Genomic DNA, 261662 nt, shown 5'->3' with positions numbered 1-261662 from the left:
TATTAATTATTTGTATTCGCTGTTTCCAAGGAAGAAGGAATAAAATGTGGGACGATGCTCTCGGAATTTTTAGGAAATTAATTCTTCGCACCTGAGTGACGCTTCTCGCCAGAGTGTGTTACAATTAAACTAAGAATTATTTTCAGAAAATTAAAATAAATACGGTAAGAACCATTTGTAATCGTTTGTTATTAAGAACTGTACTGGAAAAGCAGACTGAATTTGTGCGTACCGAAACATTCTTCGCATGCAAGCGGTTAATAAAAAATTAATTGAAATTCGCCTTACCCATTTACTAGCAAGTTGCAATAGGGCCGGTAAGTGCACCCCTGTCGATCATGGAAAGGTCGAAGACCCCAATAAAAATCAGCTTATGGGACGGCCCGGTCACTGCACCCGCTTCTTACCCCGAGAACACTTCACAGCACGGTCACTAGCACTTTTCACTTTTACATTTTCGGGGTAAAAAGCGGGTGCAGTGACCGCGCCGTCCCATCAGCTGATTTTTATTGGGGTCTTCGACCTTTCCGTGATCGACAGGAGTGCACTAACCGGGATTTATTGTCAGCGCAGCAGAGCAACTTGCTAGTAAATGGGTAAGTCGAATTTCAATTATTTCTCTATTAAAGCCTTTGCATTCGAGGAATGTTTCGGTACGCACAAATCCAGTCTGCTTTTCCAGTACAGTTTTTAATAACAAACGATTACAAATGGTTCTTACCATATTTATTTTAATTTTCTGAAAATAATTCTTATTTTAATTGTAACACACTCTGGCGAGAAGCGTCACTCAGGTGCGAAGAATTAATTTCCTAAAAATTCCGAGAGCATCGTCCCACATTTTATTCCTTCTTCCTTGGAAACAGCGAATACAAATAATTAATAAATTCGATTTAGCTGGCTGATTTATCCAATCCGCAGAGGTAACAGTTGCGGTGGTAGTATTTTTAATTATTTGTATTCGTTCCTCGACGTATCTCCGATGCACATCTTGCTACCTACCCGACACGGTGGCTCTCTTAGTTCGGACGGCCCTGAGCGCGCGGCAGGCGCGCGCCGTGATTCGTCAGTGTTTTTCGTTAATAATTCAAAAACGAAGCTCCATCCGACATTTTTGCAAAGGAAATTGTTGTTCAGAATCATCTCAGCTACCCCACATTTCCGGTTCTTACACTATTTACGGGACATCCGTCTATCTTGATATTATCTCACTTACAGTTGGTATCAACAGGCTTACGAGACTGGTTAAAATCATGACGAATAGAGTATTGCGACTATAATTCGTTTGTTGTGGATACTGTCCTATTAATATCAAAAATTTCTTGAGTTCTCTGTAATATGGAATATCACCTAAAGTGACATAACAGTTCTTGTTCTTCTGAAATACTAACGGAACGTTACAAATTGACATATGTATAGTTGATGTAGGCATATCGATAACTTAATTATTTTTCAATATTGCAAAAAATACATTTGTAGCTCAACACAAAAAGAGAGCGTTGTACATATTCAGGTCATTGACACATTATTTTCTAACTATAGTAAGTTAAACAAATTTATAATTATGTTGGGCGTTTACTATAAAATTGCCTGTTATCTAGACGTTAGATCCAGTGTTTCATGGTACAGTAAAACTCCGTATCCGCAGCTTCACATAATCAAATATGATCAAAGTAAAAAAAAACAATGTGGAGATGATTTTAATATTTCCAATCTATTTTCTCCGAATGTATACACTGTTAGATTGACGTTGAAAGATTAATTTGTTTATGACCAGAATATGATTTGATGAAATTTATTAAAACAAAGTAAGTCTCACCGACGATAGACATTCTTCTGTTAATTCTTTCACCAGTTTTATTCACATTGATACAAACGAATTATTTGATTCTACAAGTTACGAAACGTGTAAATGAAACGTTGGTAGATGTACTTTGTTCCAAAGTTACGACTGAATTACTTTCAGTACGGATACACATTTCCTCTGTAAGAAAAGTTGTCCCTCTGAATATGAAAATCTTACGGTAGCAAAGTATAGGGAACATTCAGCATAAAATATTAAGAGTAGTTCATTTTCGTTGATTAATACATAAGACTAGCATTTAGGAGACCTGTCATTTTCTTATAGACAGGATATTCTTGGTAATACGCAAGTAAAACCGTAATACTCGCCTGTCAATTGCCTCGTAGATTCACGTTCCTAATTATCGCTACGAAGGGAAAGAAACGAATAAGAAATTACTCTGTCAGCCAGAAGATAAGTGTAACCAGTATAATTTTTAAGTGATTGACATTACAATAGGTTGAGAAGTATTTCAGTGAAATCTTAACGACTGGCCAGAGCTATGGTGCGGTAAATACCGTTTAAATATTTAATGTGGCTTTATTTTCGTCGCTTCATTCTATGATTTATTCACGTAAATCGTCTAAAACGTAGAAGTTGCAAAGCTATAGGCCTTCCATTTATGTGAAATGAATGTACAGAATATACTATAACAGTGACTTTCGACATGTGTAAGATGAAATTTTAAGTCCATTGCTACGAATTATAAATACTTTATAATAATTTTCTGACTAATCGTTTAGAAAACCAGTAGATTCGGTAGATTTGTATCGAACATATTCGAAAAGTGAGAAAATTGATGTTGCATTATTATCATCCGAAGAAGTCAACGATGGTTAATCAGGCAAGTTTTACTGATGGTGACATTTCGAATATTTTACTCATTGTTTTTATAATTTTCCCATCGCGTACGCATACGCATTTCAAATTTCTTAAGACTTGCAAAGGTCTTTCGCTGCCAGCTAGGTAAAGATTGGTCAATTTCTACCATTAACCTTCATGTATTGATTTCGTAATGTAAAATATTAATAAATTGTCAAAAACAATTAACGCATTTAGGAATAAAAAATTAATGCTTTATCTTGAAGTTAACGTCATTTTTGTCTGGCTTGCGTAAATCTATTAATATTTAGAAATTATTAATTAATACTCCGAAACTCTTGAGAATTGTAATAGTGGTATAGGTACGCTTCTTTTGTGGCTTTCCCTAAAATCTGTCTATTTTTTTATGGTTTTGGTAATTATTGTACACTTCATGTACACACATTCCTACGTTGATCGGTCAAACGACCAGTCTTTCTTTTTCTCTTTTACGAGGCAACGTACTTCCAATTTTTGCATTATATGTATAGAAAGTTGTGTTTTGATGTTTATTCGTAAGATATCCTTCTCCTTTATGTTAAAAAATTTTTTAATTTTCATTGGATAGAAGATAAAACGCCCTTGAAAACGAATTTTGTTCCAAGTTGATACCATAATTAGTTCCAGAGAAAACAATTATTTAAGAAAAAGTTGCTAGCTAATAATTACGCAAACATCTTGTATTTAAATTTAAATTCATTTTCAATTGAATAAACATTTTATGATCCAGTTTTATCGAACACTAGTCGTACGATCAGTAGGAATTGCTGAAACTTCCTTAGGTATGCAGCCTCAAAGAAAATTTCAAAATAAACATAGAAGACAGCAAAAAGTATAGTAGCTGGTATAGTCATTGGATAGAGGATGAAATGCCCTTTAAAATGAGCGTTCGAACAAGTCGATAGCTTTATTAGTTCCGGAGATATAGCGATTTCAATTTCAAGTCGATGCGGTGACTAGTTCCGGAGATATAAGGGTCCGAAGCGTTTGTTTACTTTCTTACTACGGCCTTGTCAAAGTCGTTGACCGCACGTGCTCGTAGTAAATAGTAAACACTACGTTACTCGGTCACTCGGTCAACGTGCGAGAAGGAGGTCCGACGCGTTAGACGAAGACAGAGATAGTCGAATTCAAAAAACAACCTTTTACATAAATTACAATATTTCGAAAACGGAAAATCGGAGCGACAAAAACCAAAAACCATTTTAAAGGGGAGGCTTTGTCGCTTCTAATAATGCCTCAATAATTAATAAAGTACTAATAGTTTCGGAACTGCACGCTTCTAAAGTTTAACTATTTTAATACACGTTGTAAGATTGTTCTAAGCCATTGGAAACTGAAGATTCTCTCCTTTCGTCTTTGCTATACATATAGCAACCGGTCGTGGTATGCAGAACAGACTACATATTTTTCTCAGGAAACAAACAATAAGAATAGAAGTGAATATTGTAAAATTCATTGCACGTATACTGTAAGAAAAGTCATGAAGTTAAATGGCGCTAAATTAATATTGTGTGTTAGAAATTCTAAACGAAATTTTAGAAACAGTCCAGAATTGGACATTAATCGATTAATTTCATTGGAAATATAAAATCGATAAATATGGCCTTTGCACTTCATTGCAGTTTCTGTCAACTATCATTCTTGGAGTAGTACTGCTTTGATGAATTTCTTAGTGCTCTTTACGATTATAAAATTATGCTTCATAGTATTAGAATAAGCATAGAATAAGAATAGAATATTAAGAATTGTTACAATTTTGTTTCATATTGTTTTGTTTGTATTTCAGGAAATCATCGTAGGATAAACAGAAGATAGAAGATAGAAAAAAGAAGAATATATATATAAATATTTTCATATTGTTTAGTTTATGTTTCAGAAAATCATCATGAAACAAATGACAGAAACATCAAAGAAGTACATATTTTAATGTATTTTGTTAAATTATTAGATAGGTAGGATGTAAATGAAATATAATAGTATGTTTCAGAAAATCTTCGTCGAAGGATCAACAAAGAGGAACACATTTTCTATGCATTTTGTTAGATAATTAGATAGGTAGGAAATTAGATTTATAGATAGGTAGGACATAAACGAATTTAAATTTATAGTTAGACAGGTGTTTTGTGGTTTACATTAACTATTATGTTAAGCAGGCAAATTGTTTCGAAAACTTTTTCGTTGGTTGTACATCTTCTATTGGTTGCAACCTCCATGTGGTGGGACCTGGATAATATTACTTAGCGTTTAATTAATAATCATATCATTCTTAGCTGGGTAATGCAATTATTAATTAAAAACTAAATAATATTAGCAAATTGGCTGCGATCCGTCTTGCATAGGTCATTATAAATATAGAGTTTCTTTACTAGGTTAGTTCTGATTCTCATTGATTCCTCAAAGATTGTACAGGATTGTCACAGATGAGGTATACGAGTAGGTCTTTCACCCAATGTATTTTTTCGATCCATTTTTACGGGGTCCCGAAACCCCATTACCATTTTCGTGTCACGCGCAGCATTACCAACAGATTTAGAAATGAATTTTAATCCCTTCCATAGTCAGCTCACATGTATTTATACACACACACAGCTGCTGCCCATCAATACTAATTTAGTGAATAGTTTGTCAACTGACCACCATCCGTGAGAAGAGGACGCTAAAATCATCTCCAAATTTTCAGGTCGGTATGGCAGTCAGATTGGGCCACGAAAGTCCATAAGGTGTAAGCACCGACGAGATCCCGAAATCAATGTTATTAGACCGTGCATCGGGGGCCCCAGGAACTCCTCATTCCACTTTCGCACACTATGCCCAATTGCGTATAAGTGAGCTCGTAGAGTTTCGGAAGAGCCGAAAAGAACAGGCTGATACTCGCTTTCCTTCTCGCTCTTGCATCGCTGACGTCGCTTACATTTCTCGAAAGCAGGCCTGGCATCGCCAATCGCCACACGTTCGAATTGTCAGTAAACGTCAAAAGCCATCGTGACTGACAGACCTTACTTTTCTCGAAATCAGACCTGGACGCTTTTTGAACATTTATTGACTTTCCATACGAAGCGACCATGCGTTATATACATATACATGTTATACGTACTAGGAACTATAAAGTTGTATAGCTTTCGTCGTATACCTACTTTCTAATAACATAGGAAAATTGTTAAATATAAAAAAATGTAAGAACACTGTAGAATTTTTGCAATGGAGAATTATTGAAGGAAAATGAATTGATTATATGCATATGTATATATCGGACACATCCCTCGCAAACACGCCACAAACATTAATGAGAACAAAAATTGTCAATCTGTCCTTTTTAAGGACTCCGTAATTGATCTTTGGCTCGCAACTGTCCTCTTTATTTAGCAATTATAATAAACGCAGACCCATTAAAATTCGTAAAAATAGCAAAGTTATAGCCTGTTAGAAATTCCGACACCCTCCCCCTAAACATAGGGCACGACGAGAGGCAAAGCGTCGCGTAGGCGAGCGGGCCCCAGCAACGAGTGCCAAGCCCGGTCATAAACCACCCCCGAAGGCCCTTCAAAAGGCCTTCGTCAAGAGAACTGCATGGGGACTTTTCCCAGACCGGGAAAGACACTTCGTTCGGAGCTATTAACGGTGTTACATCGTGCGCAGCGCAGCAGCATAGCATTATTATTGTATTTTTAGTCCTTTTTCTTACATTTCAATGTAATTTGAAATTTTTAAATCTGAACAAATTTGGGAATACTGTTCTATTTGTCCTCTTTGTTTAGCAATTTAAAAAAACACTGACTCGTTAAAATCAATCATATTAAAATAAAAGACTGGAAAATTTTTCTTCTTTCAATGAAGGAAACTCTTTTACTTAATCTTTTTCGAAGGCGAAGGCGAAAAAGTCGATTTCGCCACGGCAACAAAGTTATCGCCGCAGGATAAACGAAAAATTATACGGTTTGTTACATCTAGTGAAACTTCAAGTGCCACCATGGCTGCACAATTATTAAAAGAAGATACGAATATACAAATAAGTAAGTGGACAGCACGAAGGACCCTCAAACAAGTTGACTTTAGAAGCATTAAGAAGAAAAAGAAGCCAATGTTATCAAAGAAAAATATTAAACTTCGTTTGGAATTTGCCAAAAAGTATCAAAACTGGACAACTACTGAATGGGAACGGGTTATTTGGTCAGACGAGACCAAAATTAATAGAATTTGTTCAGATGGCATGTCTTGGTGCTGGATTCGTAAAAATGAAGGGCTTAAACCACGACATGTAAAGCAAACGGTAAAGCATGGCGGCGGATCCCTAATGTTTTGGGGGTGCCTAACAGCATTTGGAGTTGGATCACTGCACCAAATTAATGGCATCATGAATCAGTATATGTACAAAGATATTTTATATGATCATTTCACAGATGCTGTTGAAAATATGCCATTCGAAGAAGAAAATGTAATTTTCATGCATGATCGAGACCCTAAGCACACTGCTAAAAGTGTGAAAAATTGGCTCAACACTAAAAAATTTTCTGTTTTGGATTAGCCTGCACAGAGCCCCGATCTCAACCCCATAGAGAATCTATGGGAATTACTGAAAATACGACTTCGGGATTCATATGACTCCCAACCAACTTCAATCACAAATTTGCATAGCAGAATTCAAGAACAGTGGGAACAAATATCTCCCGATTATTGTAAAAAGTTAATAGAAAATATGCCAAAGAGAATCAGTGCAGTTTTGCAAGCAAAAGGGTTATGGACGAAATATTAAAAATAAATAATATACTAAATATTGTCAAATATTGGACGTGCTGCAAAACTGAGTCAATCTATTGTTCATATTATTCATAAACAACAAGATGTTAATTACTGAAAGACTTTCTTATATTACTTCTAACTGTGATAAAAATAATTATAATGTTTATTTTTTGTTATTCTTTTATATTCCTAGTAATAAATAATGATTTATGCAAAACTTGTGGTCACTTATGCTCCTTACTATATGTCTTATTGTACCGATTATCCGCGATGTCCGATTAACATTTATTTTTTTATTTCCTAGTCTTGAGGTACACTCCTTCAAAATGGAACAAAATGTTAAAAAGGACGTGCATTAAATTTTAAGAGGATCCTTGTAAGAAGGCTTTAATCTTCGACTTGGTCGTGGTTTTAATGGGTCGTTGGTTATTCGCTGGTCAACAACGATTAGGTAATAGGCATCGATGGTCAACAGTGAGTCTGAAATCAAGATCAAAGGTCCAGGAATCCAAAAGGTAGGGCCAACCGAAATAGTTGTTCGGTAGACCAAGTCTTTAACTGTCAACTTGGTCTCCGCCTCCCCACTTTTCCACCTTACAAAGAGGTATATGAAGGGTTACTGCTAGCGTACTCACTCAGTACCCCTGGGTCTCCCAGGGGGATCGAGTCTCGCGAATTCGGGGGCCTACCTCTGGCCATTAGTGAACTGAGCTGACCAGGACTAACCAATGCTGACTAATGCTGACCAATGCTGACCAATGCTGACCAATGCTGACCAATGCTGACCAATGCTGACCAATGCTGACCAATGCTGACCAATGCTGACCAATACTGACCAATGTCGACCAATGCCGGACCGTGGTGAGTAACAGTCAGAATCGGTAAGTTGAATATGATTTTTATTTCTCCGGCCCCCATGTCGTAGGACGAAACGTCCTAACCGACATGGGTGACTGGTTGTATACGTGTTCTCTTTGGCAAGTGTAATGACCGCGTGAGTAGTAACACATGTATATTGTTTTATCTTCGGATCTTTTGCTTAAAATTCGAATCTTCTTGCATACCGCGATTTTTGAGATGACAAATGTCATAGTAGATTCAATTATTTGAAATTTGACACTCATTTTAAAATGAATATATAACGAGTGTACATACATCAGTTTCTCTCGTTCGCTCGTTCTCTGGTTCTCGCTTTCCGAGATTATGTCTCGACTGAAAGGACCAGAGAGTTTTGCTCGATCACCTCTGTTTAATGGAATGAAACACGTGATAACCTGTGTAGTAGGTCTGATAACTCTAACCGCTTCAACTCCGGTGCAGCTTGGTTCAGCTTAAGTGGGGCCTTGGCGGAGGGATTATTCTCCTCTTTATCCGGAAAAGAGCATAACCGACGTCGAGAGGTCTTGATTCAGGTCCTTTCTCAGTACTAAGTTGGGTCCCTTTGTAATCGTGTGTTCTCTGGGACCCGGCGCTGTACGTAGAGAAGTAGAGTGACCAGTTTCAACCGTGACTTGCTTTTCTGATAATCAAGGCCGGGGGGGATCAATTTGATACCCACACTCACTGCACGCTATGAGCACGCGTCGCGTCGCGTCGCGTTTTATTTAAGCGTGCGATATTTTTGCACGCAGCGATCTTTAGTATGACAAATATCGTACCGTCGACCGAAAGTAGAGTCATAATTCTAATATCTTTTACTTGTAATTATATTCATCTTGAAATTAGTGTCAAATTTGTAGTTTCCGATTGTTCTTTATATTTTTCAGTAATTAAATTCACTTTCATGATTAATTTTACGACTTTGGGTATCTTCGATATCGAAGATAACCAAAGTCTTTCTTTACTTATTAAAATATATCATTAGATTTACGTGCAAGAAGATATTTCGCGACGAATACATTGTAGAATCAAAGTAACATATATTATGTACTATTTTCACTTTGTCACTGCACTTGCCCGTAGTTGTAGTATCTGTAGTTTTACGAATGTCAAATTTTTGTTTGTTCTATTTCTAATCTATTAAATAAATTTCTGTTACAGGGCATAATCCTATGGAAGTTGTAGGTTTACAGAAGTAAGAATTAAGAATTGTTACAATTTTGTTTTATATTGTTTTGTTTGTGTTTCAGGAAATCATCGTGGGATAAACACAAGATACAACAGAAATATCAAAGAGGTACATATTTTAATGTATTTTGTTAAGTAATCAGATAGGTAGGATGTATATTAATTTAGATTTATAGTTAGGCAGGAGTTTAGTTGTCTGTATTAACTATTCCATCAGGCAGGCTATATTTTGTCGTTTTGTTGATGGGCATTTACAGGCAAATTCTTTCTCAGAGAACTCTTTTGTTGGTTGTTTCTTTCGTTGGTTGCATTTCCGTTTATTGCTTCTTCGATCAACGTTATCTGTATTAACTATTCTGTCAGGCAGGGTTCTATTTGAATACAAACTCTCATTTTGTTTCAAATACTCTCTTCGTTGGCTGTGCACCTTTCACTGGTTGCACTTTCGTTTGTTGCTTCCTCGACCAACGATCGTTGGTCACAGAAGCTCTTTATTAATGGAGGGTGGATGGGATTCGGTTAGGGTGGATCTTCATTCGCAGCAACCTCCACGTGGTGAGATCTGGGTAATATTATTTAGCGTTTAATCAATGATCGTATTATTCTTAGCTGGGTAATGCAATTATTAATTAAAAACTAAATAATATTAGCAAATTGGCTGCGATCCGCCTTGCATAGGTCATCATAAATATAGAGTTTCTTCGCTAGATCAGTTTGGATTCTCATTGACTATACGGTCGAATTTCAAGAAAACGTCCTTACATTTCTAAAGTCAACGCATTGAAGCGGTTAAAATTTGCACAAGAGTATTATAAAAAACCGATTTCATTCTGGAAATCGATCATTTGGAGTGACGTGTCCAAGTTTGAATTAACATCGAACAGTAGTAGTTGTAGTGATTTTCCTGATTCTCCGAAAGCCTATTACTACGTCTGTATTGCTAACAATGGAAGTCACGTACATACTTATATTATTTTAATACGTTCTATAATCGTTTAATCTCGTGAATATTTCAATTCCTGCGTAAATATTGAACTCAATACATTAAAATTGTTCGAATTTTTCATTGTAAGAGTCGCTAACATAAAGGGTGTACCGGAAGTGTGGTGAAATCGAATAGATTTCACGTGGTTTTACGTGGAAAACTAAGTAGAAAAGAAAGAATAACATTTTTTGAAAAAAAAGGAAAGAATAACATTTTTTTGAAAGAAAACCTTCAACGAAGAAATGTTATTCTAAGTTCGTCGTCACTACTGTCGATTTCGATGCATTCAATTATGCCCGATCTGGCCACACTGGCCTGTTCTTTTCGGTTCTTCCGAAACTCTACGAGCTCACGTACACGCAATTGGGCATAATGTGCGAAAGTGGAATGAGGAGTTCTTGGGGCCCCCGAGGCATGGTCTAATAACATTGATTTCGGGTCGCAAATACGTTTTTACTGCGTTATTTTTTAAATAAATGATGTATTACAATTTAAAATAAAAAATAGAGAATTTTCAGTGTAGTTGTCAATGAGGTACATCCTTACGTATTTTAATAACCTTGAAATCCTTAAATAATCTTAATCGATTGGTTACTCCAATGAAATCATTCGATTGATGCTCAATTCTGAACCGCACAGCTTTCATTCCGTTAAAAAATACTAAAACTTATGTAATTTCATATTCTGTCTCACTTCCTCTTGTGTTTATTCCTAAATCTGTTGGTAACGTTGCAAGTGACACGGAAATGGTAATGGGGCTCTAGAACTCCAGAGAAACGGACCGAAAAAATACATTAGGTGAAAGGTCTATTCGTATACCTCGTCTGTAGTAAAATGTCTACTTGTATACCTCGAATGTGGCTCTAGAGCCCCATTATCATTTCGACGTCGCTCGTAACATTACCAACACGCCATAGAAAACGACCATGGCGCTTCTTATAGTAAGAAATTAAATTACAAGAATTCTTTTGCTTCCCCATGGAGTAAAAGAAGACAGGCTGCGGAAAATCACAGCTGATTTCTGGATCCTACCCAAAAAATCAAACGCGAAATAATAATCGCAACATTAAGGACAATCGCGAACAAATTTATATTATTTACAACTTGCAACGCGATTAATATTCGTATTTCGCAACGCTACTGCAAACTGAGATTGATGTTTACACGCAAATCTACCCTGGAAAAACAAACGCGAAAATTGTCATTATTCGCAACTCTAAATGGAACTATACAATTGACAAAAATTATTTTCAATTTCAACTCGACAAAGGGACGCGAATAATTTATACTTCGCGACGCTAATAACAAACAGCTATCTGTTCTTAATTGCAACATTACTTTGAAAAAAAACACGAAAAATATTAATTGTTCGCAACTCTAACAGTAATTACGATATATTGAACACAAAAACGAAAATTGAACACAAACACAATTAATATTGATATTTCGTGACACTAATAAAATCGCGTATTAAATAATGCGCAACGCTAATTTTATTAACAAGGACAGCCGTTCCAGGCTTGATGAATTGATGCTGAAGCAGGTAGGGCACCAGTGTTATATTTGAAGCATTCTCTATATCGCAACTCTACATTAAAACAAACGCGATCAGTGATTATTCGCAACGCTACACCAAAAGCAATCGCGAGAAATATAACCGATCGCAACTCTAAAAGTAATCAAAATCGGGATATTTGCAACACGATAAAACCTACATTTCGCAGCACTAATGCAATCCGAGATCAGTTTTCATACGCCACACTACTCTGAACGAAAACTAAAATAAAACTAATTATTTGCAAAAATAACTAGACAAGCAACGCGAATAACATTCATGTTTCGCAACTCTAATGCAAACCACGATCAGTGCTTACTCGCGACACTACTCTGAAAGCAAACGCGAAAATATTCAGTTCGCAACGCTAAATGGAATCGCGATATTCGCAACGCTATCTTGAAGGCAAACGCGATCATTTGTATTTCGTAACACTAATGCAAACCACGATTTGCCCCAAAATATTGGACGTTGTGGTACAAGTATCATCTGAAAAACTACAAGTAACTACAACAACTACAGACAAATACAGTGACAAAGTAGTAACAGAGAATGACTTTCCATCCTCATCCGAAGATGAAGATGAATTGCCATTTGTTGTAGCCCACTCTTGAGACAATTTGTCAGGGCCTCTTCGACTCCGCTGAGCCTTTTCTCTCTTCGGCGGTCCTGCCGAAGCCTGAAACTTAATACTAGGCTCGAGATTCCGTGCAACATACAGTCCTTCAACGATTCTAGGAATCGTTATCAGAACAGATGTGACCACGACCGTGAAGTGCGACTGTAAAGTCACGCGATTCCAAGAATCGAAACTAAAACCAAAACAAACGGAACAATTCGTTTGGATCGGCGAACGTTTCGACTCTCCAAATCGAACTACAGGAATAGGTCTGCCACAGAAATAAAATCTGTAACAGTTCTATCCTGACCCTACCTACTTACAACTAACACACATACCAGAAAGTTGAGTTACCTACCTACCTAACGCTATATTTAAAAAATTCCAAAACTCATTCTCGCAAGCAAACACTCCACGGTTCTCAAACATAATGTCCGGGCGCAAGAGCCTACACTAGAGAGGATTCCCCGGGGTTCCTCCGACACCCAAACATTGTAACAACATTCATACTCTAAGGTACGTACCATATACTGAAATCGGCTGACAAAAACTAACGACCATTGCGTGTTTTTATTATATGTATGCATAAGCATTTAAATAGGACATTTTAATATTGTCTCTAATAAAATATAATATGTGTAAAATTGAGAAGTTAATCTATGAAGCATTTTATAATATTATAGTTGTGTATGCAATATCAACTATTGGCAAATAAATGGTAAATAGAAATTTTATATTATTATTATAATTGATGAGAATCTAGTGTTAGAAAATTCTAAACTACAAAATAATGAACTTCTGAAACGACGCACTTCCACAGCCTAACCACACACACACATGTGAAAAGTACGTCGTGCACGATACACTAGCATTGTCAGCCGCCCATATACATATAAATTATTGTTATAAATCCAAGTCATCGTGCCCCTTGCCTTTACTCACCCAAGTAGCACCTGGGCACTTGAGTGAGATTAGGCAATGAACACGGAAAAATGATCTGAAAATCCTGAACTAGAAAAATGATTACTGTGAATATTAACGAATAACGAAATAGTAAATATTATTAATAATGAAAATTATTCTAATTCAAATTGAATTATTTGGGAGAAAATACTTTAGTCAAGACTTTACGATAGAATAATTTATTTTGGAAATTGAAGATAAATTATAAAAGCAAACTAATTAAAATATTCAACCCTCGGGCAATTCTGTCATCAAAGCATATTTTTTAAAGATGAGTATAGTATATGTATAATGCATGATTCAAGAATTTATCCGTCGCGAAATATTTTCTTGTGCATAAATTGAAACATATTTTTCAATATGTAAGGAAAGGCTTTGGTATCTTTGACACAAAGTTATTAAATTATATTTACATGCGAGGCATGAACAATATAAAAAAACAATCAATATTCAAAATTATATATTCAATAATCATTGGTATAGTAAATGTAATTAATATATAATTAATAATTTAATTAAGAAAAATAATTTATCATACTATAGAGCATTCATTTGTCTAATTAGAAATCGCGGAGCACAAGAAAACCCTAGCCTACGCTAAAAAAAATATAACAGTACATATTACTACTCACGGGTATGATTCATACCCGTGGTCACTGTATTCGTCAAAAATTGCACGTATACAACTGGTCACCCGCGTCGCTTCGGACCTTTTTGCCCTACGACGTGATTAGGGACCAGAGGAATAAAAATTGGCATGCAACTCACCAATTGTAGAGTACAAGCACCCGCTCGACGATGTTGGCTAGTGGGAGTCATCAGCGAAGTCATTCAAGAGGTTCCTGGATCCGTAAGTAGGTACATTGATGAGATGTTAGGATCCTGTAAAAAGAAACAGCAATTATAACACCCTATTTCTTTAATTGTAGAGATTTTAGTTTTAATAAAAAAATGTCTGCTAATATGGGAAATTTGATGTAGCAACATTTCAAAGAAACAATTTTTTTCTAAACGTACTCGGAATAAAGTACGAAGATACTTACATTTTTTGCTCGTGGGCATCGCCAAGTACATACTCCTGTCCAGTGACGCACTGACTCTACTATCGCGATTCATGAAGCAAAGAGAGCCCCGGTGCTCTGACTAAAATTTACGAGATTTCAATACATATACACTGACTCGAACTTCGCGTGTCTCTAAAATCGAAACGATAATTTACTAGAAGCCACTGTGCTTCGAAAAACAAGAAACTTTAAACGACGCAAGCACTGAATTTACTGACCGCATTCCGCGCAGTCATCACAATTTCTAAAAGAAAAAATAAAAATTTGGGATTAGAAATAAAGAATAATTTAATAAACAAACAGATCTGTCTGTCTATCGATTCAGTATTAAATTTCATTGATAAAAACACAAAAATTGGTAAACATATATAGGTACATACTTACTTGTTATAATGAAGTTGAGTTTACCAATATTGAATTTCCTATTTCCTTGATTTGCGATTTTCAAGCATCAATGGCGTCCATCCATTGCATGCCGGTAGCGTCCCTTCCAGCCGAATTATAGGAAAGTCTGTAACAGAAATAAAACAAAAATTACGATCCAATGCGTTAAAATAAATGCATCCATACCTTAATTAAAGGTCGGCTGTAATCGAAATGTGGTCTATGAATTTATAATTTAGTTTACAGATATCATAATTGATGTCGATTAGACATGTAAGAAAATGTACGAAACTGATTCGACTTTTTTCGCGATTCCGGCCGAATTTCTAATAGATATGTGTTAATATTACATGAGAGCACCAACAAAGATTACCGGAGAGTACTACGAACGATTCGGGACATTCAGATGACAATAATTAAAAATTACGTACCTAATTAGTCGCGGAACTGTCAATGCACTTATCATCTCACTTTCCAGACGAAGAATGACGAACAGGATCGGACGCGTCTACCGCGCAAGGAGTGGGGAGTGGGATGAGGGAGTCACGTACCCCATCTCGATTCTCACTGGATACTTCGAAGGAAAGATTAAACCTTATATTTCGAATTACTGAAAATAAATGAAGTAGATACGAAAAATAAATAAAATAAGTACAAAAAGGTACCAAACAAACAATTAATTACTTAATTGATGTTATATTCTTGTGACGTCAAAATGCAAGCTTCTCATTGGCTCTGCTTGAACATTGAATATCGACCTGTTATTGGATGCATAAGTTACTAGATCGATTCAAATATATTAATTCTAATCATAGAAACATATAATGTGTTAATATTAGATTTCAACCTAAATTTCAATCAGTTTCTTATATGAATGTTCCTTTTGTGTATAGTATATTTTCTAAAGTTATTTGTCTCAATTTTCACTAGATTTACATAAGAGCCTATCGTGATTCTGTGACGACACCATTGAGTAATCTGTCGTGCAGGCAGATGTCAGCAGCAATAATTTTTTCGTGACACACGGATTAACGACACAGACAATGCATCGTGCAGCCGTGTAAAAAACACAGTTTCCCGTGCCACGCGACCAAGGAATCGAGCTCAGTTTCAAGGTGAAGTCGAGAGGCCGGCGACCAACGATATAAACACGGACCGATCGAGTTTCCTGGCTTACGAATGCTAGCAATGGTAGGAAAAAATTACTTTTAAGAAATATTTTAGAATACACAAGAAATAGGTACGGACGTGTAATAGATTAGAACAGTCATTTAGTCAAACATTGTGAATATTAATGTTTTTGTGTATTCCATACATAAATTACAAAATTTACATGAAAAGTATTGATTAATTTTTCGATCAAACATTAATATATTTACATGTTATTAAGTAGATATTGCGATCGACTTAATTACCCATGAATAGTATAATAAATCGATATGTCATTTTTAAGAGACACTATCGAATTTATCGAATGTATCGATGTTCAAGCAGAGCCAATGAGAAGCTTGCATTTTGACGTCACAAGAATATAACATCAATTAAGTAATTAATTGTTTGTTTGGTACCTTTTTGTACTTATTTTATTTATTTTTCGTATCTACTTCATTTATTTTCAGTAATTCGAAATATAAGGTTTAATCTTTCCTTCGAAGTATCCAGTGAGAATCGAGATGGGGTACGTGACTCCCTCATCCCACTCCCCACTCCTCGCGCGGGAGACGCCACCGATCCTGTTCGTCATTCTTCGTCTGGAAAGTGAGATGATAAGTGCGTTGACAGTTTCGCGACTAATTAGGTACGTAATTTTTAATTATTCTCATCTGAATGTCCCGAATCGTTCGTAGTACTCTCCGTTAATCTTTGTCGGTGCTCTCATGTAATATTAACACGTATTTACTAAAAATTCTGCCGGAATCGCAAAAAAAGTCGAGTCAGTTTCGTGCATTTCCTTACTTGTCAATCGACACCAATTATGATATCTGCAAACGTTATTATGAATTCATAGATCATATTTCGGGTTCAGTCGATCTTTAATTAAGATGTGGATGCATTTATTTTAACACATTGGATCGTAATTTTTGTTTTATTTCTGTTACAGACTTTCCTATAATTCGGCTGGAAGGGACGCTACCGGCATGCAATGGATGGACGCCATTGATGCTTGAAAATCGCAAATCGAGGGAATAGGAAATTCAATATTGGTACAGTCAACTTCATTATAACAAGTAAGTATGTATCTATACATATATGTTTACCAATTTTTGTGTTTTTATCGATGAAATTTAATACTAAATCGATAGATAGACGGATTTAAGTGTTTACTAAAATATTTTTCATTTCTAATCCCAAATTTTCATTTTATCTTTCAGAAATTTTAATGACCGCGCGCAATGCGGTCAGTAAATTCAGTGCTTAGTTCGCGAAGTTCGAGTCAGTGTATATGTATTGAAATCTCGTAAATTTTAGTCAGAGCACCGGGGCTCTCTTTGCTTCATGAATCGCGATAGTAGAGTCAGTGCGTCACTGGACAGGAGTATGTACTTGGCGATGCCCACGAGCAAAAAATGTAAGTATCTTCGTACTTTATTCCGAGTACGTTTAGAAAAAAATTGTTTCTTTGAAATGTTGCTACATCAAATTTCCCATATTAGCAGACATTTTTTTATTAAAACTAAAATCTCTACAATTAAAGAAATAGGGTGTTATAATTGCTGTTTCTTTTTACAGGATCCTAACATCTCATCAATGTACCTACTTACGGATCCAGGAACCTCTTGAATGACTTCGCTGATGACTCCCACTAGCCAACATCGTCGAGCGGGTGCTTGTACTCTACAATTGGTGAGTTGCATGCCAATTTTTATTCCTCTGGTCCCTAATCACGTCGTAGGGCAAAAAGGTCCGAAGCGACGCGGGTGACCAGTTGTATACGTGCAATTTTTGACGAATACAGTGACCACGGGTATGAATCATACCCGTGAGTAGTAATATGTACTGTTATATTTTTTTTAGCGTAGGCTAGGGTTTTCTTGTGCTCCGCGATTTCTAATTAGACAAATGAATGCTCTATAGTATGATAAATTATTTTTCTTAATTAAATTATTAATTATATATTAATTACATTTACTATACCAATGATTATTGAATATATAATTTTGAATATTGATTGTTTTTTTATATTGTTCATGCCTCGCATGTAAATATAATTTAATAACTTTGTGTCAAAGATACCAAAGCCTTTCCTTACATATTGAAAAATATGTTTCAATTTATGCACAAGAAAATATTTCGCGACGGATAAATTCTTGAATCATGCATTATACATATACTATACTCATCTTTAAAAAATATGCTTTGATGACAGAATTGCCCGAGGGTTGAATATTTTAATTAGTTTGCTTTTATAATTTATCTTCAATTTCCAAAATAAATTATTCTATCGTAAAGTCTTGACTAAAGTATTTTCTCCCAAATAATTCAATTTGAATTAGAATAATTTTCATTATTAATAATATTTACTATTTCGTTATTCGTTAATATTCACAGTAATCATTTTTCTAGTTCAGGATTTTCAGATCATTTTTCCGTGTTCATTGCCTAATCTCACTCAAGTGCCCAGGTGCTACTTGGGTGAGTAAAGGCAAGGGGCACGATGACTTGGATTTATAACAATAATTTATATGTATATGGGCGGCTGACAATGCTAGTGTATCGTGCACGACGTACTTTTCACATGTGTGTGTGTGGTTAGGCTGTGGAAGTGCGTCGTTTCAGAAGTTCATTATTTTGTAGTTTAGAATTTTCTAACACTAGATTCTCATCAATTATAATAATAATATAAAATTTCTATTTACCATTTATTTGCCAATAGTTGATATTGCATACACAACTATAATATTATAAAATGCTTCATAGATTAACTTCTCAATTTTACACATATTATATTTTATTAGAGACAATATTAAAATGTCCTATTTAAATGCTTATGCATACATATAATAAAAACACGCAATGGTCGTTAGTTTTTGTCAGCCGATTTCAGTAAATGGTACGTACCTTAGAGTATGAATGTTGTTACAATGTTTGGGTGTCGGAGGAACCCCGGGGAATCCTCTCTAGTGTAGGCTCTTGCGCCCGGACATTATGTTTGAGAACCGTGGAGTGTTTGCTTGCGAGAATGAGTTTTGGAATTTTTTAAATATAGCGTTAGGTAGGTAGGTAACTCAACTTTCTGGTATGTGTGTTAGTTGTAAGTAGGTAGGGTCAGGATAGAACTGTTACAGATTTTATTTCTGTGGCAGACCTATTCCTGTAGTTCGATTTGGAGAGTCGAAACGTTCGCCGATCCAAACGGATTGTTCCGTTTGTTTTGGTTTTAGTTTCGATTCTTGGAATCGCGTGACTTTACAGTCGCACTTCACGGTCGTGGTCACATCTGTTCTGATAACGATTCCTAGAATCGTTGAAGGACTGTATGTTGCACGGAATCTCGAGCCTAGTATTAAGTTTCAGGCTTCGGCAGGACCGCCGAAGAGAGAAAAGGCTCAGCGGAGTCGAAGAGGCCCTGACAAATTGTCTCAAGAGTGGGCTACAACAAATGGCAATTCATCTTCATCTTCGGATGAGGATGGAAAGTCATTCTCTGTTACTACTTTGTCACTGTATTTGTCTGTAGTTGTAGTAGTTAGTTGTAGTTTTTCAAATGGTTCTTATATTACAATCAATATTGTGTAGTAAATCGCGGTTTGTATTAGTGTTATAATCAATTTTATAGTTAACTTAAGAGTTACGAATAATGAAAATTTTCGCGTTTGCTTTTCCAGTATAGAGTTACGTATAAACATTAATCTCGAATTGCAGTAGCGTTACGAAATACGAATATTAATCGCGTTGCAAGTTGCAAGGAATATGAATTTGATCGCCATTGTCTTTAGTGTTGTGATTATTTTTTCACGTTTGATATTCTAGGTAGGGTCCAGGAATCAGCTGTGAGTCTTCGAAGCCTGCCTTCTTTCACTCCATTGGGAAACAAAAAAATTCTTGTGATTTCATTTCCTACCATAAGAAGCGCTATGATCGCTTTCTTTAGCCTGTTGGTAATGTTGTGAACGACACCGAAACGATAATGGGGCTCTAGAACCCCATAAAAATGGGCCGAAAAAATACATTGGGTGAAAGGTCTACTCATATACCTCGTCTGTGGTGAAAGGTTTACTCGCATACCTCGTCTGTGATAGAGCTTCTTCACTAGATTACTTGATTCTCATAGTTGGTAGTGCTGCAGTCTTATTCCATTTTGAATCGATAACGCTGAACTCGACACCGAAATGATAACAAATTTCTATACTCTGGTCACAGACGAGGTATACGAGTAGACCAATCACCTTATGGACTTTCGCGGGCGAATCTGACTGCCATACCGACCTGAAAATTCGGAGGTGATTTTAGCGGCCTCTTCTCATGGATGGCGATCAGTTGAGAAACTATTCACTGAATTAGTATTGATGGGCAGAAAGCTGTAGTGTGTGCGTAAATACATGTGAGTTGGCAGTGCAGTATTATCAGACGGCAAGCCTGTGGCCAAAGGAAACTGCCCCTCCACTTACACACACAATGCACAACCACCTTGCATATGAGTTCTGGCGTTTCGTATAGCTTCGGAGATTCGAGAAAGGCGGCGAATGTGAGTCTACCCTTCTTGCTCTCAACACAACTGAAATTCGACCTAGCATCACTGGCATGCGATATCGAATCTCGACTGCCCAGGCATTTTTTACTTTCCGACCTATGTATGCGCATATAAGCAAAGTTTCAAAAATTTTTTTACGGAAATACACGTTTCAAGACTCCCTAAACATATTTTAACTATTAAAAAAAAGACATTTTTTTACTATGCTTATGGACGTGCGTTCATATATTTATACTATTTATGCGATTGAGTCTAAACAACCGAATGAATTTCAATGTAATTTTAAATTTTTAAATCTGAAAAAATTTGGAAATACTGTCCTATTTGTCCTCTTTGTTTAGCAATTTAAAAAAACGCTGATTCGTTGAAATCAATCATATTAAAATAAAAGACTGGAAAATTTTTCTTCTTTCAATGAAGGAAACTATTTTACTTAATCTTTTTCGAAGGCGAAGGTGAAAAAGTCGATTTCGCCACGGCAACAATGGTTGGACGCGACGCATGGACGTTCCCCCGAAATAAGGGATCGGTTTTTGTTTTCTAGAAACGCGAGCGAGGCGATCGAAAACGCGAAACGCATTAGTTGGATAACTGAGAGAGTCGCGAGGTTCCGTATGAAATAAAAAGACACGACCCCTAGCAACAGCATGCGTGTTTTGTTTGCCCCACATAGTCATCCAAAGGCTAAAACTTGAAATTAAAATCAAAATAAAAATTAAATATACAATATAAAATTTTTCTATATTGCAGAAGATAGGGATAAATTATAGTTAATTGTATTATGTAAAATTTATTTCAAACACTTGAAAAATCACCTTCAGTCTTCTCCATTGATCATCAAGCCTTTCTTTTTTTAATGTAGATTAACTTGTTTTATTTCCAATTAATTTATATTTGCAGGCATGTTTCTATAAATTTCAAATCCATTAATCAATTTGAATTTGTGATATTATGTCAGCCAGTTTCGAAAAAATGGTTTCAAGAAAAACGCATTTAAAATTTCTGATATAATTATTAACCGCTGGGTACTCTTCCCTTTAAATGACTATAATTTTGTTACTTCTACGAATTTTAATGAGTCTACGTTTATAATAATTGCTAAATAAGGAGGACGAGTTGCAAGCCAAAAATCAGTTGCAGGGTTTTTAAAAAAGTCAGATTGGCATTTTTCTTCTCATTGTTTGCGGCGTGTTTGCAAGGGATGTGTCCGATATATACATATGGATATAATCAATTCATTTTCCTTCAATAATTCTCCATTGCAAAAATTCTACAGTATTCTTACATTTTTTTATATTTTAAAATTTTCCCATATGATTAGAAAGTAGGTATACGGCGAAAGCTATACAACTTTATATGTATACAGGGTGTTCGGCCACCCCTGCAAAAAATTTTAATGGTGGATTCTAGAGGCCAAAATAAGACGAAAATCAAGAATATCAATTTATTGGTGAAGGCTTCGTTAAACGGTTATTAACGTTTAAAGTTCCGACAGTACTGAATTTTTTTCTCAAAAATGCGCAAGATTTCGGGGGTATGTGTATTCACCAAAAATGATTGCAATTGACCCCCGGAACCGACAATAATTTTTTCAGAACGATTTGAAATTTTTTTTTTTCGTCGAAAAATTTAGGCACCTACCCCCTGTCGATTTTTGTTAAAAATTCCTTTTTCATTTTTAGTAATTTTGTTTGATGTTCTACAGAAAAGTTGTCTAATACTTTCTTGTAGGTACCCATGAGCTCTACTTCAGAAAAAAGTTTCATTGAAATATATTCACAATTGTAGGAGTTATGGCTGTTTGAAAATTGGACCATTTTTATGGGGTTTTTCTCATTTTGCGGGGTCAAGGACCAACCTTTCGAATATTTTTGCGATTTGTACATTTGTCTCCACCAAAATACGCGTAGTTTGCTTTTTTAAACATTAAAATCGTCCAATTCGTTGAGGAGTTATGACGTTTTAAAGATTCGCATAAAAATTCGGGCAGACATTTCTGGCCAGAAATTAGATTTTCGTTAAGGAATTTTTTTCTCGAAACTGAGTAGGATTTCGGGGGTATGTCTGTTGACCAAAAATGCTTGCAATTGACCCCTGCAATTAAAAATAATTTTTCCAAGACGATTCAAAAGTCTTTCTTTCGCCGAAAAATTTCAGCACCTATCCGATTTTTTTTCTCGAAAGTGGATAGGATATCGAAGACATGTGTATTCACCAAAAATGATTGTAATTGACCCCCGCAGCCGAAAATAATTTTTCCAGAACGATTTGAAATTTTTGAATTTAATTGTTAATAACTTTTTAACGAAGCCTCCATTAACAAATTGGTATTCTTGATTTTCGTCTTATTTTGGCCTCTAGAATCCTCTATTAAAATTTTTCCCAGGAGTGGCCAAACACCCTGTGTATAGTGCATGATCGCTTCGCATGAAAAGTCAATAAATGTTCAAAAAGCGTCCAGGTCCGATTTCGAGAAATGTAAGGTCTGTCAGTCACGATGGCTTTTGCCGTTTACTGACGATTCGAACGTGTGGCGATTGGCGATGCTAGGCCTGCTTTCGAGAAATGTAAGCGACGTCAACGATGCAAGAGCGAGAAGGAAAGCGAGTATCAGCCTGTTCTTCTCACCTCTTCCGAAACTTTACGAGCTCACGTATACGCAATTGGGCATAGTGTGCGAAAGTGGAATGAGGAGTTTCTGGGGCCCCCGATACGCGGTTTGATAATACTGATTTCGAGTCGCAAATACGTTTTTGCCGAGTTATTTTTTAAATAAATGATGTATTACAATTTAAAATAAAAAATAGAGGATTTGCGGTGTACGTATCAATGAGATAAATTCTTAGGTATTTTAATAATCTTGAAATTTTTAAATATCCTTAATCGATTGATTATTCCAATGAAATTAATCAATTAATGTCCAATTATGGACCGTACAGCTTTCATTTCGTTAAAAAATAATACAATTTCTGAAATTTCATTTTCTGTCTCACTTCCTCTTTTGTTCATTTCGAAATCTGTTGGTAACGTTGCGAGTGACACGGAAATGGTAATGGGGCTCTAGAGCCCCAGAGAATCGGGCCGAAAAAATACATTAGGTGATAGGTCTACTCGTATACCTCGTCGGTGCTCTGGTCAACTAGACGAGTCAGTGAAGAAAGACAAAGTACTCGATGTGGTCGATGCTGCGGCTGCAGTCATTGGCTACCAAAGACATACTTACGAATCACATTCAGGGATGTTTGTTTTTATTTGTTAACTCGTCTCGTTGGCCCGAGTATAGAGTATTGTTACAAACCAGATATAGGATAAACTATGTCTTAATTATAGTCATAATTCCAAAGAATGCTAAATTCGTATTTCAGTGTGTACCTGTTAGAATTTCAATCGCGATTTCCAGCTGTTGGATCGGGCACGCGTTATCCACTGCATACTCAGGAGATGGCGCTGAGCATGCCCCAAGAAGAATAGAGTTTTTTTATGCTATGTAGTACGTATCGTTTATTGTACAATCACATGTTTCGTTATGCCTTTTTTCAAGTATAATAAATAAATTTAGTTTGTGTGTTTAAATCATTCAGTTTCATTACCTTAACCCAACAGAACCTGATGGTAACGTAGCGAGTTACACAAAAATGGTAATGGGGCTCTAGAGACCGAGAAAGATGAGCCACAAGAATAAATTGGATGTAAGGTCTACTCGTATACCTGATTTGTGACTCAACCACCAAATTTTAGAAATTTGAATTAACGAAACTTTAAATTTTAGATTAAGAGTTAGTTACACACTATACTATCGTATGGTTCTAAAATAAAGTTACTCAAATTACTTAAATAACTTATGAATCGTATGATATATCGAAATCTAATCTCCAAAAAACAGAACGGTGTACGTATAGAATATTACACGTTGGATATTGAAATTAACAGAAACGAATACATTACAATACTTTCCAACAAATCACTGTAATACTATTTAAATTGATGATAATATTTATATAAACAAAATAGTATTATATATTTCAAAATGTTTCATTATTTTGATATGACTTTAATATTATATGTAAAGAATATGTTACTGTATTAAAAATGACTAGTGACGCGATTGGTTTCCTGTTCGTTGGATTTCCTCTTCGAGAGAAATAGAATTTAGAAGACGTGTTTCATTCAGTTCGTCAGAGAAATGTCATCGATATCGTTCTCGCGAGCAGTCACTGTAAAATAGTCACAACAAAAAGTAAGAGAGCTAGACGTTTGCAAGTTATAATATCGGAGACGAAGTATTTTTCCTTCTCGAACTGTCGATGGAACTTTCACGTCGCGCTACATTCCTCGGAACATTATCCTGTTTCGATCAATTTAACCAGCAATTGGTTAATTTAATACGGTGAAACTACTCGGTCTATCGGCGATATCGCAGTCACTGGATTAACGTTTGTAGCTCCATGATCATGGACAGCCTAATAACGTGGCACGAACGTCGTTAGCAATTATGTCCACCATTTTTGATAGTTATTCATTCGGGCGCTTATCCATTGTAAATTAGTATTTTCTAAAGTAGGGGATGCGACCTCCAAGGATAGAGCAGGGGGACTTATACTCCAAGGGGTTGCAATGAAAATGTTTAACCTAGACGAATAAAAAAACTGTTAAAATTAAGAAAATAGATCAACTGAACAAGAATTAAACATATATTAATTCCAATAAAGTTTATCTCAATGCACGACCAACGTCAACTGAAGAAAATCTTGCTATGTATTTGCATTTATGAAGAAGACTAGTTTTGCTTGCTCTGCTATTAAGTAAAAATAGAAAACATAGTGCAATGCATAAAATGTAGAATATGGGTCTATGAAAGTTGTGAAAGTGTATTGAAAAATGTATTGTTATACAAATTAATCTATATTACTAGTTTTGAAGATGATAAAATATGGTTGGTCAAAACGTTGAACACGAATAATAAATAATTAATTGCGACTACGTCCAACGTCATTGTGTCCAATACAATACAATATAGTGCTTTGACGTCGTTCGTACCAACGATTTTTGTTTTACTTTTATTCTTTTTTAGTTGTCTCTGTATTACAGCAACAAAAATGTTTTTAAATTTAGTTTTTCAACAAATTATACCATACATGCTTTTGCTGTCAAACGATTTTTGTTTTAGTTTTATTTTTTTTAGTTGTCTCTTTATAAAAAATTTATATGCAACAAAAATGTTTTTAAATTTAGTTTCCAACAAATTATATCATACATGCTTTTCTACGAATGAGGAATCGTTTAATTAATATAAAGGTAGGAAGAAATCATACAAGAGGATGGTCTCTATGCACGTGACTCAATAATCGAATGCTTTTCGTCAATGCATACGTGTTTTTCTCGAAGAAAACTTGTTCGAACAAAAATGTAGACTCGTGAAATTATTTGCAACCAATGCTGTGACCTTTTTGTAGTTAACGAAGCTGTATTTGTATTTAAAAAGTGAAACACCGAGGAAGGTGACAAAACAATTTTTTTGATTGTTCCGCGCCGGATGTAGCGGTGACATAGTATTAAGTATTTTGCATGAACGATTTCACGTGAGTCACACGCTGAGTAAATTTGCGTAGCTTTCTCTTGCAAACAAGCGAGATAAGTAGTAGCGAGACCTTCGTCGTTGATCTAGTTCGACCTCATTTTCTCAAATTTATCACGCCTATAGACAAGATACAATTTTCACGCTCCGATAGAAATACCGTGTGTCCGATTTATATCACTTAATGAGAGCGAAAACTATGCATGAGAAAATTGGCAGCTCAAAATTCTTTCTTGTCTGATACCGCATAGAAAAATAGATTTGTTCATTTTGCGAATACGTATTCCGTTGATAAGTTCGTACGTTACTGTAAACGAGCAGGAAAAGGAAGCGAGTTGAATGTCACGTGAACGGAGTATTGAGAAAACTAATAGACAGAAAAAACGGGATATCAATAAGGAAAATTGAAGGTAATAATAGGTAAGAGTAGACGGGCATGAACGGTACTTTAAAGTCACTGCTATTCACTGAGGAATACGAGGAAAGTTACAGAACAACTGAAACTATATAGCAGTACTTGCACTTGTACGTGGAACTTGCATTACATAATTAAAAAAGAAAAGTCACGTTGCATATTAAAATTATAAGGAGCATGTAGGAAAAAGCAAGCCTAATGTCAGGGAAATTCTTATAATAAGAATTATTATAAGGTATAACGGAGAACATGAGAAGTAATTCGAAGAAATGATAAACACATGAAATTATAACGAAAAGAGTATTACATTGTTAGTATGTTGTAGCATCGTAAAATGTATTGATCGGAATTTTAAGATACTGCTTCTAGTAAAAAGTATAGAAAATGATAGAAAGACAGAACGATTCATCGTAGAAAGAAATTTAAACGTTGGCGTATGAAAATTATATAATTAATCTAAGAACGTATTAAAGTTACGTTACGAGCATGTGTTTGTAAGTTATAAACCGTATTTATAAGTTAAGTCTCGGTCTATAGTAATAGACCTTAATCGAATACTAATATATACAGGGTGTTCGGTCACCCCTCGGAAAAATTTGAATGGGAGATTCTAGAGGGCAAAATAAGACAAAAATCAAGAATATCAATTTCTTGACTGAGGCTTCGTTAAAAAGTTATTAAAAAAATTAAATTACAAAATTTCAAATAATTCTGAAAAAATTTTGTTTGGTTGCAAGGGTCGATTACAATCATTTTTGGTCATTACACATAACCCCGAAATCTTATGCATTTTCGAGAAAAAAATTCCTTACCGAAAATCTGATGTGGGGCCCAGAAATGCTTCCCAGAAATTTCATGCGAATCTTTAAAATGTCATAACTCCGGAACGGATTGGACGATTTTAATGTTTAAAAAAGCAAACGACGCGTATTGTAGTGTAGAATATGTAGAAATTGCAAAAATATTCGAAAAGTTGATCCTTGACCCCGCAAAATGAGAAAAACCCCATAAAAATGGTCCAATTTTCAAACGACCATAACTTCTACAATAATGAATATATTTCAATGGAATTTTTTTCTGAAGTAGTGCTCATGGATACCTACAAAAAAGTATTAGGCAACTTTTCTGCAGGGCGTCAAACAAATTTATTAAAAATAAAAAACGAATTTTTAAGAAAAATCGACCAGGGGGTAGGGTGCCTAAATTTTTCGGCGAAGAAAAAAAATGTTGAATTGTTCGAAAAAAATTATATCTAGTTTCTGGGGTCAAATACAATCATTTTTGGTGAATACACATACCCTCGAAATCCTAACCATTTTTTAGAAAAAGCGTGATCTAGACGAAAAAACAAGTCGAAAGTAAAGAATACAATTTTTTCATTTAAGGTTCCGTTATCGCGAAAATCAATTGTAAAGTAATCTCGATACAAATAGCACCAATATCATTTGTATCGACATGATGTACTGTGTTACCGCTGTTTATAAATTTAAAGTAGATTTAAATGAAAATGAGGCATGTAATTTATTTATTAAACTAACTTACTTCATACAAAAATTGTTAAAAACTGTCCATCGTGCTACATATACGACTCTCAAAATTAAATTTGTAGGAATTAATGGATTCTAATGTATTCTGTATCTTTAATTCTTCAAATGCCAAATGATTCTCGCTTTTATTCTTTTTATACTCGTTTGTTTTAAGATGACCCCATAGATACAGATCAAGGAGTGTTAAATATGAGGACCATGGTTAATCAAAATCGAAGATAATAACATACCAAGGCAACAAATAAAATTATGATACGTGCTCAGGAAATCATGTCAACATGAGGGTACAGAAATACAAAAAACATAATAAAAGCCTGTATCGAAGTCTATTTATCTAAGCCATAGTAAAATGCTCGATGAATATTCACAGTTGATTTTCTGGACAACGGAACCTCGAATGAAATAATTTTATTCTTTACTTTCAATTTGTTTTTTCATGTAGAATCACCTCTTCTCCGGTTGTACCACCGGTGCTGAGACACCCTGTATAAATATCAAATGGTTCTCAATTCTGTTCGATACTGTACAATTAAACCAGTTTGATATGAAATTCATACTTTCAACTATTATCCATACTATTAATTCGTTATTGCGACTAATATTAATTACATTAAATACATCGTATGAAAATTTTACACTTGGAAACTCGATTCACTAATTATTTCGAATAGTGTAATTACGATCACGTATTATGATAAGCCCCGAGTACTAGAAAAACGAGGCTTTTTGTCCTTTCACGCGTGGCGAAAGCGAAATAAAAATTTTAATTAGATGAAAAAGAAAAGGTTAAAGCAATACGGACATCTGCAATAGTCCGTTCGTTCGTGTGCATTTCCATGACGATTAAGAGACTACAAGGAGAAAAATATTTCGAAAGGCTCACGATTACAGAAATGAATTTGTCGTGATATTACGCAGGAGAAGGACGATCGTTAAAGTTGTGGAAATGAACGAAGGCGGAAATAATGGTATCTCTACTGGACATAAAGGGGACAACTTGTTCTCCCGTGACAAGTCGAAAGCGAGAATGTGGACGTTGCTAAGAAATTATTAACGACAATGTACGTTAAGACGTTAATTGCAATGCTACTTTCAAAATAGTTGAATTTAATCCAACACTGTACACATCCGTCACATTGACAAATTAGTTAGAAATTCGAGAAAGTAAGTGATGTGTTGTTAACACAGAAACTGCTTGCCAAAACGTGAGAAAATCGCGTAAAATGCGTAATATCGTTATAAAAGCTCGAAATTATTACCTTGAGATTTATTAAATCATGTTTTAACAACTGATTCTCGATTACTTTAGGATTTAATGATAATGTCTTACCTAAAAAAAGGAATGTAAATACTGTTAGAAATTAAAAGACCATTGAAAATAGGACGTATCAATAACAGAAAATATCTGTTGTAAGAGATTGATAGTTTACTTATGCGGCACGTGTGCGCCACGAGTGCAGTAAGTTTCGTGTTTCGTAAGCGTGGCTACTTGCGAAATTTGGTCGGTTGAAATAATTGAATGCTAATTAATTAGATTAGTAATTAATTAGAATTACACAAGAAAGACAGATAATAGGGTAGGAGAACTTAGAAATTGTGAGAAGATAATACTTACACACGTTGCGCATGTGAACGGGAAACAATATGTATAACTATACCCGTATCTACGATCTTCTTACTGTTTTGACTTTCCATGAACATCGAATGCCGTGAGGAATCTCCGCAGGTGTTTAAATCGGGGTCATGACAGTGCTGCAAGTAACACAACTGTGCAACTATTCTATGGGAATGCGTTGCACATACGCGAACAATATGTACATATTTCACTGTACACTGTAAAGAAGAAAATAGGAAAATATTGGACGTTAAATATATTTTATATCTCTCAAATGCAAGTATACGATCTATCGTTACTCTGTTTGAACTAATCGATATTAATTTGAAACTTTAAACGCATATATTTTTTGAACGAATTATAATGTTTATAATTGTGTACTAGTATTTCGAAAACATGTTTTTTTATTATATCATGTTATATTATGATAAATTTGTGTAGTGTAAGATACTTTCTAAGTTTGCTAATAGATTTTAATACTGTTTTTGATATATTATGTTACCGTAGTCATTGTAGATATAGTGAGTCACAAAATTATTGGCACATGTTACAAAAATTAATAATTTTAGCAATGTTAATATATTGTAAGATGTTCTTTTTACTTTATCGCTTCGGAAAGTCGCTTTGGCATTAATTTTACAATTTTTAAAAAATAATTTTCTATATTACGCCATTCACCGCAAATAAAGTGACAGGAATACGAAGGATAAAAGAAGTAATAAAAAATTTATTTATGTTTTCTGTTTGAAGAATATAATGTTCAGACCAGAAACTCACAATAGTATGAGAAAAACAATAATATCATTACTTGTAGTTATAAAAGAATGAGACGAAACGATTCCGTGCATCAATTGACATCACGAAATTATTGGCACACGTTACAAAAATGAATAATTTTAACAATGTTAGTATTTTGTAGGATATCCTTCTTGATTTATCACTTCAGAAAGTCACTTTGGCATTGATCCCACAATTTCTTGAAAATAATCATCTACTTGTATAGATTTAGTACATTAAAATTTGTAAAGGAAGCTTTCTAATTTTTTCCACTTGTGCTTAATTCTTACAGGTTGGATTATATATTATGAAAATACAATTTATCGTATGTGTATATGTATGCATTTTTCTTCTTTCTTAAGTATTTTCTTTTATTGCAAACAGCGAGGATTAAGCAGTGGAGCGATAACAGAATGGACAAACGTCCAACCACTCAAAAATTCGAGGACGTGGTCGATCATCCATTGATTCATATGCACGAAAGAAAAAACCAATGTCATTAATAACATAGTCATGGCCGAAGACGACGACTAACGGAGAAACTTGATTCGGTCAGATTAGACACCTATTCGGTCGGTGACCCTACATTTGCATGGACGAGGAACGTCTTCCTGATTATTCATTGATCTTTGCAAGACATGAATGATGACGCACTAACTAGCGAAACGTCCACAAAGTGTCCGGTGCTAATCCCAAAGTAATTTGTATATCCTCAGAGTAGGTAAGATTTACACACGAAATATTTTTCTATCATAAAGAACTTGAGCTTTTTACTCTTAATTGGTATCGTGTATTCGCAAGATGTAACTAGTATTGTGAGGCATTTCGACTTCCTAAAACATATAGATACTATTGAAAAATGGACGCAGTGCCTTCCTCGTATGATCGTCTTTATTTTATACAATCAGTTACACAAAAGAGAATAATGTTAATTATAAATAAAAAGCAAATGTTGTCGCTGGGGGTGTCCAAATACTCCATGATATCAGTAGACGATATTGACAGATCTCAGATTAGAGTAACCAATATAATGATTTTGCATCGAGAGAATTTTTCAATGAACAAAATAAATAAAAATCAGATGAAGCAAGTTGCAGTAATTGTTGCCCTGTTATTAAACATATATAGGGTCGTACAGTATTGTAGTAGGACTCTATTGTGGTACTCGTTTTTTAAATATGAGCGTAGGTCGTTTCTTTTATATGGTTACTTTTAATTTATCCAGTCGTAAGCCGTATCTTTCGCTATTAATCGTCTGGTTATGCAGTAAAAGTTTATAAAAAAGCAGACTTATTACACAACTCAGAAGATATATCGAGATTATAAAAGTACCGACAAATAGGTATTTATTATTCAATCCTTCCGAGAACAAGTTTATCGTTGCTTTATCCAAGCGAACATTTCCTCAGTGTAGAAAAAAAGTCTGTCGTAATTCAGAATTATAAATATTCATTGTAAAAATGTAAAAAAGTATCAGAAATAAAAATTGGACAGATCATTTGGATGATGAAGGCTTGACAACGCGTCGGTGTGCCTAAAAATCACTAATCTAAACAAACTGAAATCTTTAGCACCAAGATTCCAAAGGTAAGAATAACTTGTGGTTACATCGTTCTGTACGTGATGGAAGATGCCGATACTGAGATTCGCAATGGACGAGCGAATGATCTCCATGCGTCTTGAAGGCTCGTAAAATATTGTCCATTTAATTGCAAAATAGTGTCAGTGGTAGGTAGGACGTCAATAGCCGTGTCTTCCATGTCAGAATAATCAGGTACGCGAACGGAGGCCTCATCCTCAACGATGATGATGCGTTCCTCATACGTCGACTTGCAGATGCACTTGTGTTCCCTCGTGAATTCACACCTACGTAAGGAACGTTGCATTTGTATAGCGGTCGTGGTATGTGGGTCAGGAAGCCGATGTTACAAACAAGTGACTCGACACCGCTAGCTTTCGTCGCACCAAATTTCCGCCTCTACCAAATCTGGCCCTACGCAATTCGTCGGTTACCGTGATGCTGAAAGTGCCCTAAAAAAGCGTTGGCTAACAGTTAGTCACCTAGTTCCGCGATTGGAATTCCAGTCACGTGCTCGAAATAAAAATTATATCGCAAACTTAAGTGTGTCATCGTTCTAACGCAAAAACAAGGCGAAAATATTTTATCGAGATTCAAAAACAATCAAGAACTCTTTGAAAAGAAATTGCATTGAACAGTTAATTATGTGTAATATTCGATTCTACTGAAATTTTTTGTTTACGTTATAAGATAAAAAAGTTTCAATAAATCTTAAGGTAATAATTTCGAGCTTCGAAATTATATTAGCATGCCATTTTTACTAAAAACAATGAATACGGTATTTTTTATCGTTTTTAAATGTCGAGTTAAGCGTTAACTTTTTGATATGACGATGAATAATTGCATCTCTCGAAATTGTCGTAATTTTTATAAGTTCTAATACAAAAATAAGACGAAAATATTTTATCGAGATTCAGGAACAATCAAAGACTCTTTGAAAAGAAATTTCGTTGAACAGCTAATTATCCTAACGATCAAAGTGTAATATTCGATTCTACTGAATTCTTTTTTACATTATAAGATAAAAAAGTTTCAATAAATCTTAAGTCAATAATTTCGAGCTTCGAAACGATATTATCGTGTAATTTTTACTAAAGAGAATGAATATGGTATTTTTCATCATTTTTAAATATGGAGTTAAACGTTAACTTTTTATCCTACAACAAATAATTGTATCTCTCGAAATTGTTTATAAAGAGTATATGCAAGTATTGATATATGTTTACCGACGTCTGGTCGGAATTATACTTTTATAACACTAATTTTACCTTGGTAGGACGCTAGCGCATCGCGTAACTACTTAAATTGCCCGTTGCATAAAATAGTTATTTAAATTCTATCGGTTTTGTCTGAATTTGGAATGATACGAGCATCAAATTGCAATCGCACGCGACGATCTCGCATAGAAGATGCAACTCGCATACTTGTGCATTACGTTTCTAATTGAATATCCAATCGTGACCTCTTCTCGAATGACCGACACGGAATGCACTAGGAAAACGAGACGTCGATGTGACGAAGAACACGGTTAGGCGCTGCTTTTTTGACTATACATACCTATATGAAATAGGTCATAGTTTGCTTTTGTATAACTTTATATTTTACAACGCTGTTAATAATCTTTCAGGCATATATTTAGCAATTCTTCTGAACATGTTTGGCCTTGTCACAGTTTGTCTTTATTCCCTAACAGTATACTCACTATATTTTATACAGATTATACTAAAAATAAGACTAAAGTGTTATATAACAAAAAATTCATAAGTCCTTTGTTGAGAAGTTGTGACAAAAATATGAAACATGATGTTTTTTATTTTTTAAAAAAACAAATTTACTGCTAGTTGAAACACGAAAAAATATTTTTAACGTAGAATTATGTGAATAACTTGCACATTTCTTTATCAGAGGTTTTTATTACAACTTTATGTTGTAATAAAATTTCGAACTATTGTTCAAGTTTATGTTCAGTAAATTGCAAAGAAACTTACGATATCGAATGCTTACAAAAGATTGATTTTATTTTATTATAAATTTCTTTTCTTATTTTAATGACCTGAATCTCAACCAAGTTTCACATTTCATATTTTTGTTATAACTTCTTAACAAAGCATTTATGGATTTTTTGTTATACAGGGTGTTCGGCCACCCCTGGGAAAAATTTTAATAGAAGATTCTAGAGGCCAAAATAAGACGAAAATTAAGAATACCAATTTGTTGATGGAGGCTTCGTTAAAAAGTTATAAACAATTAAATTCAAAAATTTCAAATCGTTCTGGAAAAATTATTTTCGGTTGCGGGGGTCAATTACAATCATTTTTGGTGAATACACATACTTCCGAAATCCTACCCACTTTCGAGACAAAAATTCGAATATGTGCTGAAAGTTTTGGGTGAAAAAAAAGACTTTCGAATCGTCTTGGAAAAATTATTTTTAGTTCCAGAGGTCAATTGCAAGCATTTTTGTTCAATAGACATAACCCCGAAATCCTACTCAGTTTCGAGAAAAAAATTCCTTACCGAAAATATAATTTCTGGCCAGAAATGTCTGCCCGAATTTTCATGCGAATCTTTAAGACGTCATAACTTCTGAACGGATTGGGCGATTTTAATGTTTAAAAAAGCAAACTACGCGTATTTTGGTGGAGAATATGTACAAATAGCAAAAATATTGTAAAAGTTGGTCCTTAACCCCGCAAAATGAGAAAAACCCCATAAAAATGGTCCAATATTCAAACAACCCTAACTCCTACAATTGTGAATATATTTCAATGAAACTTTTTTCTAAAGTAGAGCGCGTAGGTACCTACAAAAAAGTATTAGACAACTTTTCTGTAGGGTGTCAAACAAAATTGCTAAAAATGGAGAAGGAATTTTTAAGAAAAATCCACAGGGGCTAGGTGCCTAAATTTTTCGACGAAAAAAAAAATTTCAAATCGTTTTGGAAAAATTATTTTCGGTTGTGGGGGTCAATTACAATCATTTTTGGTGAATAGACATACCCCTGAAATCTTGCGCATTTTCGAGAAAAAAATTCGGTACGGTCGAAACTTTAAACGTTAATAACTGTTTACAAAGCTTTCATTAACAAATTGGTATTTTTGATTTTCGTCTTATTTTGTCCTCTAGAATCCCCCATTAAAATTTTTTCCAGGGCTGGCCGAACACCCTGTATAACATTTTAGTCCTATTTTTACTTGTAGAACACACTCCTGAAGTGTTTATAGCAACATGCGGAAAACGCTGTGTAACTACTGCAACAAAAAAATGTTGCTTTTAATTTTTAATTTTCAGAAGAATTGTTTTTTGGTTTTATATGGGATTGTTGGGACAACACGGAAGTATAGATGAGCCAAGTGACACCTTATATATTTATGTATTTCTAATTATTAATCTACTAAAAGTGGTTAATTAATATTAAATTAATTATGCTTGTTCAAATAATATTTATTATAATATATTGAATTTAATGTTCGTCCTTGAATAAAAATACATTATTTGAGCGTGATCATTTAAGTTAATGTTACGATTTTGAGTAAAAATTAAAAGAACCTCGCGTCATCGTATTATATTATCGTACATAATAAATCCTACCATCGCTTATTAAAAATATTTTAAACCAAACAGGAAGAACTAGTACGTTGACCAGCGAACCGCAACATCCTAAACCGGATCGTCTAACCCTCGATGGGCATGCTTCCTTCTTCGAGTAATTGTTGCTTTTGCTTTGCACCGACAATGAAATGCGTTCGTACCTTCACCTCGAACATGTTGATTAATGTAACCGTAAAATTTAATTGTTTGCGAGAAAGTGTTTCGTCTACTCGAACCACGTCATTTTAACTGATATTGTTACATCTAAGAAACACTGTAATAAATTTGATATTTACAAAGTAATATACGATGAGTTAGATTCTTTCATTTTGAGAAATTCGCTCGATACTATAACCTACTTTTCTTGAAGGTAGTGTTACAGACATCTCTTTAATTAGTATCGTAAAAGTAAAAATATTAGTAGAGCTTGATTTATTCGTAACTATCAGTGATTATTTTAACCAACGTTCCTCTAATTATTATTATATATAACGGTACTATAATTACAAAGTTTCATTAAAATGCATACGACAAAAAAAAAATGAATAAATTCACGAACTGAATTGCATGCAACATCCCATTACTATGACGCGCTAGAAAGTTCCAGTATCTTCTGATGCGAGTTGATATGCTTTAAAGTAAAACTGGTAGCACGTGAATTCTACATAAAGTGAACAGTTCTAATTCGTGTCTTTTGCTTTGTGAAATATTATATAAAGTTTAATTATTATAATTATAATTGAGATTATCGCGAAATCATTAGTTGACTGAATCGTAAAATAAATTCGAGATGATCTAAAGAGAATAGCAGCTTTTATTTAAAAACACAGTTATCTTTTAATGCACTTCACTTATGTTGAATATATATGTCGGTTAATAAATCGTAATAACGACGAACGCATTTTATTAATAGTGCTTTGTATGGAATTGATATAACCCTTTCGCAAAGAAAGAAACCGATTATGAAATGTTTTTGTATATTTATTATTGCGTAGTGTGATTAGTGGAGGAACGAATTCAGACATAAACATTTGGCGACCTGCAGATTTTCGTCAAAAAAAGTAACCGTTAGGTCCTTTCGCGCGGTTGGACAAAGCGTTAGGAAAACCAGAACAGCGAATCTTCGCACCAAAAGGATTCGTTTAACCAAGGCAGTTCCTGACGAAGGTGCAAAAAGTCCCTTTTATTATGAATGGGTAAAAAAATGTATTGGTACGCTCATTTTTTTTATATCTTTATGTATTGGAGTAATATATCTTCTGATATTCTGTGACATACAGACGTAATGTATTATTGTCGAACTCGAAATCATGTCGGCGAAAGAAGCATAAAAAAAAACGGAAACTTCTTACTGAAAAACGTATTGGCACATTATTCAAAGGTATTAGCCCATTTATGATTCTAATATATGTAGAGTTCATAGTTACACGTTTTAATAAATACAGGGTATTCGGCTACCCCTGGGAAAAATTTTAAAAACCAAAATAAGACGAAAATCAAGACTGTAAATTTCTTGATTGTGGTTCCGTTACAAAGTTATCAAAAATTAAATTTAAAAATTTCGAATTATAGTGGAAAATTATTTTCGGTTGAGGGGGTCAATTACAATGATTTTTTGTGAATAAACATGCTACCAAAATCCTACGCATTTTAGAGAAAAAAATTCGAGTAGGTGCTGAAATTTTTTGGCAAAATTAAAAAATTTTAAATCGTTCTAAAAAAATTATTTTTTGCTGCAGGGGTCAATTACAATCATTTTTGGTCAATACACATACTCTCGAAATCCTATGCACTTTCGAGAAAAAAAATTCCTTACCGAAGATGTAATTCCTGGCCAGAAATGTTGCCCTGAAATTTCATGCAAATGTTTAAAATATCATAACTTCTGAACGGATTGGAGGATTTTAATATTTTAAAAGGCAAACAACGCGTATTTTAGTGAAGAATATGTAGAAATTCAAACAATATTTAAAAAGTTGTTCCTTGACCCTGTAAAAAGAGAAAAGCCACATAAAAATGGTCCAATTTTCAAACAGCCATAACTCCTACAATAGTGAATATATTTCAATGAAATTTTTTTCTGAAGTAGTGCTCGTAGGTATCTACAAAAAAGTACTAAATAACATTTCCATATGACGTCAAAGGAATTTATTAAAAATGAAAAACGAATTTTTAAGAAAAATCGACATTGGGTGGGTGCCTTTTTTTGGCGAAGAAAAAAATTTCAAATCGTTCTGAAAAAATCATTTTTGATTAGAAGGATCAATTACAAACATTTTTGGTAAATACACATACTTCCGAAATCCTTCTTACTTTCAAGAAAAAAATTCCGGAAGGTGGACAAATTTTTCGACGAAATTAAAAAATTTCAAATCGTTCTGGAAAATTATTTTTGGTTATGGGAGTCAATTACAATCATTTTTAGTTAATACGCATACCCCCGAAATCCTACGTACTTTCGAGAAAAAAATTATTTACCGAAAATATACTGTATGGCCGGAAATGTTTCTATAACTTTTTAACGAAGCCTCAATCAACAAATTTGTATCCTTGATTTTCGTCTTATTTTAGCTTCTAGAATCTCTCATTAAAATTTTTTCCAGAGGTGGCCGAACACCCTGTATATAGCTATCAGCGACAACTTTCAGGATGCCAATAACGAACTCCAAAATACTAAAACAAGCAACTAGACAAAGAAATGAAGAATGCAATTAAATGAATCGAAATCGATACATGTAATCTTTATACTATGAAAAGAAGAATATTTTATTCCCATCACACAAAATCGAGAAATAATCCCGCACAGCGACCACAAAATATTTAAACATAAATCTGGACTCCAAACACAAATGGAGTAATACACGTAAAGAAAAAGAGACGAGAATTGGTTATTTTTAAAAAGACGTATATATTGGCTCCTAAATAGCAAACCGCATTTGTCACTTAACAAAAAGTTCCTATTATATAAAATGGTCATAAAATCAATATAGAGGAAATGAAATATAAAAATACTGCAAAGATTCCAAAATAGAGAGATAAAAGAACGAGTACATTCATAAGAATCGAAAAATGAAAGAAGTCAAAGATGAAATACTCGAGTTCGCCAAAAACCACAACAGCTGATTGAAACAACATAAACACATCTCAATTTTCACAAAACATGGATCAACGCGGAAGATTGAAAAGAAGAAAACCACAAGATCTCGTAGTCCAATGAGGAACTTTCGCAGAAAGGCACCCTCATTCACGCCAACCAAACACGGAATAACCAGAATAATCAAAACAAAGAATAACCAAACATCAGAATAACTGATGATTAATCACACACGAAGATTAGATTGTAATTTGATTATTTAGAGAAAAAAGAGGAGATGGGTGTAAACAGAGTTTTTCTATGATTCAGTTCTCCCGATTTCCACAGTTAGACTGCATTTGCACTCAATAGAGAAAGTATGGCTGCTAAGAAAAGTGAATTGTTCGCAATCGCATGAAATATAATCCTGCGTAAGAGTAGTGAGAATTTTCAAAAAATCGATAAAACGTTACATTTAAGTCCCTCGACGGTGAGAAGAATCGTAATAAAGGATGAAGAACTGGGACTACAGAAAATAAATTGCGATCAGAGCGATGAAAGGCATTAACGATAAGAAACAATACAAAATTCGTTTGTGAGTGGTTAAAGTTCGCCAATATCGCAACATCTTTGCAAACTGTACGAAATATTACTCATTCTGCTAATATTTATGGTAAAACAGCAAGAAAGAAATCGTTTGTAAACAATAGAAATAGAGGAAAACACCTCGACTTCGCTAAAGCATATGCAGATAAGTCAATTAGTTTTGGAAGGCTGTTATTTTTTTTGAGGAGAACAAATATTAGGTCATCCTCATGAGTAATGTCATTTTCTGACGTTAATTTTTAGGTATTGATTAAAGAGTATTCCCTTATCTCTCTATCTACTTATTTTGGCGATTCTATGATCGCATGTTTTGTTTATGACAATAAATTGAAGAATGAGATATTTAAAAAAATGGTCACGGATCACCACTAGGATCTTAGAGTGTTCGGTTTTCCTGATAAAAGTCAGGTAATATTGATAATCTCTCACACCGCTTTCATATATTTTTTCTACCTTTGACTCTCTCAGTATTAATATTTTACCTTCATTGTTAATAGCATTTTTTGGCACCCTCTTTTTGGGGGCTATATTCTATCTTTTCATTTTTCTCCTCTCTATTCTTTTTATTCTCATATGCGGAGTTATGAGTGACCAAAGAAAAGGGTTAACTGGTTCTTCCTTTAAATTTAAGATGCCTGGAGCTCGTACAAGCCCAATTCAGCCATCCCCAGACTTGCCTTCTCTGCCTTCTAGACGATTCCCAGCATCATTTCGTTCCATCCCGGTCCCTGCTTAAGATGATTCCAGGAGACTAGAACCAGATTAAGACTTACTATGAGGTGTTGTGAAAGAAATTATAACGATCAAGAGCATCGTGAGTGGATCTGCCCTCAATATGCTTACAGTTGTAGACAGGGGCAAAGACGTGGAAAAGACTGGTTTGAATTTTTTGAAATAAAGTCTCAACATATCGAAATCCCTGATACTTGAAATACTTGAATGTACTTGATTACCTAAGATAAACTCAAAAGTCTGTTACTGTATAATCTGTCTGTTGTATAATTCCTTGTTGTTTTATCTTAAAATTTAGAAAAAAAAGTAACAATGATTAGGCTCGTGATGGGCTGGAGATCTTCAGGGTTTGTAACGTTTGCACGTGTTGTGTCGATTATCTCGAAGGATCAAAAACACTTTCTTGCGAGGGTACAGCGAAATTATATTGCACGTAAAAACAAAGAGTTCCCACTAGAGCTTATGAACAACGAAAACTGAATTTTTTTTCGAAGGTTCCGATTACTAGTACAGTTACCTTATTTCAGTACTGTAGGATTTAACGAAGAGAATTGCATTTGGAACAAATGTACAAATGATATAATTATATAAACGAATTTGAAACACACGAAGCATACACAACCTTTTTACACAAATTAGTATCGTATAAGAATCACATCTGTCTTTCACAACCACTCGTTTCGTTCTTTCCACATTTTTCGTTTAACTAACATTTCGTGTAATTCGACAACACCTTCGCTCTGAATTTTGCTATACCTGTCAAAGACTTCTTTGCAAAAATTACTTTCGCTAACTCAGACCATTGAAACAATATTGCAACATCTCAAAAATCAGAAATCCATTTTTTACAGAACATACACCAGTACCGTCAAACTGGCGAACACAATCTTCTACAGCGCGATAGTTCATAGCAAATTTTAAGTGATTTCGTTTATTTAATAAAGAGAAATGTGTAATATTGTTATCATTTATATCTTCAAATATAACAGATGTTTCAACATTCTGACCCTGATCATCTTCAATGACTTCATCAATTTCATCGTCTTCAGTATCCTCTTCTGTAGTGAACACAGAGAACGTAAATTCATTAAACCAGAGCAAATTTTCCGAATCAAATCTTTTCGGCTTCCTCCATAATCCAGGTCTAAGATGTTACAACAAGATACCAAATCGCCATAACTTAAACCATTAGCATATGTTAATTTAGCTTTACGTTCTACTGAATCTGTCTGAAATTGAAAGCCTTTAAAATCACGTATGCGTTTCGATTCCCTCGGTCACCATCGGTTTCAAAAATAAATTTGTGCAAAGCTATTATACTCGTTACAGATGCGGTATTAATTTTGTACTGAATTTCCCCGATTTTAGCCAAAGTTTCCATACTAACAGTACTCAACTTTTCTAACTAACACAAATTTTTCTTCGCGATCGATCCCGGTCGAGCCCCCGAAATTTGTACATTCGTTCCAAATACAATTCTCTTTGTTAAATCCTACAGTACTCTTTCACTTCCTCGGGTTAGAATGTTTCGGTGCTTCTATCGTTCCATTAAGGTACCATGTTCGAGTCGAATTTTTTGGTAAAATTGATTCTACCTTGGCATAGGGAAATTCTGTCATCTTGTGGCTCGGCGATATCGCATCAAAAGTTGGCCTGAATACCGCAGGAGCACGTAAGCACAGGGGACGAACAGTCAGTCAGTCGCACAAGTCAGCCTCGTTCTCGATGGCAACCAGCACATCGGTCGTTACCTGAACGGAGAGGTGGTAGAGAAGAGAAATAAGTGGGGGAGCAGAACACCTGGACGACTTCCTGCCAAGGAGTAAGCACCTCAGTCTTTAGAAAAGATCGTTTCACATCGGTCGTTCGAGTCTACGTACTCCCGAAAGTCACCTGCGGCCAAGAGACCTTTACCTTGGGAAACATAGTCGCGCGTCACCCGGAACGATCGTCCTCCTGGAGGAGTTCCGGTTCCTATTTCGCGTTCAGACGATCTTCACGGGAACAGTACCGAAATGACGTTAGCCGCGTGGCACATTCAGTGAACTCGAAATTCGGAGAAGTGCCCTTTTATTGGATTAATAACATTCGCGAGTCTGAGTGCTACCAGAAGAGATTGTTCCTCCGACACACCGGCTGATCAGGGTTAAAGTTTACAAAAAATATTGGGTTGCGAAAAAATGGAGAGAACAACTCTGCTTCTTCTGATTGTCGTCGGTTTGGCTACACAAGGTTTGTCTTTTGCACTTTGATTTTAATTACTCCTTATTATCGTAGTAGAAAATCGATACGTGATCGTAAACAGTATTTCTACGTTTTACGAGTGTGGACTTGTATCATTTCATTCGACACGGAAGTTTGATAAATCTACGATCGTGTAACAGTATAATTTTGTTGTATATTTTACAGTTACTACCAGTATGTTCGGTGAATTTTTTGCACAGAATGTCGGAAAAATTCATTTTTCGTGGAATATTAAAGTATCAGGTTGTAACTTACACTAATAATTTCGTATTAATTGTGTATGAGAGGTACTATTTGTAAGTTTTATTCCTATATTAAATAAAATGTCAACTTGAATTCCGGTTCTAATAGTGCTACAACACACAATTTTGAGAATGAAAAAACGATTTATAAAAGCAACATTGTATTTTCTATCGTTTTCTTCTTTTTCAACGAGCAATGTATTTACTTATTCTTTATTGAAAATTAGACAGAAACAGGTCTTCAAGAATTTATAATTCTATTTTTGAGTAACTTAATTAAAATTTACAAAGTGTTTGAAAAAAATACACAATATAAGTAAAACGAAAATTCAAAGTAACGGTGTCATCAGCCTTTACATACAATGAGTTTAAATTTTTCACAATATAGAGATAGAAAGATAAGTTTGTTTCGCGTTTAAATTCATTGCAAAATAAAATTTATGAAGCTTGCCGTTTACCTATCTTAAAGACACCATCCGCTTACTCTTCGAAGTAAATGTGAAGCAAACTAATTAGGGATGTAAGAAATTCACGAGAGTTTTAGAAACAAAGCGTATGCCTCGGATCTCTAGAAGATAAATATCTGCGGTGAACGCAATATAATTTTTATCGCGATGAAATACACTATAATAGACTATAATAAACTCTTGTAAAGTTAACAAACAAACGAGGATTTCAGTATACAGGGTGTTCGGCCACCTCTGGGAAAAATTTTAATGGGGGATTCTAGAGGCCAAAATAAGACGAAAATCAAGAATACCAATTTGTTGATGGAAGTTCCGTTAAAAAGTTATTAACAATTAAATTCAAAAATTTCAAATCGTTTTAAAAAAATTATTTTCGGTTGCAAGAGTCGATCGCAATCATTTTTGGTCATTACCCGTACCCCGAAATCCTACGCATTTTCGAGAAAAAAATTCCTTACCGAAAAGTTAATTTCTGGCCAGAAATGTCTGCCCGAAATTTCATGCGAATCTTTAAGACATCATAACTCCTAAACGGATTGGACGATTTTAATTTTCAAAAACGCAAACAACGCGTATTTAGATGAAGAATATGTAGAAATTGCAAAAATATGCGAAAAGTTGATCCTTGACCCCGTAAACTGAGAAAAACTCAATAAAAATGGTCCAATTTTCAAACAGCCATAACTCTTACAATAGTGAATATATTTCAATGAAACTTTTTTCTGCAGTAGAGCTCATGAGTACCTACAAAAAAGTATTACACAACTTTTCTGTGGAGCGTCAAATAAAATTACTAAAAATCAAAAACGAATTTTTAAGAAAAATCGACCAGAGTGCCTTTTTTCGGCGAAAAAAGAAAATTTTTAAATCATTCTAAAAAAATTATTTTCAGTTGCAGGGGTCAATTACAAGCATTTTTTGTCAAAAGACAAATCCCCGAAATCCTACGCAGTTTCAAAAAAAAAATTCGAGAATGTGTGACATTTTTCGACAAAATTAAAAAATTTCAAATTGTTCTGGAAAATTATTTTCGGTTGCGGGGGTCAATTACAACAATTTTTTATGAATAGACCTACCCCCGAAATCCTACCCTCTTTCTAGAAAAAAATTCAGTACGGGCGGAACTTTAAACGTTAATAACTTTTTAACGAAATCTCTATCAACAAATTAGTATTTTTGATTTTCATCTTATTTTGACCTCTAGAATCTTTCATTAAAATTTTTCCCAGGGGTGGCCGAACACCCTGTATTTGATTCTAAGTATTAAAATAACAAACCTTTATAAAAGTAACATTGTATTTCCTTTCATTTTCTTATTTTTTTATCGAACAATTTATTTCCTATTTTTTGAATCTAATTAATTTAATATAAAGTAATTAAAGAATAAATGAAACAATTATATTCTTATTTCTCACTTATTAGTCGAACCATCTTCAGTATATAAGATCGAAATGAAAGTGCACCAATGTTGTTATTTTTCTCGAATTTATTTACAATCTTGAAAAGTACATACTCGTTAACACAGGGCAATAAGGAACGTGCGTGTTATGTTGTCATCTACGGTTTTATTTGTCGTGTTTGGTGGATGAATAATTCTTTTCGCCGGTGAAACTTGACATAAGTCTGTTAATCTGTCTTTCTCTCTGTCTTAGAAGGGCAACTAATTCTTCAACGTCGATTTCACCTGCACTAGGCTAACAAACTCGTTTTCTCGGTTGTATGTATGTCGACCCCAAGTATAAATCTATTTTCGAGATGTAACTCTACAAATGTATTCATCTCCTTTGCATACGTATAAAATTGGCTCTCTACCAATCCTCTCTGTATTTGGTAAAAACATCTAACACAGACTATTACGCAGGATAGAATCGGTCGAAACACCTCGAATGCAGTCATTGCATTTTGCTGGATTGTCGCATCGGGATGGTAAAATGTCCGTTTCTTACGTTGAAATAAAAACGTTTCGAACGGTATAGTCGATACCGTCGTCTCTTCTGGTTTTCTCGTTCAATTTCTGAGGAATCTACCTTTCAAATTTTTTATTCCTAACACCGTAATACTTATTCTAAATCGTCTTGCTATTCACCCGATATGCAGAGCTAAATAAAATAATACTTTAATTAGTAAATCGTAAATAAATATTTTATTTCAGATCATATATGTATTCTTAAAAATAAAATATTTTATTTGTTAGAAAAATTCTTTAAAATAGAAACTATCTGTGTCACAGTTATATATATTTTATTTATCCAATGTATTAAAATAAAAATACTACTTTAATTAGTAAATCGTAAATAAATATTTTATTCCAGATCATATATGTATTCTTGAAAATGAAATAATTTATTTGTTAGAAAAATTCTTTAAAATAGAAACTATCTGTGTCACAGTTATATATATTTTATTTATCCAATGTATTAAAATAAAAATACTACTTTAATTAGTACATCGTAAATAAATATTTTATTCTAGATCATACATGTATTCTTGAAAATAAAATATTTTATTTGTTAGAAAAATTCTTTAAAATAGAAACTATCCCTGTCACAGTATAATATATTTTATTTATCTAATTTATTAAAATAAAAATATTTCTTTCTCTGATAATAAATTAGATAAAGATAAAATTAGAAAAGAATAAAGATATTTTGCTTTTTAATTTATTAAAATAAAAATATTTCATTTCCTGATAATAAATTAAAGAGCAGAATATCTTTATTCTTTTTACTTGAAGCATAAAATCAAGTACTTTCCCCTGAGAGAGCAGGTACTTGTTACATACTAATAGCTGTAGAAGGAAGTTAATAGACTTAGTTTGCAAATATTATTTCTTGCGTTATCTCTTTTTGAATTTAGTTTCGAATTAAAAATTCTTTTAAACGCGTATTTATAAAACGAGGGAAATGTTATTTTCGACTTAATACGTATTCTAATTAAACTGACGATAGAGTTCGTTGCATCTTAAAGTTCTAAGTGAGGCCGTAAAATCGTAATGTTCAAAAATATATCGAGTATATCGTTCAATCTTCATTTACGTTGTATGTGTACTACTCAAGTTTAATATCTCAATATTTTAAGAAAACGATCTTCTCCAAATTAAGTAATCTTCTGATAGGCTAGACGGTGAAATTAATCGAACAATTTAACGAGCAGGATACTGTACATCCAGGAAACTGATTCTCAAATACTGTATCCCGAAGAATAATTTCTTACCAGCGAAGATAGAATTTCTAATGGTTCCATCAGATGGCAAAACTCGCATTATTTTGTGGAGATTTGCGTTACATGAGCGAATTGTTCTGCAACGTGTTTATTACGTCCCATTAGAAACGCTGTCGTAGACGTTGAGATTAATCCACCTACATTGTCTGTGAAAAGCGATTCATAAAATACCTTTTCTACGTTTAACGATCGCGATCGTTTCTCATAGTAAAACGACGGTTGCCCGTATTTCCCACGTTTCATCGAGAGCCACACACTTTTCTGTTACGCAGTTTTCAAGTACTTCCTGAACACGGTGTTCCCAACTAATTACATTCTTCCGTTTGGATCGTTACTCAGTCATATCAATCTATCTGTCTTTCATTTCATTATCTACTATCTTTCATTCATAGTTTTTTTTCGAGCCCGTCGATACAATCGTTATCGCCAGCAAACTGATTCTCACAGCTATTACTTTACTACAATGGATAATTTCCTTTGCTTTTTCTTATAATGTTACAGCAGCCGATTGGTCAAGTTGTTTCTGATTTTGACAAACGAGAAACGAATTTCTCTCCACTCGATGATGTCGTTCGGAAAATTATCTTGATGTGTACTGTTAGACATTTACTGGAAGTCGACTGTTGAATATAATAAACGCCATTGATCGATAGACGCGCTGTCATTTTCTTTCGGAACAGGTGAATTGGATTTATTAAGATTTTAAGTGACAGTTGCTGTATTTATTCATTCAACTACGCACTTGTCAGGATCTTCGCGTAGTACAAACTTCGAAAATTTGGTGCATAAGTCGAATGTCTCTACAAGACGAAACTTTATCGAGTTGTGTAAATTCTCAATAACAGAAAAAATAATGAGAAATTAGTTTGTAGCTGCGCGGTACAGTTACTTGACCTGTACAACTCGAATTTATATAAATTAATCTCTACAACTTGAGTAACAGTTTGTCGATTTCTAACGCATACCTTGACGGTTCCCAGGATAGTAACGGTCCAGAATCCAAACATCGATCGACTATAATTTGATTCTGTTCCCTCATTTTGTTTCATTAATGGTAAGAATTAAGACCTTAACCGTGCCGCCTTCAATTTTGTGTTTCAGTAAAAACTGATAATATCGTCGATTAAATATAGTACATTAAAACGCAGTAAACCTACAGACTTTTATAAATAATAATATCAATACTGATTTCGATTGAAAACCACTCGAAAATTTTATAAATCTTATTCCTTTTCTCCATAGAATTACAACTATTCAGCAATAAAATATTCGTTCTTAGTATTGGTCTTTTACTTTTGATTATTCATTTAACTACTTGCCAAGTTTCACAATCATGAGACTACTCACTTGTCATCAAGTCTTATACAGGGTGTTTGGCTACAAAACTTATTAAAAAATTACAATCAAAAATTTCAAATCGTTCTGGAACAATTATTTCCGGTTGCGGAGGTCTATTACAATAATTTTTGGTGAATACACATACCCCCGAAATCCTACGTACTTTCGAGAAAAAAATTCTTCACCGAAAATACAATGTCTGACCAGGAACATTCTACTGACACTTTTCATCGAAAAAAAATTTTTTAAATTGTTCTAAAAAAATTATTTTTGGTTGCGGGGGTCAATTAAAATCATTTTTGACCAATAGACATACCCCTGAAATCCTACCCACTTCAAAGAAAAAAATTTATGAAGGTATGAAATTTTTCGACAAAATTAAAAAATCTCAAATCGTTCTGGAAAAATTATTTTCGGTTGTGGGGGTCTATTACAACCATTTTTGGCGAATAGACATACTCCCGAAAACCTATTCACTTCAAAGAAAAAAATTCGTGAAGGTGTTTTCGACAAAATTAAAAAATCTCAAATCGTTCTGGAAAAATTATTTTCAATTGCGGGGGTAAATTACAATCATTTTTGGTGAATAGACATACCCTTGAAATCCTGCGCATTTTCGAGAAAAAAATTCAGTACGGACGGAATTTTAAATGTTAATAACTTTTTAACGAAGCCTCCATCAACAAATTGGTATTCTTGATTTTCGTCTTATTTTGGCCTCTAGAATCTCCCATTAAAATTCTTCCCTGGGGTGGTCGAACACCCTGTATACTTTCATTATTATCCAAACTTTTTTTTTTGTTAAACAAATCATTTTAACGTTATTAGTAAAATTAAGAATGAAAATCGTCGAAGTTCTCATGTTCAGAAGTATTCGTTTTAATCCCTTACCGTACAATGGCAAGTCTGACTCGTTAGCAGTTCTATATATTAAAATTAACACATTTTTCATTCAAGAGGTATTCATAAAAATAATTCACTCTTTTGCGTGGCCATTCCTTGTACGAGCAAACAAAACTAAATAATATACGTTCGAAAAATTGTTTGGAATTAAATCGTACGTGAAGGGGTTAATTATGTTACCAAAATAGTCGACATCTTTTATTTAGTGGAATAGTGAGCTTATAGAAATTTCGTCCGGCGTATGTTTATGCGCCGAAATTTCGCGAAGCAAGCACGTTCGCATTTTGGTCCGACCTACTGACCACTGCCGTAGAAATCAGGAAGAGATCGGAAAACTGGTAGAACCTCTGAAATTATCGAAAGCGATTAACACGTGTGTGTTACGCATACGGTGGAACGGCGGAGCCCACATCAGTTTCTACCTTGAAAACAAAAGGTCGACGCGTTTAATTAGCTTGGCTCAGTTCCTAATTTCCCACGATTCCGTGAAGTAACGGGAGGTCCTTGCAAACGTGGAAGAAGAGGAAGAAGAAGGCGGTGTCCGACCTTCCTCTTCTCACCTACTTTTGCCCCGATTATCCACTTTTCTTCGGACGTGGGCGAATCATCGAAATCACGTGTCGCGTTACAGATACTACATACTCGGTTAGAATGTCTGCGATGAGTAAGTGCTGGTCTGCGCGTTCTCTTTCTGTGAAACCAGAAAGACTTCTACGTTTCAACATAAAGAAATTGTATAAAGGCATCAGAAATATCCATATTGCATACAGTGAGTCACAAAATTATTGACATACACAGAAAGTGGTAGGAATATGAAGAATAAAAGAATTTTTTACGCTTTTTATTTCAGAAACAATATTTAGACTGTGTACTCACAATAATATGAAAATGACAATAATAATTTCATTTGTAATTTCACAAGAATGAAACGAAACGATTCCATGCATGAATTGCCTTCATAAAATTATAGCACACACAAAATGTGATAGGAATACGAAGAATAAAAGAAATAATAAAATACTTTTTTACGTTTTTTGTATCAGAAACAATATTTAGACTGTGTACTCACAATACTATGAAACAAATAATAATATCAGTTTATAGTTATAAAAAAATGAAACGAAACGATTCCATGCATGAATTGCCTTCACAAAATTATAGCACACACAAAATGTGATAGGAATACGAAGAATAAAAGAAATAATAAAATACTTTTTTACGTTTTTTGTATCAGAAACAATATTTAGACTACGTACTCACAATACTATGAAAAAAATAATAATATCAGTTTATAGTTATAAAAAAATGAAACGAAACGATTCCATGCATGAATTGCCTTCACAAAATTATTGCACACCTAACATATTCTACGAAAAACAATTTAATCAGCTTATTCCGATATTCTTTTCTTTTCCTTGCTGCTGTTCAGGCTCAGTATAAGACGATATAGTCAGTTAACACCTAAGCGAGGAATTGGAATCTAATAAAAGCAATATTTGTTTATACGTGCTACTATGATGAGAAAAGGAAAAAAAACTGACTGAGGCATAAGAAATTTTGTAACTCATCACTGGAGAAGTGAAAAATGATGTAGAGAAATTTTCTCGTTTCTACTTAGGGAATATTTTTATATAATTTGATCGTTCAATTTTGAAATACTTGCTATATCGTTGTAATTTATCTCTCTGGTTTTCATTTTTAAATGAAGATTTTGCTTTCTCATACCCTACTTTGCATGGTAAAAACTAAATAAGGTTTATAGATCGTTTACTCTTCGATTTGTGATGCTGCAAAAAGTGCTTCCGCGGAATGTGTTGATAGCAAGGCACGTTGCTTGATCAAATCGCTATGATAATCATCGCTGAAGGATAACGGTTGAAATAGCGGTGACCTGATATTTGTACCGGAATAACTTTTACCCTTTCTATGCAATTGTAACTCGTTTTGTCCATGCTTCTGACCTACATCCATTGTACGTATTATCTAAGCAAATTTTGTGCGACAAAGATTTTTAAACAATAAATAAATGACAATACTTGGAAAACGAAAAGTAATGAAGGTACAACTGATAACGTAGATACATTTTTAGGTAGAAGATGAATTGAAAATTGTACAACCGTTGGGTCCCAATACCTTAGTTTAATTTAATTCTGATTGAATTCAAAATTATATTATAAATGATATATTGAATACCTTCATAAAAATATCTTAATAGGAAAAGTCAGTGAAAAGCTAGAAATACTGCCATATTTTTGAGTAACAATGACATATTATTAAGACTATAATAACCTGAACACATTCAAAAATGATCTATTTTTTACATTAATAATATATAAATTTGAGATTGAAGAATCATATTTGCGGAAAAATCCATATATGCCACATCTTATAAGTTTTTAGTTGGAAGAACTAGAGATATCGTTTATTTAAATCTACAACCACTGTGAGCACTAAACCTGTTTGTTCCCAAACTACTTAAGAATATCAAACTACAAAAAATATAAACAACCAAAAGTATATTTCTTTAATATGATCTTTTCATTTTCTATTAAGAGGTATTGCAAGAATTAATTTTATTATGTCTAGAATATTAACACTTATATTGTTTTTTACAAAAACATCGCTTGACATATTGATGATATCATCTATTAATATTATTTATAACTATTAACAAAAAGATATAGTACTTAAATGATATACTATCGTATTAATATTACCATATACAATATTTTAAAAGGAGAAACAAACATTTTCTTCTTTTTACAAGCACTTTTCAATTCCATCAAATGATATATGTATAATAAAGGTTCGAAAGGCTAATGTTGTGAGTCACGTATAGTATGAAATGAAAACTGCACGAACTTATAAATCAAAGTAATACAATCGAACCACATATTGCGTTCCGCAATAAAGGGGTTAAGTTCATCAACTCTAAGCTTACGAACGAAGTCTCGTTAGTACCGGTTAACGCTCTGTAACACTTCTCTTATCATTTCTAGGAGCCACTTTTCATTCGTTTTTCTAAGTCATCTTCTATAGTAACTGCGCACGTGCCACTTCCTATTGTTTCCCAAATGAATTCTACGGAGTTGACACCTGGCCTTTTCAGGCTCTCTGGAACCCGTTATCCATAAATCTTAAACTTTATCGTTTTTTACTTTTTTCCCCCATACCTTCGATAATCGGCATCCTGCTATAAACCCAAATACCATCAATACCTATCGTCGCGCAAAACCACTTTCAAATGTTAGAATAATTGATTCTTCGTAACACATTTTATACGGATCACGTAAAATAACGTTTCTTTGCATGTTGACGTTTTTTTTGTATATTTTGAACTTACGTTTATGTCCAACCACAGTCAATGAATAAGGATAGATTCCGTCAATTTTTGTTGAACGAAGTTATAGACTAATTTAGAACCACAATGCTGCTATTATGTTTACGTTTAGTGCAGATTAGGACATTCGAATTACATAACAATTTATTATGTTTTTGTTGTCTGTAATAAATAAGTTAATGTAGTAGAAAGCAAATGACTGAATGTTTTAATATTTCAGGAAGATATGAAATATTGAACAAATAGACAATAAAATCCGAATATTAAAATGAGTAATTGTGTCTCCATTATATCTTTAAAGATCGACTAAAAATACATAGTGTACTAGCAAATAGAGCGATTCTTTGACATTTACTTCCTTTATCAACGCAGAAAAATTACCCGAATCACATACAGTGACTGTCACTTAAAATTGTAGTTCAAGCAATTCAGCCGATTTTCATTTATAAATCGTAGAATTTGCAGTAAATGATTAAAATACAGGTATAAGCATATAGTTTAATGCTTCTTTATTTAAAATATTACAAAAGTAAAACAAAACTTTTAGTAATTGTCAGTATAACAAATGAAATTGTCGCTAAGTATGGAATTTAGCCTATCAGTAAAAATCGAACAGTAGTTGTTTTCGTTTATACTTAATATACAGGGTGTTCGACCACCCTTGGGAAAAATTTTAATGGGGGATTCTAGAGGCTAAAATAGGACGAAAATCAAGAATACCAATTTGTTGATGAAGGCTTCGTTAAAAAGTTATTAACAATTAAGTTCAAAAATTTCAAATCGTTCTGGAAAAATTATTTTCGGTTGTGGGCGTCAATTACAATCATTTTTGGTCATTAGACATACCCTCGAAATCCTACCCACTTTCGAGAAAAAAATTCAAGGAGGTGTGGACATTTTTCGACAAAATTAAAAAGTTTCAAAACATTCTAAAAAAATTATTTTCAGCTACGGGGGTTAATTACAATAATTTTTGGTCATTAGACATAACCTCGAAATCCTATGCACTTTTGAGAAAAAAATTCCTTACCGAAAATCTAATTTCTGGCCAGAAATGTCTGCCCGAAATTTCATGCGAATCTTTAAGACATCATAACTCCTGAACGAATTGGACGATTTTAATTTTCAAAAATGCAAACTACGCGTATTGTGGTGGAGAATATGTAGAAATTGCAAAAATATTCGAAAAGTTGATCCTTGACCCCGTAAACTGAGAAACCCCCAATAAAAATGGTCCAATTTTGAAACAGCCATAACTCCTACAATAGTGAATATATTTCAATGAAACTTTTTTCAGAAGTAGAGCTCATGAGTACCTACAAAAAAGTATTAGCCAACTTTTTTGCAGGGCGTCAAACAAAATTACTAAAAATGAAAAACGAATTTTTAAGAAAAATCGACAGGGGGTGCCTAAATTTTTCGACGAAAAAAAAAAGTTTCAAATCGTTCTGGAAAAATTATTTTCGGTTACGGGGGTCAATAACAATCATTTTTGGTCATTAGACAATACCCGTGAATTCCTACCCACTTTCGAGAAAAAAATTCGAGAAGGTGTGAAATTATTTGATGGGAAAAGAAAGTTTCAAATCGTTTTGGAAAAATTATTTTCGGTTGCGGGGGTCAATTACAATCATTTTTGGTAAATAGATATACCCCCCGAAATCCTGCGCATTTTGGAGAAAAAAATTCAGTACGGATGAAACTTTTAATGTTAATAACTTTTTAACGAAGCCTCAATCAACAAATTAGTATTCTTGATTTTCGTCTTATTTTGACCTCTAGAATCCCGCATTAAAATTTTTCCCAGGGGTGGCCGAACACCCTGTATGTAACCATAATTTTCATTTGTTATACTAAGTTACTGAATGTTTCGTTCTACTTTTGTAATATTTTAAATAAAGAAGCATTGAACTATAATACCTATGCCTGTATTTCAATTATTTATTGCCAATTTTATTAAGTAACAATCACTGTAGTTGAAACAGGAAGGGCATCCCGTATACAACATAGTGTAATGAATTACACACACCCGTATACAATGTGTTAGGACGTAACTAAAACCCGTTTTCACGTTTATCAGCTTGAATAGTTTCTTCCCACTTCGACAAAGATAAAATTCTACGTGTATGTATGTGTTTCCAAATGGAGTTTTGCGCTTTCGCGACGACGAAAGTCCAACTATACACGTTTATACCTAAATCACGAAAGCGTTGAAATTCTTTCTCTGCTCTCTTATTTCAGTCGTTACTAGTATCGCTCGCACTTTGTTATCCCGTATACCGCGTGAATGAAATTTCAACGTTTCTTGCCGGAAACGAGCAATCATGCCGAATCCTCGATGCATCCGATAATAAATCGTTACTCTCGCCCGTCGAGTCGAAGTTTACACAGAAACGCAATACGACGTAACGACCGGAACACTTTGAAAGAAAGAAGTCGTAGAAATTGTTCGGTTCGCGTTCGGAATGCAAATGGCGCTGGAAAGCCAACGAATCATCCTTTCGATTGTCAGAAACTCTGAACGACAAGTGATAGAAAAGACTCGACGGGAACTGTTTGGACTTCCAAACAGTGTTATAATCGAACAGCTTAGGACATTCTTTATTCTTTATTCCTTTCAAATATTAATAGCACAGAATTTACCAAACTCATTTAAATTTAAGGAAGTGTAACTTTACCACCTTATTGTCTTGCTCGACAATAGGAAATTGACATACACTAAAACCATTTACGCGACGCACATAATAATTAGTTTTCAAGGGGTATTTTGGGCCAGATACGTTTTTCTCGATGTTTTTCTCGAAAATGCCTCCATTGGATGGAAAATAAATTCCAATGTACGAATTCACATTTTTCAAATTAAGGATGTAACTTTTAATAATGAATTTGCACACGTTACAGGACAAATAGTAAAGGACAATATCTTCTCTTAACTAAATTAATAAAGAACTTAATAGAAATAAACTATGGAAATAAACAAAAGAGTAACAAGATTAATTTTGAAAATAAATAGGAAATAATTAGGTATCTAATATTGGTTCACGTAACTTGAAAAAAACGAGTGTAAAACAGGATAAGCCTCTGTATTACACAGAATGGTGGCTCATTTGAACACCAAGGTTAAACACTTTTCCATTTAGACTCGTAAAAATAGCAGGTCCCATTAAAAAAAACGATCTTAGTACCGCAAATTGCAACTATCACCATTCGATAGAGCGTACTCGAATTAGTTGCTAAAATTTTTTTAGTTTTCAATAAAAATCACTCATCGCCATTTTAATAGGGGTGGACGGGTGGTTCAGGACACCCTGTATATCTGCACTGAACATTTTCCATTAACACGTTTTATCTTTATATATTCAAATTGTTAATAAATTATTGTGTTGGCAAATATGTGTTCTTATATTTTCTATTTGCTAAATAATCAGTTTCACGAACATTGTGGGAGCCAACAGGAACGAAGAAAAAAAAATATGGTCGCGTTACGTAAAACGAACGGGTGAAATTTCGCGATGTCGGTTGGTTTTTACTTCCCTCGGACACATCATTCGGATTGGCACACACGGACGAATAATATTTACGTATGCCGGCGTAGCCGATGACTTCCTAGGTGATTGCGCGATAGCCGCAGGATGTGAGTTGCTTGCATTATCGTTTCCGTTACGGGCTCGTGGCGTTTTCTTCTGCTTATCTGGTTCTATGGGCACCTGGTAGTTACCAAAGATTATTGATTTAACGGCTCGTGACGCTCGGGATGAAATGTGTTCCTCAATTTGTAATCAAATCGTGCAGGGCTTTAGTAGGTCGTCATCAACCCTTTCTGTTCTAACAATTACAGTGAGTCATAAAATTATTGGCACACTCGCAAACTGGTAGGAATATGAAGGGTAATAGAAGTAATAAAAGATTTGTTTATGTTTGAAAAATATAATGTTTAGACCATAAACTTAAAATGATATGAAAAAAACAATAATATCTTTACTTGTGGTTATGAAAGAATGAAACGAAACGATTTCGTGCAATAATTGACATCACAAAATTATTAAAACACTCTCAAAGTGTGAATATGAGGGATAAAAAAAGTAATAAAGATTTATGTTTTTGTTTGAAAAATATAATGTTTAGACTAGAAACTCACAATAGTATGAAAAAAACAATAATATCATCATTTATAGTTATAAAAGAATGAAACGAAACGATTCCGTGCATCAATTGGCATCACAAAATTATTGGCACACGTTACAAAAATGAATAATTTTAACAATGTTAGTATTTTGTAGGATATCCTTCTTGATTTATCACTTCAGAAAGTTGCTTTGGCATTGATCCCACAATTTCTTATTGCGCCATTCCTTTTCTAATCTACTTCGCAACTTTGCTCTATTAATTATTGAACTTTTTCGTATTTTTTTTATTTAGTCTGTCCCTTACCATTTCAATAAAATTTAGATCCGGTGACTAAGATGGTGTATTTATAACCTTTGGAGAATTGTATAGCAGCCACTCTTTGGCATTGATTTTACAATTTTTAAAAAATAATTTTTTATATTACGCCATTCCCCTTTTAATCTACCTTGCAATTCCGTTCTATTTATAACCTTCGATGAGTTGTATAACAGCTACTATTGAATAATCTTCGATTTGTGTTTTGCATCATTATCTTGGAATACTTAAAATCTTTCAAGAATACTCCTTTCCTGGGCACTTTGCTTTACATTTTTCTTTAGTATATTTAAGCATCTCATTTTATCCATTGTTTTTTTTTATAAATTCTATATTTCCTACCCCATAATAACTGATACAACCCCACACCATAACACAATCATTGTCGTATTTCACTGATGAACGAAGATTTTTAGGATCCATTTCTTCGTTCGGTTTTCGCCACTCTTTCATATGGCCATCAGACCCACAAACATTGAATTTACTCTCGTCCCAAAATATAACGTCTCTCAAAAATTCTACAAATTCTGAACTAATTTTTTTTGCGAAATCTAAACATGTTTTCCGATTTATTGCATTAACGTATGGTTTCCTTCCGGGTAGGCGGCCATTGTACAAATTCTGCAATATTCTACAGACTGTTTCATTAGAAGCAGTTTTATTACAAAATTGTTGGAATTCGATATTAATTTGTGGGATACTTATTCTTGGATTTTATTTCACATTTCGAATAATGAAACAGTTCTTTTGATGAATTTAACACTTTTTTCCTCCCACGTCCATTTGCGTTTTCAACCCTGCCTCCATGTTCGAACCTTTTAATAATATTTTGGACGGCTGAAGGACTATTTTTTAAGATATTTTCAATTTCTCAATATGATTTTCCACTTTTCCAGTGATGAATTGCTAAATTTCTTATGTCCAAATTAGTTTATTTTCCTTCTATCACCACAGTAGAATGTATAGACAAATATTGTTTTTATTAGATTTTAATTCCTCACGTAGGTGTTAACTGACTGTTATTACGTCCTATACTATTCCTATATCGGACTAAGCTGATTTAATTGTTTTTCGTAGAATATGTTAGGTGTGTCAATAATTTTCTAACATTTTGTTTCACTATAACTATAATTGATGATATTATTGTTTTTCATAGTATCGTGAGTTTATAGTCTAAATATTGTTTCTGAAACAAAAAACGTAAAAAATTCTTCTATTATTTTTTTTATCCTTCATATTCCTATCATTTCCTGCGTATGTCAATAATTTTGTGACTCACTGTACATAGGTACACTACCACTTATAAATGCGAAGACGCTTGGCCAAAATGTTGTTAACATTGTATAGTCCTTAAACTTTGGTCTAGCGACTGTCAACCGTACAAAACTCAAAACTGATACATCGTAATTTTAGTTTTATATGTACATATCACATAAATACCATTTTTCTGTTCAATCTGTTGTTTTGGGATAATATATGTATGCAGATGTACCTGATTGGTCATAAAATTTCGATTACGAAATATTAAACAGTATAGAACTTTCAATCGTTTATAGATTCTATTAGATTCTAAGAAAACAGCTTTTAAAACTTTATTTGGTGCACCTAGTATATCTACGAAAAGAGCTGGAGCATATAGTGAGAGAATACTGTAAATGTCAAAGTTTAAAAGAAGAAAAATGATTACCAAAAAATAGAAACGTATATAGATTTTGTACATTAAAATTTATAAAGAAAGCTTTCTAATTTTTTCTACTTGTGCTTAATTCTTACAGGTTCGATTATATGTTATGAAAATATAATGTATCGTTTATGCTTTTTAAGTATCACTACGAGTGCTCCACGCTACGTCAACGCTGCGATGACTTCATTGACAGCATCGTTATTTCATAACGACTAATGCGACCTGTCACGTCTAAGTTGCATGTATCGTAACTGAACATAGGTCTGTCAATTAATATTTTGATACGTTCTAAGTTTGCTCCTATCAGAAGTTTCTTCTGAGCGTGACTGAATAGATTTCTGACTGAACATAGGCTGTCAATTAAAATTTTGATATGTTTCAGCGTATATACACATAAAGTATTCTTTTTGTCATTCTTATGTATAAGAAACAAAGGACGTCGGAGGAGAAACACATTTATATATATATATATAGAAAAATTAACAATTTCATGTTCAACAAACTAGTTAAGTAATTAAATGTATTATATAACACATGTTTTAAAACAGTAATTCGTGTGTCATATAGAAATAAATAAAAATAAATTAGTAATATTTTCTCCAATGAACGTCGCTTATCTTGAAATATCTAAAAATAATCTAATAAGAAAGTAACCGGTAAAAGGTGCTACTGGTTCAATAATTCGTCTAATAGTATAGTATGCATATCATTTACTTGTTGAAGTTTTACAATATTTTACGAAAATTAATATCCTATAATTACTGCTGATGAATGAATATTATACAGAAATGGCTAAATATACTCCCACGAGCGTAACAAAAAGGAATTGCAATGAAAGAGCGACGATTGTCGTTCAATTGTCGATTCTAATTGCGTAAGCGAAACGGTGAAACAAAGAAAAGAAAAAGAACGGGAAATGTTTAGTCGGCGAGTTGAATTCGTGTTCACATTCACGGTGACGAGACTTACCGGTCATTGAAATCATCGACTTGAAAACTTCAACGCTCGATGAGGCAACGTCCCGCTTTGCAACGACTTTAATGCATTTCGTGCGTGATGACGTGAGTTGCATGTCTTTCAAACACCGCAACACCTAGAGCTACGCTTGCGGTACCCGCCACGTACGGTGATCACCAAGCGAACAATAAAACGTTGCATTATTCGTGTAATTAGTCACGAAGGATTGAAGCACGATCGCAATCTGCATTAATACGTGCTCTTCGCAAGACGTGGAGATGGAGAAGATAATGGTTCATGCATTGAATCGCGAACGAAATTGAATCGGATAATGTTACGCTTCCTTGACTTAGAACTTCTCCCTTATGATTCTAGTCTCGATCGAAATTATCACGGCTCTCGTACATGTTAGGTCAGAGGTTCCCAAACGTGGTTTATATTCCTCTGATTGACCACAGGTGAACCACATAAACTACAGTGGCGGGCATAAAAGAGCTCAAAAAGAAGGAGGGTACTAAAACCTGTGTAAAAAAGACTAATGACACAAACTTATGGGATTACCTAATATTTAAAGACAATCCTTTCACTTTTACAACTTATCTAATCTCGTTACTTCTCACTTTTCTTATCGAGAAGACTACCAACTGTTCCCCAGTCGCGGACTTGTGACATGTTACGTCGAATCCAGTTAGACTACGCAGCGAAAATAGTTAGGAAACACTGATTCCGGTGAATTGATGTTGAGAAATACGTGAGGTTTTCCGCTGGAGCGTATTTGTTTTATTTAATTATCGTTATTATGGTAATAGTTAACACATTAAGACCTGATAAAAGTTGGTAGTTACTTGATAATAACGACGTCTATATCGGATTGCAGGCTGCAATGGCGCCGGATGCGGTTACCCTGGAGCACCTGCGCACAGTAGTGTTCGCTTCACGGGAACCGACACCCAGGATGTCATAGACGAAGAAGATGCTCTTCTTAAAGACACGATACTACCCGAGGGTACTGTAGCCACCTACTCTTGCGAACGAGGCTTTGAACTCCTCGGACCGGCACGAAGACAGTGTCAGACCGATGGTTCTTGGACACCGGAAGGAGTACCATTTTGTGGTGAGTGTGCACTTCTTTTTAAATGCACGTCGATTACCGTCGCGGAAAAAGGAAATTGTTTACGTTGTAGAAATTTACATTTCTACGATTTGTCTGTCTCTTATCGATAAGTAGATAAATAACATTGGAATTATTAAAATTTATTGTCTTACAACTGTGACCTCGCGCTTTGTATTGTTATCTTCACAGTATTGTAATGTATTCAAAATGCACAGTTGTTCAGGATTTACTTAGATACTGTCACTCTAAACTGTTTTACTTAAAATACCAAATAAACCATACAAAGTTATACACAAAAAATTGTAACATACAAGTAGAAGCGCGACTAATATGATGAAAAAGACAGTAGGCAGTACTTAATTTTGTACAAAAAAATGTTTCTTTTTAATCAGAAATTATTTTCTTAACTAGTAAATGGCATTTTATGTTTCCGTGGGTTGTGTAATGTGCGTAAACGTTTAATTTAGTATTACCATTGACGAAATAGAAAACATAGGACAAAAATGTCGTTTCAAAAATATAAATTTAAAGGAAAAAGTATTCAAATGTAAGACTATCTTTTATACAGGATGTTTCGCATTTTTCAACAAGTAAAAATAAGACTGAAGTGTTATATAACAAAAAATTTATAAATGCTTTGTTAAGAAGTTATGACAAAAATATGAAATATGATGTTTAGTTATTTATTAAAGGAACAAATTTACTAAAATCTTGTTTAAAGAGATCAACTGCTAGTTGAGGCACAAGAAAATATTTTGAACGTAGATTTATGTGGATAACTTAAACATTTCTTTATCAGAGTTTGGTTTCTACCATTTATCTTGGGTGCTGATGTATTCTTTGTGATAATTTTCTGTTGTCATAAAATTTTGAACTATTGTTCAAGTTTATGTTCAGTAAATTGGAAAAAATACTTACGACATCGAATGCTTGCAAAAGATTGATTTTATTTTATTGTACATTTTTTTTCTTATTTTAATGCCCTGAATCTCAACCGACTTTCACAGTTCATATTTTTATTATAACTCCTTAACAAAGCATTTATGGATTTTTTTGTTATATAACATTTTAGTCTTATTTTTACTTGTAGAACATACTGCTGAAGTGTATACGGAGAAGTGGTGGATGGAACACCCTGTATATTATTATTATATTATTAGTATATTATAATTTTGTATGTTTCACAAGAGTGTTGGCTCGATATCTAAGAAAGTAATAAGTATTTTTGAAAAATTCAAAAATAAATTTAAAGTACACATACAAGGTGTTCGGCCACTCCTGGGAAAAATTGTAATGGGGGATTCTAGAGACCAAAATAAAACGAAAATCAAAAATACCAATTTGTTGATTGAGACTTCGTTAAAAAGTTATTAACAAATTAAATTAAAACATTTCAAATAGTTCTGGAAAAATTATTTTTGGTTGCAGGAGTCAATTATAAGCATTTTTGGTGAATAAACATATCCCTGAAATCCTATCCACTTTCGAGAAAAAAATTCGAATAGGTGTTGAAATTTTTTGGCAAAAAAAAAATTTTTTAAATCGTTCAAAAAAAATTATTTTTGGTTGCAAGAGTCGATTGCAATCATTTTTGGTCATTACACATACCCTCGAAATCCTACGCATTTTCGAGAAAAAAATTCCTTACCGAAATCTAACTTCAGGCCAGAAATCGTTCCCCGAAATTACATGCGTATCTTTAAAACACCATAACTCCTGAACGGATTGGACGATTTTAATGTTTAAAAAAGCAAACGACGCATATTTTAGTGTAGAATATGTAGAAATTTTAAAAATATTCGAAAAGTTGTTCCTTGACCCCCTAAAATAAGAAAAACCCCATTAAAATGGTCCAATTTTCAAACAGCCAATACTCCTACAATAGTGAATATATTTCAATGAAACTTTTTTCTGAAGTTGAGCTCATGGGTACCTACAAAAAAGTATTACACAACTTTTCTGTAGGGCGTCAAATAAAATTACTAAAAATCAAAAACGAAGTTTTAAAAAAAATCGACAGGGGGTAGCTGCCTAAATTTTTCGGCGAAATTGAAAAGTTTCAAATCATTCTGGAAAAATTATTTTCGATTGTGGGGGTCAATTAAAATCACTTTTAGTGAATAGACGTACCCCTAAAATCCTACGCACTTTCGAGAAAAAAATTCGTGTATGTGAACAAATTTTATTAATAATTTTGTTAATATAAAATTTCAAATCGTTCTAAAAAAAATATTTTTGGCTGTAGGCGTCAATTACAATCATTTTTGGAGAAGAGTCATATCCCCGAAATCCTACTCATATCCTAGAAAAAAATTCGAGAAGGTGTGAAATTTTTCGACAAAATTAAAAAATTTCAAATTGTTCTGGAAAAATTATTTTCAGTTGCGGGACTCCATTACAATCATTTTTGGTGAATAGACACACCCCCGAATTCCTACGTTCTTTTGAGAAAAACATTCTTTACCGAAAATATACTGTGTGACCGAAAATGTTTCTATAACTTTTTAACGAAATCTCAATCAACAAATTGATATTCTTGATTTCTGTCTTATTTTAGCCTCTAGAATCCCCCATTAAAATTTTTTCCAGGGGTGACCGAACACCCTGTATATGTAACTCCGGTGTTTTGGATCGTTATTTTCTTGCAGTACCCAAGGCATGTTGTCTTCGCCGAATTACACTCTCGCAGACTTTATTAAACAGCTTTCATATATTTTTAACGTCCTTTCTAAGTTCTGAGTTTTGGTGAATTTTCAAAACCAAGGAAACAGAAGCCCCAAACATCAATGTCTCAGATTGGTCTTGACAATCGCCTAATGCAAACCCTATAAAAAATGTGTGGGCTGTTATAAAGTTAAAACTACGTGAAAAACATGTAAGCAATTAAACCGACGAATAAAAAAAGAAAAGCTTATTAAAACATGCCAACTCGTTGTGAGCCTATACTCCATAATAAAGGAGACTTCACACAATATTAAGTAATTGCCTTGTACTATTATATTATATGTGTACTTTAAACCTATTTGTGAATTTTTCGAAAATACTTATCACTCTCTTAGATATCAAGTGCTCTTGTTAAACACACTGTACTTCGTATAATTTATCGAACCAACAATCGTTCAAGACACGCGGAGAATATTCATTTTACCAAACGAAAAAAGTTTAAGGCCTAGACGATTAAACGGTACATAATTCATCAGGTATTCAAGAATTCAAATAGAAAAAAAAAACGGAAGAGCGTTGTAAGGCACTGACTAGTTTACGTTCGCGGTTCGACAAAAAATAATTCGTGGAGAAGTTATTATACACGTATGTAACAAGAAGGTAAATACGTTTGCGGATGTGGGCTTAAGAGAAAGTTCGACCGTTCCGGGGAAACTTATGCACGCTTCCGGTCACGCCTTTATGAAGTGTTTTAAAAACTTGCGAAACATTATTTTTAGAAATAGGATATAGTTGTTTACTTAAAAAACAGTGGAACCTTCAATATATCCAACGTCCAAGTATTCTACCATCCAAACGTTGTCTATTATGCAAAAATAAAATGCACTTATTGAAATATGTTTAAACTTTTCTTGAAAATGAATTCTGATCGCAAAAACTTGGTACAAATAATACTGAAAACAATGATATTATGACAATTGATACGTCGAAGAATAAAAGTTGCATGCTATCGAGAATGCTACAATTACTGAAGAATGTATATATTAGAAATCTTAAGTGCTCTTTATAAAAAGAACTTAAATGCTTGTTTACATTATATTTTCATGTCTGTTAATATTATTTTTAGTATTTTATAAGTACTAATCTAAAAACGTTAAAGAAATAAATATTCTATTGTTCGAAAATTTCCTTAATCGAATACTCTTGTCTTCCTATTAGGTACAATAATAGCAGTTCTACTAAAGTAATTTCAATATTATATATTCATTTATACATATATTGAGAGTATTCTAATGTGAACTTTAAAAAAAATTCTTTTCTTTTTTTATGCATTTTTTTAAAGAATATAATTTGACAAATATCTGAAAAAGCCTATGCCTCAACTCATAAAATTAACGAAGTTATGGCTGTTTAACGAACGTGATGATTAACGCGATAACATTGTTATAGAGACGGAATACTCTAAAACGTTGTTTTCGAAACTATGTTTAGAAAAGTGTTCATATCTCAAAATCTACTTGACTAATTGACTTAAAATTTTATATGTATGGCTATAGCTCGTACTAGAATCAACTTAAAATTTGTATTTCTTATCTTTCTTTAGGCCCCCGAAATTAAAAAAAAATATGGAAAATAGATAATCAAATTATCGACTTTTTTCTTTTCTTCTAGTACCTATTATAGTAAAACTCATACTAATTAAGAATCTTTCACATTTTTTCCTTTCAAACAAACAAAATAGCTAAAATCATGGACACCGTGAGGCGACCTTTTTTAAAAGCGACTACGTTTGAGTGTATACAATGGCACCAATTTTTAACTTTTTTTCGTCCAAAAAATTAAAAAATGTCACCGATACATGTATAAATAAACCTTGTAAATTTAACTGTAAAAGATATTACAGTTTACTTGCAAAAAATTCCCCAGGAAAATCTAAAACAAAAAGGCACTTCACAGTAGAATAACCCCTTAATTGGTAAGCAAATTAAAGAATAAGTAGCTGAACCCGCAATGGAGACTGTATAATTAAGAAATGTCTTATGATATGTGATCTATGAATAGTTAATAGTCTTTCAGGTTCAACTACTTATCTAGATTGCACTAATTAATAAATGAACGTACGAAAAAGAAAGATATTACGTAATGTTTCAATCGACAAGTAGTGCATAACGAATCATTGAATGAGAACAAATTAGTTTTCGTGATCGAATAATGAAAATAAACGTTGAAAAAGTTTTTAAAATGGAGAAAGGAGTAAGAAGGTTTCTTTTGAAATGCTGAATTTTTATAAGTAGAGCGTTACGATGACTTTATTCTTGGGATCTGTTATCTTCGATGAGTGCTATAAAATTTTGGGAGGTAAGTGACCTGATTCTGAGTGTCCTTGACCGAGGAGACCGAAGACAGTAGAAGAAATACCGAAGATAGTGGGGGCATAACACCGTTAACTCTGAACCTGTTACCTCCTATGAACGCCCGCGGCCTTCCCAACGTCACGCGCATTCCTGACATTGGTTGACCACATTGCCCTACCGGTCCAGGTCAGATTTATTTCCTCTCCCAAAGTCCCAACATTCCGAGAAAAAATATTATAATGCAAGAAACACGTTATCATAGCAATGTACAACATATCTATAAGTTCTCAACATCGACAACCACCATTGTGGTCTCGTAATAATTAGTAATTAGAATGTAATCGGTGACAATAAAATGAAGAAAACGTTTCTGTATTAAAGTTTTTTTTCTGAGTTTAATGTCGCATCGACTAAATGAAACTTTGTAGGCTTGTAAAACAGTTTTTTTTTTTTTTTAGCGTTTTAGATCACATGCACCTTGTAGGTTATTAGTGACCACAGTTGGGTTACCTAGTGGAACTGCTCATATTTAGAGTAGTTGGTATACTTTGATATCTTTTAAGAAGTTTAAAACTTTTTTGCAGGAGTCTATTTCTCGTAAGATCGTTAGTGAATTTTGTAGCTTATTTTGAATCCTCTTCATATTGTATTTAGGGTAAATTGTCAAGATGTGTTCAATAGTATTTTGTACGTTACAGGTGTCGCAGGAATTTGGTTCAGTTTTTGTGATAAAGTATGAGTGTGTCCAGCTTGAGTGTCCTATTTTTAATCGGGTTGTTTTCACTTGATCTTTTCTATTTAGTAGTAGCGCTGGATTGAAGTCATACATATTGTTCCGAACTTTGTGTAGCTTAGTTGGTCTGCTATTTCTCCATTCTTCATTCTACACTTCCGTTAGTGCCTTGGTGCAATGCTTTTGGAGGTCTTGATGAGTTGCCTGCTCATATTTCATTATAGTTGTACTGGAGCTAGCCAGTTTTGCTGCTGTATCGACCTTCTCATTACCTTCAATACCAATATGGGCGGGAATCCAGGAATATAATACTTTTCTTTTGTCTCGCTTAAGGGTTTCATTCAATTCAATAATGTATTAGATTATTGTGTTATTTGTTTTCAAATTTTGTAGAGCGAGTAGGGTGCTTTTTGAATCAGCTAGAATGATGGATTTGTTTTTGTCCTACAACTTGAAGCAGTATTTCAAACGTGTGAAATTTTATGAAAAACAGCAAATCCCTTCTCGTTTCAGAGTTCCTTCCCCCTCCTTTGGTAAAGCCATTACATCGTCGATACAAAACGTCTTTGATTTTTTATTAAAATGTAGTTAAATGCTGTTCTTTAAAATGTTGACATTTCCAAATTGTTTACCCACTAATTAACATAGAAATTGTTGTATACGCTTCATTTATTATCTCTAGTTATTAAGTGGTTTAGGAGAGGTTTGGTTTTATTATATGTTCAATGCAATGTGGATCTCATACTTCGAACTTTGACACAATAATTGTTTCAAGTTTCCATGAATTGTTGATGTTGATATATGTAAATTCCAAAAATCCTCCGAACTCATTTTCTTCTCATGTGTCAAAAACCATTCAATTTTTGTTAAAACATTTTTTTCTGAATTGTTGATGTTGATATACTTAAAATTTCAAAAATCCTCCGAACTCATTTTCTTCTCATGTGTCAAAAACCATTCAATTTTCTATTAAAACATTTTTTCCTGTCCCTAACTGTTTCCGAGTTAGCACTTTCGAGATCAAACTTCAGAGAGTGGTTTCATCCCTTAAACTTGAGTTACCGCAACTGAAAAAAATTCGTATGCATTATTTTCAGTTGTTTGACAAGTCTACAAAGTTTCATCTAAATCGAAACCGTTCACGGCTCTACCTTGTTAGTAACCAGAGGTGTCGTTTTATGTTCATGGAAATTATTAAATGACTTTTTACGTAGCTCGTAAACATGGCTAGTACCATTTTTACGATCTGCCCGAGGAAAAGAATTAGAAAAAATATAACTGGAGTACGCGAGCATTTAAATTTGATTGCGTGGAACGCAAGGGTTTAAAGGCGATAATTAGAACTTTTATGGATGGTACCATTTCAAGGAAAATAAGTGAAAGTTAGTGTAAAAGTTATAGAGTGTAACCAGAGTCTTAACACGGAGAATCCGATTTTATTTCTTATCTACCAATGAAAAATACGTATATAATTGGAGAAATAAACTAATAATATATTTTCACGATAGGTGAAAATAAATAATTTTTAAAACAATTCTTTCTACATTCGAACATTAAACCATTTTGTTAAAATCTACAAATAATGATTATAAAAAAATTTTACAAAACATTTAGGCTCGTTTATTTTTCCATATTTTATTTCCTCTTTCCTGCGTAAGAATAACGATAAATTGAAATTATTTCGTTAAGTGGGACGAAACACATGAATTTAAAACAAAAGTTTCATATAAAGATTGTAGTACCTATAGAGGAAAATTTGACTATATTTCAGTCTTTATACAATTAAAAAAAAAAAACTACTTGGGAATGAAATTTAATTCAAAATGAGAACGTTTCAAACCTTATTCCAGTCATCTGCAGCCTGACAAAATAAATATAAAAAATACATTGAAAACAAAAATAGGCGATAATCTAAAAATTATATTCAACATTTTTACAGACTAAAATTTACGTACAACAGTTATAAGGCGTCGACCTCTATAGAGAGGATGATGATTCTGATACAAAACGTTTGAAACTATTAGTAGAACTCTGATTTTAATTGTAAAAATAATTCTATCATATAGTTAACTTCTTAAGACTATAAACGTATTAATGATTTTAATCAAAGGAAGCATCAGGCCAAATTGAAATTTAAAAAAAGAATTGCGTTCCGACAGAATGACTCGAGCTAACTCAAAGCAGTTTCGACGAAACGCATAGTTTAGTCAGAGACAGTTGAAATTACGGTATAGTTGCGATTACGTATCCACTTGCTCGCGAGCGGCAAAAGAGTTTACCTTCGAAAAGTCAAGTTCACGCATAAGTGCGTAAGTGGCAATCTGTTCTTGTGGTTGGCAGAAAATTGCGAGAAACTGCAACTCGAAGGCTAAGAGAGCAATTTCGCGCGATGATTGTGATTTCGTTCGCTTGTTTATCTACGAAGACAAAACGGGGACGCGACAAACTAATCGTAACCATTTTTCTAAAAGAATGTCGATTTTAAAAATTACGTGCGTTTCGTTCATTGCATAAACGGTGATCGTTATTATTTCGATCAACCAACATTCATTCTGGTAAACACTATAATTATTATTTTGTTATATGATTCCTTTCTTATTTCCTATTTCCTATGTTTTTATTTGAGTGCGATACCAGCTCTATCGGCTCTGTAATAACACCATTTTTCTATTTCCACCTATTTCATGTTCCTTACTCCAATTATTCCCCTCCTTTCTACTCATTTACTTCTTCTTCCTCCCCCTCATCTTCTCCTTTTCCCTTCTTCCCTCTACCACAACCCCAACCTCGCTTCACGATTCCTTTCATTTACATCTGTGCAAAGTATATATCGAATAAATTTTGAGTTTTATATTTTGTATTCATTGAATGTTGCTAAGTATAATTTCTTTATTAAATATATTAAAAAAATATTGGACATTTGTGTTTTTCTATTGTCTTAAAAACATAGACTGACAAGACTCTTCTAGATTTCAATGCTTTCTGTTCTTAAAGGTCACGTTAGGCCTTGGTTATTCCAGTAAACACTCGTTATAATTACTATTTTGCTACGATTCCTTTCATTTACATCTGTACAAAGTATATATCGCATAAATTTTGAGTTGTATATTTTGTATTCATTGAACGTTGCTAAGTATAATTTCTTTATTAAATATATTAAAAAAATATTGGACATTTGTGTTTTTCAATTGTCTCAAAAACATAGACTGACAAGACTCTTCTAGATTTCAATACTTTCTGTTCTTAAAGGTCGCGTTAGGTCTGGATTATTCCAGTAAACACTCGTTATAATTACTATTTTGCTACGATTCCTTTCATTTACATCTGTGCAAAGTATATATCGAATAAATTTTGAGTTTTATATTTTGTATTCATTGAATGTTGCTAAGTATAATTTCTTTATTAAATATATTAAAAAAATATTGGACATTTGTGTTTTTCTATTGTCTTAAAAACATAGACTGACAAGACTCTTCTAGATTTCAATACTTTCTGTTCTTAAAGGTCGCGTTAGGTCTGGATTATTCCAGTAAACACTCGTTATAATTACTATTTTGTTATATGATTCTTTTCATTTACATCTGTGCCAAGTGTATATCGAATAAATTTTGAGTTTTATATTTTGTATTCATTGAATGTTGCTAAGTACAATTTCTTTATTAAATATATTAAAAAGATATTGGACATTTGTATTTTCCAATTGTCTTAACACTAGGTTTACGGACACTCGTTGCGCACATTATTATTGTAATTCGCTCTGTTAACAGTTACATTAAAATGCAATTTTTCTTTTAATTAGAGTGTATATTCATATCATTACATCAATTAAATCCAACGTAAATTGTTAACTAATATTATTTATGAGTTCTGTAACGTTAGGTTTAGAATCTGAATGCGTAAAATTGATGTATTCCGTAAACCTAGTGTTAAAAACATGGACTGACAAAAGTTTTCTGGGTTTCAATGCTTTCTGTTCTTAAGGGTCGGGTTAGGTCTGGATTATTCCAGTAAACACTCGTTATAATTACTATTTTGCTACGATTCCTTTCATTTACATCTGTGCAAAGTATATATCGAATAAATTTTGAGTTTTATATTTTGTATTCATTAAATGTTGCTAAGTATAATTTCTTTATTAAATATATTAAAAAAATATTGGACATTTCTGTTTTTCAATTGTCTTAAAAACATAGACTGACAAGATTCTTCTAGATTTCAATGCTTTCTGTTCTTAAAGGTCACGTTAGGCCTTGGTTATTCCAGTAAACACTCGTTATAATTACTATTTTGCTACGATTCTTTCATTTACATCTGTACAAAGTATATATCGAATAAATTTTGAGTTTTATATTTTGTATTCATTAAATGTTGCTAAGTATAATTTCTTTATTAAATATATTAAAAAAATATTGGACATTTGTGTTTTTCAATTGTCTTAAAAACATAGACTGACAAGACTCTTCTAGATTTCAATACTTTCTGTTCTTAAAGGTCGCGTTAGGTCTGGATTATTCCAGTAAACACTCGTTATAATTACTATTTTGTTATATGATTCTTTTCATTTACATCTGTGCCAAGTGTATATCGAATAAATTTTGAGTTTTATATTTTGTATTCATTGAATGTTGCTAAGTACAATTTCTTTATTAAATATATTAAAAAGATATTGGACATTTGTATTTTCCAATTGTCTTAACACTAGGTTTACGGACACTCGTTGCGCACATTATTATTGTAATTCGCTCTGTTAACAGTTACATTAAAATGCAATTTTTCTTGTAATTAGAGTGCATATTTATATCATTACATCAATTAAATCCAACGTAAATTGTTAACTAATATTATTTATGAGTTCTGTAACGTTAGGTTTAGAATCTGAATGCGTAAAATTGATGTATTCCGTAAACCTAGTGTTAAAAACATGGACTGACAAAAGTTTTCTGGGTTTCAATGCTTTCTGTTCTTAAGGGTCGGGTTAGGTCTGGATTATTCCAGTAAACACTCGTTATAATTACTATTTTGCTACGATTCCTTTCATTTACATCTGTGCAAAGTATATATCGAATAAATTTTGAGTTTTATATTTTGTATTCATTGAACCTTGCTAAGTACAATTTCTTTATTAAATATATTAAAAAAATATTGGACATTTGTGTTTTCCAAATGTCTTAAAAACATGGACTGACAAAAGTTTTCTGAGTTTCAATGCTTTCTGTCCTTAAAGGTCGTGAAAAAGTCTCTACCATAATTTTGTCACTTTTAATTTTCGTCTCATTTTGATAATACTCTCTATACGAGCGATTGAAATATTCAATTTCAGTTCGAGAAATATTTCGATGAACGTGGAGACAGTTCTTGTGGTCGTCGAAGCGTATCGACATCATGCTTCTAATTCGTGTTATAGCGACCTACTTCCAAACATTTCGAAGCGCCACTTCGGCCTCTCCTTAGACCAGTTTTATTGTAGCGTGGCAGTTTGAACAAGACTCCTTTGAATAAATAGTAAGTCGCAGTACACTGCCCGACACAATTAGGCCATCATGGTTTTGGACAATTTTTTGTAAACTGAATCAAATGTCAAGAATGAAAGGTGTTTAAAATTGATTCAACGTCTGGGATCGATGAGGATGTCTCCGCTATTTTTGAGATTAAGAATTTTCTACGCATTTACACCAAGCAGTTTATGGTTATCATTAGTAATTACTAGACTGCGGATGTTTATACAAATGCATATGTTTCTAGGAAATAGATAAATGAGTGAAACTTAAATAGAAATTTGTTTCATTACTAATGGACCTTAAAAATATATTTTTTATTTTGCATATTTTGCATATGGCATATGTTTTGCATATTTTTGTAAAAACATATTGCATATGTCATGCATGTTTATTGCATTTCTTTTCATAAAATTAACGCTTATATGTGCTTCCAAATATCTATTTCAGTCTACTAATTTATACATCTCGCGTTTACCTACAGTTAATCATTAATGGTAACAATTCATAGATGCTACGAATAGTATTAATCAGTAATTCTGAACTATTCTTGATAGATAGATTCTACGGAAACGAATTATATGAAGTCAGATTGTTAAAGTACCTAAAACAATTAAAGCATGTTACTTCAGCAAATTCAAATATGCCCCAATCATATCTTGTAATGGTGAACGTTCGTTCTCAGCTTATAAATTGACTTTAAGGGATAAATGTCATCAACTAACTCTTGATAATACTGAAAAGATACTCGAAACATATTGTAATTTAAATTACAATTGATTATTATTATGTTGTAAGTAGTAAAATTACTTGAACATATTTTAAACATATTTTGCACATTCCTGTATATTTTGGCATATTATTGATACATATTTAACCTATGTCACTTACATATTTTGACATATTTAATCTCCACTCGGAACTTGGAATTCTTAGAGCTTTTCTTGGAACTCAATAGCAATAGACATTCAAATGTCCAGTTTCTTGGAATCATTTTTTATTACCAACTCAATTTTAAAGACCATACTGAATTTATTCGTGATAAATGCCTTCAAAGACTTAATATATTCAAATTTGTGTCTGGTATCAGATGGAGAGATGACTCGATCGTTCTGATTACCTTATATGTACATATAAAAGTCTTATTCGCCCCATTGTTGAATACAACTGTTTTATTTACTTTCCCAGATCAGAATCTCGTCTTCTCAGAATAGAAAAAATTCAATTTGCTACCTTGCACATTGCCCTAGGCTATGGAATCAATACTTCTACTAATATCCAATTGAAAGAATACAAAATATGGCTTCTTCGCAACAGAACTGAATTCTTTTGCAAAAAATATCTAATCAAGAAGCTATTTGTTTTTAGAATAGATCTACAGGGTGTTCGGTCACCCCTGGGAAAAATTTTAATGGAAGATTCTAGAGGCCAAAATAAGACGAAAATCAAGGATACTAATTTGTTGATTGAGGTCTCGATAAAAAGTTATAGAAACATTTCCAGTCACACAGTATATTTTCGGTAAAGAATTTTTTTCCCAAAAGTGCGTAGAATTTCAAGGGTATATGTATTGACCAAAAATGATTGTAATTGACCCTTGCAACCAAAAATAATTTTTTCAGAACGAGTTGAAATTTTTTAATTTCGCCGAAAAATTTCAACACCTACTCGAATTTTTTTCTCGAAAGTGAGTAGAATTTCAGGGGTATGTGTATTCACCAAAAATGATTATAATTTAACCCCGCAACCGAAAATAATTTTTCAGTGAATGATTTGAAATTTTTTAATTTAATTTTTTAATAAATTTTAGTAACACCCTGTATATGTATAACTGTATGTCTCAACCTTTATTAAAACGAGAACAATTATTTTTTTAAATTCTTAATATCATAGAAACTTTTGTGCTCTTTTTTCCTGTTTTGATGTCTCTTTAAAGTTTGAGAACCACTTAAAAGAAATGCAGAACGTTTGCGTTCTTTTTACGACAATGTACCGTTCTACAATTTAGATTTTTTACAGATTCACTGAACCCTCAAAACGGTTGACTGATCTGTTCTCCACTGATTGGAAAAAAGTACCACGACTTCTAACTGTTTTGGTCGAATAGTTCAAGAATCAAACGAGTTATTTTTACCAACGCAATTGGAGTGTCTTAACTATTATTTATTTTATAATTTATCTGTCACTTCGGGTACCTTGCTTTACTTTTTGTTCTTATAAAAAATGGTTAGCGACATATATCCTTTACTCGACTCTACCCTAGTTACAACGTTAATTTGTCTTAGCCACGAATAACATTAATGCCAAAAATAAACATAAAATTGTACAAAAAATCCAGAAAATCGACATAAAATTCACAAACTCTAATAGGCATATTAATCCTAACACGGATTCCTTCACATTATACTTCGAAATAAGTAGTAAACTCTCCGTTTATTGAATCAAATTATCCAATTCCCTTCCAAGATCTCCTGAAGTCAATTCACAATACAGAAAAAAAAGAATGGAATACAAATAACCATAAAAAGAAACCATTTCCATAAGAAATGAAATTTTTGTGTTAACTGTTAAGGATACTGTATGTACATGTATATGGCTTAGTTTAAAATAAAACATGATATTTTCTTTGTTCTATAAACAATTGCTATAACTTCTCAAATAAACATGACGGATCCATTGTTTTTATGCATTTTTTGACAATTCAAACATTTTCTTCTCGTATGTAAACAACCATTCAATTTTTGTCAAAACATTTAGAAGTGGTTATTAAACTTGAGTTATCGTAGCTAAAAAAACATACGTATGTATTAGATCGCTCCATAAATACGTGTCGTTTAATATTCTTAAATTGATGAGGATAAAATTTGTAATTCATTAAAAAACAAACAAAATTAGTCAGTTTAGGGATTTTCGAAATTTTAAATATATCAACATCAATAATTCATAGAAATAAATAGATATTGTGTGAAAGTTCGAAGTATGAGATCCACGCTGCACTTAGCATATAATAAAACCAAACCTTCCCTAAACCACTTGATAACTGGAAATAATAAATGGAGCGTATATAACAATTTCTAGGCTAATTAGTGGATAAACAATTTGAAAATATCAACATTTTAAGGAACAAAGTTTAACTACATTTTAATAAAGATCAAAGAAGTTTTGTAGCGACTACTTAATATTTTTATCAAAGGAAGAGGAAGGAGTTGTCAAACGAGAAGAGGTTTACTGTGTTTCATAAAATTTCACATGTTCGAAATATTGCTTCAAATTGTAGTACAAAACTTAGCACGAACACATGAGACGAACTAATATTATTTTCGACTGTTTCACAAGCCTACAAAGTTCCATCAGAATCCAGATCGTTCGCGATCCTTCCTTGTAAGCAATGGATGTCGTTCACCAAATGCGTAACGCTATAGACATTATTAGAGTGCGATTCTTTATGCAAATTCATAGTTTCATTAATAAAACTAGTGATATGGAAGCTTTGTAGAATAATTTGCTATGTAGAAAAAAAAGTTTTATCATTAAATATAATAATTCTTATCTTACTTTAAGTATTTCTTATATTTTTGCATATCAATTGCATTCTATAGTTCTTTTTTAATTTAAATTTGTTATAAATGCATAAATATTCGCAGTCTACTTATTATTATACAATCGTTTTATTTTAGTATCAATTATGTTCAACTCGAACGATCGTGTTATGTGAAATTTCTTGAATCACCGAATATTATAAATATTATATAGCATGTATTGCACGTTATACGGTAAATAAATTTTTAAGACATTTACATACATTCTTACAGAAGGCGTGGCATCATAGCGAAGGAATTATCTTCGTTTTAATAACACTTTCATGCTGTGAGCAAATTCATGATTAATATGCTCCACCTTCAGCCTCGCTACGGGCATAGAAATAGAAAATATATTAGTATCGTGCATATGCGTGACCACTAACTCATTATACGACTCGCTTAAGAAAAATTGAACTGTTACAATCAACTTATTATGGCTTAAGCGCTCGAGTGCCTTTTTGCATGAAGATTTGTATACAGTTGTAGTCTAATTAGTAAATACAACTATGTATGAATATTCGAATAACGTGCATACCAATACATCGCATATAAATATCTGTACAGTAGAACGTCGATTAACCGAAATATCTATTTTTATTTATACAAGGTGAGTGTCATAACATGACTTCAAATAATTCATAAATTACTTACTATATGAAAAAATATTTCACACAAAAGTTCCATGGTTTAAAGGAGGAAATACAGGGTGTTCAGCCACCCCTGGGAAAAATTTTAATGGGGGATTCTAGAGGCCAAAATAAGACGAAAATCAAGAATACCAATTTCTTGATTGAGGCTTCGTTAAAAAGTTATTAACAATTAAATTCAAAAATTTCAAATCGTTCTGAAAAAATTATTTTCGGTTACGGGGGTCAATTATAATCTTTTTTTGTGAATATACATACCTCCGAAATCCTATCCATTTTCGAGAAAAAAAATCGGATAGGTGATGAAATTTTTCGGCGAAAAAAAAATTTTGCAAATCATTCTAAAAAAATTAGTTTCGGTTGCAAGAGTCGATTACAATCATTTTTGGTCATTACACATACCCCCGAAATCCTACGCATTTTCGAGAAAAAAATTCCTTACTGAAAATATAATTTCTGGCCAGAAATGTCTGCCCGAATTTTCATGCGAATCTTTAAAACATCATAACTTCTGAACGGATTGGACGATTTTAATATTTGAAAAAGCAAACGGCGCGTATTTTAGTGTAGAATATGTAGAAATTCTAAAAATATTAGAAAAATTGTTCCTTGACCCCCTAAAATGAAAAAAACCCCATAAAAATGGTCCAATTTTTAAACAGCCATAACTCCCACGATAGTGAATATATTTCGATGAAACTTTTTTCTGAAGTAGAGCTTATAGGTACTTACAGAAAAGTATTAGACAACTTTTCTGTAGGGCGTCAAATAAAATTACTAAAAATGAAAAACGAATTTTTAAGAAAAATCGACAGGGGGTAGCTGCTGAAATTTTACAGCGAAAAAAAAATATTTAAAATCGTTCTGAAAAAATTATTTTCGGTTGCGAGGGTCAATTACAATAATTTTTGGTGACTAGACCTATCCCCGAAATCCTACTCATTTCCTAGAAAAAAATTCGAGAAGGTGTGAAATTTTTCGAGAAAATTAAAAAATTTCAAATCGTTCTGAAAAAATTATTTTCGATTGCGGGGGTCAATTACAATAATTTTTGGTGAATAGACCTACCCCCGAAATCCTACCCACTTTCTAGAAAAAAATTCAGTACGAGCGAAATTTTAAACGTTAATAACTTTTTAATGAAATCTCCATCAACAAATTAGTATTCTTGATTTTCGTCTTATTTTGGCCTCTAGAATTTCCCATTAAAATTTTTCCCAGGGGTGGCCGAACACCCTGTATAGTACTGTAATCGGTTTTATGTTATTTTGCTTCTTTATCAAAGTATGGAAGTCACGTTTAGTTTTTTAAATGAAATGGTTAATATTTCTTATAATTTTATTTACCTTCTTATTAAATTCTACATAGAAAAAAGTATTATACCAAATAGAGTCTAAAATAAATAGTTACTGAAATGCTAGTGTAAATAAATACTGTTAGCACAACGTAGTAAGACAACTTTGTTTATGATGGCCTGTCATATTGGTAAACACAGTCTTCATTAAATGCTAGGTATCATTAACCAATTAACAATAAAAGTAAGTGTAAAGCCTTCCATAAGAAAGGTTTTATTTCTGTGATGTTCAGTAATAGGGAAAAATATGATATGATAATCATTTATGGCGTGTGCGATGAAACTGTACCTTTAATGTTTCAGTAACTATTTATTTTAGATCCTATTTGGTATACTCTTTTATGCAGAATTTAATACTTTATCCGAATTCTGGAAGAAAGATGAATCATTCCATTTAAAAAACTAAAAGTGACTTTCATATCTTGATAAAAAAGCAAAATAAAATAAAACCGATTACAGCATCATATGTCCACGTATAAACCATGCAACTTTTATCTGAAACACTTTTTCGTGCAAGAAATAATTTATGAGTTGTTTGATGTCGTCATGTTACGAGATTCACCCTGTATATTTCTTTTATTTAACGACTTCATTCATCAAATAAAACAAAGTAATGTACATACAAGAAGTGTACCAAGCACGATGAAAGGACGAAGTTTAGCAAATAAGTCTGTTCTACGACTTAACTCAAACGTTGATCTGAGGAAATCTTACATAGTTCATTGCAAAAGATTTCGAATATTTTTCTGTACAAACAATAACATTCATTAATTCTAAGACGTCCCGAGTTTGGCAAATACTGAAGTCGTGTTTAGAAAGAATGTACCAGGAAGGAAGCACTTAATGGACTTTAAAGACCTATTGTCGTAACAAACTACGAACAATTTCTAATCATCCTTTCAAAAATCGTACAGCAAGGACACCGTTTTCCTTTGTTCCGGATTCAATCGCAGAGTGCCGACACGTACTAAAAGGCTTCGCCGTTTTGTTCGATCTAGCATCGTCGAATAGTATATTCGAGACGAAACCTTTCGTAATGGCCCGTATATGAAATAACTGTAAATTATGACGTCGTCGCGTATGTAGTGCTTGTGGGAACGCGCGCGGCATACGCTAACTCACAAGAGTCGGTATGTAGGTTTAGGTCGAGAACGCATCAATTACGCGTTCTGTGTGGATCGTGTGTACTTATGCACGAATAGAACGTCGATTGGTTCTTTAATCGGATTCCTTCGTAGAATGCGCGTGAACGCTTCGAAAGTTCGAATTCTTTGACTTTTCGATCGACTTTCGACACTGAATATTCACGATCCACCACTGGCTGGAATAGTCTCACGAAAATCGAACGCCTATCGCCAGAATTCTGGATTTACAACGGAAATATTCAAAAACATATAAAAGATAGTCCTACATTTTAATACTTTTTCCTTTAAATTTATATTTTTGAAACGACATTTTTGTCCTGTTTTCTATTTCGTCAGTGGTAATACTAAATTAAATGTTTGCGCACATTACACAACCCACAGAAACATAAAATGCTATTTACTAGTTAGGAAAATAATTTCTGATTAAAAAGGAATATCTTTTTGTAAAAAATTAAGTACTGCCGTTTTCATCATATTAGTTGCACTTATACTTCTATGTTAGAATTTTTTGTCTGTAACTTTGTATGGTTTATTTGGTATTTTAAGTAAAACAGTTTACAGTAATAGTATCTAAGTAGGTGGCAGTAAATAAACCCTTTACATTACATGGACATTTTAAAAAGAAATTTGAGAGAAAATTCTAAACAATTGAGCACATTGAATACATTATAATATTATGAAGATAACAATACAAAGCACGAGGCCACAATTGTAAGACAATTATTACTGTATAATTGTTTTAAAATCATCGAGATTTTACCTCAGTCTTCGGGCTTAAATACAGGGTGTCCTGCCACCCCTGGGAACAATTTTAATGGGGGATTCTAGAGGCCAAAATAAGACGAAAATCAAGAATACCAATTTGTTGATAGAGGCTTCGTTAAAAAGTTATTAACGTTTAAAGATCCGTCCGTACTGAATATTTTTCTCAAAAATGCGCAGGATTTCGGGGGTATGTCTATTCACCAAAAATGATTGTAACTGACTTCAAATTTTTTTTTCCGTCGAAAAATTTCACACATTCTTGAATTTTTTTCTAGAAAGTGGATAGGATTTCGGGGGTATGTCTATTCACCAAAAATGATTGCAATTGACCCTCACAGCTAATAATATTTTTTTCAAAACGATTTGAAATTTTTTTATTTAATTATTAATAACTTTTTAACGAAGCCTTCATCAGCAAATTGGTATTCTTGATTTTCGTCTTATTTTTGCCTCTAGAATCCCCTATTAAAATTTTTCCCCGGAGTGGGCGAACACCCTGTATAATAGAAAATGTATTATACGAATTAAAAACTGGAATTTGGAATTACGCATTAAAAAATGCAAAAAAATGCATTGTTTAAAAGATTGCAGGGAATAAACATGCAACAAAATATTAAATTTATATATTTGTTACTCTAACGCGTATGTTTTATGAATGAAAACGACGACTTCTATTATTTCATAGATCTTTTCATTTCCCAGTCATATTTGATAGTACAGAATATTTTTAAATCGATTATAAATGCCTTTTATTTTTGTTCAATGGATTTTCCAAAGGCGAATTAACGAGAGTGAGTAGTAGACGATCTTCAGTGTGCATTGATTAAAGGATTGCAGAATGTAAACATGCAACAAAATATTAAATTTATATATTTGTTAGGTTAACGTTTATGCTTTATGAACGAAAACGACGATTTTTATTATTTCATACATCTTTTCATTTCCCAGTCATATTTCCCAAAATATTTTTAGATTGATTAAAAATGCCTTTTATTTTTCTTCAATGGATTTTCTAAAGACTAATTATCGAGAGTGAGTAGTAGACGATCTTCAATCTGCGTTGATTAAAGGATTGCAGAGAATAAACATGCAACAAAATATTAAATTTATATATTTGTTACTCTGACGTTTATGTTTTATGAATGAAAACGACGACTTCTATTATTTCATAGATCTTTTCATTTCTCAATCATATTTGATAGTACAAAATATTTTTAGATTAATTATAAATGCCTTTTACTTTGTTCAATGGATTTTCCAAAAGCGAATTAACGAAAGTGAGTAGTTGATGATCTTCAGTGTGCATTGATTAAAGGATTTCAGAATGTAAACATGCAACAACATATTAAATTTATATATTTGTTACTCTTACGTTTATGTTTTATGAATGAAAACGACGACTTCTATTATTTCATAGATCTTTTCATTTCCCAGTCATATTTGATAGTACAGAATATTTTTAGATCGATTATAAATGCCTTTTATTTTTGTTCAATGGATTTTCCAAAGGCGAATTAACGAAAGTGAGTAGTAGATGATCTTCAGTGTGCATTGATTAAAGGATTTCAGAATGTAAACAGGCAACAACATATTAAATTTATATATTTGTTACTCTAACGTTTATGCTTTATGAACGAAAACGACGACTTCTATTATTTCATACATTTTGTCATTTCCCAGTCATATTTGATAGTACAGAATATTTTTAGATCGATTATAAATGCCTTTTATTTTTGTTCAATGGATTTTCCAAAGGCGAATTAACGAGAGTGAGTAGTAGACGATCTTGAGTGTGTGAGCTATTGTGTAGCCGTGTTGGAATAAATTAGTGACACCGATTTAAGGGGCGATCTCGTTCGCGGTGTGTCGTGGACTACCGACATTGAGGCAATGCCAGTTAGCGCCGATAAAATTCTCACGTTACGGTACAGTAAAACTACCGCAAGACCGGCAATTTCTTCGCGAATGTGCAGCACTTGCCGTATACGAAAGTTTGCGACCGAAGAGCACATCTGCGTGCCAAACGGCTATTCACCCGTGTAACGTAATTCATGCCCGACCTTCTTTTTATTTAATGGGAATGGCAATGAGCTACTAAGATTTTCTCAGAGTCTCGTGGCACCGTCCTTCGACAATATGTTCGATTATAAACCAAGCCGTGCCGAATGATTGGAAAGTGTCTTATTGCATTCCTCGATGTTATCGCGAACGGTGAATCATCGTCTTGATTAGGCTCATCGAAGTAATTTTGTCGCGGAAAGCGATATTAAGGAACAATGAGTACTCTTAATTAGACGTTTGGAGCATTCGTTAATATTTGAATCATCGTAATTAAGACTGTCAAGTAAACTAGAGCATCAGATAGCGACATTATTAACTAATGCCTCTTTATAGTCAATCAGGCTCTTTCTATTTATTTTTATACCTTCAATTTTTTACTTTGCAATCGACTTTCCAGTTTGTTTACAAACAAGTTACAGGTATTGCAACAATAAAAATTGTAAACGAAACTGACTCAAAATAGATTCAATTTTACTCGAAACTCATCGCTTCCTATTTAATTATACGATTTGCGTAATAGATTAATAGAGTGTAATCACGAGATAATAATGAACGAATTAAGATCTAACGTAACCTGTTTTCGTGCGAGTATAGCAGTGCTTTACAGAAACCATACGTGTGTTAATATAACGACGTTTTGCACATCGCGAGCACGTGTTGCGAGTTTACGAGTACCGCAATTCGGGCGGGGCACTTTGCGATGCATAGCAATAAGTGCAGCAGATAACTAGGAATGCAACAAACCGCACAAGGGATGGATAAAAAGAAACTAATCTCTGTTTCCTGTCACGTGCCTTGTGGTTTATTTCTTAAACGTGTAAACGAGAAGGTCGAGACGAATGTTTGGTATTTGTTACGTTTTATTAGAAATTTTTCACCTCAAATAATTTCATATTTATTACATTTTATTAGGAATTTTGGATTACAAAATATCTGTCCTGACTGCTTAAAAGGGGAGTTTCGCGTAATAACATTGTAATTAAATACTTAAACAAATTGTTTTTAATTTAGACCTAAAAATTGTACTATAATGGCATTTTAAGAACATAAAACAAAATCTTCAAACCGCTGAAAAATATTTATTTTAGACCAATTTCTGTTGCTTGTACTAAAATAATAATTCACTTCGATGTGGATTGAGTGTGAAATCGTAAAACAACGATTCAAAAATTTGTTTAAAATGGAAATTCGAAAAACTAAAACAGTTCTAGTGTTTACAAGAAAATTTTGCTTTCTTTGTATAGAATTTCAGCGTGGCTTAAAGATAGATTTCTAGAGAATTTTAGATTGAATGTTACAAATAAAAAATAAAATTAATCGATTAATTTTTAAAATTTTGAGAAAATACGTTTGAAATTTTTAATAGGGTTTTAACACGTTTGTGGACAGTACAAATTTTAATGAGGTGCAAAAATGGACAGGTGATTTATGTCAAGTGTTGCAATTCTACTTAATTTACGCAATGTACTAGCTAAAAGAAATTTTAAATACACAAAGACAAAATAAAATGAAAATACTCAATGAACCAGTACAATCTATAAGTACAACCAGTACCAGTAGAACCAATGAGCCATTACATTAAAGTGCATAATAATTTCAAGAAATAAAAACTCTATAGAATTAACTGCATGATAATGTGACTTATAAATTTGAATATTATAACACTTATGTCATTTTGCATCACAATGAAAATGAATTAAACATTTAAACGTTTTTCATATCCGCGAACGTATCAAGATACTTACAGGTTAAAGTTCGTCTTTGTAAAAAATGTTTAAAACACACTTATGTTTAACCATGTCCTTTACGCATTTACCTAGAAAAAAACTATTTACGTTAAATTACTTCCACCAGAAAACAGAATAAGTCACATTTGAAACATTTTTGAGTAATGAACAGTTCCGAAAATAATTACATTTAGAGATTAAAATAAGTCATCCTTAGCTGTCTAAACGTCTTTAAGAGATTTGAGTAAGATCTAATAAAAAAAAAAAAGAAAACAGGAACTTGGATATTTTAAGAAAGTAATTTGTATCGTAATTTTCTGTTGTTTTTTTTTGTTATAGTTCTGAATGTTGCTGGAGGTAAAGCACCAATGCAATCGAGCAGTTCGGAGGGTGGAATTCCGCAGCGAGCTGTTGATGGTAGCAGCGGTCAGATTTACACCCCACAGACTTGCACTCTCACCAGACCAGAACACAGACCATGGTGGTACGTGAACTTACTGGAGCCGTACATGGTGCAACTAGTGCGCTTAGATTTTGGAAAACCATGCTGTGGTAAGTGAAATTAAAATCATTTCTTTTCTAGTATTAGTATCCTCATTTTTAATTGTACTAAAGCAATCTCTAGATAAATAAATGAATCAGTAACTATACCAAATTTTAAAAACCAGTGAAAAGAATATTTCAATCGTTAAAACAAATTTACAATTTTTATATGAACAAGATTAAAATTTTCTTTTACTGCTGATTCAACGAAAGTTTATTTTGCAAATTATCATTTTATCATCTCTTGTGCATGTTTTTCTTCGTCTCTCACGTTTGAAAAAATTGTTGACTGTTTCGTATTTTTTTTTAAATATTAACCTATCGAATGTTTTACCAAATTCTATCACAGCTAGTGCTTTAATTTTTAAAGATATAATTCATATACAGATGACTCAAAAAACCATATGTAAATTGACAATTTGTATCCCTTAAATTTTTGAGTAAACTCAATCGTAGATCAGTTTACGTAAACCACTATGTATACTTAAACTGGGCATACTATATGTACTTACATACATCAGACTAATAATGATCAGCTTGCATTGTTTTGTTAACGGTGAAAGTCAACGCACAATTTCCCATTTTAATTTGTGGAAATATTCACAATGGTCAGATACACATCTCATATTTAACATAACAAAACTGAATGATTACAAACAAGAAATTCACATTTATGTACCACGTACCTAACTTTCCAAAAATGATTTCCTTTCTTGATCGAGAAACTATAAAAAAATGTTCAATATCTATAGCATCTAGAGTTTAGAAATTTCACATAAGTGGAATTTAAACTTTCTTACGAAGCATCTACTAGGTCTAAACGCAAAACGATTTTACTAAAAACTATTGCTTTACCAGAGATTAAAAATTTCTAATAATAAATACGAAATAATATTCCATTATTCGTTAACGCGTTGACTGCTAAACCAGTTTTCTTTGTCTAAGGATATTCTGGATATTTTTTCAAATTATACCTCAACAAATAGAAGCATTCAATAGTTCAATGGGGTACTTGTAACTTTGTAGTATTCCTAATGGCATTATTACAAAATATATAGGTATTAAACTTCTTTTAGGAAATATTGTTAAATATAAGAGAGTTAACGTACTGGTTCTGGGTTAAGTGGAATTTAAACTTTCTTACGAAGCATCTACTAGGTCTAAACGCAAAACGATTTTACTAAAAACTATTGCTTTACCAGAGATTACAAATTTCTAATAACAAATACAAAATAATATTCCATTATTCGTTAACGAGTTATCTGCTATGACAGTTTTCTTTGTCTAGGGATATTCTGGATATTTTTTCAAGTTACGCCATAACAAATAGAAGCATTCAATAGTTCAATGGGGTACTTGTAATTTTGTAACATTCCTAATGGTATTATTATAAAATATATAGGTATTAAAGTTCATTTAGGAAATATTGTTAAATATAAGAGAGTTAACTTAAGAGATTTACTGGTTCTGCTTAACGAAGCAAGTTTTTAAATTTATTCTCACGATGGACAGAATTATTCGTACATAAATAAACGCTTATTAATGAGCACAGGTGAGAAGCTGTTTATGGATAAAATGTGTTGAATCGTGGGTGAAACTGGGCATAAGCCGTAAAGAGTTGTACGCGATTCGCTGTTTAGAATTCAATTCTTATAATGCAATGGACGTTCGACCGCCACTTTCATTTCAATGGCTCGGTCGCCTGGCTTTCTATCGATAAACTGGTATTGCCGTCAATTACGAGTAGCAGTGGTGCACTGTGAGCGAACAATTTCACGATTCGATATTGAGAGGCAAGCATAACGTCGAACAAGGTGAGCATGAAATGCTCCGTTAGCGTAAACAACGGATCGACACTCTCCTTCCTATTGAAAAGAGTAATGGATTGTACCTTCGTTACAATTCCCAGACCATTATCAAAAGTTAGAAAATGGATTCCAGCATGACTTACACAGGAAGAATTGAATTACAAAAAATTGAAAGCTACAATTGGAAACTTGTAACTCGCCTATTCTACTCTCTGAATCCTACAACAAATGATTCCCACTGGTTTTGTTTCTATTCTTAACATAATGAATAAAGTTTTAAATAAATAAATTATTAGTTTGAAATAATGGAAAAAATATGCAATTTTAAATAATTTAAAGTAACGCTTATTAAAGAATTAAAGATTCTATAAACGTATACAAAATAGAGTTTAACACTCTCTGCATCAAAATAAATCCACTTTTTTATTTCGTAAAATTCATTTTAGTTTGATAAAAAGATAGATTTAAAAAAGCAAAAGAAATGTTATAGACAAAAAATAATATTATTATTTATGAAGTTATGAATGTGCAAAGTACCAAAGCAGGTGTAGTTACATTATACAATCGCGGTACAGTTCTTAATTACAGACAAATAAATTGCGTCTAATATTGAGCCTATTGTTTTAAAATGATAGACAAATAAATTGTGTTTAATATTTTACTATTATCAATATTATTATCAAACTATACTAATTAATAATTAACACGGTATTAATTACTCTTCTCGGTAATAATTCTTATAATTAATGTTTGTTTTAACAATTTCACTTTGATATTTTTCTAACTTCCTAAAATTTGTGCAATTACATTCGTGAAGCCTGCTCGTTATAAAGACGAACAATTGTATGAGAATACACGTAAATTAACATCATTATGACTTTTTGCTCGTTAGAATCGTGATTTCGCTGTATTCGAGCTCGTTATAATGAAGTACAACTGTTTATCATTCACCGTGAAAATGATAAACATTGTAAGAATGGTAACTGTAATTGACTTCAGTAGTAATGGAAACAGCAATTCATGAAAGTATAATAAGCAGAAATAAAAACTAAACAAAAAGTGGATAAACAGAAAAAGTTCATAACTTCTAACTACTTTGTATCACAATTAAATACCTTTAGAGTATTTATAAAGCTGTGAAATCGACTAATTCTGCCTAAATAAAATAGCATACACAGAATTCAAATAAATCTCTTTTAACATATATAGTATTATTAAATTAATTTTTATTTTAATTACAAATTTTCATAAAATATTTTTACACATATATGATTTTGTAACAATTATTATCGTATTGTTTTGTATTATTATTGCAATTATAATTAGTAATATTATAATTAGTAAAGAGTACAATATGTAAAACATTATTTGCGATTAGTCAGGTCCTGTATTGTAAGTACTATAGCATGAATAGAATAGAATGTTATCTTTTTTTATTTATTTGTATGATTGCATTACTTTCATCATACCACATATGTTACTAAATAGTGCACATGCATGTATTATTGATAATTTGTATGATAATTTAATTCGCGATTATAAATGCCACGAATCGTGTAAAAGATCCTTTTTTCTCTTCAGAATATTTTCGGCCTTGTTATTTAGAAACCTAGTAGACATTTGAATCGTCGATCATTGCTTCTAACGTTTGCTATGTAGGATAATTTGCATGAACTATTAATTAGAAAGTTTATATATCTCTGGAACTGTCAGTTCGCGATCAAATGATGTTGGTTATGACTTTTTATATTTCTCTCAGTGAGTCTTATCTAGATCTGAAACGTATACAGTAGCATCTCGTTTACCCAGATAGCAATTAATCGTGATTTGCCTACTAATCACATATTAAGTAAAAAATATGCGAAGAAATAAACAAAACAGTCTAATATAATTTATAATATAGGACCAATGCCAAATATTATTCATTAATGTTAAAATTCAATTTTTGGTCACTGGACAGTAATTGAGTTGCCCCAGCGATTGAATTTGGGGTAACAGAAGGGTGATATAGCACCTACATTGTTTTTTTCTTAATTATTAAATTAGTAAACAAAAATTGAGATTTTAAAAGTAGTATCATTTTTTTCCTGCACTAAAGACGCATGTTTTTAATAAATAAATAATAAAAAAAATGCAATGAAATCATAGTTCATCATCTTTTACCATACATCTTCTAAAAGTGATGAGCTTATTTCTTATATGAAATACGTTTTTAATTACTTTCCCTCGATCGTCCGATTTAAACCGGTTAATCGAGATCTCACCGTGCTTACTGTTTATTTACACCCTTTGTGACAGAAAATAGGTACTTTCTACCTCAAAAGTGTGTCGATGCGATTAATGGTCGCGATCGGAACGTAAAATAAGATCGTGTCTTTTAAATTAGCCATAAAATACGGTCGTAAATTTGCGCATCTATCTGTTTCGCCCTATCGGAGACCGTAAATATTAGTCGCACGCGAAAAGTTTTAGAAACTTTCCAGAATGAAAGTAAGAGTCTTTTCACTTCTCACTGTCGGACAACGATGCAATTCTTATACTCGTGCTCTAACGTGAATTTACATTGTAGCCTTAAACAGATGTAATAAATGTATGATTAATTCTATAAAGACCAGAAGGCTTGTTGAGTCCACCACTCAAAACTTCTTAAAAATACACTATTTATTCCGTGTAAAATATTTTCGAACAATTATTTATTGTCATTCATGTATTTAGGATTTGTTGTTTAAGAATCGAAAAATAAAAAACATAAAAAATTTATCTTCAACTCTGGAAACAAAACAAGGATACAGAAACAATATAACGATCAAAATTGATACATTTTTAAGTTAGAAATCCATACTGAAAAGTACACTGTAGAGATGACTATAAACATGCTTACTCTTATACCTAATCCATCCAATTCTTTTTTGAGGTTTTTATTAAAAGACAAAATTGTTTTAAAATTGCACGAATATAATAACTAGTACACAATTTAAAACTATAGCAACGCTGAAACATTTGAACACCTGCTAGAACAAAATAATTTTCTAACATAAAATATAAAATATCTCGCAAGGTATATCGTTTTTCAAGGTGCAAAATGACAAAAATTAAAATTTTTGTATGTAAAAAAGACTACACGATTCCATTTACAAGGTAAGTGCAAGTGCGTGCACGTCATCGAAAGATTGTCCCCATTGCAGGATTCAACTTTCTCCTATGCCTTTTTTTTTTATCTTCGTTTAGAAAAGAGTTTGTCCCAGTTCTTAGAATCACCCTAGATACCAAAAGAATGAACGATTCGATCGCGGTGAAATAATCAATGAATAACGATTAGCGTTTACACAACGAACAATAACTATAAAAAGGATTGATTCTATAATGCTACTCGAGATTTCTTTTACAATAACTCGTTCAGGCGTTCGTAATACCGTTTATTTTATTCCTCTCCTGTTACAAGTTTCGTCATTCAGTCGTGCTTGAGAGTAGATTTATTTATTGAAATTTAACAACGGTCTAAATGACTGATCAAACACGAGAGAACTTTCACCGTTAAACGAAATGCCAGATAATAGTGCCGACCGCGCAGTTTACGTGGAAATAAAGAGTGAGAGTACTCTGTTATTCATGGAAAGAATTTTGCTAGCTTCTTCCTGGAAAAACATTTTCATCCTTTCACGTTGCGTTTCGTGCTACCTTATCCGATCAACTCTTCTACGTTTCTACATAACCATCAGTTATCTTTTTCTGAAATAATTGTTACCTTTTATAAATATATGTATGTACACTCGAGGAAAAAGTCTGACTGCACTACATATGATTATAAACGTACAAATCTACAATTTCAAGATTCCTCGGATAAGTTCGTAAACGATAAAGAATCTTTTATTTATGTATACATATACTTTAAAAAATACTCGATATGTTTTATTCTTGAAAATCTCGATATTATCTAGAAAATAACCTTCCCTCTGCTCAGTCTTCCTATTTTGTCCAAGATTATTTCGACGAATAACACAGAATTTATATCTACAATTAATACAGTCATCATAAATTCATACCATAATTCAAAATTAGTTTCTGTTTTTTTTTTTGTATATCGTATCGATACACTTAAGAAACAATAAATTTCAAATTTTCAATTTTATAGAAAATATAATTTGTATTCAAATTGAAACATACTTAAGCTTTTTAATTTTATTTTCGATTCATCCATATTTTTTAATGTATCAATTGAATTTAAAACATTTCGTAAATTATGTAAATTCGTTCGAGTATACAGGGTGTGCGGCTACCCCTGGGAAAAATTTTAATGAGAATTTCTAGAGACCAAAATAAGACGAAAATCAAGAATACCAATTTGTTGATCGAGGCTTCGTTAAAAAGTTATTAACGTTTAAAGTTCCCCCCGTTCTGAATTTTTCTCTCGAAAATGCGTAGGATTTCGGGGGTATGTCTATTCGCCAAAAATGATTGTAATTGATCCCTGCAACTAAAAATAATTTTTCTAAAAGAATTTGAAAGTTTTTAATTTCATTGAAAAATTTGTCCACCAACTGAATTTTTTTCTCGAAAGTGAATAGAATTTCGGGGGTATGTCTATTCACCAAAAATGATTGTAATTGACCCCCCCCCCCCAATTGAAAATAATTTTTCAGAACGATTCGAAATTTTTTTTTTTGTCTAATTTCAGCACCTACCCCCCGTCGATTTTTCTTAAAAATTCGTTTTTCATTTTTAATAAATTTCTTTGACACTCTACAGAAAAATTGTCTAATACTGTTTTGTAGGTATCCATGAGTTCTACTTCAGAAAAAAGTTTCATTTAAATATATTCACTATTGTAGGAGTTATGGCTGTTTGAAAATTGGACCATATTTTGGGGGTTTTTCTCATTTTGCGGAGTCAAAGAACAACTTTTCGAATATTTTTGTAATTTCTACATATTTGCCATCAAAATACGCGTAGTTTGCTTTTTTAAACATTAAAATCGTCCAATCTGTTCAAAAGTTATGACGTTTTAAAGATTCGATCGAAATCGAAGACGAAATTATATTTTCGGTAAGGAATTTTTTTCTCGAAACTGAGTAGGATTTCGGGGTTATGTTTGTTGACCAAAAATGCTTGCAATTGACCCCTGCAACTAAAAATAATTTTTCCAAGACGATTCGAAAGTCTTTTTTTCACCCAAAACTTTCAGCACTTACTCGAATTTTTTTCTCGAAAGCGCGTAGGATTTCGAGGATATGTCTATTCACCAAAAATGATTGTAATCGACCTCTACAACTAAAAATAATTTTTTCAGATTGATTTGAAATTTTTAAATTTAATTTTTTAATAACTTTTTAACGAAGCGTCAATCAAGAAATTTATATTCTTAATTGTCGCTTTATTTTGGCCTCTAGAATCTCCCATTAAAATTGTTCCCAGAAATGGCCGAACACCATGTATACACTTTCGTTACGTTTTGGTTCTATGTTTAGATATTGCATGTTAAGCTAAAAGAAAAGTGATTCTACATCGAACAATACAACTTTCTTTCGGTTACTGCTCAGACGCGACTAGACTAATATTCATAAAAACGGTCGTCACGATCACCTTTGCGTTTAGCCAACGGATTTACGTGCACAATAACCATAATTAAATTGGCTGATCGTTTACAACCACCTTGATCGCGTTGGTAGGAGAAGTAACTTTCACATTGCGCCTCGCCGATAAGAAACCATCAGCAAAGTGTTTTAATTGCACGCGAGATCGGTTATCGTTTACTACCGCTCGCATTTCCGGCAAAACGGAAAGAAACTCGATGGTATCGTACTATCACGACTCGTAGATCATCGTGTGTTTTTTCACACAAAAAATTTTCGATTGAGATGATTATGTTTACCGTTAAATGAGATGGCGTTACTTAAACGCGTTTCACCAAAATCGTTCAAGCACAAATTCATTCATACGTTATTTAACGAAATAAGATTCTTCTATCAAATAAAACCGTGTACTCGTATGATTAGAAACGCTAATCTCATAGTCGTGATATAACTAGAGAAATTTCTTTGCGCGGACAGGGTCGTAGTACCTTCTTTATGTAAATAAGAAATTGTCGCAATTCCAAAGACGATTACAAGGAACGAAACGTGGAAAGCATGTAATTGGAGTTCATGGCTGTGGACGGCTGTCTATCTGGTTACACCTGAAATACTTTCCAGGTCAGAAGATGTAGTCTTCGCCGAGCTGCGGATTAACTCAGACGATATTATCAGCTCAAATGCTACGTTTACAGTTGCCCACTATATGAACACAATAGTCCAAGTAGTAAGCGAAAGTGTGTTCTATTTAAAATTCAGTTGCCAGTAAAGTGTCTCCTTAAAAATGCATAAACATGCAGAGTGAACCGCGAAAACTGTTATAAGCTGTTTTCTCGAGACAGAGATGCAATTCTTTATCTTTCTCCCGTTCTTTTATTACAGGCGATGGCATACCCGGAACAATTGTTGTCCGTGTCGGCAATAATCGTCCAGACTTGGGAACGAATCCAATTTGTAACCGCTTTACTGGGCCCCTTGAGGAAGGGCAACCTCTCTTTCTTCCCTGCAATCCACCAATGCCTGGAGCTTTCGTTTCTGTGCACCTGGAAGCAAATACACCAGCGTCGATACCGGTGCAGCTTTCACTGTGCGAAGCTTTCGTCTACACTGATCAGGTATGATATTTATGACCACGCAACTAATGCATTTACAATTGCGTTTTTCTGTAGATTGTACGATCATTTTTAGAAACATAAAACTTTAAAAATTCGTTCGCCATTTAAATGCAATTAGAAAGAAGACGACAAAAATGAGTATTTCAATCAATGTTATTTTTAAGTTATTGCAATTTTTTGTTTGCTTATTATATGTTTAAATGAATTATTTTGAAATTATTTTTTGTAATCCGTGTTATTGATATAACGATATCCTCTAGACATTATAATTTTGGCACAGAGGTATACGAGTAGACCTTTTACACCTTATGAACTTTGGTGGCCCAATCTGACTGCCATACCAACCTGGAAATTCGAAGGTAATTTTAGTTTTAATTCAGTGAAACTATTCACTGAATTAGTATTGATAGATAGACAGCTGTGGTGTGTACGTCAATACATGTGAGTTGACTATGGGAGGGATTGAAAAAGGCGTAAAACAAATTTACTAAAAATAAAAAACGAATTTTTAAGAAAAATTGACAGGGGATAGGTGAGCATATGTTTAAAAAATCATAACTCCTGAATGGATTGGACTATTTTAATGTTTCAAAATGCAAATAACGCGTATTTTGGTGAAGAATATGCAGAAATTCTAAAAATATTCGAAAAGTTGTTCCTTCACCTCGTAAAGTGAGAAAACCCTCATAGAAGTGGCCCAATTTTCAAATCAGAACTCCTGCAATAGTGCATGTATTTCATTGAACCTACCTCTTGGCGTTTCCTTGGTCTTCACTGACTATCTATGACTATAATTCAACCATTGTTGACCATCGAATAATGAATAACTTATTAAAACCATCGCGAAGTCGAAGATTAAAGCCTTCTTACAAGAATAAAAATTTGATGCACGATCTTCTTAACATTTTGTTCCACTTTGAAGGAGTGTATCTCAAGACTAGGAGATAAAAGAATAAATGTTAATCGGACATCCCCAGATACTTGGCACAATAAGACATACATACACATAATTTAGGATTATACTTACCACTGGATACTGAATACTTACCACTGAATACTCCATGCTTATTCTAATACTATTAAGCATCTTTTTATAATCGTAAAGAGCACCAAGAAATTCATCAAAATAATACTACTCCAAGAATAATAGTCGACAGAAACTGTGATGAAGTCTGAAGGCCATATTTAATGATTTTATATTTCCAATGAAATTAATCGATTGATGTCCAATTCTGGAAAAACAATAAAATTTCTGTAATTTAATTTTTTGTCTCACTTCCTGTTGTGTTCATTTCTGTAATCTATTAGTAATATTGCGAATGACACCAAAATAGTAAAGGGCTCCAGAACCCCAGTAAAATGGACCAAAAAAATACATTGGATGTAAGGTTTACTCGTATACTTCGTCTGTGGTTGTGATTTCATTCTCCCCGTCAGGGTAAACTTGCCTAAATCGTATCTTCTAAGGGATTTTCGCTTTTATGGATTAAGGATTTGTTAAATGAAATTTTACAAAAGTATTAATCAAAATTTTATTTATTACTCTAGCATGTTCTTAGAAGAGAACAAATAAAAACACTAAACTTCTGATAACTTTCTCGTGTCTTTCCAAATGATCGTTGTAAAGTGTAGATCTGTAAATTCGTAGTAGTTTCAGCAAGGTACAACATTTTTCAAACTTTTAGGGACTGTTTGAATTTGAAACATATTTTAGAATATTATCATCTTCGCTTTTTCACTTGCATTATCGCGTAGAAGAATCTCCAAGGAAATTAAACTTAGGAATACGAAAATAGAAGGTTCAATCTTTAAAATAAAACTAGAAAGATTATTAGATGATTTCTATTCTTCCAATAGAATTCAAAATAATTAGAATAAAAAATGGAAATAGTTATTCAAAAATTAACAACGATCGAGTGTTTTAATATTTATGATCAGCCACTGTACTACTAAAAAGTAATATGAAAATGAACTTCCTGAATAAGTTCTCACGTATTAAACGGGAATTGTACAGAGATGTGGCCAATTAATAGTTACACTTTTCCTCGTCAAAGGTACTGCAGATTTTATTGACTTCGAAATATTATAGAACTGGAATACGATTTAGGCAAGTTAACTCTACTGTGAGTCTATAATATATTGGTGACTAATTGTGACATATTCTCTATTTTGTCATTTAAGTTACCAAAATTTTTGTCATGCTTAGGCTCTCCCAATCGAGAGGTGTCCACAGTTTAGGGATCAACCACCAGGGTCAACCGCAACTTATAATGGAAAATGTTACATATTTTATAATCGGCAACCACTGATATTCAGAGATGCTCTGGCCTTCTGTCGTGCACGAGGCGGGACTCTAGTAGACGAAAGTAATCCTGCGTTACAAGGATTTATTTCGTGGGAGTTATGGAGACGGCATAGGTAAGCATTATGTTAGCTCTCGTTTCATAAATTTTATTTCGAATCGTGCTTTGTACGCTGCTGGCCAATTATCACTTCATTTGGCCCGTTTATTATTACATGATTAGAGCTACTGTTTATTTCTTTGGCAGAATTACGTGAAAATATGCGAAAGATAAAGTAATGGGACAAAATTTGGCAATATTTAAGTAAATAATGAATTGTTACCCTTTTCAAGAAATATGCTACTTGCAGGATGGATAAAAGTATAAGTTCAGTTATAAATAACCATTTATTTACAAACTAATTACAATGAAAATTGTTCTTAATAATCAGTAGCTGGTCCATGACTGTGAATTAGTTGGAAAATTCTCGATTTCATACTGTTTGTAAGATTTTCTATCAACCCTTGATCAATTTCTTGCCACGCGATAACAATTGCTGCTTTTAATTCCTGGACTGTAAAATATTTTTATTCGTCTAACGAGTTTTCCCGTACATTTTCCATAGAAAAAGTTTCAGTTGCGTTTAAGAGGAAATTTCATAGAATTCGATGGGAAATAAGTAGCATAAAAACGAGAATTTTTCAACTAATTAATCATAATGGAGCAATAATTGGGTAATCTGCTTATAAATATACGTTTTCTATAATTAAACTTATACATTTTCCCAACAGCATTTTTTTTAAAAAGGTTAACAAGTCATTCTTTATGTAACTATTGCAAAATTTTTGTTCATAGGTTTATGTTTCGTGTATTTGTACATAATACTGTAGAAGGAAAAAAACAATAATTCTAATAATCACAATAAACGAGACTAAAATGTAGTGAACTTATAATATTAGCCAGCAGTGTATAAACGTCCATAGTTCATTTAAACGATATGTTTATAAAAACTTCTCTCTTTATTTTTTAAGAAGTGTCATATAAAAATTTTATTGTACATACGATGAAGTGTAAAAAGTGCAATTTACTTTGAATTTTTGAATAAAAATCAAACAGTAACAATAAATATAGAGGGTATTCCACGCAACTGGGAAAGGCTATATCCCTACAACGGTTGAAGATACAAAAAAATTTTATAAGACAAATTAAACGACATCGAATGATGCATAAACTGAATATGATTCTATTCAGTTTTATGCATTGATGTATCTAAAACTCTATAATTTTGATTATACTATTCGATGCAGAAAAGTATTAAGGTACTTATGGCCTAAATTTAACAGTTTGAAGGAAATCATATTTACTAACAACCTATCGTAAAAGGCACTAGAATGAAAACATCTTCGGAGTTTTCTTTAACAAATTAACTACCACATATGAGTGACATGACTTTTCACCGAGGAACTAGAAAAAATGAATTTTCAAGATTAGATATTAAAGAAAATAAATCTAGATAGGATTCTTGAATATTAACGAGGCTGAAAAAATGAGTTCTGTAACAAATTGTGGATATTCTAGTTTCCAATTGTCTAAAAACAAAGTATCGTTTTCGTGGGCAGTTTGAAAGATTTGGTCCGGCAGTTAACGTGTTAAATGTCGTTATAGTTGCAACATGTGCTTTCTTTATAAAGGAGCGACACTTCGAGTCAATACTGGATGGGTGCAGTGAGAGATCAAAAAGATCGCTCGGTTTGGAGATGGACAGGAAGTGGCGAAGAGGTTTCCGTTTCTTTCTGGAGTCTACCTCAAGGCATCGAAGAGGATTGTGCACGATACGACGGTAGTAGAGGTTGGCTCTGGTCCGATACCCCTTGCACGGCTCGATTAAATTTCATCTGCCAGCATCGTAAGTATCGACTTTCGTATCTTACATCCATATTTCTTTTTCCCATTACTATCAAATGGTCGCAATACGGGCACTACTATTTTTTGAAGCTCCATTGATTGCAGAATTGTATATTATGGTTCTAAAGTTTGTATTTTTTAGCTATTTTATGACACCAACACGACAGAGAAAGAGTTCAATTTGAATAAATGTTATAGATGATTTGATACAAGGATCGAAAATTACTTTGTAGAGCTAATATATATATATATACAGGGTGGGGCAGTAACTATTAGCACCTCAGATATCTTCGAAACTATAAATTTCACAGAAATATTTGCTAAAGTAAATTGCACAGTACGAAGGGCGCTATTGGGTGGCGATAATAGTTTTTTTTGCAGGTGGAGGTACTTCGGACATTTGAAGGTCACATCCATTTTTTTAAATGGATCGGTATGTTTTTGCTTCCGTATCACGATAGAGGATCTTAAAACGAGTTCAACGACCTATTACACAAGGTCATTGAAGGTCATAGAAAGTAGAGAAAGGCGATAATACTTACGGTTTTAGTAGTAAATGAAACATACGTATTGTCAACAGTAGAGGAATGCGTAATGCTTACCGTTTACTTCACTAAGAATAAACACTGCTTGAAGGACACTTTAATAGTTTGCAGAGTAAGATAAACATCATAAGATTAGTATCGATAAATCGGTCAATCCGGCACGATGTATCCGTTTGAAGAGCAGGTTGATATGCTTCTTATTTATGGCGAATGCCAACAAAATTCTGTAGGGGCGAAAAACTTGTATGCTGAACGATATCCACATCGGTCTCAGCCTTCGCGTCAAACATTTAAAAATGTGTATGATAAACTTAGACAAACCGATAGTTTAAGTGTTCGTAAAAGTGAACGCCAGAAACGAGTAATTAACGAAGAAATGGAAATCGGTGTGCTCACTAGTGTGTCTAGAAATTCTCATATGAGTTCGCGACAAATTGAACGCGAATCTGGCATTAGTAGGAGGAGCGTACTTCGCATTTTGCACCGTCACAAATTTCATCCGTATCACGTTAGTCTTCACCAAGAATTGCATGGGAACGACTTCATGAATCGCGTTGAGTTTTGTCGATGGGCTATACGTCAATATTCAAAACAATGAGCTTTTTTTTAATACCGTCTTATTTACTGATGAAGCAACATTCACAAATCACGGAAATGTTAATTTGCATAACATGCATTTATGGGCAGCGGAAAATCCACATTGGCTACGACAGGTTGAACATCAAAAACAATGGTCTGTGAATGTATGGTGCGGTATCATAGGTGATCAAATTATTGGACCTTATTTTAGCAATGGAAATTTGAATGGCAACGTCTATGCTAATTTTATTAAGGATACATTTGGTCTTTTGCTAGAAGAGTTACCTTTATTTACACGACAAACCATGTGGTATCAACATGATGGATGCCCGGCACATTATTCATCGATTGCGCGAAGGGAACGCGATGAAAAATTTCGAAATCGTTGGATTAGACGCGGCGGTCCAATATCGTGGCCAGCTCGTTCACCAGACATAACACCTTTAGATTTCTTTCTGTGGGGAACACTGAAAGAGAAAGTGTACAAAGAAGTACCAACTACATCTCACGATATGCAACAACGAATTATTGCAGCCTGTGCATCAATAAGTTCTGACGCTGTAAGACTTGCAAGTCAATCAATCGTAAAAAGAATCCAACGGTGCATTGACAGTGATGGTCATCATTTCGAACACCTACTATAAACATGTTTCATTTACTACCAAAACCGTAAGTATTATCGCCTTTCTCTACTTTCTATAACCTTCAATGACCTTGTGTAATAGATCGTTGAACTCGTTTTAAGATCCTCTATCGTGATACGGAAGCAAAAACATATCGATCCATTTAAAAAAATGGATGTGACCTTCAAATGTCCGAAGTACCTCCACCTGCAAAAAAACTATTATCGCCACCCAATAGCGCCCTTCGTACTGTGCAATTTACTTTAGCAAATATTTCTGTGAAACTTATAGTTTCGAAGATATCTGAGGTGCTAATAGTTACTGCTCCACCCTGTATATTGGTTTGACAATTAACTAATTGCGGATTTTTGTAACAAAATAAAAAACAATTTTTTCATGGAACGAAATAACTTTACTTAGTCATTACTAATGTATTGTCCATTTTTAATAATGATCTTTTGCCATCTTTCAGGCAACATCATAATTCCACGTTCACAAAAGTTCTGGTTTTTATCGGCAAAAAACTGAACCAAGTGTGACTTTATATCATTATCACTATTGAAATTTTTACCATTCAAGAAGTTTTGCAAAGAATGAAACAAATGATAATTTGACGGTGCAAGGTCAGGACTATATTGTGAATGTGGCAACACACCACCATATATGGTGGATGTGGCAAAACACTAAAGTGCATTAGTACTTTAATAGTATTAGTAAATTAGTAATTTTTATCGAATAGAAGATAAAACGCCCTTGAAAACAAATTTTCTTTCGAGTCGATACCGTAGTTAATTCCGGAGAAAACAATTGTTTACGAAAAGATTACATAGTAATTGTGCAAATTTCCTGTATACAAATTTAAATTCATTTTCAATTGAATAAACAATTTATGATCCAGTTTTATCGCATACCAGTGGTATGATCAATAGGAAGTGCTGAAACTACTTTGGGTATGTAGCGTCAAAGTAAATGTGAAAATAAACATAGAACACAGCAAAAATGATAGTAGCTGGTATAGTCATTGTATAAAGGATAAAATGCCCTTTAAAACGAGCGTTCAAACAAGTCGATAGCTTTATTAGTTCCGGAGATATAGCGATTTTAGTTTCAAGTCGATGCGGTGGCTAGTTCCGAAGATAGAAGGGTCCGAAGCGTTTGTTTACGTTTCATTGTTTACGTCGCGAGTTCATTGATCCCGCGCGCGTGTAAAGAGAGAGAGGCCCGACGCGACGCGTCAGACGGAGACAGAGATAATCCAAATTAAAAAAATTTGGACTACCTTTTACATAAATTACGATATCTCGAAAACGGAAAGTCCGATTGACATAATTCAAAAGTCATTTTAAAGAGAAAGCTTTGCCACTTCTAACGATGATTCATTTATGCAAAAAATGTGAGTAATTTCGGAACTGTACGCGTGTAAAGTTTAACTATTGTTAATACGCGTTGTTAGACTATTTTAAGACACTGGAAACTGAACATTCTCTCCTTTCGTCTTTGCTACACATATATTTTCTATTTACATCGGAAGCTAACAAGAATTTGATACCAAAGTCCAGTTTTTTACAAAAAAATATAAATCATTCAACCGGTCGGATGATCGATCGTGGTAGACAAGATAGACTACATATTTTTCTCAAAAAATAAACAAAAAGAATAAAAGTGAATATTGTAAAATTCATTGCACGTATACTATAAGAAAGAGAAAACCATAATATTTTGTTGTTTCTGTTGAATATTTATTTGCTAAATAAATACGACAAAGTTTCGACTTAAGTATGTATTTAATTAATGTAGTTTTACAAAACGAAAATACTGCTCTTAGCTTGACGGTTTTCTGCTAACTGAGCTTGAGGCTCTGAAAAAAAGAACGAGACACTCAGAGGGTGCAATAAACGAGTATCCTCCTCAGGTAGTACTGACCTTTGTAAGGGAGGGGACTGCACCAATGGATACAAATGCTTATTCTCAGTAGTTATATTTTGTAGTAGATGTTGGTTTCTTTTAGATATTTTAGGGTATTTTCTGTGTGTTTCTTTGTCGTCAGAACTTCTGTCGATGTTATTTTATATTTTTGTCTTTGGGTGTTGTATCTTCTGCATTCGAAAAGTAGGTGGTTGGTTGTAATGATTTTCATGCACACAGTGCACATTGGTGGTTCAGTTTTTTTCATTAGGTACTGGTGTGTGAGTTTATAGTGCCCTATTCGTATACGAAATATTGTGCAATAAACGGGTGTCCTCAGGTAGTACTGACCTATGCAAGGGAGGGGATTGCACCAATGAATACAAATGTTCATTAAAAATACATGCATGCGATGCTTATTCTCAACAGTTTCCAAAACAAAGGACTTGTCCGCGTTAACGATAAATTAGAAAGTTATGTAGCTGAAAGTAAAACAAAGGATTCTCGCTTATAGAACCACGGGCCTGTGGTCGACCGGAGCAGCCACCAAATTCCACGATGATGGTGACCACAACGGCAGATCGGAATTCTGGTAGCGCGTATGAAGTTGGAGTAACGGTAGAGTATACCTGTACCGCGGGTAGTCTTCTTATAGGACCATCGACTCGTACTTGTCTCGATACCGGCTTTTACAACGAGTTTCCACCAGTGTGCAAAAGTAAGATCCCGCGATCGTGAAGTAGACCTCTGGCTCTTGAACCATATATGTCTGCTAGATCTTAAATTCAACCTCCTGATCGTTTCAGGCATCGAATGCGGTTATCCCGCGAGCATAAAACACGGAGGTTACACACTTATCAACAATACCGTTAGTTATCTGAGTCAGGTGCTTTACTCCTGCGAGGAAGGATACGAAATGACTGGTAAGAATTAATCGTGATGTTAATTAATTCATCCTTCATTTCTGAATTACATGGTCTAGATAATACATAAAGCATACTATAGGATACTACTCAGTGATTGCATATTTTTATTAGCTTTCTATTTCGTCTATTCTCCACAGTCTAGAGGAACGTTATATTAAATACTAAACTAAATTTATTTTTATACCAGGACACACTTTAAAGCCTCAGTCGTACTCAACCTGCGATCCTCCAAGCTTTTATTATCAGTATACGTATAGATATATTTACAAGTAAAAAATTATGTATAAATATAGGATGAGGTAGATGATTATTTATCTGTCTTGTCTAAGGGATTTTAGAACTTTCAGGAATTACGAAGTACTAAAAATTGTCTATGACTTAAAGAAATTCCTTATCACTCAGAAATAGTATATTTTTTTTTTATGATTATATGAAGCTATTTGACGAATTTATCGAGTTCAGAAACAATACAAATCTAAAAGTCATTTTTTAATAAACGAAAAAAGCAAAGAGTATACTGAATTTTGTAAAATGTGCCCACCTACTCACTGTATTCGCTTCAATTTATCTTCGTGAATCATCCTATTCAAAAATGAAATACGCGAAGAACGTATATAAATTAAAGAAATTAAAGAATCTCGCGTGAGTAATGTTTTGTTTCCTTCGAAGGCCGTGCAAGATTAACTTGCGACATCGACGAACGCTGGAACGGGCCACCGCCACGTTGCGAACCGATTCTCTGCGATCCTCCAACCCCTGTTCCGCATAGTTACATTCAGATAGATGAAATCGACGAAACAGAGACGATATCAGGAAAAATGAGCTTCAATCGAAGCCTTCTCGTAGGCAGTATTGTCACTTATACTTGCGAGAAAGGTTACAGGCTTACTGGATTCCGACAAATACTGTGTTTACCCACCGGATTGTACGATCACATCGCACCCACATGTTCAGGTATATAATTCAACTATTTTGTTATTATCGAAAAGAATATACTTTTTCGGACAAACCAAACAATAATAATAAGTAGATCAAAAATACCAAACGGACTTAAAAGGAAAGGACACCAATTGTTCGACTTCGATTTTAACGAGTCTTTGCGAAGATAGTATACAGGGTGTTCGACCACCTCTGGGAAAAATTTTAATGGGAGATTCTAAAAATCAAAATAAAACGAAAATTAAGAATAACACGAATAAGACTGGTTATTACACTAAGTTTCATGAAACATTATAATCAGGAATTGAAAACAGTTATAATATCGATTTTAGTCCTGAAACATTTATAAAGGGAAGAAATACTCATATAATTGTCTTTCCTATATTTCTTTTAAATGTACAATATTTCCTAGCTATATCTATCGTATATCTCTCATATATCGGTTATACAGGGTGTTTGGCCGCCTCTGGGAAAAATTTTAATGGGAGATTCTAGAAATCAAAATAAGACGAAAATCAAGAATACCAATTTGTCGATTGAGGCTTCATTAAAAAGTTATTGACGTTTGAAGTTCCGCCTGTAGAACGGTAATCTGCGAACAGCTGCGTGCGCGCGTTAGACCTTACATCCAATGTATTTTTTCATTGTTCGAATTTTGAATCATTAAAATCCTTCAATTCGTCCAGAAGTTATGATTTTTTAAACATATGCAAGCGGGGGAACATTTTTGGCCACACAGTATATTTTCAGTAAAAAAGTTTTTTCTCGAAAGTATGTAGAATTTCAGGAGTATGTCTACTCATCAAAAATGATTGTAATTGACCCTCACAACCGAAAATAATTTTTTCAGAATTAATTAAAAATTTTTTTTTCGCCGAAAAATTAAGGCACCTACCTTTTGTCGATTTTTCTTAAACATTCGTTTTTCATTTTTAATAAATTTGTTTGACGCCCTACAGAAAAGTTGTCTAATAATTTTTTGTAGACACCCATGGGCTCTGCTTCAGAAAAAAGTTTCATTGAAATATATTCACTATTGTAGGAGTTATGGCTGTTTGAAAGTTGGACCATTTTTATGGGGTTTTTTTCACTTTACGGAGTTAATGAACAACTTTTTCAATATTGTTAAAATTCCTACATATTCTTCACTAAAATACGCGTTATTTGCATTTTAAAACTTTAAAATCCTTCAATCTGCTCAGAAATGATGACGTTTTAAAAATACGCGTGAAATTTTAGAATGACATTTTTGACCTGATATAATATTTTCGGTAAGGAATTTTTTTCTCAATAATGGTTAGGATTTCAAGGGTATGTCTATTGACCAAAAATTATTGTAATGGACCCCTACAACCAAAAATAATTTTTCCAAAACGATTTGAAACTTTTTAATTTAATTTTTTAATAACTTCTTAACGAAGCCTCAATCAACAAATTGATATTCTTGATTTTAGCCCTATTTTGGTCTCTAGAATCTCCCATTAAAATTTTTCCCAGTGGTGGCCGTATACCCTGTGTACTATCACCTTCAAAGACCCGTTAAAATCGATGTCGGACAATTGGAATCCTTCCCTCGTTAGTATCAAATAACTGTTTTACTTTCTTCTCAGCTATAGATTATAACAAAGAAGTTGCTGTTATTAATATGCCATATTATATAGAAGATGTTACCATTTTGTTCTTAAACAATTTTTAAGCCAGAGCGATTCGATCCCTGTGTTACAGAAGAACCTCGTACAACCGTAACTGTTTCACCTAAAATAACATTGCGACCAACGACCTCCAGGACACGGCACACGTTATTGCCGCCAAAAGTTAGATCGACTACCGCATTGCCAACTACCACGACCACAACCACCGTCGTTCCACCTCGAAAAGTGTCGAATACCGCCGAATTACCGGCTATGGTCAGAGAAACAATCCCGAGAAAACCGAGCATCGGTCTGCAGAGACCAGCCTCGACTCCGGCGACCATTTTGCACGAAGACAGCAACGACCATCCTCAGGACAACGAGATCTCTGGCAGCGGGGTCGACAACGCGCAGGCTGGCGTCGGTGCTGGTATCCCGGAACCTTCTGGACCATACAGAGTAGACAACGCCGACCAACCGAGTAACACCCACCAAGCAAAATTAAATCTAGGTGCGGTCATCGCCTTGGGCGTCTTCGGTGGTTTCGTATTCCTTGCCGCTGTAATTACGACGGTCGTAATACTCATACGCAGGTAAATCTGCAAATCATTAAAATAACTCGAGTCACGATCAAACGACAGCCCCGATGCTGCCCTTTTTCAGTTTCTGTGATTACGTTGCAAAGGTCGCTCCAAAAGTAACGCCTGTCGTAACACCGTCGTGTAACGTGTTTTTCATGATCTTCTCAGTCAGTATTTTTGTGGCGTTTATCAAAGAATCGTAATGCCACGAATTTTTCTAACAGGCATTATTTATTGGGCGGGCTACACATAACTAGCTTTAACATACATACAATACGTTCGCCCTTCGACCCTACGTGTGAATACTGTATCGCTTACTCTATATTTGTTTAAACTGTTCTCTATACTTTCGTCTATCTTCTTACTTTTTTCCTCTGACTAATCGCGCGAAGCATCCCTTTTTTTTAAATATTGTAATCCATATATAGTTCGAGCGTCGTGAGTCACGTAACGAAGTTCGTGTGAATAGTGTTTGCAAGAAATAACGTGTCGAAAATATTGATAATCTCCAACCGTTGATCGTAAAATTGTATCTTTTGGTGATCATCTGATAGATAACGTTGAAAATGTAGTTTCGTATCGTGCTGTAAAACTTTGTTCTACTTTGAAAGAAAATATTCAAATAACAGATAGAGTTTTTAATCTGTCGTGTTGTACCCTATTTGTTATCGTTGATTACAGCTAGTAAAGAAAGATATGTTGAAAGATTTTTTTATTCGAATAATAGATAGCTAATAAAAACAGCATATGGTGATTTATGGATTCCACAGACCGACATGGTATATTTACGGTGATAATTTCGCAAATGAAGTAAATATAGGACATCTTATGCGTTTGTTCACTGTGAAGTGTTTTTTCCACAGTGAATTTTATTCAAATCAAAATTTTAAACACTGGTTAGAAGACATTGATTTAACTAATACTTAAAAACGTTATTCTGAGGAACACGGCATAGAAAAGGTTCATGAGCTCCATTAAACTACCAAAAGGAGTCCGTGGGCAAACAAAAATAATTAGGAACCACTGGTCTAACAAATTGATAGGTCACCTATTTCCTGGTCTGCTCGTTCCACATGTCTAAATCCGTTAGATTTTTATTTTTGTGATCGCTTAGAAATATTTCTTTACTCAACACTTGTTTCCGTTAAATTTACAGAACTATTTGAAAGACCGAAAAATTCTATGACGCGTCTGCAAGCTTACAATCGTGCCAAAGGTGGCCATTTTCAGAACTTCATGCAAAAGTAAACAACTATATGTATATTACCGGAGTACAAAAACGACTATAACTCTGGAACAAAGTTAAACAGGGCATATATGTATGTTTACATGAACTTTTTTCGTTGTTTTTGTTTTTCCAAATTCATCACTGAAATGGGTTCCACGTGTTGAGATACGTCTTGCACACGTTTGTTCAGATATCAATAATAATTTATAGGGTTATAGAGTATTAAGGAAGCGTATGTCGAAGTCTTGGTCGTCGATGACTGACACTGCCTGAACGGAAAGACAAATAACGAACACCGGTGTCCGTTATGGCACTTAAGGTCCATTTATACTATCAACGAGCCGTGCACGAACCAGAGAAAAACGTCTATACCCTTAGTTCTTCTCCAATTTTGTTCCATGTCTTTATTTTGTATTTAGGATTCACATATTGTATGTTAAATCAAAAAGAACATTGCTTTGTCTTACTAATTCAATCAATTTTTTATCTTCCATTGCACTTTGTTTAACGTTCACTCTTCAATAATAGTATGAATACCAAACGAGGAGTGGACGAGCTCCTTGAAAATTCATTGACAACAAATCAAACAAGAGGCACGTATCAACCTCGTTGGCATAACTGTGAAATTCAAACGATTATGCATTCGAACGGAATACATTCTGTCATTGTATTTTGTATATGTATATTAATGAATAATTAGAAACAATGATAAAACGATGTCATTCTACTCAGCTCACGTACGGTCTGTCGATAGTATAAATCAAGGATGGGGAATTTCTTTTCGCAGTTAATAAAAAAATAATCCATTTCTCAACTTTCTTGATACGTTCGTTGAATACAAATAAATAAAGTAAAGCAAAAGGTTCGAAAGAAACCTAATAAGCGACAGTGGCCCGCGACGATTCCCCATCCCTGGTACAAATGGATCTTCGAGGGTGAGAAGAGATAAAGTAAACCGGGAAAGTAAAGAGTGAAAAGAGAAAAAAAAGATGTTAATCGAAGGAAACTAGATCGATGAAGGATAACAATTAACACTGAGCCCGTTTGCGTTGCGGTGGTTAGCGGCAATGGCAGCGTCAGAGGAAGGCGCCGCAGGGGGCTTGGCGGGGTTGGTGCGTTGAGGGGTGGCGGTAGTGGTGGCCTTGGAAGGGGTGAAATCGGAATGCCATCGCGTTGGTATACGCTACTGGCGCTGCCCTTCCCCGACCAGCACCTGGGGCGCCGCGACTTGACGGTCCGCCGCGGTACCGATCATCCTTACTCCTTCGGTCTCTCGGCGGCTCACCGCGCTGGATACTTCTCCAATCCCTCCCTCTAGTTACCAACAGACATTAGACCTCCTATGTACAGCCCACCACCATCGCCCTCACCCTCCACGCAACCACCGCCCACCACTACATCAACCATCACCACGTACCACTACAACCGCCATGCGCCACCCTCGCGAGTGACTAGTCAAGGTAAACGAGCAAGGTTTATAATGAGCACCCATAGCGATAGCTCGTTCACCAGCTCACGGATGAAAGCTTCTTAAACGCACGTGGATCATGCACTCCTCTTCGAGGTCCCTGTAGCTTCTCTGACAAGAGAGTCCGTGATCAGGATAAGCACTTCTTGAATAGGATCGAGCACGAATTGCAGCTAACAGTGAGAATAAACGGATCCTGGAATATTAACTGCTCGTTAATAACTATTTTCGAGAAAAGAAATAAAATGTCTTCTGATTTATGTAATAATAAATCGCCTCAATTACCACGGTGATAGGGTTCCGGGTATAAGAAGAGTACTTTTTCCAGGAAAAATGATTGGCTACTAGCAAATAATATTGTAGGATTTGTTTATGTACCGTCACCTATGTTTAGATCTTGATTTCACCCAAAACGCGCTAGTCTCGATTGTAGGTATCACCTCGCGTATATTTCTACTACACATTCGCACACTGTAGACGAACTGCTTGAGACTAAGTAATTGGTAATCGTAATCTGTAATCAAAACATTAATAAGTAGTAGCGGTGAGTATATTCCTCCGCAATACGAATAAACATATTTACCCTCCATGCTTAAGGGATATGTAAAGATTGTTTAATAGTTGAACATTTAATTTTCCTAAGTAATTCGATTACTGCTCGTCTTTGTAGTACAGTCTAGAAGTATTCTTTGATGATTAACTTTGCTTAATCTTATTATCGGATTTGTTCCAAAAAAGCTAAAAAATTAATAAATACCTAACTTCAACTGATCGAAGTTGTCACAACTAAACAGTAACATACACCTTTAACTTTCTTTCGGTTCAGTACGATATATTACGAATTAATTAAAAATTGTTAATGTTAATTGAATTTATTTGTACAGCTTCGATAAATTCAAATTTAGCATTTGCACAGAGACCCACACCTTTATTCTTAGAATCTTCTTCATTAATTTTGTATTGTAAGTTCCGTTATTAAATTTCTTTTAATAGATAAACATTTGTCTAATTATCATTTAGGAACATTAACCCCTTGCGAAACATTCAATTTTAAATTACGAAAATGTATAGTGAAATAACAATGTTTACAGTTTATTGAATTTTCAAAAAATACTGTCTTATAATAGTTAATGTTTATTAACACTTGACTAAATGTTGACCACATCCAGTATATGCATAATAAAAATACAAAAGATCGTATTGTAAAAATCGCAAGGGATTAAGCACATTATCCCTTATTATGCATAATGTTCTAATGGACCTGTTTCCTTATTTATAATTTTTCTACTCCTCTAATCTTCAGCTTGGTGATGGATTACAACTTACATTACAAGTTGCTTTATTTCCATTTCACTAAGCATTGCCCTAGTACAAATGTATACACTTGAAAAATTAATAATCAATTTGGCTGGTAATCAATGAAGCTATACACTTTTCCTCGCTTTAAAGGACATTATTCACTTTTGCTAAAGTCTTACCCAAACACCAATTTTTTTCTATTTTATCAACTTTATATATAGATTCTAATGTTAAGTTTTCACTTGAACATTAGAAAAAAAGTATAAGACTAGTTATTATATTAAGTTTCGTGAGACATTATAAATCAGGAATTGAAAACAGTTACAATATCAATTTTAGTTCTGAAACATTTATGAAGAGAAGAAATACTCATATAATTGTCGATCCTATACAGGGTGTTCGGCCACCCTTGGGAAAAATTTTAATAGAGGATTCTAGAGGCCAAAATAAGACGAAAATCAAGAATACCAATTTGTTGGTGGAGGCTTTGTTGAGAAGTTATTAAAAAATTAAATTAAAAAATTTCAAATCGTTCTGGAAAAATTATTTTCGGTTGCGGAGGTCAATTACAATCATTTTTGGTGAATAGACATACCCCCAAAATCCTACTCACTTTCGAGAAAAAAATTCCTGACCAAAAATGTAATGTGTGGACAGAAATGCACCCCCGAAATTTCGTGCAAATCTTTAAAACGTTATAACTTCTGAACGGATTGGACGATTTTAATGTTTAAAAAAGCAAACTATGCGTATTTTGACGGAGAATATGTACAAATCGCAAAAATATTCGAAAAGTTGGTCCTTGACCCTGCAAAATGAGAAAAACCCCATAAAAATGGTCCAATTTTCAAACAGCCATAACTCCTACGATAGTGAATATATTTCAATGAAACTTTTTTCTGAAGCAGAGCTCATGGGTACCTACAAAAAAGTATTAGAGAACTTTTCTGTAGGGCGTCAAACAAAATTACTAAAAATGAAAAAGGAATTTTTAAGAAAAATCGACAGGGTGCCTAAATTTTTCGACGAAACAAAAAATTCTTAATTAATTCTGAAAAAATTATTTTCGGTTGCAGGGGTCAATTACAATCATTTTTGATGAGTAGACATACCCCCGAAATCTTGCGCATTTTCGAGAAAAAAATTCAGTACGGTCGGAACTTTAAACGTTAATAACTGTTTAACGAAGCCTTCATCAACAAATTGGTATTCTTGATTTTCGTCTTATTTTGGCCTCTAGAATCCCTCATTAAAATTTTTCCCAGGTGTGGCCGAACACTCTGTATAGTCTTGCATAAAATTCAAGTTTTTAATTATCACCTTATTACAACAATTTTTAAAACATTTACTAGTACATAACAAAGTGAATAAAGTCATTTACAAGTGCTTGGAGATATTTTGATGTGATATTATTTTTTATAATCAACGACAAAGTAACACTACATGATAAAAGAACCAAATTGATCGTGCAATAAAATGCATATAGGTATTATATGTATAATGCTTAGTACATCTCCTATCTGGAAAAAAGATGAGGTATTAACGGTAAATGCAACTTAGAAGTAGTAGTGGCACTTCGTTTATTCCAAAATCATCTTTCAACCAGTTTCTTCTGTTTACACAGAAATCGCGGTAGGAGCAGTAAACATTATCGACATCGTGCATCCCCAGACTGCAATACCGTGGCTAGTTTCGGAAGCAGTTCTTCGGAAAGTCGAGGCGGTCTGAATCGATACTACCGTCAAGCTTGGGAAAATCTGCACGAGACGGCTGGCCATAAAGCAGCTCATCCCCCACTTCGTCGCAAGGAAACTCTGGATGAACCAGGATACCGAGAGAACTACCGTGGTAACAACACTGAAAGGGATGGTTCAGAATTAGTTGTAAGCGACGTTGCCACTTACCCATCTAGCAAACATGCCAGTATATCTGACAAAAAGCGCCATCATCACCATCACCATCATCACCACGGTAACTCTACACCCGAATGGAGGCAGTCCCAAACTCATCACAGATACTGAATACAGAATATGATGGATAGAATCTTTCATATCCGAAATTCGGTGAAACAATACTGTGACAAGTCACGATTGGCTTGCGAGTAGGCTTTTATGATATTGTACATCAGTGAATTCCGAATAGAATTCAAAGAAACGTGGTGAATGATTAGGTACTGTGCAGGAGAGATCTTAAACGTAATCAACGAACAAGAATTATTTAGTACACGATCATCCTACATTTATTGTTCTGTTATACAGTAAATTATTTACAACTACTTGTTACGTAATGTAAATATCATATATGACGTAGTATTAGCGAGAAGAGTAAGTTGTTTGTGAATGTAGGAGGATCACAAGTTGATCGGAGAACATGCCAAAAACAAAAGAGTAATATATATGTAATTACAGATTACACAATTTCTAACTATGTTTCGTAAGTTGTTATAGGAATTTTCGAGTATAACAATCTTTTTAATGGTACAATATTCATGAAAATCACCTACTTGGCAAAAATGAAATCTGATATGGGCACCTTGGCCTTGCCTTAAAGGAATTAAGAAACATTCTTGCAGTAACGCGATATTCGAAGGAAATATCGTTTAGGAAAGGTCGATGTTATCCATTTCAGAAACAAAATCTAGTTATGGTACTTATTTAAGACGATAAGACAATTACTTATATTAAAATTTACGTCGAATCTGCGTTTACAGAATTTACATTACTGGATTATTTATATATAGTATGGTATGTACTATTTTACCCCAGATAAATGTTTTTTTTAAAATTCGTTGAAAGTAAAATTTAATTAAAAACTGATATGTATGTATTCATTGACTGAAAGTAAGATATTCATAATAAGTTTGTACATGTATTTATTTATATCTTGGTAATTCACAGAAAATTGTAATAGTGCCATTATGGGCAAATTTTTTTAATATATTTACACTTACATTATTGTCATTTAACATAATGCATAATGACAAATGTTAGCATATATTTAATGACATGTTACGGAAACATGTTGTTAGTCTTCATAATGCACAAAATACTTGAATTAAATATATTTACATAACCTAATTGTTCGCGATGATATTTGATTGATAAAAAAAAGAAACTATAAATTCTTCTTAAAATTACTGAAATAAATTTAATTCTTTTAATATATTGTTTCGTTAAAAAAACAAAACACACTTTATTTATTTATTAACAGTCTTATACAATATCACACGAAAAATTAAAAATATCGCATTTAATCTTGCAACCATTGATCGATTAAATGTCCAATTTGAATTCTAGCACTCTTCAATTCAGGTGAGTCATCCTTGGATGGAGGATACATATTTGCGCAATGAGCAGTACCTGTAAGTCATAATATTGAATTAACAATTTATAAAATTTAATATTAGCGAGAACATACGTAAAATTTCAATGAATTGATATTTATGTACCATCAATATAAATGGCAGGTGCTTGTGGATTGAATGATTTTGTAATTCCCAGAATATGCCAAGGATCAACCGATCCATGTACAAATACTACATTTGTAACTGTTAAATTTAATGCGCCGTATAAAATATTTGTTCGCGCGACTCCAGAATTTAACAAATGAATATTATACCTATTGAAATATAAAAATATAATAATTTTATATAGCTGGAATAATGAAAAAGTGTTTATTAGTGTATTAGCAGACCTGGGCCCAAACACATCAGTACATTGTTGCACAAAGAAATCCACTGGAAAAGTTTCACTAAATAAATTCGGTCGCGCAGTGGAACTTTGGAAGAATCCAAATTCTGTGCACGTTTGATACATCCATTGACGGCCTTTGAAAAAAAATGTTATTAAAATGCAATAATTTTGTAACTGTCACGTAATACTGCTAATATCAAGAGGAGTTACCTCCTTCTTGTATCTCTTTGCTTGTCCATACAACAGATCGAAGTTTGTGTACCATTTTACTGTACAGATAGTCCAAGCACTTATCTTCCGATGCGTTCAGTATTTTATTACTTATAAATGCAAGTCTATCAATCTCAATACCTAATTTTTCATTCGTTAAAATATCACATGTACTTTCAATAGTCAAGTTAGCCATTGCAGAATTGTTACGATTGTCCTTATTGTATTGTACAATACCAGCAAAATTACTTGCTAGAGTTTCATATAAATTTGAGATATCATTACGCTTAGTGTGTCCAGAATCAATAGGATCGCACAAGCTAGAAATAAGGGAGACTTCAATAACAATACATAATTATTTAATGAGAAAACTAGATTTTCGCTTACTGAAATTTTTTAACTATCCCAGATTGACCAACTGGATGACGCAACATTATATGAAACTGCCTATTTCCTTCTATTATTGCATTCACACATGCTAGAGAATGATTTTTCAGTGCATTCTCAACTACCATGTAATATTCTGCAAGCAGTAATTATTAATATTCAAGTGACAAGTGCTTATGGAATAAAAAATTAAACACTTCTAACATCGAACACTCCTCGTTCGCTCTTCGTTCGATCACCAAAGCAATCGTGCTCAACTCGTCCTTCAATCGTGAAGTAAAACGTATCAACTTATTTGTTTAATCGTTCTATCGAATTACTCGTTCAATCGTGAAGTCAACGTTTCGTAAAAGACTTCATAAAATCGTTAACCACAGCTTCCGAAAATAGACAAAACGCGACATCGCTTCAATCGCGACTTAATTGAACCAGTCGTTTAAGATTAGTTTGGCGAGCGACGGCCAAGAGACACGCACACCGGGACGATTATTGGGCCTTACAACCCCATAGAATTTAAAAGATAATTCGCGCGGCTGACTTGGCCAGTACCCGACGCGACGGTACATTTCAAGCGCGATGTTTATTCTTAATTTTCGATAAAAAAAATTCAATACTTTTCTGACTAAGTAATACTGTTTTATATTTACCTTGAAAATCAATTTTAGCTAATAAAGGACCACTTGCAGAAACAGCTCCATGTATTAAATGGGGATATTTAGTACGTAACCATGCAGCCAATGATCCAGCATACGATCCTCCAAATGCAATCCATTTAGTATTATTTGGTAACTTATAAACATTATTCATTGATTTCGTAAAATAGGCTAAGTCAGCAAGTGCTTGTTCCGATGTGAGATACACTAAATTCTTCACACTCAGATCTCTGTAAATATTAAATACACCATATTGGTAACTTACGCATTAAAGTGTAGTCAAAATGTTAAGTCTCCAAATATTATTACGCACGAAGTAGGATGACTATCCCCATAAAAACGATGTTCAACTTGAAAGCAAAGCGCTCCAAATTCTTTGGCATATTCAATCCATTGACCTTCTACCATCCATTTAGCAGTTGCAGTACCCTCACCTCCTATCATTAAAAATGCAGGACCTCCTTTTTTATAGTAATTTCCATTTACAAAATATCTCTATGAGAGTAAATTAGAAATAAATTAAAATTTTTTTGAACTTTACATTATTAAAACTAATTTTAGTCTTTGGATAAGCTTCATATATTAATATACAATATTTTTAACTCTAATATTAATCCTCTTTAATAAAACAATTTTTACAGTAGCAGTATGAAACATTCATAAGGAAATTGAAAAACCATACAATTTTAAATAATACATACAAAAATTCTATTAAAACACTCACATGTTAAACATGTATATAATATATATTAGTAAAATAAAAACTGTTTTATATATGTATCGTGTATATGAATTTTTCAATTCTATTTTTATATGTTCCATTACTCCTTTTATTAAAATTTCATAATTTTATTATTTATACATATATAAAGCTTATTCTAAGACTAAAAAATGTTTTAATACTTTCATATAAGTAAGCTATTATTCCAGTTACTATTTTATATTACCTGTTGCCACTCACGTGCATCAGTTGGATTAAAATGATCTAGAAACTGTGTAAACCACTGCTCTTTTGGAAGTTCAATATTTTCTGACAAAATTGGAGCACCTAAATTGCCATCTTTGCTCCTACCTCTCATGAAAGTTTTCCATGCTATACTAATGTCTATGAGATTAATAAAAAGCAATAACAACAAATATCTCCACATTTTTGTATGCATCTTAAATTTATTGGCAGTTACCTGAAAGAAATAATACAAAGCAAATTAATCACTAATGTTGTATGCATGAATTCGCTATTAAAATGATCAATAATATTGTGCCATTATATTTATTTCTTAATAAATCTAAAAAGAAAATATTCAATCCTTTAATTTAAAAGTTTACCAAAGAAATGTAAGAACTATACTTAATCATAATTATTCTCACTAAAGTATAAATTAAGATTCATTTTTTTTCTTTGAACAAACTTATCTGTTCGAAGCCGATAAGGTTAAAAATAGAAAATTGCATATGCTCTAGAAAAGTAAAATAATGACAGTATGTTTAACAATGAAATTAACATACTAACTGGATCAAAATAAAAAAGAATATATGGAAATACTGGAGAATTAAAAGTATTTAGTATTGTCATCCTCTATTCTACTGATAAATATTCATATAAATTAAACAGAGATCAAACTGTACAGTAATAGCTCTTTGTATAATTTCTTTACTGGTTATCACTACTATTAAAAAATTCTTACAAAATATAGAAAACCTATTACATTTTTGTACAAGACAAAGGATACAATTAAAAAAAAGTGATAACTTTAAATCATATTGAAAATTGAAATTAATATACGACTCTAATAAGTAAATATGTTAGTACAGTACATTTATTTCAATATTCGCACTGGTTCATATACGTCTTAAACACTTTCTCGGTAATCAAATTGTTTCGATTAAAAATGTATATTAACTAAGGAAAATATCAAAACGTTTTAAATTACTTTGATGAATTCTAATTTAGAAGCTAATATTTACGTAATAATTTAGTAGTTATGCATTTCATTTTATAAAAAACTTACGTTCAACACAACATGTAGCATTTATTTGTAACGACAACTTTTCGAAAGATAGATGTAGCGACATCTGCGAAGCAAAAGATGTGAATAACCTGCTATTATTATTATTATTTATGAACAAAAATAAATTGATAAAGAAGGTCAACGATTTTCAGTGTGATCGACTGTAGCTTGTGAATTCGTTATAAATTTTTTCATCTAGATGCACAACATTTTAACATTTTTTATAGATAACTATTTAGTAACTGTATAGATACAAATAGAAAATTATGAGAATATTAATATACATCAATCGTTTGATATTAATGATGAAGACATTCTCAAAAAGTCATCTCTAATGGTTCCTAAGCAATCAAATCACAAATTATACATAGGTAGAGATAGAGTTGTCAGTAGATGTGAGGTAGACGACATTAGCGCCATTTATAATAAGCCATGTAAACTGGCAATGAGAAAACTTCTCAGAAAAGTATGGCCAGATTTAACATAGTTGAGTGTATCGACGGCGATACTAGTAACAACGAACTTACTTAGCGTCTAACGAAATGGTGAAGAAAGCCAACATCATTACGCAAGAACCATATTACGTGGTTTCCTTGATCTTGAACAGCTGAAGTCCGCCCTCGCGTCAATGGTATACAATTTCAAATCTTGATTGCCCAGGTATTTTTACATTCCGACCTATACAGGGTGTTCGGCCAACCCTGGGAAAAATTTTAATGGGAGATTCTTGAGGCCAAAATAAGACGAAAATCAAAAATATCAATATGTTGATGGAGGTTTTGTTAAGAAGTTATTAACGTTTAAAGTTCCGGAAGTATTGAATTTTTTTCTTGAAAATGTACAGGATTTCGGGGGTATGTATATTCACCACAAATGATTGTAATTGACCCCTGCAACCGAAAATAATTTTTTCAGAATTAATTAAGAATTTTTTGTTTCGTCGAAAAATTTAGGCACCTACCCCCTGTCGATTTTTCTTAAAAATTCCTTTTTCATTTTTAGTAATTTTGTTTGACGCCCTACAGAAAAGTTCTCTAATACTTTTTTGTAGGTACCCATGAGCTCTGCTTCAGAAAAAAGTTTCATTGAAATATATTCACTATCGTAGGAGTTATGGCTGTTTGAAAATTGGACCATTTTTATGGGGTTTTTCTCATTTTGCAGGGTCAAGGACCAACTTTTCGAATATTTTTGCGATTTGTACATATTCTCCGTCAAAATACGCATAGTTTGCTTTTTTAAACATTAAAATCGTCCAATCCGTTCAGAAGTTATAACGTTTTAAAGATTTGCACGAAATTTCGGGAGTGCATTTCTGTCCTCACATTAGATTTTTGGTCAGGAATTTTTTTCTCGAAAATGCGTAGAATTTCGGGGGTATATGTAATGACCAAAAATGATTGTAATCGACCTTTGCAACCGAAAATAATTTTTTCAGAATGATTTGAAATTTTTAAATTTAATTTTTTAATAACTTCTTAACAAAGCCTCAATCAACAAATTGATATTCTTGATTTTAGTCTTATTTTGGTCTCTAGAATCTCTCATTAAAATTTTTTCCAGGGGTGGCCAAACACTCTATATAAGAAAATTTTGAGAAATTTTTTTTACAGAAATACACGTTTTAAGATTTCCTGATCATGTTTGAACTATTGAAAAAAAAGAAATTATTTGTATTATTCCTATGAATGGCATATGTATATATGTATACATATGTATATTATTAATTCAACTAAGTATAAATAGCTGATTGATTTTATACCCAATACGTGAGAAATAGATTTTGCTCATGTTTATGTTCAAAGGAACCAAAATTGTTCGTTCTGGTCGCTGTCAGCGAAAGATCTTTGCACACTAGAATTCTCGATCCTGAATGGAGCGAATAATTATTTTTGTTGTTCAGTAATAGAGATGTTCAGCCTCAAAGTTGTTACGTACAACTTTGATACGAAACAACTCTGAGGTTGGAACGTAAAAATGCCTGAGCAATCAAGATTCGAAATTGTATGCTATTATCGCGAGGACGAACGTCAGCTGTTGAAGATCAAGAAGGAAACCACATAATATGGCTCGAACGGTAGTATATGTCGGCTGTCCCCCACCACTTCGTGAGACATTAAGTAAGTTCGTCGTTACTAGTGTCGTCGTTGATGCACTCGATTATGCCATATCTGGCCACACATTAATGTGTATCTCAACTTTTTAGTGGGAGTATCGAGTTTCTATTTTATTATATGCTTTACCACGCTAAGTTTTCATGTATTTAATTAAATATAACATATTATTATAATTATTAAATAAAATTTAACTTAAATTAAATTAATAATAATTATTCGTAAATTTAATATACATTGAAGGAAAGTTCATTGTTTTGTATGTATGTATTGTTGCAAACCACGTGGTCGGTGGGTTAGGGAAATAAGGTCGTGGGACGGTGCCCGTGGAGCGCTGAACCGTTCTGCTCGGCGAGACGCGCGGAAATCAAACAACTCGATACGTTAAAAATACTTCAACAACTTTATTCAGTACTGTTCTTTAGATATTTCTAAATAGCGATTGAAAACGTTCTCTAGCGCAGGACGATAGCTCGTATAGACTGAGAGAGAGACCCCGGCCAAGCGGGGCTCGGTCTTATATATCCAGCGTCCCGATCGGCGTTTGTTTCCTTCTTTTCCCCGGTTGCCAAGTTCTCGGCGCGTGCCATGGAATATTCCCGATCCCTCGAGCGAGAACCGGCGACATGGCCAACCGATCGATTCTTACACACACACATATGCGCGCCACTAGCATACAGCCTACCTCTAACGGTCTAAACTACATTGTATACACAAAGTATCGGTAACGGTCTACAAATGCTCGGTTTTCGCCTAGATTTCCTCGTGTTGAATTTCCTACAATAATAATACGCATTACAATACGCGAGTTCGTTTGAATCTCCCTCGCTCAAATCGCAGCCTCGATGGTGATAAAACCAGTTCCAGCAATTTCCCGCCGCGCCGCTGTATGTACATAGACCCTACATCATGCAAATGCATAACAGTATAAATAACAACGCTTTAAACTGAATATACATGCACGCATGTTCTGCCAAGTTCCAGATACTTGAAAGAACACGCCCCTTTCTCGATAAGATTTGATAAAATTAAGTGATGAATTGCATTTAGAAACGAAAGTTAATAATTCTTCTGATAATTGCATTTAGAAAGGAAATTTAACAGTTCTTCATAAAAGAGTAATCACGTAATAAGGAAAAGAATGGCATCCGAAATTCCAACATCTTTAAAAAGCTTGTTTAGGTATTGTAATAATATTTTATTACTTTAAATATGCAGAAATTGACTCCAATTTAAAGCATTCATAGTAAAATAATAATGTAACTTTCATATTAATTGTATTCAATTTTTAGCTACATCGACAAGCATAAGGCAGAGTATATCAATAATTTAAAAGAGGCAGTGGCTATAAAATCTGTCTCAGCATGGCCTGATCACAGAAATGAAATAATTAAAATGATGAAATGGGCGGAAGTTAAGCTAAAGGATCTTGGTGCTACTACAGAATTAGTGGATATAGGGAAACAAACACTTCCAGATAAAAGTGAAATTCCTTTACCTCCTGTTTTATTAGGAACTCTTGGGTGTGACCCACAGAAAAAGACTGTTCTTTTATATGGACACTTAGATGTTCAACCTGCGTTAAAAGAAGATGGTTGGGATACAGAACCATTTACTCTTGTCGAGAAAGATGAAAAATTATTTGGACGGGGAAGTACAGATGACAAAGGCCCTGTACTTTGTTGGATACATGCATTACAAGCTTACAAAGCTATTGAAGTTGATATTCCAGTCAATCTTAAGGTATCTATGATTGATTGTAAAAATTTGTATGATTTTCCATTTTTACTTCTTCTTACTAATTATTTTTCCATTATAGTTTGTTTTTGAAGGTATGGAAGAAGCTGGTAGCGAAGGTTTGGATGATCTTCTTTGGGCACGTAAAGATACATTTTTGCAAGGTGTTGATTATGTGTGTATATCTGATAACTATTGGTTGGGTACTAAAAAGCCCTGTATTACATATGGTTTGAGAGGTATATGTTACTTCCAATTGGAAATATCTTGTGCTGCAATGGATTTACACAGTGGTGTATTTGGTGGAACTGTGCACGAAGGAATGTCAGACTTGATTTATTTATTGGATACATTGGTTGATGTTAATGGAAAAATTTTAGTAGATGGTATTTATAACAATGTTGCTGAAATTACAAAAGAAGAACTGGAATCCTATAAAACAATAGAATTTGATGTAACTGAGTTTAAGAAGTCTGTTGGAATCAATAGACTGGCTCACAATGATGATAAAGTATGTATTTATAATTCGATAAATCAATACTAAATACAGTGATGTCTTGGAAATTGACCGGTTGCTATGCCCACTAATTCTTGTAACTAGCTTTCCGCTTGTCCTGGTGGTCAAGTATGTTTGTTTTTAAATCTGTGTCACTCATATTTTCTGAAAAAAAAAGACACGCAGGATTTCCTGGAAGATTTACCTCCCTTCATCTTTGACCAATTTCGGTTCTAAATGTCGGCCAGTATCCAAAACATTACTGTATTTGCTGTGTTATATATTAATGGTCTTTATTATTTTGTCAGATTCAACTGTTAATGCATCGATGGAGACAACCCAGTTTGTCGCTTCATGGTATACAAGGCGCATTTAGTGAACCAGGGTCAAAGACTGTTATTCCAAGAAAAGTTATTGGCAAGTTTTCAATTAGAATAGTACCGAATATGACTCCTGAAGAAACTACTGAGAAAGTAATAACACATTTAAAAAAGAAATGGGCTACCAGAGGTAGCCCAAACAAAATGGATGTTAGTATGAATCATGGAGGAAAACCCTGGTCTGAAAATCCTGATCATCCACATTACGTAGCTGCTCGAAAAGCGACCAAACATGTTTATAAAGTAGAGCCTGACTTATCACGTGAAGGTGGTTCGATTCCAGTTACTTTGACATTCCAAGACGTAACAGGCAAAAATGTATTACTTTTACCAGTTGGTGCTGGTGATGATGGAGCACATTCTCAGAATGAAAAATTAAACATCCGAAACTATATTGAGGGTGTAAGTATTTTTGTATTAAAAATATAGTTCGTTAAAATTGTTTTACTAAAATTCAATAATTATTCATAACTTTTATTTTAGACTAAATTACTTGGAGCTTATTTATACGAAGTAGGTCAACTTTAATACAAATATATGTTGAGAATACACCTGAGATAAAAAAGTAAAATGATGCGATGAATGCTAAAGAGTAACTTTTTTCTGTTCATATATAATATGAGATTATATTTTATTGCTGTTATTATTACTACTACTATCACAATTAGAAAGTTAAAAGGAACAAATAATAAATATACCATTTTATAGTTTGCACAAGTTTTGTTTGTAATATAAACAAAATATTTTTATTAAAACACAGGCACTTAAAAAATCATTCTTAAACATTATATTTTATTTTTGTTTTATTTTTAACACCCAAGCTGGTTGTCCTTTGTGAAGTTCTGTTTGTAAGAATATAGTCAATTTTTTGCTATCTTGTTTCCACTAAAATTTAACATTTCATATTAATTATAAACAATGTTATTTGCAGTCATTATTCGTTCATATTATTATTAATAGTTTATTATGTAACATACTTCAATTGGTTGTGGATATCCAAGCATGAAAATCGATGCGTCAGTAGACACTTTAAGAGATTTTAAGTACAATATGTTATTTTGTGGCCAACTAAGAACAAACACAAAAATTTGATTCTCGTTTTTGTCTTGTGTGTACCAAACATCTTTTGCCAAAGTATCATTTTGTACAACCCAAGGTTTAGTGTTGTAAATAGCTTCTCCATTTACCAATAACCAATCACCTATTATTATTAGACAATTATTTTTTTATTATAGTATACTGAATTATTTTTGAATAATTTAAAAAATTTTTATATAACGTCTTGTTTCATAAATAGAATATGAATATTAATTGTTATTTTTTAAATATAAAAATGTTATAACTATAAACATACCCATGCCACGTAATCTCTCTTCAAATATAGGAGATATAATACCATCCTTTGTTGGCCCGACATTCATTAATAAATTTCCTCCACAACTTACTGTAATTACTAACTCTTTTACCAACTCTGGTAATGTAAAATATTCTGACAGAACAGCATTTCTACGAAATCCCCAAGATTTTCTATCAATAGTCATACAATTTTCCCATTTATGTGATTGAAGTACTCCTAATGGTTTTACATAAAAAGTAGAAGAATTAAAAATAAAGTTTATTAAAGTAAGTTGTAAAAAAATTAAAAATCTTGATAATTATATTAACATGGAATTATAATACTTACCAGGATTATAACGATCGGTACATGTATAAAAATCACCATGATGGCATGGTATGTTTTGACCCCATCTGTCATTAACAACAACTGTATCCTTTACAGGACTTTCATTATACAACCAAGATAAAAATTCTTTTGATTTCCAATAAACATCCGATGCTTCCCAATCACCATCGGACCATACAATTTCTGGTTTATATTTGTTTATTAACTCATGTAATTCAGGGATTATCTTTTGTTTAACAAAAATCTCTGTTGTAAAATTATTGTTTTTATCAAATAAATAAAGAGGATTATACCATTCATACATAGAATGATAGAGACCAAATTTCAAATCAGTTGAACTTCTTATTGCAATTGCCAATTCACCTAATTTAAAAAATTATTAATGGGTAACGTAAACCTAATTGTCATACACCTAAAATAGTATAAATAAAACTTAAATATGATCGACACCTATAAGATCTCTTCTTGGTCCTATATCCATAGAATTCCAGCTGAAGGAATATTTTGAAGGCCACATCGTGTATCCTTCATGATGTTTACTTGTCAATACAATGTATTTTGCACCTGAAGCTTGAAATAATTCACTCCATTGGGTAGCATTGAAAAATTCAGCAGTGAACTCATGAGCGAAATCCTGATATGTAAACTGTGGTGGATATCTTTGCTTCATAAAATCATGATACTTGGTACTACCTTTTTCCTCTAGAAGCAACAAATCAAAATTACTTTTTCCAAGTTATGTGTCCATTAGTATGTAAAATTATACTAACTTATAGAAAATGAAAAAGACTTATAATAAATAAATACAAAAAAAGAAATTATTAATTAATTATACAAAATAATAAATTAAATTACCTTGCCAATTACTCCAAAACCATTCTGAGCCAAAACTAGGAACACTGAAAACACCCCAATGAACAAAAATGCCAAACTTTGCATTATCATACCAATTTGGAAGCGGTCGACTATCTAAACTGTCCCATGATGGCAAATATTTAAGTTCCTTCGCTTCTTGAGTCCAAAATATTTTATGATCTTCACTATCTGATTTTATTAAGATATATTGATTTTTCTCTGATGCACACAGTATGCAAAGAATAAGTAGAATATAAATGTGTAGAATCATTATATACTGAAAATAATTTACACAAATAATTGATAACAATATTTATACTTTTATTACATAAAGTATAAAAATATTAAAAAATGAATTGATTGCAGTATTTAATGTGTAGTATTTAAACACAGAATCTAAGTATATTTGAATAGTTCACATTGGTTTAGATATTTTTAAAACTTTGCCCTCGCATGAATCTACTGTCGCGCATACTACAGTGTGTTTCAGTTAAATAGGAACAATTTGTATCTGCCTTATCTTTTGTATGATAAAACTTTTCAAAATAAAGTTATGCGTTACATTGTTTGAAAAGAACATGCAAGCACGGAATTAATATTTTCTCAAGATCATCAGTACTTTTAAAGTAAAACCTCGTTTTTTTTTTTTCGATAACCTTATACAGCATAAAAAACAAATTCAACGACCTCAATAACTACATATGTATATCATTTCAATTATTTAACCCTTTGCACTTCAAGAATTTTGGAAGTATTTATGGTTTACACAACAAATTTATAAATGTTTGTAACTCTAATTTCATTTATTTATTTATTTCGTTAATTCAGTTTGTTACCATAAATGAAGCTTAAACCGAATTGTAGAGCATATTATGTATTATAAAGGGTGTTACGTTTAAGTCAGAACGATGGAATATTTCACAAAGTATTGGAGTTATCAAAAAAAGGTTTTTACAAAAATTATTTAATTTAAAAGGTTACATTATGTAGTATCAGTTTTTCTTGTGTAGGTCTATTGGTGGGGGGAATTTTAAGGTCAAGTTAATTTTTTTAAATGGGACTACATATTTTTTTGTTGATAACATTATAGACAGCGTTTGCCGAAACAAATTCAACGGCATTCTATGTCGTCGATAACGAACTTCCTTAGCGCCTAACGGAGTAGTGGGGTAAGCCGACATATCCTACCGCATGAGTGTGAACTCGGGACTTCGCGCAAGCGTGCAACTTTGGGAAATCGAGAAAAAGGCGAATTGAGCCTTTCCTTTTTGATCTTGAACAGCTGAAGTCTGTCCTCACGGCAATATTATACATATGTATAGTAACTTCAAAATCCTTAACTACGATCTGTTAGGCTACTATGTATCTGTTCTGAACAAAGGATCAAGTACTGAATGTTGGGGGGGGGGGGGGGGGACAAGGCTAGTATTTGAATTTGTTGAGGCTAAATCAATTTGCCTCTTAGATTCGCGCTAAAGAGAAGTTTATGGTGACGAAAAGCGACTAAACTGCGTGCAAGGCTAAGATTGTCACATCTGCAGGCTAGCCCATAACTCTAGCATAAAACCGAGGAAAAATTAAATCATTGTAGTAAGCTGTAGCGGCCGGCCGCCGAAATTCACGGCTAGGCGAGGTTTATGGCAGGGTAAAACTCGTCGACAGCGTGAACGGTCAAAACTCCAACATCTGGAGGCTGTTAGATGGAATGATGAAAATCCCCATTAATTATTCGACACCTCTAGAAGTGATAATTACCTTTTTTTTTGTATGTGGGGAAATCCTCATGGACACCCGCCGGGAGGCCCGGCGGGTAGTACCGAACTCCTACCAGCTAAAACCCCACGGTTATCATCCTCAGACGCTTGTCGGGGTATATACCGGGAACTCTAGTGATCCATCACAAAGTCCTCCGCCGTGCCGTGCCTTTTCAAGCCCCTCCCGGTGAGAGGCACTCTTCCCACCGCATTCCCACTTAATCGCAGGAATCTGGTCACCAGCGCCCGCGGTCCCGTAACATGGGACTAAGCGGCTGGCCGCGGGGCCACATTGGCTGCAGGATTCACCCGCGGCCAACTTGCCAACCTGCGGCAAATATCTCATGTCCCAGCCCACTCACACACACATTCATACCAGTATTTGATCCACGGGAGCTTTCGCTCCGACCTACGGGATCCCATGAGAGTGCATCCCATCCCAGCGGATACTCCTATCCGCCACCTGGGGACGCACCACGTAGGGGTTCACCTCCCCTGCCGCCTGGACAACCAAATGAGTGCGTGGAGGGATTCACCTCCCCTGCTGCTTGGACAACCAATGACAATCATACCGGCTTTCTCACAACTCCGTTAGATGCTAAGGAAGTTCGTCGTTACTAGTGTCACGGCCGATACACTCAATTATGCTTAATCATAATATATAATCGTAATATAAATATTGAATGTTTCTAATATTGGCATAATAATTTGAAATTTCATTTTGTTTTTTTAAAAAAATTGATAGCGGGTTTTGAATTTCAATTAGATCTTAATAGCTTTACTTGCACTTGGTAGCACAGTGCTACTAGCACTTTCGATAGTAATGCTCCGGTACAAGACATAATAGGAACTTCAAGACATTATCATCATTTAAAACACTGAAAGGGTTACATTACTATTTTTAAATGTAACGTTTATAATAAAAATAAATATTTAATAATCTCCTATATAAATTTGCAAACCTCTAGAAGTGCGCTCAATTGTCTGAACAGTTGTTAATTACGAATAACATAAAATCGTACACATACGCCACATACAAATACATATTCTCATACATACAGTCATCCTCACATTTCCATGTTTAGATGAAAATCGGAAAAATGTTGGTATTAATTTCCATTTTGGTATTTTATTGGTTAGATCATACCAAAATCTGTAAAACCTTTGAAAATAATTTCGGTTTTAAGATCCTGATTTAAAGTACGGTAACATAAAGCATATTTTTCTTCTTTTTAAATGATTCCATAGTATATATATACTATGTATAAAAATATTATAAAATTAACCACAACTCTAAAAGTAACAAAATATATCACTAACAATCATTTTATATTACGCAATTATTTTTCTACTTCACTTCAAATTTTAATACAGAACATAAGAATAACAAGATTAAGAATAATTTAATTTAGATTATAATCATTTTTATCTACTATCTGTGATAAATGTTATCATGTTTTTTTTGCTGTTAACAGTAAATAATTGTGAGGTAAAAGCTTGAACATTATATTAAATATATATTTTTTATTTACTTTAAATTATTTCATTTTAATTGATATCATAATGTTATTAGAAATTGTTACATAGGTTTGAAGAACATTTAATGAAAGAGCGCTTTCTGGAATGGAAATTCATTTACCGTTGACATACCATCGAAAGTCTTTAAAACTTAAGAATTTCGACAAATTTAAAATTCACTCAAAAAATTTTGAGAACCAGTATTGTAATATATACATAGCAAGATTAAGAGCATTAAAGAAGTATCTCCAGGAGAAAGTAAAGATCAAATGGGGTAAAGTCTTATTCAGGTTACGCCGGTTATTGTTTTAGGTTATAATTTTAAAACGTATTTTTTATTCTAGCACAATATGAAATAATTACATTGTCAGAACTTTCTGAAAGGAATCAAAATAATGAATGTATCATAATAGGAATATTATATAAACATCAAGAATTAAAGCCATCAGTATTGCGCGAGCTTAGCGACGAACTTCAAGTGACGCCTCAACCACCTAGAACGAATTATGCATCATTTAAAGACTTGTTATTTTTGGAAGATGAAATGTTGCGTGTTAAATTGGTCGGTAGTCACATGAATATTCAAGATGTAGTTACTGGTATTGTTTGTGCTGTACTTGGACATAAATTAGAAAATGGTGAATTCACAGTAAATATCAACACCATTTTATAACAAACGGTTTAACAAAATAATCGTATAGCCAAAAATTAAATTACAATGTAATTGAAGCAGATATTAAAATTGTAATTTAGAAATTTTCTAGTTTTGTAGTATCAAATATATTGATTGATTGTAGGTGATAGATTGGTGTTTTCCAGGATGTTGTCCAAAATTAACAACAGTTGATAAACCATTAAAACCATGGGGACAGATTTTAATAATTTCAGGCTTAGATTTAGCAAACAATACACAACCACTAAGTTTAAGTCTATTATCTGAATGGATAATTGGAATGATTGGATGTACAGAAATTCAGAAAGAAGTGGCATCTATTGTGTGTATAATTATAGCAGGTATATAACTTATACTAATTTGTAGAACAATATTCTAAAATAAGTAATTCAATAATGATATTAATGTAGGAAATAGTATAAAAGGATCTACAGAGACTCACAATCATGCAGGATACTTTGAAACTAAAGCATACGAAGAAACTCTATTAAAAAATACTACAATGGTAACATATAAACTTGATAATTTTCTTCATTCTATAGTGCAATGTTGCCCCATAATATTAATGCCTGGTGAATTTGATCCAACTTGTCATACAATACCTCAACAACCACTTCATCCCTGTATTTTACCTCAATGTTTCAGGTAATGTAATGTAATGTGTTGATATTATACATAGTAGGAAAATATTGCTTACACATATGTAATATAGATTTAAGAGTTTCTATGGAGTCACTAATCCATGGATTGGTAGTATCAACTCTCGAATTATAGCTGGATCTAGTGGCCAACCCATTATGAATATTATGAAAGTTGCTGGGCTTGCAGATATTTCACCATTAATGTGGTTAGAACGTACATTAGAGTGGCAACATTATGCACCGACTCTACCAGATACTATACCAGGCTATCCATACTCCAAGGTTGATCCATTAATTATGACAGATTGTCCCGATATATACTTTACTGGTAATATGGACAAATATGACACCAAATTAGTAACAGGTAAGAATATTCTTAATTCATTTTTATTTCTACATTATGAAAAAGAAAATAATTTTGATAAAATAGAATATATATTCGCAGCAAATGAAGGACAGGTAGTAAGATTGATTTGCATTCCAAAATTTTCTCAGACACAAACAGGCGTGTTGGTCGATTTACAGGATTTAAAAACTAGGCCTATTTCTTTTACTGTTACTTAACTTATTGATATATTTAAGTAGTTATATTTTAAAATTGCCACGCGAGGCATTAACAAAAGTATCCAATAATAAATTTGCAAAAGAAAGTAATAATCAACAATTTATGTTATATGATTTTAACATAATTTGTACATAGTAAATACATTATTTATTCTACTGGACATTGTATTTAATTGTTCGTACCTTTTTCATATTTACGCATTGTCTTTCTTCGATAATTGAATGTCATAATAAAATTGTAATTTTGTTAATGATATTTGTTTGTGTTAAAAATGAAAAGTAGGAAAAGATTATGTCCATATATTCTGTTTTACTTTTCATTTATATATGTATACATATATAGAAAAAACAAACATCATTTAACAAATTATGATATTATGTTTTATAAATTTTCCATGTTTCCTTACATCAATAAAATTATAATTTAGATTATAAGTACTACATTAATCCTCGCACGGCGATCATAGATCATTTTTAACTTATACTAAAGTCTCAGATTTCGGAGCACGTTCTGAATTAAATGTTAAATTTAATTATGTTTTAAGTTTTGAGTCAAAAATGATTCATGTTCGACATACGAGAGTAGGTAGTATTTACTTCGATATTTGGAACAATATACCATGCATTTTATAGTTACAAAATAATCTGGAGTATAATATCTTTATATGATACATATGCACAATAATATTGACATTTTTTAATACTAAAATACTGCTTTGTTTTATGAAAATACTAGTATTCTTTGGCACGATAGTTTCTATAATACTTATTAAATAGTAATAAAATAACAATATAAATATAAATGATATTTAAATTCAGCATTTACTTTATACGTTTTTATGAAATAGATCAGACTAGAATTTTGATAAGAAATTTTAGTAACATGATTTTCAAATAATTGTGATACTGCAACGAATTTGATATTAGGTAGTAATCTTCATCATTTCAAAGGCCTGCAAATTTTTTAAAATTTTGATGTCTTATGAATGATATTAAAAATTAAAATTTTCCTAACTACAAGATTTTGAAGGAATTGGAATATTCATATTTAGGCAACTAGTCTTGCTATTGGATGATTCATGAGATTCAGCAACTTCAGCCTGTTGATTCATAGTTTTCTCCTCATTTCTCATCGCACATATCACATCTGTGAGGGCAGCTATATAATTCTTTGCTAAAGTTAAGGTTTCAATTTTTGAAAGTCGTCTTTCTTTGGTTACATGTGGAATTACTTCACGTAAAGACTACAAAGTATAATACTTTAAACTTTCTTAGAAGTAAATACTCTACATAAAAAGTATTAAACATATTTTTACCTGAAAAGCATCATTTAAACTATGCATTCTCATTCTTTCTCTTTCATTACTTTCCAATCTTCTAAGAGTTCTTTCTCTAGGTGTAGATCCTCTAGATGGTTTCGATAATTTTAAACCTGACTTTTCAGCCCTCTTTCTACTTGATTGTACTGTTTTTCTAGCTTGTGATTGTTGTTTTGGCCATTTTTCCTCCCAATTATCACTGTTCATTACTTTGGATCTCATTTGAAAATATTCCTTTTAAAAATAATTAATATTACTAAATAAAATTACATTATTGCTAGTTAATTTTTCATTTGTTTTTGTTTTCATGATCAATTTATTTAATTGAACTAATAAATTAATATATTGTACATAATAGATGGTGAAATAATTGGGCATTGTAAACAGTGTTTCAAAGTAAATACATGGACACAAAATAACAAATATCTATAATATAATATATAAGGTTAAATAACATAAAAAACAACTTAAATTAGAAAATATTAAATGAATGTGGTAATACTTACAATTTATTAATATAATGTTTACTGCTGATGATCAATAAAGAAATGAAGTAAATTCAATAATATATTCCAATTCTTTAATATTTTTAATTCGCAAATTTTCGTTGGGTTCTTCTTCGATGTATTTGTGAATAAAATAAAGTAATAATAACTTATATGGTATGATACATTTTCGAATATTTGAACTATCTGCACGATACCGCGTGTACTTGTTGAGCCACGTTGGAACGACGACTGACATCGTGACGCCGGGGTGCGGCCGAAACAGCCTTCCACCCCCGGGAACTATGCGATCTACCCTGTGACCTTTTCTTAATAATTTTTCTACGATGGTTTATTAACATTATTTTATAGCATAATATTTCTATTGAAGAACTCTACATGTTTAGCACAATTTCGATTGAAATATATTGTTCATCAAATTGAAATATTTATAATATTCTATGAAATTGTAGTCCATTATTCATGATCGGTTGAAAAAATTATAACATTACGTGCAATAAAATGTATACGCATTAAATATGAATTCGTTAATATATATATTTTAATATAAAAAAATTTAAGCGATATAAGAATTACGTTTTTAACGCACACCTATTATACAACACATACGAAGCTTTGTACGTATGCGCGGCTACAGGTGGGCGTATGACGTAATTCGCCCACGCGGTTCCTTCTATCTTTCTATAATCACACTACCCCCCCGATCAGGGCAGCAGAAATATCTAAAGTAAATGGTACGCGTCTATTACTCACGATTAAATTGAAACGATTAAGTTTGATCATATGTAAACCGAAATACGTTAAAAAATAAATATTTACTTCTATTTTCACTAAATTAAATTAAATATTCGTACGAACTAACAATATTCTTAAAACAATTTAAAAACATTTTGAAATTTATTATTGGAAATGTATTCAACTATAATAAACAAACAGAAAAATTTACATTTCTAGTCGAATAACGGGATTTCCATATTTGTTTAGTTATAAAGTGGAAATAATAAGTAAAATGGGTCAAATTTTAAGACCTTTTAAATACAAAATTTTGCAACAATATTACATATCAATTTTTATTGTCATGTTTTATCTTTACATTTACCACAACAAGTATTAGTCTGTTTTTCTAAATCAGATTCCTTATGGTTAGGAGTCCATGATCCAAGGCTAGCTGAAGCATAGAAGTCCATAGGATACGGTTTATCAGTGTTAAAGTTTACCATGTTTAAAGTAACAGCTCCCTCATATGGTGTAAGGAATGGTTTATCAAAAGCTGTACCCCAATCTATACTTAATCGTGGACATGCAACCTATTTTCATAATTTTTTATTTTTATTTTTCAATATGATATAGTAATGTTTATTGCCAAAAAATAAAGGATTGTAAAGATAAATTTATATTACCTGTATAAAGGCATCAACACCCTTAAATAGTTTAATTTTATCTGGAAATATTTCTGAGAGTAATATAATAACATTTTCCTTTCCTAGTGATTTAATTTTATTTTCCAAATTTTTTAAAACATTGATATTTCCTTGTCTTCCCAAAGTACCAAGTATTAGTCCAAACCTATCAGTTTCTTTTGCATGTTTAATAGCCATTAATCTATTATTTAACATTTTTTCATGGTTATAAAATTCTTCGGTTAGTTTTTTCTCATAGGGATCATATCGGAATGCTTGTAATTTTGGATTAGCAATCATTGCAGCTTCTAAATGAAATCGACCATCTCCCACATAAATAATTGCATCAGCACATCGAATTTGTGGTGCTGTGCAGCCTAAAATCTATGTAAAAAGTATAAATGTCCTTTATTATGTTGTTCAAAATTGAATTATAGTTTATTTCATTTTAATAGAATAAATTAATATAAATACCTCCCCAGGACTTAATGGTTTACTTTGTGGAGTAGACACATCATATCCACTTTTCTTCATTTCTAACGCAATTACTTGTAATGTACCAGCAAATTGGATAGTACTTACAAGAGCTATTTTTTTAGTAACAGGTAGCGTAGCTTGTAAACACTCAATGCAATGTGATGAATCAATTTTTATATTAACAAATACATAAAGTACTTTGATGCCAACTGTTTGATCAATAGGTATTAAACAAGAATGTCCATAATGGATCAAAAAATCTGCATCTAATGCTTTTGCACTATAATCATCTATACAACATGCTCCTGCATATAACAATATAATATCTATTAATATTCATCCAATAATTATACTTTGATTATATTAAATAATTTGCACATTTTACAATCATAAATATACAGGCTGTACCAGATTTTAACACTCAAATTTTGTCAGCATATTCTTTAGGTAAAAATAAGAAAAAGATGTTATGTAGACAAATGTTATTCAAAGTTTTATTCAAAAGTTATGATACAAATATGACATTAGAATGAAATAATAATACTGTGATACAATATGAAAATATAATGACAATATTTACACTTAGTCTATCTTAATGTAAGTTCATAAATATTTACTATCTGAGTATTTACTACTATTTCATTTCTATCATAACTTTTGAATAAAACTCTAAATAACATATATTTATGTAACATTTATTTCTTTTACTTAAATCTGATAAAGTTTAGCCATTAAAATCTTCAATAGACTGTATATTACATATAAACAAAAAATTGTCTAAATTCCATATTACATTACAGTTCCTCACCATAAGTTACATCTGCCATTATAACTGTTTCTGCACCTGTAAAATCTTCTATAATATCGGCTATAGTTGTAGCATACATTAAAAGTCCTTCAGGCATTTGTAATGCAACTCGATTAGCTTGTGCCTCTTTGATCCTCCATACTGATTTATGGATTTCAAAATTGTAATTAGAAGGTAATGCAGCAATAGCTGCATTTAGTAGTGGATCATTTAAAATTGCTTCTGGAATTTTATTTACTTTAACTGGAGCTTTAAATATTTTGCGAAGTGATTTTGCTTTAACTATCACAACAGAGTCACACTTCTCATTCATAATTGCAATTTTCACTTATAACGTTATTAAAACTACACTAATTTATACTCATATGTTGTTATCTTTACAAACAACATTAAACTTGGAGAATATTTTTTTATTTATAATATACGTTTTACATACAACGTGCAATTTTCATAATTCACAATTGTTTCCCTAATTTGTATTAATTTTAATATCAAAATTAAAATGTCGTTTGTACTTAAGTTATTTATATAAATAGAGGTTATGAACCAGCTGTCGAATTGTACAAATCGAGAGACTGGATTTGACAGTGTCAAATTGACACGTGACAACCGATAGCAACGCCCTCTTAATTTAATTGTAATTTATAAATATAAATGCATATACTCAACAGTACTATATAGATAGATTTCAAAACAGTATAAAAGTTTAATGAATAAACTGAATTATTAATAGCAATGACTTCATTGTTAATATTTAATTATTATATCATAAGATTTATAAATACTTCTTCAAAAGAACATGTTTCGTAAATTACATAGTGGATGTCCGCAATTGTTATAATTTACTGTTTGAATTTATTTTCAAATGTTTTAACATGTTTAGTGTAACATTTTCTAAATTATTTGTGTTACGATAATGCTCAAGTCTTAAATTTTAGTAAAAAAAAAACTATTCAGGTCCCACCGAGATTTGAACTCGGATCGCTGGATTCAAAGTCCAGAGTGCTAACCATTACACCATGGGACCACTTGTACGTATCGCTTTTATTATCAGTACTTTAAATAATAAATAATTATATCCCTTATTAAAAGATTTTTTCATATACACTAAATGTTAATTACTTTTAAAATATATTAAATAATACCTATTTATTGTCCATTATTGCTACGATACATACATGAAATATTACAATTGTAAAATATGTGACTATTAATATATTTTGTTTTAAATTAATAATTTCAAATTCTAATATTTTGATTGTAATGTTGACTAACAAACTATAAATTGCATTTTTTTACAAATTGAGAAGTAAAGAAAGCATTAGTGTGTTTTTTATCAGATACGTTGCTAAAGTTTAACTTATTACATTATTAAAGTTTCATTCGCATAGGATAATAATTCTTTATGGAAAAATATTGCTTGTTATGCAATATAACGCATAATGTATTATTTATTTCTTGTATAATATAAAACGTACAAATAAATAAATTATTATTCTTTTTGCTTCTAGATAAATAAGGTGATTTGACATGGGTTGATCATAGGTTTTTAGAAGTTAAAATTGTTATGATTTAGTCGAGTTTGTGACGACTTGTACATATTTAATGTATACAGGGTGTTCGGTCAACCCTGGGAAAAATTTTAATGGGAAATTCTAAAGGCCAAAATAAGACGAAAATCAAGAATACCAATTTGTTGATTGAGGCTTCGTTAAAAAGTTATTAACATTTAAAGCTCCGCCTGTAGAACGGCAATCTGCAAACAACTGCGTGAGGGCGATAGGATGAGGCAGGTCAGCCCTAGTGGTTCTCACTCACAAAACTGTGAGGCTGTCGATACGTCAGTAGGTAGAGTTTCTCATACTGAGTGAGAACCACTGTCGCTTGCACGCAGTTGTCGGTGATTGCCGTATTACAGGCGGAATTTTAAACGTTAATAACTTTTTAACGAAATCTTAATCAACAAATTGGTATTCTTGATGATTGTCTTATTTTAGCCTTTAGAATCTCTCATTAAAATTTTTCCCAGGGGTGACCGAACACCCTTTATACGTATAAGACGTGTATAGATTGGTTGATAAACGTATCAACAAGTGATTGAATCTACAGAGCTATTAGTTATTTTCATAAGAAAACTTGACCAAATCCTGTAAAATACCTTCAGTACATTACACATAAACTATTTTTATTGGGTTCTTAACTGGACATATTATGCAATAATAGATTTAAATCTACTATTATTATTTAATAGAGTATCTGTATTAGCCATATATTCACTGGTTATGCAATCGTAAGGCACTCTGTGCAAATGCTAAATGTATCCTATACATATATTCTCACTGTTTCTTCCTCGCTCCGACTATGTGTATGTACATACATGCACGTGTATCGCGTCAAGTGTCCGTGGTTGCACGGCTACTGGATACACAGCTTTATATGCATCAGCTGATTTTTCAGCCCTGACATCGTTAAATTTGATATAACAAGTTGTAAAAATACGGTGGTGAAGTTTGTTTCAGATAATTCATTTAGCGCTCAGTTTCTACGGTTCCGATACTGACATTCTGTTTCAACAATTATTTCAACTTTCTTCGCTCTTTTACTTCTTCTTTTTACCAATAACGTTTAAATAATTTTTTGCAACAACTTAATTGGGACCTACATGATACTTGTTTTTATACGATCAGGACACTTTAGTAAACTATTTTTAACGCGTATATGTGAAAATTGCGTCAAATTTGGGAACATTTTTTTTTAAAGACAAACCACTTTCTTTTAAACCACTAACTGGTTTCATGTGTCCTTTGGAAATACTACATTTTACTGCTACAGTAGCACCATCTACTGTTTCAGCTATGAAACAATTTGAAGTTCGTCAAGAGAAAGAGAATGCAGTGACACACACAGAGTGTTCGGCATCTATTCGGAAAAAATTTATTAAATATTTAATGGCAGATTCTAGAGGCCAAAGTAAGACGAAAATGAAGAATACTAATTTCTTAATTGAGGTTTCATTAAAAAGTTATTAATGTTTAAAGTTCCATCTGTAGAACGGTAATTTGCGAACAGCTGTGGGTGCGCGATAGATCGTGACAAGTCAGTCCTAGTGGTTCTTACTCAGAAAACTATAAGACTGTCGATACGTCGGTAAATAGAGTTTCTCATGCTGAGTAAGAACCATTAGGATTGACCTGTCGTGACCTATTACACGCACGCAGTATGTCTATTCACAAAAAATGATTGTAATTGACCCCCGCAACCGAAAATAATTTGTCCAGAACGATTTGAAATTTTTTAATTTAATTTGTTAATAACTTTTTAACGAAGCCTCAATCAAGAAATTAATATTCTCGATTTTCGTCTTATTTTGGCTTCCAGAATCTCTCATTAAAATTTTTCTTAGGTGTGGCCAAACACCCTGTATATATTTTATATTATAGATAAGTAAAGTTTTTCTGATGAAAATGAATCTAAACATGATTTTATTTTGATTAATTTCGACTACATATATGTAGTTGAAAGTTTTTTAGAAAAACGGAAAACGCTTGTTATATCTTTCATGAAGATATAATAAGTAATATAAAAGATTTTTGTTTACGTAGTTGTTACATCGAACACGCGTGGTTTTAAGTCACGCTTTTATGTCACTCAACAGGATTTTGTTTTCACAGCTATTATCCACTCTAGCTAAAAAAAACATAAATCGTAGTAAGGATGTTTTTATTGTAGTTATCCGAGGTAAAACACATGAAATTATCCGAGCATATTACATTATAATATTTCGCCGATGTACGTTTGTTATATTTTACAACTTCGATGATTAGGTTAAATACAGAGTCTCATTATATGTAAAATACACCACAAAACCACTGATTTTTCACAAAGTTTGTACATACATCAGTTGCGTGACACCAGTTTGTATAAAATGCCAGATAGGTCTAACCTATATCTAACCTGTGTTTGCTTTTGCTCAAGCTTTCCGTAGGATAGTGGCCAATAAGTATACAGTCACGTCCCTGAGTTTCTACACCCAACATTAAAGTGCGTTAACGTCGTCACCCTTACTATTTTACGACTTCGTTATATTTCTTTCACCAAGTACACATTAATTGTTATTTTAATTAAATAAATTCGTTTAAAAAATAAATAAGTGACATTCTATTCTACATAAATTTTAATATCTGGTAATTTAAAGATTAACGATCACATCTGCTAGTATTATTTTTTGTTTCCTTGACGTATTTACTATACATTTATTACCGTATGACACTTATTAGGTAGACTAAATTATAATCATTATCTTATGAAACGCAGATTTAAAAAATATCTCATTAATTATATCTGATTGTAATCATGGACACCGCAGTTTTTTCGTAAAATTGTTAATTCTGGAAAATAATAATTATTTCTATTTCATTTAACTATTATTAAATCAATTTCCTGCAGACAGATTCTCTATATTACACATTATTCTACAAATATGGCAAAAAATGCGAAAATTTACTTAATCGTTTATCTAATGTATTTATTTTAAAAACAGTGTATTCAACTGCACTTTTCAGTCAACTCTATAGTTAAATGCATATGATGTGGCGCTAATCAAAATGTCACAGACTGGAGCGATCGTCTAGCCAGGGTATATGTGTGTGTATGTACGTGTGTGAATGCATTTAGTGTATTGGAAGTAGAAAGAGAGCAACAGAGAGAATAGAGGGGCAAGAATAGAACTGGGTTTGGCAAGCGTGGTGATTTTACACCTACCTTTTAACCGGACCGTGGCCGATTGTATTGTATCCGTTTCACGATACGTATCATGCTTGGCCCAGGTGGTTTCCCTAAGAAACGTGTATTTCTGTTTTACATACTATTGCAACATTTTATAATTGCTGTGACGGAGTCATTCAACAACATTCCGTACGACCGAAGCTAGTTTCCAATAAAGTGTAGATATAAAAATATGAAATTACGGAAAGTTGTGATATGTATGTCGTAAAATTGGAACATCTAACGACTTAATAAAACATTCTGTTTTTACAATTACACACCGTCTTGAGGAGCCCTCAATTTTTAAGAATGACTTAAATGGATTGTGATCATCATTAAAGAGCTTCAATGCGCGATGTTGGATATTATATTATGCTGGATATGTTGGCTGTTTTGGGCGGGTCTACCGACACTTACCGCTTATCCTGTATCGTCTTCAATACGAACAGGTATGTTAACTGTGTTTCAACGTGTATTTTAGTAGCATATAACAAATGAGAGGTTATTTCATTTGTAATAGATTTTCCATACATCTATACATCATCAAAATGGGAACGATATTGGATACAATATACAATTGGACTTTTAAGCGTGACTGCTACAGCATTTACTTTAGTTGGATGTCTTTGTTGTCGAAGGCCAAGACGACCTAAAGGATTTCAGGTAATTTATTATTTGTTGTAACACTATATATAACAGATAAAAGACATGGTTACTTATCGTCTTAACAATGATTTATACATTTCTAATTGTAGGACAAAGCAGAAAAGTGCAAACAGGTAACTTTGATGCTACAAACCCTTTGAACTAAAAATTTTAGAACAATATTGCTAGAAAGTAATAAAAGATTTAACAATGACTCTCTTTATTCGAATATTAAAAATAAAATAAAAACACGAGCAAGAATATGAAAGAATCTTTGAAACAATAATTGAGTAACATATTTTTATTTTACTTGGTCGGTTGTGCTTTTAAATTATTATATTGCCATTTGTAAGGATGTAACAGAAGTTTAAAGAATTGTTATAGAAATGTGATTATTATAAAAGGAATTAATGTTTTACTGAACATATTATTCTTATAGAAAGAGTCATATATTAATAGTTTATTGTTTTAAAATTTATTATTTCTAAAAACGCATAAAAACTGTTTAACAATACAGTATTTTGGAAATAGTGAATGTACAAAAAATTTTACTGTATCTTTTTAATGTTTCAAAACAGTTGCATGTGTATTATTTACAAGTAGTAAAATATATATTGAATGCAAATAATCAAAATTATATCTATAAACATATGTGTAATAGTATTTAATACTAAATGAATATTAATTTCTCATTTTTTAGAATACTTATTTGTTTCTAATTTTTGTAAAGTAGATTTGGAGAATATTATCGTCTTTTTATGTTTTAGGAGTTCAAAGATGGGAACAACATTGGACAGGAATCAACGTTTGAACACTCTGTCGAAGGTTTAGAGTTAGATGTTCCACGTATGTTAGCTGTTGCAGACAGAGTACAGTTTGAACCTATACCTGTAGACCATATTATATCTGGATCTAAAAATTCTTCAAAATTTAAGCCATTGCCACTATCAACATCATTTTTTGAAGAGCATGATTCTGATTCTAATGTACTCCCAGAACCTTGTCGTGAATGGTTTGAAGCACAAGAGTTATCTATACCAAGAGAAAAGTTAAAATATTTAAGGGAGATTGGGCATGGTTGGTTTGGAAAAGTTGTAGAGGGTCAAGCTGATTTAGAAGGCTTTAACAGGACTTCAAAAAATGGAGGTGTTGTTGTGAGAATTCTCACAGAAGAAGCTACTTCAAAAGAGAAAGCCTGGTTTCTTGGCGAAGCTACACCATATTTAAAATTACACCATCAAAATGTTTTGACTCTGTTAGGTTTTTGCTTAGAAACTGACCCATATCTGTTGTTATTTGAATCGTGTCCAGTTGGTGACCTCAAAAGTTTCTTGTTATCAAACCATGATCTGAAATCTCAAGAAGCCCTTAATAAAGAAAATATTCCAGTTCGCATGGCACTGGATATTGCAGCAGGTTTAAAACATATGCACAGTCATGGATTTGTACACACAGATTTATCTGCTAGAAATTGTTTAGTAGCATCAGATTTATCGGCAAAATTAGGAGATTATGGAACTGGTGTAGAAAAATATCCTGATGATTATTACGTGGTTGGAGACCGTGCATTGCCTATTAGATGGTCAGCACCGGAAAGTATAGAATGCACTGATACTACTATTGAAACAAGAGAGATTACATCTCAAGCAAATATGTGGAGTTATGCAATTTTGCTTTGGGAAATTGCTACATGGGGAAATAGACCATTCAATGATAAGAGTGATGAACAAGTAATTCAAATGTTGCTATCTTTAAGAACTGATTTCTTGCCAAATGGTACACAAGTGCTGCAAACCTATCTAGAAAATTGTCCATCAAATGTAATCCAAGCAATTCATTTATGTTTGAATTTAAATCCACAGAAAAGATCGAATTTGGATGAAGTGAAGCAACTCCTTCTGAACAATCGTACAGAGTATTTAGACTTCGAACAAAGATGGGAGAAATTGCGGGTTAACATGAATAAAAATGTACGTAGTGCTAGCTTACAAGATCTCAGAGGCAGTATTGACTCAGATTACTGGACTACTATTATTGACGATACATCGCGACAATCGTCATTTCGACTTGGACCTGGTGAATTAGTGAAAAATGTACCACACGTTAGAAATATTGTGGTTCATCATGAATCTAGTTCTGAAACTGAAGAAGAGAGTTGGAAAGGACGAATTGAACAAGGAGTTTATACTGAAAAAGTAAAACAAAAATCTAAATCTGTTACTGATTTAATGGTGCTTGTACATATTGATCTTGATTCTGATGCAGAATTATCAATGGGAGCTCAAATATCAGAAAAGCATGCAAAGAAAAAATTGTCTGCTACTGGTAGCGATAGTGATCTTAGACATAGTACTCGTGTAGATGAGTTTGATGAAGCATTGAGAAAATTACGAGATCCTTTACCAAATAACGCTTCAAGTAAGATCAAAATGTTAGATAATTCAGAACGGCCAAAATTGCTGACATTAACTATGGATCAAGGTCAAACGCCAATTTTAAGGCTATCTTTAGATGATAAAGAACCTACTATAGAAACTGATCATGCACCCATTGCAAGTACAAGCACAGAAACTCATAATATTAAACATGTATTGCGACTTGTATCAAAAGGAGATCCTAATCTTCCTCTTCTTCGTTTTGTACCTGATAATACATCTTCTTTTGAAATGTTGAAACAAAACGATGAGTCTCAACATAATGATGTATCTAAACATGAAAACAATGACAATACTTGCTTTTCTAATAATTTTTCAGTTAATTTTGAGGCAGATGAAAGCAACTTAGTTGATGTTATACTTTGGAATCATGCATTGGATTCTGCTTTGGAACAGAAAGTACCTGGCTTTTTGTATGAAGGTGAATTCAATGAATGTACAGAATCGTCATCTAAGCAACAAGATAATAGTATGCCAGAATTAGTTGTAACTACTGTATCTATGCCAGATACATCAAAATCTCATACAAAATATTCTGCATATAATGCAGACGATGAATTTTCTAATGGAGGAGAAATGGACATAGAACGAAGGTGTTTACCAAATGATGATGAAGAAGAAAGAAAACAATTATCTACTCCTGATGATGAACAAAGTTCTGATTCTGGTTTTAGAGATAAAGAATCTTGCGAGGAAGAAGAAAATGTTTGTCCATCTTCAGTTCCTTTATCTTCTACTAATGATTCTACTACAATTGTACCAATGTGTACTGAAGAACAGCAGTTACAGGTTTTATTTGAACTAGACACAATTCTTGATGCTGAGTATTATGCGACGATACAGGGATCTGAAAATATAGCTGAAAATTTACCCTCAATTAAAAATACGGAAAACAGAGTTTTTCATATAAATGAAGAGGAATCTGGTTCTACCGAAGCTATAGCTACTGTAGTTGAAACAGAGAATGATGCGAAGAAATTAATGCCAGAAGGCGAAAAAGAAACACAGACAAAAAATACAATTAGAAATGAAGAAATGATTATATTAAAAGATTCAAGTGCCATTAACTCTATTTTCCAACATAAAGATTCAGTGCAAAATGATATATTAGTAAATACTAAATATTCCAGTAGATATCAAGGAACAGAAGAATGCTTACAAGATGGAAACGAAAACGAAAATGAAGAAAAAGAAAACGAAACTGAAGATGAAGATAGTTCTACAATGAGTTTACGTAGTGATAATTCTTATGTGTCATATGGCATGGAAGAAGAGATTGTAACAGCAATTCGAAATGAACTTAGAAAAAAATTGCCCTGTGCTCAAATGTCTGTTGTAGAACCTTTGGAGTGTCATGACGATGATGATAATCCTTCTGCATCTAGTGATATAGACAATAAACAATGGGATGATGATGATGATAATGAAGAATTGTCAAACCAAGGCAGTGGAGGAGTGGGTATTTCAATAAGGTATCATTTTTATTCCTTATAATAATCTATAATACAGCACTAGTTGAATAAAAAATTGAATAAAAAAAGTTATTTATTATATGTAGATATAACGTGTATGGTACACCACTTAGTCCAATCCAAGAAGAACGAGAAAGTACTCTTACTTCAGAGTCTCTTATGTCAAATTCTAGAGACACATCAATTGCTTCAAAAGAATCTGCATCAGATGATGTATTGTTAGTTGACACTCGAACAAATAAGATGATTTTATTAGAAGGATTAGGAGAAACATTGCAGGACGATGAACGAGATACAACCAACGGTGATCTTTCTGAAGAAGAAAATTTGGATTATAATTGTTCGGTCGTTCGTTCCCGCGATGATAAATCACATATCATGATTGCTAGTGGTGTAGCACCCTTGCCAAGTCCTGAAGAAGAATCAAAATGGCAACAATTACCTCCACCTTTTCCATTACCATTACCTCTACCATTAGAGGATGATCTAATGTCAACAAGTTTTGCAACAGAACATGATTGGGGCAGTCAGGATGAAGATGAAGAAGAAGAGGACGAAGAAGAAGAGGATGAAGAAGATGAAGATAATAGTTCTAGTTCTGGAGAATTTGTTTGGAAGGTATTTATTCTATACTTTAATGTAGAATAATTTCATCATTGGTAAATGTTTCGTTTTATTTTACAGCGATACAATGAACCACATGTCGAGCAAATTCAAATTCGAAATAATTTGAGTAATAATGAAAGGACAGTAGATGCTGATGTTGAAGATGAAATGGATGCAGAAGAGGAAGAGGAAGGAGAGGAAGAGGATGAGGAGGAAGAAGAAGAAGAATTCACGCCATCAGCTTGGAATGCAACGTTAGCACCCCACCGTTCCGCATTAAGATCTCCAGATAAAACATTAAAATCTGGCGTAAGCTTTATGATAGCATTATCTTGACTACTTTTTCTTAAATGTAGTATAAGCATTTATAACTTCTTGTCCTCAATTTTGCTGCTAGGACGAATCGGTAGGTGTATCATTTATTTGCATATAGAACATTTTATATATTTTAATCTCCTTCTTACGAATGTTTCTATTGCAGATTTAATTTGAGGTATTTAGCAAATGTACTTTTTACACGTTAGATATATGTTAAATATAGATATAACTTAACAATTTTTATCGGATCGACAATGTGCGATTTGTCCAGGATCAAAAGAAGAGTGTTTGGTTCAAGAAGCAACGTTATCACTGCGTATACGAATATCCAAAGGAAACATTAGCTACCGATACTCAAGGAGAAACAACTACTACCTGGGAACCAACTTCATATGCTGGTACACTATGAGTAACTTAGAATACTTTGATACTTTATTCAACTAACTCATCATTCATGTGTAATTTTGAAATATCAATGCATATTCTGTTAATGGGATGAAATTTAGATCTAAAACTATTTTTATATATAAGATTTATATGTAGATTACTTTCTATTTTAGATTGGGAAATGATAGATGAACCTCGATTAGATCTATATCCTCTGGACTATGATGATGCCAACCATTCTGGTATGTTGCATTACTATTCCTTTTTTATTTATGTTGTTGTTTATAAATTTGTGTTGTTATTATAACATTTAGGAAAGTTTTAATAAATCTATAAAGTATCTCAAGATGATAGGACTAGTTGAAATATTAAAGGTCTTCATATAAAAAGAAATTGGAAAATTCTTTGTTATTTTGCAATATAAGGTTTCGTTTTTTTTTCCAGTCATAAATTACATATTCGACTTTTATATTCAATGGTGGGTGGGTGGGTGCGTGCGCGCGCGCGCGCGCGCGTGTGTGTGTGTATTTTCATGTTATAAATTTTATATTATATTAAATTAAGACATATTATTCGACTTACATCTTTATCCTATACTTGATCGCAGAAAATGTTATTTTATTTTATTTGACCCGCTAGCGAAAGAGGTTATACATATATTTATAGAATTTTATAGATTAATACAATTTAAAGAATTAAGGGTCCCAAGCGTAGAATATAAATTAATATAAAAAGGTTATTATCAACACGAATTGCTTATGTTTTAGAAATGAAACCTGAGGTTGCAACAGGTTAAAGAATTTTTCGATTTCTGTTGGCACGAGAATTTGATATCTGTCACACTTCTTCCTAACGAGTTCGTTTACCTTAACTCCTTGCACTATTTTCACGAGTCTGACTGGTGATGAAAATTTTAGGCCAAACTTGAATATCACGAGTCAGGCTCGTTGTTCAATTTCATGTCAAACGTGAATAATTCAAATGTAACTCGTAATCGACATTTCAACAAAATATGAATATCACGAGTCGAACTCGTAAATATCGATATTCCATCGATCGACATATCGTGTTTCAAGTTCCGATATTAGGGTTTGTTCCGATCAATCGGGCGTATGGGTTAGGCACGGTTTCTTCCGAATTTCAGCGTAGTGCAAGGGGTTAACCGGCCCAACAGTTAATGTTCGTTTCCTACAGTACTATGACGTTTATTTCCATTGTAGGAAATGAAGAATTCTTTGTAAGCAGTTCAAATCGTCCATTTCAATTTCAAACTGGCGACAGTAAATATGTAAGCCAATTCTTTCCTGGTGCTTCTACATCAGCTAATGAAGAACAAGACGAAGTGGACGGCAATCAACAAGGAGTACAACAAACTAGAATAGAATTATTAAACGATTATGGCCATGGTCAACAACATCAATTAGGAGAACTGAGACACACCAGAGATCGTTTAAAGTTAAATTTATCTACCAATGGCAAACCCTCTTTTTCCGTCAAACAAGTACAAGAGGATAATATTGAACAACTAGACGAAACAGATAAGGAACCCGAATTATCGGAAAGTATAGACTTTACACAAGACCAATGTATCCTACCAAACTCCTTGAACTATGATATTTTGCCAACGGTGCCTCTCCGAGATACTCAACAAGAGAGAAGTCTTGATTCAGCTTCTTCAAAAAGTGCCCAATGTGATAGCCAAGAGAAAGTTGAATCCATGGACAAGTGCAGTGTTTTAATTCATGACTAACATATTGCAAAGTTGATAGTAAAATTTTAAGAGGTAATTTAGCTGAAGTCCGTCCGAAATAATTTCATTACAAAAATACAGTGACTACTCTGTTCAATGAGATCATTATGAAATGAATCTCGAATATTATACATAAAATGTACATGTAAATAAGACGTAGCAAATTTTTATTGTGGCTAAGATTTAATCGGTTGTCTATAGCATTATACATATATTGAAGCATACAATTTTTCTTTGTTATGTAGGAATATACAAATAGAGCTTAATATTGACATAATTTTTTATACAATTAGCTTCATGGCGATAATGAATCATAAATTTTAATCGCCAATCAAATCGAATGGCAGACAATCGATTTGTAAGGACTACATCAAATTGTTAAGTGATTTCGTTCCGCGTGTAAATATTTATTAAAGATCGTTCAATATACAATCGTCACCCAAGGATTAGTGCCTGTATAAGTTAATGTTATTATTTTCATTGATGATATGACAATTATTCATATTGATTTTAATTATTGTTACCTTCAAACATCATATTTTTCTTTGTATTATATTAATATTATTAGGAGGAAATAGCTCTCTACTCTAAAAGTATTATAGTGTAAAACAAGAGACGATATCGTGATCGAATGTCAGTTTACAACAAAAATGTGTATAATAATTCAAGCACAAATGCCTTTTTTTATAAATATGTATTGTCTTTATTTTTATTAGAAATATGATTGGAACAAGATGTGCACTTTTATTTCAGTTGACTTAGTAAATCAAGTTATTGAGATACTAGATAAAATAGCACATAAAACTAAAAATGCATTACCGTGCTTTATAGCATATTATTTTTCAATGTTTTTAAATTATGTTTGTTAAACGTTTGATATAGCCTTCCCAATCATTTTTAATGTTTAAAACGGAAATCTCGGAAAACATTTTGTGAAACGTAATAGTACACGAAAAAATTCTTTATTGTGAATATAGTATTAACTATTGAATTCATGAAATGTGAATATTTGTTTGAATACGTGCTATAAAGAGAACGACAAATACCAATGATAAGTTAATAATTGTTAATCATTAATATTATACAATCTAGAAGGAATACCTTTCAAAAATTTCGATATTATTACAGAAAAAATAAATTATAGTATAATAACAAAATAGATTAGAATAATAACAAAAATATTTTAAAAAATCTAAATAACTTGATATATTTGGTACTTGCACCAACACATAATTTCATTAACATGTATGAAATTAAGAATTTGCATCTTACAGTTACTGTCAATAACACAGCATTAATTATGCAACTTTTACTACTATTACAATTATTACTATTATTATTGATACTGCTAACTCTGTGCTCATTATAACACATAGGGTATTAATAGAGAACAATTAATATATTGTTATACAGAACAGAAATTTATTTGCTTAGAGTATATAATTCATTGTTATTATTTCCCATACCGTTAATGCATATCCACTATCAATTCCACATGTCTACATGAAAAACAATTTATTCCTGTGTTTCAATTTTAATTATTTTTAATTAATTTTAATTTATCTCAATGAAAATGGCTGAATTAAAATTCGATATTCTAGCAAATAAAGTACGGATAACATAATTGATTTATTTAATAATTGAAAAACATATAATGGTTATTTCAAACTTTATTATAAATATTTTACTTAAAACAATTGTTTTTATAAAATGTTTATTATAATATCATTTTGTTTTGTATTAAAGTTTATATATGACGTTGACGATTCCGCCATAATATAATAAGCCCTTGATGATCCGCAGATGCAAGAAGAGATTCATCATAATTAAAACATAAAGCAAGTGTTGGTGTTGCATGACCATGAAGGCGATTAATTTTTCCTGCCTTGCCTTTCCTTGCTGAATCTAATAAATGAATTGTACCATCCTCAGAACCAGTGGCTATCAAACATGCTTCCATTTGTGGGCAAAATGTAGACCTCACAAAATAATGTCTATAGGTGACAAAAAAAATAATTTTTATTTGTTGTTATTCTGACTGAATTAATTTGTAAAGTGTAATTGATATTCGTAGTAACTATATTATTGAAATTATAAATTACTTATGTTTTATTGGATATTTAGTCCAAAGTGATAAGGAGCCCTGATTATCGATAATATGATACAGCAGTACTACATTACATGCACTGCTCACTAAAAGTGCTGGCCATGGTGCATCTTTAGAAAACCATGAACGCCAAGAAAGACTAGTTATCATTCCTCCAATTTCTTGTACCCTTCGTAATTTTATTAATCGACCTGTTCCTGGTTCCAATTGAAAAGACATAATAATTCCTCTATCATTTCCAGCCCATATCACTAAACCACCGCTACCTTCGCAAGTCAATGATAAAATCTGAAGTAAAATGTGGTATTTTAATTCAGTTTCTTATATTATTCCAAAATTATATTACATAATTAATTTTTTGTATCAGGCATACACAGGATAATTAAAAGCAGATCATTAAATTTTAAAAACGTATTCTACTTACCCAGAAGAAAAAGAATGATTCTATTGTTAAAACTATTTTTTCTTAATGTTAATCATTTTTGTCATGTTAACATTAAGTTCATCTTGCAATGAAACAATGAATTGTTTCTCAAAATTCTTTCAATATAAAATTAAGAAAAATATTCATTTTATCAAGTGGATTCATTATAGAAAGGAAGTATTTTATTATAGATTCTTTCTTCAAGGACAGTAGAAAAATCTCATAATTTGATAGTCTATACTAAAATTATTCTATACATGTATATTATAATTAAAAGTTGAAGAAAACTAACTTTTCCTCCAATTTTACAAGATCCACCTCGAGTATATATACCAGTAGATATATTTAAGATCTGTACAAGTCCATGAGAATTACCAGCAACAACTAAATTATTATTTATAGGTATAAATCCACAACATAATACTTCTGCTCGTTGTTGATCATTAACCACTCGTAAACAGTCTGGTTTAGTTTCTGTTGCAACATTCCAGAGTCTTATAGTACCATCCAAAGAGGATGAAACTATGAGATCATTACTAATACTCCAGTCTAATGCTGTAACACCCTTTTTATGGCCTTCTAATAAAGCTATTACTTTTGGTGGTACACTGATTGCCTCACATATTGATAATAATCCATCTAACGATGCACAACATAGTTTTGATCTATCATTGTTTGCAAATTTCAACATTATTACGGGGGCATTATGTTGATCGAAAACATGATGCATTCCATCGAATGCAAAGTTTTCTGCAATAGATTTTCTTTGTATATTATTAAGTTTCATTTTAATTTCTGATTTCTCATCTTCAGTTGTGTGGCTTCCAAGACTACTTTGTTCCAAGCTTTCACCGTATCGTAGAAATAACAATTTTGACCTTAGTTTTAAATAATTTTCACAGATTTTTGGATCCTTACAAAATTTTTCTTTTAATAATTGATTTCTACGACGAATGTAAAGCATCCCTACAATTTTATTAATTTTCAAATTTTCATAAAGTGCAATTTGTTAGATTATGAAACGCATACAAACCCAAAGAAGGTAGTTTATTGACACGTTGTCCATTATACTTAGCATCAAGAGCAAATACTTGTTGATGCCACATAGTAACCATTTTTATAATGTATAAAATCGATAGTATTGAGTTACGTGCTTAATACTGGTAAATATTAATAATATGAAAGAATTGTATCATTCCTTAAAATTTAACATTTATATAGATATTGACACTTCACCTAATAAATAACTTTGAATTTGCAAATAAAATTCTAATACAAATTATTAGACAAAACAAAATTTAGAAAATACTTTCATTTTTTATTCTTGTACTTTTCATTCGTTCTTATTTCATATATAATCCGATATAAAGAATACATTATATTCATAGTTTTGTTTGATAGTCATCAATATCAACTGAATCAACTCTCGACTCCCACGCAGTGTGGAGTGTGGCCAGATTTGGTATAATTGAGTACATCGACGTCGACATTAGTAACGACGAATTTCTTTAGCGTTTAACGGAGTGGTGGGGAAAGTGGACATATCATACCGCACGAGTCACATATTACACCAGGTCAGCACTTCATGCAACTTCGGGAAATCGATAAAGAACGTGAATGGGAGCCTTTCCTTCTTGCACTTGAATAGCTCTGAAATCCGTCCTCGCGTCAATGGCATACAATTTCGAATCTCGACTGCCCAGGCATTTTTACGTTTCGAGCTATACACATACATATACGTATGTATACACTTTACGGAGTTCAACTTTTCGAATATTTCTAGAATTTCTACATATTCTTCACCAAAATACGCGTTGTTTGCATTTTGAAACATTAAAATCCTCCAATCCGTTCAGAAGTTATGATGTTTTAAACATGCGCATGAAATTTCAAGCGAACATTTCTGGCCACACATTATATTTTCGGTAATGAACTTTTGAATTTCTGAAATAAATCGTTTGAAAATAGTTTGTCAAATAAGACTATGAAAACTATTTTCAAACGATTTATTTGCTAAGTATTCCATTATTTCAAATAATAATTCTTTAATTTTATTTAGAATTATTAATCATATCAGCCAATCAGCAGCCAGTTAGGATCCGATAAGTTGCATAAAAACCGAGCACCCTGGCGCGCCCACCAGAGATGCTAGAAAGGCACCGAAGGTGCTTTCTCACACTATGTCAGATCACGCGTACGTGAGCTCGTGGAGTTTCGGAAACTCGATAAAGGCAAAATGACGCATGCCCCTCTTTCTCGATTTTCCGAAGTTGCCCGAAGTAATTTCGGACCGCCTCGTGAGAGTCGAGAGAGAAAGGCTCACATTTGTCTTCTCGCTCTTAACAACTGAAATCCGACTTCACGTCAACAGGTCTCCACTGGCCTCTGCTGACCGCTGCTGACCACTCCTGGAATTTCTGAAAACGTATAACGATTACGACTGGCTACTGTTAGTCTCTCCCATCCTCTGCTGACCGCTGCTGACCACTCCTGGAATTTCTGACAACGTATAACGATTACTACTGACGTCTGCCAGCCTCCGCTGGACTCTGCTGACCGCTACTGACCACTCCTGATACTTCTGACAACGTATAACGATTACAACTTGCTACTGCCTGCCCCTGCTGGACTCTGCTTGCCACTGCTTGCCACTGCTAGCCTTTGCTGACCACAGCTGACCACCCCTGATGCTTCCGACAACGTATAACGATTACTACTTGTTACTGCTTGCCCCAGCTGGACTCTATTTGCCTCTGCATGCCTCTGCTGACCTCCGTTAGCCTCTGCTGACCGCTGCTGACCACTGGTGACCACCGCTTATATTTCTGGCAACGTACAACGATTACTACTGGCTACTGCCAGCCTCTGCTGACCTCTGCCAGGATCTCCCGACCTAAGCTGGCCTCTGCCAACATCTCCCAACGTCAGCTGACCATCGCTGACCACTGCTGACCGTTGCTGACAACTTGTGACATGATGTAATATAATATAATATGTTTATATGTATTAAAGTTTTGTAAAATGTAAATCTATGGCAATAAATGATATAATTTCAAAGAATTCTATGTATCCTCATCATTTTTTACCCCTCTTTCCCTCTCCAAATTTCCCGCCGCCAGGAATTTCTGCGAATTCCTGGAAATGACGTCATTTCCAAGAATTCCTGAATATTCTCGGATCCCTGAAACTTACCGGCGTTCCTGAAACTTCTCGGAATCCCTGAAATTTCCAAGAAGTTTCAGGCGGCGATTAAAATTCCTGCCTGAATTTTTCGGCAAAAAATTTAAAGAGCTGTTACGTAATATTACGTAACATTACGTAATAGCTCTTTAAAATTCTTCGCGGCCGGAATTTTTCGGCAAAAATTACGTAATATTACGTAACATTATGTAATATTACGTAATATTACGTAATAGCTCTTTAAAATTTCTCCGGCCGGAATTTTTGCCGTCGCCTGAAGCTTCTTGGAAATTTCAGGGATTCCGAGAAGTTTCAGGGACGCCGGTAAGTTCCAGGGATTCCGAGAATTTTCAGGAATTCCTGAAATTCAGGAAAAATTCCTGGCGGCGGCAAATTTGAAATCTTTCCGGGGAACTTGAAAAATTTTAAAAGATTCGGAGTGTCTTATAATTAAGGGAATGATTTCGATAGGAAAAGAAGGGTAAAAATGATGAGAACACATAGAATTCTTTGAAATTATATCATTTATTGCCATAAATTTACATTATACAACACTTTAATACATATAAACATATTATATTATATTATATCGTGTCACAATTTGTCAGCAACGGTCAGCAATGGTCAGCGATGGTCAGCTGACGTCGGGAGATGTTGGCAGAGGTCAGCAGAGGGTGGCAGAGGGTGGCAGTAGCCAATAGTAATCGTTGTACGTTGCCAGAAATATAAACGGTGGTCAGCAGTGGTTAGCAGCGGTCAGCAGAGGCCAGCTTAGGCCAGGGGACGCTGGCAGAGGTTAACAGAGGAAGGCAGGAGTCGTAGTAATCGTTGTACGTTGCCAGAAATATAAGCGGTGATCAGCAGAGGCCAGCAAAGGCATGCACAGGCAAGCAGAAACCTGCAAAGGCAAGCGGAGACTTGTAGGGGCATGCAGTAGTAAGTATTAATCGTTTTACATTATCAGAAATACCTGCAGTGGTCAGTAGCGTTCGGCAGAGGCCAGGAAAGTTCAGCAGAGACAAGCACACGCTGACAGAGATCAGCAAAGACCAATAGAGGTTAGCAGAAGTCAGTAGTAATCGTTATAGGTTGTCAGAAATATAAGCGATGGTCAGCAGAGTCCAGCAGAGGCAAGCAGTAATCTGGAGCAGTTAGTAACAGTCGCTGTATGGTGTCAAAAGTTGTCGGGAGTTCTGTACTTTTGTCAGTACTGGTCATCAGAGGTCATCAGAGGCAAATAGAAACCAGGATTAATTTGCAGAGTTCAGTAATGAACTCTAGGAAAGGCAAGTAAAAATACCTGGGCAGTCGAGATTCCGAATCGTATGCCGTAGACGTGAGGTCGGATTTCAGTTGTTAAGAGCGAGGAGGCAAATGTGAGCCTTTCTCTCTCGACGCCCACGAGGCGGTCCGAAATTACTTCGGGCAGTTTCGGAATAATCGAGAAAGAGGGCATGTGTCAGTTTGCCTTTGTCGACTTTCCGAAACTCTACGAGCTCACGTACGTGTGATCTGGTATGTGTGAGTAGGGCACCGGGTGCTGAATCTGGCATCTCTGGCGCCCATGGGAGACATCCTTCAACTACCAAGCAAGACGGAGCAAGAAGAGAGACGAAGAATTTCATTGAAGATTTACATTCAATCAAGATCGAAGATGGTCAAGTGAGAAGAGTGGCGCTTACGCAGCATTCAAATTCTAGTTTGAAGAGATCTTTCAAGGACAGCTGTCAAAAGAGACCACTTTGGTCTCTTTCAACACGAATAAAATCATATTTTTCGTGTTACGAACAACTCTGGTACTAGAACTTTGGTACGGAACAACTCTGAGATTGAACATCTCTTACTGAACTCAGTTACTCTGTGTTACTGAATAAGAAAAATAATTACTCGTTCCATTCAGGGTCGGGAATTCTGGTTTGCAAAGATTTTTCGCAGACAGCGATCAAAACGAACAACTCTGGTTCCTTTGAACATGAACACGAACAAAGTCTATTCTTCACATATTGAGTATAAATTTAATCAGCTGTTTATACTCAATCGTATTAATAACGTACATATGTATACATATGCTCATTTATAGGAATAATAAAAATAATTTCTTTTTTTTCAATAGTTACAACATGATCAATATGGAATTTGCTTATATGTATGTGCCTATATGTATAGCTCGAAACGTAAAAATGCCTGGGCAGTCGAGATTCAAAATTGTATGCCATTGACACGAAGACGGACTTTAGAGTTGTTCAAGAGCAAAAAGGAAAGGCTCCCATTCACGTTCTTTATCGATTTCCCGAAGTTGCATGAGTGCTGACCTGGCGTAATATGTGGCTCGTGCGGTAGGATATGTCGACTTTCCCCACCACTCCGTTAAACACTAAGGAAGTTTGTCGTTACTAATGTCGACATTGATGCACTCAATTATCAGACCACACTGGCCACACTGCTCCCACGAAACGGTCCGAAATGCGATCGCGCTCACTTCGGACAGCTTCGTAAAATCAAGAAAGAGGGCGAGTGTCAGTTTGTCTTCGTCGACTCTTCGAAACTCTACGAGCTTATGTACGCGTAATTTGGCATAATGTAAGAAAGTAAAATAAGGAATGAGACGTCCTCGGTGCACCCGCGGCTCCGTCTGATATCTTTGAGGATAAGTCGACTTTCCCCCTTTTTCGTCGTTACTAATGTCAATATAATTATGCTCAATCTGGCCACACAGATTGCATTTTCACTTTTGTACAATAATTTAAAAAAAAATGAAATCAATATCTTCATTAGATTCTCAGAATACATCTTGCGACATTGTATTTAGTGCACCCTGTATGTTGCAATCTGTTAAATAATCGTTTTAATAGAAATCCATAGGAATAGAGATACGTTCTTTGTATGAATAATACAGAATTATTGTTATGTAGAACATGTATGTTATACTTTCAAGCGTTTTAAAAGAAGCGAAAATTTTCAGTTTTTAGTTTTATTACAGTTTAATTAAATAATTTAATATCAATATTGACAATTAAAAATTTCTGGTTTTAGATAATTTTATAAAACTAATTAGAGAACTTATTTCCTCGATATTGTTTAATTTCTCTTTAATTTCTCGCTTTTTTTATAAGATATTTTAAAACGATGTGATAAGCCGAAACATACAAATTTTTAATACGAAGAGAAACTGAATTCCTTTATCATTTTTTAAATCTGAGACTTTGTTTTCTAGATATAAGCAATTTATGTTTTTACATGTGAAAACATCGTGAACGCGTGTTTTTATGATGCGTGGTTGCATGTGTGGCTACGTGATCAGCTAACAACAACGGTCAGCCACATATACATGCACTTACAAATGTCCATGATCTCACATGCATAAACTTTAATTTTTTATATTCTCAAAACGAAGTCTTAATTGCAAAATGATAAAAGATTTTTAGATTTTTCTTTGCACGTTTCTAAATTTAACAAAACATTATGTAATATTAGGTATTAAATTAAAAGTATTGTACACAATATATTTGTATGTCACAGGATTCCTTTAATACATTTATTCTTAGATATTTCATATTTATACACAGTAGTAGCTATTATTTTTTTTTTTTAATAATCATATAATAGTAGTAATGGCATAATGCACTTTGCATTTTTGTTTGATAGATTAATATTTGACAAAAATACAAAAATTATTAATGTGTAATAATTATTACGAGAACAAACTGTTTGATCTGAATTTTACGTTTCATTCATATCTCGACTTTTCGTAAAATATTTTGCATTCGTTTTGTATTTTTCATTACATGTTACATTTAATATCCTTGCTCTTAAGCTCATTTGAGCATACGCGAGGAGTGCGAAATATTTTAAAATATATGCTGACATAAAACAAGAAAGTAGTTTTATTTTCTTAGTTATTACCAATCACTTGAATGTTTTATGTGTGTGTTTATATATGTATATATATCGTCTTAATACGTAAAGATGTCCCAAGGTGTTCCAAAATATCTTTTATACAAATTCAGCGATCCATTAAAGATATTAATGAAACTAATCTAAATCGTGTAAATATACTTTCGATTTAAGATGATTGACGAACTATCATAATTTAATACTTTGATTTCTTGACTAAAAACAGTGTTCTTTTCTATTCAAATAACTTTTGTAAAACTTAACAGAAATATTTATAACATTTACTTAAAATACAACTTAATAAATTTCAACCATTTGTTTTTAATGAATAAGTGATCTTAAATAAATTGAGGCCATATTTAGTACTTGTTTTTAATGAATAAGTGATCTTATATAAATTGAGGCCATATTTAGTATTTAAATTTTAATTTAACAAATACTTTTTCAAAGTATTTCAATTATTACATAGTTGACAATCATTAAAAATCGTATGTATATTTATACGATTTTTTTCTTAAAGAACAATAGTTGTTAAATTTGTAGTAGTACATACTAAATTTTCAGAACATCCTGTAATTAATATGAACGAATAATCAGTATCCGGGTATTATTATGACGAGGATAAAATCGATCATGTTTCTTGAAAATTTATGATTACAGATTTACATTTTCTTTTTTTTTTTAGGACAACTACTCTACATTTGGTCTCCCATGATTTTCAAATGTATCCTACCCATACCGCTGTCATTCAAATTTTTATATATTTATATATGCAATTGCTAACAAGATTTTACTTACAATTATATACTTCTTCCTCATAGCAGCAGTACTCGATGAAGTTTTGATGATCAATTGATCATTTACGGAAAATTAATTTTTTTCCCTAGTATGGTACACATACTAAGTCATAAAGAGTTTAACAGCACCTCTTGGAAACGCTTTGTTTTATATTTGTGTTCATACATTTTCCATAAAAGAAATTATTTGCAATGATTACTATCCACAATGCAAAAATGTAAAGTATATTTCTAAAATGACATGTGTTGATTTATGTGTTACTTCCTTCTGATTACTTTATAACTGTACAGTACGTTTCTAATCAATGTAAATAATGTAACAGCACAGATATTCTTTTACCAGACGGAATCGACAATTGCATTCTTTTTTTTTTCATTATAATCTAATGAAAAGGATCCAAGTCATGGTAAATACTAAGTATCAGTACGCTAACATCGACATTTCTTTCGGAATTACATTAATATCAAATTTATTAAAAAATGCAGATAGAGAGAGATTGGTTTTAGTCATATTTTCAACTAAGATTTGTATGTATGTTTTCTTCAAATTTTTATTCGACAACTAAACTTACTTAATACTCTTACTTTGATCAACTAAAGTTCATTTTTATTTATGTATTAACAAATATTACAATTTTTAAGCAGATCCTAGAAATGAGTACGAATCAGAAGCGAAAAGTAAAAAAGAAATTGAACTTACGGCGAGCCACATAAGATTATTATTTGGACTATACATCTTGTAAACATCAAATAGAATGTCATAGTACGTGTCTTAATTCTCTTCTGAAGAACTTCCTTACATAGTAAACTCCAAAAAGTTAGTTATTTTAAGGCTGTAATAACTATTCGGTAATCATTATAAATTATCTATTGATTAAAGAATCATTTATCCATTTTCAAACGTATCGTATTTAAAAGTACCTTGATAATTAAAAAAATCAATTAATTTGAAAGAGATAAACAATACTTTGAAAACAAAAACTTTTAGTCACTATTAAATTAAAGTGACAGACATTTATATACGATAAATTATATTGATGATATAGGGCTATTAATAAGAGTTAATGTATGAATAAGAGTAAAATAATGTACGTTTTCGATAATATAACTTACAGTTTGAAAAAATCGTAAGTAGTTATATGAGGAGCTCTGCAAAAAACGTTTGAACTCTATTATTTGAATTTTATTCGAGACACCACAAGAAAATTATTGAATTCTTCTTGTTTCCATACTATTTGTGGTGCTGTTTAATCTGCAATGCCGCTTTCCTAAACATAAGATATATTAACCAAGTACCGTTCTCATTTTTAACTCAACATTCTTTGAAAACATGGTGTGACGGTATCTTCTTTTTGGTTTAATAGCTTTTTGTTAATAAAATATAACGTTGATAAGTTCTGGTAACTAAAAAAAATGTAAAGCGACCAAATCAAATATATGTATATGTGGGTGCGCGCAAGATTGCGAAACTAGTGCAAATATACACTCGTTTTAAATACCAAAAGTGACAACATTATGATGATTATAACTTTATATACCTGAAGTTCCATGGTTAAATACATACAATTATCGTAATTTACAATAGTATAGTTTTACGTTTCATCACGAACGAGGTGCTTTGTTTTTATGTAAAGAAGCACTTTAGATGTTAGTGAGCCGAGATGCCTACATTATACAAAAAAACTATCACCCTTTGCAGTCGATGCAGTATATTCGCAATTGCACAGTAGTATACAGATAGGAGATCGGGAGTAGATTTAACAGTCAATTACTCTTCTAGATCATCTTTCCAGTATTTCACACGAGAGTTATGCTACTCACAAATCTTGATTTTCATAATGTTTCAACATACCACATAAATTCTGTTTGTCTTCGTCATCTTGACAAATATGTACGATCATGCGTTCCACGGTTTTACACGTTACAAACGCTATAAGTTTATTTGGCACGAGTGCGCCTCGTATTTGGAAGAACTATGCAATTTTCCATGTTGCATATGATTATCTTTTTTTTTCTTCGTGTGTACCATGCTTTGCTTTACGAAAAATACATTGTATTTTACAGAAACATATATACTGCATTATACACACTAAAAACTTTCTATTGTAATTAAAGAATTATGTAGTATTATAAGCAAGATAACACGTTAAAGGATTTTTATAATTCAACGTAATATTTCGAAATATAAAAAGAAATAAATGAATAAGACTAATTAAAATAAGCATAACTTTTTAAACTAATTTCTGCATGAGATTTATGCAAAAAGAAATATTCATTCTATTAAACGTAAAATCGGTCAAAATTGCTTAATCCTTCCACGTTTTAAGATTCATCTTTCGTTTTATATTAACTCGTGTCGTACCAGAATCGTTTAGTTTCACCAAAAAACGACTTATCTCGTGTCCTTTATGTCATTTATGTCAATGTCTATATCTCACACCACCGTGTCTCACAATGGCGAAATTGTATTTTATCTAAAATGGTGTTCTCTCCTCTATTTTTCCTTGCATAGTCCAACATTTTTTAATTGCTTCCAGTCCAGTAATTAGGACTATATCCTGGTTTTGCTTGGGCTTTGTTTTGGGAACTTGTATTGGACCTTTGGCCTGTGCTGCTACCGCCATCTTGATGAAGTGGCTGATGCAATTGATGGGATATAGTTGGGATAAACAAATGCGGTGTTCCATATGTATTAGGCAAACCAGCGTTTTGATTACTAGTAAGACTAAATGGTGAAGGAGTTGCTGAGTGAAAAGTTTGTTTGTCATAGGACTAAAATAATATAAAAATGTTATTACTTTCCATTAGAACTTATAAAACTTCGTGCTATGATCAATTTTATAAAAATACTTACGTTTACTTTATTAAGCGCTACATGACTCTTTACATACATAGTCGCGCTTATATCAGTTGCAGACGATCCACCAGTATTAGTATTTCCGGTAGATGTTCCTGTTTTACCAGTTTGTGTACTAGTATAACTGCCCCCTGCACCTTTGTAATCAGCCGAGGGACCAGCAGACGCTAAAGCATCGTAGCTTGCACCAGCACCATATCCAGATTCATAACTTCCAGGTTTAGCATTATATGCACCGCTATTCGTACCCGCATTACCAGCGGGAGTTATCTGCTATAATAAATTATATTGATAAACGAAATGCAAACTTTTAGAATGAAATGTAAAATTCAATTAACTTACAGAATAAATGGCAGTAGGAGTTCCATATTGAAAACTACCTGGCATTATTCCACCGCCATACGTAAAGTATGCATATGTCGGATGAAGCGGATTTATCAATGTTTGCTGATGCTGTGTAGCAGTCTATAAATAATGTAAATAAAACTCAATTTGAATTTGATACAAATGTATAATTTGATTAAAGATATCAAAATAATGTCCAAGTAATGCAATAACACTGTTAAGACAATTTTGAAGTCTACAAAATACTGAGAACCTAACCTGTTGCGACATAGTAGATGGAACTGGAGATGCATTGCTGTCGTTTCTGGCGAACCTGGCATCATTAATACTGGTATAGGCTCCTTGAACACCCTGTACTCCTTGAACACCTTGTACACCGGGAAGTGCATCTCCTCGTCCTCCACCGAGATTGGTAGCAGGGCCGGTTGTCTGATAGCCCAAGGCCGCGTCATAGTAACCAGTAGTTGGCTGCAGGTTAGTCAGGAAGGCCAAACACAAAACTACATGCATACACTGTGTACTCCAAATACAAGAAGGCTAACTAATAGCTAATTCTACGCGTACTGGGTTTAGAGTAGATAACATGCGGTTTGAGTTGTACCTGTCTTTTCTTTTTAATCTCTCTAATTAAAAAAAAAAATATAATAATTACTATTTTAACATAAACTTGTAAATTGTTCAATTTTTTTTTCACTGCTTTTTGATAATACTAATTGATAATGATGATGATGGTGACGATGATAATGATATACAAACAAAGCACGCATTCTCCAAGAAAGCGTGCAAAAGAAAATACAACTTAACCACTTGGGAATTGCAACAGTATGTATTTTTATACAGTTTTAAATACGTGATATGTATTAGGTATGGAGCAAATTAAATCGATAAGAAATGGAAGAAAAATGTATACACTATAGTAAGTCTGCGATCAAAACGGTATTTCGTTATTAATGAAAATACCTGAATTGTGAACCAGCTAAACTTTTTAAATATATATCTCTCCCAAATTGATCATAGACATCCTTACTTTTCTACGAAATAGTGTTTCAGAAATCAAAACGTTTCCAATCATTTATTTGATGCTACATATCTCACTATGGATAAATACACTAAACTTCTTGTGCTATCATAAGGACGTGAATAGGAAATTCATAATTCTTAAAAAAAAAAGAAAAAAAAGAAAGAAAAAAAAAGAAATATTGAAATAACGAGCAGCTACCAAGCATTAAAGAAATGATTACTTTAGCATTCTTCTTACTAGGTAATCGTAATAAAAAATAGAATTATCATCTTTACTTTTGAAGTGAAAATGCTAATACTATGTTTTTATACAAGTATAATTAATATATTACTTGAATTAAATTATGTAAAATAAACCAATGTACTCTTTTTAAAGTGTACATTACTCTAAAAAAGCATTTTAATTAAATCAAGTACAAATTATTTTAGAAATTAGAAAACAAATAACTTGTACTTGAATTTGTTGCATAAATTGATTGATCGAATAATAACTGACCATGTGTTGTATTCTTTGTTGCATAAGCTGCAATTCTTCAAAACTGTACATTTGTTGTTGAAACGCATAAGGTACACTTTGGCCCACAATATATTGATGACTTAGCATCGGTGCAATACTGCCAGCTGCACCACCACCCGCCATATTTCCAGTTCCAGTACTACCCGTCACTACACCACTCGTTGTACTTTTCGGTACCGCTAAATAAAAAACCACATTACATTCAATCGACTTATATAGTTTCAACTGTGTAATGTATCATAATATAAATTCTACTCACCATTAGAATTAGTTACTTTAGTTTGTGAACTATTTACGGAGGCAGAGCTAAGACCTAATGTAGTTGCCGTAGTAGTTGCAAGCGAACTATTTGATGTCGTCGTGTTACTATCGTATTGAGAATCTTTCGTCGCATTACTGTTCAATTTATGATTATGAGACGCCGTTTGTGGTTGACTGCCGTATGTGCCATACGCACTAGCATATGCCTAAAAACGCAGTTTTTAAATTTCATGTGCATGAATAATATTTGATATCATGCTAAAACAAGGTACATACAGATTGTGCTGCGCTTTGGTAAGCTTCAGAAGTCTGTGTAATAGGTGAAGTAAATGTAGTAGCAGATGGTTGATAAGCTTGCGGAGTTGATTGAAATGAAGATGATCCCTGATAACCACTTGTTTGATATCCTGAACTACTGTTCGATACAGTATTCGTGGCTACAGCCTGTGTTTGATATTGTGATGTAGTAGCAGGTACATATCCGCTCGCAGATTGATAAACCTATATATATTATATATATATATAGGAAAACATTATTTCATATACAATGAGGAGTATAACTGAACTAATAATCATACATTTTGTAAGAAATACTATCTATCAGTAAGATAGCGAGTCACACAAAATTAAGAGCATAGCGCATTAATACTGCAATAAAATAAGTAAGAGTAATCCTTTTCTATGCTTTCATTATAGAACATGTCTGTATTTGAAGTTTGAAAGAAAGAAATTTCTTTCACCGTTTTGCAAATTAATGATTAGTATTCTTACCTTTTTTTTTTTATCACAAATACATATGCATGTTGCATATTCATACTCTATGGGGGAAAAAGGTAATTAAATAGAATAAATTACTGCCTTGCTAACAGGTTCAAAATTTTAAGTTATAATTAACTTTATCATAAGCACTGTGAACTTCGCAAAAAAGACTAGATAGATGCTCAAAACAATTATGATAGAAATAAACGAATTTACTACATTTCAAATTATTCTATGTTTAATAATTGTGCATTAGGAACGTACATGTAGCCCAAAAGTCTGATTTAACCAGTTAAGAAACTAATGCATTCAGGTGAAACCCCGTACATCTCTGACAGTTTAATTCCATCGGAACCATTTAATGACTCAAACCCGACTATCAGACTATTTGCTAAGAATGGGCGTGTAGCCGGGCCTTGGATCAGGTCCGGTATTGATCGAGTCGGAATCGAACCAAGACCCGAAAAATTCGAACACCTGAAACCGAGTCGAATCGTATCAAGAGCTTAAAAATTTGAAATATTTCTATATTCAAATTTAAAAAATAAGTATGGTAACTTTTTTGACCAGATTTTTATTAATTGTATCCCTATAAATTTTACGTAATTTTCCAGAAGCATGTTCTGACCTGTAAAATTCAAGTATGAGAATAATATAAACCGATCAGACCCGATTTCTATCATTATGTTAAGGAGATGTATGACAGCATATAAAATGTATACGTTGAACAAGATATTACTTTCCAATACGATCGCGACATTAAATATGTTATTAAAAAAGCACGAAATTGACTGAACATCCAATCATTTTCTGTTCTGGAATATCTAGTACAAAGTCCAAATCTGAATCCTATCAAAAATCTGTGAGCATTATTAAAAAGTATACCAGAGTTTAAGAATAATGAAATCAAATATTGCCACATTATTGTCGAGATTTTGTAGAGAGTATGCAAACAATGTAAGTGTTTAACGATTTTTTACTATTACGACCTATGGATAAAATATCAATACGTTGCTGTAAACTTAAAAATTGGTTATTCAAAACACTGTAGAAGTAAATCTATTAGTTTCTATCATTATAGATAAACAAATATTTTAAACGATATAAAATTATTTGAGTATACCATAATTATTAACAATATAATAACTATATATTTCTTATCGCTCATCATATAACTTTCATGAAATATGTTATTGATTCAGTTATACTCCTCGCTGCAACTATTATTTTAATATAATTATCTCAAAATTACCTGGTTAGTAGTTGTTGGTTGATTATAACCTGAAGTTGCGGACACAGGCGCAGAAGGAGATGCTTGACTAAAGGTTGATGTATTGGATTGAGGAAATGACGACGAAGAATTGTAACTTGCTTGTGAAACAGTCGCTGTTGAAGAATAACTATTGGCACTAGTGCCAGATACTGTTTGGAAGGACGATTGAGCCGATTGAGCATTTGTAGAATATGCATTATAAGTGCTTGGTGTTGCAGCAGGTGTTTGAAATGATGACTTTTGGGTCTGGTAATTTGTTGTTGTACCATATGTTGGTGCATTTCCTGGTGAGACTTGCGAGGTAAAATCTTGTTTTGTTATATCTAAATTTTGTCCAGTACTGTTACCGCGGGAAGTAAAGCTTTGAGCGTTTATTGAATGTTCACTCGACACTGGTAAATTGTCACTATTTGATAACTGAAAACAATTATTATTTAATAATTATAAATAAATGAAATATAACAAATACTTATATTAACATGTAGATAAGATAATAAATACTTACAATTTGAGAAGTAGTACTGAAAGGTGTTGTTGATGTTTGTGTTGTTTCGATGTCCAGAGACTTATTTGTATTGGCAGTGTTTACAGCATTTGTGGCAGAAGATACATCCACACCAGGAATTGTACTACTAACTGAATTGAATTTTTCATTCGCAGAACCATCAAGAGAGCTTGAATCGCTACTAAATTCTAGCGCACCAAATTGGACATCAAGAAATCCAATGCCGCTATTTACAGCATCTCCTGGCATTTCTACAGCACTAGATGGGATTTTTGATGGCGGTGGTACTCGTGGACGTTGTTTAGTTTGTCTTTGAGGCTAATACATTTGAAAAATTTAATAATAAAAGTAATTCTATAAAACAAATCTACTGATTAAATATTATTTAAGTACCTGACTGGATATCGATGATGAGAATGTTGTTTGTCCAGCAGCTTTTAAATTTTCACTTGTTTGTTGGGTAAGTTGGGTTAAATACTGAGTCTGTGCAGCTGTTAATACTCCACCACTGATAGCATTTGGTTGCTGTGACAGTTGCATTGTAGGTAAATTCAATACAGGTTGTTGTTGAGATTGTTGAATTAAAGTCTGTTGCTGTATCGGAGGTATTTCTGATAATTTTGGTAATTCCTTTAACGTATATAAAAAAAAGAAAAATATTTTAAATTAACTTCTGCCTGCGACATCGTCTATGTTGATTTTACACCTTATTAATTTGAAAACTATAGTTCCAATTTTAATGAAATTTTTCGCAAAAGTATTTTTAGGATCTTTTTTATATGTATAACTAAAACTATTTCATGTAAATTGATTCAACTGTTTCAAAGTTACATTATAAATGGAAACCAAATAAATACTGAAAACTAAAAGTAAAAAAATATTATCGGTTAACTATTTGTCACTGATTGTTTTTAGAAATTGATTTTAGTATCCCTTTTATAGTTTGACAAGCATTTCGTCAGAAGTGTTAAAATAAGAAGAAAAGTCTTAGTCTGTACTTTTGTATACTACTCTTGTTCTAATTATGGTAGAATAATGTTACATAATTTATGTTTAAATTGGAATCTAAATCGATTCAGTGGCTCTCGAGTTTATCATGTAAGTAGAAACATACATATAAAAAACATCCAAACGAACAAATTTATATCATAATATAATTATTAATTATATATATGTATAGTTAATAAATACTAATGTATTAAATGATGTTTTAGAATTACGTACTTCTTGTTGTAGTAATGACAAATTTACATTTTGATTAGACTGCACGGATTGCAGATCTTGAGTTTTTGATTCTTCTATGGAAGATGGAGCTTCTGCTACAAAAGTACTCGGCGTAAAAACTTTCGTATCTGCCAATGAACCTGTATATTCTTCGTTTTCCCAGTCTTCTGTAGAATCCAAATTATTCCATGCATCTACTCATACATTTCAATAAATAAGACAACGATTTAGAATAACTAAAACGTTAACAACTAATGTTTATAAGGAAGCTTACCCATCTTTGGTTCCTGGACAGTTTGTTGCTGTTCATCATTACCTGTCCATGTGTCAATCGATCGGTTAAAATTATGAGGCGATGAAGTTGATGATGGATCATTACGATTGGCAAATGTTCGCGGACCAAGTCCTTTTCCTCCACCACGTCCTCCTCGACCAGGTCTACCGGGCCCACCTCTTCCTCTTCTATTACCGCTATAGCTGCCATCGCGAACACCATGCTCCATATTTCTTTCGTTCTCTTTATTTTCTCGACCCCGCCCTACATAAAACTTTATTAATGTACACAATATCCATGATGTGCAAACAATATTGTAGAACGTGAAACATATTCGTCAACCTACATCCACGATTATCATGATTAACACGTCCTCGCATACGCGGAGGACCACCTCCTCGTTGATTACGTCTTTCATCCCAATCACCACCTTCATCCTGACCAGCAGAAGTATCCATATTTTGTTTGGAACCACTAGGTTGACGAGGCTTTTTCTTTTTTACTTCCCATTCCGTTTTCACTCCTTCTAAAAGATCATTAACAGCACGGTCCAAGTCCCCATCACTATCATGCAAAGCCATGACAACTTCGTCTTCAGAGCGTCTAGTCATGTCCATAACTTGCTTTATACGTTCTTTTAAGATAGGATCTTCGCCACTGCCCATTCTAGTGTCAATGATTTGTGCATGCCGCATCTGAACAGCATTTGGCTAAAATACCAGATTTAATAAAAAAAATTCCTTATTATACCATATTAAAGAATAAATGAAAAACAAATGTCAATAATAATCAAGTAATAAACTGCACCTACTGACCTGTGCCTTTTCATGTTTTGTAGAATCCGATGATTTAGTTTGATGATCTGATTTCCCATGTTGTTGTGAAGATTTGTTTTTGTTGGTGCCCTTCCCACCGGAGGACACCGATTTGTTGCTTGAACTCATTGCCAACTAAAATCCCACACACCTATATCACTCACCTATCACACTATATACACTCTCTATTTACAGTCTGTAACAAAATAAATATTTAATTGTATATATCTTATATGATTGAATATTCATAATTTTATACAAATAATGGATTTAAAAATTAAAATCTAAACATAATATTGTATTTCTTATAATATGTCATACACTGATGAGAAAAATATATCTATTTTCTAGAATTTTAGATTACACATGAATTCATTTATTTAAACAACATATATATTTATATCTTATTTTTTTCATCTCATACAGCTGTACAATTATTAGTATTTACAAGCATTTCTTGTTACGTCACAAAATAAAAAAATTTTAATTCCAATTATATTTCATTATCAAGAATCATGATATAATACAAAGTATTAAATAATTCCAAAAAATAAAATATTTAATAATTTCAAATTGTAAACATGCCTAATGTAAGAATTAATGAAATACATTATACTGAGGTATGAGCAATAATTTAAAACAATAAAGAACAAAGTTAAACATTTTAAAATAAAAATTTAAATATAAATGTATTTATAAAAAAAACTGATGCAATGCTTTTTGTATTTAACACTCAATTAGCTTAATGTAATTAAATATTAGTAATGTATCAAATGCTGAACTAAAATGATATTCAAATAAGTAAACTTTTGATGATATGATAAAATCAACAAAGAAAACTAAAATAAAATTACAAAAGAATACATAATTATTGTTAAATTTTCTCTATCAAAGGAAACATGGTTATACAATTTGTTATGATGTTTACGATGTTTACAACAAAATTGACATGAAAAATTAGTGTATATACCATGATCATAAATAAATAGTTTGAAATTAGAAATTTACTTTAACAAAATATCTTTAACAAAATTATACATTTGAATGAACCGGTTTAAAAACAGAATTTATATTGTATAATTTCAAAAGTTTTAAAATATACAATTTATTGAAATAAGTAATAATTATGATATAGATCTGCATTAGAAATAACTTAAATAAGAAAAACAATTGGCACTTAATGTACAAGCAAAATTATAAAGTATATGTTGATAAAGTAAAGTCAATCATAATATCAAAATGTGATTGCAAAACATATAAAATTAATAACAAAATTGATATGAAATCTAAAGAAACGATTCCAAAATATAATTTAATCCTTGTGTATTAAGAAGAGATGAAAAGGTTAGGGTCGACTTGTAACGATAAATCGAAAATCCGACGATTTAGCGAGTATTTCTTAAAATAGTCACGTTTTTCCTAAAACGGTTGTCTATAAGAAGAATGAATAACTAAGCGTCAGAACGATATGCTGAATAATCTAAACCTTATCTGCAAATTTTGCGAAATTCCAGAGGATCAAATCGCTTAATATAAAGGACGAGACTCACCAAGAAAGCCGAAAGTTTTGTGAATTTTTTACAACACAAAAGCTTTCGAAGAATAACGAAGATAACAAAAAAAAGATAAATTTTGACGTGCGCGGTGAGAATATGACGAAGGAGGATTATCGGGCGCATCACAAAAAACACCTTGACCGTTGTGTTGTTGTTCGCAAGCGAGTTGTGAAAATTCTTCAAATGGGTGATAAAGAAATTGACCGTGTAGGTTTTGTTACATTCCGGAATCAATACAATAAAGTTGATGTGGAATATTTTCTGCAGACCATGTGCACGGTAGACGCCATTTCTGGTTTTGCGAAGAAGGCTTGTCAACCATCGCCGCGGTGGAGCATCGATAGATCTCCGTAAGACGATCGAGTCAAAGTATTCGCAAGTAACTCACAGTTATTATAAACGTTGTTTGCGTACTCGGAGGACACGTCCGGAGTCAGAATCAAGCGAAATTCACGACGCCTCGGCTTTTTCGGCCGTGGCGCGCGAAAAACCACGAAAAAAACAACGAATTTGCTCGTACCTGGTTAGTGCGCTCAAAACGCAGCTCGGTCACGTGACCGCGGGCCCCCCTCCCTAATACAGCAGCACCGCCTCTATGCTTTATCAGGCTCTATACGGCTAGCCAATTTTGTACTAGAAATTTCAGGTATGCTAACTATATGATCGCAAACTTTCTAGATTTTGACAACGAAACAAATTTAAGGATTATTTTCAATTAAAATTTCTTAAATTTAATATCTATTACGTATCGATTAATTACTTGATTACATTATTTACTATTAATAATTTATATTATTGAAACTATTAAAATATCCGTTTCTTAACTTAAAATAAAAATAGAAAATAATTTTTCTAACAAAGATAAAAGTTAGTTACATAAATAATATAGATTGTTTAAGTTTACATTTAAATTGTACACAAATTTTATATGAATTCAATAATATAGTCCTATTATTATTTACTATAAAATATGTTTCGATATTTACCCGATGACACGGATTCGTGCCGAGTGAGGGAAGATTACCAAATTACCATACCTGAAACGCTAAATAACATTATTTAACTCTTTTAGCTTAGATGCAAATGCACTTTGTGTGTAGATTTTTTTATGCATTGAGCATATATACTTATACTTTAAACAATTATTCTGTATTTATCAGCGTTTACCACACACAGTCAACTAATTGACTGATTGTCTACATGTAGGCACCATTCGCGGTAAAAGGATTAAGCTTTACATGTAATAGGATATCATTGCAATGAATATATTATTATTATTTATTAAGTATATATCATTTCATTATAATACATTTGAGTACATATCATTTCAATAAAATATGTAAAGTATTGATTACACACTATTTGTTGGTGTTGGTGAATCTGTACTACCACCAGTTTCCCGCGGAGATTCTGCTTCAATTTCACTTTCCGTAGTACTTTAGGAAGAATGACATCAACCTTTTACAGACCTATTCGAATCAGAACTCTTCCTATCATCTTCACCCTCTGATTTTGGCCAAATAAAATCAGGTAAACGGATATCCAAAGGCTTGGTAATCATATCTTCACGAATATCAAGCCCAGATTGATGTGCTGCTACCAGTTTGAGCAGCACATAAAATCCTTTTTGTTCAATACGACGGCTGGCATTGAATTCTTCAAGTCCAACACATATATCCAATATCTAAAGCATGAAAATCAACCATTTTGCAAATAATAATTATAACATTCTTAATTATGTTAAATTTGGTTAAAAATATTGTAATGCTTTTAATATAATATTTATAAGCTCTGTATTTTAGACAGGATATTTCAGACAAAACAAAACAAACAACATATATGACAAATTTGTTTATAAACAAAACAAACAACATTAAAACAAGTCCAAAAGAAAAACTGTACTTTACTGTGAGCCATTAACATAAAATTAATTTTATTTATTATATAAATCGTTTCAATATTTTGGGTTTTTCACTAATTTTATCATTAATTTTTAATATGTTTATGTGTATCATATTAAAATGATGTTCAATACATGGTAACATCTTATGTCAAGTTAAGTTATAAATGGATTTCATTTCAGAGATATACGTTTTTTTCAGAAACTATCATAATTTATGCGAATACTAACGTGTCAATTAATTTTATAATCATACATATTGATAATTAATACTACACATCTTAGCAATATTCTACAAATAATTATTATAAAAATCTAAATTCAATTCATGTTCTGTTTAACCAGTTAATTGTTTCGACCTCTTTGAAAAATGCGTATCTAAATTGCGTCGCACAAATTTAACGATGACGAGTATACTCGTCAAACTCAGAGTAAGTGTAATATGAAATTAGGTTGTAATAAAATGATTATTTTTTTATTTCATTACTTACATTTATTTATTTACTTAAATTAACATAAATATTTTGCATTTGAACGAAAAAAAAACAAAAAACGCCGCCTTTTGCATACATATAAAAAGGAAACGAAAGGATCCTCATCCCGTTTTTTATTACCAGCCACGCCACTTATTGCGTGGTCTAAAACAATATATGAATTCGTAACTGCTTCTGTAATGATTAATAAAAGACAACGATACATTTACGAAAAATAATTCATACTACATGCGGTTTTGTTATATTAATTATTTATTAACTTTTATTTGTTCCATTTATTTCGACAGGCCTCGAAATATTTCAAACATCTTGAAGTTTACGAATATATTTTAGTTTCCACTGAAATTGCGATTTAAAGTGCAAATTGTCACTACTTATTACTCATGACGAATATACTCGTCATAACACAAAATATTGTACTTTTTTCATGACGAGTATACTCGTCAGAAACAGTTAACTGGTTAAAGGCGGAAAGGCATAATTTTTAAAAAGCATTCAATCGCTATTTAACAACAAAATTTATAATTCACTTGTGATCTTTGCTTAGACCTAACCTTCTAGAGTTTCCATAATTTGCCGACATCATGACACATTATGGCACATTGAACGCCCACCTCGGCGTAATTAACCGTATACCATGGTCTTGATACTTCGCTCGCGAGTATGACAGAAAACTAACAGCTGATAGGTTAATGCATATCGTGTGAACATAATTTACCTCCGCCACGACAGCTTCTGTTAGATTCGACGAGTGTAGCAGCTCGACAATTTTGACCACCAGCACACTCTTGGTGTCAGCATTGTCGCATAAAAGATCAAAAATGGTTTTGTAGTACAGATCATCCTTAGCCGTCAGGTGAAGGTTCGCCAACGTGATTGACTCTCAATCCATCTTGGCGACAAGTCACAGCGGAGCAATGAACCGTTTCGACACTCATTACGTATAAACTGGGTGCCCGTTCTCTTTCTACACTCTCCTTTTCTCTTCACCGTCCTTCTGCTTCGTTGTCTTTCCGTTCTTCTCGACACAGTTTGCTGTACGGTATGGTCGTGATCAGCGTGGTCACATCGCACGGTAATATTACGGCTTCGACGTATCCCTTGGGAACGTGAGACACCCCATTTATAAACTATATCTCATGCATCGCGAAATTACCGTCCGACCGCCATCTTTCTGTTCCTCGGCATTTAATATTCCTATAATCTATACGGATACACTATTCTCACCCAGTGTTACTAGATCGGGCACCGGGTGCACCGAGAACTGCTCATTCCACTTTCGTACACTATGCCCGATCACGTATGCGTGAGCTCGTTGAGTTGCGAAGAGTCGAGAAAGGACAAACTGACACTCGCCCTCTTTCTCGATTTCTATGAACTCACGTACACGCGATCGGACATAGTGTGCGAAAGTGGAATGAGGCGTTACTAGTGCTGCACCCGGTGCTCGATCTGGTAACACTTTTTACCGACTGACATTTCTACAGTCAATGCGTATTAATTTTACGTGCACGCTGTAGTACAATTTAATATTATAGTATTTCTACAGTTTTCCATCGACAAATAATTCTCATATACATCGATCGCGTCGTGAACGACCAATCACTTTACCTTATATATTTTTAATATTCGCACTATTTTGGTTTCATCTCAGTTTAACCATGTCAAAAGAGGATAATCAAAATGTTTTATTAACAGTAATTGCGTATTTGTGAGCTTCAAGTAATTGGCCATCGTAATATCGACGTGTATTTATTATTGTTACTATTTCTTGTCGTAAAATGTTAAATAATATAAAAAGAAAATGATTGTTTTCTTGCGTTTAAGATATTCTATACGGGCGCGTCAAAAGACCAAGCGTTTAAACTTTCGCGTTTCTTGGGAACAAATGAGAAAAGCTTCAATGAAACACATAGAACGCTTATGATAATAACTATATGAACTGAGGCATGATTAGAGCGTGTTATGATGATGGACTCTTAGAGATACACCTGACTTTGGATCCATCAAACTCATACAAATTAGATGCAATCATGCATTTAACATAATTAAGAATGTTATAATTATTATTTGCAAAATGGTTGATTTTCATGCTTTAGATATTGGATATATGTGTTGGACTTGAAGAATTCAATGCCAGCCGTCGTATTGAACAAAAAGGATTTTATGTGCTGCTCAAACTGGTAGCAGCACATCAATCTGGGCTTGATATTCGTGAAGATATGATTACCAAACCTTTGGATATCCGTTTACCTGATTTTATTTGGCCAAAATCAGAGGGTGAAGATGATAGGAAGAGTTCTGTTTCGAATAGCTCTGATTCGAATAGCTCTGTAGAAGTTCAATGTCATGCTTCTGAAAGTACTTCGGAAAGTGAAATTGAAGCAGAATCTCCGCGGGAAATTGGTGATAGTACAGATTCACCAACACCAACAAATAGTGTGACACCAGAGATTAATACAGGTTGTGAAATAATATAAGACTCTGTATCTGGGTTTCTGGTTTCTGGTTTGGACTGAGTATCTGTTTTGTGTAGAATTACTTACGATGAAATTGTATTTTTAGCTATAGAAAAAAGAAACATTTTCATGCCTCTGTAGCAGCCTACAGGTCTCGTGTTCTATCAATAAACAACACCTACTATCTTCTAGATCCTTTACTGCGTTTTTTTTTCATTCGTCCTGTTATTACTCCCGTTCGCGCGTGGGTACCATTCAGCCTCGTGTCTCTCGAGCAACTGCTCTCGCTTCACACCACAGTCATCCCAACCAACTCTTCGTCAGTCGTGCCACAATAGTTTAATCTTTGTACTAATGATCTATTATGAAATTTAAATATTGTAGAACGATAATTTCATAAGGATTTGTATCTGGCTTACTCGTATTGGAATTTGTTCCTAAAATACGATCACACGTACTTAATAAGTAATAGTTTAATAAAAAATATCAAAAAAAATAAAATGGTATAACCATCTAGTGGTGAACGTTCAAAACTACTATTAAAACTAATTTTGCTCCCAAGTGTTTGTATATATAATAATAAAAGCAGCTAATAAGGACTAGTAGAGACATCTATGGAAGCAAGGAACTGCTTGTTTGAATTTATACTGTAGGATTGTAGTAATGTTTAAAAACTTTTTATCGTAAAAATACTACTGTAAAAATAAACCTTTAAAATAAATTATTAATACATACGTATATTAATATTATAATGGATTCGTACATAATACAGGTAATTTGTTATAAAATTTAATAATGTAAAGAAAGGATATTCAATTTGAGGTTATATTTTGAATAGGTCCGACGTGCCTGGTTAAATCAGGATGGAGATTCTTTAGCGGTAAATAATAATATCTATTTTTACTAAAATGATAAAAAACACACAAACAGTAAACTGTATAAAATGTTTGCTTTTAAAGGATTTACTGTCTTTGAGACATAGTCGTGTTTCACTTCCTCAAATAGTATCTGAAACTGCAATGACAAAAGTAATGGAACATTTATCCACCCCTCTTGATGACTTGGTATTTTACCATTTAAAGTAACAGAATGATTTTTTACAAGATGTTTTAAATATTATAAATATTATTTAATGTACTATTATGACATTTATGTTTTCAGAACTGTAGTAGCGATGAACAAGGATGATCCATTAACTATGTATAATTATCAGAGTTGTGCAGTACAATCATTAACAAAGATTCTTCAAATACAAAAAGAAGAGAACTGGATGTTACCTGTTATGAATGTAATGTGTTTGGAATTAAGATTATTAGCAGTGTGTACTGAAAATACAAAAAGTAACAAAAGTATGAAACCAGGAGAAATTTTAGAAAAGTGTGCAGATTGTCTAATGGGCTGTTTTCGAGTATGCGCTTGTGATAATCGTAGTTCAGAAGATGACACAAAAAGATGGGGAATGCTAACATTAGTTAATCAGTTATTAAAGATTTACTTTAGAATTAACAAACTACACTTGTGTAGACCATTAATAAGGGCAATAGAGTCATCTCCATACAAAGCACATTTTGCATTAGCACAACAAATTACTTATAAATTCTTTGTGGGTCGTAAAGCAATGTTTGATAGTGATTACAAAGCTGGTAAGTATCATTTATTAGAAGTGATTTTAATAAATTTAATATTCTATATTTCATTCAAAAATTTACTTACTAATTATTGTAATTATTTTTTAGCTGACGAATATTTGACTTATGCATTTGAACATTGTCATAAACAATCAACAAAAAACAAACGATTAATTTTGACATATCTTGTGCCGGTAAAGATGTTACTAGGGTATATGCCAAAACATAGCTTGTTAGAAAAGTATAATTTAATGGAATTTTGGGAGTTAATGGAAGCTGTTAAAAGAGGAGATCTACGTAATCTTGAAAAAGTGATGGAGAAACATGAATCATTTTTTATAGGAGCCGGAATATACTTAATCGTGGAAAAATTGAAAATAATAGCCTACAGAAATTTATTTAAGAAAGTATATTTAGTGTTAAATATACATCAGATTCCTGTTCAAAGTTTGCTATTGGCTCTGCAGATGCATGGAATCGATGATGTTGATATGGATGAAGTAGAGTGCATTGTTGCAAATTTAATATATGAAGGAAAAATTAAAGGTTACATATCACATCAACATAAGAAGCTGGTCATCTCCAAACAAATTCCCTTTCCTCGACTTTCAACAATACCCTAATCATTATTCAGTTACCTATCTACATTTCTAATAAATATCTTAAAGTACAATAAAATTGTTATTTTTTAAAACTTTAATACAAAAAACTTACTATTATTAACATATAAGTGTACATAAATACATGTATATGTATAAATAAAAATTGATGTAAGGAATTCTTTTTTTTTAATTGCATTAAAACCTTTTCTGTATAAACGTTAAGTAAACTCAATATACTAATATTTCTTTATTGCGAAAATTAATTTTATTTGAATGCAAGTTTGATTGCGCTACGCGCATGAAGTCCAGTTTGCATGATTATCATTGGGTTAGGTCTGGAAGGAGGTGGAACGTAAGACTGCAAGACGACAATCGAGTGTGACGAGCGGCAGAACTGTTTCGTACTGGTGATTAATAATTTTCTGTCACTGTAGTCATATATTCGAACTGTTTTGTGAAGAAATACGATCGTGAAGTTCTGTTGGTGCACTCAGCGATAAAAATTCATCTATAAAATGCTAAGTAAAATTGTTAATATGACATACTATCGATTCACAGCGTGATTGGTTAAGCTACAGTTCAATGCAAGTATGGCCGCCCTGCCATCACCCACGCAGGTATATCGTAATTTTTATAATACTATCGTGATATAATATTCGATATGTCGTGCTTGTTCTTAGACAAATCTTTTTAAAAATTATTTTTATTTCGTGTAAAAATAATGCTATTTTTACAATGCATATTCTCAATGTTCTTATACTTGTGTCGATTGCTTTAACTTCTTTGACAGCACAAATGATCTTTCGGTATATTTACAATAAATATATTATTTTTCATGCATTTCTCCATAGATTTATATCACAGTAATTATAGAAAATATGCTGTAAAACATATTAGTTCGATATTAAAACATCTATCTATACATTCATAAATGTCAGTTATGAGAGGCCGCACATTTCCGGCAGTTAAAATTTATATCTACTAATATCTGGTAGTATATGGTAGTTTATAATGCAATATAAATAATTGTAGCAAATTTGTTTTTACAGGTGGCTGGAAGCCATACTGTTATATATGAAGCCTATTATAATCAGGTAATATCTTAATAGAAAAATGACTTATTTTAACAAATTTAGATGGCTGCAAATTATATATTAAGATAATATAATAGAAGAATAATCTATTGAATAATATTTAAAGGTTGATCCAAATGGGTATGGACGAATCGGTGCAATGGAAGCTGCGAGATTTCTTAAGAGATCCCAGCTGAGTGATGTACTCTTAAGTCAAATATGGGATATGGCAGATCCACAATCACGAGGATCCTTAGATAAATCTGGTCTTTTTGTTGCTTTGAAACTATGTGCATTGGCACAAGCAGGAAGAGATCTTAGTATGTCAAATTTAAGTATGGAATTGCCTCCTCCAAAGATGGTAAGGTGTTTTGCCATCCAATGCAGAGAATAAATTTGTATTATTATTCTTATTGATTATTATTATATACTTTTAGGGTGATATCCCTATAATATCTCAGAAAAATGTAGTTAATAGTTTACCAGTAATAACATCTGTCAATAATGGAGATTGGTCTATTAAACCTTCGGAGAGAGCAAAATATGATCAACTTTTTGATAGTTTGCAACCTACAAATGGATACATACCAGGGAATAAAGTTAAAGGTGTTCTTATGGATAGCAAACTTCCTTTTGATACCCTTGGAACGATTTGGGACCTTGCAGATATGGATAAGGATGGTATGCTGGATAGACATGAATTTGTTGTTGTAAGTACTTAACTATATATGTACACAATTTTTAACAATATAACAACAGTAAGTTCTTAACTTATATGGTTAACGTACTTCTGAGTTTACCACATAGTTTGAATTGCATAATTATGATGTATCGTAGGGAAAAAGAAAGATTAGTTGTGGACAGTGTCGAGCAATTTTTGTTTACAAAGATCATCGCCTTAATTGAAAATCTTAGATTTTCATGAATCTTAACATTTGAAAAAAACATTGAAAAATCTATCAGATATGTTTCTTTTATTGGCTATTATTCATATTCAAGGAGTAGAAAGTACCTTCAAAGTTGTGAATAAAATATCTATTTAGTTCAGTTTCTTGAAAAATAATGAAGATAAAACGAATATTGAATATGAAGCTTGTTATGAATTTCTCATATTCAACAATTTTGTTATCTCCATTCATTTTCAAAAAATTTAGCTAAATAGATATGTTATCAAGTGTATATGAATATCAGCTGATATAAAAAGTATGTGATTAATATTTTTCAATGCTCTATTTGGCTAACTGGTTTTATTAAAATCTGTGATTTTATTTGGAGATAAAATTTGGGTGATATTCTATGTTAATTGTTGGTTTCTAACTAGAACATCTGAAGCAATATGACTAAATAATAATTTCTGCCAGAACTGATCTTTTTTTCTCCACACATTTGGTGTACAGTTTTTGATATAAAGGTTAATTAAAGTTAAATGGATCTAAAGTACTCTCATGTGAAAAGAAAAATTAAGAGAAAGGAAACATTATATCATATGTAAATATATAGATACATATAAAATATGTATATCCAGGAAAAAATCCTAGTCATACTAATGTCACATTAATAGAAATGCATGATCACCGCTAGCGAAAAAGATTAAGCACACGATTATAGTGGAGCGACGATGCTAGAGGTAAATAGAGAGAAGAGCTGTGAGGCTAGCAAAAAAACATTTTTGTTTCTAGTCTCACCGCTATTATAAACTACCTTTCTTGCCACTCAACTATAAACACATCCATAACAGTACATTTGTTTGATATTATCATGACGCTCGTTCTTCACCGCTCCACTATAATTATACCCTAAAATGGAAAATAGACTATCTTCAAGAGAAGAATGTCAGTTACTTAAGTGAATTGTCAAGTATTTTTATCTTTTCTATAAAACTGGAAAACAGTAGTTTCATGCACAATTCTTAAGTAGTGTGACGAGGTTTTATCCTTCAAATGGACAAGAACATAAGTGAGTGGCTTAATGCGAATCTATAAATGTTCATAATTTGAGGACCTACTGTATAATGTATTTCTTCTTTACTTCTTTATATCACAATTTTACACATGTATTAAATTGTTTGTTATGCAGGCAATGCATCTAGTATATAAAGCTTTAGAGAAATATGCGATACCAAGTGTACTTCCACCAGAATTAATGCCACCTGGTAAAAGAAAAGACATTACCATACCAGTATCGAAATCTCCTGCACCTATAGGAATGACAACAGTTCCACCACCTATACCACCTTTACCTAACGTGTCCACTGTGAAGAGTATGGCTGGTCTGGACATATCAAAGGTATTTTGGATCTAGTGAAAATTATAAACATTATCATTTTTATGAAGCACGTATTAAACACAGAAATGTATGAGACAGATGAACGTGCAGTGGGTAGTTTCTTCCGAAGAACAAATAGCGGCGGATAAATTGTTTTTGCAAGCTGATCTAGACATGGATGGATATGTCTCAGGTATTGAAATCAAAGATGTCTTCCTTCAAAGTGGACTTCCACAGATTGTATTGGCTGATATATGGTAAATATTTTTGCACATATGCTTTTGTTTATCAATCATATATCAATAAAAAATAAATAATATTTGATATACCAGGGGTCTTTGTGACACATGTCAAAGTGGAAAGTTAAATAAAGAACAGTTTGCTTTAGCTATGTGGCTTATTAAGCAGAAGCTTAGAGGTGTTGATCCGCCTGCAAGTTTGACTCCTGACATGATACCACCTTCTATGCGAAAACCATCTGATACTGTTGTGGTAAGTAATTATTAAACGAATTTTTATTCATTATATGATGAACGTATAAAGTATTGTGCATGTATAATATATCATATAATTAATGAATTGTGAAGCGTTTACGACCTTGAAATGCTCTCCAAAATACAATTAGAAATACAATGATTATTACAATTCCACCAATCATAACTACACTATAATTTACTTGCAATTCTGTTTCTCCTACTACATTTAATTTTATTACTCCCGCAATTACATCTTTTTGCCAACAGCTATAAATAAATGAATTATCTGTAAAAAGAATAATTTTTTAATTTATTTGTGAAGAATTATTTACCTGTAGATGTTTGTATCTTCAAATTTTAATGATTTAAAGATTATGTGCATTTGTAGATTGATATAAATTCTTCCCCGAGATTGGTCTTTAATAATTGTAGGATTTAATATTTTATTACCCATCTTCCAAGTAATTGGTACATCTGTATTTAAATTCCTGAAAAAAATATGAAAATATGAAAAAATTAGCTTAATATAAAAATCTGTAGTTTATTATTTTACCCTGGACATTTAAGCGTTGCTTTTTTTTTATATTTTTCAAAAATTATTGTGCGTGTAACTGGTGGCAAGGGAATGGGTATACCCTGAACCATGGAATATATACCAGCACTATTATTGGCACTTTCAAGTACATTTCCTTGTTTATCCCGTGTTTCAAATATTATATTTTTTATACATTTTATCTAAAATAAAATAATTTAAATTTATTTTACGTTCATATTTACGCTGCATTGCTAAACTTTGAAAAAAGTGTTCTTAAAATTTAAAAACACCTTGCAATATTTGACCATCATTTCCGTTTTTCTATTTTTAACATTGGAAATATTCAGAATTTCTTTTGGTAAATACACACTTCTACATGGTAATTTATTTCTAAATACATTTAAAGCTATTCTTATTTTATTAACAACACTTTCATCTAAACTTGGGCTCAAAGTAGTTCCAGTCTCTTCTATTGTTGTATTCTGTTCATTCAATGTAACTTAATATTGTTATATATCATTAGTGTCAATTTTGTAAATATTTTAATACAGATGATGTATCATTTAAAAAAACATGTACCTTGACTTTTATAATCTTGTAGATCTTGGCTCTTCATTATTTCTTTTTTTTGATTGATAAGATTTTCTTGAAAAGAAATAGTACAATATCCATAACGATATTTTTTGCCAACTATATTACACATGGAACATGAAGACCATTTAGTCCATGTTGTGTAAATGATTAAATTATATTTTGGTATAATTTGCTTTGATGTTGCATGAGGCATAAGGGGTGCTTCTGCAGGGTGTACAACTTTTATTCCTTGTGAATCAGTATCGATTGATACATAATAAAATGTTGATGCTGTATCTCCCAATTTACACCAGTATAGACCCTCTTGTTCAGTCTGTTCACAATTTTATATTATTGCAATAGATACATTTTTTTATGTTTATTCATTTAAAAACTTTTATACTTTAATGTTAGATATCAATAATCTCCTGTCATTAGGTGAAATTAAAATGTTGTCTGATTCTTCTAAAAGTTTGTTAGTTTCATTATTTGGTATCATCAAACTGTTCCTATTGAAGTACCATTCTATATTGTCAATTGTATGTACTTCTATTGGAGAGATGCATATTTGACAGTTTAATCTAAAATTGGTAGTTTAATAATATAGTATTATATGGTTATAGTACAGAGTAAAATTTTCATCATCATACTTGGCTAATGTTCCTTCTAGAGCTATGAGAGCAATTGGATGTATCATTTTTTCTGATCCAATTTCATTATATGTTTGTTTTAAACATTCGTAATATTCCTGCCATAACTGTTCATGCATTTGTTTAAGTGTTTCATTTGCTCTTGGGTATTCAAATTCATTGATATCAACAAGAAACTCACTTCCTTGATATAAATTAAATTTTATCAAATTATCTGTTTACTGTGAAAAGATGTGCATGTGGATCTCTTTTATCACGGTTTTTTTAACATGTTTTATTTACTTTTGTATGTTTCATTTACTAAAAAACATACACTTTTATCTATACATTTTCTTTATTTTACACTGTTCATTTTATGCATGTTTGTTTTCACTGCATGCTTCACAGTGAAAAGAGACCCAGACTTAGTATTATGTTAGAATATTGAGTTTACCTTGATGTTTATTAAACATTTTGCTTATTTTTTTACGAAATTCATCATACTTCTTTATTAAATTTATACCTAATGCAAAATTTAATGCTACACTAATTACGAAATATAAAGATAAAATCAGCTTTAACTGCATAGTATATATAAATTACTGTTAACTTGCTTCATAAAATTATAACATCATGAAGTTTGAAATATAATTTTAAGCTTTTCATCTTTTCTGTTTTTTTGATTTTGTTTTTGTTAAAAACAAATTCTGTAGATTCAAGTGAAGCAAACATGTCAGTAAATAATAAATACAATTTAAATGAAATGTTAAATCTATGTTCTTTGTCTGAAGAGAAAAATAATAATTTGAACACCCAAGATTTTATAAAGATTTTACCTGTTGTAATAAATTATGACTTTCCAACAGCTGCTTTCAAAAGAGAAAAAGCAAAGAATGTCACATACATTAAAAAATTGCAAAACGAAGCAAAGATAGCAAGATTGAAAGTATTATATGATACAGACGATTCTGGAAAAATTAAGCCTAAAACTCGGCGTCAATATATAAAAGAATTTATATTAAATACCCTAAATGATAATGCCTTTATTGCTATAGATTAAAATACTATTGAAAGCATGAAACAGTATATAAAATCTATTTAATTATAATTTTATATATAATATTTAATTGCTTGTTTTTGAATTTCAATACCATTTCATTCTGTGGAAATGAATTATGTAAAATAAAATTAAGATACATTGTATTTCTAAATTACAAGTATTGCATGAAAACAAAGATAAACTGTACCTTCGTTTTAGTAATAAACGTCTTATATAATTATCTAACTTGTCATTCTTGAATTATTTTATGTATAGTAGTGTACAATTTTTTCTATATGAAACTTACTTTTGTGTTTAGGAAAACAACAATATATCTGGTTATTCAAATCCGGAATTAGATATGATAAGTAAAGATATAGCAGAACTTGTGAGAGAAAGGCAGAGTATGGAACAAGATATAGCACAAAAAGAAGCAGATATCAAGATAAAACGAGGTGAAATTAAGAGCCTGCAGAGTGAATTAGATACACTTGCTGCTACTTTAAAACAACTCGAAAATCAGAAGGGCGAAGCGCAAAAGCGACTAAATGACTTGAAGGCTCAGGTAAAACAAATCCTAATCACTTATAGTTAAGTAATCTGCTTGCTAAATGTGCAGCTTTGCTTTTGTGTAAATATAAAAACATGTATATTTATGATTTTTATATAGTGCTTTCATTAAGATACAAAAATTAGAAATTATCATTATTCATAAACCAAAGAAAATAATATAACATTTTATAATATTCTATTATTGTATTGTAGAATATTTATGATCTATCTTATTAAGTATGACATGCAATAATTGATAATTAGTAATAGATACAAGGAACTATGATAGACCTTTTTTACGTTACTTTTTCTTTAGAAAATAACATTAGTAATGAAAATATTAGTCTACACTGTTCACAGGACACAATTAACATTTATACTTCTGTTTCTTAAATGTACCTTACATACTTCCTGTACTGCTATGATATTAAAATAAAAGTGTTCATTTGAGAAAAAAAACGATTTTAAAATAAATTTGACAAACTAAGAAGAATATTTTTTATTTACTAATATAAAATTTTAAATACAACTATGAAGAAAATTTATGTTATATTTCTTTGTATATTACTTAATATGTTTATTTTATATGATGTTTATCTCATGATAGCTTGTTTAATATTATAATATATTATATAAATAAGTAGTTTATCTTTTTTATGAGAGCACTATAATGAGTTAATTTAATTAAATAATTCTGACATCTACTTAATCAATATAAAATATGTACAAATATATATGTAACATTTCGTTTTTTTTAATCGTTCCACAGACACTTTTTCCCTTAAATGTGAATGAGTGCGTGTACACATGTGCATGCATATGTCATTTTATTGCATGCAAGAGAACTCTATTTTGATTAGAAGTGTGTGAGAATCTGAAAATGTCAGGTCGAGTCGGAACGGGAATTTTTTGGGATTCCCGAAAAGATCAGGATTTCCGGGAGAATCAGGATCTTCGACATTGTTCAAGATTTTGGTTTAGTAACTAAACGTCACTAAACGGGATTGACTTTTTTGCTGCTTCAGGTAAACTGTACCTGACTTTTCCAAAAATTTCGATTCTTTCGCGAATCTCGATTTTTTCGATTCTCTTGGGTGTCCCGAAAACTACGGGAACTCGACTGAACCCAGTACAATCTTTTCTCATCTCGTCCCGATTATCAGGTTCTCGCAAATCTCTAATTCTGATACAATTAAATCATTTAAATAACTTTAGCTATTTATTACCAATGCCTAACATTTACTTAGAACGTGATACAAATCTCCCGGCACATGAAATTTCAAACAAAATTAACTTAACTTTATATTCATAAAAATGGACTAGTTTTAATGGCATTCAGAATTTTGTATTGTTTTATTAAGTATTTAATTCATAGAGAATTTTAAATTATCTTAATAATAATAATGTAATGCACTAATGAATTGAACTTTTTATATCATGTAGTGTGTTATAAACAGGAAAGGGAAACTGTATGTATATTATCTGGTGCTATATGTATGTATACGTATTTGTTCATGATTATCCCTCATAAATTTTACTTCCCAGAACTTGGAGACTTATGAATTTATTTATTACTTTATTTTATATTATATTTAGATTTTTCATTATGATTTAGTTTTATTATGTTTGGCTTGTAGAAGGCTGAAGTAGATAAAGATTTGAGTGAGGTCGAGCAGAAGATTCTTGAGGAACAAAAAAAGGTACATACAATATTTGTATTTTTTATGAAGGGCACATATGGTGGTAATGTACAGGTTTTATTTCTCGTTTTTATGTAATAAAAAGTACAATTATTTAAGATTTATGCAAAAACATTCTAATTCCCTATGACCACAGAACAAGGTACAAGATGAAGACAACTTGCAAAATAAAAATGTAAGGATACAAAGACACCCAGAAATTCGTTTTGATTTTTGATTTTTGTTTTTTAAACATATAAAAGAAATAAAATTGTCATGAAAATCGAGTACCATTTCAGCTATATTAATGTGTTTATATTATAGATTTTCGAGTAAATAGTTCATTATCAATACACTACATGTTATTCAATAAAAAGCTTCATTTGTGTCTATTACACTTGTATAGATGATGCTAGTGCTTTGTTGCAATGCATGCTAAAATAATTGTAGAATAGATTGTCATCAAAGAAACTACATCTGCTTGTTAATTTTTACATAAGGTCCCACTTTAGTGAAAGTATTGAATTAAAATTATATTTCAATTTAATAAAATTATTCTGTATCTTGTTTCATTTATTATTATTTAATATTTTATTTTCACGAAATATTGATATATATATATTATAAAGTTAATTATATTTAAAACTAGTAAAACTATTATTTAAGTTAGATTTGGGTCTTAAGTTTGTACAGCTGCGTATTATATTTTTTTTAATAGTTTACATAAAGAGTGATACTTTAATAATCATATACAATATGTTTGTTCATCGTAATGGTTGCTACAATTTTTTCGGCATTTACTCTATTCCGATATTCAGAATAAAACCTGTTCAGTATTTCTATGACAATAAATTGTAATAATAAAAATTTCCAACTAATTTTTTATTTAATAAAAAAATTGAGGTCATCTTGACATTTTAAATAACATAATACATTTTTGATTTCGTAGCATTGCAGCTAATGACGAATCGAATTCAACGACCTACTACTATACAATATTTTTTAGATAATTGATAATATTGTCATGAAAGTACTAAATAACTTTTGGCAACCGTTACGACGTACACTCGTATACTAAATCTGATAATGCAAATATAACATTTTCATTTTTTATTAACAGTGTGCTTAATGTATTTATGAATAGAAATTATACTATTATTTTTCAATTTACATATCATTTATAGGAAAATGTTTGTGTATTTAAATAACATCAATTATGGCAAATACTTCATGATAAATAATGTTTTGCGATTGTTAATGATAGGTTGACAAATTGCGTCAACAAGCAGAGGAGCAAGAATCAGTGTTGCGCACTCAAGAAGAAGAACTGAATTTCAAACGCCAAGAACTAGAAGGCTTGCGACAAGAGGAACAACAGTTAGAACAGCAACAAAACAAAAGCAGGGACCAACTAAACGAACTCACTAAAAATTTGCAGGATACTCAGTTGCAAATTTGTCAAGCAAAAGCAAAAATCACTCATTTGCAAGAACAGCAACGTCAGATGAGTGATGCAATTGCACTTTATGACTCTGCACTTGCTGCAGGGGATGCCACTCTTGTACCTGATACTAGTCTGCAATTTAATCCTGAAATTGAAGATTTAGAGTGCGTAACAAACATAAAATTGCTTATCTATTGTAAGAATTTATTTTTATTATATTTAAATTAATGTAGGTATGAAACAACCCCAAGCAACGTGGATAACACAAAAGAACAGAGAGCAGATTCATTCTCTAATGCAAACGGAACAGCAACACTAGACGGATTTGAGGAAGATCCTTTTGCTTCAAATAAAGCTCAAGAAGCATTTAGCGCATCAACACCAGATCCATTTGGAAGTGCATTTCCATCTCAACCTGCGTCTGTAAGTTTTTCTTTTCCAATTTAAGCCATTATTTTATTATAAATCTGGAATCATAATCTTGAATATAATAATATGATTTTGTTTATCATTTCAGGGTGGATTCACATCAGATCCATTTAGTGCATTTAATAATAGTAATGTTACAAAGCAGGATCCTTTTGATCCATTCGGGGATGGAAAAAAGCCTGAAATTAAATCTACAACTGCAACAACAGTAAGTTTCTAAAAGTATGAGGATATTAGTGATTAAATTTCATTACAGGATGTAAATATTATTTAATTTCTTGATTTTTTTCTTTAGGCAACAAAAGATCCATTTGGGGATGATCCATTTGCGAATCTTCACGCTCCACCTCGTCCAGAAAGTCCTAGTCCTGCTCTTCCTCCTAAAAAAGCAAAGCAACCACCACCACGCCCAGCACCTCCGCGACCTTCTCAAGGACCTACTGGTCCTTTAAGAGCAGCACCAGCACCTCCTACTCCTTCTCCTACTCCAGATCCTTTTGCAAATTCTAATTCCGATCCTTTTTCTGCTCAACAAGGAATTAATGATAATAATAACAGTGGTTTCACTTCATCTACTGGATTCGCTGATTTTGCAAATTTTGACTCCAAGGTATGTGTATCTTAGTTTTTAGTTAATTTATGAAACTTTTAAAACATCTGCTTTTATTTTATTAGTAAGTAGAATAAATATTCGTTTGATATTACTAATTATAATGCATAATTATTTACTAGCGTAAACAGTTATCTTTCTTTTTTTAAATATTCTTACATATAATCCTGGGCATATTCCAACCCTCCCTAGTTTTATCAATTTTCATTGCCGTTATTATTTTATATATTTCAAATACGGCTAATGGGAATGAAGTATACTGGTATGACTGAAATATAATTTTAAATATGATACTACTAATTTAAATACTAATGTGATTAGATATATTGAAATCTGAAAAGTATAGTATAATATTATTAAATGTCATTCCAATATATTACACTGTAATTTTGTAAAATACATTTATACAAAAAAAGGATTAATTATATTTTTTGTTTTATATTTAGGTAGAAGCTGCACAATTTTCAGTTTATTCATTGACCTGGCTCCTGGAGCATGCTGTCTACAAATTAATTTGTTCTCTTTGTTACAGTATTATATTTTTATTTTTGATAATGCATGGCAATTTTTGATTATTTAATTATTCATATTTAAATGTTAGAGTTGTATCGATCGGTCCATATAATATGTTAGAGTTGTACCGATCGAATGTTGCATTGTTTTGTAATAGTTTACTATACAGGGTGTTCGGTGAACCCTAGGAAAAATTTTAATGGGAGATTCTAGAGGCCAAAATAAGACGAAAATCAAGAATACTAATTTGTTGATGGAGGCTTCGTTAAAAAGTTATTAACGTTTAAAGTTTCGCCTATAGAACGGCAATTTGCGAACAGTTGCGTTCGCATGATAACGGTTCTCACTCAGAAAACTGTAAGGCTGTCGATACGTCAGTAAGTAGAGTTTCTCATGCTGAGTGAGAACCACTATCATGCGCACGCAGCTGTTCGCAGATTGTCGTTCTACAGGCGCAACTTTAAACGTTAATAACTTTTTAATGAAGCCTCAATCAACAAATTGGTACTCTTGATTTTCGTTTTATTTTGGCCTCTAGAATCTTCCATTAAAATTTTTCCCAGAGATGACCAAACACTCTGTATATGAGAACTACATGCAATCGATGTAAATTAACTCAAACATTTTAAATTATTTACAACTCGATACTTTATAACATTTTGACAGCAGCCATGTATGGTCCAGCAGTCTGATAATAACCAGCGTTTTTCGTGCTATTGTTTCTACCATTTCAGTAAACGAAAATTTACCAGTGAAAAAAAACCTGCTTCAGCCGGAACCAACACTGAATCGAACGACACCACCCAGACCAACGAGCAGAGCACACACGATATCGATGGTAACTCCAAAGCTGCCGGACTTCACGGAAGATCCCTTTAGGGATTATCGATACGCAGATCCTTTTAACATAGCAGATCCCTTCGCCGATGATGCAGAAGACTTCAACGCGAACAAGAATAACGAAATGGGTAAGGTGGATCCATTTAGTTATGGAACGTCTTCGACACTTTCTCGCAAGAACTCTTTCACAAAAGGCTTTGACACTGACTTCTCCAACACTTTTCCTCTTGCTAAGAATAAAATTGAAAAGGACAATGCTAAATTCGATGCTGACTTCGTGAAAGCGTTCTCAGATGACAACAGAAATATAAAGGCTATCGAATCTGATGCTTTTCCTAATACTAAGACAAAGACAGTCGATATAGATGAAGCATTTTCAACAAAAAGTGAAAAGTCTGCTCGAAGACAGGTACAAGACTTATCGCAAAACAAATCTAAAAGTAGTTTCAATGATAAAAAGTCGAAAACCGATCTCGGCAAAAGTTGGAATGGCAACAATGCACCTTTAGCGCTAACTGAAGAGGAACAAGTTGTCTGGGCGTCTCAGCAAAGCTTGAAGTCTGAGGAAGAAAGACGTAGACGCAAACAACAGGAAGAAGTAGAATTAGCTCTCGCGCTTGAATTGAGTAAACAAGAAAAATCCGGCAAATTGTAGAATCCTGATCTGCGGAACGCTTTCATTTTGATTCGTTCAGTTTGAATAGCATATTTTCGGGCACAACGACTTCACGAATCTTGATACGAAATCAGGACTGGAAGGTATATGATATGTTAACTTCATACAATCGTAATAATTATCGAGATTTCGAGATTCGCACTAATTAAGGCTATAAAGAATATCTGCGAGAACTGCAATGACATATAATGCTTACTTTTAATACTATTTAGCATATCATAACTGCTGTGAAATGACTACAGAAAATATATAAATGGAATTAGTAAAGCATGCGAATATTTAAATGTCCATAGAGGCATATATTATAATCATAAAAAATCGGCAAAGCATTTTTCACCATGAGTAATCGGTTCTCGATATATGGCCTTTTCGTTCTTCACTTCGCGTTCGATGCATTCAATCACATTCAAGCAACCAAAATGTTACTGCATTGATATCATTTGAATGTAAAAATTTGTATTAAATCGCGCGCCCTTTTCGACACTCTGGTTTACTGCAGAGATCGATGAATTTTTGTAAAAAGTAAAAAGAACAAAAACATATTCATTATTGCCTTGCAATATCGAATTCTAAAATAACAACACTTAATATACACATAGCTGGTTGTACACTATCGCTAAACGTAAATTAGCAATGTATAAAGGCAAAATGTAATGGCAGATTCATTGGATTGACAATAAAATGTTGTGTACACGAATTTCGTGAGTTCAAAGCAAGGGGAATAGTAAATAAATGGTAAAAATCCATAAAACGGAAAAAACTTAACAACGTCGTTATTGTAAAACGCATTCTGGATGTACATTCGCAAATAGCAGCGGAGCAACGTTTCTGTTTGTTGTTTAATATGCATCGTAACGACGCCCCGTATATCTTATTGTCTGAACTCGACATGTCTTCACCAGTATTCATCATGTTCATGAAGATACAAAAAACCTTCGACTATATAAATGTTAATAAGTAGAACTACGTATTAAAACGTAGGATATGAAGTTTACTGAATTCATCGTCACGCGCTAGTATGCTTTTGATCACATTGTGTATAAGAAAAATTTCAATTATATAAGTTTTTGTCACAAGATGCGAAACGTGCGTTCTCTTAAAGATATTATACGGAAAGTAGAAAAAAATGTTTATTTTTTATTAAATCAGGACTTAATGAGAAGATGAATGAAAAGGAAAAAAGAGGCACGAGTAACAAACGACCGTATCGATACATTAACAGTAAGCAAACCGTTCCAAATAATGTTTGTGTGAATGTCGTATAATTCAGCCTTCGGTCTTAGTACGTCCCAAAGAATAAGGTGTTCAAATAAAGCGTAGCTCCGTGTTTGTCCTAAGATCTTGTGTCACATGGAATCTTTGAAATCAAACACAAAGGGCCGCGTCTATTTTTACTTTACCATTATATCTTGTAACTTCACAACGACAATGTATTACGCATGTTGTATATATTACTATCTGTATTATTTTATCGTGATTATTATAATTGTGTTATTATTGTTATATCTCGATTAATATTATTAATATTATTGATACTTTAGCGTCAATGTAAGCACACATGCTGTCAATATCATTTACCAGTGGATAAAAATAAGCGTTCTGTAGAATCGTATTATGTATTTTTATTTTCTCTTTTTTGCAAATACGGTTTTATTATTAATTTGACTGTATTCGAGAACTGCGTGTGTGCATTCTAATCGCAGATATATGAACACATGCGCGGATATCGAAGATGTGTGCCAGATAATGATGATGAGAATAAATGAAATGACGATGTCATGCTTATTTCGAATATTTTAAGAAGGCCTTTTTTGTTTAAAAAGTTGAAATTAGTTTTTCGTTCTATCGAGCGTTATATTCGTCAGAAGTTTATTATAGATTAATTTTCGAAATTAAATGTGAAATTTCTATTATTTGGCAGTATTCTATTTATTTTTAAAAGTAGAATATTTTATAAAATAATCAAACTTTAATGAAAAACATATTTCAACGTTCCGAATTTCTTGAATTTATAGGACAAATAGCTCTATATGCAATTTATAATTGTACCTATAAAACCAATTTGGAAATTAGTAGTATAGATTCCGCAGATAACATTCATTTGACAGTTATAATTGGAAGCTTGAAGAAAATTTGATTTATCTGTATTTCTATTATAATGATACTTTCGCGTTTGGTAAATTTTTGTATGCAATATATTTACGGCGTTAATGTGCAGGAACCGATAATATTATAATCGTGAGAAAGCATGTAAGTACACAAAGGAAACCGAAGTATATACGCAAATACCGATTAGCATGTTTAGAAAGCGTTACAAAATACGATTGCGACATGTTTAGACTTTATATAAGTAGAAAATGCTGTACTCTTTTTTTTTTTTTTTTTTTTTTTTTATTTTATTTTATTTTATTTTATTTTATTTTATTTTATTTTATTTTATTTTATTTTATTTTATTTTATTTTATTTTATTTTATTTTATTTTATTTTATTTTATTTTTGTTTCTGTTAATACTTAAAGGACGACGAGTGTATATGAATTCTTTCATTTTATAATAATCAATAGTTTATTCTAGCGACTAAAGATGTTTGTGAATTAGTGATAGTTTGTATTCAAAAATTTGAAGAAGATACAGAATTTGTGTTACTTTGACATCTTGAACTTCATAAATTTAATTTGACTTTTATGAATATGATTTTATCGTACTAATATTAAAATTTACTTGTATTCGGATTTATTCTCAAATTATTAATAAAAGCGGGGGAAAAATCTCGTCCGTTAAGTTTTAACAATGCGTAGTGAAATTTATATTAGATAATCCAAATGCGGTGATACTGATATCATTATTGATAATAGGAACTTTGATAACACCATTGTTACCAATGTACAGGTGTGTAAAATGGACAAAAAATATCACTCAGGAGTTTTCTTTCCTACGCACTATTCGATGTTTTTATTTATTCGAGACAGTAGCGTGTCCCTTATAGAAAGCTGTAAAAAGGTAAATGGCCAATATAAATTTATTTATCGATAACCTTGCACTTGTTTACATTGTTTCAATATTCTCGACAAATCTCTTTTTCTTCTGATGCATTGGGAACGATACTCATGGTGTTTATAAAATCATTTTTATCACGTTATGTATCATTACAGTATGTTTTTTGTTTATTGAATAGAATTCGTATTTTAATAAGTTTTTTATTTTTATAAAATCATACGAATCAGAATTTAACTTTATAATTTTGATTTATAGTAAACGGGGTGTTCGGCCACCTCTAGGAAAAATTTTAATGGAAAATTCTAGAGGCCAAAATAAGACGAAAATCAAGAATACTAATTTGTTGATGGAGGCTTCGTTAAAAAGTTATTAACGTTTCAAGTTCCGCCTGTAGAACGACAATCTGCGAACAGCTGCGTACTCGCGATAGTGGTTCTCACTCAAAATCTGTAAGGCTGTCGATAAGTCAGTAAGTAGAGTTTCTCATGCTGAGTGAGAACCACTATAGCGCGTACGCAGCTGTTCACAGATTGCCGCTCTACAGGCGAAACTTTAAACATTAATATCTTTTTAACGAAGCTTCAATTAAGAAATTGGTATTCTTGATTTTCGTCTCATTTTGGCCTCTAGAATCTCCCATTAAAATTTTTCCCAGAGGTGGCCGAACACCCTGTATACTGTTACATACCAACTTTTTCTGTTTTTTTTTTGTTTTTTTTTGTCTTATAGTTTCTCATGTTTGACATTTGTACAGTACATTACAATATACTTTAACCTCCTAATTTCAGTTTAAATGAACGAATTTATTAGTGACATAACAACCTAAACAAGTTCAGATATCGTTGTCGAGAATAAGGGTAACATTGTTAAAAGTAGCATAAGTATGATCGAATAAAGAAGTTTAACGTGATGTATATCCTATATTAACATTGTTATGTTCATATGCAGATAACACGAGTTTGCAAGTAACGTGTGATACGAGTTGCACGTAAACGTACTGGAAATATGTAATTGAATATTCTAATTATGATCCGTGGTGCGCGAAATGAAATCTAGAATTAACGTATGGTGTACTATGCACAAAAGACACACAGATTTCTTTTTATATATCTATAATTAGGAAATCGACAAAACACAAAATCGACGAGGGAGTTAGAGCGAAGCTTTGTTAATTTTAAGTCACTGATTCCCCTGGTAGTAATTATAGAAACCGCCGCGTATCGCTTTGTTCTTTGTGTGTAATTGTAATCATCAAAGCGCTTCAAACAGCGTGTAAAAACCGAAACGAGTTTTGCAATACTCATAAAGTAGCGTCGGGTACAATTTTATTCGGATAAAAAATAATATATAAGAGCAATGGATAATTTTTTTATTCGACATCGACGAATGAGATTTTATTCGAATAAAAATTTATCCGATCAGTGTAAATGAACGAATAAATGTTTACTCGTTATTCAATTAACTTATCCAAATAATAGCAAGTAAACATTTTCTTATCTTTTATTCGTTGTTCGAAACTTTTATCTAGATAAATATTTATAAAGATTTTTTGTTCATCTCGGTCTTAAAGAACTTTTCTTTTTTTTTTTGTCCAAGTATGTTCTTCTTATTTAATTTATTTATTGGCAAATTGCTTTTTGCCAACGGTTATTATGTTCCTTATTCGTTGCCTGTATCATAACTGACTTTGAATAATTTAATTCAATATTTTTGCTCAACGTCCAAGTATTTCTTAAGGTATCCTTTAATTCGCGAAACGTAAAAATGTGTAAGTTGTCCGTTTCTGTATTACAATGATTATCGAATCGATTTGGAATTCAATTATCCAAGATTAGGGTTGCCAGTTTTTCATATTAACGAAACCAGAGATTACTTGTAAAAGAATCGAAGGGCTGGTAATAGAGAGCAATGAACTGTCTAGCGTTTATATTATCACCTTTTATAATGTCCTATCCCTACTTGTTGTGCGCGATACCTAAGATTTGTTCGGTGTCACAGCGTTAAAACAATGTACGTAGAGTTCACAGTGTCCAGATAACAGTTTAAGCGCAAAGGTGGCAACCCTATTCGAAACACAGTACTGAATACTAAATATTCGTATACATACGCTACTTTGTTAAATGATAACAAAGTTCATTTCTTCAAGCGCCCGTCGGAAACTAATTTATTATTATCACTCGTTAAAACTCGTGTTGAATGGACACGTTTACACCGAATACAATTTTGCGACTCGATGTAATTAATAATTTTTGACCAAAGCGTTCGAAACATTAATATTTCACAAATACTGTACCTTCGTTTCAATGATACGAATATGTTCCCACCTATAAATTACTTTAACCGTCATTACTTTATAATTACTTCGTATCATTCCATTAATTCACAGCAATTTTCTCCTCTTTTCGCAATACCAATTTTTTTTTTTAATTCTCTCTTTTCGCAATGAAATAAAGAGTTTATAATACATTTTGTTAAACGTGACCAAGCAACCACACACAACAGATATATTGTTCCGATGTTACGAGTTCTTATAGGCAAATACGCATATACGTATAATAGAAAATCGTTGGTTTATTATAATACAACCCCTTGTACATAAGTTTAAATATACAAATATCTGGTTCACTATGAGTATATTAACTTCTGTGCAATCGTATTCGTGATCCCTATCCATTTTACTTTTCATAAAAAGACTAATTTTTAAATCTAAACTTATTTCTATCAATTATTTAAGTATTCTATTTTTTTTTTTTATTTAATTTATACGAGGATATTGCTGCAAAAGATTAATATTGTAGTCGAATTATACAAAAAATGTGATGGAAAAATTCACAATGGGGGATTCTAAAGGCCAAAATAAGACAAAAATCAAGAATATCAATTTGTTGATGAAGGCTTCGTTAAAAAGTTATTAACAATTAAATTCAAAAATTTCAAATCGTTGTGGAAAAATTATTTTCGGTTGCGAGGGTCAATTACAATCATTTTTGGTGAATACACATACCCCTGAAATCTTACCCACTTTCGAGAAAAAAATTCGAGTAGGTACTGAAATTTTTAGACGAAATTAAAAAATTTCAAATTATCCTAAAAAATTATATTTAGTTACAGGGGTCAATTACAAGCATTTTGGGCCATTACACATACCCTCGAATTCCTATGCACTTATGAGAAAAAAATTCCTTAGCGAAAATCTAATGTGAGGCCAGAAATGCTTCCCTGAAAATTCATGCGAATCTTTAAAATGTCACAATTTCTGAACGGATTGGAGGATTTTAATTTTTCAAAATGCAAACAACGCGTATTTTAGTGGAGAATATGTAGAAATTTTAACAATATTGAAAAAGTTGTTCCCTGGAACCGTAAAGTGAGAAAACCCCCCCGAAACTGGTCCAACTTTCAAATAGCCATAACGCCTACAATAGTAAAGGTATCTCCAAGAAGCTTCAGACAACGGCAAAAATTCCGGCCTGAATTTTTCGACAAAAATTTTAAAGAGCTATTACGTAATGTTACGTAATATTACATAATGTTACGTAATATTACGTAATTTTTGCCGAAAAATTTTTTGCTGAAAAATTCAGGCCGGAATTTTTGCCGCTGCCTGAAACTTCTTGGAAATGTCAGGGATTCCAAGAAGTTTCAGGGACGCTGGTAAGTTTCAGGGATCCGAGAATTTTCAGGAATTCTTAGAAATGACGTCATTTCCAGGAATTCGTAGAAATTCCTGGCGGCGGGAAATTTGAAGAGGGCAAGAGGGGTAAAAAATGATGAGAATACATAGAATTCTTTGAAATTATATCATTTATTGTCATAGATTTACATTATACAAAACTTTAACACATATAAACATATTATATTATATTACATCATGTCACAAGTTGTCAGCAACGGTCAGCAGTGGTCAGCGATGGTCAGCTGACGTCGGGAGATGTTGGCATTAGGCCAGCTTAGGTCGGGAGATGCTGGCAGAGGTCAGCAGAGGCTGGCAGTAGCCAGTAATAATCGTTATGCGTTGTCAGAAATATAAGCGGTGGTCAGCAGTGGTCAGCAGAGGCCAACGGAGGCCAGCAGAGGCAAGTAGAGTCCAGCAGGGGCAAGCAGCAACAAGTAGTAATCGTTATACGTTGTCGGAAGCATCAGGGATGGTCAGCTGTGGTCAGCAGTGGCAAGCAGAGTCCAGCAGTAGCAAGTTGTAATCATTATACGTTATCAGAAGTATCAGGAGCGGTCAGCAGCGGCCAGTGGAGACCTGTTGACGGGGGGTCGGATATTAGTTGTTCAAAAGCGAGAAGGGAAGTGTGAGCCTTTCTCTCTCGATTCCCACGAGGCGGTCCGAAATTACTCCGGGGCAACTTCGGAGAATCGAGAAAGAGGGCATGCGTCAGTTTGTCTTTGTCGGGGTTTCCGAAAACTCCACGAGCTTACGTACGCATGATCTGACATAGTATGAGAGAGCACCTTCAGTGCCTTTGTGCCTCCTCTGGTCGAGGAGCGTATATATAGAAGTAGGAGAGTCGATCGAATACTTGTGAGAAAGCAGTCCCTCTGCTGGCGATTGCGGGAGGTGTCGCCACACATTCGAATCTTATTGTATTATTATTATAAATTTCTTAAATTACAATACATTCAAAAGTACGTTTATAAGTACCTAACACAGTGTAGTGTCCTAATATATTAGAAAAATTGGGTACAGAAATTTGCATATATTCGGAGTGGAACACAAATACATTTCAGACAAATCAATCTTTTCAATGAGATACATCAAGTCTGAGTGCAATAATGCGTCATTGATGCTAGCTAAAAGCTTTTGCATCTGTAAGAATATTATTAACGTGATAAAAGAGGAATTGTATCTGTCATCAACGGAATGAGGAAACTGGAGAGATTTTTCTGCTAGAAATAAACCCAAACACGTTCTTATTCGGACAATTTTTAATTATATTCGTAGTTGAAAATTTGTTAGAAATAATCTAAAGGATATATAAAAATAGTCCAAATATAGTGTTGTTTAGCCGCGCTTTAATCAAAAAACCCTAGCCGATTCATTGATTTGGATAAAAATTAATATTATGTCATGTAATATAAACAAATATAAATGTTTTTAGTTCACATTAATAACTGTAACATTGATACACGTGCGACACTACTTTAAATTTCGATCAGTCGGGTTTGATGTTCACAGTAGCTGGTCGTTCGAACCAAAAAAACAAATAATGGTGAGGATGATTTTGTTGCATATATCTGGGATGAAATTTTCGCATATAGTCAGGCACTACTGTAATATTGAATAATTGCTTTATTTGGGGGAAAAAAATTTGTATAATGGACATTTAGAAACTCTTAAATTAAAATTCATAATTTTTAAATTTCCGATTATTTTCTGCGAGATGTTATCAATGTGAGAATAGAGTTACATGTACTGGATACGTCAGTATAAAATTTTAATAAAAATAGCATCGTTGATAGTAAGTAAATGTTAATAAACAATAACAATAATACTAAAAGGCGGAACGAAGCTAAAAGAAAGATGTAATTTTATCTCATACGTTGTACATATTGTAAAAAACATGTTTCGCAAAAACAACTTGTGTGTATATTCCGTAATCGGCTTCGTTAAAATAGAATAGGAAAGAAAAAACAAACGGTCCATGTTTTACAACATAAAAACATTATTAATAATATATATGCAATACAATTTTAACAGAAAAATGTAACACTATTTGAGTCATTTAAGCAAAATAGTTACTATTTATTAGTTAAAATCTGACATAGGATGTTGCGACGAATCGTATTTCTTTGAACGCCTTAAATAGCCGCCTCTTTTAAATGCGGTATACGTTTTCTATTGTGATCGTCGTATCGTTGCGCATTTCGAAATGGAACCGTACAAAAAAGTGCATTGATCGTGATTAAGAGATTAGTCGAATATTTAAGTGCACGGTAAGATGCCTCGTAAATGAATTAACTATTGATAAGCCTCCAAAGAATATACTTTCGTGAAACGGACAGTCTCGTAGAAGAAACATTTGGTATTTGTACAGCAGCTGATGCATGTAAAGATGGCCAAGCTCAATACAAACAAATAGTAACCAGCGATGTGCTGGTTTTACAACTAGCTCTGCATGTAAGGGGTGAGTAAATGCAATTGTATACGTAATATTATTAAATAATATTTTTTTTTCGACTATGATGATATTTTTTTACGAATATTTCGAATTTCAATACATATTAAATGGTATGTGGACACCTGTCCTGACCTTGCTCAATAAAATCTTTCATTTACGTTGAATTTACATCAAATTTAAAATTTTGTCTCGTACACATTTGTACATATTGACTCTCATAGTTGAGTTAATATGTCATTTATTGTTTTATTGAGATTTATCTGATAACATATTTTATTCCAGTTTTTTAACATAGAAAAATTAAAAATTAGTTTTCTTATAATTCACATTATATGAAAGCTTTAAAAATTTTAAATTGTGTATATTGAATCATCGTTTCTATATTTATGGTAGTTTTATTAATTATTATAGTTTTTATCTCTGTAACTTTAAAAATTATTTGTTTCTTCTATAATGTTTTTGTATTTATAGGCAGATGCTAAGAAAGTTTAACTTGTCACTGTCCAAAAAATGGCTTATGATCCACGTAATATTAAATATTCATCAGAGATTCACAACCACCAACATAACCAGTCTAATATGACTGGGTATGCATATTCTGGGCATCAACCGCAACATGTTCAACAAATAGATGAAAATAGAAATGAGAATAATTGTGGAAATAAAGAAGCATGTCCACAGATATCCCATCAGTCATCGGGAACACAAACCATTCAAAAAGTAGATGCAGCAACAATGACAGATCCTTTACAAATAGATTTCAGACTTACATCTGAATATTTAGCACGGTGTTCTAGTACATTAGGATTACCATATGTAATTAAATACGAAGAAAACAGCAATAATTCTACGCATAATTACCAAGAGGTTCGGCCAAAAATTGAATTTGAAGTTGAACCACAATATATCAATGGTAAGTGCTTATGCAGAAGTTTGATACAAGTTGAATATGATTTATTTAATGTTGTTTTGCGTGCTTTAATGTAATTATTATATATGTTCAAGGTATGTTAATCTATCATTGTCCAGAATGTGCGTACAAATTTGAAGCTCGTGAAGCATTACACGAGCACCTTGAAGTTCATAGACAGCGACCTCACATCTGTGATATTTGTGGTGCAAGTTTAAAGCGTAAGGAACATTTAGATCGTCACAAACAAGGTCACAATAAGGATAGGCCTTATCAGTGTAACATGTGTTGCAAAGCATTTAAACGTAATGAACACCTTGCTCGTCACATGATTATTCACTCAGGTAGTAAAAATCAAGTTTGTACAGAATGTGGCAAAGCCTTTTATAGAAAGGATCACTTAAAGAAGCACTTCCAAAGTCATAATAGTAGCAGAGGCAAAAATACAAACAGTTCTCAAAATAATCAGAATAGCCAAAATAACGGTGAAGAAGGATTGAGCAGTTTTGCAATGATGATGAGGCAGGCTGGGCCACCTCCGTTTTCTATTTTGCGAACTTAATACATTTTTACCTTGATCTTAGACCAAGATCATTTTATAATTTAGATAATTTAAATTTAAGAGATTAATACAGCGAGCTTTATTGGAGACACTTTCAGGATATAACGAAGTAGTTGTTGACAGTTTTGAATTTTGCAGTTATATTAGTCTTGAAACTTTCAAATAGTGCATTAATAAGAAACAGGCTCTAAAGTATCCTTGCAGATTTTATATTTCTCTTTCTAATATGCCTCTAATATGCACAATGTTCTTAAAGTGAGAATGTACCTGTTAAGAACAGTTATTTGATATATGTATATAGTATGTGTACATATATATACACATATATACACACATATACATGTAGGTGTATATATATATACATATACACACGCATATACATGTAGGATGGAACAGAAACTCTGTCCACCTGAAATATTTCCGTTATTTTTAGGTATAGGAAAAAATGTTGTATAAGAAACTTGTACGGCATCACGAAGGAACGTATTATAGTAACGTTAGTTTTTTTTAGTGGAAACGCTAAGGAGATCTCAAGGTCAATTTCATTTTTTAAATGGAACCTTATAGTTTTTTATCCTTAGTGTCATAACGGCTATTTCGACCATTTCAACGAACTACAATCCTACATCATGCAAAGTCATGGCAGATCATAGACAATGGTGGAGCAAAATGCCATCAAAAGTTATACGACATAAAGATACGTATTATGGTAGCGTTAGTCTTTTTTTTTTTACTGAGGATGTAGAGGAGATCTCAAGGTTAACTTCACTTTTTTAAATGAAACCTCATTTTCATAAGATTTCATTTAAAAAATGTTATATACATGTATAATATACTTGTACACTCTGTACACAGGGCGTTCGTTCGACAAACAGGTGTCAGAAACATTAAGGATTAATTTTACATGTCAAAAAAAAAAAGAAAATTAAGAATAATGAAATTGTGTTTAGGACTTCCGATCAAACTATTTGACTATTAAAAAACAAGTATATTGTTTAATGTGTGAGTGTACAAATATGTATATATCTGTTAATAATATTTAATATCTGTTTCAATAAAACTTTATATTTAATTTTTATAATTTCATTTCAAGATCTGATTAGACTTTTAATAATATTGGTTCATGGATAATGATGATTAACTCTTGTAGTTTTCCAGGTTTTCCAATGAATATTCGTTATGTGTAATCATTTAAAAAAATATTTTAAATATAATAACTTTGACATGAAGTCTTAAACACGCTTCCCTCTTATTTTGACATATAGAGTCGCTCTTCAAAGTTGCTGACACTTGATGGCGAATCATTTATACATATAATATTATTTTAATAATATTGATATAAATTAAAGCTTTTATATAATTTAACACAAGATAAACAAGTCTAGTTCTGTTTCATTGTTTCTCCAGTTCACATTTTGAATACTATCCGACATATACAATGGCAATAAAAAAGTCAAATGATAGAATTTGTTGCGCCGTGCCTGTCTCGTCGACCGTGACACGATACTCTAAGTGTATTGGTGTATTGTATACACTAAGCCTAAGTATATGTGGATGAATTACAGAATACTGAAGACTGATACGATTTTGGAATGTGTATTTTTCAAGAGCACGATGACGACCGACCTTCATATTGGTCGGCTATAAAAACGATATGAAATCTAAGGGTTTATTGATTAAGGAGACGCGAAATTTACTCAGTGTATGAGGTCTATAGTACTCCATAGTGGGAGTTGTTTGAGAAAAATGTTAACAACTCTTGACCTGTATGTATCACAAAGCGACAGCGCGTTCAGATCACTATTTATTGTGCAGATGTGAAATCTATGAATTAGGTGCAATAAATTCAGGTTACTGGCAAGAAGCAGCCGCTACGCAACGGCTATGAGAGGCACTTAGGTAAAGAGCTCCTTAATCCCTTAGATTAGGCGGTTTTTGACATCGCACACATATAAGCGACTGAACAATAAGATTCCGAGACGGAACACAATGTTTTCTTTTGCAACTTTAAGAGGTATTAATGTATCTGTTAGATACGTACTATTCTATAATTTATAAATTGACCTAGTCTTCTTTGGAAAAAATGCGTGACAATTTTTAAATATTTTCTTTTACAAGAAAAAATGATGCAAATATTATGTGATGCAGTACGCAAACAATTCTTGTTACGCGCAAAATATTTGAAAAAAATGTGTACGTATTTGCTATTGAGCGTATGCGAACGTTATCCAGAAAGGAAGTTAATATACATGGTTTTGTTTTCTGCTAAACTAATGGCATCAACTTCTTGAAACATGTGCCTAAAAGAACAGCATAATAATTACATTCATTGAGAAAATGATATGAAATTAATGTTAAGCATAGTCCATAGCCAGTGAGATTTTTATTTCTAGCAGGAAAGGAACATTGCAAAATATACGCTTCTGACAAGTAAAACGTCTCACAAATGTAGTTTATTAACATTTCTTGAAACAATCATTTTAAGTATAATTTTATTCTAAAATCTTGTTATAAATTGAAATTCTAATAAATGAAACGGTTTCAATTGAATCTTTTTCCAAATCTTAAATGATGAGAATGTTGATAAAATTTTAAAGGATGAAATAATTAAATCGTTTAATGTTTCTTTGCGATGTTCCTTGTTTGAAGCTAAACAATGTTCATCTGTTTGGCAATAGCATGTGCGTTGCTACAGAGCGATAAATACTGGAATAAGATTACGTTAATCGATAATTTAATATTTATACTTTACAATGTGTGTATGACAGTGTTGGTATGTGTTTTATTGGTGTGTGTATATGTATAAGAATGTGTATAATATACAGATTGAAGCAGAAACTCTATGCACCTAAAATATGTCCATTATATTCAGTCATAGAAGAAAATGTATACAAAAGTTACAGAACATAAGGAACATATTATGTAACGTGTTCTTTCGGATGGATGCATAGATGTTTCAAGGTCAACTTCATTTGTTTAAATGGAATCGCATACTTTAATATTCATAGTATATTAGTGACTATTTAGATGATTTGAATAAACTATAATCTAAGGTCATTCAAGGTTACAGCAAAACGAAGATGATAAATTGATAATCCGATTTTTTTGCGTTATCAATTCAATTTATAACACGCATATAAATAGATACGTAATGAAGCTTGTGAATAGCGAATTCCTTGAAATGACCATAGGAAACAGTAATTCGTGAATCGCATATTCTTAGTATTAATATAACTCTTCGTGATTGATTCATACATTTAGAAAGGATGTGCTAGAAATGACAGGCATCTGGAAATTTGGCTGTACGGAAATATGAAGAATATCGAAAGAAAATGATTGGTGAAGACAACTAAAGTATAGACTTTGTGAATCGTATATAATTTTGCCAATGGACCCAATAACAAATACAGACCAATCATACATTTTTTGTTATAATATTAATCACCGATGGGACGACATTTATCAATTACGGAAATATAAATTGACGAAATATGCGCTACTAGGAAATTGAAAATTGCCACTGGTTATATTCTACGATAATAGTCAGTTAAATGTGAAAACTTTAAACTTTCATAGCTTAGAATTTTATTAGAAAATGTACAGCCGAATTATCCGCAAGAGAATGTGATACAAACATGATATTTTCAATATCTTTCACAAGAGCGATGACTTGATACCTAAGAAAGTAATAAGGATTTTTGAATTTTTCAAAAATAGGTTTAATGTACACATATAATAGTACGAAGCAATTAGCTAATATTGTGTGAAATCTTGTTTATTCTGGAGTATAGACTCACAACAAGTTGGCATGTTTTTGACAAGCTTTTCTCCATATCCTCCTTATTCGGCAGCATAATTGCTTCAATGAAAATATATATGCTTTCCATGTAGTTTTAACTTCATAATAGCTCACACATTTTCTATAGGATTTACGTCAGGTGACTGTGAAGGACAATCTAAGACTGAGTTCTTTTTTCCATGTCGTACACAGATAACTACGGTGTTTTGGATCGTTATCTTCACCAAACCACACTCTCGTTGATTTTAATAAACAGTTTTCATGTATTTTTAACATCCTTTGTGCGATCAGAGTTTCGATAAAGTTCCAAAACCGAGGAAAAAAAGCATCCCAAAACATGAATGTATTAGATTGGCCTTCACACTCGCCTAATGCTGCAAACCTCATAGAAAATGTGTGGGCTATTATAAAGTTGAAACTACGTCGAAAGCATATATATTTACACTGAAACAATTATGTCGTTGAATAAGGAGGATATGGAGTATGCCAATCCGTTGTGAGGCTATATTCCAGAATAAAGGAGATTCCACACAATATTAGGTAATTGAATATTTCAAAAATACTTATTACTCTCTTAGATATCAAGCTAACGCTCTTGTGTAACATACTGTAATTTTATGGTTGATGTTCTTGTCACATTAACACATTGTAATGTAAAAAACAGAAATATTTGATAATTCAGTGAAGTACTTGTTATTTTATAGCATTTCTGATGACAGAAGCGTTATTTAAAATTTTGCAAGTATTAAGGGTTTCTTATTGTAAACAAGTTTGAAATATGTATCTACCGGTTACTAATATCCACCATGAGAATCAATGTGTTATTGTGTACAAAGAAAGACCGACAATACTAGAAAATATGAGGCAGAATATTGTTACGGCGTGTGTTGGAATGAATTCCGAAATTAAGACGCGCACGTGTCGCAGCCATTCAAAGATTGCACCATTGTATCAATGTAAGGGTCATTACTTTGAGTATTTGTTGTAACGTAGTAATCGTTACTTCACCATTTCCTATAATCTTCTGTGACCTTTAAGGTCCTTGTAATTTAATTTACTGAAATCGTCTGAGTAGTCGACATTGCAATAAGGATAAAAAAATATGAGATTTTATTTTTAAAAAATGAAGGTGACCTTGAAATTTCCTCTGCGCTTTCACCCGAAACGAATTAACGTTACCCTGATACTTTTATATACAACGTTCTCTCTACGCCTAAAAATGACTGAAATATTTCATGTGGACAAAGTTTCGTCCCATTCTGTATATGAAATGTCATTATATGTCTACACATTATATATTACATGCGCATTTACATATAATATTGTTATGTCCTTTTTCCCTTGTACATTATTTATATTTATTAAGAAAAACCGACCATATATCGGCTTTATTATATAATGCTTCCAGAGTGTATATAATTGTACACACACACAAACACATGAAATATGGTTAAAAAAAAAAAATAAACGTTTTGTTATTGGTTGTAGTAATTATAATTAAAGTAATAAATCATTATTATATAAAATTATAAATTGTTTGGAACTAAAGCTATATAATTGTCGTTAACAGGATAAGGAAAATCGAAGGGATTATAAATGACAACAGTCGGTAGATCATTTTCTGATTTGATTTTTCATACAATTTTTATATATATATATATATATACGTATATATATATATATAGATAGATATATTATATAGGGTATTACATAAAGCAGCAGTGGGAAATGTCCGAAAAAACGTTCACAAACTTTAAACTTCTATCCTCGCAGCCTAAATTCGTCTGTCTGTATTTATACCTATGTCTCTCTTATACATTTCTTCTTTTTTTTTTCGCTTACTACGTTAAGTCTTGCTGTTTTTCAAATCGTGCTTCTTTCCTCGTCTTACGTTTCTGAAGATTACATGTTTTATGTACTCTATACAAAAATAAAACATTGAGATCATCAGAGGGATCGCATAGTTATACAGAATTTTTCTTATTAGTTCTCTCTCTCTCTCTCTCTCTCTCTCTCTCTCTCTCTCTTATTCTCACTCTCACTCTCTTTCTCTCTCTGTCCCTTTGCTTTGCCTTATTTTGTTGTCGTTCTTCCTATATGTTTCTTCCCTCTTTTCTTCTCGACTGTTGTTATTTTTTCTGTTTTGATTTGCACATCATGACGAATGAACGGTATTTTACTTTTTTTTTTTTTTTGTACCTTGGAAGACTGCAGTACAAATGTTTAGATGCAAAAAAAATAGTTATGAAATTAACGGTATATTTCAACAAAAGATTTGTCTCATCTACGGTGAATAAAATCCGCTTGCATATGACTATTTTTCTTTAATTATTATTATCTATCGAATGTCCGGAAAATCCACAACTAGGAACGCAATCTTTAAATCAGGCAATTTCACCGATATTTACCATTATGTCTAAAAAACTACAAATTAAAATCGTGAACAAAGCTAATAATTATAATTATAATAATATCTATTTTCTTCTTTTTTTTTTTAAAAATAATACACTAAATGAAGCATAAATTGCGAAATGTAACAAATAAAATTAAAGAAGAGAATATAATTTAATTCAATACTACAATTAAAATCTTATGCTTCGAATAATGCTACAATTACTTAAGTGTTGAGAAATTAAATCGTGAAATTTTCTACGGTTTATATAAAATATTTCGAAGTACTTTGTTAATATGTGATTGAATTCAACGTAAATATCTCACGGTTGATATCTCGAATAATGTACTTAACAAAACATCAGCCTTTTCAGTCTCGTAAAAAATTGTAAGAATACCTCTTTTCTGAATAGATAGACTGACAACTATGACAATAATGACTGTGATATAATTAATAAAAGTTGATCGACATCTTCGTTTATAGATTGTAAAGATGTATTTTTTTACAATCCAACGGCCTTTTTAAGTATAGCGGAAACGTTAAACTAAATCGCGAATAATAGGGGGTTAAAGCAATGTTTTATATGATCAAAGACGAACTAAAACTGGAGTATTAGATGAAATTTCGGTTCATTTCTCTACGAGAAAAAGACTAGCTTTCCCATTGTGTCGCAGACTCTCCGGTTACTCGGTAGATACCTATTTTATACGCGTAATGACTTATCTGTTATGCGTACTTATTATATTTCCCTAGGCTATTGGAAAAATGAGAAGTTTATATGCTTTGTACTATGTCGAGGAATTTGTATATCTTTCCATATTTTCCTTTCGTCGTTACTCGCCTGTTGTGTTGTGCTGACGTCTCTGTTTGAAAAACCGGTAATCACACTTACGCACACGCGACAGAAGACGTACGCAAAAAATTTAGCACACATACACCACACCGTCTGGACAAGCCGAGAAACTAAACCGCCGATAGCTGGATCCTTCCATAAAATACACATGTAAGAACAGCGCCCGTTGGTTCATGCAAAACTTGCCTCGTTTTAACCCTTTACGGTCCCGTGCTAGTCTTCGTATAGTCCGTTTTATAACTTATTTTGAATAATCTACCAACGACACTAATACGATCTTATTGCAGTCCAAACATTCTTGGTATAATACAGAGTAAAATGTATTTTACGAAATTTAATTTACTCAGTAAAAACATAGAAAAATTGATAAAGCAAACATTAATTTTAAGATTCTTAAATAACAAAAATAATTTAAAATAAACAATCTAATCTGAAAATCATGCACTTGATGATAAACACAATTTATTTATCTGTAATTGAAAACTATACATCGATTGTATAACTATGAGTGTATTATAGTTCGTACAATCATATTAATACAAATAATATACAGGGTGTTCGGCCAGCCCTGGGAAAAATTTTAATAGGAGATTCTAGAGGCCAAAATAAGACGAAAATCAAGAATACCAATTTGTTGATGGAGGCTTCGTTAAAAAGTTATTAACGTTTAAAGTTTGGCTCGTATTGAATTTTTTTCTCAAAAATGCGCAGAATTTCGGGGGTATGTCTATTCACCAAAAATGATTATAATTAACCCCTATAACTAAATATAATTTTTTTAGTATAATTTGAAATTTTTTAGTTTCGTCTAAAAATTTCAGTACCTACTCGAATTTTTTTCTCGAAAGTGGGTAGGATTTCAGGGGTATGTCTATTCACCAAAAATGATTATAATTGACCCCCGCAACCGAAAATAATTTTTCCAGAACGATGTGAAATTTTTTAATTTCACCGAAAAATTTGTCTACCTATTTGAATTTTTTTCTAGAAAATGGTTAAGATTTCGGGGGTATGTCTATTGACCAAAAATGATTATAATTGACTCCTGCAACCGAAAATAATTTTTCCAGAAAGATTTGAAATTTTTTAATTTCACCGAAAAATTTGTCCACCTATTCGAATTTTTTTCTAGAAAATGGTTAAGATTTCAGGGGTATGTCTATTCACAAAAAATGATTGTAATTGACCCCCTTAGCTAAAAATAATTTTTTTAAAACGATTTGAAATTTTTTAATTTCACCGAAAAATTTGTCCACCTATTCGAATTTTTTTCTAGAAAATGGTTAAAATTTCGGGGGTATGTTTATTCATCAAAAATGCTTGTAATTAACCCCTGTAACTAAATACAATTTTTTTAGTATAATTTGAAATTTTTTAATTTTATCGAAAAATTCGTCCACCTACTGAATTTTTTTCTCGAAAATGGTTAAGATTTCGAGGGTATGTCTATTCACCAAAAATGATTGTAATTGACCCCCACAACCGAAAATAATTTTTCCAATACGATTTGAAATTTTTTAATTTATTTTTTTAATAACTTTTTAACGGAGCCTCAATCGAGAAATTGATATTCTTAATTTTCGTCTCATTTTGGCCTTTAGAATCTCCCATTAAAATTTTTCCCATAGGTGGCCAAACAACCTGCATAGATGTATAAATACATTATTCTTTTTTGTTTCTTCCCAGATCTTTTCAAATGTTATTGGTGCCGTGGTGCTCGTTATAACCAAGTTCGACTCTATTTATAAAATGTTTTGTCAAACTTTAAAAATGTATTCTGCTATTGTCGCTATTCTTTTTGCTCCGAATTATCGTTGCATTTGGGAAACAAAAAGGTCGGTTCTGCACGCACACGCTCTCTGTTGTTCAAACAAGGAGACAGTCTGACATGGCGTGAAAGTAAGAATCGCGCCTGGCATAATTCAGCCTGAGAAGTAGCCTTGAGAGACTAAATGATTCTGTTTTCACCTATATGTATAACTTTACTTGTGAACGCATTGTTTCAAGATTCAGATACTCAAAGTTGTACAATAGCGGGCAGTTGAACATTAACAAACAATAAAAAATAATAGTTTTAATTTACAATAAGGAATATAACTTAAGAAAGAAAACATTTTCGAACCTCCATTTGTATACAATTTTTTTCATCAATATGATTCCATTAAATACACTAGTAAAACATGACAAAACAGTTTGAGAACGTTCAGTTCAATTTGAAATGACTCTTATCCATTTCCAGACTTTCCCGACTTGGTGGCATCGTTAACATAATAATAAGATTAGACCGTAAAGGATTGCGTACGTAATAGCTGCGACTTACGTCTAAAGGTAGCTTAAAACAAAGGATTATTCCGTGAACTCTATAAAAAAGTATACGCCCCACGAGAAACCTAATGTTAGCCCGAAACTTCGTAAAAAGTTCTTACGCGATGTATTTTTACTTGGTGTTAACCTTAAATCTATCCTTTTTTTTCTCAGTCCGTTATTTACAAAGAGAGAAGCACGTTTAGACTTCTCTGCACGCGTATTAGCGTGTGTCCTGAAGTTTGTTATTGTACTCTTTTATTTTTCCCTTTTTGCATGAACCAACTCTTAATTTGCAGCTCGTGCGTGAGGCGAACTCGCATTTCGATCACTGACACCGTTGATCGTATCCGCCCTCGGCTTTATCGATTAGTACGATAAAGAGATTTTCGACACTGCGTAGAAAAATATGGTTCTCATTGTCGCCCCTCGTATCTCTCAGAAAATCGCGTTTGATTTACAACAAAGTGTATTTACTCTTTTAGTTTTTCTTCCCTATTCGTGCAATTACTTTTACGTCTGATCGCTTATCGAGTCGGTTTCACAATAACTATTATTAAGTATCGAAATCAATGCTCGAAATTTGGCGCAACATCTTCCGTGGCGCGGTTCAAAGTTACGCGCAGAAGGCGGTAGTCTCAAACTTGTAATAAACAAAACAATTTTAAAGAATCGATTGACCAAAACGATCAAATTTGTTAAATATCGGCAAATACGTTGATGTATTTCGAGCAATGATTGCTTTAGAACTTACTACAGAAATATAGTTTAAGTACCTATTTGTATTGCTGTAAATGATAATATAAATGTTATAAAAAGCAGTAATAATAATAATAAAAAAAAAACGATGTTTCGTGTAATCAATCCTCTACATTCTAAAATATTATCAAAGGAAAGAAATACATACGTGTTTCTTAGAATTTTTTTTCCTTTCTACGACGTCGTGAGTTTATCGAAATATTCGAACGGTTAATTGTACTTAACCTTAAAACCTATGTAAATGTATATTATACTGCCGGAAATAGTCCATAGAGGATTAAATGATCACGACTGCGGAACGTACGATGAAACAGAAAGGAAATCGCAAAAATTCTTGGAAGTTTTTTTTTTTTTGATTTATGATTTTCCTTGTTCGCAGTTTCGAGATAAACTGGAAAACGAGATGTACGCGAATTCAATCTTATTATTTCTTTCGCTCTCGTTCGTTCGCACGGAATCTCTTCTCTTATTCTCTTAGCTCGTGCAACTTAGGCAATAAAGGCCTATCCCTTAGTACTACTACTTATGCTCTATAAAACGCGATACTTATAATTTAATTAGTTGCTACTATCAATTACAAACAGAGAAAGTTTCCTGACTAATATTAAAAGTAGGATGGAAACTGAATGTTTCAACTATAAATTTTGCGAATTAGTATTTTCCATGCTATCGTATTCTCAGATTAACTCTGATTCTCTTAACCAATAATATTGGAAAATAAACTACCTATTAAACCCATAAAAATTGTATGCAAAAGGAATAAATACGAAACATGTATGCACAGCAACGAAAATGAAATTTGAATTTTGTTTGCGAACGGTGGATTTTAAAATGATAAAATTTCATTTCTTTTACAATAACAAATATCTTACGAATGTCATGTTTCGAAGAACAATAAATAACAATTAATCAAAAATTCAAGGAATGAAGTATACGATTTTAAAACCAAACCGCAAAAATTATTTAGCTTTAATTAAAAATTGTACACAAATACTTATTTGTTTGTTGTTTACTGATACTCTATTTGCCAGCAAAACGTTTCGAGCCTTAAAAACATACATCTTTCTCCCTTTTTTTCAATAATTTTTTCATTATTAAAAAATATTTCATTTTATTCCTCTCTCCATCGCCCGTTAAACTTCTTTTTGTTTCATCCTTTAACTTGTTCGCGGCGCAAAAAGAGCAGGGTGGTGAAAAAATGACAAAAAAGTTTCGAACGGGAGACGAAAGAGGAAAGGAGCATACAGGGTGTCCCGAAAAAGAGCTACGCACGAGGCCATATCTTTAGACTCGAGTTAGGTGGAGAAGTATGCAGGTGCGGAAACAGTCCAGCGCTATGCAAAGGCACCGGAAAATTGTTTTCTTCCTTCTTTAGAGACGCGTTAATTATTATTCCTCCCCCTTTTTTTATTCTCTAGGAACACCAATTACGCCTACACCTCGACAAAGCGGCCGGTTTCGAAATATCGAAGGAGCGTGCAAACTGGTCGCCTCGTCGAGTGTGGAAATATCATCAGGTTCTCTTCGCTAACCTTCAAAATAGACCGCTTCTTGAGCCTCTCATTTGTTTAATCACTCAAAAAATCGTACGCCGAACTTTGAAAAATCTCGCTCTTTCTCTCTCTTTCCACTTTTTCTTTTTTTTTTTTTATAAATCGTAAAGCTATTTGTCATTATCTCATCGCGTAGTCCGTTTCCATGTTTCGAGAAATTTGATATTTTTCTCAAACAGTATATATAACCATGCACATGTCAACGCTCTTTTTTTTGTAATCTCTCACAGGCTCTTTCTCACCCTCTCTCTTTCGCTTGCATTATATACGCACGCATATACACGCTACATACACACACACGCGCGTGCGCGCACGCATAGTACATTCTTCTCGATATGGCACACACTTTTTTATGCTTTCTTCGCTTTCAACTTACGTTGTAGTAATTTTTTTCTTTTTCTTGTATACAAACTTACTCGCTAAACGTATAACCTAAGGTGTACTCTGTTTTTTTTTTTTTATGGTTACAAGTACATGGCGATGGAGTATTTTTATAATAATACAGCTCATTCTTTTATATATATATATATATATATATATATATATATATATATTTTTATGTATATATATATAATATATTTTTAGTACATCCTTATACTTGAGGTCTGGCGAATCCTGAATTTTTCATATTACTTGCTAGAACGTATGACGCTAGAAATATGATGCGAAAGAATTAATGAGGATCGATTGGAAGAAGACTAGCTTGAAACTGATTTAAAAGGTTGGGCAAACAACTGAAGGTATGAGTTTCATAAAAATAAAAATAAGATACACGTGTATATAAACATTCACGGTTTAAGAGGTAATTAAAAATATATTGACAATAGATTTGTATATATTCCCTAAGTTATTTTTTTCTTTATAAAATACTTCATCTATTTGTGTAATAAATAGCGATGGATCTCTGTAATGCGTCGTTCTCCCAACGAATATGAAGGATTCCATTTCTCCTTTTTCTTCTCTTTCTCGCTCTCTTTCTAGTATTGGCGCATCACATTCCTAACTACGTTTATACGTTTTGCTTTCTTTATTTTTTTTTATTTTATATCACGTGAACATATAATCAACGTTGTTGCGTACGACAAATAATAAAAATGGCGTCGACGATCATAGTAAGTTGAATATTTATGTCGCTTATGGCAAGAAACGGTATCGGCGAAAGGAGTTTGAAAAGAAATGGCACGATGAATAATACTAAACGAACAAGTACATGATTAAAAAAAAAAAAAGGGGGGAAATAGAATCAGACAAGTTAGACAATCGGTACAAGTGTCATTTGTCCGAAACGATCACAGTCCGCGAGGATAACATTCACAGTGCGGATAAATACAAAGAATACAAATTAAATAGTTATTTAGTGGCGATTGCTTGAACGTTACCGTATATGTATGTACGTATAATAGAACAAAATAAACAAGACAAAAATCAAAAGTACGTTTTGCGCTCTAACGAAAAACCTTATTAATGTAATCAATGCTCAACGAAGGTTAAAAAGATTTAACGAAAAATATGTATAAAAAAACAATGTAAAAACGATATAAAAACGATGTAGACTCGTAATGATCTTATGTTGTAAATGATTTTGTACGATTTTTGTAAAATCGTAAAAATATATATATATACAATATATATGTGTATATAAATATATATACGCACTTATATATGTATGTATATGTAATGTATACATACAAGCAAAAATTTGGAACTATATTGTAAAACATAAAATACTGTCAACTTTGTATAATACAAATGAAACGCAATTGAAGGAAGCAAAATAACTTTTTATTACCAACTAAAATATTGCCACACTTTCAGCTACTATTTTGCAATAATTTGCTGAAACATTAAACAATTTGATTTGAAAGTATAATTATAATTTGATTTTTCTATGCAAACGCGTAATTCATATTTTAAAAACATGATCAAATTAGTAAGAATTGAAAGACATTACATATTAATCGGTGGGATGACTCGTTCGCATCCTTATATACAGGTCTCCTTTCGCATATTTCGTAAATTTTATAATGTTATTTGTATACGACAACTTTAAAATAAACAATAAAAAAATAAACTTATAGAAATCCGAACAAAGCCTAATGATACATTGCAATGCAAACAAAAAAGTAATTGTTCATGATCTTTCTTTTATCAATAAATTTGAATAGCTTAGTTAACTTCTTTGTGTTTAACACCAAGCCTTCATAAAAATATGTTTGTTCCTCATACATACAGTATGGCAAGACTCTTGTATCAGGCTTTATTCTAATCCTCTCTACACAAAATTATAGTTTTCTTCCACGTCTGCATGAAAACACTCTCTATGCCTTTTTGTTTCTATTTTTGATCATGTACATAGATATATGGCACACTTTTGGAGATAAGATCTACATGTACATATGTCAAAATAATACCCGAGATACAGGTAATAAAACTGTGCATACAGTCGAAAAACTTATGTAAACGTCACAGCATTTGCACTATTGTACTAGGACATAGAGAGCCAGCAGCATCATGGATAATTATCATGCTTGTAGAAAACTCACTAAAGCCCTAATTATGAAAAGCAATCGAGAACTTACTGCTAATAGCGCTCATATAATTTTTTCAGTGTTACCTCTTGACCGAGGTCTTCCCCTGATCTCAGAAATCTTTAACGTGACCCAAAAAACTGAGCTCGTGCGTTTGATAATGACTGGACGTAGCGAGTGGCGTGACACTTGATTGATGTGCCACATTGACGGCTGTCAAATGATGATGATGCAGCGAATGATGAGAAGTATGCGTATGAAGAATATTATTTGGATGGGGAACTTGAAAGTTCCCTGGTGGCGGGGCTCAGGACAGGAGAGGACCTGGATGTCCACCAGATAGAACAGACGATGCTGTAACAGCTGTGGTCTGCATATTCGAGACATTATTTTGTTGCTGATTCTGCTGCGTACCTAGCAAATAGAAATATTACATTACTTTAATAACAAAAATTTGTATCTTTCTCAAATAATTATAAATTTATGCTGAAACAAGCAATAAATGTTTTTAAATCTTACCAGCATTCTGACTGAGTTCAGCTTTTACTCTCCTTGCAATGTGACTTCTGGTATGTTTTCTTAAATGATCTTTACGATAGAACCCCTTTCCACACTCTGTGCATACATGTCGTTTCTCACCGGAATGTATAACAAAATGTAGCGTTAACTGTTCTTTTCTTTTGAAGGCTTTCAGGCAAACAGTACAAACATATGGCCGTTCCGGATTATGACTCTGCTTGTGACGTGTCAGATGATCTTTTCTTTTTAAACCTGCACCACATATATCGCAAACAAATCTTCGTTCTAAGGTATGTCCTAGTAAGTGTTGCTCCAATAATTCACGTTCAGGGTATGCCATGTGGCACTCTGGACAACAATACAATGTAGAACCGTCTAATGCTGTGGTTAAACGGATTTCACCGGGTTTTGGACGTGGTTTCTTCTCCTTTGGAGGCTTCTTCTTTTTCTTCTTTTTGTTATTCGGAGACATCATTATATTAGGCGTTGTTGTAGTTGCTACAGCTACTGAAGTAGTTTGTGCCATTTCTGATTCTTTTTTGATACTTTCTGCTGAATATTTTAAGAAATGATGCAAACTTAGCGGTAAAGTACTAGCTGGTAAGTGACTGAGGTAGTCTGCTACTGTGGATCCAGGAGCAGCCAAAGACTGCCATGTAGCAGGCATGGTTGCAGGTGTTTGAGTATGAGCATGCTGCTGATGGTGTTGATGCATGGTATAATCTTGTTGACCATTTGTTGTGCTTTCTCCATTACGCTGTTGTTCGTCAGCCTTCTTGTCCTTACTTTTATCTTTATCCTGTAGGAGATTGCAAACATCTTGTTGATTTATGGTTTCGGTTGCTTGCTGAAAAGTTTCAGTTACAATAAAGTCCACGTATGTTTAAAATGTGATGCTATTACGCACGATAAATCACTTACCTGATGATACGAACGCTTTTCTTGCATTCCAGGCGAATTTGCAGGCCGCTGTTGAACTGGTTGAGCTTGAGAATATGGCACGTTAGGGTAATGATGAACATTGCTGTTGGGATAGCTCGCTTTATTGTTCATCATTACTTGTGACTGAGCAGATTGCACGCCGTTGCTTTCAGGACGGTACTTTCCCATAACCGGCACTCCAATTGGAGGCTGGTTGGGAAAATGATTGGCGTAGCGCCCACCCGCACCGCCGGAACTGTCGGTCGCGAACTGGTGGATACTCGGAATAGTACCGGGAAAGTGGCCTCCGAACGGCGGAAAATTCATTGCAAACCGTCAATCAAATACCTGAAAAGTCGAAGAAAATCAGAGACGAAATAATTACACACAACAGCACTTTATCCACTGCAAGTTTACAGGATAGTCTCGAAAGCGGTAGTTCGTCTGTCAACCAACATCCTTCAACATTTTGTCGGTAACTTGCAAGCACGATCTGTCATTACTAATACACTAATAAACGTTGTACAAATTGTAGATGTCAGCCGGTGACATGTGCTTGATAAGTGCATTGCTACCGCTTAGACAAAGATCGTGCCATTGTCCAAAGGAAGAGAACGAGGATGAGGGGGTACATTCTTGGTGACATCAGCAGTAACAACGAAGAAGACGTTCGCATATAGAAGAAACGCCGCGCGAAAATATCTGGCGCGTCCAACTCGAACGACGCCCGAGTATTTACTCACAGCGACGTCCCTCTCCCCATGTTTCTTCGCCGTGGAATTGAATCCTTTCCTCGGAGGGGGGTCTCCGAGAGGTGAGAGTGAGCGTAGGGGCAGATTTTTGCAGCACAAGAGAAGCACGAACACCACGCCGCCACTGCTGCCGCTGCGTCAGCCGTCTGTCACGATGAAGGTACACAACGGGAAACAGTGGCTTTTCGGCTCTTAAATCGCTCGATTCTTGCAAAATGCAAGTCTTCACAGGAATCACTGAGTAATTATCCGCCTTCGTATAACGAGAATCACGAATAGTTTGTACGGCTATACAATGAGGTACAACACGGGAAAAAGACGTTAAGAGACGTTAAAAAACGAACATTATACGCGACCAAGACCGTTGCGATGCGGGGGAAGGGTGGTCGTAGAGGGACGGTGGCGCGGAGTACGAGAATCAGAGCACGGGAAGAATGAAGGAGAACGGGTGGAGGACGCAGGGGGGATTGTCTGGTCAGAGGGATGGGTACGGTGCGCGCAGTGGAATGAAGTGCGAGGGGAGAGCCCGAGACTTTCCCCTCTCGGTACCTAGTCGATACGCGGGGGCCGAATTCGCACGAAATTCAGCAGAAAATGGCCGTACCGAACATGAAACATCACGACCGTCAGTTTACTAATTCCTAAAATTCACCAGAGAATCAGCTTACCATTTAGTACTTAGCAGCCCGTGCTCGCCTGGTCAGGAATTTTATGAAGCTGAGAATCTCCAAAAAAGATCCCCGCTCTATGTGTGTGCCGTTGACACCTGTCCCTCAAGTCGGCGCCCCCACCCCATCCGTCCGCCCTCTACTGTGCCAGCCTCTTAACTATTTTTTCTCTACCGGCCCTCCTCGCAACCGCGCCGGCGAAAATGCCCGAACCATCGGGGTTTTAACTTCGAATCACTCCCGGTAACCTGCCATTATTTTGACTCCCGACGTACAAGTCGATGGAAATCGAAGATATGTATATATTTAGGGAATTGAGAAATATCATAAATCGGATAAAGAAAAATACAGAGCAAAATTTAACGAGCGATGTATTGTTATTCTCTCGTAATCGTATATTCTTATAATTGACAATTAATATCGATTATTAATTTACAATAATTTTAATGAAATATAACATTACGATCTAATTTACAAAAATTTTCAGTCGAACACGCGAGAATCATTGTAACGAAAAATACGAAATCTTGTGAATAATTTTATTGATATGAAAAATTTTATTAGTAAAATTAAAATTTAATGTATCACTATGTGAGAAGAGTGTAGTATAGCATTCTTACCCGGTAGTTGAATTACGCCTATACGAGTATACAAATTACAGAGTCGAAACATTGATTAGTTTCCCCCTGGATATATATTAACAGTTAATAGGTAATTTGTTTAAAATGTGTAAGTATATTTTAGTCGTTAACAACATTCCACGATTAGTAATTATACAAATTAAAAATATGTAAACGTATAATACAAACAAATAATATTTGTAATTGGTTAATTAATAAAAATTTGTTTATATTAAATGTATGTTTTATTTTAGCTTTTTCTCCAATATTTATGTAAGTAACAATGAAAATGACTTATAGACTATCCATACTGATTATGATAATAATAGCTATAATAATATGATAATAAAATAATAATTATATTTCTTGCACAGCTATACCCACTGCCTTTAATAATGATACTTACAATAAAAAGTATTCTTTTTGTATACATACATCTTTTGCTCAAATGATTTCGAGTGTATTATGATTGATCAATAAATCAGATGGTTCGCGCCCAACAACTATTTGATGTACTTTTGTCGTGCAAATTATGTTAATACAAACAATTTTTTCAATTACGATCAACACAAAGAAAAAGATTGCAAAGTTGCTTCACAAAAATAATCCATTTAGTCGATAAAACAAGTTAAATACTATACAAAATAAGTTACGCTAACTTATTATAATTATATAATAAAAGTAATAGTTGGCTGTAGAAATGCTTCTTTTCCGCGAAACACCGAAGTTTAAATGCATAAATTTAATCATCAATCGTATACCATGATAACTTTAACTGTACGATATGCAAATTGATATACAATATTCCCTGTGAGGCTATCACAAAGTTATTCTTACCACTTCTTTCTGTTTCTCACTCAGTCTCTTATATTTGACTTTTGTTTCCAATGTATAAAAAGTCAAGCGAACCAAGGAGATATAACAGTTATCAAATTTTATACGCTCTACTCTTAGGTTGTCTCAACAAAGTTCTAAACTTGTGACAATCTGAAAGTGAATATTGTATATGATAATATAACGGTTCATTGAAATCCAATTTATCTTTTAACTTTCAGAAATATAAGTCTTTCTTTCAGATTGATTGTAGTCGGTGAAAGTAATTAAACATTTGCCTTCTGTGCGAGTAAACACTAACTAATCCACATGTAGATATAAACGTAGAACTTTACATTTATCTCATATAACATATCATTTAATTCAAATGTTATATAAATCTAATGGTTTAACAATACATTCTCTTTCTGTGTCTCGATCGTGTAGAACAAATGGAATAAATAGATTCGCTTCATAATTGCACGACATTCTTGTTCCTTCTTGTGCACGGTAAACTGGTTGTATTTACAGCCCTGCTTTGTGAATTACTTGTTACCTTTCACATTACGTATTTTTCTTGTTATATTCCTCATTGAAGAAAATTAACTTCAGCCGAAAACTCGATTGCCTTCTGTCTGGCGAATCCAGTTCGCGCTTTCAAAAATATATTTTTATATTTATATATATATATATATATGTACGTATATATAAACTTCTTTATTTATTTCTAACTTGCGTCATGGAACTGGATTAGCGACAAAAACATTTTGAATTAAACGAGTATATAAACTCGTCTTTTCTTACACGTACGCTATAACGTGTACGCAAAAAAGAAACATCGTATGTACGAACATCGTTCGTCAGTCAGCTCAGTGCGTTTTGCAGAATAATTATAATCGTACATTAATCTGGCCTACGACTTCCTTAAGAAGCTGATGGTGTACAAACTTTGAAATGCGACGGCTCGTCGGTAAAAGTATCTTTATTTGAAGATACAGAAAGATCTCATTTTTTTTTTTTTTTGCAACACCACTACTAGGCAACGATAACCACCATCAACGAATTTTTCTTTACAAGATACCAATTTGACTATGGGATTATAAAATTCAATCAGCAAGAACACTTTGTCTTGCACGACCTCTAGCCTGTTGATGATTAAATCGAAAGTACCGCCCAGGTTGATTCGGGGCGGTATGCTGCTGCTAATGCGACTGTTGCTGCTGTTGTTGTTGCTGCTGCTGTTGCTGCTGTTGTTGTTGTTGCTGCTGCTGCTGCTGCTGTTGTTGTTGTTGATGATGAAGTATAGCCATTGCTCCAGTTTCTGCTGCAGTTGGAAGAACAACTGTAGACTGTTCGCTAACGGCTATCTGATGAATCTGTGCCTGAGATCCTTGGCCTACTTGTATCTGTATCTGTTGTAATTCGGATACTGATGATTGTTGCTGTAGTTGGTCTGCCTGTTGTTGCAATTGCTCTGCTTGTTGTTGTTGTTGTTGATCTGTCTGCTGTTGTGGATTTTGGGAAGCATCAGCTGTGATCAATCCCGGATCCTCCTTAATGCGCTTAGCCAAATGGGATCTCGCATGTTTTCTCAAATGATCTTTGCGGTAGAATGCTTTACCACATTCGGTACAAACCTCTGTCTTATGCCCAGAATGAATAACAAAGTGAAGGTTCAAGTGTTCTTTTCGTTTGAAACCCTTCATGCAAACTGAACAGATAAAGGGTCTGTCTGGATTGTGACCCAACTTATGTCGTTCTAAATGTTCTTTACGTTTCAAACCTGCACCACAAATGTCACAGATGAACCTCCTTTCAATTTTGTGTCCAATAAGATGTTGTTCCAAGAGTTCTTTTTCAGGGTAAGCCATGTTGCATTGAGGACAGCAAAACAATGTTGTACCATCAAGAGCAGTAACTATGCTTACTTGTCCTGGTTTTGGCTTTTTTGGTTTCGGAGGTTTTTTCTTATATTTCTTTTTTCTTTTTGGTTTAGCTCCAGGATCTTGCTCATCGACAACATCAGGAATGATTGACGTTTCTCCACCAGCGACAGTAATTTGCACCGCGTGTTCTCCTGAGGCTGTTCCAGATGCATCCAAACCATCAACACCTAAAGGGCTCGATTCAATAGTGGCTTCTCTCTTTATTGTCTCTGCCGAAAATTTTAAGAAATGTTGTAAACTAATAGGCAAGGTACTAGCAGGCAACCTGGATAAATAATCCGCGACAGTCGATCCTGGAGTTGCAAGGCTTTGCCAACTAGCGGGCATAGAAGTAATAAATTCTTCTCCGCTTTGATTTCCCTGATTTTTAATGCTACCCCTCTTTATGAGAGCAACTGGTGTTGTACCTTCTTTTACGTCTTCTTTCGATTCGTCCATACCCTCGCGTAAGATCAAATCTTGCGGAATCTGTGCGACCACAGTTAAACCTTCGGGTGCACCTGGAAGCTGCACAGTTTGCTGTATAGTTTGCTGGGATGTAGTAGTAACTGCCGTGGATGTACTTTGAGTCGTCTGATCAGATCTAAAATAAAAAAAATAATTTATTAACGTCGAAGGAAAACTAAGCGTTAATAGAACAGGATAAATCAGAATATAAAAGCTTATTATAATTTATGCAAAATGGGTCTTACGTTTGCGTTGTTGCCACAGTGTTTTGTGGCTGCACTTGAATCTGTACTCCATCTGCGCCTTGCTGACTATATGCAACGGTAAGGACTGTTGCTGCACCTTGGGGGAATTGTCCCAGCGAAATTGGAGCCAAATGATATTTTGGTTGATCACCGCTGTTCCCGCTCTGCGATACACTGGGATTGACCACCTGGATTTGGACGGTTTGTTGCTGCTGTGTGCCATCTTTTCCAGGTACAGTGATGGGCAATGTGATGATCTGCTGTTGCTGATTATTACCCCCTTGAGCTACGGAGAAACCGTTCGGATCGACCGGCCTCAGATAATGAACACCGCCTTCGCCTCCAGATAAAACGCCAACTACTTGACCTCCAGTCGGCAGGTTTTGGGCAAATTTAGCGGTTGCAAACTGATGAACCGTGCCCGTCGGTAGCGAGCCTGTTGTGAACCCGGGAAAAGGCGTGAAATTCATTTTCCACGATAATTAAATCTGAAAATCAAAGAAAAAGAAAGATCCGTAAAATGTATTCCAATATATGTAGAATTTTTTTGATTAACAAGCAATAATTTTTTAGAAACTCAAAAAAATGTTTAAAAATAAATATATTGCTATTTGGACAAAAAAATTGTCACCCTTAATGAGTAAATTGAAAAGCAAATAATATAAAATAATAATAATTATTATAGGATAAATTTTATTTTATGTGTTTTTCACGTATCAGTTAATTTCCAAACACAAAATTATGTTAAAATTATCAAATTGATCTCAAACAGATTATGTTCGCGATTTTCATGAAAAAAAAAAAAAATAATAAAAGTAGGGTATTGAATAGTGATAGACACATGTATGATAGTAGATAGACACATGTACATACATATTACACAATTGCACTCACTTTGACGCATGAGTGCTGCTAACGAAGTGCATCGACCTTCTTAACTTCGAACAGTTTCAATATAGATTCCGTGTTTCATAGAATTCACAGATAATTTCTAATCCTTTAATCTATCTTCAGTGAACATGTTCCGAAGTAAAGTAAGTTCATGGTGTTTATACACGATCATGTTGCTAAATACGAAAAACAAATTGCAAATCAATATCACATATACGTTTATATGTTATATGTGTAAAAACAAAATTTGAAGATACAATGACGCACTGTACAATAGTTTATGTAAAAATTCAATTTCCATGTGTTTTTTCTGCTTTAATCGTGAATCGAATATTACGCGTAAAACGACAAAAAAAACTTTGATTATATTCTACATTAATTTAGCAGTGTCAATATATCCTACATGTTGGTAAAAAACTCATGTATAATTGCTATGTGAATCGACATGTCCGACATGTCCCGAAAGACGAATACGCATCTTAAAACAGAATCTACAACATAGGTACATAGTTCTCTCTGTGTCGACTGCTACCATATATCATAACAAATACGTGAAGATCAAGGTTGGCCTCGGCGGCGCATCAGCCTTCTATTTACTCTAAAGATACAATACTGGTACTTCAACTAGCACTTTTCCCCACCACCCTTATTCATCTCGTTCCTGAAACGGTTCATTCTGTATACCAGTAAAGAGCTTATTCACGAAAGTGGTGAAGTTAAAGCTCGAGCCATCGTCTTGCCATCTCTGCCGTCGAAGTCTTAGCTTCAGACTTCTTGACCATGTGTTGGTATGTGGGGGTGGGGGTGAGGGATCCCCCACTTCACCCCCTCCCCCACCTCAAAGGGATCCGGGAGCAGGGAGGATAGTCGTCGAAGTGGCCCAGGATTGCACCCCACTCCACCATGATGGTGTCCCCACGGGGGTAGGGGGTAGGAGCTCGACGAGGGTAGGGGGAACCCATAGGTGGGAAAACGGGAACCCACCGCGAAATAGACCCCGAGACTCGTTCTCTTTCTCTCGCACTAACACACGAAATACCGCGAGAATAGGACGGGAAGGAACGATACCTCGGTGTGTAGGTGCGTAAGCGTGTGCCATAAGCTTGAAAGGGTAGGGGCATGTCAAGAAAGAAGGGAGACGAACCTCGACATACTCGGAACTCCCCGGGGAGGGGAACGCGAAATATCGGGAGAGAACATACGAAGCAGACATCGTGGCAGACGAAGTGGGACACACCGATGACTCTCGCCCTTGATCTACCCGTGGTAGGGAAGGAACAGAAAACGAGGGAGAGAGAATGAAAGAGAGAGGTTAGGTTACCCGTGCACCTCTCCTCCTTTCGACGCACCGAGGAGGGTGCCGTGTCGAATGGACGATTACTCCGCGCCAGCAAGTCGTTGCGGGTGGTTGCACGACTTAATAGAAAAAAAACTACCGGAACACGACACGCATAAACGAACGCACAGCGGTTGCGTTTTTCGACTTTCGCGGAATGGCGTGTGCGACTGACCGGTCAGCCTCGCCGACGTACCGTTGCTGGACGCTTTTGCAAGACGCGCATGTCGTAATGGCGCCGATTCTCTTAAGGTTCAACACGTCTCTCTCACTCTTTGTCACACATATTCTCTATATGATTCTCTCTCTCAGGCGTATACGCATCGAAGAGAGCATGCTGAGCATTCACAGTTTCTAGAGGAATTCTATCTAGATGTCTCGCATAACTGTACACTGCTTGCTGTGATATCGAGAGAGAGAGAGAGAGAGAGAGAGAGAGAGAGAGAGAGAGAGAGAGAGAGAGAGAGAGAGAGAGAGAGAGAGAGAGAGAGAGAGAGAGAATGGGGGGGGCAGCGTACGTAGAACGGAATAGCTCTGGGGCATTGTGCAATCACATATATTTTTTACACGCACCCAGAATAAAAAACGCGCAATGAGATAAGATAAAATTGAATGTGGAAATATTGTAAACGATATTATGAGCGGAGCCATACATAAATTGATGCAGACTTAAGACAATGACATTGCAGTTTGTGTAAACCTTAAAGGCGAGTATACAAGACAGGTAGAGGCGGTTGAACAAGGTTACCACATCAGCATGTTCGGTAATGCATCGGCCATGATGGGAATCGAGTATGATGACGCGAGAAAATAGCACAAGTCCGCGAAGCCGATGCTTTGTTCTCTCGACTATTATTCCCTCTCTCCCTTTTGCCCTGTGTCCCTCCCTCCCTTCCTTCAGTGCTCTTTCGATCGCGCATCGGGAGACGTTACGTGGAGAGGAAGTAGGAAAAAGATCGGGCGAGTTGGCAGAGGCGAGAGCAGGGCAGAGGCGAAACGGAGGACAGAGTAGAGCCAACAGAAGCACAGGCAGGGCTGTTGTTTACACCCCCACCTCGACGGGTTAGAGGCAGCGAGATGCCACGGAGGGGCCTCCGAGACCTCGGCGAGCACCCACCACCACGCAATTTCCAACCCCACCAGCCTCTCAACCACTGTCCGCACCTCCAACCACCCCACCAAAGCCAGCCCGAGCCAAGCCGTGAGCCACGACGAGGGCCCCGCGACGATTTTAGTGTCTTGGGGTGGGTGCTCTGTGGCCACTGTTTCGCGGTTTCTCGTGTGCACGTTTCGCATTAGGAGTAAAGCGCGTAAGAGATCGCGAGGCGGTACCGTCCGCGGAATCCTTCAGGCTGGACTAGTTACACGTCCGGATAATAGGTTAACGCGAGTTCCCTACGCACAAGACAATCATCCACGAGGCAATGCGTGTCCTACTTACCCACGAGCAGCTGTGACTCCCTTGTGCACTCCTTTCAACGTACTGCTACTACTGGTCGCTGCGTCGAAACACCTTCGCGTAGTACAGAGACCGTCCGCCTGGCTGGCTCGCCTGCGTCGTTCTCAATCTTCACCGCGGCGGCAGCAACTTTCTCATTTTTACGTACACGTTCGTCGTGCCACGGCTTTTCTAGCTAGCCGCGGCTACTGTTTACGGCGCACACGTCATACAAGACGTACGTCCGAATGAACGTGCCTCTAGCAATCGACGAGTCGTGACTCGTGATAAAGTCGCGCACTACTAGCAGCTTTTCTGCGGTAACGGCGATCCACGACGCGCACTCATTTCCGGGTTTACGACAGTCGAGTTCGATCGAGTATGGCCCCGGTCGGTAGGTAAGCGTGGGTCTTGGGCCGGCCAACGGGGAATGAATTCGAGCTAACGGTACATAGCCACCGACGGTGGTCACACGTTAACTCGAAGCGCCGCGATGCCAGGCCACTCTCCTGAAAACCACGAGCTGTGAAAGTAGACACCCTCCTTCCTACGGATCCCAGCTTTATCTTGAATGACCTCGTCTCACAGCCTTCGTCGAATGCATTCTTGTTTTCCAATTAGTAGATAAAAATATGTTAAACCGCGAAAACTTACGCCGCTATTAATATTCTATCGGAGAAATATCAACTATGGCGGCGGTTACGCGCGGAGTATATTGTGGAGCGAGGGGAAAGCGGCGCGTGCGCGCTTGTCGATTAAACAATCAATTCTTATGGTATCGTTCTATTTACAGGTACAACAGAAACCTTTGTAGTTTTACGAGAGTCGCGAACTTTCGGGAAAAAATTTATAACAGCGCAAAAAACACCTGTCCGTTGCTCTATCCTATTCCCAGTCACTCAGTTTCCTCTACCACTACAGAGCGACACTACCTCCGTGCGCACCTAGCGGAGACTGAAGTGAGGTTAGGTCGAGAATCGATACTTCGAGAGTACCTCGATAGGCGCCATGTTTTGGTGCTATTACGCGCTTTATATGAAACGTTTAATATGCACTGATGATGTGGTCATATTTCTTTGACTTTTCATTCTTTTTTACAATGTACTTACGTTGGTTAAGTTACATTATTGTAATATAACACAAAGACAACATAAATAGATAAAATAAATTTAATGTATTTTCTTTATTTTGCAGCCTCTGTTATTGTAAATATCAATCATTCCATACTTATGCAATCACAAAATACTTTGTAATGTAGTACATGCTTATAATAAAAATATAATCAAACAACGACGAAACGCTTAGAAACAGTAATTTAATATAACAATTGTATATTGTTATAATAATGTAATATAAATTACCAATAATCATTAAAGTTATAAATGTAATGATACTTATACAAATTTTAATTCCATGCCATTCTAACCAAACACATGTACAAAGTAAGATTTTAAATAGATATTTTTCATGTTTCCATACACTTGTAAACTACATATTATTATTGAAATAATAAATAACTGCATTGTTGTTATTACTCAAAATTTTCTGGATATTGTACATTTCAAGATTTAAAATGATTTAACATTAATAACAATGTATCGATAAGGAATGAAAAAATGCTGTATAATTAGTAATTATAATCTGAAAACAGGGATATCAAAACGAGTCAGGTGTTCTTTGTATACGTTCCATATATAAAGAGAATAGTAACTTATTACTTTCATAGTAAAAAGGATTTTCAGTAGCATCAAGACCAGGTTTATATTCAGCTGTATAGCTGCTTTGGCTAGAACTACATCCATCGTACAGTGGTGATCCTTGAGACAGGTCCGAGTAATTTGGTGACGGTAAAAAATTCCTATTGCTCCAATCTGTATCCATATTTTCTGTCACATTTTCTTGAATACCTGATAAGCTATTAATATGAAGATTGTTGATTCTTTTACTTAATGGCATAAATTCACTTGATTCCTCTTCTGCATTGCGCCCTCTTTTTCTAAATATTACGAACAAACGTAAATACAGTAAAGATAAATACGACCACTTGTACACTAAATAAATCAGTTATGTCACTTCACATATAAACAAAAACTAACCTGATATTTCGAGTCATCTTTAAATTAACCTGACCTTCCAATAGGAAATTTTAATATATATAATTTTTTAACCACTGCATATTTTGATATTGTTAACTTTTTTTTACAAGTAATAATGTTGCACACCATAGAGTTTACAAAATATGCGTTTGTCAAGAAAACAAAGTTCGATTAGGCGAATTGGCAATATATACTCCGGTATTCTCACCCAACAATAGTTCCATCTTCAACTGTTAGAGAGCGTCAGCAACACGTTTTGAACCAAATGCAACTGTGTTTGTATTTATTCGTGATCACAACAGATATTAAGGAAAATAACAAGAGAATGAACATTAAAATAGTTAAAGTATTACATGATATAAATACCCAACAAATATATTATATAAAATATATTATCGATATAATTAATCATCGTTTAACGATGAAAAAGGAAAATCTTCTGTACTTCTTAATCCATGGCTAGAATAATATAGCAATACCATAATCATCGTGTCTAATTTACAAACATTAAGACAGTGTAAAAACATAGATTACATATTAACTATGATAAACCATAACGTATACCAATTTCCCAGTGAATCAGAGACCATTTTTCATCTAAATGAATCAGAGTACAATCTCATTTTTCAATGAGATGTAGATAGTTGTGATTCATCTATCATATAGGCGAGTTTACATTTCATAGTAAATAATTTCTCGGTACCTTACGAACGTACCTACAACGTCTAAGTTCTATTACTAGTATTTCGTGACTCATAGTATAACAGTCTATCATTCAATTACCGACCGGAAGCAATGTACACAAGTACTCATAGACAGGGTTATAAAATATCCTTGTTAAATTACCATAACCAATCATTTTGTATAATAATGTTGCGTTGTGTATAATTATACAGGTTTTACTAAGTTTCTTTGTTTAGTGAACAAATTTCGTAGTACATTTAACAAGCATATCAGCTTGATTTTTATTCATAATTGTAATAATGAACTTTGATTAATTATATACCATTTTTACAATTTTTTAGTTAGACATTTAAGTTAAAAAATAAACCATTTTTCTTCGTTACTCAGCTAATTTCGAAATCTACTAGTATGTTTATGTATGTATGTATTCCTCTTCTAAATTATATTCACTGTTAAATATATTAACGCAATCGAATAATATTTTATAGAAATTACTACTTTCGAAAGTATAACTTTATAATTTGTTACATATGCTGCATTCCATCATCACAATTTATAATTTAAATATAAATATAACTTATGTATTATTAGGAATAGTAATAATAGTAGTAATAGAAGTATTAATTTATTGTTTTTTATCAAGAATTACCGACAATCTAAATTTGTTTAAACGGGATAAGTCGTCCTTTACAAAACACAAATATACACAGAACGAGTTATGTAAGGATTTATAGCAATTTAAGAACACTGACTGGCACATTTTGCTCACGTTTGTCACGTGATCGTTAAATAACTAATGAACATCAATTCAAATTTGATTCTTTGATGTATTTATTTGGTATTTTTATGTTTGCTCGTTTCGTTTCCACTTACACCGACCATTTTTGGAGCAGTATAAATAAGATATGTTTATTCAACACAGCAACTAGTTCAGAAACCCTAATTTCTCTTTATACAGGGTGTTCGGCCACCCTTGGAAAAATTTTAATGGGGGATTCTAGAGGCCAAAATAAGACGAAAATTAAGAATATCAATTTCTTGACTGAGGCTTCGCTAAAAAGTTATTAACAATTAAATTCAAAAATTTCAAATCGTTCTGGAAAAATTATTTTCAGTTGCGGGGGTCAATTACAATCATTTTTGGTCATTACACATACCCCCGAATTCCTACGCACTTTCGAGAAAAAAATTCGAAAAGGTGTGAAATTTTTCGACGGAAAAAAAAAATTTCAAATCGTTCTAAAAAAATTATTTTCGGTTGCGGGGTCAATTACAATCATATTTGGTCATTACACATACCCCCGAATTCCTACGCACTTTCGAGAGAAAAATTCCTTACCGAAAATCTAATTAGGTGACTGACAAAAAAAAAAAATTCAAACCGTTCTAGAAAAATTATTTTTTGATTGCAAGGGTCAATTACAATTATTTTTGGTGAAGTGACATACCCCCGAAATCTTGCTCATTTTCGAGAAAAAAATTCAGTACGGACAGAACTTTAATCGTTAATAACTTTTTAACGAAGCCTCCATTAACAAATTGGTACTCTTTATTTTCGTCTCATTTTGGCCTCTAGAATCTCCTATTAAAATTTTTCCCAGGTGTGGCTGAACACCCTGTATAGAAACAATAAGATACTAAAACGTATACCACATTTCACTGCGTTGCCACAAATGATACATTATTAAATAAAATATAAAGAACATTACAATCAATTTAATTTATTTTATATTGTAATACCAGATATTAATGTGGCATAACCATTTATACATATGTGTAATATTATAAATACTAAAATAAATTAAGTCGTATCTCGCGTAAATGCAAAATTGAATTTTCAAGTTGTTCTCTTATTTATTACACGCGTAAATAAGATTAAATATACAGTAATGAACAGTCATGTTCGAGTATTGTGCAAACACGTTCGTGAAAAATGAGTGAGAGATTAAAGAAGACCAAACGCGTGCGTAATATGTTATAAATATATCGAGACCATTTATATAAAAGATTTTGAACGTTGCACAAAACATCCATATTTGGTGCTTTTGTACATGTTCCGCTTAGTACGTAGGCGTGAACGCACCCTCGTTATGTAGTTGTTGCTCCGACCGAGTCGCTCCAATTACACCGTGATACGTATGTCGACGAGCTTAATTAATTTTAGAAGATTTCCCCGGTACGCAGAGAGAAAGAGTCACGAAGGAATCTAGCGTTTTTAGGAAGTCGGAAACATGTGGCGTCTGGGAAACGTTTATCTCGGAGGATACCAACATCCGTAGGATAACGAGTGTCTTACCACAGGAAGGGGAAACTTATCCTCGCGGACACTCGGCAACTTTACAGGAAAGAACATTGTATCGTAATCATACAGTGGCTCATAGTGAAAATCGTCCACCACATTCGCTTTCTTAATTTTTGCAAAAATATGCATTATATGAACATGAGATTTTTGTAATTAACGTAATAATGTTTCATCTCTATTGTTACTTGTATCCATATAAAAAGAAACCCGAATATTAGCAAATATATGAAGTAAAATCAAGAATACCAATTTCTTGACTGAGACTTCGTTAAAAAGTTATTCAAAAATTAAATTACAAAATTTCAAATCATTCTGAAAAAATTATTTTTGGTTGCGGGGCTAAATTACAATCATTTTTGGTGAATACACGTACCCCTGAATTCCTACCCATTTTCGAGAAAAAAATTGGAGTTGGTACCGAAATTTTTAGACGAAATTAAAAAATTTCAAATCATGCTAAAAAAATTATATTTAGTTACAAGGGTCAATTACAAGCATTTTTGGCCATTACACATACCCCCGAATAACTATGCACTTTCGAGAAAAAAATTCCTTAGCGAAAATCTAATGTGTGGCCAAAAATACTTCCCCGATTTCATGCGAATCTTTAAGATGTCATAACTCCTGAACGGATTGTTGGATTTTAATGTTTCAAACGGCAGACAACGCGTATTTTAGTGGAGAATATGTAGAAATTCTAAAAATATTGGAAAAGTTGCTCCTTGATCCCGTAAAATGTGAAAAATTCCATAAAAGTGGCCCAATCTTCAAACATCCATAACTTCTGCAATAGTAAAGGTATCTCATTGAAATTTTTCCCCGAGGCACAGCCCATGGGTACCTACGAAAAAGTATTAGACAACTTTTCTGTAGGGCGTCAAACAAATTTATTAAAAATGAAAAACAAATTTTTAAGAAAAATCGATAGAGATAAGCAGTCTGATATTTTTTCAGCGAAAAAAAAATTACAAATCGTTTTGGAAAAATTATTTTCGGTTGCGGGGGTCAATTACAATAATTTTTGTTCATTAGACATATCCTCGAAATCCTACCCACTTTCGAGAAAAAAATTCGAAGTGTGAAATTTTTCGACAAAATTAAAAAATTTCGAATCATACTAAAAAAATTATATTTAGTTACAAGGGTCAATTACAATAATTTTTGGTCATTAGACATACTTTCGAAATCCTGTCTACTTTCGAGAAAAAAATTCGAAGTGTGAAATTTTTCGATAAAATTAAAATATTTCAAATCGTTCTAGAAAAATTATTTTCAGTTGCAGGGGTCAATTAGAATCATTTTTGATGAATAGACATACCCCCGAAATCCTGCGCATTTTTGAGAAAAAAATTCAGTACGGGCGGAACTTTAAACGTTAATAACTTTTTAATGAAGCCTCCATCAACAAATTAGTATTCTTGATTTTCGTCTTATTTTGGCCTCTAGAATTTCCCATTAAAATTTTTCCCAGGGTTGGTCAAACACTCTGTATGTAATGACATCTATGAAATTTGACTCATACGAAAAATCCGCCATCTATAACATTCGGGGAATCCCCTAACTAACATATGCGTGTTCAACTGTTTTTCACATTTTTTCACTTAGTAAGCATTAGATGAGCATAGTTTTATCACACCATTTCATTAATTTATCGATTTGGAAAAATGGAATCTCAAAGAAAACAAACAATGGAGATACGAAAATTAGTAATTTTCCATTATAATGAAGGTAAATCTCAACGTGAAATTGCACAAATTATAAAGGAAAGTCATACTACAGTAGAATACATTCTTAAAAGATATAAAAGTGAAAACCGCATATCAAACAAATTAAAAATGTAAGATTTTAAACGATCATGACGAGCGCTTTGTTTTACGACAAATTAAGAAAAATCCCAGGAAAAGTGTCCCAGAAATAGCTGCAGATGTTGAAATACATTCAAATAAAAAGGTGCACCCAGAAAATATTCGAAGAATACTACGGAAAAATAATTATCATAGTCGAGTAACAAAAAGAAAGCCGTTCATCGGTGCAAAGAACAAACTTAAAAGAAACAAATTCGCTCGGAAGTACATTAATCAAAGCTTTTCGTTTTGGAAAAACGTTCTTTTTGCAGATAAAAGTCAATTTTACATTTTCGGTTCAGGTGGGAGGGTCACGGTCTGGAGGAAACCGAACACAGAATTAAATGTAAAGAATATCACCCTCATAGTTAAAAAAGGCGGCAGTTCTGCCATGGTTTGGGGCTGCATGGCAGCCAACGGCGTTGGTGCATTACATTTTATTGAGGGAAATATGGACAGGTGGATGTTCTTGGATATTTTAAGGAAGAATTTGAAAGAATGTGCCGAAAAATTAGGAATTTCGAATACATTCCATTTTTATCAGGACAACGACCCTAAGCATAATGCAATCGTTTGGGAATATTGCACAAAGGTAATTGAAACACCATCCCAGTCGCTGGATTTAAATGTTATGGAGCATATGTATATGGTACGAATTAGAGACCAAAATTCGGCAACATTTCATAACAAACAAAGAACAATTAAAAGAAGCGTTATACCGAAAAATTAGTTAAATCGATTAATAACAGGCTTAGAGAAGTAGAGAACAGTAAAGGAAACCCAACTAAATATTAGAAATAAAACTTTTTATAATTAGTATTTAAGTTTTTGATTTATAACTAAATGGACGATTTTCATTGTGAGATTCATTTTATACATGTACATTTAAAATGCTTTAATATAATTATTATTTTACAAAAATTTGTATTTTTGGGTTATATTACGTAATAATAAAAACAAAATAGTTCGCTATTCTCAATATGTATATTTTACTCGTATTTAGACTTTTATAAAGATTGATATATACTTAATCACGGTGAATGATTTTCATTGGGAGCCACTGTACATCAGCAAGCGTATGATTTTACATTTGTAGTCCCATTAATTTAGCCACGTCTATACAATACGCAGCAATTTAAGTAAATAAATAATCACGCCGGTAAAGAAGTAAATTAATTAATGGTATGATAGTTAAATCTTGAATTCATTCACAAAAATTAGCGTACAATCGTTGCTGGGAACACGACTTTGTATGTCATTCCATGGAATTACAGTACCCGAGTAATTTCCGAGATTCGTTAGTCGTCAGTAGGTCAGAATATACATACATACTTTCTACCAAGAAATGATTGATCTGCGCTTTAAATTGATATTTAGCCGCGACTAGTTTCTCTCATAATCCCCTCGATAATATCACACACTTGTTCATATAAAATTTTAGGCAACTAAAATAAAATTTTAGTTGATTTATTTTAATTTTCACAACCGTCGTTGCAACACACGTTTTATAATTGTAATGTTAAACGAAGAAGGTCGAAACATTTAAGATGTTCTTATTCTCTCTTACAGTTATCTGATGTGTCTGCGAAAAGACGTCTAACACGTATACGTGTACGACACGTATATACGTACATCGAACTGGCGTTGGCCTTGATTCCTAAAGCCGTGAAAAGATCCCGTCGTCGGGTCAATTAAACGAAGCCACGAAGTCATTGACTTTGGGTGCACGACCAATTTCTCTTCAGCAGTCTGTTAATGTAATGCGTTCTAAAAAGCTTTGCGTGAAGGATTATTCCTAAATTGTTTTACTTTACTTTACTTTAAGATTTACTTTATAATAATCGAAGACTTTGATAAATTTTTACGATACAACAATGTTATCTTCTTATTGACGATAAACAGAATAACGAATTTGTTCAAATGTTCTTATTTTATTTTCATATGATACAAAGTTTTTCCTTGTTTCATTCTTGCATCAGGTTGTAAATCATCGTTACAAAGTAATATTTTTCTTTGCCGTGCAAACGTATAAATACAATTTTACTTTTTCGTTTTCGTGTAAATACATTGTCGTTATTTCTATTATGCATTTGGAAGTTGATGATATTTTATCTGTAACGTGAGAGAACGCGCCTTGTGTCGATTTGATAAAGATTAAAAGCGATCCAATTCCATTTATGGGCATAGGTACGCACGTATGTACATATGTATGTAGAAACGGAAACGATTGCTCAGCGCATGAGTAAGCTTTCAGATTATTTGGCACGTTTATTCATCAAACTCTCGAGGCTATGTCGATGAGGAACGACAGGAAATTCGAGCCACTCCCTTAACGCGGAAAGAGCACAAATTTTGGGTGCGATTCTAAAATTTAAAAAAAATACTAAAGCTTTTCTATTTGAAGAAAATAAGCAAAAATTAAAATAAAATTCATACAATTCGCTGTTCTACATCGAATCGTATCTTGTATAAAATACACCAACTTTAAATTCTCAATCAATAATTCGCAGACAACAGAAGCACGATATTAAACGCGACATTTTGCAGATTGATTCAATCTGTCTAGCATCTACGACGAGCATACAAGAAAAATCAGGTTAGACTGTAAAATGAATTTGTATAATATAATTGATTATATCACATTTAATTAATTTCTATCACGTTTAACGCCTATAGAAGAAAGCATTGTATAACGACATTACGGTAAATGTACCTACTAACAACTGACCAGCTTCAGACACCAAGGCAGTATATTATAAATATTATCTATAAAAATTATATTATTTCTAGACTTTTGCACATAGCAAGTAAATTGCATTATTTTTTATTAAAATAATTTTTGCATTTATTACATGTAAAACAATGGAATTTCAATAGATACATACGTTTATATCAATACATGACCAAAGTATTTGTCGATATAATTATTAATGGATAATTTGTATGATTAAATAGTATAAATCAGTCAAAATATTATTATTAGTACCTTATGCATATAGTTAATAATAATAAATTTTTGCATCAATGACCAGATATTGGAACATTATTTCTTCCGATCAGTTATTGGTACATTTACCTTAATTTAGCAGCGAGTACGCTTATCGATCACACAGCAATTCCGATTTCACTCGAAAGATATAGGTCTGACAGTGTGGCCAAGTCGATGAGTAATCAGTAAGTTCTTCCGCCCCCTCCCCCCCTCTCCTCGATGCATGGAAATCAAGACTGTTACTGGGCTTAAATTGGTCTATGTGTTGGGTTAGGTCGACGCACGTGATCCCCGGTGTTGTTTCCGTATGTCCCTAAGCAAGACTCGCGTGACACGTTCGTCGAACTATGACGAGAAGCGAGGGTAAATTTGTACGGTGGCCCGTCACTTTCAATGCCACGTAGCAGCGCCACGGGGGTGTCCCCACCCGCTTCATGGGTTCTCTGTATGGGGTGAGTCATGGCACTCCCTCCCGGTTTGGGCGTGGTGGCCACTGCAGACGTTCCTCATCGATCTCCCCACGGCCATGAAACACCATAGGGCCAAAACGACTCACCAAGGTGGTCCCTTTAATATTAGGACCTCGCGTAACGCGATACTCTAACGTTCAGAAAATATGTACTTTTTATTAGAATAAATTTAAATCAGTGAAAATGAACGAATATCTCTTCCGAACCTCGTCTCTATCTATGAGTGCATACATACCGATTTTTTTAATTATCAGTAATTCGGCAAAGTTTTCAATCAATGTCGATTTACCAGTATTTCTATTATGAAAATGAAAAACAATAAATACTAATACCAAATATTCATATTTTTCGTTATGTACAGGTATCGTAATCCCTAATTTTTAGGAAATAAAAGAACTGATTGTGCAAAATCACTGAAAAATGTTTAATGGTGATCACGATAATGTGCGGTGCAGGTCCTTTGTATTACTTGAAAATTGAAAGTGATAATGAGACTATATACAGAGTGTTCAGTAACACCAGGGAAACATTTTAATGGTATTCTAGAGGCCCAAATAAGACGAAAATCAAGAATATCAATTTGTTGATTAAGACTTCGTTAAAAAGTTATTAAAAAATTAAATTAGAAAAATTTCAAATTGTTCTAAAAAAATTATTTTCGGTTGCAGGGGTCAATTATAATCATTTTTGGTCAATAGACATACCCCCGAAATCCTACCCACTTTCGAGAAAAAAATTCCTTACCGAAAATATAATTTCAGGCCAGAAATGTCACTCCAAAATTTCGTGTGTATCTTTAAAACGTTATAACTTCTGAACGAATTGAAGGATTTTCATGTTTAAAAAAGTAAATAACGCGTATTTTAGTGAAGAATATGTAGAAATTGTCACAATATTGAAAAAGTTGTTCCTTGACCCCGTAAAGTGAGAAAAACCACATAAAAATGGTCCAATTTTCAAACAGTCATAACTCCTATAATAGTGAATATATTTCAATGTAACTTTTTTCTGAAGTAGAGCTCATGGGTATCTATAGAAAACTATTACACAACTTTTCTGTAGGGCGTCAAATGAAATTACTAAAAATCAGAAACGAATTTTTAAGAAAAATCAACAGGGGGTAGGTGCTGAAATTTTTCGGCGAAAAAAAAATTTTTAATTAATTCTGAAAAAATTATTTTCGGTTGTGGGGGTCAATTACAATCATTTTTGGTCATTATATATACCCCCGAAATCCAACCCACTTTTGAGAAAAAAATTCGAGTAAGTGCTGAAAGTTTTGGGTGGAAAAAAAGACTTTCGAATCGTCTTGAAAAAATTATTTTTAGTTGCAGGGGTCAATTGCAAACATTTTTGGTCAGCAGACATACCTCCGAATTCCAACTCAGTTTCGAGAAAAAAATTCCTTACCGAAAATATAATTTCTGGCCAGAAATGTCTGCCCGAATTTTCATGCGAATCTTTAAAACGTCATAACTTCTGAACGGATTGGACGATTTTAATGTTTAAAAAAGCAAACGACGCGTATTTTAGTGTAGAATACGTAGAAATTCTTAAAGTATTCAAAAAGTTGTTTCTTGAACCCCTAAAATGAGAAAAACCCCACAAAAATGGTCCGATTTTCAAACAGACATAACTCTTATAATAGTGAATATATTTCAATGAAACTTTTTTTTGAAATAGAGCCCATGGGTACCTACAAAAAAGTATTAGACAACATTTCTGTACAGCGTCAAACAAATTTATTAAAAATGAAAAGCGAATTTTTAAGGTAAATCGACAGGTAGGTGCCTAAATTTTTGGACGAAAATAAAAAATTTCAAATCGTTCTGAAAAGATTATTTTCGTTTGCAGGGGTCAAATACAATAATTTTTGGTGAGTAGACATACCCTCAAAATCCTATGTAATTTCGAGAAAAAAAATCGAGAAGGTATAAAATTTTTCAACAAAATTAAAAAATTTCAAATCGTTATAAAAAAATTATTTTTGATTGCGAGATTCAATTATAATCATTTTTGGTCAATAGACATACCCCCGAAATCCTATGCACTTTCGAGAAAAAAATTCCTTACCAAAAATATAATTTCTAAAGTATGTTTAAAAAATCATAACTTCTGACCGGATTAAAGAATTTTAACAATTCAAAATTCAAACAATGATAAAATACATTAGATATATGTCTACAGGCGGAACTTTAAACATTAATAACTCTTTAACGATGCCTCAATCAATAAATTGATATTCTTAATTTTCGTCTTATTTTGGCATTTAGAATCGTCCATTAAAAATTTTCCCAGAGATGGCCAAACACCTTGTATATTTTTTTAGTTATATGAGATAACAGCTGCGACGTGGAATTTTACATGGAAATAAATGAAACACCTTTTAATATCAACCGAGAAATTGCATCGTAATCGTAGCGATATCGTACCAATTATTGTTATCTGTTTGTTCGAGATAATCTTGCACGAGTATAACACGTTTTCTCGTATGGACAAAATTACGTTCAATATATTTTAAACAGAAACAATTTTTCAGTAAATGTAAGATGCTTTTTAATCTATTTTAACGTTCCATTACAAGGCTTTTAAATTTGAGATTGCAAGAATTAAATGAGGATACCGGTTACTTTTACAAAATGAAGATTAATATTAATGCGTTAAATGCGGAGTTAATTTTGTTACAATTTCCATTTAGGCATCATGTAAATACAGAAAATACATTTACGTATAAACAGAAGACGTCAAACAGAAACTCTAATTTTGGTTAAAATTTAATAAAATCTATCAAATAAGTCCAAACATGTTTTTTAATATTCTATAAATTATAAAGTATTATTTTTAAAATTTGACACTGTCGATATCTAGGAACGATAGCGGTTAACATGTAAGATAAAACCGATATTACTTTTGATACAGAAGCTAGGAATATAGAACAGTTTTAAAGATAACATACAATATACTTCCATACCTTGTAGGAATCTTATCGTTGTTTCTAACAATTAGTTTGATAATATTGCATTATTTGCACCTCGCTATAATAGAGATACGCAACGACGCATTCCTACGATGTCATGCTTATATAATGTACAAAATGCTATGAAATAACTCGTTCAAACGAATCGTATTAAAACTATTAAAATTTGTATATACCCAAGTTAATATTGTATTTGATTTTATATTCGTGCAACATTTAGTTAGTATAAATCGTAAATTCAAAATGCATACTATTTCCCTACGAAGAGTCTGCCACGCATGATTTACTTTCGTGAAAAACTAATTCATTTAGATGAGCCAATATTCGAATGCAAACATTAAACTTGGAATGTAAATTGTAACAGTTATTACTGGAAAAACTTTTTAGCTGAAAACGACAATGATTCACGGAAAAATTCGTACAAAACTTCTATATCTATGTAATAACTTTAAAATAGATTTGATTGCATCATAAACTTATCGAAATAGAATTTGTTTTTGCTATGACGATTTATACGATTTTTTGTTGTTTGACTGTGTTTGGTTGTGTAATAAGTCCGTTCGCGTTTTTTTATAAGAATATTGAATATGTAATGTCAATTTTATATAAAACTTATTTGATCAATAATATATGTATCATCTTGTTCTGTAATCTTCTTCCGTCGTTTAGATAATTTAAATATTTCTTTACAAAAAATTTCATCGTTTTATTGATTAGAAAATTCAGATACGTGTATATTTATTTCTGCGGTGTTTCTCTTTTTACTTTTGAAATAGTAAAAATTAGAAGCAAGGTCTGATGAATGCAACGGGTGGGGTAAGATATCCGAACCAAGCTTGTAATGTTTGTCCAGACGTTAAACAAATATGGAGTCATACGTTATCGTAATGAAAAATAACTCCTTTTCTAAACACAAGTGATGGCCATTTCTTTTGCATGGTTGCTTTTAATTTATTCAATTGTACTTATTACGCAATTTAATATTTACGAACAATCAGTGGAATAAGACTATACATATATATAATTTTTATATAAATTACAATACAGACATGTAGTATTATAAAATTATTCATATTTATAACGAAAGATCAATAATATGTTAGTATGTATAATGATGGAAATAATTTTCTTACAATTTTGTATACAAGGTGTTCGGTCACCCCTGGGAAAAATTTTAATGGACGATTCTAGAGGCCAAAATAAGACGAAAATCAAGAATACCAATTTGTTGATGGAGGCTTCATTAAAAAGTTATTAACGTTTAAAGTTCCGCCCGTACTGAATTTTTTTCTCGAAAATACGCAGGATTTCGGGGGTATGTCTATTCACCAAAAATGATTGTAATTGACCCCCGCAACCGAATATAATTTTTCCAAAACGATTTGAAATTGTTGAATTTAATTGTTAATAGCTTGTTAACGAAGTCTCCATCAACAAATTGGTATTCTTAATTTTCGTCTTATTTTGGCCTCTAGAATCCGCCATTAAAATTTTTCCTAGGAGTGGCCGAACACCCTGTATACATATAATTTTTATATAAATTACAATACAGACATGTATTATTATAAAATTATTCATATTTATAACAAAGGTTCAATAATATATTAATATGTATAATGATGGAAATAATTTTCGTACAATTTTATGTATATTTATAATACTTTACGTACATTTTTCCGATATTGCGTTTTGTATTTATAAATGTTGTCTTATAAGCACATGTAATAAATATTGTTATTTTCTTTAAAATATTTCTTACGTTAACTAATAAGTAATTTAATATCTTTCGGATCGTTGAACGTATGTATTGTTCGTAATATTAAAATTGATGAAGTGCGTATAGACTTTTTCAACAATATTCCGTCAATTTTACAAAATTTAAAACTAACAACAAAACAACAAAACAAATGCATTACATTAAATTAAATTGTACAGTAATGCGTACAAATTAATCACAGCGCATTGTTATGTGAATTTTAAATGGTTTTGAATGAAAACCATTTCAATTAGACTGCAAAAAGAGTACACATAAATAGCGCAGTACAAATCACAGTAAAACAATCGTGTTCTGAAGATTATTGATGTAATAATGGAATATCATAATTAAAAATAATAAACTGTTTATTTTGTATTAGCTGTTTCATTGATCGCGACGAACCTTAGTTTGATTGTACAAACTATTTGAATCTTCTTATCACGTAGTCATCCATAGTAATAAGCAGAATAATTTTTAACAATTGGGTTAAAAGTTGTACAGAAAATTAAGGTATTCGAACATCGGTATATGTGTATAACGAGTCAACAGGTGTCGTGATGAAAGCAGGTTCTCTTCTACCAATTCTTTTATGGACCACCTTTAAATCAGTGCCGTATTTGGTATTGGCAAACATATTAAAAACTGTTTACATATTAGAAACGCTGTACGGTTATCTCGTAAGAACTTATGAAAATAAGGTTTAAAAAATGTTGTTACAATCTCTTGTAAATGAATAGAAAACTTAAAGTATACGTATTCATACTGAAAATTCATGTAAATTTAAAGAGAGTTTTATTGAAATCAAAGTGAAGATTGCACGTCAACGTTTTCTCAACAAAAATGTTGTTGATCGATATTGCAATCTATCTCTGTATTTTTGGTTATACAAACCGAGTCATAAAATCTTCCTTTTGCTGTTTTCAGTCGCGTCCTATTGACATAGCTTTCGTGGGTCGAATGCCGAAATATGGTGACACGTGTAAAATACTACTATAGGAGGCGAATTTTCTACTTGGCTATTTATCATTTCACGAATAAGAAATTGCTTTGAACCTTAACAAATTTTTATGTACATTTTTCCTATTTGCTTAGAAAACTCATGTAATATAAATCATATTATTACGTGATAAAAATTATCGCTATGCTTAAAAATCTCACTTTGAGCTCATTAAATCGCATTATTTTTCCAAAGTTCACTGTTATCCCAAATCTATATTTGTATTTCGTAATGCGCTGTTTTTATTTTTTTGTCATAAACGAGACATACGTGTTTAACGTATCTTAGTTATTTCCCAATGTTAATTGTAATCGTCTTAGTCGTGAGTTAATGCTGGACATAAGTTCAATATACACGTATACTTGTGAATATCAATCGATTACCAAGTTAAAATTGTTCGAAACGAAAAAATAAATTTTTCATTTAACATATTTGTAAAGACTTTGATTATTTATGTTGTATCGCATACAATATTCAAAGATATTGTATTGGTTTTCTATACTCTTTCTAAATTTGCGCTACAGATTTTTAGCACAAGTAATTATTTTGTTGGTAATTGTATAAACCTAACACAAAATACTGCCAGATAAAAGATACATGTACATGAAATTGCACGCCCATAAAAGATCTAAGCATATTCTATTAGAGTTCGATTTTATTTACAAGTTATAGTTAAGTTTATTCACAAATCTTTTAATAGGGTTTGTTTGCATTTACAAGTACTATTTTTATTTCTCGAAGTACTCTCATAATATGAAAGAACACTACATTATCGAGATTCTAATTTGAATTGTATTAATATGAGTTCAGATATCTAAAATTATCGTTTAAAGAGACTCCATTGCTTGTTCTAACATTATTAAACGTTTGTAAAGAAAACTTTTTGGATAATAATTTTAAATGTTTAAAAAATGTTTAGTCATCGTGGGCCCAAATACTCAATGCTGTCAGAGTAGGTATGTAGAGATGGAAAGATAGATACAACACATTTCACAGACATTAAAAGAAGATAAAGATAAGGCAATCTTTTATTCAGAAATCATGCACCAAGATCAAAAGCAAGAAATACCACTTGTATTATCGCAAACAAAAGTTGCTTTTAACTTTGGTAATATTGTTTTTTTCAAATTCACGTTGACCAAACGCTTTCTACTCAGTTTAAGCAGTACTATATATGCTTGTAGCTCAAGAATGTTTCTTTTTAACACTATGTATCAAATTTGCATACATTCCAACAAAATTTGTTTCTTAATAAATTAGTGTAGTTTTCGGAAAGGGAAATAAGAAGCGATGATACGTTCCTGGACACTGTCCCTCAAGACCCGTTTCCGTGCTCCCTCGACGTAGCCCCGAGCGATACACGGGGTCCCATTCCGCGCAGAAGTGCAATGTACCCGATAATCCGAGTACTGGAGATACGTGCATATTTCACGAACGCAGAAAACTTATGAGCAAATACTGACACAAAAAGATCACGAAATCCAATCTTCGTCAAATGAGCATCATATGGAAATTATCATTACTGTAATGACGAAGCATTATTTAATCGTCAAATATTCTTCGTTGTACAATTATTTGAAAGAAACCACAGCTATTAACTATTTTTGCAATTCGCAATTGCGGCAACTCCGTAATAATTTTAACCGTCAGAACATTATACGGCATTCGTTTAAATAAACGCGGAAAAATTCAAATGTATGATTTTGAATTCAAGGTCAATTTTAGTTTTAGTTACTCTTTAGTGATAAAAAATAATTTTTATTTTTTTATTTTCTATACGAGTTACGAAAATGTGTTAAACTAGAAATTAGTAATTTAATTCTTGTCAAAATCCATACCTAGTTAATAAAACTTAGCTGAAATATTCGTTGATGTACGATTTTCACTGTAAATAACTGTACGTATTTTGTTACCATAAATGATACTACGTTATCGCTATATTATTGCAGTTATTAACGCGAATAAACATGGTGATGACGTTAATAATAGTGAGAGAATGGTATTGTTACAGCGGCATCGTGTCGTAAAAATATAGATGACCGCGTTCGTTCGAATACATACTAATATACTTATAAAATAGTATACATAGATCTTTGACATTGTTACTTTGTGAGAAGATAATTCCACATTATTAAAATGAATTAGTGTGATTAACAAATTGTACGCGAAAAAATAATTTTATGCAAATACTATAACGAACGAGCTTCGTCATTCCATTAATGATACGGTTACGACGGTACAGTTAGAAGTACATACATGAATTTCTAGGCCCACATGAATTCTACCATGTAATTCCACTAGATCGCACATCTGTTACGTTCATTATATCAATGAACGTGAAATACTTCTTCCTGTATAGACTGAATTACTCTATTAAATATAATGCGTGACCTTCAAACATTTAAGTTTCGTGTAACAGAAATAAAAATTGGCATTAACTTCCATATATTTGGAAATACAACATATTTGGAATACCAGTTTGTCTAAGATGGCAGAAGATAGAACAAAAACCGCATAATATAATAGAAAAATCAATGAACTTACATATTTTAAATTTTCAGTAATAATAAGAAACAAAAAATATCTGAAAGTTTGGTCTAATCGAAAAATGGCATAAAGTAACAACAGCGGTATTATAATCTTAATAAGAGAATAATGAATTAACAGATGTGGTATCCGATATTGAAAGTAATAGTTGATGAGATGTAATTGGATTACAGTGAAATGCACCTGTCATAATTTCCATACATTCAGCTGCCTTGTGTTATATTAACTAACGAGTAAACACAATGAAATAGTATTTTCATAAAAACCTAGAAGTATCTTTTACTTAACACAACTGTTTCTGTTAATGCATATTTCTTTTCATACATTGTACTTCATTGCATTAATATTCCACGAGAAATACATAATTATAATCGAAAGATCATGTTAGCAGTAACAGTGGAAGTTAAATAATTATATAATTAAGTCAAGATATGTATTTTTCTTTATTAGATATGAATAGCAGAATATTCATAATTCGAAAACCAAGGAGTATAGAACGTTTTTTACTCTTTTTTGTGTCTAGATTCAACTCATTAAGTATTTACATGTAGTTTTGAAACACCTTGTATTAAACAGGTATGCAGACTTGTGTGATTAATTGTACATAGCATATCCTGTGTGTTTCGTCGACATAATATTGTGAACACAACCAAATTTAGTCAGATAGTTTCATCTTGCCTGTAAGTCCGGATGTATCTAACTGCATGCGATCGTACGCTTACCGTTCCACATTTTTCCAAGTTCAAGTTTATTTAGAGGTCGAGGCGGAGGAACACCTGGAAAGAAGGTGGAAGAAATCGCCTGGGAATTCACTTTAGTCTCTCCGGATTCACGGTGTGGGAAGGGCGGATGTACATACTATAATTAATTAGATGCAATTTAATATAATAGCACCTCTCTCGACATTCTTGCTAAAATTAAATAATAATGATACACAAAACTATTGATGTTTGGTTGCACATTTCCATACTCGTAGAAATTTAACTTCAATATTCGACGAATTGTAAAACAAAGATTGAATGTTTTCTGGGAGAACTAATAGGCTTATCTGTTACTTCTATGCCTAGGACTAGCTTTCTCTCGCAAAATAAACCGGATTAGTCACTTAAATAATTCCATCGACGGACGTTAATGCGAACTTACTGTGGCGATCAAATAGTTGATTCGTACGCAAATGAATATCGTAAGACTAGTTTTCTCAAATGAAACTTTAAATAGAAATTAACTACTACTTATTATATCAACATCTGTTTTGTTGAATATTTATTACAGAAGAAAGTAGTTGCAATTGAAATCTTAAAAAAAAAAGCAAGAGAGAAATCTCACCAGAATTCATATTCTGCATAGAAAAAGTGACATATATGTATATAGATCGGATAAATATTAATAATTTCCAGCTATTTCTCAATTTTTTACAAAACTTTCAACTATGTAATCTTCCATGAAACATTTTCAAAACACACGAATTATGAAATACTGTTCAACGAAGATCCTTTCTTCAATTTCCATCAAATCTCGATATATTCAAACCGTGATAAATATAATTCTTTACTCAATTTTATGGTAAACCGAATCTAATAATCGATATTCCTATAAAAGGAAGCGTTTATTTGCGTTTGCGTAACCAGTTTCATGAAACTTTCAAACAGGACGGAATATTGCATAAACAACGTATCAAATAAAATGAATTTAAATACAGATTAAGCTATAAAGAAATAATAATACCACTTTTGCATTTCATTTTCAAACATTTTTTTAAACTCTTCATGAAATATTTAAAGTTTTTTTTTACGAATTTCACACTTTATGTGATTACAGAATCGCTGATTCAAATGAAATAATTAAGATTTTGAAAAAATATAAATTTTGTATTTATACATATAATATAATATCTATATCAGCGACTTTGAATATTTTTACATATATATTTTTACTAGGTCAAACACTCATTTTAATAAACTGCTCTTTTTTTAATGAAATTTTTTTTTTATTCATAAACGGTTAATTAAAACGTAAATCTAACATCAGATTCGTGATTAACAGTCTCGAAAACTTCGTTATAAGCCATTTTTAGAAAGTTTTTTAACTGCTTAACCTGTTTGACCAGCTTTCGGGCGTTTTAGTACAGTGTGTATCGTAACATAAACATTCAATATAACGTGCAATTTATTTAAATCTAGAAAGTGTTGTTACTAATTGAAGAATGTTTTACGGTGATTATGTAGTTTCACCATCGTCACGGCACATGAATCGAGAAATACATACAGGGTGTAATGTAACTATATCGATCCCTTGCATCTGTCGCGTTCAATATGTGGGGTGGACTATCGACGAAAACCGTATTCCCATATGAAACTTATGGTTTCTGTTTTCGCAACGTGCACTTATGAAACTCGTCGCCTATCAACGCGCGTTCATGATTATTAATTATAATTATTTCATATATTTTCCTAAATTACAGTGCCAACTATTACGAATCGAAAACATTTAAAAATAAAAACTAAAGTATTTCAGTTTAGGCACGTTTTTTCTTTCCATCAAATACAGGGTGTTCGGCCACCCCTGGGAAAACTTTTAATGGGGGATTCTAGAGGCCAAAATAAGACGAAAATCAAGAGTACCAATTTGTTGATGGAGGCTTCGTTAAAAAGTTATTAACAATTCAATTAAAAAATTTCAAATCGTTCTGGAAAAATTATTTTCGGTTGTGGGGGTCAATTACAATCATTTTTGGTGAATAGACATACCCACGAAATCCTAACCGTTTTCGAGAAAAAAATTCGAGAAGGTGTGAGATGTTTCGACAAAATTAAAAAATTTCAAATCGTTCTAAAAAAATTATTTTTGATTGCAGGGACCAATTATAATCATTTTTGGTCAATAGACATACCCTCGAAATCCTAACCATTTTCGAGAAAAAAATTCCTTACCGAAAATATAATTTCAGGCCAAAAATGCTTCCCGTAAATTTCATGCGAATCTTTAAAACACCATAACTTCTGAACGGATTGGACGATTTTAATGTTCAAAAAGCCAAACGCCGCGTATTTTAATGTAGAATATGTAGCAATTATAAAAATATTCGAAAGGTTGTTCCTTGGCCCCGTAATGTTAGAAAAACCCCATAAAAATGGTCGAATTTTCAAACAGCCATAACTCCTATAATAGTGAATATATTTCAATGAAACTTTTTTCTGATGTAGAGCCCATAGGTGCCTACAAAAAAGTATTAAACAACTTTTCTGTAGGACGTCAAACGAAATTATTAAAAATCAAAAACGAATTTTTAAGAAAAATCGACAGGGGTGCCTAAATTTTTCGACGAAAAAAAACAATTTCAATTCGTTCTAAAAAAATTATTTTCAGTTGCGGGGGTCAATTACAAGTATTTTTGGTCAATAGACATACCCCCGAAATTCTACGCACTTTTGAGAAAAAAATTCAATACGAGCGGAACGTTAAATGTTAATAACTTCTTAACGAAGCCACCATCAACAAATTGATATTCTTGATTTTCGTCTTATTTTGGCCTCTAGAATCTCCCATTAAAATTTTTCCCAGGGGTAGCTGAACACCCTCTATATTTATGGCGATATTGATAAGCATTGTACCATATCACACTAGAAATAAGCGAAATATTTTGACAACGCTCATACCACGCTGGAAAACACCGGTTCTCGTCCGATCACCGAAGTTAAGCAGCGTTGGGCGCATTTAGTACTTGGATGGGTGACCACTTGGGAACAGTGCGTAGTGTTGGCAATTTTTTCCCCCTTTTTTTATCATCAATTCGAAAATAGGAACTAAGGTATTTAAGTCTAGGCTCGTTTTTTCATTTTCTTAAATATATTTTCATCGATATTAATAAGTATTATCGTTTGTCATACATCTAAACGACATATTGTGTCAAAGTTTATACCATGTTGAACACTACCCATTAATACTATTTTAAGCAAATTTAAATATATACAAAAAAAACACGCGTCTATGCAATAAACGCTTTGTCATTTGTGTGATTGAGATTTCACAATCGATCATGCACTGTGCAAATTAATATTAGTAAATGTATGCATTTACCAATGATGATATCAAACAATATTTCAATTATTTAACGCTTAACCGCTTTTTAAAGCACACTGAATCGTGTGGACGAGGTGAACCACCGACTCATCCTATTGCTAGAGATCGTTTCTTGAGCTCAATCTCTATTTTCGCATCGCGTTCCATACTTGGTGTATGTACTTATTTGACTTCTATCATTACTGATGTCAGGAACTTTCTACTATTACCATTTCTTGGCGTTAATCGCTCTCACAGAAAGTTAACACAAACGAGTTTAGTGCGTCGCGACGCGTCGTGCAGAAAGGAACGTTCTACACGACGAAAGATTGTGTTAAGAGGTCTTCGTGTTTCGAGTAGAAAAGTTAGTAATATTTCTTCTTTTTTTTTTAAGAAAAGTACCCAAAATATTTAACTAGAATTTCATATGCTTATTTAACATATTTATGACACATTACACATGTTTTGTAATACATATTAACAGATCAATCCTCTGCTTACACACGAAAAATTACGTCATTGTGGAATTTTAAACATCATGAGATTTGGATGCTGAATCGAGGTTTCGAAATCCTAAACAACGTCGAAATAATAGCAAAAGTAACCCACGCAAATGATGAAACAATAATAGAAACAAAGTAGACAGTAGTTAGACATATTGACGCCTTCCATTCTTTAACAATCGGATTACGGATGGTCTCATTTGTATCTCATGGTATCATTTTATGCTTTATCGCTAATATAAGTGTCAACAATTTGTATATCCACTCGTGAAAACGTAGGTTTCGAAAACGTGTATATGCTAGCAATTGCGCGATATACATGTATGCCACGTTAGTTCAAGAAACACCCTTCAATGGGAAGCGTTGGACTGCCGCCAATTGTAATCGCTTTATTTTGCCTCCATTAATACGAAAGGCCTGTTGGCACGACTTGTTAACAGCATTCATTCGCAGAAGGTACACGTTCCGTTCCACTTTCACGCAATAAAATATTCGCCTGACCGTGTTAACTGCGTTTATGAAATTGTAAAAAATTTTAAAGAGGTAGAAACAAAGGAAGCTCATTTTCTTATTAACAGAAGGAATGTCATAATTACATTGAGTGTGCTGAATTTGGACTAATAAATAATAATTATTATAATAGAATAAACACACAGAGTATATGGAACATCGAAATATCTCGACAGATAAATAATAAATTACACCTGCAATTACGTAAGTTTTCTTATACAACCCAAGTATAGTTCACTTATGTATTATTTGCTTCACGAGTCCTTTTTCAATAGTAAATCCGAAAATGTTCACGTTATACACTGCGGAATATAACTATAGCATCACTGACATTTTTAAGATTGTTGTAATTCAAAGAAAAATTTAAAGAAACATACTGAAATTTGTAAAATAAAGTCGAAAAAATTGAAGTTCTCGAAAATTGTAGTGGTGCCATAGTTATGCTTTGCATTCTATACACGTATACAGGGTGTTTGGCTACCGATGGGAAAAATTTTAATGGGAGATTCTAGAAGCCAAAAAAAGACGAAAATCAAGAATACTAATTTGTTGATGGAGGCTTCGTTAAAAAGTTGTTAACGTTTAAAGATTCGCCCGTACTGAATTTTTTTTTCAAAAATGCGCAGGATTTTGAGGGTATGTCTATTCGCCAAAAATGATTGTAATTGACCCCCGCAACCGGAAATAATTTTTCCAGAACGATTTGAAATTTTTGAATTTCGTCTAAAAATTTCAGTACCTACTTGAATTTTTTTCTCAAAAGTGCGTAAGATTTCGGGAGTATGTCTATTGACTAAAAATGCTTGTAATTGACCCTCGCAATCAAAAATAATTTTTTTATAACGATTTGAAATTTTTTAATTTTGTCGAAAAATTTCACACCTTCTCGAATTTTTTTTTCGAAATTACATAGGATTTTGAGGGTATGTCTACTCACCAAAAATTATTGTATTTGACCCCTGCAAACGAAAATAATCTTTTCAGAACGGTTTGAAATTTTTTATTTTCGTCCAAACATTTAGGCACCTACCCCCCCGTCGATTTTTTTTTTAAATTCGTTTTTCATTTTTAATAAATTTGTTTGACGCTGTACAGAAAAGTTGTTTAATACTTTTTTGTAGACACCTATGGGCTCTACTTCAGAAAAAAGTTTCATTGAAATATATTCACTATTATAGGAGTTATGACTGTTTGAAAATTGGACCATTTTTATGGGGTTTTTCTAACATTACGGGGCCAAGGAACAACCTTTCGTATATTTTTATAATTGCTACATATTCTACACTAAAATACACGGCGTTTGGCTTTTTGAACATTAAAATCGTCCAATCCGTTCAGAAGTTATGATGTTTTAAACGTAAGCATGAAATTTCGGGGAACCATTTCTAGCCAGAAATTATATTTTCGGTAAGGAATTTTTTTCTCGAAAGTGGGTAGGATTTCGGGGGTATGTGTAATGACCAAAAATGATTGTAATCGACCCCTACAACCGAAAATAATTTTTTGCAGAACGATTTGAAAATTTTTAATTTCATCTAAAAATTTCAGTACCTACTTGAATTTTTTTTCTCGAAAGTGGGTAACATTTCAAGGGTATGTGTATTCACCAAAAATAATTGTAATTGAACTCTGCATCCAAAAATAATTTTTTCAGAATGATTTAAAATTTTTTAATAACTTTTTAACAATTCTTGATTTTCGTCTTATTTTGGCCTCTAGAATCTCCCATTAAAATTTTTCCCAGGGCTGGTCGAACACCCTGTATACTGCGGAATATAACTATAGTACCATTGACATTTTTAAGATTGTTGCAATTCAACAAAAAATTCAAAGAAAATAAATGTATAATATAAAGAAGTAAATAATGGACTTGAATCGAAACATACTGAAGTGGTTTGCATATGAATCAAGATAAAGTCGAAAAAATCGAAACATATACACTCATAAGTACTCATTGGACGACTCTAATAGTACCTTCTGTGAAGATAGATAGTAGAGAGAGGCTTAGCTGTCGTTAATAAAAGAAAAAAAAATATAAAAACGGCTTATTTTTGTGCGCTGAATGTAAATTACTGAAATTGTAATAACATGAAAATATAAGTTGTTGACTGTTTTCGAGTTTTCATAGGGGAAGGGTCCTAGAATTTCCAGGTACGTGCCTACTCCCTTTCTTCTTTGTCTGCGACTCCCTCGTCCTACTCGAGAAGGATGCCTCTGGAACAGAGTATATCCAGCCATTCATCCGGCAGTTTTTGCCTGCCGACTTAACGAACATGCACTCCGTTCCAGTTCCATTCAACCCGATTTTTTGCAACAGCGACAATCGTTCGACGATTACGCGAGTATCTGGGATGAATGAGATACGAGAACGGAGCGCGTACGAGTTATTGAGACATAAAACGAGACCGTGGATCGCTGGATGAAAATGTTAATTTCATGCAAGTTTTACGAGTTATATGCAAAAGCCATCACTTTAAACCGAAAACTATTAGAACCGATTTTTCCCCATTGGAATATAAAAATCAAAAGGAATGAATGAAAGCAGGAATCAGGAATCATTTCAAACTATAATACACATAAAGATTCTTACCAAAATTTCTTAAGAACCGAAATGTCGTTATAACAGTTATGAATGAAAAAGATTCTAGTTTATATCGGTTGTGGTCACGGTTCTACAGAACCGTTATTATATCGGTTCTGAAACGATTCTGTATCAGTTTTGAAGCAGATCTGTATCCGTACTGAAACGGTTATACGTTCTATTTTCTTTATATTATCCAGTAAGCGATTCTCTTTTTTAAAATGTTTTATTATATATGAAAGTTTTTCTTTCCTTATTATGATAAATAACTAATCCAGATTTCATTGTTCTAGTTCGTCGTACTTTTATTCTTTTTTCGATAAAATAATACGTATTGCAAACAAAACTTAGTTGATTAAACTATATTAAATCGTTCTTGTAAGTGAACTCTGTGCACAGTTACAAATTTTTTATAATTTACTTATTTTTAACAAATTTTTGGTTACGTCGTTGATAAGTAAAGATATATAAAGTTGTTCCTTCGACTTTCAAGTTTTATAGAAAAAATCGATTACACCGTAAAGTATACGATACATATAACGATCAATTTTAATAGAACTGTAAAATAAATATTGAATTGAATTTATGTAAGAAAATACAATTTGTTCTAACAGTGTAGGTATTCTTTATTCTTAAATATTATGAACATTCTGAAATGCAGATTTTGGTGATCCTACAAATACTAAATTTTATATCGGATAAAATTGAAATTAATTAACAATATTTAATAATCGAGACTAGAATTAACTTCCTACATTTGCCTCGTCGAAATCGAAATGCACAGAAGGTAAGATGGTCCTCGAAGGTACTGGATCTCGTCCTTCGACGAAGTCAAGGAGTCAATCGATCCTGCCTACCTGACGAAGCGGAAATGGCTATTTATATCCACGAATGCTTCTTGAATTCTTATTTACAACTTGTGTGAGAAAGGCCTGTTAAGAATACCTCGTATTAGAATAGGTAGTGCTTCGTTCAATTTAGATTCAGTGGGCACATCTTGATTAACGTTGATTTTGTAAAAAGTAAGAATAAATAAAGCATAATATTAGAGAAAGTAAGATACTATTGACAGTATTTGTTAATAACACGTTGTAAAAATGACGTTTACTATGCCCTTTCGAATAAAAAATCATTTATCAAAAGAGCACACTATAGTAACACGACACCTTTTGAAATTTTACTAAATTTAGTCTATTTAGTAGTTTGAGATCTATTTAAAAACATGGTTTTAAGTGACTCGTCAATCACTTTACGTTAAAAAGGATATAGTCAAAGTCAAAATGTCTTTGATTACATTTTCTGGACTCAGTTATTTCTCTGAAATAATTACTATATTTAGATTGACAAAGTGTCTATTTTAATTCTTCAAACACAAATGTAAAAAATATCAGATATTGAAAGTTATACTATTGTCCGGGCACATTTAGTTGCTGGTACAGTTATTTATAATCCGTTAAAATATGTAACAAAAGATATTAATAATATAATTTGCAAGCATATACTTCGTATCATGGAAGAAGAGGCGTTTGACTGTTCGAAACGACCCATATATTATCCACGCATGACTACACTGATAGAGGAGTCTCACATTTATAGGGTGAGCTAATTGTAGTCAACTACAACACGTGTAAGCAATGCTCTGAAACGTTTAAGCTCTCTTCCGATTAATTCAAGCTTCCTCAGTGTGACACAGTTATTAAAGATAACGATGATATTGCAACAAAAGCATGTGAATGTTATTTAATATTTAGATTGTATAACAGTAATGTTAATTTCTATTAACAGAACAAGATTTCAATTAACTGGTATTTACGGTTTCTCGATTATCCAGAATAATTGTTACAACCTACGATTAAATGAAATCTTACAGCTCGCGAAATTGCAAATAAATATGGAATATGTGATTTAAAAATGATTGTGCTGAAAAAATTAATTGCTGCTATTTAAAAATGAATCAGGCTACGAAACAAAAGAACAAAGGAGGCCGAGAAAATTAGCCACCAGGAGAATGTTACAATTTTAAATTCCGCCTTTCATAATTCGAAGCAGCAGGAGGATGCAAGAATGACAAAATCGTGGATGTTGAAATTTTGTTATAACGAAGCACTTTTAAACACAAGATTAATATAATAAATAGATTACGTACATATTTTATATAAAATAATATTATGGATCTACCTGTAAAGAGACTTATACGTACACAAAGATCTTGATTCAACCAACAGACCGATTAATCGACTATACTTGTATCACAGGCAGACTATGCCAATACCAGCATCTAGGTCGAAGATTTAACTGGAGAAAATACATCAGACGAAAAAGGAAACAACTTGAAACACGTCCCAAGAAAATGTAGCTGTTAGTACTCATAGAATTTAAACATTCATTCAAATGCAAAATAATCTTACACAAGGATCTTATTTACAAAAAAAATTCGTTTAAGTATAGGGTAAAGGACCCATCTGTTGCCACCTACCCAATTACTGTTATCCTACCTAAACTGTTTTATTTAAGATACTAAATAAACCTTACAAAGTTGTGAAAATAAATATCTAATAATTGAGGCATTGCATGGAGAAACTTGATTTGACTTTTGCAAAAAAGTATAGAAATTAGGTCATTCCATATGTTCGTGCCGAGTTTTGTACTACAACTTAAAGCAATACTTTAAACATATAATGAAATTTTATGAAAAACAATAAACCTCTTCTCGTTTAACAACTCCCTTTCTAGAAAACTTGCTAGAAAACTTCTATGATTTTTTATTAAAATCTAGCTCAACGATTTTCATTAAATAGTATTTTATTTCTTATAAGGTTCGCTAAAAAAAATATTCGTAGAATCAGACTCAAGCATGATCAAGAAAATTTCGTTCCGTAAGCCAGTGTGGATTCCAAACTTCGAACTTTGACACAATATCTGTTGATGTTAGTATGTTTAAGATTTCAGAAATCCCTTGAACCGACAAATTTTGTTTGTTTTCTATTAAATCACAAACTTTATCCTCGTCAATTTCAAAATATCGAACGACACAAACTTATGGGACGATCTAATACTTGAATCCTACGATGAATTAATCAAAAAATTCTTAAAGAGACAACCTTCGCGTACGAAATTGTAGGACCTACAATGTAGGTCATCGCAGCAATGCATTTAATATTTCCGTTGATGGCGAATAACCAGCAGAGGGGCCTCGTTGAGCTACATAAACGTCTAACGAGCTCCAAAGTTGCACAGATAAGGAAAGACCTTGCTTCTCTCAACAAGGAAACTGTCCTAGCTATATAGTCGTCCCACTTTCGTATGCAACGAGAACGGTGCACTTGGCCTAACACGTATGTAAGTATAGTACATACGTCTTACACACGTACTTATACGTGTAATTGAGAAACGCGTAGACACGAAAATTAGAGAACCGAAAAATTCGTCGATTAGTTTTTTTCATTAGAAGCTTTCTTCAACAAAATTCCACTTTTCTTTGGACTCTACAAATCGTGTGCAACGATGGGCCACGATCGTGAAAACGGAAAGTTGACATTTATTTTAAGAAAGATATGCCATAATAACCGACGGAAAATGTAAGTTTGCACAGGGGTGTGCAATCGAATCGTGTAAGAAAACGTAGTAAAATCATTTTATGACATTCCTTATAGTTTTTAGTTTCATTTTCTGTTTCGGTAAATTGTTTTCCTTTGGAAGTTCTTCATTATACAATTCTATATTAATAGTTTCAAAGATGACTACAAATGAAAACGTTTAACGCAAATAGTATACATGTTATGACTACGACCAATGTCATTGAGGTTTCTTATTATATTCCAATAATACTTTATTCCTAACAAATATGACAAAGTGTATATGTATATATTTTTTATATACAGGGTGTTCGGCCACCCCAGGGAAAAATTTTAATGGGAGATTCTAGAGGTCAAAATAAGACGAAAATCAAGAATACTAATTTGTTGATGGAGATTTCGTTAAAAAGTTATCAACGTTTAAAGTTCCGTCCGTACTGAATTTTTTTCTAGAAAGTGTGTAGGATTTCGGGGGTAGCTCTATTCACCAAAAATTATTATAATTGACCCCCGCAACTGAAAATAATTTTTTTAGAACGATTTGAAAAATTTTTTTTTCATCGAAAAATTTAGGCACCTACCCCTTGTCGATTTTTCTTAAAAATTTGTTTTTGATTTTTAGTAATTTCATTTGACGCCCTACAGAAAAGTTGTGTAATACTTTTTTGTAGGTACCCATGGGCTCTACTTCAGAAAAAAGTTTCATTTAAATATATTTACTATTGTAGGAGTTATGGCTGTTTGGAAATTGGACCATTTTTATTGGGTTTTTCTCATTTTACGGGGTCAAAGAACAACTTTTTCATTATTGTTAATATTTCTACATATTCTACAGCAAAATACGCGTTGTTTGCTTTTTTAAACATTAAAATCGTCCAATCCGTTCAGGAGTTATGACGTTTTAAAGATACACACGAAATTTTGGAGTGACATTTCTGGCCTGAAATTATATTTTCGGTAAGGAATTTTTTTCTCGAAAGTGGGTAGAATTTTGGGGGTATGTGTAATAACAAAAAATGATTGTAATCGACTCCTGCAACCGAAAATAATTTTTTTCAGAACGATTTGAAAAATTTTTTTTTTGCCAAAAAATTTCAGCACCTATCCGAATTTTTTTCGCGGAAGTGGGTAGGATTTCAGGGATATGTCTATTCACCAAAAATGCTTATAACAGACCCCTGCAACCAAAAATAATTTTTCCAGAACTATTTAAAATTTTTTAATTTAATTTGTTAATTACTTTTTAGTGAAGCCTCAGTCAAGAAATTGATATTCTTGATTTTCGCCTTATTTTGGCCTCTAGAATCTCCCATTAAAATTTTTCCCATGGGTAGCCGATCACCCTGTATGTATGATGATAATGTTCGAGGCACCATTGGTTAAAATTGTGGCCAGAACGAAAATATGCTTTCCTAGAGAATGCAAGGAAACATTAGAAATAATGCCACACCTTAACAATATCAATGGCAGCACAAACTATTAATCGAACACCATCTGAAACATGCAACTCCTAATTTTTTAATTAATCAGTCGCCCGAGGAAAAATCTGCGGTTGACCACTGATCCGTGACACAAGCAGCTGTATCTAAAATAGATAACAACGACAGAATACCAATATCGATGTGTCGTATAACCTCTGACAAAACTAGCAACAGTAGAGTTCCGATTATCCGGTACCCGGTTATCTGGAATGCCCGAATAACCGGCATATTTAACCCAATTATTCTTCGGTAAATTTAACGGATTATTTTTCATACAAACAAAGAAGTTACAGCCACGTCGATACTAAACAGTTGACGAATAAAGCGTATGAATTTTATATATTTTATTTTTTATTAATGAATTGTATTAATACATTATCCATGGTTGTGTTTATATAAAATCAAAAACGAATTTTTAAGAAAAACAGACAGGGAGTAGGTGCAGAAATTTTTTGCCGAAATTAAAAAATTTCAAATCATTTTGGAAAAATTATTTTCAATTGCAAGAGTCAATTACAATCATTTTTGGTCAATAGACATACCCTCGAAATCCTAACCAGTTTCGAGAAAAAAATTCCTTACCGAAAATATAATTTCAGGCCAGAAATGACACTCCAATATTTCATGCGTATCTTTAAAACATTATAACTTCTGAACGGATTGGAGGATTTTAATGTTTCAAAATCCAAATAATGCGTATTTTAGTGGAAAATACGTAGGAATTCTAACAATAATGAAAAAGTTATTCCTTGACCCCGTAAAGTGAGAAAACCTCCATAAAAATGGTATAATTTTCAAACAACCATAACTCCTACAATAGTGAATATATTTCAGTGAAACTTTTTTCTGAAATAGAGCTTATGAGTACCTACACAAAAGTATTAGACGACATTTCTGTACAGCGTCAAACAAATTTATTAAAAATCGAAAACGAATTTAAAAAAAAATTTGACAGGGAGTAGGTGCCTAAAGAAAAAAAAAATTTCAAATCATATTGAAAAAATTATTTTTGGTTACAGGGGTCAATTACAATCATTTTTGGTGAATACACATATCCTCAAAATCCTACGCACTTTCGAAAAAAAAATTCTTTACCGAAAATATAATGTGTGGCCAGAAATGTTTCTGTAATTTCATTTTTTGTCTCTCTTCCTCTTGTGTTTATTTCTGTAACTTGTTGGTAATGTTGCGAGTGACACGAAAATGGTAATGAAAAATGGACCGAAAAAATGCATTGGATGTAAGGTCTAAAACATCCAAAATTTTTTTCAAAACCACAATTTATATTTGAAAGTTTCAAATAGTATCGACTGTAACAATCTGACGTGAAGCCACAAATATTATCAGAAGTTATAGATTGTTTCATGGAATACTCTAAAGTAAACAGGAAGCTTTTCTTTGGAATAAGGAGGAATTCTTGAAATGCAAAGACATCGATATTTTATATATGCTTAATAATAATTAATATCTGTATCGATGGCCAAGTATTGGGACATTATTTGTTCTGGTTAGCAATCGCCATTGGTACGTTTACCTTACCTCGTTTTATGCGTATGGATTGCCGACCAGTTTCGAAGTTTTCACATCGACCACTCGTCGTAAACGAGCGTATACGTTTCTCGAAAAGGAACAAACTGCAACCAGAAGTCGACCATCGTTTCACCGCAAAACTCGACACCGATAGCAAACGAGGAAGAGCTAAAGTAAATTTAGCATTGCAGCGAAATAATTAAACGTATAAACGGTATCTGTAAGTCAAGAATTTTTAGTCAAATATAATCAAGAATAATCGTAATAATGTTTAAACTCCTAATGATCACTAACCTGGTGAAATATACTCGTTTCTGGAAAAAAGAAAAAAACTTCAAATTAAATATAATCGTTAAGTAAAGAACATTCGTAAAGAATCGTTGGGTAATTATTACGAATCAAAAGACACTTTTTTTTCTTTGTAATAGTCAAGAGTATGATATAATCTCATCCCAAGAACCCACATACAAGGAAAAACGTAGATTGTCTTACGCCTGCAGACCCATTTAAAATCACTACCATGACAAATATTAACTTTCACAAATGATCGTTGTACTACGCTTTCATGTACCACTCCCAGCGTTTCGTAATAAAGGTATTTATTAGTTTTACTTTGCTAATTGAAACAAGTGAACATCAAGGTACTGTTTCTCAGAATTCTTTCTAATATCATTCGAGCAAATCGATCGCAGGAATCTTATATTTTTTTTCTTGCTCAAAGATATTTTATTTCTATATAATTTCTTCTTAATAATGGAGAACGTTAGCCAATAGTCGATAAAACTAAGTGGCAATCGTTTTTAAACGGTCCAGCGTATTGTCAATATCTTGACAAGGCATTCGGTACACACGAGAATTATTCAAATTCTCATATATCAAGCGTCTGGCATGCCTTCCGCATGGTAATTTGAATAAGCGGAAGGACGAAATCGTCGTTTTTGGTAATACTGACGATCCACGGCCGTGTTCCAAATCCTTGACTTCGCGTGAATACGCACACAGGTATGTAAAGAAACGGAGTCAAGAACGCAAGTAGCCAGTAACACGTATGAACACATTCGTTTTACCGGTTGTCTACCTGTTCTGGGTCAGCCGCGTGTGCAAGGTCAAATCCCAAGAATCTCCAGTGTCGCTCGAAGCTGAAGACCGCGAATCTTGTGCGGCCTGGAACAGAATAATCCTCGATTTTGCCTTCGATTCGTTAACTCACCGCGACAGAAATATTTTCTGTCCATAAATCGTTTCTTTCAATTCTTGCACTGCTCCACAAGAAAATATCATAAAACGAGCGAAAGGTAAATTTGCATTATACAGGGTGTTCGGCCACGCTTGGAAAAAATTTTAATGGGGGATTCCAGAAGCCAAAATAAGACGAAAATAAAGAATATCAATTTCTTGACTGAGGCTTCGTTAGTAAGTTATTAACAAATTAAATTAAACAATTTCAAATCATTCTAACAAAATTATTTTCGGTTGCAAGAGTCGATTACAATCATTTTTGGTGGATACACATACCCCCAAAATCCTACCCACTTTCGAGAAAAAAATTCGAGAATGTGTGAAATTTTTCGACAAAATTAAAAAAATTTCAAATCGTTCTAAAAAAATTATTTTTGATTGCAGGGACCAATTATAATCATTTTTGGTCAATAGACATACCCTCGAAATCCTAACCATTTTCGAGAAAAAAATTCGAGTAGGTACTGAAATTTTTAGTCGAAACTAAAAAATTTCAAATTATACTAAAAAAATTATATTTAGTTACAGGGGTCAATTACAAGCATTTTTGGTGAATAGACATACCTCGAAATCCTACGCATTTTCGAGAAAAAAATTTCTTGTTACCCTGAAAATGCGAATCTTTAAAACGTCATAACTTCTGAACGGATTGGAGGATTTTAATGTTTCAAAATTCAAATAATGCATATTTTGGTGGAGAATACGTAGGAATTCTAACAATATTGAAAAAGTTGATCCTTGACACCGTAAAGTGAGCAAAACACCTTAAAATTAGTCCAATTTTCAAACGGCCATAAGTCTTATAATAGTAAAGGTGTCTCATTGAAATTGTTTTCTGAAGCAGAGCCCATGGGTACCTACAAAAAAGTATTCGACAACTTTTCTGTAGGACGTCTAACAAAATTATTAAAAATCAAAAACGAATTTTTAAGAAAAATCGACAGGGGGTGGGTGCCTAAATTTTTTCGTCAAAATTTCAACTCGTTCTGGAAAAATTATTTTGGGTTGCGAGGGTCAATTACAATCATTTTTGGTGAATAGATCTACTAATACACCTAAAAAATTCATTACGGGCGGAATTTTAAACGTTAATAACTTTTTAACGAAGCCTCCATCAACAAATTAGTATCCTTGATTTTCGTCTTATTTTGGCCTCTACAATCTCTCATCAAAATTTTTCCCAGGGGTGGCCAAACACCCTATATACAGAATGTTTAAAAAAGGAGTTCAAGATTTAGTATGCACCGAGACGAGTGAAATATGTTTAATTAACGTAAATTGAACAATTTAGCTCGTCAAAAGTAAAAACCATTTTGAAAAAACGCCAGTGACTCATTTGGTTATGCAACAATAAAAATAATGTAAAATTGTCAAATATAGTTAACAGGCACTTAGTTATAATAACTCATTTTATACTATAATTTCATAATATTATAAGAAATAATATTTTATTTCTTTGTCATGATAAAGAGTATGTTTCTAATAAAAAGAACTTACGGTCTCGAAAAGACGTGATCGCCTGATTCAGTCATGATAGAAATTCTCATAGAGTGAACTTGTAACAAACGGTACATATATGGAAGTAGAAGCCAATTTCCAAACCTAAAAAATTTGAAATCTTGAGTCATACAATGTTATAAGTAACGCACAAAGAATAACGCAGAAAAACGAAAAAGTTGTTTAAAAAAAAAAAAAGAAGAATTCATTATGAAAATTCATAATTTATTAATACAACTAACACGTAATATATTACAATTTTGTTTACTTTTACTTCAAATAATCGAACTCTGATTACAATTCCGTTTTGTACCAGTTACTTGCATATATGAGTTTCATATCTAACAAATACTAGATAATCATTACAAGATACAGAGATACTACCAATAATAACGAATGTGTACATTTTTAAGCGTCTTTGTTCTGCGACACTTAACAAATTATCTTATCGATATCAGCAAGAAGACTTTAACGCACATTTTCTGCAATCATATATCATAAATGGATTCTGTCATTTTATATTACTATTGTTTTATGACAAATCATCATTATTTTATACATCTACTACAATCGCATAAGCGAATGGAATAAATAAACAGAAAAATTCTATCATGAAGTATCTACAAAAGTTTCGTTGTTTTAAATTAACATTTCGGCCATATTGGTCCTCTACAAAATACATTATAATTCAGAGAAATATAATTATAAGTGCAAATGAAACAAAATTATGTAACATCTGAAATAAATAAATATTTAAGCGAAAAGCAGAAGGTGAATAAAGAAGAAAAAGAACAGAAACTTTCAAGGTATATACATATGTGGAAGTCTTACGAAACATTTACAATAACCTGTTACGGAGTAATGTATTAAGAATGTACAAATTCTAAGTGAAAATAACAATTACTCATTTTTATTACATTATCAAAGATAATATTTCCAATTATAGAAACCACCGAATTACGAATTTCAATTTGCATTCATCATTTTTTTAAGACAAATCCATTTCTTTCATTTACGAAATATTTATTTTTGCTTTATTACAACATCGTCAAAATAAAGAAGTATGTCGTAAGATTCTACAGTTTCAAGTAAGAAATAAATTATGTGTGTAATTTTTCGCTGTAATTTTTTTACATTTGTGAATAAACAACGAATGAGTAATATGGAATTCCGAATAACAGCTAGCTCTTCTCTAGAAGCATATCGGCATACTTTGAATTCAACCTTTCGCGAATAACGATTCTACTAACTGTTCACCTAATATTATCGTTTTCTTTATCATCAGCTGCTCAGAACGACGTCACTGTTTCTCGATCTGACGAGCCATAAGTCAACACTAAATATAGTGATCGCGTATTATCGCGCGTCTCTGGCCGGATTCTTCGCATACTTGGCAATCACCAACGAGGACTGTTACTACGGTCAGAAATTAACCGTGAAGAAACTAACCTTTCACCGAGAAATGATTATCAATTATATGTATATATAAATATATAACTATAATCAATAGTCGTTTGAAAAGAAAAAGATGAATAAAAGTATAGAAAGATTTCAATCTAATTTGTAAAATTTCCTCCTACATATTACCCGAAGAACAACCAAAGAATTGGCTGTAAGATCAAACCACATACTTGCGAGAAATCTTTCACCTCCCACATAATAACAATTCAAGTATGTACTACGCATGAACAGCCTCTTGACTGTACCTTAAGAAGAACAGAAGTGCTTAAGAGGAGCTCCTTTGTTCTTACCAAGAGAAAGTAAAGAAGCATTTACGAAGAATGTGTTACACGCGATTCAAAGAAAACTAAAGAACGACTTACGCGTCTTGATTATATTACAAACATTTGTAAATAATAAGATTCTTAAATGGTTTGGACCTATAAAGAAAGTGTTGTAATCAATATATATATATATTTGTTGTTTGTAAAAATGTTAAAAAATTTTTTAAATAAATCTTAAAGAGAATCAAATTCTACATAAAATATTAAATAAACTTTTTCTGTATCTATTTAATAAAGAAGAAAATAAATGAAATCCTATTCATTGCTTACTTGGATCATATTAACAACGTAGACTGTAAATTAATATATTTATGAAAATATTATTTTGTTTATATAATTATTATTTTCAATGAAACTAATATTAACACTACACAGTAATGTTAATTTCGCGCAAGTTCATATCCGTTTGCAGTATCAAACTAATGTAATTATTACGATTTTAAGATCATTGGAAGTAAAAAATTAAACCATGATTAGTAATAAATTGTAACGAATTTAATAACCGTGAACGATAATTACTGTTAGTCAATTCTTGCAAAGATTCAAGAAATAAATTTCAATTAAACGTTCCAAATTATTGCATTGGTGCATGTTCTTTTAATTAACTCTTTCACACATGGTATGCTATATTTAGGACATTGAATTTCATACGTTGTAAAACAAGTGGAAAGCAATTTTACCCGTTATTTCACGTATTCATACATTTCGTACATTTATACCGACTATTTAACGTTGTGTTTGTAAAACCAATCAGCTAATGCATCAATTAAAAAAAAGGATACAATTTAATATATCACTAGAGTTAAAAGACATGGTAACGTTCCTTTCTTAAAATAATTAACTGTCCTTGAATATTCTTGAAGGAGAGTTAAGAACAATTCTATTTTTGACAAAAAAATAAAAATAAAAAAAAATGTGTATACGCATAATTTATTTATTTCATTTTATATTTTTAGTTATTAATCTCGACCTTTTACGTTGTCGTAAAATACCCCTATGTATTTCTTTTCAAACATCTTTAAGAATATTCAGAGGAAGAAACATTGCTCTAAACCAAAATGAACCGTTCAACGTTAGAAAAATTGGTAAGCAACTTACAAATTATTATCTGTTAAGCGTCATGTGCCTGGCACGATTAAAAGTACATGTGTCTTCTATTAAGAATTAACTTGATTTTTATTCATTCCAAATACTAGATAAAATTCCCAGTGAAAAATCATTTAGAGTAAAAATACATGAAAATATTTTATCTAGTAGATGTACGAAATCAGAGGCAATACGAATGAGATCGTTCCTCCGTTTCATCCATTTTTTTCCTGATTTGAAAATTCGCGAACGGTGTATTGCACAAGGTCTTTGACCTCGTTATGATGGTTCTCGATAGTTTCACTGTCTGGACCGAATGCACGCGGATAGTCCGATGAGAAAAAGCCTTGAGCGCTCTTCTGGGTGGGTGCGTTGAACTTACCGTCGCATTCCGTATTGATTTCGGTGGCACTGCGCGACTGGAGCCAGACGTTACCTACGGCACGTGTCCGCGTAGGGCAGACACGCCCAATCCGCAGCTTCGTAGGACGAAACAAGGATCACGAGCACATAACCCAAAAGGTAAAGCGTTCCCGTTGGAAAAACTGCATCACTTTCACTGAAAACGGCCGATGACTAAAAGCAACGACATAATCGGTTAATCATTATGCCGATGGCACAGACGGAGCCTTACGCAAGGTCTTGAAGACCTTGAACGGGACCTTATTTGGTAAGCAAGGTCGAGGCTTCGCAGACCATTGGGTTTTCAGGCCGGCCACAATACACTCCATCTTACTCGGACATAATTCTTCCTATTGTGGACTTGTCGCGATAATTAAGCTCTTGATCGAAAGTAAATACAGGCTTACTGTGCGATACCAGTTCGGTCATCGAAGGTTGACGTCAATGCGTGTTATTGCATTACAAACTAGTAAAACAAATCGCTCTATTCCGTTCGATAGAATTACGAATACGTACGTGCTTGCAAATATTTCTTTTTTTTCTAATACAATGTTTATTTACTGTTCCGATTTAGAAAAAGAATGTAATATAAATGTAATATTATTAGTATTATTTCCTACACTTTTTTAATCGCAAAATAGTTTTTATCTCAGAAAATATTTGTAAAATACTCAGATTGGTTTGTGATTCTTTGGCTTTCGAAATTCAAAACGAATAATTACATTCTATTTTTGATAAAAAAATAAAAATTAAAAAAAAATGTGTATGCGCGTAATTTATGTATTCCATAATTATATTTTTAATTATTCTTTTACGTGGTCGTAAAATGTCCCTATGTATTTCTCTTCAAATATACATTTCCTTCAACGTGTCCAATGATTCGATAAAACTTTTGATTACTTTTTAATATCGTGCATTACAATAAAAATTCGACCATACACTGACATTATTTGCATACATAATAGTTTGAGAAGTTCTTTTTCATGCATAAGTTATTTTTATACGAGAATATACGCTTAATAGAAATAGTCAAAAGAAATGTATATAGAATTTAGAAAAACTTGAAGTCTACCAAAGATATGGCAAGCATGCGATAGTTGAGCACCGGACTTAAATGCTTTGAGGTTAGGTTAGATTCAAGCAAGGCAGCCTATCCGCCCATGTGGCACATTAGTCATCAACATGTA

At 32.8% G+C, this 261662-nt stretch overlaps 17 protein-coding genes, 2 long non-coding RNA genes and 2 other non-coding genes across 58 annotated transcripts; 10 read left to right on the top strand and 11 right to left on the bottom strand.

Moving 5' to 3' along the window:
* Window positions 1–42397: 42397 nt before the first annotated feature.
* LOC143341439 (uncharacterized) lies at window positions 42398–110961 on the top strand. 2 transcript variants are annotated; one of them, XM_076764434.1, is made up of 11 exons: window positions 42398–42515; window positions 60001–60237; window positions 83103–83315; window positions 91564–91796; window positions 94003–94214; window positions 95770–95984; window positions 100150–100353; window positions 100442–100558; window positions 101231–101515; window positions 103226–103724; window positions 109332–110961. In XM_076764434.1, exons 1-11 carry the CDS (start codon window positions 42464–42466, stop codon window positions 109726–109728), a joined length of 2664 nt encoding a protein of 887 aa, XP_076620549.1. In that variant the 5' UTR covers window positions 42398–42463; the 3' UTR covers window positions 109729–110961. The 2 variants fall into 2 exon arrangements, with proteins under 2 accessions (XP_076620549.1, XP_076620559.1); XM_076764444.1 differs by lacking the exons at window positions 42398–42515; window positions 60001–60237 and adding an exon at window positions 82891–83007.
* LOC143341449 (putative serine protease K12H4.7) lies at window positions 110854–115056 on the bottom strand. 4 transcript variants are annotated; one of them, XM_076764465.1, is made up of 9 exons: window positions 114659–115056; window positions 113597–113830; window positions 112963–113144; window positions 112644–112879; window positions 111997–112132; window positions 111610–111929; window positions 111401–111533; window positions 111156–111325; window positions 110854–111066 (listed from the first exon to the last, which is right to left on the bottom strand). In XM_076764465.1, the coding sequence occupies exons 1-9, from the start codon at window positions 114677–114679 to the stop codon at window positions 110957–110959; spliced, it is 1542 nt and encodes a 513-aa protein (XP_076620580.1). In that variant the 5' UTR covers window positions 114680–115056; the 3' UTR covers window positions 110854–110956. The 4 variants fall into 4 exon arrangements, with proteins under 4 accessions (XP_076620580.1, XP_076620588.1, XP_076620598.1 ...); XM_076764473.1 differs by lacking the exon at window positions 114659–115056 and adding an exon at window positions 114465–114601; XM_076764483.1 differs by lacking the exon at window positions 114659–115056 and adding an exon at window positions 114471–114554.
* Window positions 115057–117642: 2586 nt separating this feature from the next.
* Cndp2 (Cytosolic non-specific dipeptidase 2) lies at window positions 117643–120175 on the top strand. The gene is made up of 5 exons (XM_076772334.1): window positions 117643–117954; window positions 118065–118515; window positions 118592–119020; window positions 119314–119787; window positions 119869–120175. Exons 1-5 carry the CDS (start codon window positions 117914–117916, stop codon window positions 119911–119913), a joined length of 1440 nt encoding a protein of 479 aa, XP_076628449.1. The 5' UTR covers window positions 117643–117913; the 3' UTR covers window positions 119914–120175.
* On the bottom strand, window positions 120126–123798 carry Fuca (alpha-L-fucosidase). 5 transcript variants are annotated; one of them, XM_076772287.1, is made up of 7 exons: window positions 123680–123798; window positions 121925–122201; window positions 121520–121771; window positions 121070–121432; window positions 120740–120958; window positions 120363–120586; window positions 120126–120270 (listed from the first exon to the last, which is right to left on the bottom strand). In XM_076772287.1, the coding sequence occupies exons 1-7, from the start codon at window positions 123707–123709 to the stop codon at window positions 120178–120180; spliced, it is 1458 nt and encodes a 485-aa protein (XP_076628402.1). In that variant the 5' UTR covers window positions 123710–123798; the 3' UTR covers window positions 120126–120177. The 5 variants fall into 5 exon arrangements, with proteins under 5 accessions (XP_076628402.1, XP_076628418.1, XP_076628424.1 ...); XM_076772303.1 differs by lacking the exon at window positions 123680–123798 and adding an exon at window positions 122818–123062; XM_076772309.1 differs by lacking the exon at window positions 123680–123798 and adding an exon at window positions 122880–123062.
* A 993-nt stretch (window positions 123799–124791) lies between these two features.
* LOC143345331 (DNA polymerase delta subunit 2) lies at window positions 124792–130169 on the top strand. 4 transcript variants are annotated; one of them, XM_076772345.1, is made up of 7 exons: window positions 124792–124878; window positions 125266–125470; window positions 125541–125845; window positions 125994–126210; window positions 126280–126514; window positions 126582–126874; window positions 126956–127235. In XM_076772345.1, the coding sequence occupies exons 2-7, from the start codon at window positions 125302–125304 to the stop codon at window positions 127072–127074; spliced, it is 1338 nt and encodes a 445-aa protein (XP_076628460.1). In that variant the 5' UTR covers window positions 124792–124878; window positions 125266–125301; the 3' UTR covers window positions 127075–127235. The 4 variants fall into 4 exon arrangements, with proteins under 4 accessions (XP_076628460.1, XP_076628479.1, XP_076628488.1 ...); XM_076772364.1 differs by lacking the exons at window positions 124792–124878; window positions 126956–127235 and adding an exon at window positions 130032–130169 and having other exon boundaries at window positions 125247–125470; XM_076772373.1 differs by lacking the exons at window positions 124792–124878; window positions 126956–127235 and adding an exon at window positions 130047–130165 and having other exon boundaries at window positions 125247–125470.
* LOC143345354 (neurogenin-1) lies at window positions 127247–129127 on the bottom strand. Its single transcript, XM_076772399.1, has 3 exons — window positions 128900–129127; window positions 128391–128627; window positions 127247–128318 (listed from the first exon to the last, which is right to left on the bottom strand). Exons 2-3 carry the CDS (start codon window positions 128613–128615, stop codon window positions 128085–128087), a joined length of 459 nt encoding a protein of 152 aa, XP_076628514.1. The 5' UTR covers window positions 128616–128627; window positions 128900–129127; the 3' UTR covers window positions 127247–128084.
* Window positions 129935–131910, bottom strand: Dph1 (diphthamide biosynthesis 1). Its single transcript, XM_076772387.1, has 4 exons — window positions 131585–131910; window positions 130774–131081; window positions 130300–130683; window positions 129935–130206 (listed from the first exon to the last, which is right to left on the bottom strand). The coding sequence occupies exons 1-4, from the start codon at window positions 131895–131897 to the stop codon at window positions 129976–129978; spliced, it is 1236 nt and encodes a 411-aa protein (XP_076628502.1). The 5' UTR covers window positions 131898–131910; the 3' UTR covers window positions 129935–129975.
* Window positions 131911–132539: 629 nt separating this feature from the next.
* On the bottom strand, window positions 132540–132611 carry Trnaq-uug (transfer RNA glutamine (anticodon UUG)). The gene has a single exon. It is a non-coding gene; the product is annotated as a tRNA-Gln (tRNA).
* A 3009-nt stretch (window positions 132612–135620) lies between these two features.
* Window positions 135621–145386, top strand: LOC143343851 (uncharacterized). Of its 5 annotated transcripts, XR_013080024.1 has the most exons (10): window positions 135624–136797; window positions 136869–137011; window positions 137104–137127; window positions 137761–140900; window positions 140987–141518; window positions 141585–141815; window positions 142096–142222; window positions 142385–142453; window positions 143432–144722; window positions 144757–145386. XR_013080024.1 is itself a non-coding variant. In XM_076769161.1 (9 exons), exons 1-9 carry the CDS (start codon window positions 136704–136706, stop codon window positions 143959–143961), a joined length of 4890 nt encoding a protein of 1629 aa, XP_076625276.1. In that variant the 5' UTR covers window positions 135624–136703; the 3' UTR covers window positions 143962–145386. The 5 variants fall into 5 exon arrangements, 3 of the variants coding, with proteins under 3 accessions (XP_076625298.1, XP_076625276.1, XP_076625289.1); XM_076769161.1 differs by having other exon boundaries at window positions 143432–145386; XM_076769174.1 differs by lacking the exon at window positions 137104–137127 and having other exon boundaries at window positions 143432–145386.
* A 227-nt stretch (window positions 145387–145613) lies between these two features.
* Window positions 145614–148360, bottom strand: LOC143343975 (WD repeat-containing protein 13). The gene is made up of 4 exons (XM_076769474.1): window positions 147526–148360; window positions 146785–147458; window positions 146064–146356; window positions 145614–145955 (listed from the first exon to the last, which is right to left on the bottom strand). The coding sequence occupies exons 1-4, from the start codon at window positions 147605–147607 to the stop codon at window positions 145709–145711; spliced, it is 1296 nt and encodes a 431-aa protein (XP_076625589.1). The 5' UTR covers window positions 147608–148360; the 3' UTR covers window positions 145614–145708.
* A 5562-nt stretch (window positions 148361–153922) lies between these two features.
* Window positions 153923–166356, bottom strand: Lig (ubiquitin-associated protein-like lingerer). 9 transcript variants are annotated; one of them, XM_076783194.1, is made up of 15 exons: window positions 166290–166356; window positions 164214–164409; window positions 163745–164108; window positions 163399–163662; window positions 163125–163318; window positions 162294–162530; window positions 161901–162218; window positions 161375–161812; window positions 159640–159864; window positions 159362–159569; window positions 159082–159281; window positions 157824–158033; window positions 157563–157685; window positions 157218–157493; window positions 153923–157135 (listed from the first exon to the last, which is right to left on the bottom strand). In XM_076783194.1, exons 2-15 carry the CDS (start codon window positions 164340–164342, stop codon window positions 156887–156889), a joined length of 3435 nt encoding a protein of 1144 aa, XP_076639309.1. In that variant the 5' UTR covers window positions 164343–164409; window positions 166290–166356; the 3' UTR covers window positions 153923–156886. The 9 variants fall into 9 exon arrangements, with proteins under 9 accessions (XP_076639309.1, XP_076639339.1, XP_076639320.1 ...); XM_076783224.1 differs by having other exon boundaries at window positions 164214–164348; window positions 166290–166330; XM_076783205.1 differs by having other exon boundaries at window positions 166158–166294.
* Window positions 165850–166279, top strand: LOC143351577 (uncharacterized). The gene is made up of 2 exons (XR_013081771.1): window positions 165850–165976; window positions 166037–166279. It is a non-coding gene; the product is annotated as an uncharacterized LOC143351577 (long non-coding RNA).
* A 2875-nt stretch (window positions 166357–169231) lies between the features above and the next one.
* Window positions 169232–171049, top strand: LOC143351464 (uncharacterized). The gene is made up of 2 exons (XR_013081752.1): window positions 169232–169238; window positions 170263–171049. It is a non-coding gene; the product is annotated as an uncharacterized LOC143351464 (long non-coding RNA).
* A 200-nt stretch (window positions 171050–171249) lies between these two features.
* On the top strand, window positions 171250–173019 carry Pcid2 (PCI domain-containing protein 2). Of its 3 annotated transcripts, XM_076776022.1 has the most exons (5): window positions 171250–171394; window positions 171461–171502; window positions 171582–171703; window positions 171784–172265; window positions 172359–173019. In XM_076776022.1, exons 1-5 carry the CDS (start codon window positions 171374–171376, stop codon window positions 172871–172873), a joined length of 1182 nt encoding a protein of 393 aa, XP_076632137.1. In that variant the 5' UTR covers window positions 171250–171373; the 3' UTR covers window positions 172874–173019. The 3 variants fall into 3 exon arrangements, with proteins under 3 accessions (XP_076632137.1, XP_076632219.1, XP_076632298.1); XM_076776104.1 differs by lacking the exon at window positions 171582–171703 and having other exon boundaries at window positions 171299–171394; XM_076776183.1 differs by lacking the exon at window positions 171250–171394 and having other exon boundaries at window positions 171477–171502; window positions 171582–171686.
* Window positions 173020–173194: 175 nt separating this feature from the next.
* Window positions 173195–187792, top strand: Eps-15 (Epidermal growth factor receptor pathway substrate 15). 5 transcript variants are annotated; one of them, XM_076784398.1, is made up of 15 exons: window positions 173195–173469; window positions 173902–173946; window positions 174053–174286; window positions 174363–174635; window positions 176002–176211; window positions 176290–176447; window positions 176523–176682; window positions 179762–180007; window positions 181632–181694; window positions 181831–181869; window positions 182938–183281; window positions 183351–183540; window positions 183635–183754; window positions 183842–184156; window positions 185442–187792. In XM_076784398.1, exons 1-15 carry the CDS (start codon window positions 173443–173445, stop codon window positions 186162–186164), a joined length of 3147 nt encoding a protein of 1048 aa, XP_076640513.1. In that variant the 5' UTR covers window positions 173195–173442; the 3' UTR covers window positions 186165–187792. The 5 variants fall into 5 exon arrangements, with proteins under 5 accessions (XP_076640513.1, XP_076640549.1, XP_076640539.1 ...); XM_076784434.1 differs by having other exon boundaries at window positions 185404–185536; XM_076784424.1 differs by lacking the exon at window positions 185442–187792 and adding an exon at window positions 184603–185018.
* On the bottom strand, window positions 176734–178876 carry LOC143342686 (uncharacterized). Its single transcript, XM_076766812.1, has 8 exons — window positions 178858–178876; window positions 178425–178608; window positions 178178–178355; window positions 177781–178108; window positions 177492–177553; window positions 177220–177401; window positions 176999–177154; window positions 176734–176933 (listed from the first exon to the last, which is right to left on the bottom strand). Exons 1-8 carry the CDS (start codon window positions 178874–178876, stop codon window positions 176762–176764), a joined length of 1281 nt encoding a protein of 426 aa, XP_076622927.1. The 3' UTR covers window positions 176734–176761.
* A 7236-nt stretch (window positions 187793–195028) lies between the features above and the next one.
* LOC143343485 (uncharacterized) lies at window positions 195029–203018 on the top strand. 2 transcript variants are annotated; one of them, XR_013079972.1, is made up of 4 exons: window positions 195029–195316; window positions 195782–196223; window positions 196316–199979; window positions 200138–203018. XR_013079972.1 is itself a non-coding variant. In XM_076768436.1 (3 exons), exons 2-3 carry the CDS (start codon window positions 195821–195823, stop codon window positions 196780–196782), a joined length of 870 nt encoding a protein of 289 aa, XP_076624551.1. In that variant the 5' UTR covers window positions 195029–195316; window positions 195782–195820; the 3' UTR covers window positions 196783–203018. The 2 variants fall into 2 exon arrangements, 1 of the variants encoding a protein (XP_076624551.1); XM_076768436.1 differs by having other exon boundaries at window positions 196316–203018.
* On the bottom strand, window positions 202404–213948 carry LOC143343431 (uncharacterized). 4 transcript variants are annotated; one of them, XM_076768346.1, is made up of 4 exons: window positions 213831–213948; window positions 212411–212758; window positions 211490–212336; window positions 202404–211384 (listed from the first exon to the last, which is right to left on the bottom strand). In XM_076768346.1, the coding sequence occupies exons 2-4, from the start codon at window positions 212735–212737 to the stop codon at window positions 211278–211280; spliced, it is 1281 nt and encodes a 426-aa protein (XP_076624461.1). In that variant the 5' UTR covers window positions 212738–212758; window positions 213831–213948; the 3' UTR covers window positions 202404–211277. The 4 variants fall into 4 exon arrangements, with proteins under 4 accessions (XP_076624461.1, XP_076624453.1, XP_076624444.1 ...); XM_076768338.1 differs by lacking the exon at window positions 213831–213948 and adding an exon at window positions 213154–213757; XM_076768329.1 differs by lacking the exon at window positions 213831–213948 and adding an exon at window positions 212828–213000.
* A 236-nt stretch (window positions 213949–214184) lies between these two features.
* LOC143343397 (uncharacterized) lies at window positions 214185–222652 on the bottom strand. Of its 5 annotated transcripts, none has more exons than XM_076768302.1 (4): window positions 221570–222652; window positions 218775–218968; window positions 217902–218389; window positions 214185–217792 (listed from the first exon to the last, which is right to left on the bottom strand). In XM_076768302.1, exons 3-4 carry the CDS (start codon window positions 218369–218371, stop codon window positions 216466–216468), a joined length of 1797 nt encoding a protein of 598 aa, XP_076624417.1. In that variant the 5' UTR covers window positions 218372–218389; window positions 218775–218968; window positions 221570–222652; the 3' UTR covers window positions 214185–216465. The 5 variants fall into 5 exon arrangements, with proteins under 5 accessions (XP_076624417.1, XP_076624390.1, XP_076624399.1 ...); XM_076768275.1 differs by having other exon boundaries at window positions 218796–218968; XM_076768284.1 differs by lacking the exon at window positions 221570–222652 and adding an exon at window positions 220114–220481 and having other exon boundaries at window positions 218796–218968.
* Window positions 222653–222861: 209 nt separating this feature from the next.
* LOC143343513 (uncharacterized) lies at window positions 222862–223906 on the bottom strand. Its single transcript, XM_076768490.1, has 2 exons — window positions 223663–223906; window positions 222862–223562 (listed from the first exon to the last, which is right to left on the bottom strand). Exons 1-2 carry the CDS (start codon window positions 223677–223679, stop codon window positions 223223–223225), a joined length of 357 nt encoding a protein of 118 aa, XP_076624605.1. The 5' UTR covers window positions 223680–223906; the 3' UTR covers window positions 222862–223222.
* A 19964-nt stretch (window positions 223907–243870) lies between these two features.
* Window positions 243871–243990, top strand: LOC143345686 (5S ribosomal RNA). The gene has a single exon (XR_013080290.1). It is a non-coding gene; the product is annotated as a 5S ribosomal RNA (ribosomal RNA).
* Window positions 243991–261662: the final 17672 nt, after the last annotated feature.

The sequence above is a fragment of the Colletes latitarsis genome, chromosome 1, assembly GCF_051014445.1.
Source record: "Colletes latitarsis isolate SP2378_abdomen chromosome 1, iyColLati1, whole genome shotgun sequence".
In the NCBI taxonomy this organism is placed as follows: domain Eukaryota; kingdom Metazoa; phylum Arthropoda; class Insecta; order Hymenoptera; family Colletidae; genus Colletes; species Colletes latitarsis.
Note: the sequence above shows the minus strand (reverse complement) of the source record. Positions and strands in the feature narration are given on the sequence as shown.

Bases quoted from the DNA above. Each gene is read 5' to 3' on its own strand.
- LOC143341439 (XM_076764434.1), top strand. From the start codon at position 42,464: ATGGAGAGAACAACTCTGCTTCTTCTGATTGTCGTCGGTTTGGCTACA. The intron at 83,316-91,563 runs GTAAGTGAAATT...CTTTTATTACAG, and splicing joins TTTTGGAAAACCATGCTGTG to GCGATGGCATACCCGGAACA. The intron at 101,516-103,225 runs GTATATAATTCA...CCTGTGTTACAG, and splicing joins CATCGCACCCACATGTTCAG to AAGAACCTCGTACAACCGTA.
- LOC143341449 (XM_076764455.1), bottom strand. From the start codon at position 114,222: ATGACAATACTAAATACTTTTAATTCTCCAGTATTTCCATATATTCTT. The intron at 113,831-114,159 runs GTTAGTATGTTA...TATTTCTTTCAG, and splicing joins TTCTTTTTTATTTTGATCCA to GTAACTGCCAATAAATTTAA. The intron at 111,534-111,609 runs GTAACTCCTCTT...TTTTTTTCAAAG, and splicing joins CAAAGAGATACAAGAAGGAG to GCCGTCAATGGATGTATCAA.
- Cndp2 (XM_076772334.1), top strand. From the start codon at position 117,914: ATGGCATCCGAAATTCCAACATCTTTAAAAAGCTTGTTTAG. The intron at 117,955-118,064 runs GTATTGTAATAA...TTCAATTTTTAG, and splicing joins TCTTTAAAAAGCTTGTTTAG to CTACATCGACAAGCATAAGG. The intron at 118,516-118,591 runs GTATCTATGATT...TTTCCATTATAG, and splicing joins ATATTCCAGTCAATCTTAAG to TTTGTTTTTGAAGGTATGGA.
- Fuca (XM_076772287.1), bottom strand. From the start codon at position 123,709: ATGAGGATTTCCCCACATACAAAAAAAAAG. The intron at 122,202-123,679 runs GTAATTATCACT...AATTATTTTCAG, and splicing joins CCCCACATACAAAAAAAAAG to TATATAATGATTCTACACAT. The intron at 120,587-120,739 runs GTATGTTTATAG...TAATAATAATAG, and splicing joins AGAGAGATTACGTGGCATGG to GTGATTGGTTATTGGTAAAT.
- LOC143345331 (XM_076772345.1), top strand. From the start codon at position 125,302: ATGGAAATTCATTTACCGTTGACATACCATCGAAAGTCTTTAAAACTT. The intron at 126,515-126,581 runs GTAATGTAATGT...TATGTAATATAG, and splicing joins ATTTTACCTCAATGTTTCAG to ATTTAAGAGTTTCTATGGAG. The intron at 126,875-126,955 runs GTAAGAATATTC...ATATATTCGCAG, and splicing joins TGACACCAAATTAGTAACAG to CAAATGAAGGACAGGTAGTA.
- LOC143345354 (XM_076772399.1), bottom strand. From the start codon at position 128,615: ATGAGATCCAAAGTAATGAACAGTGATAATTGGGAGGAAAAATGGCCA. The intron at 128,319-128,390 runs GTAAAAATATGT...TATACTTTGTAG, and splicing joins GTTTAAATGATGCTTTTCAG to TCTTTACGTGAAGTAATTCC.
- Dph1 (XM_076772387.1), bottom strand. From the start codon at position 131,897: ATGAATGAGAAGTGTGACTCTGTTGTGATAGTTAAAGCAAAATCACTT. The intron at 131,082-131,584 runs GTGAGGAACTGT...TGTTATATGCAG, and splicing joins AATGGCAGATGTAACTTATG to GAGCATGTTGTATAGATGAT. The intron at 130,684-130,773 runs GTATTTATATTA...CTTTTTACATAG, and splicing joins AACCATTAAGTCCTGGGGAG to ATTTTAGGCTGCACAGCACC.
- LOC143343851 (XM_076769161.1), top strand. From the start codon at position 136,704: ATGTTGGATATTATATTATGCTGGATATGTTGGCTGTTTTGGGCGGGT. The intron at 136,798-136,868 runs GTATGTTAACTG...CATTTGTAATAG, and splicing joins ATCGTCTTCAATACGAACAG to ATTTTCCATACATCTATACA. The intron at 137,012-137,103 runs GTAATTTATTAT...TTCTAATTGTAG, and splicing joins GACGACCTAAAGGATTTCAG to GACAAAGCAGAAAAGTGCAA.
- LOC143343975 (XM_076769474.1), bottom strand. From the start codon at position 147,607: ATGGTTACTATGTGGCATCAACAAGTATTTGCTCTTGATGCTAAGTAT. The intron at 147,459-147,525 runs GTTTGTATGCGT...ATAAAATTGTAG, and splicing joins CAATAAACTACCTTCTTTGG to GGATGCTTTACATTCGTCGT. The intron at 146,357-146,784 runs GTTAGTTTTCTT...ATTTTACTTCAG, and splicing joins CTTGTAAAATTGGAGGAAAA to ATTTTATCATTGACTTGCGA.
- Lig (XM_076783175.1), bottom strand. From the start codon at position 166,059: ATGGCGTCTACCGTGCACATG. The intron at 163,663-163,744 runs GTAGGTTGACGA...AGTTTTATGTAG, and splicing joins TAATCATGATAATCGTGGAT to GGCGGGGTCGAGAAAATAAA. The intron at 157,686-157,823 runs GTTAGGTTCTCA...CATTATTTATAG, and splicing joins CATCTACTATGTCGCAACAG to ACTGCTACACAGCATCAGCA.
- Pcid2 (XM_076776022.1), top strand. From the start codon at position 171,374: ATGGATTCGTACATAATACAG. The intron at 171,395-171,460 runs GTAATTTGTTAT...TATTTTGAATAG, and splicing joins TGGATTCGTACATAATACAG to GTCCGACGTGCCTGGTTAAA. The intron at 171,503-171,581 runs GTAAATAATAAT...TTGCTTTTAAAG, and splicing joins AGGATGGAGATTCTTTAGCG to GATTTACTGTCTTTGAGACA.
- Eps-15 (XM_076784398.1), top strand. From the start codon at position 173,443: ATGGCCGCCCTGCCATCACCCACGCAG. The intron at 173,470-173,901 runs GTATATCGTAAT...TTGTTTTTACAG, and splicing joins CCCTGCCATCACCCACGCAG to GTGGCTGGAAGCCATACTGT. The intron at 176,448-176,522 runs GTAAATATTTTT...TTGATATACCAG, and splicing joins ATTGTATTGGCTGATATATG to GGGTCTTTGTGACACATGTC.
- LOC143342686 (XM_076766812.1), bottom strand. The intron at 178,109-178,177 runs GTATAAAAGTTT...AATTGTGAACAG, and splicing joins TATTGATATCTAACATTAAA to ACTGAACAAGAGGGTCTATA. The intron at 177,554-177,780 runs GTACATGTTTTT...ATTTACCAAAAG, and splicing joins ACAAGATTATAAAAGTCAAG to AAATTCTGAATATTTCCAAT.
- LOC143343485 (XM_076768436.1), top strand. From the start codon at position 195,821: ATGGCTTATGATCCACGTAATATTAAATATTCATCAGAGATTCACAAC. The intron at 196,224-196,315 runs GTAAGTGCTTAT...TATATGTTCAAG, and splicing joins TGAACCACAATATATCAATG to GTATGTTAATCTATCATTGT.
- LOC143343431 (XM_076768346.1), bottom strand. From the start codon at position 212,737: ATGAATTTTCCGCCGTTCGGAGGCCACTTTCCCGGTACTATTCCGAGT. The intron at 212,337-212,410 runs GTAAGTGATTTA...GAAACTTTTCAG, and splicing joins AAAAGCGTTCGTATCATCAG to CAAGCAACCGAAACCATAAA. The intron at 211,385-211,489 runs GTAAGATTTAAA...TCTATTTGCTAG, and splicing joins TGAACTCAGTCAGAATGCTG to GTACGCAGCAGAATCAGCAA.
- LOC143343397 (XM_076768302.1), bottom strand. From the start codon at position 218,371: ATGAATTTCACGCCTTTTCCCGGGTTCACAACAGGCTCGCTACCGACG. The intron at 217,793-217,901 runs GTAAGACCCATT...TTTTTATTTTAG, and splicing joins ACTGTGGCAACAACGCAAAC to ATCTGATCAGACGACTCAAA.